Source organism: Apus apus, chromosome 2 (assembly GCF_020740795.1).
Source record: "Apus apus isolate bApuApu2 chromosome 2, bApuApu2.pri.cur, whole genome shotgun sequence".
NCBI lineage: Eukaryota > Metazoa > Chordata > Aves > Apodiformes > Apodidae > Apus > Apus apus.
In genome coordinates this window covers 57,689,558-57,977,915 of record NC_067283.1, presented here as the reverse complement: position 1 = coordinate 57,977,915, position 288,358 = coordinate 57,689,558, and the positions used below count along the sequence as shown (strand labels likewise).

The 288,358-nt window shown below is 40.7% G+C and overlaps 1 protein-coding gene across 13 annotated transcripts; it reads right to left on the bottom strand.

Annotated features, from left to right (window-relative positions):
* Positions 1-50,946: 50,946 nt before the first annotated feature.
* TNS3 (tensin 3) lies at positions 50,947-283,466 on the bottom strand. 13 transcript variants are annotated; one of them, XM_051612873.1, is made up of 34 exons: positions 283,390-283,466; positions 224,579-224,623; positions 208,618-208,729; positions 192,718-192,755; positions 184,132-184,170; positions 172,560-172,601; positions 161,031-161,083; positions 160,044-160,215; positions 156,022-156,072; positions 154,661-154,783; positions 153,827-153,891; positions 149,258-149,341; positions 146,434-146,546; positions 145,426-145,486; positions 145,218-145,293; positions 143,860-143,989; positions 142,817-142,882; positions 141,138-141,242; positions 115,409-116,668; positions 113,877-113,939; positions 109,930-110,102; positions 109,463-109,580; positions 109,279-109,362; positions 81,828-81,999; positions 79,936-80,579; positions 79,219-79,305; positions 72,971-73,102; positions 69,913-70,008; positions 67,412-67,489; positions 65,676-65,753; positions 57,610-57,778; positions 56,549-56,617; positions 56,391-56,417; positions 50,947-54,279 (listed from the first exon to the last, which is right to left on the bottom strand). In XM_051612873.1, the coding sequence occupies exons 1-34, from the start codon at positions 283,396-283,398 to the stop codon at positions 54,135-54,137; spliced, it is 4,779 nt and encodes a 1,592-aa protein (XP_051468833.1). In that variant the 5' UTR covers positions 283,399-283,466; the 3' UTR covers positions 50,947-54,134. The 13 variants fall into 13 exon arrangements, with proteins under 13 accessions (XP_051468833.1, XP_051468832.1, XP_051468831.1 ...); XM_051612872.1 differs by having other exon boundaries at positions 109,930-110,108; positions 145,218-145,290; XM_051612871.1 differs by having other exon boundaries at positions 109,930-110,108; positions 283,390-283,465.
* Positions 283,467-288,358: the final 4,892 nt, after the last annotated feature.

The following is a 288,358-nucleotide window of genomic DNA, read 5'->3' as shown; positions in this document are numbered from 1 at the left end:
TATTCAAGAACAGGAAAATGAAACTGCAAAAAAGACCTGCAGGGCAGAGGAGAGGGGGAGGTGAGAACCATGCCAGATCAGAGATGCCAAGGTCTGTGAGGAAGTGTACTGGTTCGATTTGGTGGGGGTTTTGGTAATGGGAGAAGGGCCCCAGGGCTGGCTCCAGTAAGAAGCTGAGAAGCTCCCCCTGCTCCAAAACCAGCCAAGGAGCCACTAGATGGACAATAGATGCACCTCTGTGATTAACATAAATGGAATTATTGTGGAGAATTATGGTATTAGGAAACATTTCTTCACTGAAAGGTTTGTCAGGCACTGGGACAGGCTACCCAGGGTAGTGGTGGAGTCACCAGCCCTGGAGGTATTTAAAAGATGTGTAGTTGTGGCATTTTAGGACTTGGTGGTGTTAACAGTTGGACTTGATCTGAAAGGTCTTTTCCAATGTAATGGCTTCTATGATTATATACAACCTCCTAAAGACACTGTTAGCTCTTTCTTTCATGCATGTTCACTGCTCCTCTGTTCCTCTTCTGAAAGACCTTTTAAATCATGAGCAAGCAAATTGTATTGTATTCCATGACTAAGCAGACTTAAAGCAGGAAGATGTTCACCAAATACTTATTATTTTTATTGTGTATTAGGCCCTTTCCTCTAATCCTAACCCTTGTTACTTGGGAAAGGAGACCAACACTCACCTCACTACAGCCTGCTTTCAGGTAGTTGTAGAGAGCGATAAAGTCTCCTCTCAGCCTCCTTTTCTCCACACTAAACAACCCCAGTTCTCTCAGATGCTCCTTATAATTCTTATTCTCTAAGACCCTCGATTAGCTTCATTGCTCTTATCATTCCAGCACCTCAATATCTGTCTTATAGTGAGAGACCAAAAACTGAAGCAGTCAAGGTGCAATCACTTCCCTACTCCTGCTGGCCTTGCTATTTCTGATACAAGCCAGGAAGCTAGCTGGCTTTCTTGGCCACCTGGGCACACAGTGAGCTTATATTCAGTCAGCTGTCAGTCAAGACCCCGAGGTTCTTTTCTGCCAGGTAGCTTTCCAGCTAGTCTTCCCCAGGCTGGTAGCAGTGTGTGGGGTTGTTGTGACCCAAGTGCAGGACAGTGATATTTTCCTGTCCACAGCCCACATCTTTCTTCATACACTATTATAAACTTAGCTTTTAGCAGAGTCAAGTATGCAACACGCATAATGTAAAAATGTAGGTGCAAATAACAAAATTTACCCCCAATTTCAAATTTTATGTTTTGCATGAAGGGATTTGAGGCTATTTATAATTAGAAAATTGTGCCTTAATATGAAGCCATTTTTAAGGAGAAAAAAGGAAAAAAAAAAGAAAAAGAATCATAGAATCATAGAATCATAGAATCATAGGGGTTGGAAGGGACCTCGAAAGATCATCTAGTCCAACCCCCCCGCCAGAGCAGGGTCACCTAGAGCAGGAAAATAAAATAATTTTCAACAGCAAGGCTGGATGATTTTCATAGAAGCATAAAATAATAGAATCATAGAACTAGTCAGGTTGGAAAAGACCCTTGGCATCACCAAGTCCAACCATCATCCCTACTCTACAAAGTTCTCCCCTAAACCATATCCACCAACACCACATCCAAATGACCCTTAAACACATCCAAGGATGATGACTCATAAATATATATAAGTATATAAATAAATAAATATGTATTTCAAATAGTATACTTTAGATGTTCCATTTCAGCCAGAAAGGGATGTTTAAATACCACAAGAAAGGCTATCCTTGTATAAGTTTCCAACTCAGTCAAATCTAGGGCATTTGGAAAAGCTCACTACAAATCTTGCTCTTGATAAATTTACTACCAAATTTCCATATCAAAGGAGTTCTGCTGAATTTGTTTCAATTTAGAGTTAATAACCCTACCTGCCTAAAGAAATCTCCAAACCTCCAGGCAATTTAAAGTAAGCCAGATCTTAAAGGGTAAACTTGAATTCTCATTACCAGCCAATTAAACATCCACATATCCCTGTTGGATGTTGCCCTCACAAATATTTATCCTTTTTTACAGAAAGATTATATAAGTTAGCATTCTGCCCTATTCCCTACTTTTTGTGGGGGTATTCGAAGTAATGTGATGTTTGCTTTTCCTTTAGAAGTTTAACAGCTGTTCCAGTAGCCAAACTTCACAAACAGTGAAGTTCCTGTAAGTACAGCTTATAGGTGGACAGGGTTAAAAAATAAACATTTGAAACAGACAGCTAAATCTGAAGTGGATTAACAGGACACTGAAAAGACCCGCAGAAGAACGGATCATATTATACTGGCTGGATGGAGCACTGAGGTAAAAATGTGCGTACACACATATGCAGATTTAGGAACAGTAGAAAAAATATTTATTCCAAGTATAGAAGAACTATTCTGTTTTAAGGAAAATCCTGCTGATTTAAGTTTATTTACTTAACGGGGCTCATAGTGCTGGCAAATTACAGCACTTAGCACATGTCATTCTGGGGTCAACACTGCAAGCCATGTTAGCCCAGTTGTATTTCCTCACATTATGTATTATTTCTATGAGCTTTTCAATCACTAATAAACCTGTTTAGCCAAACAATTGGCTAAAAAGGCAATATGACAACACACTGGAAAATTAACTAGATATTTTATTGCCAGTCAAAAAAAGCAAAAACCAGAAGCTTTTTGCAAGTTGAGTACTAATATGTGCATTTACATGGTTTTTGCTGCCATTATAGTTTAGGGAAAAAAGCTTGTTTTAAAGCTTTCTTGATTTTCTTCTCTGTTCAGAATGTAATTCCTATAACACCTATAGCATCTAATTATATTTCAAATTAATTTTATTTTCTTTCCATAAATGCTGCTATATTACAAATTTATTAACTGGTCAGATTTCGTTTAGTGACTCTTCCAAAAGCTCCAATCTCTTACTCTAAGGCGCTTTATTGTCTAAAACCTCAGAATGCTGCTTCTTTTGTTCTTAGAATAAAGATTTTTTTTTTTAATCTAACAAGTAAATACAGAATCAGAAAGAAAAACTGTCAGAGGCCATGTAGAAGTAGGGCAATGCAAACAAGTAGGAAAATCTTCACTACAAAGAAATAGAAGAATATGGTCAGCATATTGAGAGCTTTTGTGGAAATCACGTATATACATCATCATGAATATTATAATTTTCAGTCCATCTACCTGCCTTACATCTTATTACAATTTTACACTGGACTGGACTGTATCATACAGAATGGCTAATGATTTTTAGTCAACTAGCATGTATGTTAGTGATCACAGAACAAAGTGACTTAGTTTGACCATAATTTCTGGACTGACTTTGTGAATTTCCTGGTGCAAACTCTGGTTCACCCATATTTAAGAATTCTGAAAGCTTAGAAATTAGCTGCATAGAATGCACTGAATTAACTTTGTCATAAATACCCTTGCAGGAATTGCTCATTTTACTAGGATCTGTCAGTGGTACTGCAGCCCCTTATTCCTATCTCACTTTAAAAATATATATATATAAACCTCCATAGGTTTTACACTCATCAGTTTAAGTATATCCTAAACACATAAAGCACTATGATTTTCAATTGATTCATGATTTATGAATGCTTCATAACTTCCTAGTGGAAGTGTAGACCCTTTTATAATAGACATAAGCTGACTGCCAAGCAGCTTTGTTTCTTTTTTGTCTATTATACAGTCCTTACAAGCATGCAAAATTTCTACAAAGATCCATCCATCACCAGTTGAAAACTAAAACTCCTGTCCCACATGGAGACAAAGCAACAGAGGCCAAGGAAACATCTGGTACAGCCCACCTACCCTTGACTAGGACAAAAAAAACAAGCCCAAACATTGGCTGATCCTATATCATCCCTCTTATTTTCTAAACAGTACAGTTAGCTTTTCTGAAATGAAGTGCCCATTTAAACACACATACATACTTTTTAAACTAGCTAACATATGTAACAACTGTAGTGGTGATGTTTCATAGTGTAGGTTTATGTGGCAAGGTTTAGGTAGAGGGAAGGCTGCAAGGATGACCTCTGTGAGGAGAGATCAGAAGCCAATTCCATGTTGGATAGAAAAAGCTTCAGCCAGCTCCAAGACGGACCCAGTGCTGGCCAAAGCTGAATCAATCAGCCGTGATCATTGTGCCTTTGTAATAACATATTTAAAAAGAGTAGAAAAGTTGTGCAACAGTAGCAACCAGGAGAGAGGAGTGAGAACAGGCAAGAGAAACAGCTATGCAAACACCAAGGTCAGTGAGAAAGGAGGGGGAGGAGGTGCTCCAGAGCCAAGTCACATCTGTTTTGCCTGTGATGGTAATTGCTTCCCCTGTTCTGCTAAGAAGGCAGAGTGATAGAGTGGCTTGTTGGGCACCTGGAAGCTAGCCAAAGTCAACCTGCCACACAGCTTCCAGTTTGGACCAAAAAGTAGATTAAAAACCAAATGAGAACTGCAATTACATGTTTTTTGCTGAACCTCTTAAAGCTGAATCTATCTATTACTTAATTAGTTAAACTATGTCCAGTGGCTATTTCTTTTACATCTCAGCCACACCTTTGATTTAGTAGGTGGACAATATGAGAAAATCAGCATGTACTGCAAACCATGTGGTCGCGAAGCAGAAATAGCAAAACATCAATTGAGAACATCCACCTGGATCGTAGGGAGTTCAAGTGCTCTTGCAATGGTGAATTTGGCAACAATGTCTGCAAAAGGTTTGTTGAACTTCTGCATCAAATATGTGACATTCTTAAATTGCAATTTCTAATTGATACACAATACTTAATTTATTGTGACACTAGTTTCAAAGTATTTTATCTCTTAGAGAAATGTATCATCACTCCTGAATTCATGGAAGTCAAAAAAGCATGAGTATTACTGCACCAGTATTATCTTGTGCCAGTAGTAACTTATATTAAAAAGTGTGTGGCAAAAGCTAGAAGCTTCCATTTTGAGTGCAGGTGTGCAGTTAAAAGAACTCACCCTTCAAGAGGAAATCAGAATACCTCCTCGGTTACCAGTCCATACAGTAATAAAAAATACTTAAATAAACTATTTATGCATAATAACAGTCAAAATCATGTTATATGAAGCATAATGACATTTCTTTCTCCATCTTTCAAAGCACACAAACTGAAAGCAACATTTTTCCTCCATAATTTTGGCCAGTTAAGGTGTATTATTCTAAGAAGTAAGCTAAGGTCTCCCAATCTTCAAGCATAAAAAAACGAATATTTTTTTTCCCCTTTATTATTGTCTAAGTTTTAGTCATAGAAAGAAAAAATCCTAATAACTAAAGAAAATTCTTCCTCCACAAAAACACAATAAATAGAGATATTCTGTTAAAAAACAATACTTAGTTTAGAAAATGCAAGTGTCTCATTTTAAAATACTGTTACATCACTATGTGATGGGGCAGGAAACTGCTAAGATATGAGAAAATAGTCTAGAAAACCACTTCAAATCTAGACCAGTGACTTTTGCTCTTTTAACAGGTTCTTTTGAGTCTGTTTTCTATTTATCTAAGTCTGTTCCATGGTGTTAAAGAAGAGTCAGGGAAGACCCTCCTTGAGTCATGAGGTTCAGACTGGACCCTCTTGCTTTCCAAACTCTCTCAGAAGAGTCTAGGTGTGACAGAATCCAGTCTTAGCTTCTGCCTCTAAAGAATAGTTTGGACCCTAGGTTCTGAGACAGTCTATTTATTTGCAACTCAAGCTGGATGTCTCTGAAGAGGAACCCTGCTCATATTTCACCTGTGCCTTTTAAGGTCTCACAATCTCTCCGCACAGTGTGCACCCCATCCGTTATCCAAACAGTCGATTTAAGGTGCATCATCGCGCTGTGTCCAGTTCTGGAGACCCCAGCATAAGAAGGAATTGGTGCTCCTGAAGAGAGTCCAGAGGATGGCCACGAAGATGATCAGAAGACTAGAGCACCTCTCCTATGAAGACATGCTGAGAGAGTTGGGGTTTTTAAGCCTGGAGAAGAGGAGGCTTTTGGGAGATCTCATAGCAACCTTCCTGTACCTGAAGGAGGTCTACAGGAAAGCTGGGGTGGGATTTTTTACAAAATCCCTTGTAGTGAGAGGACAGGGGCAATGGCTTTAAACTGGAAGAAGGTAGATTTAAGTTAGACATGAGGAATAAATTCTTTAGTGTGAGGGTGGTGAGACACTGGAGCAGGTTGCCTAGGGGAGCTGCGGATGCCTCATCCACAAGTGTTCAAAGGCAGATTAGATGGAATACTAAGTAACCTGATCTAGTGGGAGGTGTTCCTGCCCATGGCAGGGTGGTTGGATCTAGATGATATTTAAGATACCTCCAACCCAAACCATTCTATGATACCTCCAAGGTGATTGGTCTCTTGTCTCTTCTGCGTGTGCTTTTGACTTCATCTTTTGTTTCATCTGCACCTGAATTTCATTGATGTTATGCTGTCTTCAGGTAGAATGGTCTCCCTCTTCATTTCTCCCGCTTTCATTTCTACCCAGAGAAGTTGTGGAGTCTCCTCCCCCGGAGACTTTCAAGACCTGTCTGCATGCATTTCTGTGTGACCTGCCCTAGATTCTGTGATGGTCCTGCTCTGGCAGGGGGATTGGACTCAATGATCTCCAGATGTCCCATCCAATCCCTAACATTTGGGGATTCTGTGATCAGTGATTCTTGAATGATAGTTACTTGAATTTTGGTTTCAGTTAGCCCTCCCTTTATCTTGTGGTATTGTCTTACTGGGGCTTTCTTCAGTACTTTTTCACTATATTAATCTATCCTTACTACTTTTCCAGGTAACAGTTTAGCTAGAATTCAGCCTAGTTCAGTGAGGCCTAAGGTTCTAGTATCTCAGCTACTTGTGCTAAGCTATAAATCAGCTTTCATGACTGACATCCCTAAAAAAAAGTACACTAACATGTGCCTGCAAACAGACCAGATTTCTTCAATTCTATTCTAAAATATTCAAAGCACAGAAGTCCATGTGGAACCAGTATATAAACATTAATGGCCAACTACCAGAGAGAATAATTGTAAACTCAAAAATAATGAAGAAACATTTTTCTCCCTTTATGTTAGTAATTGTGTGGGAATGCAAAGTTCTGTTTCCTATCAGATACTGCAAATTTAGAAATTCTGACAATAAATTATTCCCCTCCCCAGTATACAATACATATAGTCTGGGTGAAAGGTACCTTGTTTGGTGAAATTCCAACACAGAAAAAGGCTTTCCACATCCAGTCTAAGGCACCAATTTTGTGCATTACATTTTTTCTGCATTTTGTACTATAAATTAATACTAATTTAATGCACTTTTGCCTATACTCAGTATTGTAGTCTACAATTTAGATTCTAATAGTGGTTCAGGCTAAAGCAGCATTCTTGTTTTCTGAAAAAATTATTTTATGTGTACCTTCTATAATTTTTAAAGACCTGTGTATATTAATACATATCTCCTTTTGTTTCCTTCCTGCTTGCTGGCTGTTAGCTACCAGACTCCTACTCTGTGGGTCAGAATAAACCAGTCAAGACTTATCTGTTTTACCCTACCAGTCACCCTGCAGGCTTTCAAATATACAGAAGTGTATTTGGCGTAGGTGGCAAGACAGTGGCAGCAGGAAGGCTGCAGGACTGGCTTCTGTGGGAAGAAGCTGGGACCTGCCCTAGGCCAGACACAATCAGTCCACCAGGCTGTAGTTCCTGTTATGAAAATCTTTTCTGTTGTGGGCTTTACATGGGCTGCAACTCCTTCAGGAATTCCCATCTGCTCCGGCATGGGGTTTTCTATGAACTGCAGTGACTACCTGCACTGGTGCAGGTTCTCCACAGGCTGCAAGGAATTTCTGCTCTTGCACCTGGAGCACATCCTCCTCCCTTTCCTCTTCCCCTGACCCTGGTGTTCCCCCTGTTGCTTTTTACTGGGTTATTTTTGTTCCCTCTTTGTCTCTTTCTGGCATTTTCTGTCTTTTCTTACATACATTTTACAGATGTGCCACAAACTTTTCTAGGGGACTGGTTGCAACTGGGAAAGGGGCAAGAAAAGGGGTTATTTTAACGTTTGTCTGTATTTCCCACTACTCAAATTAGTGATCACATTTTTACTTTAATTGCCAATCAGTTCAGTCAATTTTCCCCACGATGAGTCTGTTTCACCTGCAACAGTAACCAGCAAACAATCTCCCTGTATTCATCTAAATCCTCAAGCTTTCTCATTCCTACTCTTCTTACTTTCTCCCTTCATCCTAGGCACAGGGGACTTGGGGGGTGGGCATATGAGCAGGCAGCTGGATGGGAGTTTGGCTGTTATCTGAGGCTAAATCATAAATCCTGAAATCATAAGCAGGTTTAGCTTCACTACAATGCTTACTAAGCATTTTCTTCTGCCACAATGGGCTAATCAGTACACCAAGACTTCTATCTTTAGTCAGAATTATAGTCACACCTCTGAAATATTAATAAATTACCAAATAAATACCACAACAAGAATGGTCTGCCCTGCCTGAACAAGAGGCTCCTTTGCACGCTCTTGTGATGCTATGCAGATATAAGAGGTCACAATTTGAAACCTAGATATTTTTAGATAAAACAATAGGAAGATGCTTTTCCCCCCTCTCAGTTCATCAGCTTAAAATCTAGTACATTCCCCACTAAGATGTGTAAAGGTTTTATAATTCTTTTAGCCCAAATATTTTGCAATTTTTTTATATTTTTATTTTTCATTTTTTTCTTTGTCTGCATTAGCAAGCAATACAGCACAATCAAGGGCAGGTTTGTACAGCACAGTAGTTAGTGCTGAGGACTCCAGTTCAAAATACATGCATTTGTGTGTGTGTGTGTGTGAGGTTACTTTGACATAGCTTTAGTCTGGCCACCTAGACAGAGCACCTATTAGTGGTTAGTCTGCATTAGGTGCACTTCTGGAGTATATTTTTCTGATATAGCTTTACAGGGGAGAGGGGAGAGAGGAAGGAGGGAGATAGAAGTAGTTCATACGCTTCAAGACAGTTTCAGGATATAAACCAAAGTATTTACAGTGTTAGCAACTGGGAGATAAAGTGCGTTATTGATGCAGTCTTAAAATAATGTAGATATTAATTATTGAAAGTGAAAAGGAATTCCAATTAAAAAAAAATCACGCAGCAAACCTGGAATGCTGTTCTTTTTTCACTTATTTATATGCAATTCCACCAAAGTTAACATTATGAAATGTGTAAGATAAGGTACATTAACAAATCCCTTGTCTTTTATTCTGTACCATATATGCTTCATCATACTTGATGCTTGAAGTCACAAATCCTATTGTATTCTATGGATCTGATCCCTTCTATTTCCTGATATATCCAAGCTCCTCATTAAAATGTGTATGTTATTTGAGTTACATGATGTCTCAAAATACTAATTTTTCTACAACCAAAAATTAAGGAAATTGTTAAAAAAATCACGTATATTATTTAAATAACTATTATATGTTCTAATAGATATACAAGGTTTGGGTTTGGGTTTCTTTCTGGATGGCTTACTCCTATTTTAACTGGGTATTACTGATTTCACCAAATATTTTCCAACCACAGTCAGGCAAAGAAAAAAGAATTACCTATATTATGCAGCACCTGAAATAACGGACATCCTGTACTCAAAGTAACAGGGATACTCAGAAACACAGATATTTCTTCTATCATAAAGATTTAACACTTCATTCCTTACAAAAGTTTAGTATAGCCATTATACACTAAAATACACCATAGAATACATTATTTCCACTGCTAAACAGATGTATTACACAAAAGCCTGCAAAGATAATCAGTCTATTTCCAAAAACAACTTACCTTGGAGTCACCAGCAGGCCTGGGAACCATACCTTTAAACAAATGTGACCTACATTTGTGGAGTTTAAATAGCAAATGGATTTATTTTTGACTTTTGCAACATAGCCACTATGTAAAATTTAGTGTCTGTAAATGGCCTCTGTGTCCTAGTGAATGGACTCAAGTTAAGGAGGGGAGTTTTATGGTTGGCCTCTCTCCAGAGTCTGCGGCTTCAGGATACATTCCTGGGATTCCCTCTCCATGGATGCTTTTTTGCTATGAGTAGGTAGTCCTCTGTTAGAACTCATGGCAGCAAATCAATGTCCTTTTTATATTACTTGCTCTGCTTTCTTAACCTCAGAGCTCAAAACCCAGAGAGGCCATGTATCATTCCACCTATATATCATACTGGTAATTTCCCATTGATTAACAATTATGCTACTCATGGTTACTAGTGGTCCTACCCTAATACTTACATGCATTCACCACTTCCTGCTTGGCAGAGACAGTAGTGTGATCTGTCCAGGGAGATGACCAGACATCTTCCTAGGTCAGCTAACATGGCAACTGTAAGACATAAATACAAGAAAACAAAAAAAGCATCATGTTGGGAAAAATCTTAAGAAAAATATTCTAACACACCTTTTGTGGGAGAAGACAAAAGATGAGGGCAGAGAAATCATAATCCTTTCTGTTTTTTCCTCCTTGGTCTTTGAGCAGAATATGAGGTGTGAACTACATATTCAGTAAGAGGGTGGAGGTACCACACCTATGTTTTGTCCTTTAAAATAACACATACAAATGTGACTGCATCACCCAAGCAAAAAGCTGCATTGCTGTTAGCAGTGTTGTTTGTTACTTCATGAAGAAATTGCAGAATTTTAAAGTGTTGGGCACTGATCCTAATGAGTGCATTACACTTTCCATGCCCTAGTCACATAGAGGAGTGAGGCAGACACAATCCATGCTAAACAGCCTCCACTGACCCTACAGAAGCTAATGTTTTTGTTCCAGAAATCCCAGTTCAGCGGCAGCCATGCACACACATCTCCCTATTACTCCCATGCACTATTGCTTATCATAGAATATTAAGATCTCTGAAGAATTAGGAGTTTATGCTGCCTGAGCTGCTTGTGAAATTTGAAACATGAAGCCACAAAGGAACATTTAAACCTTTGAAACTGACTAAAAGCATGAAAGAATGACAGAACAAAAAGCACAAATGAATAGCAGAGCAAAAGGCCATGATTCAGGACAGCTTCCTAAGATTACAAGAATATCTTCTCACTACTTTCTAGTTCACACACTTCTTAATTCCAAATTAAGTCTATGGTTCAGATTACTTAGGTGACACGTGATTGCATTTTGAAGCCAATTTGAAACACTGAGAACACTTATAAAAAGCCCAAGTTTATATTCCTGATAACATAAGATTCTCCTGGCTGATAGTGGGGAAAAGGAGCTAACTTCTCACTGACACGGAAATCTTGACATTAAAAAAATAATTACACAGTTTTGATAAAAGGTGTGTATGGGTGAAAATAAAATGGCTAGATTAATCCAAGGAAGCTTAGACTACTTTTTCCTTTGAGTTATATTCTCTACCTCACACCTTGAGTCCAAGTTTGGAAATTTCATAGTAACTCTCTCACTCACATAGTAACTCACATAGTACTCATAGTAACTCATAGTAACACTTCCTTGAGGAGACTGCAATTATTTCTTCTCTTGTCACCCAAATTTTGAAAGAGCAAGAAAAAATATTCATATTTGTATTATGGAGAATGTAGCATTAACTTTTTCCACCATTTAATGATGTGATGAAAAAAAAATAATAATCACTGAAGTTTGAAAATGTATTGAATTGGAAGTGAATCAAAACATTACCATGAACAGAGTGATCAACTGAAGTTTTCAGTCAGAACCTACAAATTAACACTCAGCCAAAGCCTTCCTTCAGCCTGAAAATGTTAAATAAGGCAACCTTTCCGTCTTTTTCTTCTATGGAGCATCATGCACTAAGTCTCACAAAGAAAAACACTCTTCTTAGGTTAAGTTACATGAGGTGGATGAGTAAGATAAGAAGGCTGCAGGTAGAGGTCACTGCCTCTCACAGAGCCTCACCAGGCACTCCCTAGTTGCAGCTCATTCCTATGCTTTTCTCCAGAAAGCCAGCTGCAGCACAGATACCCAGACTGGAGAGAATACAGAAGTTGCAGGTGTTGACAAAAGAAAAAAACAAACAAACAAACAAACAAACAAGCCAGAAAAAACTAGGCTAATGCACTACATGTGAAATTTAAGAGAGATTTGTTAGGGTTCACTAACAGAAAATACTGCATACCAGTGTTTGTGCTGCTTTATCTAGCCTAGCATGTAAGTATCATAAAGAAGTTTTTATATATAATACAATACTTTCTTATGGATTAGTTGAACAAGATAGAGGTTTAAAGGAAGGAACACAGATGTTTTAACATGCCACAGTAGCATGAGAATGTGGCATACTGTTTTTCCCACAAGATACAGCCGCATAGCTGCATAACCTATCAATGAAATTATGGGTCAACCAGCCTCTAAGAGCTACAACTTCCAGAAGCTTGAAGGAGATTACATATTGGTACATATTTCAGGTCACAGCAAAAAGACCTTCTTTTTCACTTTCTACATTAGAAGCACAGACTTGTGGCTGAACATGGAGAATATTGCCACTATTTACTCTCTTTGGCCACATATTCCTTACTTCGCCAATGCAGGGATCAGAGTAGGAAATGAGTGGGTCACTTAAATACTTTTTAATACTAAAATTGCCAAAAAGAGGCAAGAGAAGTTAAGGGGAAAACTAAGAGACTCCATGATTATTAATTGTTCTGTTGACAATCGTGTAATCAGCCAGGATAGGGCAAGCAGTGTTTGAAAAGTTCCTGTATAGTGGAAATGAGTAAGGGAGTAGGGAATATTTAGCTACACAGCACAAAAGGTTATATCTATTTAGCTAGATAACTACATGGTCCCATCACTGTAATACCTGAGCAGAACCAATATTCACAGAAATAACATGCTTTCCTTCTTCCCTTATATTTTTTTTTTTTAATGCTTTCTATTCTGTTCATAAGAGAAGCAGCTTAATTTATAGGATTTCAGTACTCATAAAGTTGTTAGTACATGTATGAGCAACGGTGCATGAGGATAACCTAAGTCACAGAGCTAGCTGTATTTTAATTTTGATAAAAATTTGTTCCCCAGTAACTCTAGTTATTTTCCAACAATAAAGCCTTGGTGAGGTTTTTGCAACCAAAGCTGTATCCCTTATTAACCTGCTCTACATTGGGTTAGCTATTCACATCTGAAAGCAAAAGTCTACCTCCATCATGAATACACATATTAGAAGTACTGCCAGCTTTCTTTACATCTTGTCACAGCTTCCTTATTCTAATGTGAGGTACTCACAAAGAAAAAAAGTGATTTTTCAGCTAAATGGTGCTAATCTCTGCAGCTTTTCAACATGTAATTGGTTTCCTGGCTCTATACCACTAAGATTATCATTATGAAAATGCCTTGATAGGACACAAATTCTTCAAAACCTTCCTCTCCTCACTGAGCCAGCATACCATTCATTTTGGATGGATTTTTCCATAGGCAATTATTAGGACAAGCACTGGGAGTGTATGTTTTCAGTCTAGAGGAAACACAGAGCTCATTCCTTCCACCTCTTCCGGTATTTCTACCCAATTTCTACCCCTCCTGTAGTTCCATGCAGATAACAGGGGAATTCTTACACCCCTATGATTCTCTAAGTCATTTCAAGTTCTAGATATGTGAAGGAAATTTGCACTACAGCGTTATAGTACTTTGTTAATATCAAAGGCATCAGTCTATACTAGGTTAGCTCTAGATATACAAAAACCAATGCTGAAGCGTCATTACAGTGTGCTGCCCATGTAGTTTATTAAAGACATGTTGTTGATTAAAAATTATTTGAATCAAGCAGATGTAGCTTAAGGACATAAATACTCTTTAACTACAACTATCACCCAAACATCACTTTCTTCTAAAAGTATTCCCAGAATCCATAGCTTCCCACATATCATAGGCACGTCTCAGCTCAGTACAGTCATCATGATGCTTGTGGTTCATTTACATTGTTGCAGTTATTTTTCCTTCTTCCTGCACTTACAGTAAAAATGTATAGCTTTCAACTTTTAAATTCAGAAAGAAAAAAACAGTTGTAAAAGCAACCGAGTACACTTTAGCAATCATGACTACTTTTTCCATTCTTTAATGTTTTCAAGCAAAGCTGCCAATACCTATGCAAAGGTACACTGCCTCTGTTTCTTACACTGTCAAACTCTCACCCAATTTCTCCAGCACCACTGAAAAATGTTAAAGTTGACTACAGTAAAAGAAAGAATAGCTTTTCTACAGGAAACAGAGCAGACAAGGTTTTTACCTAAAAAACAAAAGAAGTATCACAGAATTGCTGGAGTTGGAAGGGACCTCTAGAGATCATCTAGTCCAACTCTCCCTCTGAAGTAAGATAACCTAGAGCACTTTACACAGGACTGCATCCAGGTGGGTTTTTAATATCTCCAGAGATGGAGACTCCACAATGTCCCTGGGCAGCCTGTTCCAGTGCTCTGACACCCTCACTGTAAAGAAGTTTTTCCTCATATTTAAATGGAATTTCCTATGTTCCAAGTTGAACCCATTGCCCCTCATTCTGACACTGGGAACTACTGAGAAAAGCCAGTCTCCGTCTTCCTTCTTCCCCTTCATCCATCTTCCATCTTCTGTATATGCAAAAACATTTTAAAAGCTGTTGTTAGGTGACCATTCATCAAAGAAGCCTTGCTCAAACAGTCAGAATGGCCTAATAGCTATGAAGTGCACCGTGCCAGTTCCATAGTAAGACCAGTCTCTTCTTGCTGCAATGCTTTCCATTGATTTGATTTAGACTGAACTAATGTCAAAATGGGAACTCCTTCTTTGGAAGTTTATTTCATTTCAAAATTCATTAAAATATGGTATAGTACTTTGTACCTTCTTTAAAATGGGGGGATTTAAGTGATAAGGCAGGTAATTTTTTCTGAAGGCTTTGTTTTCCCTCATCTAAAGATTGACACTTGCAAGATTCTTTATGAATGGGTGACACCTGCTGGACAGAAGAGGCTTTTAAAAATTATCTCTCTGGAGCTCCATAATCTAATTAAAAACTGAACTTCAAAGAAGCTGCAGATTCATTTCCAAAAATTTGCTTTTTTTAAAAGCAAAATATTGTATCTGAAACAGTTTGCCCAGCGAGGTTATTCATCACTGGATGTGTTCAAAGTCAAATTGGATGGGTCTTTGAGCAACTTAATGTAGTGGGAGGTGTCCCTGCTCATGGCAGGATGGTTGAAACTAGATGATCTTTATTAAGGTCTCTTCTGACCTAAACCATTATATAATTCTGTCTTCAAAGTCCTCAATCAAATCAAGTGAATTTTGTGCTAAAAACAAACGAGCTATCATAACATTAATGTCCTCATTTTTCTCTCTGAGCAGTATTCTACAAAGAACAGAGCAAAGATGGTAATTATATTTCATGCGGGAGTTCAAACTCTTCAGCTATAGTTTCATTTCAGTTTTAAAATTAAAAAGAACTTTTCCAAGAGAAGAAAAAAGAAAGAAGCCTATTCTCCTGATGCCTAGTGGGGTACTGAGGAAGAGAGGCAGTAAATGTTTTCAGCCAGTACTGCTTACTTCAGTTTGTTTCAAGGGAAGACACCTACCCAATTAGGAAAGGGGGGAGAAAAAAGGAAGGGGGGGGAAAAAAAAAAAAAAAAAAAAAAGGACAAAGAGAGGAAGGAAGAAAAAAAAAGGTAGCAGTCCAGCTCTGCAAAGAAGTCAAGAAGGTATTTCTGAACTCTGCCTGGTTCCATTAAAACACCCCTCAAATCAGTCTGAACTGCTTTCTGGACATAGCTTTCAAAATTAGGGTTTTTCCACAGCAATAATACACATCAAATAAGGGCTTTATGAACTTAAGTCATACATATAGGCTGAAGTAGTAAACCTACCCTTTGCACAACTCCCATTAGCAGACATTGGTAGTGACATTACAATCAGTAAGTAACAAAGCTGTTCTCTAGAAATTTTAGATAAAGGCTAAAACAAAACAAATGAAAAACACATTAAAAATAAAAAGGGGGAGGAAATTTCTCTTTATTTCCTTTGAGTTGCCAAAGTAAGTCAAGAAGAAGCAGTTGGAGTCGGATGGCTAATGCCAAGAAATTCATATTAGAACCATTATATGGAGTAAACTTAAATCATAGAATGCCAGGTTGGAAGGGACCTCAAGGACCATCTGGTCCAACCTTTCTAGGTACTACTATAGTTTATATGAGACGGCTCAGCACCCTGTCAAACTGAGACTTACAACTGTCCAATGTGGGGGAATCTACTACTTCCCTTGGAAGAATAATCCAATGTTTGATTTTCCTCATGATGAAAACTTTACCACTTGTGTCCCATTAGAATCTTCTCAGGAGCAATTTGTGCCCATTACCTCTTGTCTTTTACATGTGACTCCCTGTAAATACGAAGTCTCCATCTTCTTTGTAGCCACCCTTTAGGTACTGGAACATGGTAATGAAATGTCCCCTAAGCCTTTTCTTCTCAAGGCTGAACAAAACCAGTTTTCTCAGCCTCTCCTCATACAACAGGTCCTCCAGTCCTCTGATCATCCTTGTGGCCCTTCTCTGAACCCTCTCCAGCCTGTCTGCATCCTTTTTGGATAGTGGGGACCAAAACTGAAGGTAATACTCCAAGTGTGGTCTGACAAGCCCTGAGTAAACAGGGATGATGACTTCTTTATCTCAGCTGGTGATGCCCTTGTTGATCCAGCCCAGCATTCTGTTGGTTGTTGTTTTTTTTTTGCCCCTGCAGCACACTGGTCACTCATGTTGACCCTGTTAGCCACCTTTAAAATCCCAGGTCCCTTTTCACAGAGTTGCTCTTCAGCCAGGTGGATCCCAGTCTGAACTGCGCTCCTGGGTCATGTGTTCTCAGGTGCAAGCCCTTACAGTTCTCCCTGTTGAACTTCATAAGGTCCCTGCTAGCACTCTCCTCCAGTCTGTTCAGGTCATCCTGGAGGGTGGCCCCCCCTTCCAGAGTGTCAAGCTCTCCACTCATCTTGGTGTCATCAGCAACTTCATCAGGGTGCTCTTGATCCCAACATCCAGGTCACTTGTGAAGATGTTAAACAACATTTGGCCCAATATCAATCCCTGGGGGACCCCACTTGTGACTGGTTGCCAGTTTGAAGAGGAACTATTTGCTATGACCTTCTGGGTACAGTCTGTCAGCCAGGTCCCCACCCACCACACAGACCACTTATCAAGGCTGTAACAAGCCAGTTCCTCTTGAAGGAGACGGTAGGGGACCGTATCAAAAGCTTCAGAGAAGTCCAAATACATGATGTACACTGTTCGCCCTGCATCAACCAAGCAAGTTACTTTATTGTAGAAGGCTATCAGGTTTGCCAAACATGATTTGCTCCTGGTAAATCCATGCTGGCTTTTCCTAATCATGTGCTTCACTTGACTTGTGAAAGTCCCCAGAAGGACACATCATCTTGATTTGGGGGTCAGTAACAGATACCTACTGTAAGGTGTCCCTTGAAGATGACTCCTCTGATTTTGACCCAGAGGCATTCAATAGGGCTACCGCAATTACCACAGTTCATTTCTATACATTCAAGATTTTCATTAACACAGAGCATGACTCTTCCACCTCTTCTCTCCTGCCTGTCTTTACAAAACAGTCTATATTCATCTATCATGATCTTCTGAATTGTTCCACCATGTTTCAGTTATTCCTATGATATCATAACTATCTGACTGGGCATGGAGCTCCAGTTCCACCTGTTTATTTTGCAGACTGAGTGCATTAATATGCATACACTTCAGGAGACTGACCTTTTGCTTCTCATGTAAGGAGACAGCTGAGGCACATTCTACGTTACTCTGGTTGTCCTGGTTTATTCCCCAATCAGTTGCATTGGTGATGGTGGAATGATCATTGCCATTTTTGATCTCTTTCCCCAGGTCCTTCAGTTTAAAGCCTGCCTCACCAAGTTGGCCAGCCTGTTGCCAGAGATTCCTCTGCCTCTCTTAGAGAGGTGGATTCTATCCCTTCCCAGCAGATTGTAGCTCTTATAGAAGGTCCCGTTATCATAAAAGCCAAAACTCTTAAAGGCTGAAGCTGCTGAGTGGAGGTGCTTCTAAGCAGAGTCGATCTGCAGCAGAGCGGCAAATCTGGGCTAACAGGGTTTCTTTTGTTTTTCCTTCCCTGAGGGTTGCCATCTGGTAGGGAAAAGACAGAGAAGAGTAGGGACATGTGAGAAGCCAGCAGATCTTGCGAGAGTCACAGACAAGATCTGGGCATTGCTGGAGCAACAGCCACCACTCCCGCTTATAATGAGAGCCACTAGAGAATGTAACTTGTCAATAGGATGTGGCATGTCAGTTTGCACAGGCAGGCTAGGAGACCAGTTCGACTGGAAGTCTTCACCCTCCCAGAAGAAAGCCCAACAATGGTTTCCACTCTGCCCAAAGCAATGGCCAAAAGGAATGTGAGCTACCTCAGGAATACACAGCTGTCCAGGTCTCAGGCTGCACAGAATTTCTGAGCCTGTCACTCTTACCAGAGGACCACAGAAACAGCACCTGTGTGCACTGTGATGACATGATTGATCTGCTCACCGTGGTGGCAGAGCTTAAAGAGGAGGTGGAATGATTCATCTGGTAATGTGAAAGGGAGATCGACTGGTGGAGCCACACCCTACTGTCCTTGAGGATAAGGCAGCAGGTGAAGGTTGCACAAGAAGCAGATCCCCTGCCCTCTTGTCTCCAGGCAGAAAGAGGGGACCAAAGAGATGGGAGGGAATGGAAACAGGTTCCAGCTCTGGGCAGCAGGCGAATCCTCTCCCAGCCTCCTTCTCCTTCTCAGTTGCCTTTGCACTTGCATGATAGATACAGGGCTCTGGAACTGGACAACCATGCAAGTAATGATGTTGATAAAAGTCCATCCAGGGAGCTGCCAAGGCAGTCAGCCCCATGCATAAGGACTGCTTCTATTAAAAATACAAGGAGGGTAATAGTCATAGGAGATTCCCTTCTGAGGGGAACAAAGGGTCCAAAATGCCAGCCAGACCCCTCCCATAGGGCAGTCTGGTGCCTCACTGGGGCTTGGGTTAGAGATGTAACCAGGAAATGCCCTGATTTGGTACAGCCCTCTGATTATTGCCCTTTACTGGTCATGTAGGTGGGCAATGACGAGATTGCCAAGAGAAGCCCTAAGGCAATAAAAAGGCACTTGAGGGCACTGGTCTAAACGACTGTGGGATCAGGAGCACAGGTAGTGTTTTCTTCAATTCCTTCAGTGGCAGGGAAGTACACTGTACGGAATAGGAAAGCAGAGCTGATTAACACGTGGCTCAGAGGCTGGTGCCATTGATGGAAATTTGGTTTCTTTGTTCAAGGGAACATTGACACGGCACTGGGCCTGCCGGCAAAAGACTGAAGGGGGAAAAGGATTTGTCGCCATGTGTTGACAGTGCTCGCTGAAAAGGCTTTAAATTAGGTTTAAAGGGGGAAGGGGATAAAACCAGGACCACTAGAGATGAGCCTAGGGGTGACATGCTGATGTTGGGGATGAAATTGATAGCTCAATGCGAGTGCATCTACACCAATGCATGCAGCATGGGTAACAAACAGGAGGAGCTGGAAGCCATTGTGCAGCAAGACAGCTATGACTTAGTTGCTATCATGGAAACGTGGCGAGATGACTGTCGTGACTGGAATACTGCAATGGATGGCTATAAGTTCTTCAGAAGGAATAGGCAAGAAAGGAGAAGTGATGGGGTGGCTCTGGATATTAGGGAGTGTTTTGATTGGTTATAAGGTCAAATGTTTATGGATAAGGATGAGAGGGAAGAAGAAAAAGGCAGGTATCGTGCCAGGAGCCTGTTTTAGACCACCCCTCCAGGATGAGGAGGCAGATGAAGTATTCTACAAGCAGCTGGCAAAAGTCTCACAACCACCAGCCCTCATTCTGGTGGAGGACTTCAACTTACCAGATGTCTACTAGAAATACAACACAGCAGAGAGGAAACAATCTATGAGGTTCCTGGAATGTGTGAAAGATGATTTCTTGAAACAGGAAGGAGTGTTCCTTTTTTTCAGGAAAAAAAAAAAAAAAAAGTTTGCCACCTTTGGAAGAAGGGGCAGGCAACTCAAGAATCATAGAATTATAGAATCATAGAATGGTAAGGCTTGGAAGGGACCTCTGGAGACCACTGAGTCCAACTGCCCTGCCAGAGCAGGACCACCTAGGGCAGGTCACACAGAAGCACATCCAGACAGGTCTTGAAAGTCTCTCCAGAGAAGGAGACTCCACAACCTCTCTGGGCAACCTATTCCAGTGCTCCCTCAGTAAAGAAGTTTTTCCTCCTGTTGAGGTGGAACTTCTTGTGTTCTAGATTTTGTCCATTGCCACTCATTCTGTCACAGGGTACCACTGAAAAGAGATTGGCCCACTCTTCTTGACACCCACCCTTTAGATATTTGTAAACTTGAATAAGACCCCCTCTCAGCCTTCTCTTCTTTAGACGAAACAGCCCCAGGTCTCTCAGTCTTTCCTTATAAGATAGATACTCCTTATTAATCCTTGTAATCCTTTGTTGGACTTTCTCTAATAAATCCCTTTTCCTCTTGAACTGGGGAGCCCAGAAGTGGACACAATACTCCAGATGTGGTCTCACCAGGGCAGAGTAGAGGGGGAGAATGACCTCAATCAACCTGCTGGACACATTCTTCTTAATACACCCAGGATACCATTGGCCCTCTTGGCCACAAGGGCACATTGCTGTCCCATAGATAACTTGTTGTCCACCAGGACTCCAAGGTCCTTCTCCACAAAGCTGCTTTCTAGCAGGTCAACTCCTAATCTGTATTGGTGAATGATGTTATTCCTCCCCAGCTGCAGGGCTCTACACTTACTCTTATTGAATCTCATCAGGCCACCCTTTGCCTCACTCTCCAGTCTGTCCAGGTCTCTCTGAATGGCCACACAGCCCTCCAGTGAATCAGACAATCTTCCCAGTAAATAAAGGTATCCTTGCTGAGGATACTCTCTGTCCCCACACCCAGGTTGTTGATGAAGATGCTGAAAAAGATGGGTCCCAGTACTGTCCCCTGGGGAACTCCATTAGTTACCAAAAGCGTGGTCAGGCACTGGAACAGGGTGCCCAGGGAGGTGGTGGAGTCACCATCCCTGGAGGTATTCAAGAAATATGTAGACATTGTACTGCAGGACATGCTTTAGTGCACATGGTGGTTTTTTGTTTTGTTTATATATGGTTATATCCATAATATCTTCCCTGTTGACAAATAGCAGGTCCAGCAGGGTGCCTACCCTTGTTGGCTCCTTCACCAGCTATGTTGGAAAGTTATCCTCCACACAATCTAGGATCTTCTGGGACTGTTCCCTATCTGTCATATTATGTTTACAGCTGACATCTGGAAAGTTGAATTCCCTGATGAGAAGAAGGACAAGTGATCGAGAGACTTCTCTCAGATGTCTATGGAATATTTTATCTGTCTGTTCATCCTGGTTAGGTAGCCTATTACAGATTCCCACCAAGATGTCGGCTTTGTTGGCCTTCCCCCTGAGTCATGCCCATAAATGTTAAACATTATTGTCACCTTCAAAAGCTTCCAGGCATTTGTAGCACTCCCTAACATACAGGTTGACTCCTCAACCTCTCCTTCCTTGCCTAGACCTTCTGAAGGTCTTGTAGTCATTGATTACAGCACTCCTGTCATGTGAGTCATCCCACCATATTTCTGTGATGACAACAATATAATGGTTTTACTGCAGCATGATGGCTTCCAGTTCCTCTTGTTGGTTGCTCATGCTGCATGCATTGGTGTAGACACACTTCAGTTGGGCTCATGGTCTCACCATCTATTTTGTGAAAAGTCCTAATTCCTATCTGGCTGTTCTCAGGTACTTCCACAGCAACTAATCAACCCTTGAATCTTTTTTGCAGCATGTATCTCCACCCCCTACCTCCACTGAAACAGCAGACTGATAGACCTCACTAATACACCATGCCTCAAATACTCATCTGCTGTTTATTTCTAGCAAGCCCGGTGTTGTGCCCTTTGCCCTTCAACACCAGTTTAAAGCCCTCATATCGAGTCCTGCTGGCACTTGTGCCAGGATCCTCTTCCCCCTTTGAGACAAGTGTACCCCATCTGTTGCCAGCAGGGCTGGTGTCATGTAAATCAACCCATGGTCTAATAACCCAAAGTTTTGCTGGTAACACCAGTCTTGGAGCAAGGCATTGATCTGCTGGCTCTTCCTGTTTATTCCCTCATCAATCCATGGAACTGGAGGTATAGAGGAGACCATCACCTGTGCACCTGATCCTCCAACCAGTTGTCCTAAAGCCCTGAAGTCTCTCTTAATGTCTTTGGATTTCTTGTTACTGCTTTGTCACCACCTACCTGAAAGATTAGCAATGGGCAGTAATCCAAGGGCTTTATCAGGGAAGGTAACTTTCTCTGAACATCTCTAACCTGGGCCACAAAGAGGCAGCAGACTTCCCGATGAAGCTGGTCTGCTCCCCTCAGAATTGAGTCACCTCTGGCAATGACCTGCCTTTTTTTCTTTACTGGAGTGGCTTTGATGGCTGTAGTCTGATTCAGCCTCATCTTTGTCAGCATTCAGTTTCCCTTGCAAAGCACTGTACCTGTTATACAATTGTAACTAGGAAGGTGTGGCAGTTGTCAGAGAGAGACGCCTGTGACGCCTGCTGCACCAGGCAGGAACTTGCTGCCGTTAACCCCTACCCTCTAAGTCATCACATTCATCTGGGCAAAGAGAGGACAGGGACTTCTCTGTGTCTCAAGTCCTGCCAGCCGGTTGGGCTTGTTTCAGGGAGGGTAGGTAGTAGCTCCAGTGGTCTATCACTTTCTCATATTTCCTGATGCTCCTCAACCTACTCACCTCCTCTCTGAGCTCCAAAAGTAAGCAGAGGAGTTCCTTCTTCTGGGCACACCTCCCACAGATGAGCTCACTGCTACCATCCAATTATGGTGTGTTGAGTAGGGCACACTCTGCAGCCACCTGGGTGGTAATGTTTCCCCAGGAGAATTCAGTCCAGGAACCTGCATCAGCCCTAGAGTGTGCAGAGCTGAGGGATGCCACAGCTTTCTGCCAGGTGGAGTGGGTACCATCATTCCCTGGCTGAGCTTCGGTGTCCTCCCTGCCATGCAAACAACTGAGCCCCACTCTGGCTGACACGCCATACTCTGCCTGCTCTGACTGCAGTGCACCTGCTCACTAGCCCTCCATAGTGCAGCTTTTTATAGGTTCAGGGAGCATCCATTGCCCTAGCAACACCCAGATCTTGTCAGTGGCTCCCATGAGAGCTTCTGGCTCCTGGTGCATCACTCCACTCAACTGGTATTTCCCTACCACAGGGGAATCTCAGGAGGAAAACCCTGTTTACTGAGGTCTGCAGACTGACACTGTTTTGGAGCAGTTCCCCTTAACTGCTTTGCCATTCACTCCCTTCCCATAGGCCCAGGAGCCACATGTCAGAAGAGTACCATGGGAGTTGCTGGGGGTGGAGGGAGGCAGTAGAGTTTTGCACATTCCTGCACATGTATTTATTTTTACATATTTTCTTTTATCATTAGTATTTAAATAAAGCTGTCTAGTTTAGTTTTCAATCCAGGAAGTCTCTCTCCTTTTTATCTCTCTTCTTCCCTACTTGGGGGAGGGAGAAGGGGATTGAGAGCATTGTTGTCACTGGTTTAATTGCTGATGCTGAGTCAAACCTTGACAGAATGTCTAATGGATTTAATCCACCAAGTTGACAGATACTGTAGCTGCATCCCTGAGACTACTAATGTCTCATAGTCAGTTTGAAGTTTGGACATTTTCCAAAACTTCATGTTTTTGACTAAGGAACTACATTATGAATAGTTCAAAGCAAAGTGTTTATCAGCCTGTTAATTTTAGAATAACTATACCTGGAAAAGTCTCTTTCACAGAGTAGTTTACCACAACCCAAGACTAAAATTGGAGGGGAAGAGGGCAAGAGAACTGAGAAAAGTCTTTTGTACTACTGAAGCAGAGCTCAGCTCCTGCTGCAGCTCACTTCTGTTTGCATTTTCTTTCTGTTTTGCACATACACTGATCACTTGGCAGTAATCAGAGATGTGTGAAACCTCAACCTTAGTCCTTACTTAATTCTTGCCAAAGGATTCAGTGTTCTTATTTAACTGGGGCAAATTACGTTTCCCAGTCCTCCTCCCATCACATAAATGCAATGTTGAAGGGATTTGGAAATAAATTCTGCAGCCCTAGCAAATCTAATTCACTGCTATTAAATGGGGGTGGGAAAGTCCTGTTAATGCTACCCACTCTCACCTATCTCAGTCATCTGCTACTCATTCGATCTCTTCTATGCTGATAATGTAGCAAGGCTTAATTCTCCCATTACATAGGAAATTACCTGGTTAGATAGGAACATTGGAATCAAGACCTGCCAGCAAGAGAGAGCAATTAGATAGGCATAGCATGTCTATGAATTTGAATCCATAATAATAGCAGCAAATCAAGGCTTGCACACTGTTCTGGAAGCTATTTCTACTGCTACCCAGATTAACATAGGCTCAAATAGCAGGAAGGAAGTTGTCTTCTGTGATCTCTGACCTTCCTCTGAGGTTACATAGATATATGGAATGGAATATCTCTGGCCAATTTCTCTGTCTGTCTAATTCAGCCTCCTATGGGGGAGTCACAGATCTCCCCATAGTGTCTGAGCCAGCAGAGTGAAGATGTGACCTTGAAGACCTAGAAATTAGAAAAACATACCACTCTTACCAGTCTTAGTTGGAACACTCTGCTGTTAGTTAAAAGAAACCTTACTGAAAGGGAAAAAAAAAAATCAGGAAAAGGAAAACTGGCTTCATCCTGGCTCAAACCAGAACACCACAGTTGGTGGTGGTAACCAAAGTGTGGTAACTGCTTAGCTCTAGCTCCAGAACTGGTTCTGGCCAAATCACTTGAAGAACCTTCTTGGGAGTGAAATATAAGCTATTAAGACACACATGGTAAGAGTTCAGGAACTGACCCTGAAGCATGGAAACTCATCTGGATTGTTGTTTCTTTTACCATCAAGGTCTTGTAGGATTTTACTATTTTTCAGGATGTTTGCAGACATTATTTACAAATATTTATGTAAGCTGTGTAACACTATTATTTGCACAGGTAATTTGTGTGATGCAACTACCAAATAGATTTATGTATTTTGTTAAGCTTTACTCTTGTGAAGTCAATAAGTCACAGATTTCAGCAGGTACTTATGTCATCAAGTAGTTTTTAAAAAGCATTTAAGAGTTCCATTTAAAATGGAGCATTGTGACTTGTTATATCCAAACAATCAAAAAATAAGTATGAAAAAATCAAGTCTGTAGCATACAAATAGGTCTCTTCTCAATTATTATAGTTATTATGTCCTGATGGAGGCATTGTGACTATTTTTACAGTGCATTGTCACTGTATTGTAGTTTTGCACAATAATAGCAACATTTACCACTTTCCTAGATAAATTTGCCATTGAGAGTTCTCACACTTCAGTGAGATAGTGACTTTACTATTTTACCATTACTTGTGAAATCATTTAATTGTAGACATGGACAATGGGTGAGGATAACCCCATCCCATGCCTTGGGACTTAACTCAAATATTAGGGCCCAGTTGTGTCATTACAATTAGATGCTGAGACTTTTGTAAACACTTCCATCAACTAACTCATGAGCCAGAGAAGATCTGGGGAAAACATTATTCAATTTTGCCTTCAACTGGAGTTTATTGTGTTTTGCAGATACTGCTAAATCATGTACACATATTGGTCCTCAGAAACTGGCAAAATATATTACTTGAGGTAATAAAAATTCTCAGTCACTATCAAGTGTGATTCCACTCAACAATTGTGCAGTCCTATATATAATCACATAATCATTTAGATAGGAAAAGACCTTTAAGATCATCTGGTCCAACCATTAATCTAACATTGTCAGGTCCACCACTAGATTATGTCCCAAAGCTACACATCTACACACCTTTTAAATACCACCAAGAATGGTGACTCAACCACTTTCTTGGGCAGCCTATTTCAATGCTTGACTTTCACAAAAGCCTCTTTATCATATAAAATTATCTGCCAAATAATACTTGTTCAAGAAAGCATTTTTAAGTGAAGCAAAATATGCTGTTGTGTAACCCCTCTTCTCTGCAGCAAGGTAGCTACAATGCTGTTAAATGCCTGTACCACAGAACATGACACCGTGCTGGGACTTGCCAGTTACATTAGCCATCAAAAACATAGCCCATAAGCCCAGTAATATACCATGTTGAAATATTTATTTAGCTACTAAAACTCAAACTAGCATCTCAGCCTTGTACAGTGCTGTGCCTCATAGACATATCAGGTTTTTTGGTCCTTTCTCTAACATCTCTATCACATTACTGCAACACATATTTAAATATAGAGGTGATACAGGGCAAAGTGGGAAAGATTTCCTGAGGCAACGGAAGTAAAGATAAAACTGCAACTGCCATCAACACAGGCAGAACAAACTCCTGTAAAGATGTGAGAAATGCCTTTATTTCAACCTTTTCCAAAATTAGGCAGTTTCTATTGCACATAACTTGAATCCGTGCTATTTAACATCTTTGTCGGTAAGACAGACAGTGGAACTGAGTGCACCCTCAGAAAATTTGCTGATGACACCAAGCTGTGTGGTGAAGACGACACACAGGAGGGAAGGGATGCCATCCAGAGGGACCTTGACAGGCAAAGTGGGCTCATGCAAATTGCATGAAGTTCAACAAGGCCAAGTGCAAGGTTCTGCACCTTTATTGGGGCAATCCCAAGCAAAATTACAGGCTGGGTGAAAAATGTATTGAGAACAGACTGGAGGAGAAGGATTTGGGGGTGATGGTGGACAAGAAGCTTAACATGAGTCAGCAATGTGCACTTGCAGCCCAGAAAGCCAACAATGTCCTGGTCTGCCTCAAAAGAAGCGTGGCCAGCATGTTAAGGGAGGTGATTTTTCCCCCTTTACTTGGCTCTTGTGAAACCCCACCTGGAGTACTGTGTCCAGTTCTGGAGCCCTCAACAAAAGAAGGACATGGACGTCTTGGAGAAAGTCCAGAGGAGGGCCATGGAGATGATCCGAGAGCTGCAGCACTTCTCCTATGAAGGCAGGCTGAGAGACTTGGGGCTTGTTCAGCTTGGAGCATAGAAGGCTCCAGGGAGACCTCATAGTATCCTTTCAGTATTTGAAGAGAGCCTACAGGAAAGCTGGGGAGGGACTTCTTCAAGGGCTTGTAGTGACAGGACAAGAGGTAATGGATTAAACTGGAAGAGAGGAAATTTAGGTTAGACATTAGGAAGAAATTCTTCACTATAAGGGTGGTGAGGAACTAGGCACACCTAGTTTTTGGTACTCAGAGTCATCAGCATACACTGAGGAAACAAAGTAGATGTCAAGATATAATTAGGGAATTAAACAGTGCTATGACATCAGTGAAGCCATATGCTAGTGAGTCTGTTTATTGTAAAACAGATAATTTTTCCACATTGGTGAAAGGAAATTAAAAGTATATAAAATGTATAAAGACTCCTCAGTGGCAAAAAAAGAAGTCTGTACTTCATTACTCTGAGGGTTCTTGAAGGAAATTCTACTTCAAGCTACTCAGCCTTGCTTGAAATGGCCTGGCCATCAAATACAGTTTGATGCTTAGCTTCTCTTCACATCAAGATGAAGCTTTAAGTCACATCTTCAGTCCACATCTTCTTCTACACTAACCTTGCTTGTCTTTTTTTTCCGTATCCTGACAAGAAAGTGGTCAGACACAACACATTTATTCCATCTCAGTCAGTCAAAAACGTCTGTACTGAGGACCACAGTTTAATATGAGCCATCCAATGTTGGTTTAAAGAAGTCAGCTTAGGTACCAATGCTAATTCACCTTACATAAAAGTTTATTGCCACAATCACGCTTCTATTAACATTTAGAGTTAGCTTTAACTAAATCAGGTATATCTATGCTAAGTTGTCATTTGCATTACAAATACGTACTCAGTTTCTCTTCATATTGTGTACGAGGAAGTAGACACATTATTTTACCATGTGTAAGTGCCAGGGCTTGCCTGAGCCAGACAGAGCTGGTTCCAGCCGGCTCCAGCAACCCCTCTGCAGGGCACAGCCAAGCAGCCATGGGTGGGCACCTCAGGGAAAGCACAGCTGAGAAAGGGCAGAAGCTGCCTGGCTGTGAGGGGAAAGTGTGAGAAACTGCCCTTTAATTAATTTTCCCCAAATCAGGCCTGTTTTGCCCATCATCGTAATTGTTGTTACCTTCCTGTCTTTGTCTTGACCTACAACCTTTTTTATCTTATTTTCTCCCCTCTGCCTGTTGAGGATGTTGAGAAAAAGAGCAGCTGGGTGGGGGTACAGCAGTCAGCCAGTATCAGCTCACCACAAATATCTACAGGAAAGACAGAGCATCTAATAAATTGATTATTTATTAAAAAGCAACTGCTAGAATACATGTACAAATAGAAACAGGTCAATGGGTATAGATAACATGATACCAGGGTTGATAACAAACTATTTGGTTTTTAAATGATGGGGTTTTTAAAAAATTCCATACTGAAAAAGTAACAAAAGTGTTCAGCCTAGAGAAGAGAAGGCTCCAAAGAGACCTTAGAGCAGCCTTCCAGTACTTGAAAAGGGCCTACAGGAAAGCTGGGAAGGGGCTTTTCATCAGAGAAGATAGTGATAGGCCAAGGGGTAATGGTTTTAAACTGAGAGAGGGGAGATTCAGGTTAGATATTAGGAAGAAATTCTTCACTCTAAGGGTGGTGAGGAACTGGAATGGGTTGCCCAGGGAGGTTGTTGATGCCCCGTCCCTGGAGGTCTTCAAGGCCAGGTTGGATGAGGTTTTGTGCAACCTGGTCTAGTGGTAGGGCTCCCTGCTCATGGCAGGGGGGTTGGAACTTGATCTTTAAGGTCCCTCCCAACCTTAATGATTCTATGAAGTAAAAGGAAAGACTCCATCAGTCTCCAGAACAAGGGGAGGGTTGATGCCAGCAATTCCCAAATCATAAGTCTAATCAGGGAACCCATACTAGAAAGGAAACTCATTATTTTATACCCATGCTCCACAGAGACACATGGGCAATTACATTCACACAGTGAGATTCATAGAATAATGCCTCATGTGATATCTTCCATTTCTGACAACAAAGCTAGTAGATCCATGCTTCAAGAACTATGATCAGGAAAATATATGAGTAAGACTCAGGAGAAAAAAAGGTGATGTAACAAAGAATACCTGATTTTCTTTTAAAAATAAATATCTGAGGCAAGGTCACACTGTATAACTCACATAACTAATTCAGGTTTCCTTGGGTATAAATACTAACTACCAAATATATTACAAAGTAACTGAAGCAAATTAACTGAAACAAAGCAAAAATTATTTTGATTTGTACAATGAAGTACAGAACACAGTTAGCTACGAGCCAACCCTATTGCACTTGTTCTGTAATAATAAGGAGGAAGAGCTAACTACTATACTCTTAAATGAAGCTGCTGTGCAGACAGGGCAATGTTGCAAAATGAAGAAAATACCTCTGGAAAACAGACACAAAATAACCCTATATAGAAATATAAATTACTTCTTCTGGGAAGGGAAAATGGGAAGAACATGTCTGGAAAGGGAAGTGACAAGGGGAAAAAAAACTGGGAAAACAGAGCTGAATTATGTGAAGAACATTTCCTTAGCCTCTGGTCAAAAATGAAAAATGGAATGTCGTAGGCACCATGCAGATGAATACAGACACACCAGTCACACAAAGAAATGTGAGTGAGTTGGGAAAACAAGGTAACAATAAACCAAGAAGTTAGCATAAAATATTTGCGTATTAGATGTGTTTGGTAGAGATGTGAAGCACCAGCAATAAACAAACTATCCATTCTGGGGACGCTGTCTCTACTTCAGGTCACAGAGCAGAACAGCAGTCTCTCACTGTGTATCTCAGCTGAAAAAGCGATTTGTTGAGCAACTGGAAATGAACCGTAAAACTCAATAGCTAGAATATTTTCAATTCCTACCATTTGGGAAGAAAACAATAAACATCCTTTTGATTGAAATTTACATCAAGACACTTCATACACTATTGAAAAAGAAATGTGATTCATTATTCACTGGCAACAGGATAAATGGGAAGTCACTCAGCAATTTATATTAATTTTATTGCATATTTTCACTTTTCTGGAGTGGAAATGTTGTTCGCTATTTAAGCATTTATTCTCTTCCATTTGCAGTTTTTGGTTTCTTATTTTACTGCAGGTATCACAAATTAAAGATGGAAAATACATTCTTCTCTGAGTTTTCATCAGCCTTTCCAGAACAGCAGAAACGTCTTCACCGTTAGTTCTTCTGATCACTCTAGATTATTTTGTCATGGCTTCATTAGTGCCTGTTGTTACTTGCTGTTTTAACCACTATAAACACGATTGCCAGGGTTCTACCCCAGAGAGCGTTAGCTTTAGTGTGTGTAGCTACTGACCCTTCAATGTGAGGTCAAGTCTCAGATTCATGTATCAAAAACAAGCCACTGTTGGCCTAGTGTCACCCTTATTTTCAACAAGACATCACTGACTTCTGATTCATTTTATCAGCTGATGAAGATTTGTTTGTTTGTTTTTCCTTTTGTTGTACCAAATGTTTCTTAGAGGCAAACTTTGTTTTCATGTGGTTTAGGGTTTTTTTTTGTTTTTTTGTTTGTTTGTTTTTTCCAAAAATGTGTTTTCCTGGAGAGGCTTATGAGGCAGTCATCCTATCTTCTTTCCCAAGTCGTTGTGCTTTGGGACACAAAATTCAAGTAGCAACCTATCTACTGCCAGATGTAGAATATCACATTATGTGTAGCACAGGCAATAAATATGCCCAGAACTACAGATTTCTAAGAACGTCAGCCACTTATTCCAGGAATAATATTCCTGATGTACACCATACTGAAGCTGTGACTGCTGGATGCTATGTTTGTTCACATACACCCACAGCACACACAATAGTTTCACAAGCTGTACATTATTAGCTCCAGTCAGTTTGCTGACATACTGATGCATATTTTACGGTTTGTGTCTTGCATAACTACTCCTTGAATAGCTGTTGTCCCACATTTGTTTCATGCCTGAAATCAATCAGACCTGAAGACGGTTCTCTCTCTGTGACATCCCATTATGCCAACCAGTACTCCGTAACAAAATTTAAGGTATTTCACAAAAGTTCTATAGGACAAGAATGGTGGTTCAGTGACAGCAGGAAAGATGGAAGTAGATTTAAAAAATAAGATATTAACTTGCTTAGTGTTACCAAAGCAGTGGTTGAAAACTGGTTCATTAACTCATGAGTCAATATTATGACCATGCAAGATACACTTGTGTGATAGATTAATTCAAACTGAATCTGATCCCAGAGATCAGGAAAGCTGGAATCTCTTATTTCTATTCCATGATCCCTGTATTTCCTAACTATACCTTATACTCTTGGAACATCTGTATAAAACAGATGTGTTTTCTGAAGTGCTAAATAATATGCTATTGATTTTATCTCTCTTAAGTTGATACTTGAGGTTAACCATTTCAAACCTATGGAGTCTGTCTACCGTGTCTGTAAACCAAAGTCCTTTGAATAATGCTGTGATTTTATTTTCATAATACTCTTTTTAAATGAACAAAATTTGGTTGCTTCTTACATACACTCTCAAGGAAAAGAAACCCAAAGAGAACACTGTTTTACAATGTTTATGGCAGAGCTCAAACCTTAAGCGAGGCTTTCTGCCAAGCCACTGTTCTGAGTTAATCTAACAGATTAACTTGATACTCTGAGCTTCCCAGATCAGGAATTAGGCTGTGAAGCAATTGGAAGTCTGTGACTTTGGGACAGCAAAGTGTAATTGAAGATGGGATGTGCGGGAAGTTATGAGCAGTAGCAACTTCAGTGCAATAGCTAGCATACTATTAATTCACACTGACTTACTGAAGTAATTTTCCAGTGTAGACAACAGATAAATTCAATTCCAACCTATGACAGAACTGAATCTGCTTCATGCTACCCCTCTATTAAAAAGAGATGTTATTTTAACTTAGAAGGATGCTCTACAGATAGGCAATTATCAAGAATCAGTGAATAATTCTGGAAGGGACTTCAGGAGGTCATGTATCTCAGCTTAAGTGAAGAGATAGATAATCTTACTGCATAGTTAATTAATGGCCTGTCTTTAGGGGCATGCAACTATGATCTTGAGCTGGCAATCTGACAGGTAATTTACCTGTAAGTACAGACAGTGAATAAAAACTTCTCAAAATCAGTTAGTATGTATTGCCTTCTAATTTCAAACTTAGTTTCATGACCTGTCAAAAAGTGGAATGAAACATACACCCACAAGAAAATTAGGGAACTCTTCTACTCTTCTTGTACTTCTACTCTTCTTGTACTACTCTACTTGTACTTCACAGTCAGCATTAGGAAACAGTGTACAGTAATCTTGATTTTTTCTGACTTCCCGCAAGTCATTAAAAAAAAGAAAAAGAGGGCTTTTTCATGTGAAATACAGCATGTATGGAATTCTGGGAAAAGAAGGAGGGGAGGGGAGAAAAAAAGAAAAAAAGAAAGAAAACTGCCTGTCTCAAAGTATATTATATGGTCTTCATGCTGAAATTCTTGGTATCTCTTAGAAGGTATTTTGTAATTTGGAAAAGATTCAAGGCAGGTTCTTGATAGGCAAAAGTAACTCAAGGGCTTTTTCCTGCTTGATGTAATCAGCTGCTGTACCTATTTCTTCAATGTGAGTGTCTAATGCTTGCAACCAGACACCATTAATACAAACTTCTTCGTCATCTACAGAATAGATTCTTTTAAAACACACTATAAATAATAATAGTGTTCACAGTATCATGTAACATTTAATGTTTGATCCTTCTGCCTAATGACTGTCTCTGGCCTTAAACAAAGGATGAGATGATCACATCATCTCTGAGATGGTGAAGAGATCTTATTGGTAGAGTACCATAGGACAAAGCCCTGGAAGGAAAAGGAGCCCAAGAAATTTGGTTAATATTCAAGGATCATCTCCTCCAAGCTCAGGAGCAATGCATCCTTAAAACAGACAAACTCAGGCACAAATGCCATAAACTCTTTTATTCCTCAGTTCCATTCAAAGCTCTCTGTTTACCCAAGCCAATCTTCTTCCCCACTGCCTGCTCCCATGCCTTCAAGGTTGCCTTCTGAAGCAGTGTCCAGCCTTCGTGGATTCCTTTGCATTTCTGGAGTAAGCAAGCTTATAATATTTGGCACTTCTAGCCAAACAGTTAATGATCCACACAAAAAATCATGCATCTCTTCCACATTGTGCAATCAGTATTGCAATGACAAGATTTTGTTTGTCTGGAAGAGGAAGTTTAAAATCTACATTCAGTTTTGTCTAAGATTTGTTTTAAATTTTGAAACAATTTGAAATATAATTAGTCAGAGTGAATATATATATTTTTTTTACCTTCTTAACATTTTCATCAGAATTTTATAATTGAAGCAAACAGAACCTAAAATACTTTTTTAGATATCCCTTTGAAGTGTCCCAAAAGCCCGTGATATTTTTATGGTGTGAAATACTATAAGCAGAGTAAATTATATTCACTTATATTTGAGACACTGAAGTAGTATCTGAAATCTCTAAATTAAGGGTAACTTCACAAATCCAAAATTAAAGTATAAATTGGAGTAATTGGATCAAACATTTAGAGCAAACTTTATCTGGAGTTCATTTGACCCTTGACCTCCATGGCTTCTCCTGGCCTGACCATGAACATTTGGCTAATGCCTGAAACACCTAAATCTAGGCCTTTTCAGTAATTCTCAGGAGCTTTTTAAATTAACAAACAAACAAACAACCATAAAAAGCCATTTTTACTTCTGTGACACTGGTGGATTTGTAATATTTGGTGAAAAAATTTTTTAGAGTTACTGCCTCATCTGAGCAAATATGGTTGTCATCCCAAAACCTATCCTTCTAGAAAACCTTGAGCACCCTTCCACTTCTGTCTGTACTATAGACCCAGTCTATGACATTCATAGGATAAAAAAAGTTCTTCTGAAGCATACCTGCTTCCTTGTCAACAGTTTCCTTTACCCTAACTAGAAACTCAAGTTTCACATCTAACATTTACTTTCTGTAGGCCTCATCATCATGCCCATTCCATCTCTGATATAGCTGAAATTCACTATCTTCTATTTTCTTGCTTCTGCCTTTTTCTTCAGTAATATAATAATCAGTATTACATAGTCTTTCCTCTTCCAAAGAAACTCACATTTAATGTGACGTCTCATTCCAAAACCTCATCTAACTCATTCCTGAACTCATCAAAAGTATATATCCAGTGATACTACTTTTCAAGTTTGTTTGTGTACTTCTCATATATCAGGCCCTTTCATTCAGACTCAGCTAAAAAAACCTCTTAAAATCTCTGCTGATTCCTTAAAATATCCTTGTTTGGTAAACTTTAGCATACATGACAACCATGCTCATTGTATTAAAAATCTTGTCCTACCTTGATTTTTGGCTCTTGTCATTGTCTATTTCTTTCGTGCGATATCTTTGAAGGATTTTCTCATTCACCTTTGTCTTCTTAAATGGACGTCAGTGTAATGCCATTAATTCAGCACTGTCATCTTTCCAGAAAACAACCCTAAAGGAATCCATAGCAATTCATGAAATTCTGTGCCTCATCGTCAACAATAGCTGAACACAGAAAATCAATTAATAAATAAATAGAATAAAGAAGATTAGTTATAGAGAAGTATATATTAACCATTCCCCTTAATAATTCACCCAATAGCAACTTCAAGAGCTAGATATATTTCCTGTGCATTTGGTAGCCTTCAATGAGTTTTTATGGCATATAATAATCTGGCCTCCCACCAAACCTTTATCCATAAGACATTGTGATTCACGAATTTCCACAGCTTAACTACATGTTGCCTGAAGAATTAACAGCTTCTGTTTGCCTTGAACTTGCCTTCCTCTATGCTCTTTCTGTTAAGCTCTAATTCTTGGTTACAGCTTCATCTGATACAACCAGCCCTTTCCAAGCAATTAGTTATTTTTCACATGTCTATCATATCTTTCCTCACATCTTTTCCAGGATGAAGAAAACTAACTCAGTTGTGCCTTAAAAGAATCTATCCATACTAACTTACTGACATAAACAAGTAATTGTCATCTTACTACATATCTGCTTTTCAAGGTGATTTTTAAGCACACTGTATGACAGAGGTTCCTGCAGAAGTGCTCTATCACTGTAATCGTGCAAATAATCACCAGTACAAATTATTTAACTTACAGAATCCCCAAGAAATTATTCTCTAACCATCAAGCTGGTGAATGTTCTCATCTTGTACCACTACAGTGTATCACTCTATTTTCAAGCCTTGACCAAGACAAGCTTACACAACATAAATGCATTTAGACATTGAATTTCCTGGTCCACAGTTCTTCCCTGGCCATCCCTTACTTTTAACCTATTACATCAAAGCAAAGCTGTCCTTCACTGCCCACACCATCTCTTATTCCATAGAGAGGCCAATGAAGCCTTCATATCTTACTCTACACCATTATGTTTGTTCTGGGCAAAGAAGTTACATATAAACAGAGAAAACCAACCTTATACATTTATTTTCCCACTATACCTCAAAAAATTAACCTACAGCCAACCTTCAACATAAATTGTGGACAAAGTCTAGATCTCACAGCCTATTATGCTATCTACAGTCTTGCTCCATTGGCTTACTGCTTTGCCCTGCTGGCTCCTTAATATTTGCTCTCAAAGAGAATCATAGAATCATTAAGGTTGGAAGGGACCTTAAAGATCATCAAGTTCCAACCCCTCTGCCATGAGCAGGGAGCCCTACCACTAGACCAGGTTGCACAAAACCTCGTCCAACCTGGCCTTCAAAACCTCCAGGGATGGGGCATCAACAGCCTCCCTGGGCAACCCATTCCAGTTCCTCACCACCCTTAGAGTAAAGAATTTCTTCCTAATATCTAACCTGAATCTCCCCTCTCTCAGTTTAAAACCATTACCCCTTGTCCTATCATTATCTTCTCTGATGAAAAGCCCCTCCCCAGCCTTCCTGTAGCCTCTTCAAGCACTGGAAGGCTGCTCTAAGGTCTCTTTGGAGCCTTCTCTTCTCTAGGCTGAACAGCCCCAAACCTCTTAGCCTGTCTTCATAGCAGAGGTGCTCCAGCCCTTTGATCATCTTGGTGGCCCTTCTCTAGACCCTCTCTAACAGATCTGTATCTTTCTTGTGCTGAGGGCACCAGAACTGTACACAGTATTCCAGGTGGGGTCTCACCAGAGCAGAGCAGAGGGGCAGAATCACTTCCCTGGCCCTGCTGGCCACACTTCTTTTGATGCAGCCCAGGATGTGTTTGGCTCTCTGGGCTCCAGCACACACTGGTGGCTCATGTTGAGCTTCTCATCTACTGCCATCCCCAAGTCCTTCTCCTCAGGACTGCTCTCCAGCCATTGTGCCCCCAGCCTGTATTTGTGCCTGGGGTTGAACCAACTCAGGTGCAGAACCTTGCACTTGGCATAGTTGAACTTCATGAGGTTGGCACTGGCCCACCTCTCCAGCCTGCCAAGGTCCCTCTGGATGGCATCCCTTCCCTCTGGGGTGTCAACCACACCACACAGCTTGGTATCATCAGAAAATTTGCTGAGGATACACTCAATCCCACTGGCCATGTCCCCCAACAAAGATGTTAAACAGCACTGATCCCATTACTGACCCCTGAGGGACACTACTTGTCACCTGCCTCCATTTGGACACTGAACCATTGACCTCAACTCTCTGGGTGCAGCCATCCAGCCAATCTCTTATCCACCGAGTGGTCCATCTGTCAAATCCATGCCTTGTCAGTTTGGAGACCAGGATGTCATGTGGGACAGTGTCAAACGCCTTGCACAAATCCAGGTAGATGACCACAGTTTCTCTGCCATTATCCACCTTTTCTGTAGCCTTGCTGTAGAAGGCCACCAGATTGGTCAGGCATGACTTGCCCTTAGTGAAGTCATGTTGGCGTCACCAGTCGCCTCTTTATTTTCCATGTGCCTTAGCAGACTTTCCAGGAGGATCTGCTCCATGACCTTGCCAGGCACAGAGGTGAGACTGACCAGCCTGTAGTTCCCTGGGTCTGCCTTTTTCCCCATTTTAAAAACAGAGGCTTTGATCCCTCTTTTCCAATCAGCGAGAACCTCACCAGACTGCCATGACCTCTAAAATATGATGGACAGAGGCTTAGCAATTTAATCTGCCAGCTTCCTCAGGACCTGTGGGTGAATCCCATCAGGTCCCATAGATGTATGCACCTTCAGGCTCTTTAGATGCATTTGTATAAAGGCATTTAAGCTGGGCCTCCAGTAAGGTTGCCTGACTAGCTGACCACACCACCTCTAGGCTCTGTTGGACAATTGTTTTGCAGAATACAAAGTCTGGATGACAGGTTCCTGATTCACAGCTATAATTCCTTGGCACCAGAGGTCATATCCACAAAGATATTGATAAACCTAACTTTCCAGTGACAACAGAGTGGAGAAAAGCAACTCTTTTTGTGATCAGAACTCAATGAAATAACATTAAAAAATGCATTTTAAATTTTGTTGTACCACTGAGTCAGTATCAGCCTTGTTTAATAAAGACAGCTTTAATTTACATATCAAAGTACTGTGTGTATTTAATTTTTGTCAGTATGTCCGAAATACACAAGTCTTTATGTATCATCTGCCATTTTGATTATGTTTCCTCTGACGTGTCCCTTGCTTCTTGCAGTTACAATTTTTTTACTCTTTCTGCCTCACCCAGCCACCTCAGGGCCTGCAGATTTGCAGCTCCCTAGTTCCAAAGTCCTTCTCAGCTCTCGTGGTGGTAAGGAGCATGTCCCACAGCTGCATGTGCCAAGCCAGCGGGGGCTGCCACTGCTGCCAGAGACCTTGGGACTGCTGCACTGTGTGCCCACATTACCAAGGTCTCTTTGTTGAACACATAACTTGGCAACACCTTTTGCTTTCCACCTGCCAGGGAATGGCAGTACCCACAGTATTAATTGCCTCCCCACACAAAGCCATATATTGACTTAGCAAATGTGGGAAGATAGGGAAGGCATAGGTTCTTTCACATTCTGCACAGTGGCTCTTGGTTGCACTGCTTGTCCTTCACAGTGGTTGAGCTTGCAGCAATATATGGGGCACAAAATCAATGATCTTGCTGTTGGACACCACCATAGAATGGATAAATTATATCCCTCTCCTTAAATGGCCTGTATCCCTTAAGAAGCTTTGCCTTCAAACAAGCATTGAAGTGTTTATGGTGCAAGGTTCTGCTCTGGGGTCAGCTCCCTGCTCAACAGCTGCCCAGCATGAAGAATGCTTCACCCTCATTGTCACTTGTTTAAGAGCTTGTAAGATGCTTCCTGTTGGGGGATGTGTGTCTAACTGCCTTCTCCCCCTTGGTGCTTGTGGGGTCCTTGCCTGAATGGCAAGGTGTTAGAAATGAAATGTAGTGTTGTTTTTGCATCCTATGTTAGAAGCATAGTGTTTGGTTTAGTGTTGTTTTCACATCCTAGTGTTAGAAGCATATTGTTGGTTTTTTTTATATATATACCCTAATGTTAGGAATATAATAGTTTGTTTAAGAGAAGTGAGATATCTGCACATTCCAATGACACCTGGAGTGGTTTATGGTCCAAGAAACTGAGGGACTTGATTGGGCTCCATCTGGGGGATCCAAAGATGGAGAATGATTTATGGCCAAGATAAGGCCAAACAAAGCCACTTCTATCTTGCTCCTAGAAGCAGGATGGCACCAGTAGGGATAGATCATTTTGTTAATTGGGAAGACAGCCAAGGGGGCAAGAAAGGTCAAAATTATACCTTAAAAGGTAATAAGTAAACTGCTAGAATGGAATGTGTAAACAGGGGCGGGAAACTTATAGGATAATTTGAAGCATCCAATAGGCTGTAAACCCTGGAGTACCCAGTCAGTGGGGAAACAGGGGAGGGAACTTTGCTTCGGGAATAGGGATTATAAACCATTATTCACCTTACTATGGGTTTGCCTACTTGCTTAGGTCACCCATTCTTGCAAGAGTGTAAATAAACTGTGCTTTGCTGAAGGATCTGTGTGGGCCTGTTCATTGGCACGACAAACATTTCTCACAAAGGGGAACAGTGTGAATAGTAGGATGCAAGCTAGTAAACTTCCTAGGACAGACAGAGCCAATAGTCCCTAGACCACCTCAGAAACACACAGTGTCACACACAGCTCCCAGACTGACCCAAAACTGCATTGCAAAAGAACATATGGACATTCCATAAATGTTTGCATACAGACAGACAATAATGTAACATTTTGATAGATTATTAGAGGTACAATGTAGCACATTGATCTATCTAGTACAATTAATTATCTGCATTTCTCTAGATACACTCCCTGAGATGTGCATTTGCCACTCACAATTCTTACTGATTGTTAAAGTCAGATAATTCTTTCAGTGATATGTAATACAGAAATTGATTCAGCAAAACAATTAAATTTGTGTATCATCTACGATTCTCTCTCCACACAGTAAAGCACTGAGTCAGAAGCTTCACAGCATTGCCAGTTCATGCATGCATCTTAACATGAAATAAGTTGTAGAATAGTTGGTATTTTAATTTATAACCAGGTGCTGGAGTCATATATTTATTAAGAACTTACCTAGTTTTATACTTACTAACAAGTGCATTTGCAGACTTCATAACTGGGGATATGTAAATGTTAAACGTTAATATTCAGTAGGTAATTGTATTTTTTAAAGTGTGAATGTGTGATCTTAAAAAACTTCACCATAATTATAAATATTTTTTCTGTTTTTAAACATTAAGGCATACAGCTATGCATGACACAACTCCTCCTAGTAGATATCGAGACTTTTATATAGTCTCTAATTGTAATAGATAAAGGTCTGACTTTTCAGTGTCTGTAACAATTAGGTTTGGAAAGGAGACATACCAGCTGACAGGTTTTGCTATATTGTTTTTGCAATACTCAATTTCACTGCATGTCCAGCATTTAAAAATTGTTACCTAGATTCAAATACTGATTAGTCTGAAAAAAAATCCTTACAGAATACATTTAGATATGTTTTATGCATATGCTACTGCTGGATCATGCAGTACTCATACCGATAGGTTTCTCACTGAAAATGAGAAGGCTATAACCTTTCTTTTGAATAAGAGAGAAAATAAAGCTGCTAACTTGATTCCAGGTCTTGAAGCCTTAAACAAACCACAACAAATGATGACCAGCTCTTCAGACAACTCCAAAAGAGTCTGCAGAACAGATGTTATGATGTGAAGAAACATGAGTTTTCAGAGGTTTAAGAGCATCTGTGTAGTTTAACTGTGAATCCAGCCCATTCCGACAAGCATGTAGGTGGCAAAGTACTTTACAAGACAGATCAGTTGCTTCACTAACAATTTGGGTTTTGAAGGAGTGGCATGGGTGGAGGGTTGGGTTCCTTTTTGTTGGTGAGTTACGCTATGATAAAGAAAAGCATTTACTGGATAGCAAACATGATAGCTGTTGTATTCAAACTACAGTACCTCCTGGAGTGTACTAGAACTCGATAACCAGATAGATGCTGTATTATAGGTTCACCAGCAGATGGAAGAAAAGCTCATAGAATCATAGAACCATTCAGGTTGGAAAAGACCCTTGGGATCACCAAGTCCAACCGTCATCCCTACTCTACAAAGTTCTCCCCTAAACCATATCCACCAACACCACATCCAAACAATCCTTAAACACATCCAGGGATGGTGACTCAACCACCTCCCTGGGCAGCCTATTCCAGTGTCTGACCATGCTTTCTGTGAAAAAAAATTTCCTCATATCCCATATAAACCTACCCCATTGCAGCTTGAAGCCATTCCCTCTTGTTCTGTAGCTAATTACCTGTGAGAAGAGACCGGTACCAACTTCTCTAAAATGTCCTCCCAGGTAGTTGTAGAGACTGATGAGGTCTCCCTTCAGCCTCCTCTTCCTCAAATTAAACATTCCCAGCTCTTTCAAGTGTTCTTCATAAGATTTATTCTCTAGGCTTTGTTGCCCTCCTCTCTACTTGCTCCAGCATCTCAGTATCTCTCTAGAACTGAGGCACCCAAAACTGGATGCAATACTCCAGGTGTGGCCTCACCAGTGCTGAATACAGGGGGAGAATCACCTCTCTACTTCTGCTGGTCACACTATACATCCTGGGGTTTATTAGAAAGGGTGTGGTTAGTAGGTCAAGAGAGGTTCTCCTCCCCCTGTACTCTGCCTTGGTGAGGCCACATTTGGAATATTGTGTCCAGTTCTGGGCCTCACATTTCAAGAAGGACAGAGAACTGCTTGAGAGAACCCAGAGCAGAGCCACAAAGATGATTAAGGGAGTGGAACATCTCCCTTATGAAGAAAGGCTGAGGGAGCTGGGTCTCCTTAGCTTGGAGGAGACTGAGGGGCAACCACATCAATGTTTACAAGGTATGTAAAGGGCAAGTGTCAGGAGGACAGAGCCAGGCTTTTTTCAGTGATGTCCAGTGATAGGACAAGGGGCAATGGGTGCAAACTGGACAACAGGAGGTTCCATGTAAACATGAGAAAAAACTTCTTTACTGTGAGAGTGACAGAGCACTGGAACAGGCTTCCCAGACAGGTTGTGGAGTCTCCTTTGCTGGAGACATTCAAAACCCGCCTGGACACGTTCCTGTGTGATGTGCTCTGGGTGATCCTGCTCTGGCAGGGGGGTTGGACTGGATGATCTTTCGAGGTCCCTTCCAACCCCTAAGATTCTGTGTGATTCTGTGAAAATCTGTTCATGTTCCAGTTTCTTATTTGCATATTCCATGCATATATGGAAATATAATAGTGAAGTTCAGTTGAAAGGGATCTACATTGATTATCTAGTCCAACTGCCTGGCTGCTTCAGGACTGACCAAAAGTTACAGCATGGCTTTAAGGGCACTGTCCAAATGCATCTTAAACAGTACCAGACATGGGGCAACAACCACCTCTCTAGGAAGCCTGTGCCAGAGTTTGACCACCCTCTCAGTAAATAAACGCTTCCTAATGTCCAATCTAAACTTTCCTTAGTTTTGAGCCATTTCCAAGAATCCTGGCACTGGATAGAAGGGAAAAAGAGATGAGCACCTCCCTCTCCACTTTGTTTCCTCAGGAAGCTGCAGAGCACCATGAGGTTGCCCTTCAGCCTCCTTCTCTCCAGACTAGAAAAACCCAGAGTCCACAGTTGCTCTTCATAGCACAAACCTTCCAGCCCCCTCCCCTGCTTTGTTGCAAGGGGACACAGCCAGAGACTTCAAAAATCCTTATTGAATGGTGAGGCCCAGAACCACACACAATATTCCAAGTGAGATTGCACTAGTACTAGACAGAGCTGGATAATCACCTCTTTGGCTTGGCTGGTCATGCTGTGTTTGGTGCATCCCAGGATGTGATTTACCCTCTTGGTTGCCAGGGCACACGGCTGGCTCCTGCTGAGCCTCCTGTCAGCCAGCACACCATGATCCACTTTGCAAGGCTGCTCTCCAGCCACTCCTCTCCCAGTTTAGACTTGTGCCTGGTGCTACTCCATCCCAGGTACAGTATTCAGCATTTGTAATTGTTAAAATTAATTCCTTTAATGATTGTCCAGCGCTCCAGTCTACCCAGATCCCTCCTTTCCCTCAAAAGAGTCAACAGCACTTCCCACTTTTGTATCACTAGCAGACTTGCTAAGGCTGCATTCAACTCCTGCATCCATATTGTTGATAAATACATTGAACGGAACTGGCCCTAGAATTGAAACCTGAGGAACACCACTGGTGACCAGTTGCTAGCCAGATGCAGCCCTGTTCACTACAACCCTTTGAGCTCTGCCTTTCAGCCAGTTCACACAATGCACTGTGAACTCATCCCACAGCTGGACAACTTGTCCAGAAGGGACAGTATCAAAAGTCTTACTAAAACCCAGAATACCATATCCACCACCTTCCCTTTATCCATCAGGAAGGTGACCTTATCATAGAAGGGTATCAATTTAGTTAGACAGAACTTTCTCATGGTGAACCCTCGTTGACTGAATTATTCTTAAAATGCCCTTCAATTGTACCCAGTATAATCTTCTCCATAATTTTCCCAGGAACTGAGGTTAGACTAACAGGTCTGTAGTTCCCTGGGTCTTCCCCCACACCCTTCTAATAAATTGAAATAACACTGGCTAGCTTCCAGTCAGCAGGGACCTCCCCAGACTCCCAAGACTTCTGGTAAATGATGGAAAAGGTTCTTACCATAACGTCTGCTAGCTTCTTCAGAACTCTGGGATTAATCCCATCAGGCCCCATGCACCTGTGAACATTCAGGTGATGTTGCTAGCACCTTACAGTTTCAGTGTCCACAAATGGAAAGTCACTCTTGCCACACTTGTGGTCCTCCATCTCAGGGGACCAGGCAGCCCAAGCTCTATCAGTATTACTAAAGACTAAGGCAAAAAAAGCCACTGAATGCCTTTGCTTTTTCTTCATTCCTATTACTCATGTGACCAGCTCCAAATATCGATCCAATAAGGGATTAGGACTATTACACTTTAAGCTATTTGGGGACCAATTTAGCAGACTACCCTGGGAATCTGCTCCTCCTCCCACCCAGGTAGGGAAGGAGAGAGAGAATGAGGAGATGCTCTGGATTGAAAAATAAACTACACAGCTTTAATTAACAGTAATGCTAAAGGAAAATATATACAATCATATACAAATGTGTTCAGGAATGTGCAAAACCCCTATTGCCTTCCCCTACCCCCAGCAGCTCCCACAGCACTCTCTTTAGCTGTGAACAGTCCTGAAAAGTCTTAGAGCTGCTGGAGAGAGAGCAGAGTGATGAGGGTCAGGAGAGCTTGAGCCTGGGGGTCGATGGTGCTGGATGGACGGAGTCCTCCCCGGGCACCGGCCGTGGACGGAAGAGAAGGGAAGGAGAAGCAGGAAGGAAGTTGTCTTCTGTGATCTCTGAGCTTGTGTAGATATATGGAATGGAGTATCTCTGGCCAGTTTTGCTGTCTGTCTAGTTCAGCCTCCTACGGGGAGGGGGAGTGTGTGTGTGTGTGTGTGTGTGTGTGTGTGTGTCTGAGCCAGCAGGGCAAAGACATGACCTTGGAGTCCCAGCAGTTACAAAAACATTTCAGAGTTTGTTATCATTCAAAGCTGGAACTCTTTGCTTGTTAAAAGAAAGCTTACTGAAGGAAAAAAAAAACAAAAAACAAAATCACAAAAAAAACAACCAACCAACCAACCAAAAACAAAACAAAACAAAACCCACCAAAAAACACCCCAGTAAAAGGAAAAGGGGCTTCATCCTGGCTCAAATCAGGACAAGCAGTAACTATAAACATTTGGGCATTATCAGTCTACTGGCTGGAAAACCTGCTGCTAGTTTTAGCAAGTGTGCTGCTTAAAAGAGAGTTGACTGAAGGAAAAAAAAGAATCAGTAGAAAGAAAATTGGCTTCATCCTGGCTCAAACCAGGACATTCTACCCCTTACTCCATGCCATATATTTATATGTAGGTTTTGTGTTCTACCAACTGTCAAATTAGGGATTCTCCACCAGAGCTAGATTTCCTTGAGGTACATATTGTACTTCTCCGTCCCCCATCAACACACAGAAAATTATGTCCAAGTTCCTGAGCAAAAGCAACCCCTCAGACAGGTTTGCCTTTGCCTGAAGCAGGAAAAACCCAAACAATGTTCACCAATAGATTTCTTTCACATACCACAGGGACTTTATCCCCATCTACTGTATTCAGGTCTGACTGAGCAGGACCAGCCCAACTGATGGATCCCCTGGTATTAACTAACCAAGTGGCCTTTGCTAAACCTTCAGGGTAGCTTTTAGCAGACCATTGTACCTTTCAATTTTCCCTGAGGCTTGTGCATAGTATGGGATATGGTATATCTATTCAATACTATGTTCTTTGGCCCACTAAATCACAAGACTGCTTTTGAAATGAGTCCCATTGTCTGACTCAATTCTGTCTGGTGTACCATGTCTTCACATCTGCTTCTCAAGTTCCAGGATGGTGTTCCAGGCTGTGGCATGAGGCACAGGATATGTTTCCAACCATCCTGTACTTGTTTCCATCATTGTAAGCAGATAGCACTTACCCTGGTGGGTCTGAGGCAGTGTGATATAGTCAACTTGCCAGGCCTCCCCAAACCTGTACTTTCACCCCCTCCCCTCCTGGGTCTTGGGGGTTATCTGGAGTATGACCCGCTGCATACACACCCGAAAGTTTGGAATGTTGGGGCAGATTTTCCAGCATGGGTTCAGTAGGTGATCCCCCCGAGTGTAACAAGGGAGGCACTGTAGGGGTTTCCGCAGAAGCAGTGGCTTGCGGTCCTACGCCCTGTTCTTGGGCTTTCAAGGTCCCAATATCCCCCTCCACCATGGGAGCATGCGCTGTGCTTCCACATTCCCGGTTGTTGCCGCGTCCCAGTTTAACCCCAACATCGCTCCAAAGTTCCCGTGTAAAAATACTAGATGCAGTCACGGTGGGTATTTTTATCTGCACCCACTTCAGCATCACTTTAAGGTCATGCTCGGGAATGTTCCTCCCATGTTTTTTAAGGACACACTTCATTAAATTATAAATGTCTCTTTCTGGGGGAGATACTTGATTCCCCATGTTCCCCACAGCTCACCTCCCAGCTCCGGAGGGATTTCAGGCCGGCCGGCTCCCGCTTCCTTTCAGCGGCTCATTCAACGCCCTGTGGGGCTCGACGCAGACCGCTCAGCGAGGCGGATCGTCAACTCATCACGTCGGGGTCACCAATTCGCGGCGATTGAGAAGACGGGATGCAGCTTGATGCAAGCAAAATGTCATTTATTTTATACACAGGCTGCCTTTTACATACATTTTCACTGTCCACGCAAATCCTGTTCCTGTTTCATTGGTTCCCTTAACCTGTTCACGCGCCAGTCATGCTCTCAGCATAACTCCACATCGGCTGCCTTTGTCAAAATGCTACTTTTTTAGCTAAGCACAAGTTTCCTTATCTAAACGCAGGTTTAGCACATTCCTCTGCTAACACAGCCTTAGTTAGATTTACTGTGGCTTCTTACTATCTGCTTCTTAGGGTCAGTGCTTTTCCACTTCACTTAGCTGCATTCTACTCCCATGGTTTATGACCTACAAGGGCCAGAATATCTCCTCCCATTAATTGATCAGCGGTCTGAGTTTTGCTCCCCAGATTTTCTCCTTCAGATCAGCAAATCAGAATATTCCCTTCTCATATTGTTTTATCTATTTGGCTTTCGGTACAGGTTAAGACATTAAGGAAGTCAAGCTGTTTGGTTTCCTCCTTCTTCTTTCTGCTTACTGTCGCTTCTATCACCCCCTCTTTTGGCTATTTTCCTCCATTTCTCTTCATAGCTGACATCCAAGGATCCCATCTGTGCACCCAAACATGCCCCCTCTCGCACCGCCCCCCCCCCCCCCACCAGGAGTCACCAGAAAGGAGAGTTACTGTGGTAGTTGCTGGGGGAGGAGGGAGGTGATCGAGTTTTGCACATCCCTATATATACATATTCCCTTATCAAATTAAAATTAATTTGTTTCACTTTCCAACCCAGAAAGTCTCTCATTTTTTTTCCTCTTTTCCTACCTTGGCGAAGCAAGGGGCAGGGGTAGTGGGGGGGGGGATTGATAGAGAGCATTATTGTTATTGGTTTGACTGCCAACCCAGAGCCAAACTGTGATGTCATAGGTATCAGCCCCACTATCAGAGCATCAGAGCAACCAACAAAGAAGGGGTTCATCTTCATTGTGGGTAAAGTCCTCTCTCATGAGACACAATTCCTATAGAGACAAAAGCTGGACAAGATCCTCATCCTCAGTAGTCAGAGCAGTACAGTATTTCCAGTTTGTGTCTGGGAATTTTAAACCTTCCATAAAAACAAGAGCTGCTGATCCAGAGACTTCTCCTAATCACCTATAGGATAACTCATCAGTGTTACACCCAGGCTGGGCAATAGGTAGTAGACACCCACAACCACACCTCCTTTGTTTTCCATCCCCCACCCTGAAGACAGTCCCTGGGGGACAGAATGTTATAAAAGGGGTGAAAGTGCGGCACACCCAGTGTCAACCCACCATCTGTAGAACCTGAGGCTAGAGGCTTGAAGAGCCAGACAACACCGTAAGAATAGACCTCATTAGAGCCAAGGGTGGTGATACATTTGTCTTCTCTTCTCATCTCTCTTTTCATCTTTCTTTTCTTCCTTCTACTTTTCTGCTACGAGTTAAGAGTGTTACAAATCCCCAGCCATTTCCCTAGCTCAGTTCACTCACAGGTTAGAGGAGTTATTGAAAGCTCATGTCTTTGTGATTGCCCAACATTAAGTGCTTAAGTAGTGAGTTCTCAATAAAGCATTGTTATGTGGCTCCTCTAGGCCATTTGCCATGACTTTTTTCACCATGCACTGCTGCAGAAGCAGAATTCACCCACTTTTTGGGGTAGAAGAAGACTCACCTCCCTTGAAACTTACAAAGTGTGATAAGACACTCTGGCTGCATTGGTTCTACCAGGTACTAGAAGCTCAGGTGAAACAGAGGACACTCCTTTTTGCAGGCGATCACCATGCTGTCCTGCATTGCCCACCAGGAAATGTATGTGCTGGTCCATTGCAATTAGCTGGGCTCCTTGTTTTCATTGGCCTAAGTCTTCTGTGCTGCCAGGTGCAGGCTCCATCACTTGCTGTCTAGTCCAGTCAGCAGGTCCGAGGTAATTGCTCAGGGAATACCCCCTCTCCACTCAAGCATCAACAAGGTTGACACTTGAAACAGAGCACTAACCAGACTTCAAATAGTTAACTGCTTGTACGGTGTAAATCTCTCATCTGGGCCTACTGCTAGTGAGTTGTAAAAGCCGTTTCTGTGAGCTTATCTGTAGTTTTAGGGAAGAAATACAAAGGTCCTTGAAGAAGAAAAAAGCCATTCAACTGTGACTAGGGATCCCTGCTGTAACCAATTCTACTGCAGGGTCAGCAGAGACAAACAGGAGAAGAGACAGACCTTGGCCAAAGGATCCTGTGAGGAAGACTCAAGGATGAAGAAAACAACCCCCAGGAGACCCTAATGGACTTAACACACATGCGATAATGGGCGGACACTTATGTAAACGATTTCTTGGGAAAATAATGAATATGTAAACAGTTTCTTAGAAATATTACACATAATTGAATATCAGCTGTATATGTATTTCTCACCTTACCCTGTAAAGGGTGCTATCGCCTCTGCGTCCAGCACCATGAATAAACAATACCGACCTAACAGTACTTAGACTGTTGGGTGAACTTTCTTTGTTTCACACTTCGAAAGGGAGAGCCGTCCTCCAGGATGACCCAGACAAAGGAGGAGGAGAGGGCTAGTAGGAACCTTATGAAGTTCATGCAGTTTTATACATTATCTTCCCTAAAAAATAAATAAATCATCAAACAAAACCTTGTTAGACACTTTATATCATTTCTCTTTTACAGTGATTCCAGCCATTTCAAAACCGGGTGGGATTTTTATCTCTCCAGGCCTTTCTAAAAATCTTAGCTATTACATCTTGGCAACATATTGCTTTAGTCTGAATGTACATACACACATAGAACCTTACTGAGAATGCAGTCCTTACAAAAAGACTTTGTTTGAATATGCACATGCAGAAACACATACACAGACTTGTGGCAGTGTGTTCCCAGCCCCGAACCCCTGTCCTACATAACCACCAGTGAGGGTTGTGATGGCTGCATTATGTTTCAGCTAGACTTTGGGGGACTGATGGCAACATGTTAGCCCAGGGCTGTCTGGAACAGTGATCCAGTCTTGCCGGTATGCATATAACTGTAAGTCCATCACCTTACTCTATAAATAGCGGATAGTCCAGGGCCCATTGAGCTCTCCTGAACAGGGTGCACACCAGGACCTCACCTTGAGTAGGGACACCTCTTAAGGTTACTCCTTGAGGTTGAGAAGATTCCTTGCCACAACAGATCCTTGGTGAGTTATTAAGAGCAAGCTAAACTTTGAAATCTTAGCTAAGTGATAAAAAAGATTGATTGTGCATACATAATTCTTTAGATATAAACTGTTGCTCAAGTCTGGGTCTAGGACTGGATCAAGCTGCACCTAGACTCCTCTCTGAGAAAGAGTTGGGAAAGCAAGGGGGTCCATTCTGAACCTCATGACTCAGTGACAGGGTGTCCATCCCTGAAGACATAAAAAAGCTGTCTGGACATGGTCCTGGGCAACTGGCTGTAGGTGGCCCTGCTTGAACAGGGGAGTTGGACCACACTACCTCCAAGAGGTCCCTTCCAACCTTAACCACTCTGATTCTGCAAATATTAAAACATTAAAATTGGTGTATACATTTGTGCTTTATAGAAGACATTTAATGTCTTTAAAGGAAGGGAATAGTCCTGGTTTGATATCCCTTGCAGTGACATGTAAGAGAAATCCCTTCTCAGTTACTCAACAAGATCCTTCAATTTCCTAATAGCTCTCCTTTGTCCTCTTGGTATTCTGCCAGACTTGCTAAGTCTGCAAGGTTCCTGTTTCTAACTTAGGCTTTTGAGAACTTCTTTAGCTATTTGTGCTCAGAATCTCCTTCGGGCACACTGGATGATGTAGTTCACACTATTGTAACCCTTGTGCTAGGTGTCAACAGCAGAAGCAGAGGAGGCACTTGCTCTCTGTTTGGTGGGCCAAGTTTTCTTGTTCCACAAGTTTTCAAATATAAATATTTTAAAAATCACAAGGCAACAGGCTTATGCACTCTTTGAACAGTCTAGCTGTTCGCTTTAGGGTCTCTCCAAAGAAAGGATTTAAATGACAAAGAGTAAAAAAGAACAGGTCTCTGCACCTTTCAAAAACAAAAATGAAAGGTCGGAGTGCTGACTTGTTTATTCTTGCCAGGGAAGAGTGAGGACACAAGGAGGGTCAGTCTTACTATAAATACTTGAGGGAGAAAACAGTTGTTCATGTTGGCGTAACAAAAACACATATAAACTAGCTGTGAATACAGGGTGAATACTGAATGCAGATTTTCATCCACTGGAGCAAAGAGACTCCACAGCAGCCTTCAAAGAAGAGCAACAGCAGCACACATGCTCACAATGGCATCAGAGTTCACGAACAGGAATTTAAGAGGAAACTGGACTCTGACACAGAAGATGCATTTTACTGTTGCACTCTTGCAATCTGCTCCACATTGTAATTAATTCCAATAAAAGATGAATATTTTTTATGAATAACTCTGTCATGTGTTACACCCAAGCATCAACTCACAATGGCCTGTAGTGATGAATGACAATCAAGCACATGGAATGCAAAATTCCTGCCAGGTTATGTCTCATAGAAAAGGCATCAATCAACATGACATACCAGAGTTTATCAGCCACAGAAACAACCCCAATAAAGCAGAGATATAATCCAAGCTCTGGTGTGTGGTTGACACACAGATTTTGTACTCAGCTTATTTCAGCTAGGGGGTAGATTTCTCAGCCCTCTCATGCTCCTCTGGAAGTTTTCCCTGTGTAGGCCCAGGTAAATGGCTATAAACATCTCAGGTGACATCATATACTCTTCTTACATGGAAATATGCAATGCAGGCAGACAGCACTTTTTTACCATTATTAACTGCAAAAGAACTAGGAAGATCATATGTTTTATCTAGACTTAAATCACACAGACTCATGAGAAGTCAAGTACTTGAAAGAAATCTTTAAGAAACAAAACTAAACCCCTGTTTCAACACTCAACCTATTCTTACTTCACCAAGAAGTTTTTGCTCATTAACTGGTTTTGAATGCCAGACATTCTTTAAGAACAAACTGCCCTGCAACATTGTGTTACGAAATTTCACATTCCTAATTTTATTATCATTTCAATAGAGGTGATATCTCAAGAGCAGAGAAAATGACTATACAAAGAATTTATAGAACATTCATTTACATACTGGAGACCTTTTGATGCTTCTATACAGTTTCAATAAAAAGGCAAAAATTTTCACTAGCAGGTAAATCCAAGAAGGAAACATTAAATTTTTAATGATACTGCTGGATACACACTTAATTAAAAACAGGGCTTTCAGCATTTTTGTAGTTTAAAACTGTACGATTATAGCAGTACATTTACTAAGCAGGTTAATATGAGTCTGGCTAAATACATGTTTAAAACTTGCTGCCATTAGTTATGAAACTGCATATACACATTACCAAAAACCCTGAAAGTGCTGTGTTAGCTATTTAGTCTTGCATTTGACATTAACAGAAGTTTTGTGAATATCTTTCTACATACACTACACAATGGTACATTCTGAGCTATTTTGCTTTGTGCATTTTTAATTCATTAAAAAGCAAAAGCATGTGGCAATATACCATCCAAAGGAATGCATAATAAAAGACCTCCCTTACAAACAGGGCAAATTCTTTTTTCCCCAGTTAACAAGTAGACCTAAACTCCCAGGAAACTCCACCAGGAGTGCCAGCATTCTGTTCCTTATGCTCCTGAATTCAGTAGGCCTTGAGAAAGCCTTGAGAAAGCACAAGGAATAAAAAAACATGGCCCTGAGCGGAAATGATACAACATGGGGAAAAAAAAGACACTTTCAGCCGAAAGGCCAACAGCTGGTGTCTGACAAGACATGCTGAAATTTAAGTATAGTCTGCAGAAATGAAAAAATATAGTAAAAAATTCCTCCTCATTTCAAAGTTCACAACACATTGGATTTAAATCTAATTTGAGACTTAAATCTAATTGAGACATCAGCTGAAGAAATTCACTGGGCTTCAACTGCCTGATAAGTTCAGTCAACTGGGTTCTTGATGCATTAAAAGAATATTAAAAGGAAATTTGTCCTTCCATGTTTCAAAAGGATCAAAGCTCCTAAAAGTAAATACTGCATTCTTTTTTGGATGGTACATAAATACTATTTAAGTAGTATTCCTCTCAGTCAGAAAACCGGATTTATTTGGTACAAATCAGAGGCACTTGCTTTTGTTGCTTCAACAGTAGCTACTAGGCTTTGGATTGCTTCACCCTTCTACAAACATCCAACTCCCACTGCTACTAATACACTACTTCCTGGTCCAAATACATTAAACTTCAAATCTTTCTTCTCCCTCCCTCTGTTCCCCACCCACTCCTTTTATAAAAGTTATTTATATTAAATTCATAGCTACACAAATAATTTGGTAATGATTTTGGCTAGGGTCACCAAGTAAGGTTTCCATGGTCCTAATACTTTAGGAAATAGAGAGCTGCTAATAAAAAAATGTATCATAATTTATATAGGAAAAAGTAGTTCAAATCGGTGGAACCTTCTTACCATATAGCCCAACCAAAGTTTCCCATTCAATTTAACCATTATTTAGTAAAAGGATTAAATCCTCCAGGTAGGTACAGTCCCTAGTTAATCCGGAACCTCACGCTTGGCATACCAAAATCAGCGTGTCATGTTACTTCTCTGGCTATTAAAATAAAGTTGACAGCCACACATCAAAGACATAGAGGCAATGGAACTTTTAAGCACTATGACAGTGCAGAGGCTTTATTACCATCAGTTCTGACACCGAGGTCTAGTACTGCTCTTTTTGGTATGAACAGGAATTATACAGTAGACCTCATCAGCTTCCCTTCCTCATGAACCTTTTCACTGTAAACTACAGTATTAATTTTCTGTAAAGCTAACTAGCACTTCCGTATGCATTTAAAATACCCGTGTGTTTAGAAAGATACAGAGATATGTACAAATGTGATGGTCATGTAACTCATTACATAAACGCTCTCAAGAAATGGGACAGAATTACAAAATAAATTTCATTCCCTTTTGGATTTCCTAACTCGAGGAATTATGAAAAATGTTATAAACAAAAAATAGTTCTTGCAGATAAAAAACCCCCCAAATTCCCAAAACTCCAATAAAAAGGGGGCCAAAAGAATCCACAAAAGTAACTATGTATTAGGTAGAGGAACAAGTATTACAACCAAAACAGTATTGTGGAGCTGGGAAATGGGAAGTATCTTGTCACTGTAATACAAAAAATTAAAATATGAGACTCTATAGCAAGGCATAGGCTATACACACTTCTACTTATGCAAAATAGCATTAAAGAGGCAAAACTTAACAATGGTCTAGCTTAAGAACATCCATCTGACATATCAAGATCTGAGACCTACTATAAATAAACTGGCACAAGTAAAAATACATATACTTTTTTTCTTTGCTGTTCCCTCACTTTTATCCTGTAATTATTAAAACACAGTTCTCTGTGTTTAAGCTACAGCTTATTTCTCTGTATTAAAAAAAGCCCCAATTAGAGAACAGATTTCCATGCAAACTTTTTGTTTCGTTTTGTCACTTCTCCCCTATTTAAAATTTTTCAAACTAAAACAGTTCAGCTTTCAGAACACTAGATATAGAGCTATCTCCCTAAATATTCCACATTGCTGTTCCCTTCTTACCAGAAATCAGCTTGCACAAACTTTCTCTTCACATACATATTCCCCTTTATCCATTAATTTTACATTAAAATTTTACATAAAGATGAAACATTCTTCCTCAGACAATCATTCTTTTAAGAGCATATTTGCAAGGCCTATAGCTACCATTGATGCAACTATAGCAAGTGTCTTTGTGGGGGTTATACAAAACATTTTCTGTACAAAAAAGTAGCACACTCTAGTGTGTGTTTCTGCTTCAATAAATTATGAGAATCAGCATCTGAAAATATATTTTAAACCCTTCAGGAGAAGTGTTTACATTTATGCTTCATTCAGGTATGGGCTACATGGACTTGGATGGCACCCAGCTTCTTTTGTTTTGTCCTTTGATATAAAAACAAAGAAATAATGCTTTATTAAGCCAGAGGCATCTTCAAAGAAAAGGCTGAACTCTTACAAGCATAATGCAGATAAGGCTATCCTCTGCCTTCCTTCTTGGGAATTACAAGGTTCAGATATTGCTGCTGAATAGGCTTTCTCCCTCTCACAGTGCTATCCTCTAGACCTCTGAATCAAGGATGGAAGGGGCATCAGATCTTCTTCTGGGATCCAATCATGACCTTTGAAACAAAGTTCACAATAGCGCTGGCAGGTTGCTCTGGATCATGCTCTGCAAACAGGTGGCATACATTGTCTGTGGCACTGCCTTGCTTCCTGGCAACGAACCCAAATACTCTGCAAGGGCAACAATCACAGCATATTAGAGAACAGACAGGCATTCCTTTGTTTCCTAAAGAAAAAAGATACTGCAGAAACCAAAAGCACACATCAGACTTTATCTATTCCGATGGACAAGGTCATGTGCGACTGCTATACTCAATGGTTCAAATGAACTAGCCAACTCCTAGAGTGGCCCAGCATGGCCACAACCAGGGAAGAAGAGCGTCCCATTCCTTCTATTCTGTCTATAATGCATCTTGTATTGCTTCCTGACAGAGACATGCAACTGGCCATGGGGATATACATATATAGAATCATAGAATCATTTTGGTTGGAGAAGGCCTTTACGATCATCAAGTCCAACCATTAACCTAGCGCTGCCAAGTCCACCATTGAACCATGTCCCTAAGCACCACACCTACATGTCTTTTGAATACCTCCAGGGATGGTGACTCAACAACTCTCCTGGGCAACCTTTCCCAGTGCCTGACAATCCTTTCAGCAAAGGATTTTTTCCCTAATATTGAATCTAAACCTCCCCTGGCACAACTTGGGGCCATTTCCTCTTGTCTCTTGCTTGTTAGTTGGGAAAAGATACCAACCCCCACCTCACTACAATCTCCTTTCTGGTAGCTGTAGAGAGCAGTAAGACCTTACACCTCAGCCTCCTTTTGTCCAGACTGAATAACTCCAGTTACTTCAGATGCTACTCATTAAGACTTTTTCTCCAGCTTTGTTACCCTTTTTTGGACTCACTCCAGCACCTCAAAGTTCTACTTGTAGTGAGGGCTCAAAACTGAACATGGTATTCAAGGCATGGCTTCAACAGTGCCAAGTACAGGGGGACAATTACTTCCCTGGTCCTGCTGGTCACACTATTTCTGATAAAAGCCAGGATGCCATTGGCCTTGTTGGCCACCTGGGCACACTGCTGACTCATAATTCAGCTGGCTGTCAACCAACACCTCCAGGTCCTTTTCCACAAGGCAGTCTTCCAGCTGCTCTTCCCCAAGCCTGTAGCATGCACGGGATTGCTGCAGCCCAAGTGCAGGAACTGACATTTGGACTTGTTGAACCTTATACAACTGGCCTTGGTGCATCAATCCAGCCTGTCCAGATCCCTCTGTAGAGCCTTCCTACCCTCAGGCAGATCAACACTCCCACTTAACTTGGTACCATTTGCAAACTTACTGAAGGTGCACTCTATCCCCTCGTCCAGATCATTAATAAAAATATTAAACTGAACTGGCCCCAACACTGAGCCCTGGAAAACACAGCTTGTAACTGGCCACCAGATGGATTTAACTCCATTCACCACAACTCTCTGGGCCTGGCCAGCCTGCCAGGTTTTTGCCCTCTGAAGAGTACACCCCTCCAAGTCACGAGCAGCCAGTTTCTCCAGGAGAATGCTGTGGGCAACAGCATTACTCTGATTCGATACTGCCTTTCTTTTACCTAGCTTGGGGTGTGCGTGGTGTGTCAGGAATTGCCTAAAGAGAGGTTCTGAGGGCCACACATCTTGGTGCACAGATGATTGGAAATAGGACTTAAGCCATCTGCTTCTGTTCCTTTCTAGTGCCTGAGCTCTCTCTGTTTAGGTATTTTCTTTTGGTAAAAGGGGGACAACAATGTTTGACTTCACTTTGGGGACAACAACTTTTGCCTTCACTTTCCATGGGTATTTACATATTTATATCACATGCCAGTATTACTAGGAGTGTTTTGATCTGTGTACTGTGCGGGAGATTTTTTTTTAAAGCTATCAGTCTAAGTGAGACAAATAAACTTGTGTTAGTGCTGCTGGACAAGTGGGATGCGAAACTGAATAGCAAATGGCTCTGTTTTCATTTCTGAAACATTATTCAAATCACATTCCTTCAACCTAAATAAACCACCCTAGCTCTGGCTCCAGGCATCCCACCATCACATAATTAGGTCCTGACATGCAGAGGTGGAGATAAAGTAATGAATGACCAATTACAGTGGGCAGAGACTTTTGTCTCTGAACAGCTGTTTTCCCTTCTACATCTCTGATAACTATAATTTAGAACACTAAGAAAATGATCACTGTAATGATATCCCTAAAACATTCAGCTGAAAGAGACCTGAGATACGTGTCCACTTACTTTGCAGAAAGGCCATCTTTCATCCATCTTGTTGTCCAGTGAGAAAGCAGTGGGGAAAAAAAAAAGAAGGAATGGAAGAATAAAAATGAAACCCATTAAGTTTTTTGGTAGATCAACAATATAAACAAAATTTTAGAAATACTGCTTTTCTCCCTTACTTTCTTTCCTGTGGATCCAAAGCACAAAAAATAACAGTGTTGACTGGATAATGTCGCCGAAAAAAGAGTCTGGATAGGAAGAAACAGAACAACTTTTAGGAATAGTTAAGATGTATAAAATTTCAATGAATAAACAGATCTGAAAAATAAATTATATTTAATCTAAATTAAACAATTATATATTCTTTTTGCTATCTCTGAGTGACTCTGAAAGCCACCTGAACTGTTCCAACCAAATAAATCCATATTTAGAATAGTAACACCATGTTTTTGAACCAAAAGTAAACTGACCCTCAGGTAAGAAGAAGCATGGAATGTATTTTTTCTAAAAGCTGGCCATTTAGATACTATGTCAGTGGGAAATGCAACTTCTTGAAACTTTTGAATTTTATTAAATTAAGTTTCAAAATATAAACACTCCTAGGCATTATAATTTAAGGTTTTGTCCTTGATGTGCTACAAACGCTTGCAGACCTCATGGAATGAACAAGTCTGGCACTTTTTTCTTTCAATCTATAATGAATTCCTGTTGTTCCTTCTTTGTTATTGTCCGTTTTAAAATCTAAAGACTTTGTGGTAGCCTTAATAGCATTCCATACAAAATAACTATAAATTAAGTTTGTATCATAGTATTTTAAAGGCTATTCAAAGCACTATTTCAAATACTGGAGATATACAGTGTCTGCTCAGGCCAACTCTGTTCAGTGATATTGGTGAAAGATACTGTGAAGATACATTACTTCATTGAATAGGTGGAATATAAAATTCTGGCAAAGTTAATACTTTCTCTTTTTATAAGAAATAATAACCATTTTTTAAAAATGTCATCGCAAAGTGACCTTCCAGCAGTAAAAGCTGCATGTGGAAGTAATGTCTATAGCTTTAAACATTAATTCTTCAGTACTACAGACAGGTCATACTGTTATTGCCATTCTTTACACAATTTAGACAATCTGCTGAGACAGAGACTACAGAACATAACCAAGAAAACAAAATTAACAGCAGCCAACATTTGTTAAGGATAAGGCTGGATATTCTCTTCCCATTCCTTATTTGCTTACTTTCTTTGATTATCTGTCAATGTGATTCCCTGCGCAGACACCTTGAAATGGACAACAGTTGAGCTGGGAGAAGGATCTTGCATCAATGTCAGGCTCAAGGCTTTCTGTACTGCCTGGTGGCCCGTGAGGGACTCCATCTCCACTGAATTCAGGTACCAAACATTACATGCTGTAATAAAAGAGGGGAAAGACTTTGAGAGGTCACTACGTAACAGTAAGTAAATGGGTATCTTCTGAATAAAACCAGGCAAAATATAAGTTTTCCACCTTTGTAAAGCAAATTGGGAAAAGTGGCAGCAAACTACCAAAGTTTCTACATGTGCCTCATCTCATCCCGCTGTTGCTACATAGCTTAGGACTATAATTTTGGAGGTGACAGGCCTTTTGCTGTGCCTTTGTTTTCACTATCTTTATATTTAAGCCAATGACTGTATTTCTCTATTACCCAGAGATCCTGAAATTTAAATAAGTACATGACAACAGCCGAGAGAGGCTACTCACTCATAGGTACTACTACAGCAAAGGCATTCCTGAGGGGAAAGAATGGGGATATTTTGGTTTTGATTTCTGAGTGTCCTGGTTTGAGCCAGGATGAAGCAAATTTTCCTTTTACTGATTTTTTTTATTCCTTCAATAAGCTTTATTTTAACTAGCACTAGTGTGTTCTAAGACTGATAATAATGGCATGTTTTTCTAACTGCTGGGGCTTCAAGGTTGCACCTTCATTCTGCCGGCTCAGACACTACAGGGACATCTATGACCCCCCCGTAGGAGGCTGAGTTAGACAGACAGCAAAACTGGCCAGAGATATTCCATTCCATATATCTATGTAAGCTCAGAGGAAGGTCAGAGATCACAGAAGACAACTTCCTTCCTGCTTCTTCTCCCCTTCTCTTCCATCCATGGCCAGTGTCTGGGGAGGACTCTGTCCATCCAGCACCATCGACCCCCAGGCTCAAGCTCTCCTGACCCTCATCACTCTGTGCTCTCTCCAGCGGCAGCAGCTCCGGGATTTCTCGGAACTGTTCCATCTAAGGAGATCCTGGGGGAGTTGCTGGGGGTGGCGAGAGGCTTTTGCACATATTTGAACATATCTGTATATAATTGTATATATTTTCTTGTACCATTAGTGTTTAATTAAAGCTGTGTAGTTTAGTTTTCAATCCAGCCAAGTCTCTCTCTTTTTCTCTCTCTCCTTCCCTACATGGGTGGAAGGGGGAGGGGACCGAGAGCATTGTTGTCAGACCTGAGTCAAACGGTGACACTGAGGTTACGAAACAGGTTTTTTTACCTGATCTCATATCAAACCCACAGCAAGCACTGAGAAAAGAAGTACTAATACTAGATAGCACTATATAATATTATAGTACTATATAACACTACATAGTACTACTTGGTAACAGTGCCATATAATATTATACAGTACTAATTATTATTATTATATAGCATTAATATAATTATTCACATGCTTTAATACTTTGGGACTGTGTAAAGTCAAGTTTACAAGAAATTTAAGAAGATTTTTAAAACTGAAAACCCCGCTTACTCTTATCCCACAGAACAAGCAAGAATGCTTAAACACATCCATAGCTGATTCTGTGTTTTGGTAAAAACAGCTGTGTAGGTATCCAGAACAGAATGTATAACTCTGGCAGCTTACACGTGCCAATTACCATGCTAGTATTTCACTTGTTCAGCAGTTTAGCTTGGCTTGCCAAACTTACTATGAAAGCAAAGATAAAATTAAATCTAACAGCATCTCTTCTCATATGGCTATTCTGCAATCTGACTAAAGATCCTATGACTGTCTGCATGAAATACACAGCTGGACACTGGCACTTTCAAAACAACCAAGCCATTGTAGTTACAGTTACAGAACTGCATAAGCTTGATGCCAACATGATGATCAGTCCAATAGCTTCGAGCTCTGAAGTCTGTCAGGGAAAGAAGGAATCTCAGAGATTTGATTTATTTGATGTTAAGAGTTCCCAAATGTGTTTGTGCATTGGCATGACAGATCCAATAAAATTTGAGTCAATTACTATACAACTGATAGAAAGAGGGATTTAAGATGAATGGCAAGTTCAATGAGGTCTTCCTTGCATAACAGCTTTCTGTCATGTAAATAACATTCCAAACCACACATTCTCTTCTTCTCACAAAATTACTGTTTATGTTTGGTACAGGTAGATCTAAAGCTCTTTGCTATCCTTTGAGCATCTCCCACCACAGGAAATCTGCTTTGTTTTACAGCCACACTCTTCACCACTTCTGAGACCCAAAGGAAGGGTCTCCCCTCTCTTCTGCTGCTCATTGCACTGGTTCAGGTTTTGCTTCTAAATGAAACAGCCCAGCATTTTATCTAATCGCTCTCTATGTGATAGTTCAAAAGCAGTCACCAAATACAGTAGAATCCTTTAGTTCTGTAGCACAAAAAATAATATATTGAACCTTTTTCCGTAAGTGTTGAAAAAAGTGCAAAAATGTCAGCTTAAAAGCAAGATTACAGGAAAAGTAATGAAAATGGCTGCAAGATTTCTCATTTAAAAACACAGAATCATAGAATCTTAGAATGGTAGGGGTTGGAAGGGACCTTCAAAGATCAACTAGTCCAACCTCCCTACCAGAGCAGGATCACCTAGGCAGGTCACACAGGAACGCATCCAGGTGGGTTTTGAATGTCTCCAGAGAAGGAGACTCCACCACCCCTTTGCACAACCTGTTCCAGTGCTCCTTTACACTAATAGTAGAAAAGTTTCTTCTCATGTTGAGGTGGAACTTCCTATGTTCTAGCTTACACCCATTGTTCCTCGTCCTATTACTGGGCACCACTGAAAAGAGGCCCTTTCTCTTGACACCTACTGCTCAGATATTTATAGACATTAATAAGATCCTCCCTTAGTCTTCTCAAGACTAAACAGTCCCAGGTCTCTTAGCCCTTCCTCATGAGACAGATGTTCCAGTCCCTTTATCATCCTTGTAGCCCACTGTTGGGACTCTCTCCAGTAGATCCCTGTCTCTCTTGAACTGGGGAGCCCAAAACTGGATACAGTATTCCAGGTGTGTTCTCACCAGGGCAGACTAGAGGGGGAGGAGAACCTCACTGGACCTGCTGGCCATACTTTTCTTAATGCACCCCAGGACACCATCGGCCGCCTTGGCCACAAGGAAACATTGCTGTCCCATGGAAAACTTAAGTGTCCACCAGGACTCAAAGGTCTTTCTCCATGGAGCTGCTTTCCAGCAGGACGACTTTTAATCTGTACTGGTGCCTGGTGTTATTCCTCCCCACATGCAGGACTCTATACTTGTCCTTACCGAACTGGTGAGGTTCACCTTCGCCCAGCTCTTTAGCCTGTCTAGGTCTCGTTGGATAGCAGCACTGCCTTCTGGCGTGCACATGGTTGCATGGGAAATCAAATAAGAGCAGTCACACAGAAACCATACTCAAGGCTAGAACAAAACAAAGACATCTGTGTCTTTCATGCAATGCAGCCACCTTGCAATGTTGCTACTCCAGCTTCCACAAGTGGCATTTTGAAGTTCCATCCATGGTACCACCAACAGCTACACAATGTGGCCATTTCAAGTAACCCCTGCTGCTTTTAAACTGGGAACATGCTTTGTTCAGAATGCTTAGTTCCTTGACAATATTTGTGGAAACAGATGTGAAGAACTGGGATTTATTTGAGGCAGAAAATTTGCTGCTGAACAGGGAAGTTAATACAGCAAGATACATTTGTATAGTTCCTAGTCTTCAATTTTAACTCTCTAGGAAGCAAAGGATTTCTGGTCAGCTTCTGCATTTAGATGACTGGAAATGCTCATTAGGTTTTTCAGACAGGTATAAAAAAAGATCATTCTAGGAAAACCCACCTTCATTATTTTGCTTGTGGAATGAGAAAAAGGTGGAGTAAAGAAGGGCAGGGAAAAAGTGCATCTCCTCTGACTAAACTGCTGGTGCTCACAGAAGCTCAGACAGGTGGAAAATCAACACTTCACATACTTTGAGTCTGCACTTTAGTGTTAAACTCCACAGCTTTAATGTCTCTGTGACTCGAGAGAGATCTCTGAAACATGGAATATCATAGAATCATTTAATGGTTTGGGTTGATAGGCACCTTAATGATCATCTATAGTTCCAACTCCCCCACACCTCCCACTAGACCAGGTTGCTCAAAGCCCCATCCAACCTGACCTTGAACACTTCCAGGGAGAGGGCAGCCACAAGTGCTCTGGGCAACCTGTTCCAGTGTCTTACCACTCTCACACTGAAGAATTTCTTCCTGGTATCTAATGTAAATCTGCTCTCTTCCAGTTTGAAACTACACTACATGTCCTTGAAAGAAGTCCCTCTCCAGCTTTCCTGTACAGTACTGGAAGGCTGCTATAAAGCCTCCCTAGAGACTTTTCTTCTCCAGGCTGAACAGCCCCAACTGTCTGCCTGTCTTCACAGGAGAGGTGCTCCAGCCCTCTGATCATGTTCATGATCTTCCTCCGGACTCACTCCAACAGCTCCATATCCTTCTGTGTTGGGGGCTCCAGAACTGGACACATTACTCAAGGTGTGGTCTCATGAGAGCAGAGTAAAGGGGCAGAATCACCTCTCTTGACCTGCTGGCCACGCTTCTTTTGATGCAGGCCAGGACATGGTTGGATTTCTGGGCTGCAAGCACACACTGCCGGCCCATGCTGGCTTCTCATCAACCAACACCCCCAAGTCCTTCTCCTCAGGGCTGCTCTCAATCCATTCTCCACCCAGCTTGAATTTGTGCTTGGGACTGCCTTGACCCATGTGCAGCACTTTGCACTTGGCCTTGTTGAACTTCATGCAGTTTGCATAGGCCCACCTCTCAAGCCTGTCTGGGTCCCTCTGGATGGCCTCCCTTCCCTCCAACATGTTGACCTCACCACACAGCTTGGTGTCATCAGCAAACTTGCTGAGGGAGCACTCAATCCCACTGTCCATGTCACCAGTCCCAGTACTGACCCCTGAGGAACACCACTCATCACTGGTCTCCATCTGGACATCAAGCTGTTGAATGCTACTCCATGGGAAATGATGTATGAAGGCAAAAACAGTCTCTGAGAATCTCTCCTAGCTAACTTACCTATTCAGATTCCAAACCTTTGTTTCAGAACAAAACCAACAACAACAAACCAGTGAAAAACCTAATATACTAAGTTCCCCAAATGATCCATGATGTGACAGCTCCTATAGAAGTGACCTGACTACTGCCCCAACTCAAGTTAGAATTGTCTCTTTTTCTTTGAAAAACATTGCCTGGGCAAGGAGAAACCAGTATTTCTCCAGCGACAAAAGATGGTTTTGAGAAAGAAATTTTTGCTGAGTTTTCAAGTGAAAGTTCTAGAAAAATTATTCACCTGTTGTTTTTTTCCCTGTTGGCTACAACAAACACCACCACCACTGACAGACAGAAAGGTCAACACATGCTCATTCCTGGCACAGCCTTGAAAAGGCTATTGCCTTAGCCACACATTCCTGCTTGATTACAGCACTTGAAGCAGTACTTCAAATTTTTACGTAAAAGCAGATTGCTGCACAAGCAGCAGTACCATCTCTCTCCAGAGCTGCTCAGCTTGGCAACTGCCCCCTTCAGAAGTGCCCTAAAATGAGTGAGGGCAATGAGGCAGCATTCTTACAAAGGCATGCTTGGCAACACCACTTTTGCTTGTGGCTCCAATGGTAGGCTAAACTCAAAGGAGAACGGCAAATGCAGTGTATTCTCCTCCTCTAATATGACTAATAAGGTAAACAGTGAGATTTGGGGGAGAATTACTGAGAGCCTGAAAACCTAGGACCATGTGAATGCATGGACAGGATCCTCTGGGCATGCCCACTGAACAGGGGAGAAACACAGTGGCTGCATTTCTAAGAACTGCCTTGAGATTACAAAGGGGTACTCAGAGCACCATGTCAAATAATGGTGGGTTAGGACACCACCACCAATTCTTCAGACAGGCAATTTTCAGTAGTTGTCTGTGAGTCACCTGCACACGAAGCAGATGAGATGCAGAGCATGTATCTACACAGCTGCTGCAAATTACTCTACTGCAGAGTAAAGCTCCCAGTAAGACAACTTAACTTCACAGAATCACATAATTGAAGGGACCTCGAAAGATCATCCAGTTCAACCCCCCTGCCAAAGCAGGATCACACAGAAATGCGTCCAGGTGGGTTTTTTAATGTCTCCAGCAAAGGAGACTCCACAACCTCTCTGGGAAGCCTGTTCCAGTGCTCTGTCACTCTCACAGTAAAGAAGCTTTTCCTGATATTCACATGGAACCTCCTATGCTCCAGTTTGCATCCACTGCCCCTTGTCCCGTCACTGGACATCACTGAAAAAAGCCTGGCTCTGTCCTCCTGACACTCGCCCTTTACATACCTTGTAAACATTGATGAGGTTGCCCCTCAGTCTCCTCTTCTCCAGGCTAAGGAGATGCAGCTCCCTCAGCCTTTCTTCATAAGGGAGATGTTCCACTCCCTTAATCATCTTTGTGGCTCTGCACTGGACTCTTTCAAGCAGTTCCCTGTCCTTCTTGAACTGAGGGGCCCAGAACTGGACACAATATTCCAGATGCCGCCTCTCCAAGGCAGAATAGAGGGGGAGGAGAACCTCCCTTGACCTACTAACCACACCCTTTCTAATACCCCCCAGGATGCCATTGGCCTTCCTGGCTACAAGGGCACATTGCTGGCTCATGGTCATCCTCCTGTCCACCAGGACACCCAGGTCCCTTTCCCCTACACTGCTCTCCAGCAGGTCAGTACCCAACCTGTACTGGTACATGGGGTTGTTCTTTTGCCAGTGCAAGACTCTACACTTGCCCTTGTTGTATTTCATTATATTTCTCCCTGCCCAACTCTCCAGCCTGTCTAGGTCTCGCTGAATGGCAGCACAGTGTTCTGGTGTGTCAGCCTCTCCTCCCAGTTTTGCATCATCAGCAAACTTGCTGACAGTGAACTCTGTTCCCTCAACCAGGTCGTTGATGAATATATTGAATAGCACTGGTCCCAGTATCAACCCTGAGGAACTCCACTAGATACAGGCCTCTAACTGGACTCTGTCCCATTGACCGCCACTCTCTGACATCTTTCCTTCAGCCAGTTTACAATTCACCTCATTACCCTTCCACACTTCCTTAGCTTAGCTGCATGAATGCTGTGGGAGATGGTGTCAAATGCTTTACTGAAATCAAGACAAACCACTTCCACTGCTCTACCACCATCTATCCACCTGGATATCCATAATAGGCTATCAGGTTGGTTAAACATGACTTCCCATTTGGTAAAATCATCTTGACTACTCCTAATGACCCTCTTGTCCTTGATACATCTAGAGACAGCACTGAGAATAAGTTGTTTCATCACCTTTGCAGGGATGGAGGTGAGGCTGACTGGTCTATAGTTACCCCAGTCCTCCTTCTTACCATTTCTGAAGACTTGGCCAGAGTGGCTGCTGCAATATGCGTGAGAATCTATTAAACAGCATCCAATGGATAAGACACTGGGCATTTCCTAATAATGTGCAGCATCAACTGAAGCACAGGGCAATGTTTCTTCATACCTCTTTTTGTCAGATTGATGAGAGAGTAAGCATTTTCCAGTGGTCAACCCTTATGCTGAGAATTTCACACTACTGAACACTTTCCTCAGTTGCCTTTTGCAGGCCTCAGGCATATTTCATGAACCTCTTCAACTGCAGGTTGAATACATGTTCTCCAAGTTCATCAGTTATGAAAGGGAAGTCACCGCTTAAAAACTGTTTTGTTTGAACAAACCTATTTGTATCTCATATTCTTATGGGACACAAAACTGGAAAGCAAACACAGGGTTGTAGAACTTAGAAGCTGGTTGCAGAAAACAGTAAGAACTTAGTACATATCCTCTCACAGTGCCCTTTACACTTCTACACAGCACCCTAAATTTAACTGCTCACTTTTGAACATTCTTCACTCCAGTCTAAGCTTAAGCTTGTTCTTGTTTCAGCCTGTAAGATACAAAATTTGTTGGCAGTCAAATGCAAGGAAGAAGTTTAACAGACCTGCACCCTGTTTGAGAAGCTCCACTGCTGAGTTGGCAGCAGTCTGCGGAGAAGTTTCTGCTATCTCCTCCAAAGGATCTGCAAACAGAAAAAAGTGTTTTCTCACTGTCCATGTCTCATTTTGACTTGAATGCACAAATCAGTAATATGACTTTAGCTTTTAGGACCTCAACTACTGGACAACTCTTGGCCAGAAACATGAAACAATCTTGTATCCGCAACTATAATAATTCATGTGGCTTTTGTTTTCTTAGTTTTTTTGACACTAGTGCTGCAGAAGGGATGTTCAACTTCTACTTCCTGACAGTAAAAGGCACAAGTACATAGCATACACTGCAGGGAGACACACAGTGTCACATTAGAATACCAACAGATGTATTGCCTCATCAAAATAGTGCAGTTCTAATTACCTCATTTAATTTGTATAATTTACACTAATTTAGGCACAAAGATTTTGTATTTCTACAAAAAAATAAATTGATTCTACTTTCATTCAGAAGATTACAACATAATCCTTCTTTCTTCATACTTATGCAGAAAACAAGCATCTGAACTATTAAGACAGCAGTAGAATGTTTGCCTCACAATCTTCCCTTAAAATTAGTGAGAAAACTCCATCAGTATGTTATTTTAGTTATATAAATGCATGTTAAAACATCTCATTTACTGCTGTATTTAACATGATGCATGCTGTATTTGAATACATTCAAGTGAGGAAGAGAGCAGGGTGTGTATGACATTATTCACATGTTTAAAGCTGCCCATGTGCTTTAAATATTCTACTCACTGTGTCCAAAATCATTAACCACAGAAGATAATGTTAAAATGCATGATCATAATGGATTAAAAAATAAATCCAAAACAAAATTTCAATGTGGTATGCTTATTCATGAGGCAAATGTTTTGGACCTGGACCTCTGCCAGAACAGAAGGATCTTTCCATTTTAGGTAAGGATAAGGGTAACAAGCCCACACTGCCATATCGAGAAATCTGTAGTCACATCTACAATAGCATGTTTTTGTGCTAAAATGATTTTCATTAATGTTTCTGCATAGTTCAAATGCTATGTTTGAATACTGACATATGGACTTTAACAGAAGTTTAAAGAGTTCAGTAGAAAACCAGAAGAATGTTTAACATATCAATAATACACCTGCCGTTAAATTCATGTGGGAGAGTAACAGACAACTGAATTACGGGGCAAGCATAGCTACATTTTGCTGTTCTCTTAGATTTATGAAATCACCATGAGCAAAATTAGAATTACAGACCCATGATGAAACACAGGCATCATCATTAACTTAAACAATAGTCGGACCTGTGTAAGTTGCTGCTTCCTTCCTGTCACTGTCATACTTGGGGCACCTTCTGTTCTTTACCTACCTGCCTTACCTAAAGCCCTTTTGACACCCAGACCTAAATGAGTGGTTACACCTAACCATACATGGGCATAATTTCATGTCTGAGAAGTACATTCTTCTTACATGCTAGATTACTGTGCAGATTTCCATGACGCATATACATTTATGACTGGAATATCACAGTGCTAGTTTGCTCACAGCTACAGGTTGGATAAGAGCTGTCAGCAGTACTGCAGAACCACTTTTAAAACAACTTCCTCCCTGGGCATTTTTGCTTAGATCTTCACTTGTGACATGTTCACCTGCCTTCAGACACTGGTATTTTGAAGCAGAGCTTGGCTGAGTGCATCTCTTCTAAACTTTAACAAGCATACCTCTGTCTGGGATGAGAAGCTTGCAGGGCAATGCCAGTGGAGTGATGGAATGCTGATACACCAGAGCTGTCAAACTCCCTGTTGTTAGAAGAGTAACAAGACAGGCACAGTTAACCTGGTGGACAACAATAATGCTTAATAGTTACGTTGGCTCTCAGTATTTTATAGACCAAGGGGACTCCTCCCTCCGCCCTTTAAAAATTACTCTCTTGGCACCTAAGCCAAGATGTTCTTCAGTCAGTCTTAGTGTGTTCAAGTTTCTCAGCACTGTCCCAGTTAGATGTACTTGAACTCATTAATCACAATCATATGCTCCTTTTTCCTGCTTAAACACACTGCTTACATCTGAGCCTAAATGACTTTGCTTCAGAGAAAGCATGAAAATGACTAATAACACAGGGAAGTCAGTAAATTATTTTCAATGCTCTTAACTTCCACTCATTAAATGTAGTAAAATTCTATGAAGAAGGTAAGAGGACAAGGTGTCAATGCTATGTGATGAGGCAGAGAAAGAGCAAGTTCTGCCTCTTAGCTACCTAGTCTCCACTGTCTAGTGCTTTGTCTACATACACCTCTACTATGTGCTTATAAAAGTATAAAAGATGGTCTAGATAAAAACCTCTCCAATCAATGCAGGAGTGATGTACACAGCATTCTTTGTTAAATTATTTTTTTCTCTTCCAAGTCATTTTTGTCATTTGGACTTGGTTTAATTAAAATAATTAAACATTAGTCATCCTTGACATTAGCATGTGATACTATAAGGTGTGAAGGGAAGGTGCAATATTAATCTGTTTGTACAAGAAGTCATCCTTCAATCCCAGCTACTGATGAACATTGAGCATTATAATAGTGCGCTTAAGAAAAAACACAGTTCAACCAAAACCAAACTCATTTTTACAGCCCAGCAATTTCTTTGAAATGGAAAGATGACACAATTCTGCAAGCATTTTACAGAAACACAAAGACCCACTGGTATTATTAGTCCTTCATTGTATCTTATCGGTACAAGTGTGTGATAGTGCCTGCACACCTACTTTGTGAAGTAGTTTTGAGGCTTTATGCATTGAAAGATTAGGAGATGCTCAAACTAAATTATCAGCAGGGCTACATATGTGCCATAAATAGGTAGGATGGGGCTAAAAATTGATTTGAAATGTCTCATGCCAAACACTGACAAAATGTGATCAACCTTTACTTCAAATAGGATTTGTCATTTTACACTTGTTCATTTTATGGTAAACAAACCCCTTCTTGGGCATACTGCATATACGTAACAAGGCTGGTTGACATCTCTGGGAAGAGGTATGGGGCTGCCCCATGCTGGACACAGTCAGCTCCAGCAGACCATCTGCAGGGAGCAACTGAGCCGTGGGTCGAATGCATCTGGGAAAACACATCTAAGAAAGGGCAGTAAAGGCTGCACAGAGACAAGGGATCAAAAAGGGTGAGATACAACAGAGGGAACACCATGGGCAGAGGAAGAGGAGAATGAGGTGCCCCAGGCACCCGAGCTGATATACCCCACTCAGCAGGCTGTGGAAGACTGCAAACTGCAGCAGGTGGATGTTTCCTGAAGGAACTGTGACCAACACACAGTGCATGCTGGAGCACATTTTTTTTCCCTGAAAGATGGCAGTCCATAGGGAAAGGCCACATCTCAGCAGGGAAAAAGTGAGAGAGTAATGGAGCAGCAGAGAGGAACTGTTCTGTAATGACCATACGCTCCCCCCCTTCCCACCGTGCTGCACTGCTGTGATGGGGGGGAAGAGCTGGGGGAGAAGCAGTGAAGTTGAGCTTGGGAAAGGGAAAGGAAGTGTGTTATTTTAATATTTCTCTTTGTTACTCAATACCTGAATATTGATTTTAAATGGCAATAAATGAAATTAATATTCTCCAAGTTCAGTCTTTTTAGCCCACAGTAGTAACTGGTTAGCAACTTGTGTGTCTTTATCTTGACCCATGAGCTTTTTCATCCTGTCTTCTCCTCCTGCCCCGCTGAGGAGGGCGAGTGAGTAGCTGGATAGGTGTTTGGACATTTGCCACAACAAGTAGTGCACTTTCATTGTATTGCACTAGGTAGGCTGACTAAAAAGTACGTCATGTACTTTATGAATGTCCCACTCTGGTGTCATTTTAGCCACCCAGTATACAGTATAAACATAAGACAGGACAAAATAAGGCAAAGGTCCTGAATCTAATCCTGTAACAGTCATCCAGGTCAGCTGTCTGCAATACCATTGGTAGTGGCAGACAAGCTTGAATGCCTGAAGCTTGGCCATGTGCATCTATGCTAGAGTGCCCTGCACATATACTTCAGATAAACGCATACGAGGCTCTTATTACTTTAGACTGGGTTCCTACAGAAATCATCAGGATTTGAGCAAAATATTCTCTCATTTGCACTCCATCTATCATTTGTACTCCATCTAAGTCTATAAAATAGCTCTGGCAAATGCAAGCTTTCCATTTTCTGTGTTCCTGTGATGCACAGTACTTACCAAAATATGGTTCATTTGGGCATCCTTTCAAGCGCACTCCTTTGTGAGTGCATTCAATCAGAAAATGCCTTACAAGTTCATTTGACAAATCTCCAACTGTGTTGAAAAAGAAAACTCATGAAGAGAAGCAATGAACAGACAACAGTTTCACAAGTTAGCAGGTCTTTATGAAGCAGTTTTCCACGTTATCACCAAATGTTTTATATACAGAATGCAAACAATACATTTGATCTGCTCTGCTGCAAGGTTACAAGCCACAGTAAAAAGGTCATTTTTCAAAAAAAAACAAAAAACAAATAGCTCACTTTAGACAACCAGAGTCATAACTGACTGACATCCAAATATACACTGGTGTCCAAAAGGTCCAAGCATGGTCCCAACTACATACAGGAACAGAAATTTGGAACGTCAATGGTTAGAAATTCTGACAGTACTGGCTTGCGACACTTGCTCATTAGAAGAGCTTGTATCTAATATGACAAGGGGATAAAAGTATGATAAAATACGTAGATTTCTAGTGACAGTTCTGCTCACAAAACTTCCAAATTAAAACAACAGCAGACTTAGCTACACAAAGGTAATGATGCCAAGCCACTCCATGAATTTTTAAGTTTAAAAATGTTTGCATTTTTGCATTTTCATGCATGCATTTGCATTTTCAGGAGCTAACTGTTAGCTCCTGAAAACAATTAATGAAACACTCAGGTTTCACTAGATTTTTAAAGACAAGTTTTATCTCTCAGGAATCCAGGACAAATAAAAATCGTTGAGTTGGATGTAATTAGGAGATTCAAAGTCCAAGAAGCATATAAATATTCCCTTGAGATTTAGCATTGTTTTAAACATATACATACATATGTACACATATATTTAAGATAGCTTCATTATTTCTTGAAAGACTAGTTTACAGTATTTCACACCTGACTACAAACTGAATCTCTTTCCATGTAATTAAAGAGTTATTTCATAGCAATGGGACAAAGCTACCCAATTATTCAATCCGTAACAAAAGAGTCACAAACACAAATGCTCCCTTTGATCTATCATACACAGCCCAGAAAACACATGACTTCAAGGGCTTTCAGCATAATACAGATAAACACATTAATCTGGACAGCAGAAACTTCTATGCAAGCAAATATCGCAAACATCACCTTTTCAAACTGTTTACTGTGTGCTATCATGTTCTCACAATACTAAAAATAAATTACTACAAGAGAATGTGGGAAGAGGAAGCCAGGAACAAGAAATCCTGCAGGAAACTGAACACATTTGTGCCTTCTGGGATGAAATAGTGGGAATCAAAAAAAACTAAGTATCAAAGAGCAAGAAGTGGAATAATGCTAGAGTCTCAACTAACATTTTCTCTATTACCACTCGTCTATAGTACAACTACCATAAAATTAGCACTTAAAGCCTAGTAGAGTTTGAACTTCCATGTCTTCCTGGACTTCACTAGTCTGATAACAAAAAAGATTACTAAAAACACCTATAGCCACTCTACATTTGCCTCATTTTGTTATCACCACCTCGGTGCATCCCTGTTGTCTCATTTAATAAGACATGACGGTGGTTCTGCTGGTGTTTCTTGACAATAAAAGGGATCACTTAATTTTTCACTAGAAATTGTCTCAATATATCATATTAAGTGTGCAGAATTTTGAAGTCTTATTGTAATAGAGGTGGACTGGTAACCATGCCCCAGAGGGAGCATGAAATCTTAAAAAAACCCCAACAATAGCCAATTAACCAACCAAAACCAGACAAAGCCATACCTCCATAACTGTCCTGGTTTGAGCCATCATGAAGCCAATTTTCCTTTTACTGACGACACTAGGAACCACTGACTGATTTCCTATGACCTCAGATGCTTACCTCACCAGGCAGCAAGTACTAATGAAATACAAGCTTTTTGAAAGGAAAGCAGCAATGAAAACCACCCCACTACTAACAGAAATGGAACCAAGAACACTAAACATACTGGCTGCTGAGTTTCCATGCATTGATTAATGCTTGTGGTATGTTCTTATCATTTTACCTTTCACAACTATCAGGCACAAGTCATACATGCAAGGACTGGAGCTAGGGGAGTAGGCATATTTAATCACTTGGAATCACAGAATCATAGAATGGTTTAGGTTGGAAGGGATCTTAAAAATCATCTAGTTTAAGCCCCCCTGCATGGGCAGGGATACCACCCACTAGACCAGGTTGCTCAAAGCCCCATTCAACCTGGCCTTGAACACTTCCAGAGGTGGGGCATCCACAACCTCCCTGGGTAACTTGTTCCAGTAAGTGACTTCTTTTAAAAACTACCATCTTTCCTTAGGGAGTATCCTCAGACACATATATATTGCAAAAATGGAACTTTCCAGCCAAGTGAAAGCTTCACATGGTGGTATGTAGATGAAATGCACATTTCTGATTGCTAGGGAGGACCAACTACTGAATCACAGAATCAAAGAATCGCAGAATATTAGGGGCTGGAAGGGATCTCTGAAGATCATCGAGTTCAACCCCCCTGCCAGAGCAGGCCCCAAAAAAATCCACAAACAATCACAACAAAAAAAACAACTAGGGCAGATCACTCAGAAAGCATCGACAGGTCTTTAAAGTCTCTAGAGAATGAGACTCCACAGCCTGTCTGGGCAGCCTGCTGTAGTGCTCTGTAACACTCACAATAAAGAAATTCTTCCTCATGTTGAGGTGGAACTTCCTGGGCTTAAGTTTGAATCCATCATTCCTCATCCTATCATAGGGCACAAATGAAAAGAGCTTGTCCCTGCCTTCTTGATGCCCAGCCCTCATGTATTTATAGACATATAGACATTAATCAGATCCCCCCTCAGTTTTCTCCTCTCTAGACTATACTGAAATGACATGTTTTCTATTAGGTTTATAAGGCACAATACATATACAGTCACAATGAACAAATATCTACAAGCCATGGTAAAACTGTAAATCACAACAGACAACTTATTCAGTGTCATTTAACAAGGTCCCACACGGAGCCTACTATGTATGGCTTATTAAACAATAGATAAAAGGCAAATAGTACCTTTCTTGTTTAATTGCAGCACAGAAGGAGGTGGTGTAGCAACCTTCATTGCTAGGCCATAGGCTCCCCGAAAAGAATGACTGTCTCGAACAATGAATGAACCAGGTTCCTTGTCCTTGAGAACTGCGATGGCTGCACGGGATTCCAGGAAAGAGAGAGAAAAACAGTTCCAGAACAATGCACACAACCAAAAAGTACAGGACTGCACATCTATCATTAGTAGGAGACAACAGGAAGTAAGATCCTTTTCTCAGTGTCCACTGCTTTGGAACAGAATACAACTAAGCACATTTGGGGGATACGAGTGAAAACTTCTTGTGCAAATCTCACATACACTTATTTCAAGCAAAGCCTGAAGAAAAGATTCCTACTAATTTGTAAACTGAGAAGGATGTGAAGGTCCCACCAGGATTCCTACAACCAATCCAAGAGCAAGCCAATTCCTGCTTACATTTTGTAAGCTTGTTAGAAGCATGACATAGAGCACAGCTCTCTTTAATTTCCAGGCTGACTAAACAGCACCATTTTTCTTTTCCTATGCAGCTTTAACAGGCAGTGCAGATTCATTTTCATGCACCACCAAGTTTCTGTCCCTGCAGAGCAATCTCACTCCTTTACTAGTTCTAAAGCAATGGAAGGGGGTTGTAAGTGAATATTTGCTCTTTCACTGTCCAAGCACTGAAATATTTTTTGTCTATGTTCTGTGATCTGTGCTTGAAGTGTGGTATGAAATCCACCCCAGGGGGAACAATTTGCAGGGCAACTACTCTTGCTTTGCACAAGTCTACTGTTGACTTTGAAATCTAGTAGCCCAAAATCTTATGCTCACTTTGAAAAAAGACAGAAAGCTCATCCAATGATTGATTCTAATAAAGCCTTAGTACTACGCTTTTTTTTTTTTTCATCCTTAAACTTTCTGGAACTTTCCAGAGTTTCTAACGATCAGCAAGCCTTCAAAAATCCCAAGGAAAAGCCGAAATTCGACCCTGGAGTCCTTAACACAGAACATGGAAACTATGCATATAGGACATGAAGCCGTATTTTGCAAGGCACGAGCAATTATTACATGACAGACACACATACACATTTTTTTATCCATGAAAAAGAGTAGTAACAGAAAATCAGGAAAATTCAGACATAATTGCCTCTCCTCTTTTAAGTGAGTAAAGCAAATGCTTATATATTCTGTTCCATTCATCTGTCAGACACTGAGGAAAACAAAGAATTTCAAAATAACTTGCTATGTGTTGAGAGGAGAAGGTAAATATGTAAACCCCTGCTATTCAGTAGTATTCTCGTAACGCTCCTAAATCAGCAAGGGGACAGTAATAATTTGTCACAGCAGGAGTCCATTAAGCACAGGAAAAAAGTACAAATCTGCTCCCTCCTCAGCAACAGTAACTTAAAACACTTTTTAAAAGGAATTTTACTTGGTAGGATGAAAAGAGGCACACTAAAAGTTTGGGAATATTTACTTTTAATTTGTTCAAGCAGCTAGGTTTAAACTTCCTTTATGGTCTACTGCCCTCTCTGGACTTGCATCAAGGTAGGAAAGTTTTTTTGCACATATAAAGACTCAGTTCTCATTACGGATCAGGAGCATAAAAGAGGAAGGGCACTGAAGTGAAAGGACTGGCAGAATGTCACCAAAAGATGAATTAATGATCTATTTCTATGACCTTTTCTATGGGCTCGTACTTACCAATACACTATAAGAGAGATTCTCATCATTTGAGAAAATATGAACCAAACAAGACATCAATTCATCATTTGCCAATAGCTGAAGGCTATTTTTGTTTAGCTTGAACTTTCTTTCCAATACAGAACTAATCCATAATTTTGCTTTTTGACAACTACATCTTAAGAACCCCAGTTCAAAATCCTGCCATGACTCCTTAAAAACAATTCAGTAGAGTTGTATATTAGAATACAGACACAAGCACTGTCAGACCAATTGCATTTGCAAAGCACCCAGAACACGTAATTTATGCATTATTGTAGGGGCAGGGATTAAGTTCCTATATATACATCTTTATATGCATAGTAAGAGTTTTCTCCATCTCATTCAATAACACATCTACACAGATGTACTGTCTGTATTGTACAAAGCTGCTGTTGCCAGGGAGAGTGTTATTTCATGGCCTTTGAGAAATAATGTATTTCACTTGCAGCTGACAATGAAATTCAGGCTACAGAACAACTGGTGTATGAGGATGCTTTCATGATGACTTCTAGCTAATGAATCATTCTCTGATATTTGGCATCTCTTGACCTATTATCTGTGCAGGGAACATACATGGCTGAGGTCATGCCAAAGCAGCACACTTGTACTCACAAGGTGTCTGAGAGCAGACAGTTGCCTGGTACTCCAACACGCATATCTGCCATTCCAAAACCTGGAGGTTTTCAGGAAAGCACATTTGCAGCAGCTACCACAAGGAGATTTAAATTACTCTGCAGTTAGTTCAGTTAGGCTGATAATTAAGGACAGGCAGGGAAGATAAGGTGGGGGTGTTGCCCTCTATGTCAAAGACCAGTGAGTGCATGGAACTCTCCCTGGGGATGGATGAGGAGCCAACTGAGAGCTTATGGGTTAAGATTAAAGGGAAGGCAGGGACAAGTGACATTACAGTGGGGGTCTGCTACAGGCTGTAGAGTCCCTAAATGAGTATTCGTCTCAAAACAGCCACCTTGACAAAACGGTCATTGTGCTCAGGTGGGATCCTCATCCGGTAAGCCACCTGGACCCTGTTCTCACAAGGAGAGACCCTCATTTGGTAACCGCCCTGATAAACTGGGCCCTGGTCTTGCAAGAAGAGCCCCTCCTTTGGTGGTCATCCCAATAAGCTGGACACTGTCCTCGCACACGGATCCCGTCCTTTGGTGGCCACCCTGATATGCAGGACATTGCCCTTACTTAATAATGAACAGTGGCATGCAAGCAGTACCCTGCGGAGGCAGAATGCCATCTTGTGTAAGCCCTCTGTAAGATCACCAAACAGGGTGCATGTGCAGAGCTAAGGGTCTTTGCTCGGTCAATTCAGCTGACCCAGTGGTCACCTGGACCCCCATGCCCCACCGACTCATTTCTAGAACACTCTAAAACTCTACACTGAGTCCGTGCAAGACATGGCAAGCTCTCCTGAAATGGTGGGGCCAGGTAGCATAAAAGACGCAGGCTTGACACATTCGGGGCACGCCCACCATTCAAGGACCACAACTTCCCACCAAGGTCATCACTGGATCCAAGGGTGGTGTTATCTTTTCTATCCCTCTTTACCTCTCTTTCCTGTTTTTTCTTTCTCTCTTTCTCCCTCTCTCTGTTTCTAACCTTATCTCGGCACATAAGGGTAACATAGTCTCTATCTTCATTGAATTTTTATAACCTGTTGCTTTGACAAATTTTGCTAATTGTAATCTGCTGCGTTGACATCTTCGTTAACTTCTGTCAGTTGTAATCTGTTGTTTTGACAATTTCCTCAAGTTTTCTAAGTTAAAATCCATTGCCTTGAAAGTACCTTTTTGATAAGCTTTTCTATTTGTAATCCATTGCTTTTGAGAATATACTGTGGTTTAATTTTGACAACCTTTATAATCTTATTCAATTTTAAGTAAAGGTGTGTTTTGTGAAAGCCTCCTGGGTAATGGTTCTTACCCTTAGAGTACCGCACAGAGATTTCCTGAGCTTAATCTTACCAAATGGGTTGTTTAAAGAGATATTTATGTTTAGTTTGGGCCCCCACTTCTGGGGAGCCATGCCCACTTTGTGGGATGTGACAGTGCCATACCCACCTTGTGGAGCTCCATATCCTTAGGGCAGCAAGGAGGGCTCACAGTAAGCTTACTACCCTTAACTTCAGAAGGGCAGATTTCAGCCTCTTCAGGGATCTGCCCAAGACAGTGTCATGGGATAACATTCTGGAGGGAAGAGGGGCCCATGGAAGCTGACTGATCTCCAGGATCAAGGATCTCCAGACCCAAGAGCGATGTATCCCAATTAAGAAAAAGTCAGGTAAAAACTCCAGGAGGCTGGCATATATGAGCGAGCAGCTCCTAGAAAAGCTCAAACTTAAGAAGGAAGAAGATAAAGGGTGGAAGCCAGGGCAGGTACCCTGGGAGGATTACAGAGAGGGTGTTAAAACAGCTAGGGATCAGGTTAGGAAACCCAAATCCCAGCTAGAATTAAATCTCACCAGGGATGTTAAGAGCAATAAGAAAAGCTTTTATAGGTATGCTGGGGAGAAAAGGACAACCAAGGAAAATGTAGGCCCTCTCCTAAAGGGAACGGGTGAGCTAGCTACACAGGTTATTGAGGAAGCTGAGGTCCTCAATGACTTCTTTGCATCAGCCTTCTCTGGCAAGTGCTAGAGCTTCATCACAAAGGCCACAGCAGGTGAAAGCAAGGACTGGGAGAACAAAGCACATCCCACTGTAGGAGGAGAACAGGTTCGTGACCATCTAAAGAATGTGAAGGTGCACAAGTCCATGGGACCTGATGGGATTCATCCACAGGTCCTGAGGGAGCTGGCAGATGCAGTTGCTAAGTCCCTGTCCATCATATCTGAGAGGTCATGGTGGTCTCATGAGGTTCCTGCTGATTGACAGAAAGGTCATATAGCCCCTGTGTGTAAAAAGGGGAAAAAGGCAGACCCAGGCAACTACAGGCTGGTCGGTCACTCTCACCTCTGTGCCTGGCAACATCATGGAGCTGATCCTCCTGCAAAACCTGCTAAAGCACATGGAAAATAAGGAGGTGATAGGCAAAAGCCAACATGGCTTCACTAAGGACAAATCATACCTGACCAATCTGGTGACCTTCTATGACAAGGCTACAGAGATGGGGGATGGTGGCAGAGCAACCGATGTCATCTACCTGCATTTGTGCAAGGTCCTTGACACCGTCCCACATGACATCCTGGTCTCCAAACTGACAAGGCATGGATTTGACAGATGGACCACTCGGTGGATAAGTAATTGGCTGGCTGGCCACACCCAGAGAGCTGTGGTCAATGGTTCAGTGTCCAAGTGGAGGCAGGTGATGAGTGGTGTTCCCTCAGGGGTCAGTACTGGGACAAGTGCTATTCAAGATCTTTGTTGGAGATCTGGACAGAGGGAGTGAGTGGATCCTCAGCAACTTTGCTGACAATACCAAGCTGTGTGGAGTAGTTGACACCACAGAGGGAACGGATGGCACCCAGAGGGACCCTGGCAGGCTGGAGAGGAGGGTCAGTGCCACCTCATGAAATTCAACAAGGCCAAGTGCAAGGTCCTGCACCTGGGTCGGCACAACCCCAGGCACAAATACAGGCTGGGGGCAGAATGGCTGGAGAGCAGTCCGGAGGAAAAGGACTTCGGGGTGGCAGTAAATAAGAAGCTTGACATGAGCCGCCAGTGTGAGCTGGAGCCCAGAGAGCCAAACACACCCTGGGCTGCATCAAAAGAAGTGTGGCCAGCAGGGCCAGGGAGGTGATTCTGCCTCTCTGCTCTGCTCTGGTGAGACCCCACCTGGAATACTTTGTACAGCTCTGGTGCCCTCAGCACAGGAAACATGTGGAGAGGGTCTAGAGAAGGGCCACAAAGATGATTAAAGGGCTGGAGCACCTCTGCTATGAAGACAGGCTGAGGGAGATGGGGCTGTTCAGCCTGGAGAAGTCTGAAGAGAAGGCTCCGGTGAGACCTTATAGCAGCCTCACAGTACCTGAAGGGGCCTACAGAAAAGACAGGGAAGGCCTTTTCACCAGAGAAGGCAGTGACAGGACAAGGGGTAATTAAGCTTTTTAAACTGAAAGGGGGTAGATTTAGGTTAGACATCAGGAAGAAATTCTTCACCATGAGGGTAGAAATGTGCTGGAATACGTTTCCCAGGGAAGTGTTGATGCCCCATCCCTGGAGGTGTTTAAGGCCAGGTTGGATGAGGCTTGTGCAGCCTGGTCTACTGGGAGGTGTCCCTGCTCACAGCAGGGAGGTTGGAACCTGATGATCTTTAAGATTCCTTCCAACCTTAACCACTCCATGATTCTATTATTTGTCTGATTAATTGATGATTATTTTTTTTTAAGGACTGGCTGCCCTTCACTCTCAAATTCATCCTTTGGAGAAAAGAAATCAAGTGAAGGTGTCTGTGACCCTTTTAGGTTTCATATTTCTTCTTGTATTTCTTTTAGACATCAGCTATATATATTAAAAAAGAATTAATCATCTAGCCTTTCTGTGAATGAGTCTGCCAGTATATGTATCAATTGATATACCTTGTTCTCTTGAAATATCTGGCTTATACCAAAACTTGGATGTGTCCTGGACAAATTTTACGGTCACATGTTTATCAGTTGTGTTTTCTGTGAAATAAAAAGGAAAAAAATGTAAATAATTTTTTTTAAATACAAAAGCATTTTTTACTTTCTTTCCAACCTCCAACTACCTTAATTAATAAAAAAAATCATGACTAAAAGAACAATCCAGAGAAACTGTTTTAAAACCAGCATATATAATACTATACACTATGATTCTGAAAGCATTTTTTATGTTTAATTTTGTAAATCCCATAAAATAATAAAAACGCATACATTTATAAACCTGTATTAAATATAAAGCTTCTCAATGAAGTCCCGTGAATACACATCCATATTTTAAACTATTCTTGACACAAGTCTAGAAAAGTGCAGAGAGAAGCCAGCCCTTATCAAAAGAAGTGTACCACACCACTTGCTTGTAGTTTGGCAGCTGAAAAGCCAGGCTGCCCTTGGCACAGAAAGAATTCTGCAGCCTTGTTCTCTGAATAATACATCCCCAGCAAGTGAAGAGGTGCCACTTACTGCAAACATTCACATCCTCTGTACCATTCCACTGCTTTTTTTGTTTGTTTTTGTTTGGTTTCTACACTTCGCCCCCCTTAACATCTCCTAAATGCTTCCTATACTCTCACATACCATCTAATGTATTTTGCATTTCCCTAATGGAGAACCTACCTGACACTGGGGAAGTGCTTATCATTTTTGAGAAATCTGGGAGGACATTTGGGAATGGGATGCTGATTGTGCTTCCGCTGTGGGGACTAGAGAAGCCACTTGAAGAAGGTGAGATGGAGGCAAAGGAACGATCTCCTTCAGAGGTCCTCTTTTTCTCTGGAAGAGGTGGTTGAGTATGTAGGTTCCCACCATGGTGCTGCTGAACCACACTATTCTGGCTATCGTGTCCAGGGGTCACTGTAAGAAAGTTTTGTGTCAAAAAGCCATTGTCCTCAGCACTTGCCACTGATAAACTCATGCTTTTAGGAGAAATGCTAGTATTGGCTATGAAAGTAGCTTGCTTCTCCTCTTGGGGGGTCCGACTGCCCATGTTGGCCCCACTGTAGCTCAGGTAGGCCCGGGTACTGCTGCTGGAAGTGGGTTCTTGCTGTGGCTCTGCTAGTGAATTCTCCAGGCTGCTCAGGGTGACAACCTGCAGTTCTGGTGTTTGGAAATGAGACAAGAGAGAGACATCTTGCATGGTGTTTGAAAATTCAGAGGGCACAAGGTAACCTCCTGGCAGCCTGCTGTTTCCCACTGAAAGCTGGAGTGACTGGGAAGCTTTAGCACTGCTTTCAAGCCAAGGACGTTGCGTTGCAGAAGAGCTGTCAAAAAAAGGCAAAAATTAAACATAAAAATCAAATGACAAAACATTCACTTAAAATGTCACTGCACAAGCCATACTGCAGCAATCATTGAAAGCAACGAATCACCTTGCCCACAACAATAGCTAAGGGTGCTCTTCCACAATATGCTGGACCTGGTGATGCAGCTGGATCAAGGAATTGCAGGCCCAGCCCAATCACTTATTTTTTCAGTGTAGAACACTGCTTTTCTGCCTCAACTCACCCTCCACTTAGTAATGCTGATGGTTGCAATTTGCACTGCAACCAGGCCAACAAATTAATCACAGTTAAAAATACTCTTCCTTCCACCTATTTGAGAGGGGTACTTTTAATATTCATTAATTCAGTGAGGCTTTTTGCAGAATTTCTTCACATACAGTGGTCCTAGAGATCTCTATATGGTGAGCTGCAGTGCTACCTGGAAAAGTGCAGCAGAAGGCAGGAATTTCATAAACCAAGGCTGCCATCAAAGGCAGAGGTTTATGGAAGCAAAGTGACACAGTCACAGAAGTTCTTACGTGCAGAGTCTCTTATGCTCATTAGAAAAAAAAAAAAAGGAAAAAAAAAAAGCAGAGTGTATATATATACGAAAAGAGAAAGGATTTTAATTCAAAAGGTAGCTGTGGAAATCGGTATCAGTAGATTCAAACAATCAAAGTAGACAGGCTACAAAGAAATGGAAGGGAAGCAAATGGAAGAAGACATCACTGCAAGAAAAAAAAAAAGCCATAGCTGTAGCCATCTGCTAGATGAAATGAAAAATGACAGAAAAAATATTAAGAAAGACGGGAACAAAATTTTCTAGATAAAGTTTGAAATAAACAGGACAACAAATACATTGCAAGATAATTCATATCCACTTAGAAAAAAATGTTACATTGCCTCCTCCTCAGAAAATGCAAACATACTTTGCTCAATCTTATGTTTTACTGGTTAAGCACAGAGGAAAATATGTATGAGCTTATGCTAGCACAAAATAAACTGAGCTATAAATCCCTATTTATTTTTGTATTCTCATTTATCTTCAAAGGTAATTGTGTCCCTGAAATACAAATAACATCTGTGTATGGGGAAAATTCCAGCTGGTAGACAAAATCATCATTAAATGTCACAACCAAACTCAAAGCCCTTGAACAAATGCTCTGCAATTAAGATGCAAGCATAACATTTTGGCTGGAAACTATATTTACAAGAACTAAACAATAAGGTAGGAAAATCTTTTCTTACCTTTCTCCACCTGGGATAGGACTGTTACTTGAAACAGTATATGAAGATGCAAAACAATGCTGAAAGGAAGGATCCATCTGCATGTTGGCCCTCAACAAAGTAGGGTTAGTTCCCACAGTGCTGTCAGACATCACCAGAGAGTGGTCAATGGCTTCTGTGCAACTTTGAGATTCTGCAATAAAGGAAAGAAAGTAAAAAGCAAGTTAAAAAACAAGCCTTGGATTTATGTGCCTTGTAATGAAAGAAGTGTTTATAAAACAACCTGTTTTTCTCTTAAGAGGGGTTTTTCTTCGTTAGAGCAGTAACATTTTATTTCACAAAAGTATGCTGACTGCTGAAAACATCCAGCAGGACAAATGTCAGAGGGAAAAAAGATTACAGAACTGCACCACTCAAATTATTTAATCAGTTGTCCTGGGTACATTCTCTAGCCCTATCGATGAAAATGGACTCATCTGTTCCAAGCTGTTTTGGATTCCACAACGTTAATCAGGTATGTCTAGTGAAGTGCCCTGTGTGACTGTACACAACATCAAGTGTGCACTTAAGCACCAAAGTGAGAGAAAACTGGAGTATTAATTTAGCCTTCATTCAGCCCACTGCTGAACAACATAGGGGACGTGCTGGAAATTTATGAAAAGTACTGAGGTACTCAAAACCTTCTTCACCTTAGTTTTTACCAGTAAGACAGGCCTTTGGGAATCTCGGACCCCTGAGACCACAGGAAAAATCCAGATCAAGGAAGACTTTCCTTAACAGGGGAGGACCAAGCTAAGGAGCACTTAAATAAAGTGGACATATGTAAGTCCATTGAGGCCTGATAGGCTGCAACTGCAAGAAGCAGTGCAAGGCCACTCTTGGTAATCTTTAAAAGGTCACAACAATTGGGAGATCCCTGAACATCAGAAGGCAGCAAGAGTCACTCCTATCTGCAAGAAGGAGATGAAGGATGATCCAGGGAACTGTGGACTTGGCTAGCCTAATCTGCCTCTGGGAAGGTGACAGAGCAACTAACCCTGGACACCATTTCCAAACACATGAAGGAAAAGATGACTGAGAGCTGTCAGCATGGATTTACGGAGGGGAAATCATGCTTATCCACCCTGATAGAACTCTTCAGTGACCAGACTAGCTTAGTGGCTAAAAGAACAGTGGATGTTGCTTATCTTGACTTTACTAAGGCTTTTATTGTGACTTCCCATAACATCCCCATATACAAGCTGACAAAGCTTGGGTTAGATAAGCAGACAGAGAGAGGGGGACTGAAAACTGGCTGCATGGCTGGGCCTAGAGGCTTGTGATCAGCTGCAGCAAGAACACTAGGAGGCAACTCACTAGCATTATACCCCAGGGGTTGATACTGAGGCCAATACTGTTCAACACCTTCATTAACAACCTGGATGGAAAAAAGTTCAATCAGCAAGTTGGCTGACAAGAGAAAACTACGAGGAGTTGATTGATAAACAGATGGCTGTGCTGCCACTTAGAAGTGGGAGGAATGGACCAAAAAAAATCTCAAGAAGTACAAATGCAGCACCTGGAAAGGAATAACCCCAGGCACCTGTGCATGCTGAGGCTGACTGGTTGGAAGACAGCTCTGCAGAAAAGGACCTGGGGGCCCTGATGGACAGCAAGCTGACCATAAGTAAGCAATGCAACCTTATGGCAAAGGCAGTCAACAGTATCCTGGGCTGCATCAGAAAGGATGTTGCTTGCAAGTAGGTCAAGGGAGGTAATACTTCCTCTCCTCTTAGCACTAGTGAGGCCACATCTGGAGCTCTATGTCAATTTCTGGGGCTCCCCAGTACAAGAGAGACAGGGACTTGCCTAAGTAAGTCAAGCACAAGGCCGTAAAGATACCTGGAGCATCACCAGGACTGGAACATCACTGGGACTGGACCCTCATTCACAAGGAGTAGGGGCTGAGAGAGCTTGTACTGTTCAGTCCGGAGAATAGAAGGCTCAGGGGCATATTATCACTGTGTAGAAAAACCCGACTGAAGGGAATGAAGGTGAGAGAGACAGTCTTCTCTTCACTCTTTACTAACTTGAGGAGAAAAGGACAGAACTAGGGTTGAAAGGCAGTTAAGCAGCACAGAACAGCATGGGATCTAGTTAGCAGTATAGCTATAGTTTTCAGGTGTGACTGTGTTCATACCACACAGACAAAATGGAAAGAAACTGTAAACACAACTATTCCAATAGCTTGCAAATAGCATCAGAATAATTGGTTTCTAAATTGATTCAAGTGTGAACTACGTTCAACCTAATTATAGTGGACATAAATACTATGGAGTATAGTTAAAAATTATGCATTTGGATGAAGGATAATGTGAATGCTATTACTGAAGAGCTTTACACAGGAGCAGTTTAATTCCCTTCTTTAGAGGTGCACTTTAAAAACCAGTCAAACTCTAACAAGGATTACATTTAATTATTCTGCAACAGTCTAAAGCAATCCAACACCTATTCACTTAAGCCCAGGTTCAACAGTATTTTCTACCACAGAAAAGGCCATGCACTAAGATACTGCAAATGTCTGTGCACCTGAATAGCTTCGTGCACCTGAATATGCACTATTGACCTCTACACTTGCAGGACTGGAACACAATAAGACAACCTCAAATTGCTGTCTTTTGAGTAAACAGACTTCAAAAGACTGAGTGGGAAAAAAACACCAATGTAAGTTACAGAAGAATTGCAGCCTAAAAATAGTTAAGATCATGGTAATGCATCTTTTCCATAAGGAAATTTTCCATAAGGAAGGTTCTCACTATTTCTGTGACCATCACTTAAAAAAGTCTAAATCAATCTTGTTTTCCTTTCAATGCACAGCAGAGCCTGCTTCTGCTATTATTTGAATGAGGAGGGTGCAAAGTACTTAAAACAAATGCCTGAGATAAGAAAATCTACAATCAGTGCCCTGACTGAAAGCCATTTTAATTCCTCACATAGCACACATACTGTACAGAGCAAACATTTAATTTTATGAGGGAAACATTAGAAAACTGCAACAGTCTTAACTATCCACATTACTTTAACTATATCCATGCCAGCCACAAAAGTTAACTTTAAGGAAATACTGCAGAAATGTGGGTGGTGTGGAAGAGCTGTGAAATCTGACTCCATCTATCTAATAGATCAGATATATTACAGTAATTCTCATACTGGTGCAAATACAGTCAGAAAAAGCTGGTGGCATAAACCCATGATTTAGGCCCTATTGCTACTGAAATCAGTGGTGCTTGGTTATGCAAGTATTACAAAGACAGACTGTTTACCCAAGTAGTACGTAAGATTGGCCTTAAGCCTTGAGTAATGATTTCAATATATAATAAAGTAATACTACTTTTACTTAACTATTATATGAGAACAAGCCAGTTAGTTAAAGGCGAGTTAGTCAAACTAATGTTGTTCATCTGAAGACTACTACAGCCTCCTCAGAAAAGCAATTTTCACTAGGATAAAAGCAGCTGAATCTACCTAGAACAGCATCTGTAAGTCAAAATATCATAAGTGCAACATTTAATCCCTGCACATGAACCTGCAGATACTTCCCAGTTACACTGCAAGTTGAGTTGACTCTGCTATTTTATGCAAGAGGTTAATGCATTCCCTGGAGGCATGGGAATTAAGATCACAAGCTTAACTCCATATGCTTGCTTGTTTTCGTGCCTCTATGTCTGTTCCCCTGATACCAGACTATATAGGGGAATCACTGGATGCCAGTTACCAAGACCTTGAGGGCAGGAAGGGGAGTGGGACTCCTTCTAAAATAGGTTTAAATCTTCTCCCACTCTAATGTGATCTCAGCTATTGTATAAGAGTTAAACTAAAACATTGACACAGCAAAGTCCTCTCCTTCTCCCAGCAATAACAGTACTAGCTTGAAGAAATGGACCAAGACTTGATTTCTGCCTCTTTTGAGCCTTGGACTGTTGCTATTACCTTTAGAGCACTGAACACTGCATGAGTTAAGGACCACTGTCACACTCACATATGCACTTCTCTTCACACTCAATTTTCACTGGTGTAAGATACTAAACTAAGAGTAAATAGCTAATAGCAGCCTGGTATGTAATATGCAGAAAGAACACAAACTCTGTACAACTCTTCCCAGGCTAGAAACAAGTATACCTGAAAAGCCACTTCTCACGAAAGAAACTTTATTTATATTTAAATTACAAACAAGCTTGCTGAATATTTCAACTATGTCCTCTCTATTGCCTGATGCCAAGTCCACACTCGGCAGTCAGCTGATAATCCTTCATATAATGGAATCATTAATCATAGTATCTCTGAGAACACTGACAAGGTAAAGGTGCAACTCTCTACTTAAAGAAGTGACATGACAAAACCAGGATCATTCATGTTCATGCACCCAGTTCAGACCTGCCTATTTACATTTACTATCACTGATCATTAACTTTAACCTAAGAGAGGAACTGGACTCTTTGCATGAGACACTACTGAAAAGTGACATTCAGGGAGAAAATTAATACTATTGTGATCGCATACAAGGCAGAAAAATGACCAGCTCGCTCTTCTACTTTCCCACTTGGCAGTAAAGGTCAAATACTTGTAAAAGCTGAAAGCTTCTTTCAGTTTTTAGCAAAAACTCCTGAATGTTTCTACGATACAGCTATATAAAGTATGATATTACAGATTATCTTTTATTCTAATCCACTAAATCTATCAGAGTGAAAAAGGAAAAGGAACCTTGAAAAAAATCCACCAAAAAACTCAAGTGGCTTAACCCAAGCCATAATCCAAAAATATGTAAAAACACTCCCTCTTTCTTGAAGAGACAGAAAAGCAAAATCACCTGATAGCTTTGGAATCAATGGTACAACAATGGCAGCAAAATGAACAGAACAGTCATTCTACTCTCCATCTTGTATTTTAGCAGTTTCTCATACATGCCCATCTTTGTAGTCTTTTTCATAAGAAGGTGATAGCTAACCTGCACTGCATGAGCTTGAAAACTCCAGTCAAGATCCTCAGGAAAGATCTGCAAGAAGCCACACCAGATGCAGCTGTGAAACATCCATTGTATCGACATTCTCATTCACAGGTCCCTCCACTTCTACCTTTCTGTTTACACAAACAGCTGATAAACCCATTCCTTTAGACAGATTTCCTGACAAATTCATCTACACAGATGAAACTCAAGGCATCAAGGAATGTAATGGAAGTGTATTCAGTAGCTTCTTGATGCAGTAGAAGTATTTTTTTTGTTTTGGATGGCTACTTTCTATTAAGGACTTGGTATTTCTCATTCTCCCTGAACTTGCCTTAGAATTGTCCTACCAGAGAAGCAATCTCAAGATCTTTCCTTTGAAACATCTCTGAAGAAAAAAAACCAACAAAACAAAAACCACACAGTGCTTCCCAGTATTCACCAAAAAAACCAAGGCATTTTGCATCTTGGCATCCTGCTGGCTCCAACTAGCATTTCCAGCTTACATTATTGCCATTGTAAACTCCACAACAGTGCTAAGCTGTTCATCTCTCCATCCCTCATCTACATAACTGTAAGTTTCTCTGGAAATAGTATCTGGTGATACAACTTTACCCAGGAGACCAAGGATCAAAAGATTTCTTTTTTCAATATTAGATTTTATTAACTCATTAAGCAAGTTAATTCACCTTTCACTTGAGTGCCTTGCAGATTTAGGCTCAACTCAGAGCTGAAATGCTATACATACAAGGAAAAGTAGAAGAAAACTTGAGCTGTTAGTATGTAGTATCTGTTTTGCTCAGATTAACTCCCACAAATGCGTATTATCAATTCACAAGAAATTTGGAATTCCACCTTTTTCATTTTCTTTTAAAAAAATAAATCTAAGAACTTAAAATAAGGGTTAATGTCCATACCAATGACTCTGCTTCACTGAACCACACTGGTAACTGCAAAAGAGACAATCTTAAGTACATCTTTACAAATGGCAGTAATGAGTATTGCTGAATTTGAGGACTGTACCAAGATAAATTTTAAGTAAGATCAACATGCAATAAAAAAATCTGTACCTAGAGCAGAACAAGACCTTGCAACAATACAGGCTGGGATCCAACTGGTAATTAGCAGCCCAGCTGAAAAGGAGCAGGAGTTGCAGTAGTTATCAGGCTGAGTGTCTCCAGTTTGCTCTCATCCCAAATAAGGAATACTGAGCTACAGCAGAAGAAACATGGCCAGCAGACCAAAGGAAGTTGGTTATTTCCCCTCTGTATTTGATGCTGGGAAAGCTTCCTCCAGAATACCAAATGCAGTTTTAGGCCATCAGTTCAGGAACATGAGAAACTGGAAGCGATCCAGTGAAGGCTACCAAAACGACATAGGGTTGGGCTCACACAACCTGTGATGACTTGGGATTGTTCAGTCTTGAGAAAAAAGCTACTAAGTGGAGAAAGGTAGCCTAAAACTACTAGAAGAGGGTCTCTCCTCTACCAGAAGAGTCAACAGAGACAATTTTTCTGAGTAGTGACAGAAAAAAGGTCTTGGGAAATTCTCTCTAGTAATCAAGAGAATTGTCATAATGGGCAGTGCAACACTGGAAGAGTTTACCCAGGGTTGTAGTGGAACCTCCATCAGGAGGTTTTCCTGACTCAGACAAAGAGTATCCAGTACTTGTTACAGCCCGTTCCGAGTCACAGATTGGACTTCATAGCCCCAGAGGTGTTTACCAAACATAATTTCTATCTTTCTATGATAAAACTAATTTCCTCTTACAGTAGAGTCTAACACAGTCATTTCCAAACTTTTAGCTGCATACCCCATCAACAGGAATTTTTTTAACACAAACATTTAATATATTTATATTGATTTATTTATTAATTGTATACATTTACTACAGAAATTCTAACATATTCTTCCTAGACCCCAACAGATCATCCTGTGCATCACCCAAGGTGCACACACTGCACTTTGGAGACGACTGAGAGGGAAAAAAGGGCATGCAGTTAAGGGAGTTAAGGGATAAAAAGTTGGGGTTTTGGGGTTCTGTGTTTTGGTTTTTTTTAATGGATGGAACAGAGCCAATTTCTCTGTGAGCCTGGAATCTGCTGAGTTTTATGTACATTCATAAATTTTTCTTCACAACTGAGTATGTTATTTCAGAAGGAGAACATGCCATAAGCCAAAATCATGTACCATCATGGAGGCACCCGCAATTCCCTCACTTTTTAAAAACTCATCAATAGCAAACAGATACAACAGGATTTTTTTCATGTTTGTTAATGAAGAGTTACTATTGCTTGGAGATTCTGCTAAAGCCTCTTTGAGTGGATCAACTCTTTGCAAGTAACAATTCAGCCAAGCTGAATCTGGAGAAGCTATGAAGACAGTGACCCTGGCATCCACATACTAACCTCTACGCACTATTGAAAGGTCAGCTTCAGTTCCTTCATTAAAGAGTAGTGAGAAAGGTCTCAGTGGATTACCCATCTACTGCTTGGGTCTTACAGAAAACACAACAATGTGGTGGCTGACAACCTGGGAAATAAAACAGTAAATCTGGACAGGTAACGAAGTATTTCTCAGAAGCATTTATCTGGTGAAAGAAACAACACATTCAACAGCTAGAACACAAGCTGCTAGTAATTAAAGGTAAGCTACGCTAATTACATGCGAATAATGACTGTGTGATTTTAGAAACGGTTCACTGTGTCTTGGGAACATTTCAAGTGTATAAACAAAATCCATTCTTGCCTAACACCTAAAGAGGGCTGTAAATCATCCATGTTGACCCTTGAGGAAGTATCATTGGCACAGCAGTCCTCCCCAGCAAGCAGTGGGTGAGCAAGCCTGGCGCTTTGCCACGTCCATGGGAGATTCTGGCCTGCTGGCAAGATGAATAACAAGATAGGGTGCACACTGGGACATTCCTGTGCTCTGCAGCTTCTAGCTCCCAGAACGACCCAGAGGCTACAGCCAGTAACAGAAATGCAGCCCCTGAAGCCATGCCAGGGTTTAGCTTATCTCCAAGCAACCCTAGCATCAGGGAATTAACTGCACTTACCCTCTGCCCCTATCTGCACAGGGATAAGTATCAAAAGTATGATTTAACAGACTCCACTTTTCCCCACCCACAGTCCCTGTCCTGAATATCTTATTATCAGGCTTCTTTTCTACTCAGGGAATAGCCATTCCATTGACAGAACCCTTACACCATTTTACAGACGCTTGGTGTCATATATTCATTCCAAACTGCCAAAATACAAATAACTTGTATTTGCTGAATAGCATTTGCAATACAGCATCTTCAAAGCAGTAAAATTCTTAACACTTTTCTGAACAACCTTCTTATACCAATTTATTTTCCCAAATAGCACTAGAAAAAAAGGAAAAAAAAAGAAAGAAAAAAAAAAAAGAAACAACAACAACACCACAACCCAAAAAAACTTCCCCAGAGACCACAACACTCAGTTGTGCATGTCTTCTCATGTATTTTAAAAGATCTTGCAGATGCTCTGCTATTGACTTTAAGCATAGTTTTGCTCTCTTAGGAATGCACATCAGCTGTGGAGGCATCTCTTCAAGCCATCTGGGTCAGATGCAAACATAAAATGTTACATTTATTAAAACACTCTTTAGGACAGAGCCACTGTCAGTCCATAATGCATAAACAAAAGCATTGCTGTTCTGTTTTTAAGTACAGCAGATCACTGGGTGATGAACAAAACTAAAACCAACAAAACAATTAGAATATAATTATTAACAGGTCCACACTAAGTTTTCACACCAAATTAGTTAAGTCACTTTTAGAGAAAACCAATTCCATTCTTATCGTGGTTTATCTCATAATGGAATTTCACTTATTCACACTGCTGAATACTACAATTTTCATCAAATTGTGAAATGAAATTCGGTAGTTTTACAAGAAAAAAAATCAGTAGGAATGGTAAGTGTATAAACTAGTACCTTCAAAATGAATAACAACATTTTTTCGGTCAGAATACTCTGAAGGACCATCTCTAAATAAGAGAGAGTAAAATGTCTGCCCTGTGCTCCAAAGTTCATTAGCTATTAAAATTGCTTGAGATGTGGGAGATGCAGGTCCAGGTTATCTGTGCTGAGCTGAAAATGCAACTGTCTACTGACAGATCCATTGCAAAGCCAGTGCAAAGAAAACAAAGGTAGTAGAGGGGAAAAACTGCAGCAAATACTGAGTGAATGAAGAAGGGACTGAACTTGGAACTGACTTCCCAGCAACCAAGGACCAAGACTCAGAGATTTTCAATTTCATGGTATGATCCTATCTGCTCTTCCCTAGGAAAAAAAATAAAAATAAAAATAAATTAAAAAAAAATAAAAAGAGAGAAGAGGGAGTTTGAACTCCCCTTTTCCTGTCTCAGAAGCCATCAATCACATGGTTGGACCTCCTACCCAAAGCCTCACTTTGGTCCCACCCTCCTACTGTCAGAAAAATTACACCTAAATATGAGCCTTTTAAACCTGTGCACTTTCCTGGAGTCACCTGCCTGTAACAAATGGCTGAACCCAGATCCCTGCAGCCTGAATACCAAAAGCAAGGGCTAAATAAAACTATTTCATTTTAGAATCAGAAAAGGATTCTAAAGAAATCTAAAAATTAGATCTAAATATCTAAAGAAATCTAAAGATTATTCAAAGTAGAAGCTGCTTTTAATAATCTGGAAATTAAATAGGTAAAACCAATCTCAGTTCAGTGTGTCTTCAGTGTTGCTCAGTATCACATAACAGGACTGTGAAATGAAGCTATGTTTTCTTGGAGCTGCTGTCCTGACACAAGCATCTGCTTCTCATGACTGAATAGAAAAATTGTTTGCATTAAGGCCATAAGGATCAGACTCTTTAACTCTTATTCTGGTGTATCCTGCACATCATACCATGCAATAGTTGGCTACCCTAAGACTGTATCATATTTTGATGAAAAATTCAGATCTGGAATAAGAAAGCAAGAATATCTTACATGTACTGCCTGAATTAGATGAATTATTCTGCCAGTGCTAGTGGCACAATAACATTCTTTTCATTAAGCAAGAAAGTAGGAAAACGATAAGATATTCGTCGTTCAAGAAAGACCTATGTTTACAAAGTCAATTAACTTTCCATGCTTTTGAAAGGAAATTCAATGCTGGCATAACATTACTAGGAACTCCTCAGGGGAGGAAAAAGAATCGGCCTGGGCAAAGTTTTTGTACATAGTCAGCAATTATTTGTGTTTAGACAGTACTCATTTCTTTAACTTGGAAAAAAAAAACCAACACCACCACCACACATAGAAAACTAGAGTCCTCCTCAGCAGAAAAGTAACTTCACAAAGCTCATGAGCCCTGCCTCACGTCCTGTGTCACTCCGTTATCGGTCACAGAAAAAAACGCTCATGCTGACAGAACTCCTTGTCTTGGACTCCAAATGCTGCTATATAACCACACAGCGCACAATTCTTCCCCCCGCTTCTTCGGATTTTGCAGCCAAGACAGGAGCACACCGCATGGGCCTTCCCCTCTCCTCCCTGCCCTGCAGCAGCGGGACCGGGAGGCTCCAGCCGCGCTTTGCCGGGGCGGCCCGAGGAGCGCTCGGGTTGCCCCCGCAGCTCTTGGGTTACCCCCGCCCCGCAGCGCTCCGGTTACCCCGCAGCGCTCGGGTTGCCCCGCAGCGCTCGCGCCCCAGCCAGAACTTACCCACAGAGCGCAGACCGCATTTCGCCGCCCCTGCGCGGGACGAGGAGCGTGGGCAGCGACACCCAAGCCCCACACATGGAGTTCTGAGATTGAGGAAAAGGCAGGGGTGAAAAAAAGGAACAGCGGAGAAAAACGAGAGCCTACCTGCGGAAGCCATCGTGACAAAAGCTCTCTCACGGAGCACGGGCTGCGCTAAATCCTTGCTCCTTCCTGCCAAGCCGGCCGCGCCGCATGGTGCCTGCGGCTCAGGGGAGCACAGCAGCCAGGCAAGCTGCTTCGCCACCGAGAGGCCTGGGAATAGCTATTTCCCACATTTGCCGGCTCTAATACCATCGCCCCTCCCCCGCGCGTTGAAACTTCCCAGCACAGAGGATTCCAGTGTCTGCAGCGAGAGAAAAGCAGGCTCCCCCTCTCAATACAGCCACTCAGCTGAAAGATAGCTAGAGTTCACTCCATCGAGGCGGAAAAGAATTGCCCGATTGTAACTCGGCTAGTTGTAGCACTCGCTCTTCAGCCAGACTGCCCCTCCAGAGCATCCCTGCTCTGCTGACTTCACCTCATTTGAATGAGCGCCCGCTCCTCCCCCGCCCGCCTCTCGCACGCACAGCGCTCCCGCGCATGGTCAGACCCCCCTGCTCCCGGCAACCAGCGGCAGCCTCTGCTTTGGGGCTGCTTGTTCATTTGCTTGTTGGGTTTTAGGGTTTGTTGTTGGTTGGTTGGTTGGTTGGTTTTGCGTTTTGTTTTTTGTTGTTTTGGGAGGGTTGTTTGTTTGTTGGCTTTTTTGTGGTTTTTTTTGGTTGGTCGGTCTGTTTTGCTTTGTTAAGTTTTCCCACCACCTCAGCTTAAGAGAGATGCAGGACACCGAAAACCATCAGATAGGTGCTTTTCTACGTGAACCAAAGAGCAACTACTCTATAATGTCAAGCTGGCTCAACACTCTTGGATAAATTTAGCATCCAGAGCTCTGAATAAATTTGACTCACTTCCCAGGACTTCTTTCACAAAACACCATGTGCAACCTTACTGTGTTGCATTCAACGCTGCCCTATCATTGTTCAGAGCAGGTTTTATTTATGTGTCAGGAAGATGAGTGGAAACACTGCAGCACGGCCATGGACAGCACATTTCCTCCTCAGATTGTTCTTCAGTGTCCCAGGGCACCAGATTTTTTGAAAGGATGACTATAGGAAATTACTTGATATGGACGGAAACAAATACAACCATTTAAAGCTTTCCTGTAATTAATTACTCCATTGCTTTAAAATTTCTAACAGCAACATATTTTTAATGTGTGAAGCCTTTCTGATAGCTTTAAAATCACCTCAATTATAGAGAAGAGGACTGGTAAACTAATTAGAATTTTGCTTTCTTCCGCAGACTAAATAATAAACTAAATCAAACTATTTCTTTATAAGAATATTCACTTCTACCACTGATTTTTTCCAGTGGAACAGCTGCCAACATTAAATACTTTCAGAATCCTTGCTATTAGTTGTGATATACACCATACTGTCAGGTAAAAAATTAGGGACAATCCTTGCCACGGGGGCAGACTAGGTTATTAATGCAGAAGTCATCAGTTACTTTGATTAATTCATTTTACAACTACACTTTCTCTTAGATGCTTCCTGGCAGAGACAAATGTAGTCAAACACAGTCTTCAAACTCCTATAAACAGTAATTATTAAGAGCCAATTGCTCTCCATAGAAAGCATTCCTGGCTCTGCATAAAAAAGCACTGTAATCACAGGAAACCTTTGGATGTCCCATTTCCTTCCTGATTTTTAAGAATTGGAAACTTTGCTTGCTCAGCAATTTACCCTTGATGAATTAGAACAAGAACAGCAGCCTTTAACCAAGAAGATAATAGTGGTCTGAGATATCATATGAAGGCTGGGTTAAGTGAGAAAGTGTTCATTTCTTAAGTAATGTATGAGTGTAAAATAAGTAGCAACGAGGTAATTAAAATCTATATACTTCAGTTTCATCAACATTTTATCAAATTCACCCTTTGTCAAGATTTTCTTTTTGCATGGAGCTTTCTAACAATCAGATTTGGTTATACTTAGGGGGCTGTTTATCAGTGAAACCTCTTAGACATTTAATGACAAACAAAAGGTGCTTGACACCAAAACTCACCTTTTGTTTGTCCTGTCAAAAGTTTAAAGTTTCAACCAGCTGAGACAAGTTCCAGGGAACAACAATCTGAAACTCTAAAGCTAAGTGGTATAAAAGGGCCAGACTGAAATTTTATTATGTACAAAAACATAGGAGTAAGAAAGGGGACTGTTGGATGTCTCAGGTAAGGAGCTGGCTGGGTTTAGGTGCACACAGTTTGTGAGAAAACAGCATGCAAAAAGAGGAAGGTCTGCTTTGGCAAGGAGAATTGGTTTCTCCAGTGCTGTGCCAGGCACAGCACGGAGACAAGGATCAGGTCCTCTGTCCTCTGCCAGGTGGTAGTATTCACACAGCACAGCATACAGTTCTCCTAGATAAAGTAATGAGATTCCCAGTTTCATCAGAACCATTGAACTGCAAGATCTACACAAAGTAGCTTAAAAGGCAAGGCTTGAACTGCACCATGCAACTTTCTCCAACAGGAAACTCAGCAGGAGAGTGGCCGTGCAAGAGCCACTCTCTATGCAGAGCAGCCCTCAGACTCTAATTTAGCAAACACCACAATTTGTAAAGGAAAGGCATGTGTTTTCCTTGATCTTCCCATGACTGACAGAAACGTGGGAGTCAACAGCAAGTCACAGCACATTTCAAATTTTTTCTACTATGTATATGAATATGAATGGCCTCATGAAATAACAGATCTAGCTCAGGCAGAGGAAAAGAGAGACTAATTCAGTATTCTCCTCTTCTGCAAGAGGGAATAAACATTAAAAGATTTAATGCAGGGGAGAACAGGATCTTAAACATAGAGCAATATGGCCTTTGAACTGTAAACACTTAAGTGGGACTGAACGTGTATTTCCTCTATGTCCTCACTCAACACTGGTAGGTCTGTAATTCTGAAATTGCTAAACATCTCTGACTTACGAATGCAGCAGACCAGACCTTCTCAGACACCCAAACACAGGATCATTTAAAGACTTTAATAGTTATAAAAAGATGTGCTGACAGCTGTACTTGTTTCATGTCATCATAGCAAGGGAAGTAGTTGCTCCCATGGATTTTTGTTAACTTAAGCTTTTCCAGACAAAAGGACTAGCAGCATCTCAAAAATGCATGCTACCCATGCAGCATTCCAAATGTATTGTCCAACTGTGAGACATGAGTAATTACCTCAAACATCCATGTTGACACATATGAGGGACTGAAAGAGTTAATGTGTTGCTGCCTTAGACAAGTTGGTGAGGGAAAAGTTACAGGTCTGCTTAGTGATAAAAAACTGCAAATGAGAGGCCAGCACAGAGGGATCACAGTTCCCTGTTCACATGTGCCTTGCACAGCAACTCACCAGGTGAGGCCTCCCCAGCATGACTGATAGGTGGAGACTGCACTACCCTGTATCAATAAATTGTTCTTAACTGTTCACCGGTTATTTGGTGCCATTTCACTTTAATTTATTCAAAAGGAACATAAAAACTGGTGCCCCTTACCTACTAGGTGGGAGGAGCCTGTTGCAACTCTCCCTGGGAGGGCCACGCTTGAGAGGCGGACTGGATCCAGCCACACCAATGCTTCCTCTCTGAGAAGAAGTTTAGCTAGCAAGGGGGCCTCATCCCAACGTCACAAGTCTGGGTCATGACAACCCACATGCACTGATAACTAGCATCAACAGGTATATGTAAAAACAATCCACATCTGCCACACTGCCTGCTCATCCAGTCTGTATTTCTTTTAAACTGCTGATAAACTCCTGCCAATGGCTTATCTCTTGCATCTTCAGAACAAGCGAAAACTAATGGTGGACTACTTCTCTGCTTCAGATTCTTCTCTTTTTTATATATGTGTAAGATATTGCTCACATATACTTCAGTAACACATACATAGTTATTGGTCAAATGACAGACCTATGCGGGGAAATGCATGACTATTTCCCACTGAAAGGAAAAAAACAGAAACCAAATTCTTTAAAACTCAGTGCTCCAGAAACCTCTCAAGTGATCATTTTTTCACTGGTTCTTAGAGAGGAAAAAAAAGAGACTGCCACCACCCACCCGTGTATTATCAGAATGCATTTCAAGTTTAACCAAAGAGGCACATCTGCTTTCAGATGATCAAAAGTTACGACACTGAAGGCTTGTATAAACACATTTTTTCCTGTGTAATAATTTCAGTTATGCAAACAACATTTTTTTGGCATTCACAACTTCAGAATTGTTTGTTCTATAGCCTGAATTTTAGAAATCTCAATAGATATCAATGAAGAAAACAAAAAACTCCTCAGCACCTTTGGAACTGCCATCATCTTTTCAGCTAATAGGTGCATATTCCAAGTGCAGTCAGTTACCTTGGATATCAAATATTAAACCCACTCAAATAAATAAATAAATAAATAAATAGCAGATAATGCTACTGCTTCCTCTCAAGAGGAAACGCCTTTAAACTAGAGCTACAGGAAGGATGTAACTGCACACAGCACAATTAAACTTTCAGATGTATTGGTGGCTGAACGGAATTCAAAGCCCCAGGCATAAGCCTGAATTTGTGTCCTGCTTTGAGCCAGGATGAAGCAAATTTTCCTTTTACTGATTTTTTTTTTTCCTTCAGTAAGCTGTCTTTTAACTAGCACTAGTGTGTTCTAGGACTGATAATAATGGAATGTTTTTCTAACTATCGTACCTTCACTCTGCTGGATCAGACACTATGGGGAGATCTATGACCCCCTCATAGGAGGCTGAATTAGACAGACAGCAAAACTGGCCAGAGATATTCCATTCCATATATCTACGCAAGCTCAGAGGAAGGTCAGAGATCACAGAAGACAACCTCCTTCCTGCTTCTTCTCCCCTTCTCTTCCATCCATGGCCGGTATCTGGGGAGGACTCCATCCATCCAGCACTGTTGACCCCCAGGCTTGAGCCCTCCTGACCCTCATCACTCTCCGCTTTCTCCAGCAGCAAGACTGTTCGCAGCTCAGGAGATGCTGTGGGAGTTGCTGGGGCGAGAGGCTTTTGCACATATCTGAACAAATTTGTATATATTTTCTTATATCATTAGTGTTTAATTAAAGCTGTGTAGTTTAGTTTTCAATCCAGAGCATCTCTCTTTTTCTCTCTCTTCTTCCCTACCTGGGTGGGATGGGGAGGGGATCAAGAGCATTGTTGTCAGACCTGAGTCAAACGGTGACAACAATTTATTGGCAACCAACGTGGGGCTCGATTTTGAGCCCAGATTATAACTTTTCATTACTTGGGAGTGTTCCAGATTCTATCTCTGATGGGAGGAATCCCTCAGATAGCAATGGGCAACAGTTCTGCTGAATTTCATGATGGATGGAGATAACCTTGGACCTCTCCTGGACATAGGAATACGCTAACTGGCTATTAGATTTGCATGGAAAAAACTGCTCATTATTCTAATTGTCTAAATGATTTAGAAAATGTCTAAGATTTAGGTTCAGCTGGCGGAAAATGGAGAAGACAATCACATTTGTAGATGTCACTGGCTTCAATAGCACTCCTCTACAAAGCTGCCACGACCTGAGTGATCACATATAATGTCACTGCATTGAAGTTACAGTGTTTAGTTTGCTGGTTGCAATGCTGATGCCCACTGAACTCACAGCCCTTACCAGTGGGTGCTGGGAGTAGGAGGAGGATTCCTCACTGTGAAGGGCCAGAGCTGTGACCATCAGTGCTAACGCTCCCTTGCTTTGGTATTCTCTTCCAACCATGGACGGGTTCTGATGTGCTTTTCCTCCCAGAGTAACTGAGCACGAAGTTTTCAAAATGCATCAGTTCCCTGAATGATGTCTGAAAACAAGTCTTTGACATGTAGGTATTTATGAGTTTCTTCGTGCATCTACTTGGTAAGCTGACTCATGTTACTAGTAATGATCTAAATAGACTGGTTATATAGTACACTCCCTGACAGAGCAAATATAAACTGGAATGAAATTTCTGTAACAAATAGAGGACAGAGGACATATTTAGGACATATTCAACAATCTCTATTTTGTTTTCTAATGTTTTTGTAAGCTTTCTCTTCTTTTTCAAACATCCTTAACAAAAAATTAATTGCCAAAATGTCTGTGGTGATTAAACACAGGCAAGTAGAGTTTTCAAATCGCTAAGCTGCCACTCAAACTGAAATAAACAGTGAGATAAAAGAAACAAATCTATCAACGGAAATAATTGCATTAACATTATACTTCACTGTTTCAAATAGTGTTTCAGCTTGATCTTATAATTTCAAGGGATGTGAGCGCAGTGTGATGTCCCTCTTACTTACACAGGTCTTGGCTTTCAATAAAAGGCCCAGTTCATGCATACCTTAGTACCAGGCAGTTTTATTAACTCTCCGAGTGTGTCGTATCACAACTTGACATCATACCAGTTTGCAGAGAATTACAACCAACAGGCATCCTTCAAAAGTACTGAATGAAAGGTATTAATAATATAGTCTCTTTTGACCAGATATGAAAGCATCAAAATAGCAACAATGGGGGAGGAAAAAAGCCATAACCAATGACTAATCTCAAGCTATTTTTAAAATACTCCCACTGTTTTCCAGAACAAAAAATATTTTGCTGATCTTCAGGTAACATGTTTTGATGACCATATGTAGAATGGATCTATAATCTATTGTATCCAATGTAAGGAAAGCAGGACTTGCATCTGTTCTCTACCCTCAATACAGAGGGGTTATTCAGTGCACAGGAAAACCAAACCTTTTCTTGGCATCACTTATATAAATTTTTGCATTAAACAGTTTTTAAAAAATAAACACAATATAAACTTTACTATCATTGATATGATTCAACTTTCTCATATCGGTGGGTAAAATGCATACAAATGAAAATTCAGCTTGGCTTGAGTTACTAAAGACATCTGAATGTATGCTCCCTTAACCTTCTTAGAAATTTCATTAACTTGTTCTCCATTTATCGTCAAGAAAAAACAACTTAAACAAAAATCTGAATATAATTCATAACAATAACAAGTAATGCTAACATTTTTCAGGCTTTCTGAAAGCCATAAAACAGTAACATTTCTGCATCTTATAAAAAAGTCTAGCCTATAAATCTATCTATAAATTATAATATTTCCATTATAATTTTTATTTCCTAGGATTTATCTGGTATACAGATCAATTCAGGGAACCCAGTGACTAGATCCATAGATCTAGAACATCTTATCTGCAGCACTACATTATCTTTATAACTGTTTTATAATCCCAAGCAAATAATTTTGTTTTCATTTACTTTATTCTTTCACCTTTCTGTACAAATTCTTAAAACATTGTGGGACACAAATTGAGAATATTCAGAAAATCCAATTACAACAGCAGACACAAACTACCAGTGTGGTTGAAACTCAGACAGCCTTCACATCGGTTTTCTTGAAATACTACAGATGCAGTATTATTGAGATTTAATTTTACTTAAGACTCCACTTAGAGTCTGTGCCTTTAACTCGGTGTCTGATGAAGGACTGAGAAAAGAAAAGCCAAGGAGGTATTCTGCTTTATGTAACATTTCTTTGGAACATACCTCCATTACGTTCCTCAGCCCCAATTACAGCAGTAACTCCACTCCTCCCCAGCTTCCTTCCGGCTTTTTGTTCCCCAACATAAACACGTAGTTTTATCCTATCCAGGAATTTTCTCCCACTTTTCCTATTCCAAGTGTGAAGTCAGTGCCAAACCATGAGGGAACAGTAGGGAAAAAATGTACCTATGGCCTCTTAAGGATACTAAAGTCATTTTGGGAAAAAGTATATATATATATTGGAGAAATCTCATCTCTCAGGTTTTTCAGAGGAGAGAGAGGCAGAAGAGAGCAGCAGGTAAAAATAAAATTAAAGCAAATCGGTAGTTTCAAAGGCTATTAAAGGAACTGTAATTTTTTCGATACTTCTGAAAATATGTAAGCATTATGCAGACAATAAATATTAACGTTAAATCTAATATTAAAAGAGAAGTTTTAATTGTTTATTGGAAATGTATCTTTCTTTGATTAAAAAAACCTACGCAGTTAAATAAATATAAGGAAGCACTCCTTCATCTGTTTACAAAGAACAATGTCAATGAGCATGTTCCAGAACAGAGAAAGGGAGAGAGAACACAAGCAAGTGCTCACCATATAATCTTGGTGCAATTTAATAACCATGATATAAAGCATTTTTACAGAGAACAGGAATACACTAAAGTGCTAATTCAAAAACTCAGTACCTACCACTTGATAGACATAAACACTTCTTAGAATGAATCAAGCAGCTCTGAATTTCATAGCATATTGGTTTTTATTAGCTTTCTGAAATCTCATAAAAAAAGGAGGGCCACTAATTTTTCCATGTGTTACTGTAACTCCTAAGTATCTCTAGTATATTTTTAAGAGCATATTTGTGTGCTTTGATTGGTAAGGCTGACAGTGCACAATGAACAGATTAACACAACACAGGTCTTCAATATAAGTCATAAGTTTTTTTGTGTAATTTTGAAATGATGGCAAGTCTGCCCACATACTTCCAACAGATAATTCAAGTTATGAGGGTTAACTGGTCTATCTCATATGTATTTTGCAGTCCAGTGAAGCATTTAATCGTATTATCTGTCAGCCATTGTGTAGCAGTAAAATTCTGATATAGTTGCCATGATAGAAACATGTGGCAAATGCCATCACATAACTGGAGTGCTGCAATCATTGCCTAGAAGCTCTTCAGAAGGGATAGGCAAGGACGGAGAGGTGGTAGGGTGGCCCTGTATGTTAGGGAGTGTTATGAAACCCTAGATCTTAACGATAGTGACAGGTAAGAATCAGGGGAAAGACCAACAAGGCAGGCATCTTGGTAAGAGTCTGTTATAGATCATCCAACCAGGATGAAGAGACAGATCAACTATTCTATAGACATCTGAGAGAAGACTCTTGATCACTTGCCTTTGTTTTCATCAGGGGACTCCAACTTGCCAGATGGCTGCTGGAAACATAATACAGAGGTTCCTAGAGTGTGTGGAGGATAACTTTGACACATATTGTGAGGGAGCCAACTAGGGAAGACACCCTGCTGGACCTGCTGTTGGTCAACAGAGAAAGTCTTGTGGAGGATGTGACAGCTGGAGGTTTTCTTGGGCACAGAGATCACAAAATTATCGAGTTCTCTATTCTTAGGGAAGCAAGAAGGGGGGTCAGCAGAACTGCAACCTCAGACTTCTGGTAGGCAGACTTTGGCCTGTTTCAGAGAGTGGTTGACAGTGTCCCTTGGGAGGCATTCCTCAAGGGCAAAGGAGTCCAAGAAGGCTGGACATTCTTCAAGAAGGAAGTCTTAAAGGCACAGGAGCAGGCTATCGCCCTGTGCCAAAACATGAGCCTGCAGGGGAGAAGACAGGCCTGGCTGAATACTGGTATCTTGTTGCAATTCAGGGAAAAAAATGAGAGTTTATGGCCTTTGGAGGCCTACAGGAGGACTACAAAGATGTCGCGAGACTACACAAAGAGAAAATCAGAAGGGCCAAAGCCCAACTAGAAATAAATCTGGCTTCAGCTGTCAAAGAAATCAAGAAATGCTTCTACAAATATATTAGCAACAAAAGGGGGACTAAGGAGAACCTCTGTCCCTTATTGGATGCAGGGGGAAACACAGTAATTAAGGATGAGGAAAAGGCAGGTGTACTTAATGCCTTCTTTGCCTCAGTCTTTAGTAGCGGGACCAGTTCTTCTCTGGATACCCAGCCCCCTGAGCTGGAAGACAGTGATAAGGAGCAGTTTGAACCCCTCATAATCCAAGAGGAGATGGTTAGCAACCTGCTGCACCGCTTAAGACACACACAGGTCTATATGGGGCCTGACTGGATACACCCAAGGGTACTGAGGTAGCTTTGTGCTTTGCACAAGTCCAAGTAGATGACATCAGTTGCTCTTCCCTTATCTACCAACACTGTAACCCCATCATGAAGGCCACCAAATCTGTCAGGCATGATTTGCCCTTAGTGAAGTCATGCTGGCTGTCACCAAATCGCCTCCCTTTTTTCCATGTGCCTTAGCAGTTTACAGGATGATCTGCTACACGATCTTACTGGGAAGAGAAGAAGACCGACTGACCTGTAGTTCCCTGAGTTTTCTTTTTTAGAAATGGGGGTTATGTTTCCCCTTTTCCAGTCAGTGGGAACTTCACCTGACCGCCATGACTTCTCAAATATGATGGATAGTAGCTTAGCAACTTCATCTGCCAGCTCCCTCAGGACCCATGGATGTATCTCATCAGGTCTCATGAACTTGTGGACCTTCAGGTCCCTTACATGGTCTCGAGCATGATCTTCCCCTAGCACGGGTGGTGGTTCTTTCTCCCATTTCCTGCCTCTGTGTCCTGTGACTTGGGCAGTGTGGATTGTGCACCTGCTGGTGAAGATCGAGGCAAAAAAGTCATTAAGTATCTCAGACTCCTCTATATCCTGGGTAACCAGGTCTCCCATTTACTTCTAGAGAGGGCCCACATCTTCTCTTGTCTTCCTTTTTTCATCAACTTACCTATAGAAGCTTGCCTTGTTGCCCTTGATGTCCCTGGCCAGATTTAGTTCTATCTGGGCTTTAGCTTACGTAAGTTGATCCCAGGCTGCTGGGACAATTTCTCTGTATCCCTCCCCAGGCTACCTGCCCTTGCTTCTACCCTTTGTAGACTTCCCTTTTATGTCTGAGTTTGTCCAGGAGTTCTTTGTTCATCTATGCAGGCCTCTTGGCATTTTTGCTTGAGTTCGTCTTTGTTGGGATGCATTGCTCCTGTGAGAAAAGCTAATTCACATTTGTATTTAGTAAGAAGACTCCATGTACCTTTTCAGCAGTGTCTTGGTTCAAATGGAGAATGCAGACAGTGCCTTATGACTGAACCTTTATGACTATGCTTTACAGCATTACACATTCTCTTTCTGGAAGACCTGATTAAGTTCACATGGGTAGAATCCTAACAGGAGAACTGTGTCCTTTCCTACTTGCTACAGAGGCTTCATATGCACTAGTAAATGGTATACTTTATCATAACTAAGAAACACTAGCTGTGGCATTATAAAAATACTGTGGAGATGAGCACTGTATTTAGGCACAAGATAAATATGTCAAAGTCAATTGCAGGACAATGAAAATATAACACAGATCTTTTGTCTATCTGCCTTGGAGAAAACATTTTTTTTTATTTCTACCTGTATTTTTCTTGCTCGTTAATAGCCTCCGTGCTTAAAGCAAACAAACAAACACGACTAACAAAATAAAATAACCCCCAAACTTAGAATCACAACAGCAAAACACAAAATGTACCTTTGTTTCCAGAGGGACAGAGCTTAAGACAATCATCCACTGAAGGGATGTACTGATGTTCTAATCAAATAAACCTGGATGTCTGGAAAAGTTCCATTCCTATCTCTTGCTTTGGACATGTATACCTTATATAAACAGTTAATGGAAGGAGATGAATGCAGGTATAAACAAATATTATATGAAACCATTTCACATTGTGGAGAAAGTTTTTGCACAGCATAAACTGGGAATTTTTCTCTCACATAAATTTCTAACACTTTTACTCCCTATGCCACTAACCCTCCTGACACACAGAAAATGTTTTCAGTTCAGAACTTTACCTATTTTTATTGAACAATTTAGTAGTATATTTTATTCCCCTTACAACTCAGTGACTGGAAGAAAATATAATCCTGGAATCATACTATGAAATTGAAACAGTATAAAATTATAATCAGTAATAGAATTATGCAGTAATGAGGGTATCTGCCCGGTTGTGGTTTTGCCTTTTGAGAGATTTATGAAACACTCATCACTCTACTGGGTGATGTAGCAGAGTAAGCCTATGTTAGTCAACAGGGGGAATTCAGGATTACAATGTTTCTGTCAGATATAAAAAAAGAGTCTGTACAAGAAAAAATGTAGAAATAAGCCAGTTTCTGATCTTGAAGAGTTCCATGACAGCATAAGGAGAAAAGACGACCTTCTGGCTCTTTTTTAGAAAAAATGTAGCTCGCATGCGTAACACAAGCTTTGAGTATCTAGGCTAAGTTCCATGGTGAGTGTGGAAAGGCAAGGCTTTACACATGCTTGAAGGCTTCTAGATTCCTCATACCAGCAGCAATCACTCCACCATATGCACGGCTTGAACTACACAAGTGTACTTAGGCTCTTCAGAAAAGACAGAAAAACAGGACATCATGTCTTCTCTTTGTCAGTACATGGATAAAGGATTATGGATAATCTTCCCTCGTTCCACAGATCCTTGTCTTCTGCTGTCAACAGTGTCTATTTCTGAATGCAGATTTTCTGCAAAGCCCTATGCTTTGGCCAGAGCTGAGGAAGGGGCAGCTCCTCACATTCATCCTGATGGGTGGAGTGGCAGGGGTGGTTAGCCAGAGTTCAGTCCTCTGGAAAAGAGCTTGCTATGGGGTTTTGTTACTTCTATATACAAAGGGACTTCAATTAGCTGTATGCTGTCTGAGACAAGAGAGCCTTTATGAACTTCAAAATGGCCTATAAATAGTGCTTCTGTTCCTTCACTGATGCGTGGGACCCATGGGATATACAATGGCTATTGTGTTACTACTTAGAAAGCTGTATCTGGGTTCTATCTGGAGCCTGCTTTTTTGTGGGGTATTTATAAAACTAGCCAAATTATAGACTGCTCAAGTTTGTCATAGGAAGCAAGGTGTCTTACAGAAGATAATGCAGAATGAACTCCATTGCTTCTGTATTACTTACAACCTTTGTAAAGTGACGAAAAGAGCAATGAAACTGTGCAGCAAGTGATCACTTGAGCAGCAGCGCTGACAGGAAAGAACTGCACACCTAAACACAGACTGAGGGAGATTAAACTTGCTCCTATCCAAGAAACAGCAAAGCTCTGGAAAGCAATTCTGTTCTTTCCATCTGGTGCAGGCAGGGCATCTTAAAGAAATGTATGGGGAGGAAGAAAAGGTAGGGCATAGCTAATGAAATGGAGACAGATACATAACACCACTGGACTGACTTTCCCTGACAAGGTGGTTTCACCTGGAAAGAAAATTAAGATTTTTAGGGCTAACGGAGCATAATTTTATACAGGGTTTTGTCAGGCTTCAGCGAAGATAGTGCCCTTCAATGAACAGTTTAAGAATCATAATTAGATTACTTCAAGATAAAGGTACACAGTTTACAACAAGAATAACTTACAAAACTAACGGATAATTTTATATTTTGTATACATAAAGACTGGATGTCATTGTAACTCTATAACATAGGATACACAAAACCATGTTTATTAAAATGTATACTTTTATACTTTCCTAAAAGCACAGTACATCTCCCTTGATATGATAGGGGCTAACTACAGTGAAAGCAATTCTCTACAAGGAAGTGGGAAGGAAATAAGACAGTAATATATCTAGATAATTGGTAGCCAGATGTTAAAGTATCCTCACTACTAACTTGGAATTCAGACAAGCAGCAAAGTTGAGATGCAGAGCAAAACAACTCTGAATTCAATGAGACAAAAAGGGAAATATTTTAATGACAGAAATTAAGACTTCAGAGTCCATGACTCTAAAGGCCTTAATGTGTTGAAAATCTCTAGCAAAATCAGTATGTTTTCCCAACTTCTACCAAAACAAAAATCTTTAAAGTATTTAAAAGAGCAGGGCTGCCAAGGAAAGTACTAAAAACTGGGTCTACCATAATTACTGCAAAGTGCATACTATTAGGGTCACCTTTGTCACATGTGTACTAGAGCAGTCTGAATCAGACAGGGACAGCTGCTTCTGTTCCATTCAAATTCTTGGCCTCATTCAACACAGAAAACACAACACTCTTGCTCTGGCCATTAATTAGCTATTGGTACCAAAAGTAATGACAAGAGGTCTTTTTCACTTCTTGCCAAAGTCAAAAGAGAGAAGCAAGTAAATACAGTAAATAGATACTCACTGTAGATAAAAGCAATACATAAAGTAGAATAGTGAAGGGAAAAGAGAAAAGAAAAAATATTTTTAGTAGGATTCTAGTAATTGCCTCTGGCAATAGAAGTTTCTGTACTCTGGCAGGAAAATTACCCAACTAACATTGCTTAAAGGTGCTCACTAATGGTGCATTGCATGTTTTCCAGTTCACCCAACTCATATGCCTTTAATCTTAAGTGTCAAAGTACATTATGCTCGTGGCTAAAAGCAAAGCCATAGGGAGCAGAGCACTTGACCTGTAGCAGTCAGTACACCTTGAGCATCATTTTTGCAGGGGCATTCAAAAGAAGAGTTACCTGCTTAGGTCTAAGCTAGTGTGGTTATTGTCAGTGTTCCATTAATTGAGTATCAAAACCCAGCAGTTGAGAGATGACAGCATTTGGATTTAAACAGGAGAAACATCAACAAAATTAGAAAAATACTCTGAAAGCCACTAAATTTTTCAAGACAATTCCTAATGATTAGCAACATCAATAGAAACTATTTAACAACAAAGCGTTCAGTGTATTAAGTCAATGTAAGCAACCTGTAACAGATGGGCTGAAGCTGCCCTCTGGAGGATATCTAGCCACTAACTTTTAATAGTTGAGAAAGCAAAGGGCAAAGCCACAGCAACTTAGCCATCAAAAGATGTCATGAACTATGCAGAAAATTGTTTTATTTCTAAAGGTAATTTTAGTCTCTGCGATGTTATTTGTTTTTGATAACAATTAAATGAGTGTGTTGGTAGGGTTTTTGACAGCAGCTCCTGTGAGCAGCTGGTAAAAGCTCCCCCAGCTCCAAGTTGGACTTGTCTCTGGCTGAGGACAGGCCAATCAGCAACTGTGGTACTGTCTCTATGATTAACATATATAAAGAAGGGGAAAAAGAAACTGCTAAAAGACCTGCAGGGAAGAAAGGAGTAGGAGGTGAGAGCAATACCTCAGCTACCAAGGTGAGGAAGGAGGCAGAGGAGGTGTCCCAGAGCAGAGATTCCCCTGCAGCTTGTGGTGAGCTGGCAGCTATGACCCTGCAGCCCCACAGTGGAGCAAATATGGACCTGTAGCCCGGCAATCCCAAGCCCTAGGACAGGTGGCTATGCATGAAGAAGGCTGTGACTCTGTGGGAATCCCATGTTGGAGCAGTCTTTTCCTGAAGAACTGCACACTGTGGAAGGGATTCATGTTGGCATATTTGATAGAGGACTATCTCCCAAGGGAGGGACTCCACACTGGAGGAGGGCTAGAGTGTGATTAGCCTACTCTCTGAGGAGGAAAAGGCAATGTGAGATGAACTCACCACAATCTTCATTCCCCATTCCCCTGCACCACTGGGGGGTGGAAAAGGTAGAGAAATCAGGAACAAAGTAAATTCAGCCCAGGAAGAAGAGAGCGGTGGGGGAATGTGTTTTTAAGATTTGATTTTATGCCTCATTATCCTATTCTGAGTGGACTGATAACAAATTAAATTATTTTTTTTCCCTCAATTCGAGTCTCTTTTGCCCATGACCAGAACTGCTGAGCGAAGCCTCCTTGTTCTTGTCTCGACTCACAAGGTTTTTTTGTATTTTCTCCTCTCCATCCCACCAGGGTGCGGGGGAGAGGGAGCAACTGTGTTGTGCTTAGTCACATGCTGGGCTTAAACCACAACAATGTTGCAAGTTAAACAGAAAGGCTTTTTTCCAAGTTAAAAACACAACACTCTATTATTGCACCAAAAACCACTGACAAGCTTACTGGAAACTCTACTATCAAGATACTGCCTGAGAAGGCAGTCATAGCCTAAGCAATAAAACTGTATACAAATGAACTATTATCTGAACATTTTCCAATGCATATGATTTAAATCAAAGTCTGTGATTTTTATTCAGCTTTTAAATCGATCATGTCGGGTTCCTTCTATGTTCAGCACTTCGATGCAGTCACATGAAATGCTTTTAAAAAAAAATGTAGTGTTTCAAAATAACTTCACACAGAAAAAGTGGCAGCTAACAATAGCTTTGCTGCTATTTTTAGCAGCAAAGATTTAAGGCCTCAAAGAATAATCCATTAATACTAGAATTCAGATCTAGATCACATTAAATCTTTAAACACGTAATAAATTATTACCAACTACTTTTCCAAGCTTGCGCATTTGCAAACCATATTGCAGCAAAAAAACCCTCCAGAACATTGATCCTTTGATCAAGGATTGCCTTGACTTGAACATTGCTATGGCCAAGCTCTATTGTCAGCTTCACTTGCCCGGCAACCTCTTTCCTCACATGAAGATAAAACCTACTAAAAATGACAAGGAACTCACTCAAGTCTCCTGACAGTACTATTTTGATCAAATATTAGCAGAGAGATTGTGGAACACTGAAACCCTGCAAACACATACAGAGCACAAGAGCAGGAATGCCTCAAACACTGAACTGCATTTTCTCTTACTGCCATGATGCAACTACCTAATTGCTCCACACTGACTTCGGACACTGAACACAATCGTAGGACTCACTGTTGACAATTAATGGCATTATATCTTTCTTGGATAAATCCTCATTGTTTACTTCTTTTTGAGATTATTAAAACAGCACTGCTAAATTCTATTTCTCCCACTTGCATCTGTCTAAATTCACCAGGTATATATCCTATTTATAAAGAAATAACCACTGTTGTGTTAGTTGCCTTTATACACAGGTCAGTTTCAAATAATTTAAGAAGTAGAGGTATCTTACCAGGACTGGTTCTGTACAGCTCAAACGAGGTGCTGACCTTTTGGCTAGAGGGAAGCTGCTGATGGTATAGTGGAGGTGTTTTCACTAGAAGATAAGGAAAAGTACAATTACTCTTCAGTAACAGCTAAAATGTTTATAGTGCCCTTAATATAAAGTAAGTAAAAATAGGTAGAACTTTTCTTACCATATGACGTCTCTGGTGACAGGGGAAAAGCTGGTGTGGATGACCCGGCTTCATTTCCATTTTTTGTTGGGGAGAAGATTCTCCCATCTATTTCATCTTGGTAACATGCAACAGCTATCTAGAAAGGGCACAAAAAAGCAAAATTTCAGTGTGAAAATTCCCACTTGACCCTACAACACAGTGGGTCATATTTCATCAGATTATAGAAGGTTTTGTATAATCTTATCCACTGTTCCAGCAGAGAGATCTTAGAACACTGAAAACATGCAAAAACACAAAGGGGACAAGAGCAGTACAACCTTAAACACCGAACTGCATTTCTGAGATAACTACAGTAATTTGTTATTGCCACAATACAACTATCCAATTGCTTAACACTGATTTTTGGACACTGAACATTAACATGAGACTCATTATTGGCCATTCACTTCAAAAAAATCTTTCTTTTAAAATTCTTCATGGTTTACCTGCTTGGTCTCCCCTACAGGAACTGGTGATCCTGGATTTACAGCCTGGTCAGTAGCAGGAGACTTCATCCATCCACACCTGTTATATGATGGCTGCCCAGGGACATCGTTGTCATACTGCCCAATACTTAATTTTCTGATCCTTCCCCTTGTTGCATTATCATCTTGCACACCTGTTGCTGAGAACAAATAGGTAAACTAATTAATAAACCTTTTTTTTTCTTTTTTTCCGCTTAAGAGCGAGTAAAACAAACTTCACTATTGTCCCTTCAATAATTCTGTTCACAAATGCTGGCAAGTAGTGGCTTATCCTAGAAATATTAATAAATCTCTTGTAAAATCACAGAATTAGACACTTTCAAAAATCCAGCTCTACTGCTGTCAAAGCCAGTGTGATAGTAACTACTACTAAAGTCAATAAATGAATAAAGGCCTGCTAGTCACATTTGAAAATTCCTCCAGCAGGGTTAAATTCCAGGATCCAAATTCAGCCAGTTAATTATTTTATTGAATCAATATAAATAAACCCATCACATCTTGGAAAAGACATAGCTGAGATTCTGGTTTTATGTTACAACTTTGAAAACTAAAAATACTGGTTTAAGTATCCATATTTTAAACAATTATTTAACCCTTTTTCCCATTACTAGAGACTTTATGTGAGTAAACTAGATGCATCAAACAAGAACTTTGAAGCCAGAAAAGGAATGAAATCACAGACGAATTCCAAACCTCTTTAGGGATGCTAAAAAGTCATGAAGATTTATAATTAAATTGAAGATACATAGAAATCTAGACAGATTTCATACCACTCCAGAATTTAACAACTGACCTGCTGTTCACACTTACCCTGATGCAGCCCAGGACACAGCTGGCTTTCTGGGCTGCAAGTGCACATTGCCAGCTCATATTGAGCTTTTCATCGACCAACACTCCCACATCCTTCTCCTCAAGGCTGTTGTCAAACCATTCTCTACGCAGCCTGTAACTGTGCAGTGGCTTGCCCCAACCCAAGTGCATCCAGGTGCAGAACCCTGCACCCTGCTTCCACCCTCTGTATACCTTGTTTTTACATTTAGCTGTGTCCAGAAGCTCCTTGCTCATCCATACAGGCCTCCTGGCTCTCCTACCTGCCTTCCTCTTCGTTGGGACACTTAGCTCCTAGGCATGGAGGAAGTGATCCTTGAATACGGACAAGCTTTCCTGGGCTCCTCTCCCCTCCAGGGCTTTGTCCCACAGTGCCCTATCAAGCAGATCCTTCAAGAGACCAAAATCTGCTCTCTTGAAGTCAAGGGCAGTGAGCTTACTTTGCTCCTTCCTTGCTGCCCTAGGGATCCTGAATTCAACCATGGCTAAGACTGCATGCAGGTCCTGCATCCATATTGTTGATAAATACACTGAACAGAACTGGGCTTAGAACTGAAACCTGAGGAACATCACTGGTGACTACTTGCTAGCTAGATGTAGCCCTCTTGACTACAACCATTGGACAACTTGTCCAGAAGGGACAGTATCAAAAGTCTTACTAAAACCCAGAAATACTATACCCAGCCTCCACAGTGCTTTTCTTAACTAGCTTAACAAGTTGGTTCTGCTCATACACAGGTGACACAAGGGTGCTTAACATGCTTGACAAGGGGACAAAAATGCTTTAAATCAGATCACCCTCTAATTTAATAGCTACAGTTTGGACTATCAGTCAATATTTTCTTTTAATATAAATTACTTTAATTGTCTTTTAACCTTATAATAGATTTCTGTTTCCAAGTGTCAGCTGCTAGTAAAAGCTATGCATTTTTAAACTTTTAATTAAGATTAAATTCAATTTAAATTACATGTACTTCATTGTATCAGCACATACTGCTTTTTCTTAATTTATGGCACTGGGATGGAATAATCCGGTGACACCGTACAGGCTTGGAAGAACACAAAGCAGCTATGAATATAACTGAATAGAAAAGCAGCTGAATCAAAAGCAGCGATGCAGAAGAAGACCCAGGGACTTCGGTTGCTGCCCTTGCAGCAGAAGTCCAACTGCATGCCGAACTGTAATAGCAAGACAGTAGCCACCAGGTCAAGAAAAATTATTATTCCCCTCTAGTCAGCATTTGTGAGGCTACATACGGAGCCCTGTGACCAGTTTTCAGTCCCAAAGCATAGAAAATTCGACTGAATCCCACAAAGCATTACCAACACAGTTAAGAGACTGGAGTACACAACATGAGAAGAGGCTGGGGAAACTGGCTTGCTCACTCTCAGTAACAGAAAGTAAAATGGGCCCTCGCTACTGTCTTCATGGGAGGCATTACAGAGCTGCAGCCACACTCTTCTCAGAGTGTGGTTCTGTGGCAGGAAAAGAGGCAAAAGAGTAGTTGCAGCAAGGAAAATTCTGACCAGATACAAGGAAAAAGTGCTGCACATAGGGACGGGTTAATCCCTGGAGCGGGTGCCTGGAAATGCTGTGAAACTGCAATCTTGGGAGGTTTCAAAAACTTGACTGGACATGACCATGGGCAACTTGATCTAACTGAATCTGCTCAGAACAGGAGATAAGATTCTATTATTTAATCAAATAACCTCCTAAGGTTCCTTTCAACCTGAATCACACTCAAATTCTGTAATGTGCAAACTAGAATAGAGTATTTCAGTTGGAAGGGACCTACAACAATCATTGAGTCCAACTGCCTGACTGCTTCAGGGCTGAGCAGAAGTTAAAGCATGGCATTAAGGGCACTGTCCAAATGCCTCTTTAACACTGACAGACATGGGGTATTGTCCACCTCTCCAGGAAGCCTGTTTCAGGGTTTGACCACCCTCTTGGTAAAGAAAAGTTTATTCACATCAAGTCCAAACCTCCCCAGACAGACAAAGCTTTTGAGCCACTGCCAAGCACGCTGGGAACTGGGTCCCAGGGAGAGAAGATCAGCACCTTCCTCTCCACTTCCCCTCCTCAGGAAGCTGTAGAAAGCTGTGAGGTTTTCTCTCAGCCTCCTTCTCTCCAAACAAATCTGGAGTCCATAGCTGCTCCTCATAAGACATGCCTTCCAGTTTCTTTCTCTGCTTTGCTGCCCTCCTCTGAACACATTCAAGAACTTTAACATGGTGGGGACCAGAACTGCACACGATACTCAATGTAAGGCTGCACCAACACTAAATAAAGCAGTTTTATTTGACAATACTGCCTTCAATCAACTGCAGAGCAGCTTAGACAATGCCAGATGGTATCAAATCACCAAGAATTAATAGAGAGTCGGCATGGCAGAGGCAGCAGTGACTAAAGTAAGCCCGAGGTGGGGGCTGGAATGTGCGGTACAGGGGGGTTTCTGAGCTCAGGCACCCACTTCCAGGAGGAACCAGGAAGTCCACAGCATCCAATCAGACGTGGAGAGGGCGTGGCCAGGAGCCATGCGGAGACTGAATTGCTCCTGGGGAGCATGAGCAACCTGGACCACAGCGAAGAAGGACATGGAAGTTTGCTCAAGGCAGTTCATGCCAGCTGGACAACTGGCGGGAAATCCCTCTTGGGGGTCTTGTCTTGGGTTAGCTTGGCAGTCGGCACGAGCAGGCCATGTGGGCAGGACATGAGGTGCTGCAATTTACTCAAGGAGTGATGGTGGCTACTCAGAGGAGGAAGACTGTGCTCCCGGCACGCACCAAAACGGATACTGGTATCCAGGCCACAGGCTGTGAGGTATGTCACAGCCTTTCACTGGCAACAGGGAGCAACGCTGACTATGGCTGTGTGAGGTGTGACCAGGGTGATGACCTACTCAGCCAGGTGGCACAACTCCAGGATGAAGTGATGGAGCTCAGGGAAGAGGTGAGTAGATTGAGAACCACCAGGGAGAGTGAAATTGAATACTTCTACAAACTGATCTCTACAAAAACATCCGAACTCTTATTCATACCAGTGTTTATTATTAGGGCAGTAAGTTTACTTGTTTTACCTGACTTAACAAATGGAAGGGAATTGACAGTGACTCCTGCTTCCCTTGGGAGACGACCAGAACCTGTGAGAAGAATTCAAATAACTCTTGTCAGATTCCTATCTTTAAACACAGAATTGTAAAAGGTTGCTTACTTTAAATGTCCCCTTTATGCCCTTCACTAGCTTTACTGTATACCAAAGAGAAGAGTTCTCTCCAGCTAGAAAAATAGCATACTCATTTTGTCCATCAGCTAATAAGTTGGAAAGAAAAAAAAGATAATTACAAACTAATTAATTTAATCCTGTAAGAGCCACAAAATGTATACCACATATTAAAAACAAACAAGCAGTTAAGCAGCTCGTGTATAGACCTGGATTTATGGATCTCTTTAGTCCTCAGTTACCCTCCTAAACACAAAATTGTGATTTCACCTTCTCTAAAAGAATCACCATCCTTGATCACATAGGCTTACACATTAATGCAAGCCACACACTAGTTAGACATAGTCATCACCGAATGTTTTGGCATATCCAGCTGGGCTTGAGCTGAACCAGCTCATTTGTGTCCAGTGAGGCCACCAAACATATATTCTGGCATGTTGGCTGATACTGACTCAAATCCTGGAGACAAAAGCAAGTCTTTCATTGCACCAAGACTAGAGGTAGGAAGAAGAAGAAGAAAAAAGGGAGGGAAGGAAGGGATGGGGATATGTTCTGCCAGAGGAATTAGACCACACGGAATTTTCAAACATGACAGCAAGACCTTGTTTGCTGCAAATTTTAGCTACAGCATTAAAGAAAGGTTTCAGAGGACTTAAACAGAGACAGACTACTCATCCTGTTGCAAAGCTGCTAGTTCCAGAAGCATTACTCAGGCAATACATTCAGCAAGTGTTGCATATTTAATTACACCAGTTGGTGTCTGTGAATATATCAGAGCATAAGATCACATGCAAGCACTGTGATCTCTGAATTTTTCAACACAAAAAATTTTCAGAAACAGTATGTTTTAAAATCCTTTAGTGGCAAAGATTACATTATTTATGAAAATACTGGATAGGAGTTTAATGCCAACAGCATTATGCTAAACTTAAAGATAAATTTGGTGGAGCATTTTCTCCTACTTTAAGTGGCGATCATAAAAAATCATCATAATAAAAAGCATATAATCATAAATCATAAACCATTTCACTATAGATGTCTTCTAAAACTGTCTAGATATAGGAATTGCAGGAATTATGCTCCCTTATGACTTAAACTTACAGCAGAAAAAAAAAATAATAATCCCAAATGATGATCTATAACAGGAAATAATTTGCTGAACAATACTTCTTTTCAAGTAAAAAACAAGTAGCTGCAAAACTCACTTACTTTACATCAGTTTGATTCCATAATCTCTCTGATGGTTATGTAAAGAGGGTATCAGAAATAACCCTTTAATCATTATCCTGAAAGTTGTAAGTCATGACCTGAGGTCCTGCTGTACCATACCAAGTACACAGATGTAGTAGGAAAAGCATTACACAATCAGAAAATATTACAGCAGCTTACCATGCCAGGACACATTCCTGTTTGTGACCTCTAATTTGTCATGGAAGCCAGGACTTCTGCCAAGCTGTTCCACACCTACATCAAGGCTGGTGAAGCCATTTACTTGATTTCTGTCCCTGATGACAGTGTTCATGCGGGTCGGGATAGGTTCAAATGTAGGGTCTAACTCCAAAATAAGCCTGTTCAGTTGTTCAATTGACTGATCAATATCCAAAGTTGGAGAAGCTGGCAAATCCCCTGCATTCCCTCTTAGATCCAGGCCATTTGTATCCCTCTGAGGTACTGGCCTTGACTTAAAACTCTCAGCAGTGGCATGTTCTGCAGCTTCAGCAATATCTGGCACACTTCCTAGCCCCCTCTGTACAGCATCTCTGCTACCAGAGCCACATGTTGGGGTGTCTGGGACTTGGTACTGGCTTTGGACACTGCCTGAATTCTCCACAGTGTTATGAATGTCAACTATAATTTCATTTTCTGGGGCAAAACCATATTGGTGAGCAGTGACCATCTGCTGCTGGCATACCCAGGTCTGAGTAGAGTAGCTACTTGGGCCATAGGCTTGAGACTGGGGTGGGACAGAAGGATTCCGCTGCAATTGCTGAGTTGACTTTGGCTCAGTGCTTCCAAATGATCTCTCATAGAGGGAATCCACACCAATTCCCAGATCTGGGGCAAAAGCATTGTGATGATCTTCCCCAGTGTTACTTCCAAAGCCATCTGAAAGAAGTGAGTTCTGACTGCTCTTGTGGCAACTCAAGTTCCCTAGGTGGATAGAGTGCTGCCCTTCCGAGGAAGACAAAGTCCCAATGCTGTCCACACTGTGAAGGTCATGATTAGGCATTTCATCATCCAGAATATCAGTCTCCCTGTCCTTCAGTTTATTGTCTCCATTCACATGAACTTGAGCTGGCACTATGTGGCGAGTCCCACTGTACTTGCTTCGAGCCTCAGTCATATCCTTGGTGGTGCTGACAGAATCCTCCAGACCAAAGCCACTAAGCAGCTGGTCTAGTTCTGCCTTCTCTTGTGGGCTCAGATCCCGTTTGACTCCTGGCACAAGGCGCTCTTCAGTCTTGTCTGTCCTGATGGAAGCTGTTGAGTGTCCTGAATCACTGCTGACAGACAGGGTATGATCACTGTGATCAGGACTGCCAGTCATGGGAACACCCTGAGCAACACCAGGGATGCTGCTGTCTGAAGAGCTTTTCTTTCTCACTTTTGCATACAGACTGCCATCAATCGGACCTTGGGTATGCAGCACTGTGGAGAGACAAGTAATAAGGGAGAGAAAAATATAAGGCATTATATAAAGGCTTTCACTGGTGTCATACCACAGACAGAAGTACTGCTAGTAGTAACAGTATAATTTCTGCAAAATTAAATTGATTCTACCATACAATATCAACCAATGGTATTATCTTCTTTCATTTTACATTTCAGTTAATACTCATTTTCTTGAGGGAAATGTAATACACCACTCATAGCTCAAGATCAAACACGGTTCTCTCTTTTCACATTGTTTTGAATACATGTTTAGGGCTTCACAAACTCGTCATACGAATTTGAAGAATTATACTATCACAGTGCTAGAAATGTGAGAGGTGGCTACCATGCATTCCTCTCCATTCAGAGCAAGAATGGTAGGAAGCTACCAGCAATACTTGCCTTGAACATATATTATGCAATTCATCCATTTCTACTTGATGGTCTAACTGCACTAAAAAGAGTAATTTACTCCTTTTCTTGGTAGCGCAAGGAAAAAACAGGAACTCAGTTGAAGCTGCAGTCCTTGGAATATATGTAAGGCCTCTTCACAAAGGCATACACGAGGAAATGTTAAGACTATGAAATTCCTACACATGTGGAGGACCTGATATTGCATTTCACATTTCAATGTTAATAAGCAGGGCTGTAATCCCTTAAAAATCAGCATATAACTTCTTATTTGTCAAGGAAGCGAAGAGCCTAACTTTATTTCTGATCTCTGAAGCACTAACTCAACTAAAGTTTATGAAAAACCATTCATAATAAATATGGACTAGAACATTTTTTTCTGTTTATAACATCTTTAGAAAATAGAAGAATTTTGCAGGAAAATGCATGTACTAAGTTTACTAAGGTTGAGTGTTGAGAACAGACAAATTCCTGCTTCCAGTTGCATGAGTACAACTAAGCACAACTCACTGACATCAGCTACGCACAGAACTGAGTGAGCCAAGTTTTACCTTCTGACAAAGGTAATGAACTCAAGCAGAGGGCTCCACTGAAGTGACTATATTGCTCTTGATCCCAGAACTGCTACTGGCATCCATGAGCCCTTCTGCTTCTTGCTATCTTGAGGCACACAGCCTGTATTTTTTAATCTGATGAACTGATTTTATTTTGTGCTGCAGCCATCACTCCATCTTAATTATTTCTTTTCAATAATCAACAAAAATGAATGCAAAACATACAGCAGAAAGTCAAGAGAAACACAAGTTAAATAGTAAAAATCTCAGTCTCAAAATCGTCTCCTACGTACGTGCCTCTACATGATTTACCACACGTAATTTTTTAGATACTATGCTTTACTGCTAACAGGAATCGCATGAAATACATACACAACAATAATAAATATAAAATACATACAAAATGGGTAACTAAAATGGTTGGAAAAAAATATCTCTGCTTTGAGAAAAAAAAACAACACAAATTTGCACAGGATTTTATATGCAATCAGGAATTAAAAATCTATTTGAGTTAAAAGTACTACTGTGAGAATAATATTTTCCTTGTTATTTCAATACTACCAACACTGGCAATGAATAAACCACAGAACACTGAATACAGTGATTTCCCTCTGGAACATTTAAAAGCTCAAGAGTTCATTTGAATCCATTCAAATTACTTTGTCTTAACTCTGCTTTTTAAAGCTCTTCTCATTACTATAGACCAAGGGGAAGAAACAAAGCCATGACAGGCACATTCTTACAATCCTTTATTGGACTTGTTTGTCCAACTACGACATGTATCACACAGGTGGAGTATAGATACTGGGCTCTTACCCAGTGCTGAAAATGAGCATTATTAATTCTGTTTCTTACGAAAACCTTTAGAAGTAAATATTTCTACTCTCTGCCAAGCCAAGATAGTATAGTGAGTGGTTCTACTTTCAAAGAGTTTAATGGTCATTTACCAAAACACTTACATTAAGCATAATTTTCTGGATAACTTTCTTACCCATACTTGGAGAATCATTTGATAAAAAGAGAATTAGACCATCAGTTTAGGAACAGGCAGATTTTTCTCAAAGGCAACCAACAGTTTAGTCTATATCTGTGACTGCTCCAGAATAAACAGAGCCATGGAGAGCCCAACGCATTTCAACATGAACTGTACCACACACTTTCAAAACATACTTGGAACTGTGATAATAAAGCTTCCTAACTAGGAAGCTTTTCTAGGAAATACCATTTTTAAAAAAGCATTCTTCAGAAATTGTACCCACAATGGCAATGAATTAATCAGTTTAACATGGCAAGAAAAGGGGTGTGGTTTAAAAAAGCCTTCCTTATGGAACACACTGCCAAGTTTCCATCAGTTAAAATACTTACACACTGAAGGTTATGTAAGAGGTTTAACAGATTTTAGCTAATAATTAGAGGACTACTTTTATTTTTTAAGGACTAAGTCCTATTACCGGTCCGATGTTGATTTTAAAATTAGCATATTCAGAGGACCAAAATACTTTTCAAGAGAAATCATCAGTCTACAGAAAAAAGAAAGTAATTCCTCTTAACGTAGAACTCCTCTATGGGCAACCTATTAGAAGTTTGCTGAAACTTATTATGTATAAATCCCACGGTGAAAAGAGCTGCTATGCATTAATGTCTGAGATATTTAAAATCAGTATTTCTGAAAAAAATACCGTATCCAAGGAAAATACACACAATGGACAGTTTCTCAACTTCTTCCACACTCTGATTTCTCGTAAGTTCTCTCTAGTGCTAGGACAATGAAGCACACTTGGTGTTTTAAGTGGAATTATTTATTACAGTTACCACAATAAATTACAAACATTAGGAAAAAAACCAAGCGTAACTAAGTGACTTTTCTTTTCTGTGTACTTAGTTTTGAGTTTAAAAACAACAATAATAAACAAAACCAATAACAATAAAAAAACCAAAATAAAACAAAACAACAACAACAACAACAAACCTGCTTTCTTTTGAATAGCTGAATATCGAGTCCTGCACTTGGGCCACAACAACCCCATGCAAAGCTACAGGCTTCGGGAAGAGTGCTTAGAAAGCTGCCAGGTGGAAAAGGATTTGGGGGTGTTGGTGGACAGCCAGCTGAATATGATCCAGCAGTGTGCCCAGATGGCCAAGAAGGCCAATGGCATCCTGGCTTGTATCGGCAATAGCGTGGCCAGCAGGAAGAGGGTAGTGATTATCCCTCTGTACTCAGCACTGGTGAGGCTGCACCTCAAGTATTATGTTCGGTTTGGGGCTCCTTTCTATAAGAAGGACACTGAGGTGCTGGAGCGAGTCCAGAGAAGGGCAACAAAGCTGGTGAAGGGTCTGAAGAACAAGCCTTATGAGGAGCATCTGAGAGAACTGGGGTTGTCTACCCTGGAGAATAGGAGGCTGAGGGAAGACCTTATCACTCTCTACAACTACCTGAAAGGAGGTTGTAGCAAGGTGGAAGTTGCTCTCTTCTCCCTAGTAACAAGTGATTAGACAAGGAGAAATGGCCTCAAGTTGTCAGACTGGGTATTAAAAAAAATTTCTTCACCGAAAGTGTATTTAAACACTGGAACAGGTTGCCCAGGGAGGTGGTTGAGTCACCATCCCTGGGCATGTTTAAAAGACATGTAGATGTGGTACTTAGGAATATGGTTTAAGCATTGGACTTGGCAAAGTTAGGTTAATGGTTGGTAGAGTTAGGTTATTGGTTGAACTCTATGATGTTAAAGGTCTTTTCCAAACAGAACAATTCTGTGATCTTGACACAAAATAGATTTAAGGAGGTTACAGATCTGAACTGAAATGTAGTTAAGTAAACACAGGATTAGTACACTTAAAACCATTAAGAAGCCTTCCTGTTTGACTTCTCTGTTACCCAAAACGAGACACAGTGCTGCAAATATTTCAAATGTGCTAGTTAGTAACACCTCACACCAGACGAAACGTTCTAGCATGCAGATTCAGTTCACCATACAGAAATGTTAAGTATAAAATCTCTCAAATTCTCAAGTACAGTCATGGAAACATGGTAAACATTAGTGCATTTCCCTTCATTACTCCCCTCTGTACCACCTCAGAGTGCAATCCAAGCACAGCAACAGGAGTACAGACAAGCAGACAGACAGTGGGCTACTGACTCAAAGGCCTTGCACATCTGTGCTCTGTAAGGTTCAGAGATAACTTGGTCCAGTACTTCTTCCAATATTACTAAATAAACAAATTTATTCTACATGTTGCCCAAAATGCTGAGTAACCACAAACCATTTGGAGGTCTCCCAACTGCGAACCACACAGTTTCCACTCTGAAGAAGAGACAAGAGTTCCACCTACAAGTAACATCTTTACTTTAAATTTCGCCATTTCATTTGGAACAAAAACAAAAAAAAACCAACCAGAAAACGAAATGCAAAAACAAGCTTCAACTCATGTAAGTGGATTATAAATCTCAATGTCACAGTTTGACTCAGGATCGGCAATTGAACCAGCAACAACATTCCTCTCAATCCCCTCCCTCCTCCCCCAGGTAGGGAAAGGAGAGAGATAACAGGGAGAGAGACTTTCTGGACTGAAAATTAAACTAGACAGCTTTAATTAAATACTAATGATAGAAGAAAATATGTACAAATATATACTAGTATGTTCAGGCATGTGCAAAACCCTCCTGCCTCCCCCCACCCCCAGCAACTCCCACGGCATCTCCTGAGCTGTGAGCAGTCCCAAAATGTCCCAGACCACTGCCAGAGATAGTAGAAGAGTAGACAGGAGCTGAGGGGAGAGTTATGAGGGTCAGGAACAAACAAGCCTAGGGATCAATGGTGATGGACAGATAGAGTCCTCCCCAAATGCCAGCCATGGACGGAAGAGAAGGGAAGAAGAAGGAAGTTGTCTTCTGTGATCCCTGAGCTTACACAGAGCTTACGTAGATAAATGGAATGGAATACTTTGGTCAAATTTGCTTTCCCTCTAGTCCACCCCTCCCTACAGGGGTTACAGATACTCTTCTGCCTCCAACAGCACCCCTGAGGCAGCAGAGCACAGTGACCTCGGAGTCTCAGCAGTAACATAAACATTACAGAGAACTTGCTGCTAGTTAAAAGAGAGCTTCCTGAAGGGAAAAAAATAATAATAATTAAAAAAATAAATCAGTAAAACTGGCTTCATCCTGGCTCAAACCAAACCTCAAGAAATGTTTATCCCCCCTCTTGATATTTCTATTTGTAACAAAGGAAGGTTTTTTAGCAAGTTTTTTTAAATGTCTGCACAGATTGTGAAATGTGAAAAATAATTCCTCAATGTATATTTAATGGTGTTAGGAATTAGCATCATTAGATATAAATACAAATACAACTTCCAGCAGAGAATGAGATTTTGGTTCATCATGATCTTTCTTTGCTCTTTACAAATGCGAGCACTCAGGTGCTTCTTTCCATTGGACTTTGGATTGGATACAACATCTTTACAATATTCCAGAGATTGCTGGGGTTTTGTTTTGTTTTTCAAATTCTGAACAATTTATATTTCTTATATACTGTTCCTCTTCATACTCCATTTACATGTCAGTACAAAGCTTGGAGCTAAATTACTTCATGATTCTGAGAAGTCTTATAAGTAAATTTAGAAGCACCTTTCTCCAGTAAATGCAGAAGTCAAATGGCTGTCTTTGAACTCCCAAATGTTCCCATTACTGTCTAAGACATTTAATTAATTACTACTCAAATCAGAGTTATACTTTGTAGTGAACACTAAGAAGAAATTGTAAGAAGTTTCATGTTTCTCTGAATAGTTAGCTTTAACTGGTAAGCATCAGGAAGGCTGTAGGAATGTTTTAGACAAGTAAATCAGATTAAAGGAAGAAAAATTTTGCTAGAGGAATTTCTTCTTCTCCTAACCTGTCGAGTAGATAAATGAAAATGTCATTTTTGTAGATTTAAAAAAAAAAAAAACAGTTAAAAGTATAGATCTCTATCACATAGATGCATCTGTATTCATTAGAAGTCTAACTGATAAAGAGATATTACTAGGAATAACACAAGTCTTCCTGGGACTTCGCACAGGGTTTGGCTCAGGATGGCCCAACACAATTTGGTTAGAATAGAGGTAGCAAACTTAAAGAGACTGAAAGGCCTCTTATGACCAGGAAGGGAAAGCTTACACACATAAGTCTGTATATGTTCATGAATTTGTATATGGAAACTTCTTATTTTTATATGGAAACTCAATAAAACTGTCCTCATAGTTCAGCAGTAGTAACCATGGTTTTGCTACAGCATGGTCCCTGTTAAAAATAAAATCTCTGAAATTTGAGATTCTTCTAAGACAACCAACACCACTTTGTAAAAGCAACTAACAACTGTGAGCTGTCTGGGCTTCCCAATTACGATACACACTAATGAATCACACAGCCCTGTCAGAACTGAACACCATGTCAGAAGGGACAATGTCTGCAAACTAGCATCTCTGTGAAATATTTCAGCAGCATAAAAATGGCAACTAGGTTTTGTGGCATTCGGTGTCTCACCCTGTTACCTCAAGATTGCTAGCATGTGAAACACCAGTGGATTAAAATGCCTGAACAGCTGTGGAAAGGAGTACTATCTCACTCATCATCAACCTGTGTTCATATCCTAGACAACAAGCCTAAGTGCACCACTAATTAACAAGAACTTCACAAGGGAAGAAATTAACAGATAGAAATATTTTATACACCCTGCATTATTATCTGATAAATGTAGATAATCTAAAGTTGAATGAAATGCCTATACATGAGAGGAGAACCAAGAACTCAAATTGACTAAATAAGCAACAATTTACCTGGATTCACAAAGCATTTAAAGTGAGCACCCAGCTAGGTAAATAAGGTATTTAAGCTGCACAAGGAAAATTTACTCAGTAAAGCACGGGATCTAGCTGTGCTACTTCAGTATCCATACCTGAAAGTCTGGTTCACTGCCAAGCTTCAAAAATCCCTAACGCAATTTCTCAAAGCAGTGGATCTTCAAACGGGGTGACACCGGTCACAAGGAGGATGGTAAGCCTAATAAACATTACTTCTGCTATTTATACTCGAACTTGAGGAGTCGCATCATATTATCTGTCTACAAGTGAAGCAAGAAAATCAGTGTTTGTGACCTGCTGCATTTTGGCTGTGAACTTGAAGATGAATTGTTAGACCTTACAAGGAAACGCGTGACTGTGGGATTAAACAGTTTACTGCCAACTAGACCATTTTACTCTAGTAAACAGCTGACCTTTTAGAAATGTCAAGGAGTCACCAGAAAATTATCATTCTACATTATGAACAGATGAGAAAGAATCAGACTCATGCTAAAAAAAAAAAAAAAAATAAACACAGCTGCTCCTGAGGAATCTGGATACTTGAACCTACAGTTCCTGATCATGACAACTGTGCTGGTTTGGTTTTGTGGGTTTTTTGGTAGCAGGAAAAGGGCCCCAGGGGTGGCTCCTGTAAGAAGTTGAGAGGCTCCCCCTGCTCCAAAACCAGCCAAGGAGCCATCAGAGGGACAACAGATGTGCCTCTGTAATCAACATACGAAAGAATGGCTGTAACATCTGAGCAGAGCAAGCAGGCAATAAGAGCTGAGCTGGAGAGGCAGAGCAGTGGTGGTGGCTGATGAGGAAGAAGGGGAAGAAGGTGTCCAGGCAGAAGTTTCCCTACAGCCTATGGCAGGATGGCAGCTGTCCCCCTGCACTCCTGCGAACATGGTGGAACATTCCCCTGAAGGCACCAGGAGGGGTGAACTTGGCCAATGGACTTGGATTTTGCTGCCAGTGGACTCTGGTTATGCAGCTGTGGAAGACCCTGTGCCAGGGGAGGTGGCTGTTCCCGAAGCAGCCCCTGACTCTGTGGGAAGCCCAAGCTGGAGCAGCTCCGGACCTCATGGGAAGGACTCATGGAGGAGAGGTTTGTGGAGGACTCTGTCCCATGGGAGGGACCCCACAGGGAAGGACTCTAATGAATCCTCCCCCCTGAGGAGAAGGGAGCGGCAGGCACCACCAGACTCACTCTAAGCACTATCCCCTGTCCCCCTGTGCCGCTGGGGGGAAGGAGGGAGAGAAACCGGGAACAAAGGGATTTGGGCCTGGCAACAGGGGAGGGGTGGGGTAACATATGCAAGCCCTGCTCTGTGTGTGTCTGTGTCCCATGGGCACTGGATTAGTGTGAAATTAAATTATTTTTTCCTCAATTTTGCCTGGGACCTGAATTGGTAAAGAACCCTCCTTGTCCTTTGTCTCAACACAGGAGCTTCTAGTTGGCCTTTGTCCTCCCCATCCCACAGTCTGGGGCGGGGGGAAGTTGAGTGAGCAGCCCCAGTTTCTTTGTTGTCATTTGAGGCCCAAAACACGGCAACACCAAAATGGATATTGCACATAAAAAATTACAATTATTTTCAAATTTTTACATTGTAGGAAAGCATTACAAATTATTTTTAAAAATTATTACAAGCACTTACATATAATTACCCAGAAATTATTTAAAAAATCTGGTATGGAATGCTGAACAGCATTAGTGATTTAGTTTTACCTCAGATTTGCATTTTGTCTCTGCAAGTCCACTGGAAAGACTGTAACTTAGTTGAGGTCAAAAAAAAACAAATTACCCAGAATCTTTTCCCTCCTAACTTGGTTTAAAAGGAATATGAAGTGTTCTATAAGGCAAAATTAATAATTTTCCTTTAACATATGGCATTTCTGCCAGGAGGAATTAAGTATATGGTATCATACTCTGTTGACAGAGTTAGCATTTATAAAGCAGCTTTATATCAGTGGTTTTACACAAATGTTATACTGGGCAGCCTAAGATATGTTTCTGATCCAGAGTAACCCAGAGAATACTTAGACATGACTTGCTTTAAATGGAAACAACCTCCACAAATCTATCTACAAAGGTTCAATGATATTATATAGCAGACAACATGCAAATAGTCAAACAAAACAGAAGATTTATTTTATGTTTGTGTGTGTACACACACATAAAATACCTATCTATACTATTTTTTATATAAATCATAGAATCACAGAGTGGTTCAGGCTGGAAGGGATCTTAAAGATAACTGATTTTCAACCCCCCTGCAGGGACACGTCCCACTAGACCAGGTCGCTCAAAGCTCCGTCCAATCTCTCCTTGAACACTTCCAGGGATGAGGCACCCACAAATTCCCTGGGCAACCTGTTCCAGTGTCTCACCACCATTACCCCAAACAATTTCTTCATCATGTCTAAAATAAATCTTCCTTCTTCCAGTTTCAAGTCATTTTCCCTTGTCATATCACCACATATCCTTGTAAAAAGTCCCTTTCTAGCTTTCCTGTAGCCCCTTCAGGCACTGGCAGGCTGCTATAAGGTCTTCCCGGAGCCTTCTCTTCTCTAGACTCAACAATGCCAACTCTCTCAGCCTGTCTTTGTAGGAGAGGTACTCTAGCCCTCATATCATCTTTGTGGCCCTACTCCGGATTCATTCCAACAGCTTCACGTCCTTTCTGTGTTGGGGGCCACACTTCTTTTGATGCAGCCCAGGACACTGTTGGGTTTCTGGGCTGCAAGTGCACACTGTCAGCTCATGTTGAGCTTCTCACCAACCAACACCCCCAAGGTCCTCTCCTCAGGGCTGTTCTCAATTCATTCTCCTCTTAACCTGTAATTGTGCTTGGGATTGTCCTTAACCAGGTGCAGGACTTTGCACTTGGCCTTGTTGAATTTCATGGGGTTAGCATGGGCCCACCTCTCAAGCCTGTCAAGGTCCCTCTGAATGGCGTCCCTTCCCTCCAGCATGTCCACCTCACCACGCAGCTTGGTGCTGTCAGCAAACCTGCTGAGCATGCACGCAGTCCCACTGTGCATGTCACAAACATGTTAAACTGCACCAGTCCCAGTACTTTTATATATATATACATAAAAGCTCTCTATGAAAAAACAAATGTATATAAAATCATGTATATATGGGATTTTTGTTCATAAAACCAGGGCAAGTAAACTACCCAAGTACTATAAAACTTAAAAATGCAAGATTTTGAAGTTGTTCTCATCTTACGTTAACAACTTCATTCCACATTTTACCTTCTTCTAAATCATAGTTTTGGAATACCTCTGCACTAAGACTTTTGGACTTCACTTTACTCTGGTCTTAACCCACATGTTCTCTCAAAAAGTGACAACTAACCTACATGCAACAGTGAAACTACGCATACAAGCAGGAGCATTTTTGACCAAAGAAAATGAGAAAATACACTACCAATGCATAATTTTATTCTGTGCACCTTGCTAAGTAATGGTACTGCAGAGGCCTTATGCATTTGATACCTCATCTCAATGCACAACTCAATCTCTGCTTTCACTTTTTCCAAGGAAGCAACACACTGTAAAATGTGGGAGTAACACAGCTGTCAAAAACCAAGGGAAGTTCACAACTGTGGAGATCTGAGTAATGCTGAAATTTAGTTAACCAAATCGAAGGGACCCACTTACTTTCAGCCTGACCTCTCTTTTGAGTAGCTGTTCCAACTCCCTGAACTGCCCAGGCTGAAGCCTGACAAAATTCCCACACGGATCTGAATTACACACACACAAACCAGTATCAGAGACTCTTATAAATGAAAGTCTTAGAGCAAAGTGTTTGTGTGTATTTTCATTCCCATACCTACTAAACAAAGAGCAACTTATATAAAAACTAGGAGCTGAAATACAAACGTACCAAATTCAGTGGCTTCCTTCCAAGTCTGTGTTTCCTGGCACTTTCCCCTTGAAATCCAAACACCCAAAGGCAGGCTTGTGACTTAAAAAGAGGTTTCAGTCTTCCAGCTTTTTTACTTGTCCCCACACCTATCCCCTGTCCATTCACCACTCGTGAAAACACACACAAATGCAAGCCAGCCAGGTAGACACATAAAACACAAATTCACCAAGTTCACCTGAACAAAAAGAAGGCTGCAAATACACACATCTTTGCATGCTGTACCCTTTTTCATGCTGCAGCAGGAAACATTACATGGATTTTTTTTTCAACCTCATAAATAAATATTTCTACCTTCAGGCAAACCTGGACAAGTCCAGAGCTGCATTCCTTCCAAGTTAAATCTTCTAATGTATGCTTGTATTTTCCTTTCTTCCTCCCTAACAAACACAGGTCCTCATTCCTTGCAAACTCTACCCATATAATTCCTATAAAATCCATACAGAAATGTATGTGGTTTGTATTTCCAGCCCTTGAACCACAACAAAGTTTCTTACCTTTACCTCTTTACTAGGCACGATCAGAAACTTCCCGCAACAGTCAATCATTGGCTCATTTATAAATCAACTAATATTCTCTAAGCAAAACCCTGCATACAGGAGAGCCAGATTTAAGGAAAAATCCCAGCTTAAAAAGGCAAGAAATGTCTCTACTCCCGCTATTTGATCTGCAGCTTCTGTTCCTGCTCCTGGGGGAAAATGGTCTTGCTAAAAAAGCAGGAGACTTTTACCAGCCGGAAAAAGCAAATGAAAATGTAAACACGAGGGAGGAGCCTGAGGGGACAATCAGGCTCAATGAAACCTGAACTCCTGGAGCCAAGGAGGAGTGCAAATGTGTTAACTGAAAAGGTAATTCAGTCTACAAGCTATTACCTTACAGTGGTTTCTTTCTCAGTCTGTTTCAATATCAATATGAAGCCAAATGAGTTTCAGCTCCCAGATCATTTAGCCACACACTTGTGATTGCTTGCTTTTGATGTCTTTTTCCTAAAACAAACAGCCTTGAGAAAACATTCTTCCACACCGAATAACTAGGTCAGATACTCTAAACCACATTTTCAAGAATTCATATATTATGGGAGTTCTCAAGCAAGGAAAGCTTTCTGGAAGACCTGCAGCTATAACATTTTTATGTAGCAGCTGCTGCTCTCAAGCACCCAAACCTGAGCAGGCTTTGACCCCTCTGTGTCTAGAATGAATCAACTCCAACTAGGGGCAACGAGACTGTTAGTTTCTCCTTTAGTAACAGCTGTATCTCACCACATGGAAGCCTGCAAATTTTTATACTAATCATTATTACAGATGTATGCATGCATCACCACTACTCAGCCATGCCCTTCGGCAACATTAATTTTCTGTTTCAGGGACTGTCAACATAAAAGCAGCTCTTGCATTTGTTCATTGCTTACGAAGGAGTTAGAAGTTAAGTTCAAACCTAATTCAGAAAGTACACACTTTTCTGTTCAAGTCTTGCTGTTCTGGCAAATCAGTACATGGCTACACAGGAGACCAGTCAGGACTCTTGATAAAAGACAAAAACATACAACACAAGCTATGCTGGCAGTACTCTCCCAGAAGCAGAGAGCTGGCTCTCTCCTCCGGCATGATGCAGAATTGCTTGTAAGCTGGAAACCTCCAACATCAGCGTCTTAGTTATTAAGAGAAACAAGGAGGTATATTCAAAACTCTCAATGCAAACTGATGTGTCTCACTTAAGACGCAAAACTAGTTTTCGTCTCACTGCATTTGGGTCTCTGTGAAAAAAAAAAACAACTGTATTCCTTGGTTCAATCACAGGATTATTCTAATCCTTCATAAGCTTGCACTGCATGTACATTTTGGTGATCCTGGACCATTTTCACTCAGCTTGATGCTTGAACGCAGGCTGAAGCTCAACACCAACACCTGCACTAGGCCAGATTACCAGAAGAAACCTGGACAAGGTAGTAACAGCTCTGCATAAATTAAACTTATCCTATGGATAGTCTACCTGCAACAGGTCATTCAGACAGATCACCATGCTGCTGAAATATTATTGCTCCAGATAACACCCTAGTGGTGCTCACATCATCATCGCAAGAGTGCTTTGGGAACTGAAGCAAGCCCTGTGTAACTACAGGTTAAACCTACCCATGGACGTATTTAGAAAAATGTTCTCAAAGTGTATTTCTCAACCAGTCTTGCCAATGCTTCATCTGTTATGTGTCCCAGGCTTTCTGGGACACATTACCCTTTGCAATACTGGGTACTTCTGATTCTGTGCATGTTTTCACATCTAAGGACTATCGAATTACTGGATGTGCTAGTCTCGTCCAGTTAGGTATGAAACATTGATATTCTGTAAACTAGGCTACAACATATACCTCTTCAAAGCTTTTATATTGACTGTCTCAAGTGCTTATGATACCTGGTCTGACACAGAGCAGAGAAGGGCCACAAAACCTAACTGATCACAATCAACTAATCAAAACTTTTGGGAAAAGGATATGGATCAGCATTGTGAATTTGTATCATCTTAGACCTTTGCACTGCTCAATTGTGCTGCTTTCAACAATCTGGAGACCTAGAGCTGCATTTAGGGCAACTCTCAAACTGTGATATAAAAAGTAAGTCCCAATTTACTAAATTGGTCAAGGCTGCAAGATAAAATCCTGGTTCATAAACACTCATCTGGCAATCCTTTAATATCTTTTTAGAGAGTTTTTAGAGAATTACAATTTGAGGATAACAGAATGGACCGGTAAGAAAGGAAAAAGGTATGAGTCATGTTCTATCACTTTTTCCTTCCCCTGACTATTGAAGACATCCAAGCAAATGCTGATATATGAAATGCTGATACATTAAATGATACACAAATCCCGTTCCAAAGAACTAGTTTTCCAACATGAAACAGCAGTAGCAAAGTAATCAGGAAGCTGTTCAGTTTGCTATGCTTCCCAAGTCCCTGACTCTAAGAGAAAAAATAAATGAGATTATTTAAAACAAGGTTATGTGTCGCAAAACCAAAAAATGAATAAACACTCTGAAAGGAAACCAAGAGGGTTGCTGTTAGCAAAATGCTAACAAGCAGGACCCTCAGACTCAAATGAGGCCCTTAAACCTTACATCTTTTGAGAAGCAAATGAGAGTGCATCCAAGACCCTACAGAATCTTTATCCTGTGCAAATGCTAATGTATGTCTCCCAGTCATTCAAAAGGATCACATTTGTACTTTTGTAATTTTACAAGTACTCTGGAGTAAGAAAAAACTGCTTCACAAAAGCAGAGCTTCTAGACCAGAGATGGGCTGCTGTCCAGCTAGCATTGAACACAGAAAGAGCAAGCCAGTACAGACCAACCTTTAGAATAGTACTGTAATATACTGCCCCACTTTTGCCCACCTGGGACAAAAAGAAAGTAATTCTTGTGCCATTAAGTATGAATAATAGACTGATACATTTACTACTGCAATCCAATACACAGAAGCTAGTATTTTTTGTGTCATTTTGTTTCTACTGCAATATTTTCTCAGTCATTTAAGCATGGATCTAACTTGAAGTAGATCAGGATTGGATAACCAGCAAAAGAATGATAAAACATCATTGTATAGAAACATTGCCACAAGTACAAAACAGTGACCAGAGTTTAAGGGCATTACTATGTCACTGAACTACACGATACTACTTCCTTTCATTCATTTCAAAACCAAAGCTCTTCTTCAGGAACACTCCATTTATTTCCAAGTGTGTACTCTAAATGTTGAGGTTCAGAATTCACGATTGTTCTTCATTACAGCTGGAACAGCACACTCAACTTGAGTCATGGCTTTGCTCTTACTCCACTATTAAGCCTCCCACAGAAATTAGTTACAGTCATGAAACGTGAAGCAGCAGAAAAGCACCAGTGATTTTACATGGCTGCTGAAAACCATATAGGACTACAGTAAAACCAGAAAGGGCCTAAAAGGACTGTCTAAATGGTCAGCATAACAAATTGACTCTTTCTATTGTGTACAGAACACGTAATTTAACACTATTACCATTATTAATAAAATTGCTCCATCACTCTTTGGCTCTTTCAATAAATTGATCTTTAGGTGTTTCTAAACAAGTCCACGTATCAGAAAGGGAAGCTTGAAGGCAGAGATAAATTTTAGAACTTTTTGATTTCCTAACTTACAAATTTAGCTTAGAGTTTTGCACTGGGACTGAAGTGACTTGTGGCTTGTTTTCAGGTATTAGAGCAATGGCAGAAGTAATAGGTAGTAACCTTAAATTACAGTAAGTATTGTATTTACATTTCCCAAAATGAGTATTCAACAAAGATGATCTACACATGCTCAATACAAGCATGTAGTAACGTAATGAAGTATATAGATAAGGGGGGAAATTTCTAATGTACCTAAATGACTTAGAAGCAAAAGTTCTTCGTACAAAGCATATTTTATGTGTATTAATTAAAAGGAAAAAAAGGTATAGCTTGACACTAGAGATTATCTTACCAGAAATGTAAGATAAACTTCAGAAGTTCAGCAAGTCTCTTAAATTGGTAACATACTGGGAAACATTCTTCGATGTCCACAGTAAGACAGAGAAGCAATACAGAATATTAAGAGCCTGGAGATATGGTCTAGCCTGTACTGCTGCACAGATGAAGGCTTATGCCACCATGTTTCCATCCCTGCCAAGCAAGCAATAAAATATCTGCTCTTTCAGCAGGCAACACGTTTTTATATATTGATAGACTCCAGGAACAGAGAGAACAATAAAAGAAAGCCCTTGTAATGCAACTTTTGCTTTCACAGTTGAAAAGATGATGTCTACAATAAGAAGTAGGCCTAGGTTCTGACCAAAAAAATCCAAAACCAACCAACTTGCATCTGCTTACTGGAAGTTTTCTTCCTTCCTCTGTTCACTCTGGAAGGAGTTTGAAATAGCTGCTTTTCCTCAGCATTCAGATACTGTCCATGTTTGAAAGCAGTATCTGAATCTTCAGGAGATACCAATACGCAGGCACACCTTAAGTCTGCCCCATATTCAGTTTCCTCTTGCCTAGCAGCCTGACCCAAAGTTCTCTGATGGTTAGGGAAATGTCTGAAAAGAACTTAAGTCTAAATTAGAATGAATCACAGATAAACATTTAACACTCAACAAGGGAAACTGCTGGTGCAGGAGTAAAGATTTCCAGGATAGCTTTGCTTTCTAGGTTAGATCCATGAATAACAAGTGTACTATATTTAACAGAGCTTCACTTACAACTACCAAGTGTCACTGAAAAATCAGGAAAACACTACAGCTGACTGCTCTGAAGACTGCTACTGTAATTGGTACAACTAAACTTCTGCTGTTGGTTGCTAAAAAAAAAATAAAAAATCATGGTTTGGAGGAATTTATTCAACTGCATTTTACTGTCAGATATGACCATGGTTTGTAGTGCTAAAAAGACACATTATTAGTATGCTTCATTCTGTAAAGACTATTGAATATAGTACGTAGCTCTTAAAAACGAAACATTGAAAGTTGTGGGACTCAGGAAGGCTAGTCTTTCATTCTGCTTTCTTCCAAGTCAAGAAAAAAACAACTAGCACATATATTAAGTGCTTGTGCAAGTATTAACACCACTTTGAAAACACATGCAATGGGGGAAAAAAATCCTCTTTCTCTCATATATATATCTTTCTGTCTTTCATTAAGAGAACCACTATCTGCAGAAGATGTTTGCTGCAGTAACCTTTCCCAGAAGAGTTCCCAGTTCTTCAGTACCTACTGTATATATTAACTGGTAGAAACTAACACGCATGTTTCATTATCCACTGTGCCAGAATTACAACAAAATGGACAGTTTTAGGAGTAAAGTAAAGCAAGCCCAGTTTGCTGAAAGAGTCCTCCTTCAAAAAACAACGCTCATTATAGAACTAAGACTTCCTGATCAAAGCACCTCCATAACAAAACAAAGCATTTCGCACAAGCTGTAAGCAGAAACTCATCAGGCCATCTGTTTTAAACAACAGTATATGCTTGCTAATACGGAGAGAAGGGTGAATACCTCACCATGTTATTAGTCTTCTCATGAAGGGAGGGGTGTAGTGGCTAGCTGAAACCTTGAAGCAAGACCAGGAAGAGAGAGTAATTGAAAAGGAATCTAGCAAAAAATGGAAGGTGCATGATGTTTAAGGACAAGCAAAATGGGTAGTAATTACAACCAAACCCAGGAATAGTCACTCAGAAGAATGAGATTACTTCAGGGACTTACCAGAAAAAAAGAGTGCTATTGTTTCATGGTGCTACATAAGCCAAGCAACTCCAACCACTTATGCTGAAGTCTGTCTTTTGTTTTGGAGGTCTTCCCAGAGACTTGTTATTTGGGGATTATCAGAAATCACAAGTTCATTCACAGACATGCATTCTGCATTCATTTAAGAGAAAGCACGACCTCTTAGTCATGTGCAAATGGCACCGTGACCGATGATGCCCTCTATTCTCACTTTCCTTGGTTACCGGACTGAGCACTCAAATGTTACATGATGCAAGAGGTAGTTCAGTGTGTGTGTGCTTGGGTGCAGACACACAGAGGGGACCTAACTGCTTCTTTCTAGTCTTAAGAAAGTCACTGAATACAAGCACCAAATCCTAACCTGTACTAAGGCTTTTTGGTTTGCTTCTTACAGTTTCAATATCTGATGCTGCGACACTAATATTACTCTGAAAAAAGTAAGGTGTAACAGAAAAAAAAAAGATATCCAAACCTACATGATTAAGAAGGTTATTTTTCCTTATCTATTGAAGCTAAACAGGTGGGCGAAGAAAGACTTGACTGAGAAAGCAGCGCTGCATGGCCCTGAGAAAATGGCCTTTGGGCAATATGTAGAGAATATTGGAAGGAGAAGAGAGAACGCTAGCCACAGTCACGTGTTACCTTCCTCTGAGTTTCTACTGTCTGAATCCTTCTGTACTGAACACAGATGTCATTTGCACAGTCTTATAAAAATAGAACTGCAAAAATTATATGGATGTACCATAAACTATTGTAAACATCTATTAAACCACTTGAATTTCGTCCTACGGTCTTTGGGTCCAAAAGCATGATGAAAGCCTTTGACAAAGGGCTACAGAATAACATCCTTGCGTAACAACACTGCCTATCACTGACTAAGGACAAAAATCAATTGAAGGACACTAAAAACACTTTTTTTTTTTTTTTTTTTGAAAGCAAATAATTGGCTCTGCTGTAACTTTGAAAATATTTTGCAACCCAGACTTCAAATAAACCTGCCCACTGTTAAAGATGTTGATACCGGAATGTGTAGAGGCAAGTATGCCCAAAAAAGCCTTCACAGAATGAAAAGCAGAGAAGCTACAGGAGAACTATGTAAGAGCTGACAAGGAATTAAGGGCAAAAGAATTCATAGGGAAGAGAAAGGGAACTATAGGGAGTCAGAAGCAGGAGGTGAATTGAAAAAACTGCGATCTAGGGTAAATGCCTAAGGAACCTCGCTTCTAAATCTGTTCTTGTTTTCAGGCACATGACTTTAAATATCTATCTTACATATAAACGTTCTTTTCTTGTACTTAGCATTTTTAGGGGTTTTCTGGTTTTATTTGAGATAAATTTAAACTCAGCAGAACTAAACAATGGTACCTATTGAAATCAAAGTCCCAGAGCACTATGTAAATTGCACGTAATTCCTTACTTCAGACGCTGCCTTATCAATAAGTTGACATTTGGGTAGAAGGAAAAAAAAAAAAATTTCAATAGAACTTGACAGGCCAAGTCCTGCAGTGCTTAGTGAACTGCTTAGTGCTTAAGTGAACACACAAGAATTTCAAGAAGGTGTTTAGCGTATCTTTATCAATACTCTTTAAAATGAGAAAAAAAGTCACTTGGAATCAGCAAATCCATTGAAAGCCTGGCCCCTGACTACACTCAACTGTTGGCTCCTAACTGACCTTCGCAAAATACTCTAATAATTTTTTATTAACAAGGAAAAAAAAGTAAACAAAAAAAGCCCACCAAAAAAACCCCAAAACAACCAAAACCTAAAAATATTTGATTGCAGTCCAGAGCACTCTTAGCTAATCAAGCACAATCTTGAAAAGATTGCAAGATCTTCTATGCAGTCCCTAACATATAAACTAAAGAATATTTGTCACAGTACTGTTACAATCAATGCTGCATTAAAGGAGGAGAGAATAACCTAGTGCTGCACAGCAGAAATGAAACCTTGTAATCCAATGTTTGCATTCAACATTATCAACACACAAAAGAAGTAATTTCATTTTGTATTAATTTATCTCCAACTTACTGTCAGGCTTGTGATAAAGAATAATAACCAGATTTAAATTAGATATATATAAAAAAGAATACACAAAACTTTAAGAAATAGAAGGCATACATTTTCTCAGAGAAAATAACAGGCAGACATCCCAAGGCACTTTAGAAAGTGTTTCAAGCTGGCAGCATTCTATAGGCTAAATTTTTATATTTTCTAAAGATGCTTCTATTTTCACTGTCAAATAGAAAGGATAAATTATTGCAGAATTTATGTTGCAGAACTTTTCTTCCCTACCTTCTAACAAATCTCTCTCTGTCTCAAAGAATATTGCATCCAGCTGCTGACTAAAAACTGGAACTACCATTTACTCACTACCAACTCAGCTTCACTCACTAGAAATGGCATCAAATATGCTGTTTTCTTTGGTAGGCGTTTGCACTCCTCTTAAGGTACCAAAGCATTTCTGCCTCAGCCCTTGAGTTGTGCAATACTGAAGGGGCCCTCTGGGAAAACAAGTGTTTAAGTGTATGAGAGGGCGCCTCCGTCTTGAACAGCTGTTTACTTTGGGTTGAAGATGAGAAAAAAAATTTTCAATAAAAGTTAAACATCTAATCACATGACATGGGTGCATACCAGAAGGTTGGCTACTGCATATTTGGAGATCCTTCTCAGATACTTTCCTTCATGAAAAGAGAAAGAGCAGGAACAGTTAATAAATATTCGACATTTTTTACTAATTGGTGTTGATTATAGTTACAAAAGGCTAGAAAATCTGTAAAGCAATAGTCTCAGGATATAGAAATTTGGATTCGTTCAGTCCTAACCTATTTGGCTTGAATTCAAATCATCCTTTTACTTTTAAAGTTGTTCCTTTTCTAATTATCAAACACTGCCAAGCAAGCAAACCCACTTTGCCAGGAAACAAACAGCGAGGTTCTGTTGAGAAAGGTAGTTAAGTTCCTGCATTGTAAAAACTTGCTGAAAGTCCTCCTCTTGCCATTTTGAGCAATTTGTAACGTGTGCTCATATTCTTTTCTTTCCACAGATCGTAGAGCTGCCAGAGAGTGCAGAGGGATTTAGTGGTTGCTAAAATAAGTGAAATGTTTTCAAATAGAATACTGATTAAGAACCAAGTACATTTCTGTTGCCAATCCATTGAATTTAGTAAAAATAAAATAAATATTATTTTGGCCAACTATAATCTTTGATGCTGACCAGATTTCTGTATTAAAAAAACCCAAACCAAACCACTCCTGTATCTCAACTAACTGAATGCTGCACACACAAATGACAGTACAGCATCCCAGTCATACACATTCCACAGTCACTGTCTTCAGAGAAAGTTGTTCCTTCATGGCAGATTCTCTCTAGAATAATCTTAACATGCTATCAGGATACCTGGAATAAACCTGAGATAAAGCTATCACAGACAGTGCAAAGGAACACCAGCAGTCATCTTTTCTTCCAATTATTCACCTTCTTTATCAAAATGAGTTTCTGCTCTTTGGAAATACATTTAAATTTTATTTTAATATCTCTGATTTTCTTTCCAGAACACCTCAGACCCCAGGCTTGTGGAAGGATTCACGGGTGGATTCCACACAAACTGACAGTTCTTATGCAAAAGAAGACTTGCATTTTCACCAGGAGGGAAGTGTTTGTTTTAACAACAGTCTCTCTTACTCATTATGTCAAGTAATAATCCTGAAAATCAGCACTGAGAAACAAAAAAAAGCCTCAAAAGAAGAAAAGTCAAACCTTTTCCATTTACCTGTTTCCCTCTAGTCAGGGGGGAGCTTTTTCCAACACTAGCTGTCATTTAGTATTTGAGGGAGAGAGAAATACTAGTAAGCATAAAGCATATGAAATGTTTTTCAGGGAGTGGGAAGGAATTACTGTTTTCAACTTTCTGTTCCCACAGAAAATACTTCAACCTCATTTATCACTACTCTGCCCATACCTGCTGCAAAATGCCACAACTACAAGCAGTAATTGCTTTTGCTAGTTTTTAATAATAGCAAAAGCTATGAAGCCTGCATTAGTTTAGTCCATCAATTCAATCTACTCTCAAAATAATATAATGAACAACTCCAAATCCCAGATCCTTGTAAATATAAAGGAGGCACATATGATGACCTTAGTAATCAAAAGGAAGACAGACAGTGAAATGCGGCTGAAAGTATGTGAGCTACAGTTATTCAAGTTTTAAATTGACAAACGTGATTATCAAGAGGAATTGGAAAACACTGAAATCTCCTGGCATAACAGAAGATACTACTTATTTGTGGCCACAGGTGGTACATCTTTGTGATCAACTTGCTATTTTGCAGCAAAGGATTAACCATTTGTAAATCCATACACATCTATTGTATGGCAAGTTATGCCTTAAGAGTCAAAAAAATTGAAAGAGTACTCTGCAAGATCAAAAGTAATTTATGTTTCTTCCTGCCTACAAAACACACAAAAGAAAACCCACAGCAACTATCTCAAACTTCTACATGGCAGTATGAAGTCTCAAGGTTCCAAATCCTGTGTTTGACTGCATACCTTTAAATCAGCATAACAGAAGTCTCTGTGCTATTGTACTGCTTGACGAGAAGGAAATCTGATGCAAACTTAGAATTAGAAACTTACTAAAACCTTTAGTCTATTAGGGGGATCATCAGTGCAATATACAAGACAGATTTTCCATGGGATCTGAAGAGAAACAGTATTCATGAGAAGAAATTAAAATTCTTTATTGCTTTCCAACTGTCAAAACTTTTATGCTGTTAAGAATGAGGGACGAGGAACTCAATCTAGAGAGCAAACTGTCCAAAGCCTGGCTATATTCAACACAAATACACACAACCCCATTACAATCAAAGGGTTCAAGATCCTTTAAAAGGCAATTGCTTCTGTCTGCAATAATGCATCATGCCAAGAAACAAAAGATACTTTGGGTGTATTTTTCTTTTACCACATCCTTTCATCTTTTGTTCTTTTGATAACAAGGACAAATAGGTGTAAGATTTCAAAAGAGACATTCTGCTTATGGTTCACTTCTAATTTTCCATTTTAACACACCAGCTTGGAAACAGCCATTCCACAAACGTATACCTACAAAGCAAATCCTGTTCATGTCACAAAGCTCTGCTGTAGCATTCCTGGCCACCTTGATCTGAAATTTCTTAAGCATTTTTTAAATTAACAAAAAGTTGTGCAAATGTAATACAGGAATCATCTGTCATCTGTCACACTCCTATCTCATAGTATTCCTATTTAAATTCCTGTGGGGAAACACGTATGAGTAAAACATGAAGATGTTCCTACTTAAGGCTAGGAGTTTAACCTAGCATGGAGTAGAACTGAAACATAAGTTTCCTCATGTGACTTCCCTGCATCTTCAACGTACCACCACTATCATGCAGACTTTCAAATGCACCACATCATGCACCTTAAACCTTTCCTGAGGTACAAAACAGATTCTCTCTCTGCCTTCAGGATTGTACCTAAAGCCTTCAGACCCTAAAGTCTTTCATCTGTGGTGAAAACTAGAATTCAATACATCTTCTTAATGCAAAAGCCCAATATCGAACTGCTGTAACAAACCATGAAAAAAAGTCTGTCCTGGTGTTTATAATTCTTATGTAAAAGAAAACCTAAACAAACTACATTTACCTCTTGAAGCACACCAAGCTTACCTTTGTGTTAAATACAGATCTCATCTGTATGTGCTTTAACCCCTTCTGATCTTTTGCCCAGCCCAAGCAGAGACAAATGTTCTGTCTACAACTTGGTCATTAAGCACCATAGGATAAAACCCTGCCTCTTAAATGTTTGCTTGAGAAAAGAGTATACGAATACATACCATTTTCTTATGATATATTCTCTAGCTTCAGCTCTAGTGACTTCTCTGCATAATAAACTTCTCAATATCTATCCTAAAACATCATATTTATGTTGTATCTCAGGTAATTAAAAACATATCAAGCTCACAAACTACACATAAAATCTATTAAGTGGTACATATGACTTCTGAAAACAAGCTAATTGCACTTGTGAATTATTTGTGATCAAGTCTTCTACAAGGCACAAGCAGCATACAGTTCTTTGTCTTCCTACAGCATACTGCCTGCACATTTACTTCTGCTTTCAGTTTCCTCTACCAATTTTGTGACCTGCAATAAAATGCATGAGGATGGGAAGGTCAAAGCCACATATCCAATCAATTTTAGCAGTTAAAAAATACTTTACATCAATGCATTGCTTCCCAAGGGGTATGTATATACAAAGGAGGGGGAAAAGATGGGTGGAAAAAAAAGGAAGCAAAATATTTGTAAACATCTTGGGTAGAAATTGAAACAACTTCTTAAGTCAAGATTCAGTCTCTCTTATGTTGCTCCTTCTACTTCTTCTAAAAGACACTGCACAGTCTTACCCAACTATAAAACCTCTGATGACTCCTTACAGAGTGCTCTACCTGCCCTATGTAACAGTGCCAAGTGACTGTACTCTCTCTCCATCCTCGATTTTCCCCTAGTTTTCTGCAGATTGGCGTCTGCTGTGGATCAGGAAATACCCCCATACAAGAGTGATGCAGAGGAAAAAGTCAAGCTTCTTGTATGCCTCTGCCCCTAAAACCCTCCCCAATGCAGTCATTAGATGGTCAATGCTGAATTCAGATTATACAAATCAATGAAAACTGAGCCTAGAGAGCAGCCAATTAAGCATTCTAGCTCCACCTCTCTCTCATTTCATAAGAGGAGAGTTGTAAAAACACGAACTTTGGCATCCTTTCAATACCTTCTCTCATGTTTTTACTTGGAACAACGGCAGGCTTGCATGTGCACTGAGCTGTGCAGATACAGGTGGGACATTCCGAGTCCTTACATGAAAAATACATGCATTAAAAGAAAAACATTCACTCAGGGCAAAGCAGCAGAAAAGCATCCACGCTGGAGTCAGAATCTGAAGGCAGCTATGGTGGCTTTCATCTTCTGCATGTGTCAGCGTATTTCAGAAGAAAAAAAAAAATCTAAGAAATAAAAGGGCAATTCAGAAACAGGTAAATTTATGAGGGGAAATATGCAAACATGCACATCCTTTGCTGTTTGTTTATCTGAATCTTTACAGCATCGTGCACCTCCTGCAACGCTCCAGATAATGTAGTAAGTACTGAAGGCTGAAAACTCACCACTTCATTTTGTTGCTCTTAAAATCCTATATTAGGTTTCCAATTTAGAAGCTTTAGAACAAAACAAAAAAAAGAACAAAAAAAATTAAGCAAATTTACAGATAACAAAGTAGCTTATATCAACCTGTTGTGTCTCAGTCCAATTCAGTGCATTAACTCTTAAACAACTGCAGATTTTTTTTCATTACAGTTACTAAACCTAAATAGGGATGGGTAGACAGCTACTTAACACATCAGTGAAGTGGCATTAGGTTCAAGTAAGCTCTCCACAACTCTGGTACAGTTTCAAAAGGTTTTGCCTTGGTCTCATGCAACTGAATTACTCACCTTCCCCATCAGGGCTCATATTTTCATAGGAGTCCCAGCGTATGAGTGGGTCTGAGGTACTGTAATCAACTATCACTCCACAGTCATTCTGAAGGTGTTCACATCCTAAAAAATAAACATCCATTTGAGACTAAAAATGCTCATAGCTGCATTTGTAATTATATACATGCACATATGTACATGGCCTTCTGACAAGTTGGCTCTCCAAACCATATGCTGAAATGTAAGAAGCAGCAACAGAGGAAGAAGGTAAAATAAACCAGCTAAAAAAAAGCTTAATTTATGTTTCATTACAGAAGGTACAAGCAGAGAATTTTATCTTGAGTTTCTTGATTATGACGTAGCTCTGACAATTTGAATCAGCCCCTAACACAAGTAAGACAGACATGATTCACTCAGCCCTATAGGTAGTCACAATAAAAAAATTAGCTTTTCAGAATGAAACCACAAGTATCTGTAAAGAGATGATACTAAAGGAATACTAAAATAAAACTTTGCTACAGATCATCATTCTGATACCAGAGAAGCTTATTACTAAAGATGAACAGGAAGAGCTGACAGCTGCCCTGTACTTATTCTCTGATTCCATAATATTTTCAGATGTGTAAAAGTAATTTTGCAAAAAATTGTAAATAAATATTTCAAGGTGAAGTCTTCTTCCTAGCCAGTTAATCTCTTATATACCAATTGAACACAAATTTCCAATTACTTAGAACCTTAATGTCCAACAACTTAAAGCCTGCTAAAAACTACCCCTCTGTTTTCCCTGTTAAGGAAGGGAGACTTTAAAAAAATGGTCCAGGAGCATTTATAACAAGTGTACAAATTTATTTATAAAACTATTTTTCTTATATGGCTTTCCATTAGGCTGAGTTCTTAATGTTCAGCTGGACAGAATCCAGCTTCTTACTGGCTCCTACTACAAGTTTCTAAGTAGATCAGACTGTTGGGGGAAAAAAAAAAACAACATTAAAAACCATGCAATTCACAGGACACTGAATGGGACTACAAATGAAACAGTTAAAAATATTTGGTTTTTATTCAGTCTCAGGCAGAATCCCTACTTTTCAGGACACCATAAAGCAAGTAAGGATATAACACGTGATCTTGAACTCTTATTGCAGGTTGTGATTATCTATGTTCTTAGACTTATTACAACACTCTGGAGGCTCACAGTATATAACCAACAAGCAAACTTAATTGCAGAAGCATTTCCAACAAAACTACAGCTGTATCTGTTTATGCTAAACTGAAAACAGTCCAAACTTCACCACTGCAAACATAGTTACAACAACATCCAAAAAAAGTTATAGGACAGGCCACTGCCATCACTTATGCCAGGCCAAGCTAGCAGTACTACGCATGTTTTACACAGATAGACAAATGTTTTATACTAGCTGTCAGTAGCTGTTCTGGTATAGTTTTAAAACAAAATCTGATCACTCTTATGTTGATGTAAATAGAGAGGATTAATTCAATTTTTCAAATTTAAAACAGTAACTATATTGCATATTTTAACAGTAAATTCAAATTCAACAGTAAATTCAACAGTGAATTTCAAATATTCTAAAAGGGAAGCAGAATAACAGAGGGAAAACAATTTAAAAAAAACCAAACAAATTACATTTCAATGATGTTTCTTTTCAAAACAAGCACATTTTTTTCTTCTGTATCCTCACCTTGAATCTTCTCTGGAGTTCCTGAGAAAACTAATTCCACTTTGCCATAATCAAGGAAACGGTCATCTGAAAATACAGGATAGTATTTCAGCAAACTATCTCCCAGAAAAGCAGTTCCAAGGACCTCAGAAATTAGGATTCTCTATGGCTATTAATACACATACCCTCGTCACTCTTCCCTCATCACTTGCAGTTTAGCAATTTCCTTCTAAAAAAGTCATATGCTTTGACCCACACATTCTCCAAAAAAGACCATGTAAGTGTCAGCTGAAGTTTTGTTTACTTCCAAGAACAGTCTAAAGCAGAAGAGATGTCCAGATTCCAAGCCTCTCTCTAGATAAGACACAGCTGGCATTGGCTTTTAAAGGAAAACACACCCAGGAGCAAACTAAAATTATCCTCTATAGTGGCTAAACTGCAATACTTAACCACAGAATGTTTGTGTCTTCTTATGTTGCAGTAAAATCTGTTAGATTTTAATTTGCTGGTAACATAGTGTAGGGGGAGTTACAATCTTGCACGCTGTATGCATATATGAACATAAAACTGAAGTAATAATTTGGAAAATACAAAGACTAGCACAATACATTTTTAAATTTGCCTCTGAAGCATACTAAAAGATCTCCACACTGAAGATGACTAGGTCACAAAACCAGTATCAAGCTTTGCAACTGTTTTCATCTGCCAAAAGCCAGACTGGCCTAGCTCATCTTATTTCCTGTAATGGTGACTGAGTCACTATTTTAAACAAATGTCTGTTTTTTTTACAACAGTGAGAGGAGGTGATAAGGATTATGTAGGAGTATCAGAATTATTATGACAAGCTAACTCTCTTCAAGAGCTTTTCTGCTCATTAGGGGCTTATCCATATTACATGCTATGAGTTAACTAACACAAAGTAGTCTCCCTATCCCTAAAAACAGGGATGAAAAAACCCAAGAATCCTTTTGAAAACAGGTCCTGAAGATGATGATCGCATGCACAGGCACACACGTGCACCCCTGCACACACATACACACCCAACCAGCCCAGAAGGCAAGTACCTTTGTTGGCATTGTCCAAATCATCTTTGCCAAACACCAGGTTGTGTCCTTGAATGGCTCCAGTATGAAACTGAAGGCGAAAAACCACATCACGAGTAGCTGACCGGTACTTTTTATGGTAACACTTGAGCTAGAAAAAGAGAGACAGAGAAAACGGGTCAAGAAATAATTTCTTACAAACATGAACAAATATGTGTGCATGTGTTAGCTGCTAAATAAAGCAGCCACAGCACAATTTACTGCAGACATTTCTGACGCTCTAACAAGTAGGGTATGCGTTATTCAATCCTTTACATTACACAGGCCCAAGGCAAGATAGTTCTGAATGTGTAAAAATAACAATTATTATTTTTGTCACTATCAGTTACCAATCAATAGATGATGATTCAGAATCACATCATTTATCAGTACTATGATAAAGCTGACTCGTATCTGTACATCTTCACTATATCAAATTAATATAAAACTGAATTACAGCACACCAACTTCAAAATAACTGAAGAATATGCAGAGTTTTTAGAAGCAAGTCTGCAAGCTGATTACATTTATTTTAGGACTTTTTGAAAACCTACTCCAGTGATGACAGGACTTTGTTTTATGTTACTGAAGAAACTTGGTAGTAGTTTTGATACCTGGGTTAGAACAACACAACTCCTTAAAATTAACATCAAGTTTTGGACTTGGGAGGCAGAGCACGTTACAGATTTTTCTTTTTCCCGAAATCACTGATGTTTTTGCTTAGACATAGGTAAAAAGATACTAAAAACTCAAGTGAAGTCTACGTTTAGGAAATAACTACCGTGCTGAGTACTCTGGCTTGCTCAGAAGAATTACCTCCAACAACAGCATGGGTTGATCCCTTAAAATTACAGAAGAACTACTGAAAAGCTACATGCTAATTTTTAAACACATATTTGAGACACAGAATCATAGAGTCATATAATAGCTTGGGTTCGAAGGGACCTTAAAGATCACCTAGTTCCAACCCCCCTGCATGGGCAGAAACACCTCCCACTAGTTGCTCAAAGCCCCATCCAGCCTGGCCTTGAACACTTCCAGAGATGGGGCATTCACAGCTTCTGTGGGCAACCTGTTTCAGTGTCTCACCACCCTCACACTAAGTAATTTCTTCCTAACATCTAACCTAAATCTCCCGTCTTCCAGTTTAAAGCTATTGCCTCTGGTCCTATCACTACACTTATAAAACCCAGGGATGATGACTAAGTTAACTTAACCTGTATTTTGTAGTATGTCCGCAACCATTTGCTCAATTTATTTTTTACACAAGAACTCAAACAAGGTCAGACTGCAAACTAAATGGCAAAGTAATAGATTTGCATTCCACATAATTAACTTACCGTAATATCTCCCTTCAAAAGCTGGGCAGGGTCTATAGCTATGCAGATTCGGCTTTGATTTTCTGACCCTACACTACTTAATGGGAGAGAAAAGAAAAATTTATGGTTTACCAAAACAAAACAACAAAACAAAAAACAAAAATTTAATTCTGCAATTATGAGCATTAAAGTCTGGATTCTAACATGTAGGAAAATGCTTATGACTTACTATATTCCAGATGTATAAACTGGTTGCATAGCCTGGTATACCTTCAGAAAAAGCTGGCAAGCTGAAAAGAAATAAACAGAAATACTGCTCTGCAATTATTTTCCTTTATCTGAGTGTTAGAATTGAAGCTTCATGAACACCCATACTAAGGAAGCTGCCACATAAGTGGAAGAACATCGACTGCCAAAATACCCTTCAAGGCAAAATTGGCTTTCACAAATTCATTTTCCCCAAAGAAAGAATTATATTTTATGAAAAAGTCACTTTTTCTATGACCTTTAGATTAGTTCTGAATTGAAGAGGAGGGAGTTTTAAAATATTTCACCCCCTTAAATAAAAAATGCATTTTCAGAATTGAAGAAAGTATTTTCTCCATAGTTCTTGGGATTAGTAAGCCCCTTAATTTTTTTTAGTACAATAAACAATACCTTGCTTTTATTGAAATAGTTATTTTAGAAATAAAACCATACTAAAAAAAAATAATCACAGTGCAGCATTGCAAATTCAATGCTGATGACATTTCAAAACTCTAGGATGATAAAAATACAATTATACTCAATCACTATACTCTAGCATTTTTATTTTAAAGGGTCTTATTACAGCAGGTTACTCTAGAAGCACACCATCCCCAAGGGGCTCTCCTACAGAAAATTCAATCTCAAAAAAGAAATGAGATAAAATTTATTACTATGTTTCCTAAACAAGGAGGAAAGGGCTGTGAAACCTGACCATGTCAGCTCTTTTGCAGGAACTGAGATAACAACATTCAGAAACTAGGCAGTTAACAGCATCAACTCTTAATATAACAAAGAACAAGAATTTTATTTCATCTGGTGTCATTTTTACTCTTAGCATATTTCTCTTCTGCTGGTTCTTGCATTAGGCATATTTCAACTGATATCAGGGAGGTTCAACTCTACTTTGAGATTCATGCAGGCTTTCTAGAAAGCTCCAAAGGGAAACAAGACTTCAAGCCTACACTTGAATAGGAAAAGTTTGGTAATTTACCTCCTCCAGCATCAAAGTTTGGGATGCCATGAAGGATTACATAGTGCAGGAAAAGAGGATTTGTATTCATTTTCACAGATCCAGACAGAAGGCCACTTAAGAATTGTACGTATCTAAAAATACAAAATGTATCTGAATTAAATAAAAACAGTAATGCAACTACATCAATAACATGCATTATTTACACACTAATATTTCTAGGCCATGTGTAGTGAATAGCATTGTGACATTACACAACTTGAACAGAGTAATTTTTACCAATTATGAAAAGACACTTTACCACTTTATTAAATCCATGGCTGTTACATTGATATTGTTGATGTCTTCATTTTAGCTATTTATGTCACTACTCTACACAGAAAAGAGATAGTAAAGTCAACTACTTTGGCATACACTTCTAGTTGCAACTGAAGATCTCAAATGGCTTTCATAGCAGCACAACGTAAGTCCCACTCCACTTAGTACACTGAAGTGCACTTCATTAAAAGATGAAAAAAAAAATTTAGCATTAAGGTCAATGCAGGGAAATAATATCTTCATCATGAGAAGTGATCTCATTCAGCAGCAAAGAAAGGAAAACTACCACCACAATGTGAAAATTATTGTATTTCTGCTATTTAATACTAGTTACAAGCTCATGAGCTAGTACATGGAAGTGAACTCCACTGCAGCGCATGTCAAAAAAAAAAATCCTCCTAACCCCTTAAATCTTTCTACTGGCTTTGAGTCCCTTTTTCTTGTATGCCCATGACTTGACCTTCATTTAACTTCACTCTCAGAAATGTATAGAAAAAAGAAAATCACCTTGTTTTTGCTCCCTGACACAGATCTCATTAACCAATCCCTTACTGCGTGCTTCTGGTAACACCACAGCTGAAGATACTCTGCCCAAAAATGACAGATTTGCTACCCCAGAATGGAGTTGTTGGGGTGGTCCAAAATAGATTTAATTTTATAGCCAGCTAGCAAAGTTCAAATTATTTTAAAATGCTAACAAAAGGCAACTTTGCTTTTTTTATTTCCTCCTTCAGTCTTTCTGAGAATACTTAGTACATCAAAAGAACAAATTTACAAATTGTCACACTTATGTGACAAAAAAAAGTGTGGTAAAACATTCTGTCAGTGACCTCTCAGTCTGAACAATTTCTCTCTACCATTACCTTAATTATTCCAAAAATTTGACTGAACTTCCGAAAACCTTTCTCAAGGCAGTGCATTTATAAGGCTTATAGGCAGTTGACTTATTTTGAGAAGCATGTTCAAAGATTTATCCTGAAAGTTGATGAGAACTTTTTAGATACAAAGGGTCTGCATCTGCACTTCACATTCAGGCAAATCTTCAACTGCTTATCTGAGAGTAAGTATCTGTTTTAATTACTGTCAGAATGGATTCAGAACAGGAGAACTCAGCTATAGTTTCTTGCTGCTGTTACAGTATCTGACTAGCAGCAAGGAACAGCTAAGTGATAGTTTCAGGACTGATGCACTTAATGGCCACAATTTATTTTTTTCTGGACAAAACTTAATGTAAAATACAGATAAGGGATGTACTTTCAAATGTTATCATTTTGATATTCACTGAAATTATACCTGTTTATACATCAATTGGATTTTAACACAGACATCAATAACTAATGATCCAAGAATGGCTTCAGAGGAAACACACATTAAAAAGGTGATTCAGACTACAAATGGATCAAAATTAGATCAGTAAAGGACTAAAAAAATTACCCACATATATTAGAGGCAGTTTTCCTTTCCCTGCAATAGGATGAGTAGCCACTACCAAACCATGCAAAGGTAGGAAAGGCCAGGTTCAGGCCAAGAATGGTTATGACAAATGGTCTGGAGAACCCCCTCTGCTCTCATGGGGGAGTGACACTCCAAAGTACCTGGGTGCACGTGTCTGCAAGCCAGTAATGGCAGCTCAAGTTTAGTACTGCTGAGCAAATTAAATCAGTCAGGAGGTGAACTGAGCCCCTCTGAGACTTCCTCCCCTCTGCTCCCAAGAAGAACTAAGCAAGTGTCTCTGGAGAGGGTAGGAAAGCTAGGTATCATCATTTACAGCTGTTTTATCTCTAGCTTTACGGCTCAGATACAGATCAACTAAGTTAGTAGTTACTGAAGCTTCCTGTCAACATGGTTGTAAAAACTGCCCTGATGCACAATTTAAAGAGGCTGCTTTGAGAGTCCCTGGCTCTCACAGAAATATGCCTGCTGCATACGGCTTCTTGGTAGGAAGATTAAGAACATGTCTTTCCTTTTGCTCCTATGATTCATACTTACATATGTGGTAGGCCCCTCCCTCAAATCCTTATTGTTAAAATGCAATACACATTCATGCAAGCATAAAAAAAGGCAGTAAATTTCTAGTTATGAAAACCTTATTTCAAATCCAGTAGAATGCTGTGTTACTATTTTTCAAGTGACAAAGAGCTGTGCAGGTCACTAAATGAGTTCAAGAAGCAACAGAAAAGCTTCTTATTTAGAGATTAACAGAACCAAATGCTTTATGCTCATTGTTACTACTTATTTTTTTTTAGTTTAACTACAAACTACAAAGCCTTATCCTTCAAAAAACTTCTAAAACATCTACTGTATACACAATGACTAAGGCCAAAACATCTTTGGGCTACACGCAGAAACTGAAGGAGCAATCTCATCAGTCAAGGAAGATTAATATAAGATAAAGTTCTGCGCACTCAGGAATTGCTGAAGGATCTTTTGGAAATAGCCTTCACACAGCAGGTGAGGGTATAAGGGTTGAGGGCAGAAGATAATAATGACAATGCTTATTGGTATGAATTAGAAACAAATTAAATACCTTCTTTGGGATGGCTGCATTAAAGCTGAAACTTTATCATCAAAGTACTTCTTCATAGCAAATCTGTCTAGAGCCTGATCAGCGCTGTTAAAACAGAGATACAGATACCATGTTATTGCAGTCAAGGGTTATCTTGGAAATTCAGCAGGTTACTGCTTGAAATATGCCAAAATATTTGGAAGGAAAAAACAAAAAGGAAAGGAAGGAAAAAGAAAAGAAAGAAGCCCCTAACTAGCAACTTCGGCACTTACAGGTCAGACAATAAAGCCTTCTCTATGGACACCTCCTCATTCCCCAACTTAAGGCAGTTTCTCTCCTGAGGCAAAGCACCTACTCCCTTATTCATTTACCTGGACTGTGTATTTCTAATGTCAATATGTTGAAGTCATAATTCAATATACTTGAGTAAAGTCAAGCATCTCAGGCTGCAAAAGAAGGATAATTCCTACCATTTCCCAGGGAGGTGGTGGAGTCACCATCTCTGGAGGTATTCAAGAAATGTGTAGATGCGGCACTTCAGGGCATGCTCTAGTGGACATATGGGGTTTCTTGTGGGTTTTGTATTGTTGGTGGGTTTCTGGGGTCTGTTGTTGTAGGGGGTTTTCTTGTTGTTGTTTGTTACGGTGGGTTGTGCTGCTCCCTTCCCTCCACCCCCCTTGGACTAGGTGAACTTAAGAGGTTTTTTCCAACCATGACAATTCTGTGATTCCCTGACAGTGCCACTGAGGAGTGCTCTCTGTGAAAAACACATGTATTCTCTTTTTTTAAAGAGGCAGCAACATTATGGAGATGAAAACCACTGCCTAGTTTTAGCTGTAGTACAGTACATGAGGTGCAAAAGATGCCATGCTATAGGATCATTTAAGCAGTCGAATAATTAATAAAGACTTTTTTTCCTGAGCCCTAAGCCACTAAGGGAGTGAATGTTTAAAATAAATGTGTCAATCTTTGAAAAAGAAATGCCCTACATCAGATAACCACAAGCACAATTAAGAAAAAACATATTAAAAAAAAATAAATGCAACTTCTTCTGTTCTCTATCCAGAATGGCTCTGACACAGGCCTCCTGCATCTGTGCAGAGGAAGGCAAGAGGGTATAGAAAAAAGAGAAACAGAAGTGCCAAAAAACAGTAAGAATGTTGTTAATCGCTTAAGTCAAGTAACGTGCTATGTTCATTCTGTTGTATCTATACCAGAGAAAAGCAATGTGTCTCTTAATAGATGTAGCTGACAGTGTTAATTAATATCAGGACATAAAAAAGGCAGAAGTTTCAAAACAATTAGTCTCTAGAATCTCACATTTTAAATTCCACATCTAGTTCAACCTAAATGAGTTCCAAATAAAAAAATAATGTGAAGTATACATAAGCATATCAGGATATAAAATGGAATTTACACCTTTCCAAAAATTAATCAGAAGTTACCAACAGTCTTGATGGGATGCCGGATCAGCTTGTGAAGTCATGCTTTGATTACAGAGCATGTGCTTAAGACTATCCTTGACCCAAAAGCTCTCTTCTTCACCCAACCCATCATACATCATCTTATATCTTCACTCACACTACCACACAGAATTCAGGCAACCTTGTTGTAACTGGCCAAGGACTGCTAGTTATTTACTTGTTAAAACAGAGCTTCCCAACTATTACAAAGAGCTCCAGTTGCCCTTGTTAAATCCAACAGCACATTATTCCTTCCTAAATGAGAAAATCGTGCATTTGTACATACAACCAAACGGGATTTGCATCATAAGGCTTTTTGACTAAGCTTAGGGGTTTTTGGCATGCATATGCAGGCAATTAGGAACTTTTTTTAGTGTGAGCATTTCACATGAACAGAGTCTTCCGAAGTATCATTTCTGATACAGCAGCTGCACTCCCAACAGCAGCACCTGCCATAATTCCTGCTTCTGTGAAGTTGCCATCAACCATTTTTCAAGATTCTTGATAATGTTAAGAGATATACAAATCCTAGCTGAGAAACGTCCCCAACCACAGTCTTACACAGAAAAGTTAAGTTTTGGATAGGAGCTGACAGATATCCAGAAACTTAAAGGAAGGCTTCCAAAGCCACTCTTCCCCTGCAGCCTCACTGGAGGAATCCTGAATTTGTTAGGAGTAAAAGATGACACCTTTCATCACTGGGCTTCACAATTAAATCCACATGTTGTTCTGTCATGGTGTTACTAAAATGTATTTATAGCCAGGTACCACATTTAAGGATGACAACACAGTATTGTACTAGCCTCACTTGACAGATTTTGCTGCTCAACAAAATAGTGTAAAACTGTGGCAATCACTGTCTCAGTTACTACTTGGATTGTATATATTTATTTTTTTCAGCACATATTGGGGTGCATAATACACTTCATTTCTTAATCTACAATTACCTCTCAATCAGGCTTGCCAGAATGAACACAGGTATTTTTTTTTTCTGAGATGCTTGCTTTACTGAAATCCATTAGTAATTTCCCATCAGCCTACAGTGATTCAGGTCTTTGTCCATTACAGTATAGGATCAAATCTGTTACTGACAGGCTGGTGTGAAGTCAAAACCAGATTTGATTTAACCATCGATGCTACAGTGCATTTTATTTCAATATATTTATATATGTATGTTATTTAAAAAAAAAAACAAACAAACAAACAACAAACAAAAACACATTTAATCCTTTTCATACAATTTATCAGAGAATCATAAAACGGTTTTGGTTGGAAATGACCTTAAAGATCCTCTAGTGCCAAGTCCCCACGCATGGGCTGGTTGGTACACTTCCCACTAGACCAGATTGCCCAAAGCCACATCCAGTCTCTCCTTGAACAATTCCAGGGATGAGGCACCCACAACTCCCCTGGGCAACCTATTCCCCGGTCTCACCATCTTCACAGTCAAGAATTTCTTCGTAATGTCTAAGCTAAATCTCCCCTCCTCCTGTTTAAAACCATTCCCCCTTGTTGTATGACTACAAGCCCTTGTAAAAAGCCCCTCCCCAGCTTTCCTACAGGTGACCCTTCAGATACTGGACAGCCTCTATAAGGTCTTCCCAGAGCCTTCTCTTACCCCGGCTAAACAAGCCCAACTCTCTCAGCCTGTGTTCATAGGAGAGGTGCTCCAGCTCTCAGATCACCTTTGTGGCCCTCCTCTGGACTTGCTTCAAGAGCTACACATCCTTAATGTGTTGGGGACCCCAGAACTAGAAACAGTACTCCAGGTGGGATTTCACCAGAGCAAAGTAGGGGGACAGAATCACCTCCCTTGACCTAGTCACACTTCTTTGGATGCTGCCCAGTATACAACTGGCTTTCATGTCGTGCTTCTCATCAACCAACACCCCCAAGTCCTTCTCCTCAGGGCTGCTCTCAGTCCATTCTCTGCTCAACTTGTGCTTGGGAATGCCCCAACCCAGATGCAGGACTTTGCACCTGGCCTTCATGCACTTTGCACAGGCCCATCTTTCAAGCCTGTCAAGATCCCTCTGGATAGCCTCCCTTCCCTCCAGCATGTCAACCACACCTCACAGCTTGGTGTCATCAGCAAATTTGCTGAGGGTAAAATTAGTTCCACCATCCATGTCAACAAAGATGTTAAAAAATGTTGATCCCAATACCCCTAAGGAATGTCACTCATCACTGATCTCCACTTGGACTTGGACCCATTGAACACAACTATCCAGTCTGTTCCTTATCTTCCAAGTGGTCTATCCATCAAATCTGTGTCTCTCCAATTTAGAGACAAGGATGGCATGTGGGACTGTGTCAAATGCGTTGCACAAGTTCAGCTAGATGACATCACTTGCTCTTCTCTTATCCATCAACACAGTCTGCCCTGTCTGTACTTCCCCAGATCTTCTTTTCTTCCCTTTTTAAAAATGGGGGTTATGTTTGCCCGTTTCCAATCACTGGGAACTTCACCCAACTGCCTTGGCTTCTCAAATATGATGAATAATGGCTTAACAACTTCATCTGCCGGTTCCCTCATGATCCATTAATGTAACACATCAGGTCCCAGAGGCCTTTGCACCTTCAGGTTCCTTAGATGTAATCAGACACCTATTATTTTAACTGACTGCAAGATAAAGTCTAGATTATCTCTTCAACTGCACTCTGCACTTTGACAAATGTCTACAAATTCCCTATTCAAATACTGATTCCAGATTCTAACACCTGTCTTCCTGAAGTACTACAAGGATAGTTTCTCATTGATTGAAAAGAGGCAACTTGATACATGCCGCAAATAGATGGATTTAACAGGATAAAGATAGTATCGTTATATAAAAACGGGTTCTTGGACATTTTTTCATTCATTTCAAAAGACCCTTTAGAGATTATTTTTCCCTGCTGAATCACCGAATGTCTCAGATTAGAAGGCGCCTTAGGGTGTCACCTAGTTCAACCTCCTGCTGAAAGCAGGACCACAAGAAAACTCTGTAATGAAAGCAGGCTGTTTTAAGACATGCTCCAAGATTCCTTGAGAAGAAAACCTGACAAAAAGTACTTGAATTGAAAGGCATATTTTTGTGATTTTTCCTTAATTGTAAAAGCCACACATTATGTATTATTCACAACTTACCTAGCAGAAACACTGGTGAAGTGCATATATGATGATATGACTACACCTATCCTTCCTTTTCCTCCCTGTATCAGGAAAAATAAAATTATAAATTATTTATTACATTATTTGGCATTAATTTTATTAAGACTCATACTAAACAAAACTTAAAGACATTACCAATTTGTATATAAAATACCTAGGAATACCTTGCCCCTTTTTTTTTGTCCCATGTATGGGCCGTTCTCCTGGCTGCAATCCTGCAACTAGTAAGAATTCAATGGTGTTGCACATAATTCTGGCATTTTGCCTGCAATAGATTCAGGACTAAGGACTAATACAATCTGACCCGAAGAGAAGTTCTGGTCCCATTATCACCCTCATTCTGTTTCAAGTAACATCTGCCAGCAACACAGAGACATATCATTAATGCCCTAATTTCCTACAACCATACCACAGTCTAAGATGATGATCTGTGATATGTTCCCTATCCTTATCCTGCAACAAAATCCATCAATGTCACGGTTTGCGATTGAGCTGGAAAAACCTAGAGCTTCTAAATACACTCTCACAAATAGTACTGACCTTTGAAGGAAGTGAACTAACACCACTGCATGCTACACCCGGAGCAGAGGCTAGAACCTTAGTTATCATAAAAAGCAATCTATAACAAGTATGCACAGTCAGTGGATTCAAGCTTACTTAAATCAACTGAAGATTTGACATACCGTTTCCAACATCAAAATCAGAATAAACTTTTTTTTAATTATTTTTTACATTAGTAAGAACAAAGGACAAGGTTTGGGGAAATTAATACAAACTGACAAGAAATGTGTAGGCACAAAACTCACTTACTCTGCAATGAATCACCACCACATGTTGAGGATCACTGTTCAGCCATGACTCCATAGCCTTGCAGATGGTGCACACCTTATCAAGAGGTGGAGCATGGAGATCAGGCCACCCTACATCCATAATCTGCAATGAAACAAATAACATTCAAAAGTGACACTTAAACGCTAATACTACATAAACTAGCTTCAAATAATTGGGATGGTGAAGACTCTCCACATTTTTTTCTAACTCCAGATAAACATGTCATTTGAATGTTATAACTAAAAAAGCTTACAGGTCTCTAAAGGGAAAGAAGAGGATTTGTCTGAGGTTTTAAAAATACTAGTACTTTTATAAAAACAAACAAAAACCTCCCCCCAAAACCCATCAATCACCCATAAGTGACAGTATTTCTGAAGATCTTCATTTCTTAAAGAATTTTCAATTAGAAATTCAGGCATTTCTAATGGTAAAGTATTTAGAAAATTAAAAACAACAAAGAATGTTAACTGGCCTGGTCCAGTACTTTGTGATTGTTTTTATTGAATTTGCAATTTTTTTTCCTTCATGTGCAACACCTTTGACATCTCAAAATTGTTTCCATTTTCTATTCAATTTAGTCACTATATAATAGCTGATTCCATCTGTTATTCTATGCATATTTAACCCTAACAAAGCCAGTGACTATGAACACCTTAAATCCTTCATGATCAAAAGCATTCAAAAGGTCAAAATCCAAGTTCTTTTAATATTTTCCTTAGGTAGCATATATATATCTATATATCTGTATCTGTAAATCTACTGCTATAAATATGCATCTGTGCTACTCTGGCCTTATAGGTAGGTGCTGAAGAGTATCTGCCTATGATTTTTTACAATAAACAAATAAAACAATTGGTGAGGAGTAACAAAAGACAGACATCAATAGCTCTCTTCCTTATGCCTCTAATGTGCAGAGAAGTAACTATGAAAAAAAAATTCAAAAAGGAATTCTGTATCTGAACAAAGTTCACTAGCTTAAGCTATCAGCCTGTACATGACAGTATATAACCCCTAGTATCCTGTAGTTGCACAAAGAAAGTATACTGAGTTCAATTTGTATCACTCCACAGGAATTTTTCAGAAGCCACAATGGGTTTCAGGTCCTGTGTGCAAAGTGTAAGAAAACAACAGGAACAGTTATGTAAAGCACAGATCTAACAGACATAAAACAGAACTGGGGAAAAAATAAAAAGGGATGCCTGTAAGGTTTTTAATCACCTTCCAAAAGTTGTTCTGTTACTCTGTATTTCAGCACCTGCATAGTTTCAGGGTTTATCAGGCCATTTAAGTTGCTTTTAACACTAGGAATAGAGAGGTATGTTATGGAAGAAAACCAATACCTTTGGGTTAAGCTTGGCAAGGTCATATCTCTTTCCAGAGAGGTTTAACACCTGTTCAGAAAGAAAAATACCAACCATCAAGACTTCATCATTTAGGTTGCAAGTAGCTGTATTTGAAACACATTATAATTACAAGAAACTACAGTGGTAAGGCTTCAGGTTTGCCTACTGTTTTAATAAACTAAACTAACATTTGAAGTCAGAAAGCACTATCAAATGCATTTTATGTACTTACTTATTATATTATGAAACTGAAGATGAAAATAAATGCACATTTTTAAAAAGGGCAATTAAAATTCTGCTACATTTTATTTATTTCACATAGCTTTATTTTAGTCAGAAGGACACCGAGAGACCTGGGCATCATACGGAATTACTGTACAGTATAGGAAAACAAAAAAGAAACAAAACAAAGTCTTGGAGGATAGCACCGTCTCAAATATTTGAACTTAAATGCGTGTGAAGAAAGCATTGGTCCACCAAAACTTCACAGGAAAGATATGGAAGAGCAATTTAACTATAACTTAGTCTATGACATTTTCCAACTCTTCTGTTAACCCATTAGGCATTAAGTTATCATACACCTAGTGCTTAATAATGAACAGTTAAAGAGACAGACTGCTAAATTAACACTCACAAAAATCAAGGAGTGTGTACATCTGACTCGTTCATTAGGAAGTACTTTAAATCAGTATCTATAAATTACAAAAAGTAGAAATATCCATACTCAACACCTGAAAAAATACTGCTGAAGCGGATTCTCTTCCACAGTGTAACTATTTCACATCACAATGAGTTAAGTATAGATTACATTAATAATAATTTAAAAAGTCTCATTACACAGACTGAGATTGTAGAATCATAGGGGTTGGAAAGGACCTCTGAAGATCACCAAGTCCAACCCCCATGCTGCAGCAGGAACACCTATGGAAAATCCCACAAGAACACATCCAGACTGGTATTGAAAGTCTCCAGAGAAAGACACTGCACAACCCCCCTTCTGGGAAGCCTATTCCAGTGCTCCAGAACCCTCCCAATAAAGAAATTTTTCCCCATGTTGAAGCGGAACCTCTTGCATTGCAACTTGGTGCTCCTTCCTCTCATCTTATCACAGGGCACCACTGAAAAGAGACTGTCCCATTCTGGACATCCACCCTACAGATACTTCAGAACAAACTAAGACTCAAACAGGCAACAATAAACTCATCCAATTCTTTGGAAGTATCACAGCCCTCCTCTGTCCTAACATTTAAAAATACGGAGGGAGAACAGCTAAATAACAAATTACAAATGCTGATTTATAGTATATGTTTTGCTAGCTAAGACCTTGACCCAAAGAAAGAGTAAAACTATTCTCCTCAACTTCAGCAGAACTGCTCATTGCATACCTTTGGGGCAGCGGTGGTGGAGTTTGGGTTGGTTCAGTTTGGGTTTTTTATGCTGCTATATACATGTCTCTTGAGCAGACTGAAGGGGTTGTTGAAACACAAAAAACAAAATAAGCTCACTGGATCTACAACCTGAGTGCAGTTTCCCAGGTTATCTTGCAAATTTGCAGAAACATACTTGGAACAAAGGGCATCAAACTTTGTTTTGGCCAAGCCAGTTATCTCCAAAGTATTCATCAGAATACAAATAAAGCAATCATAGAATCACAGAATCATTAAGGTTGGAAGGGACCTTCAAGATCATCAAGTTCCAACCCCCCTGCCATGAGCAGGGAACTCTACCACTAGGATCACGTTGCACAAAACGTTGTCCAACCTGGCTTAAAAACCTCCAGGGATGGGGCACCCACAACCTCCCTGGGCAACCCATTCCAGTTCCTCACCACCCTTAGAGTGAAGAATTTCTTCCTAATATCTAACCTGAATCTCCCCTCTCTCAGTTTAAAACCATTACCCCTTGTCCTGTCACTATCATCTCTGATGAAAAGCCCCTCCCCAGCTTTCCTGTAGGCCCTTTTCAAGTACTGGAAGGCTGCTCTAAGGTCTCCTTGGAGCCTTCTCTAGGCTGAACAGCCCCAACTCTCTCAGCCTGTCTTCATAGCAGAGGTGCTCTAGGCCTTTGAAGATCTTGGTGGCCCTTCTCTGGGCCCTCTCCAACAGGTCTATATCTTTCTTGTGCTGAGGGCACCAGAACTGTACACAGTACTCCAGGTGGGGTCTCACCAGAGCAGAGCAGAGGGGCAGAACCACCTCCTTGGCCCTGCTGGCCACACTTCCTTTGATGCAGCCCAGGATGTGTTTGGCCCCCTGGGCTCCAGCGCACACTGGCGGCTCATGTCGAGCTTCTCATCTACTGTCACCCCCAAGTCCCTTTCCTCAGGACTGCTCAGACTCTGTTCTCCCCCCAGCCTGTATTTGTGCCTGTGGTTGTGTCAACCCAGGTGCAGAACCCTGCACTTGGCCTAGTTGAACTTCATGAGGTTGGCACTGGCCCACCTCTCCAGCCTCTCAAGATCCCTCTGGATGGCATCCTGTTCCTCTAGGGTGTCAACCACACCACACACCTTGGTATCATCAGCAAACCTACTGAGGATACACTCAGTCCCACTGTCCATGTCTCCAATAAAAATATTAAAACAGCACTGGTCCCAGTACTGACCCCTGAGGGACACCACTTGTCTCCTGCCTCCATTTGGACATTGAGCCATTGACCACCACTCTCTAAAACAAAAAGAGAAAACCCCACAGATCCAAACTTGGCAAGTGAAACTGTCTGCAATTCCACATAGAGACAAGGCACCTTCATCAAGACTACCATATTTTTATAACATAAGCAAGTATTTAGTAGACTAAGAGACTTACAAGCTTACTTCAGAAATACCAAAACACTACTGTCACAAGGGAAAGGCCACTAAGGTGAATTTGAACCAGTAAAGCTTTATGTACAGTTTGTCTTTAAACTATTACTATATCTTGTGCATTAAAAGCAATCATTGACTGGTGGAAGGGAGGCCAAGGGCAAGGTGACATGCTGAGGAAATGAGACCACATTACAAGTATTATATGTGCATCCTGGGGACAACAGCTGGTTCATAATGCATCTATAATACCTTGGTCTCTGTGCAAAAGATTATGTATATAAATTATTAGGTGGAATCTCTCCAGAAACTAAGTTCCACTGTGAGTAAGGATCATGCTCCTGAAGCCAGAAATTTGGTTCTAATAGGTTACACATGCTAACTAACTAAAAAGACAGTAGAAGAAAAAATATTTGCCCTGATTTTAAATTCACCTTCAGAGAACAAGCTGAGACAATGCATGCCACAAGGTTTAGATACAGAAGCCAGAACACAGAAGATTAACACTTTGGGTCATCATTTTAAAAAAAACAAAAAACAAAACCAAAACTAACAAAAAACACACACACACAAAACAAACCCAACAAAACAAACAAAAAAACCACCACAACACCAAGAAACAAACAAACAAAAAAAAAACCACCCAAAGCTCTCCACATAGGGCTTACTATAGATTTGCTTATAATTTTCTACAGAAAACTAAACAGTAGGAAAAAATGCATCTTAATCAAGTTAACGAAAAAGAGCTGGACAGAACACACAAATAGGAACCTTGCTTTTCTAAGTTGTTTCACAGACAGTTGTTGGTACAGACAGCCAAGGCAGCATGGTGAGAGATCATCACCTATCCAGCTGAGGACCCACATTTAGCTAGCTGCTAGAAAAAAGAATGCACTTAACATTGCAAGGTGTGTGTATGTCAAAAGCCTGCTTTGGCCAATTAAAACAGTCAGTGCAATTATTCTACAGCATTTGACTATGGGCTATCACAACAAAGACTGCAGTGTCACCAGCAGAAAAGTGCTTTTAATACCTGTCCTTGTCCAACAGCTTAAAACGGTACTGACAATCTTGCTCTTCCTTGCAAAGCTGTAAAAGTGGACCAAAATTGCTTTAGGTGAGTGACTTTTAGTTTGTAATGGTATATATGGACCTACAAGTGGTCCTCCTGGAGGACTGAAAAAGATGTATCACAGAAGACAGATCCTACACATACCAAGTAATTATCTCCATGTTTGGATCTGAGCATTCGGGTTACATCTTGAAGATTGTGGAAGTAAGTTTCCTCAGAACAGTTAGCAGGAAAGGATACAGCAATGATTCGCTCTGTGATGTAAGTGAGGTCAAGTTCATAGCCTTCCTCCATAATGTGATCAAAGTCTGTACTTCTGTGAAAAAAATACATGTGGCGGTTCAGAGCAAAGCAGTAGAGAACAAACACAGCATAACAATAAGAAAAACTGCAACTTGGACTCACACAGTCAAGCATCTGATGTTTCAAATATTTTTGTTACAGTTACGACTTATCAAATGCCTCTCATGCTCAAAGCGTCCAGCTCAGTACACAAATGGAGTTAGCCAAACACCAGAATTCTTCACATCAAAACTATAGTGAAAAAAAATCTCTGCAACCAATAGTATCATATAGAAGCAGTAAAATTAATACAAGCAACTTTAACAAACACTAGTGCAACTAATTTGGGAGTTAAACAGAAAACATACAGGTACTGATGCCTGCATAAATTATTTTCCTGCAGAATTCTGCAAATGCTTTACAAAATGATAGATTCACCAGCGATCTGTAAAACATTGCAGAGAGCTACCATCTGGAAATCTGCTCTGAGTAACACTGAAGTGAAGAAAAAAACAATCCCCAAACCGCAACAGACACCAAAGTAATGTAAATAATCTCACAGGTACGTCTACAGACACTGTTTACTCTAAATTCTCCTTTTCCAGATTGAGGGTACAACTAGGCACCTTGCTTTGTTCTTAATAATCAGAAAATTACAGTAATTACGTTAAAAGTAAACTCAGCAAATATACCCTTTTTCCCCAGACAAGGGTTGTAAAAATGTTCCTTGAACAGCAGGACATGTCCAGCAGAAGACTGAACACACAGAAATCACAACCCAAAAGTAACAAAACATAAACCCACAACAGTATTATGTGACACCACACAAAATAATAAAGAAATACTTGCCGTGATCCTTTGTCACAACTGAAAGAGGAGTTCTTTGAAGCACTGCTGGAATTCTGTAATAAAGAAAGTAGAGTCATCAATTCGGTACCTTCTTTGCTGACACTGATGTCAATGTTCCTGGTTTTTTTTCCTTATGTATTATGTCCATACTGTGCAAAACTATACTAACAATTGGAAAAAATAGTATCGTCACCTTACATTTTGCATGCAATCACTGTGATTATATCCAGCTCTTCATACAGACTCACTACTACCTCTTCCAAGTCACTACTGCCAGAGAAGGACTGGTTCTCTTTTGTGCTCTTCTTGGTAATTGCATTAAGATTAGAGAAAAAATTCCATGGACTTCCAAGAAGATAGAGCCTGAAATTCCTCTCAAGTGATTCTCTCATGACAATACTGAAAACTATCGACAGTTTATTTCAGTATCATAGTCCTGGGAGCTTGATTGAAAGCCCGAGTTGCAATGATCTTTCTTTACAATAATTTAGTGTGCATTTTTTGTAGTTCCATTTCTACAGTAATAGCAACTATGCACTAAAAAGTGTCAAAATAGTCTTCCCCATTAACCTTTATTATCAAATTTTTCTCACGTTATTTTAGCTGTCTCAGAATTAAGCTCCAGTGTGATAACCACCTAAGCTCTCTGTATGTAATGGAAAGAAACAAAGGCATCTAGAAGAGACAGCATCTATTCCAGAGTAGGTTTTTAGAAAAAGACAGCTATTGCTATAGTAACATTAAATAAAATTAAATTAAAATATTTACAACTAGATATATATTTTTATACAGAAACCCCGAAGTTCAATTTAATATAATGCATCAATAACTCCAGCTACAATGTACAGAAGCATGCAAGTGACATGCTCCCTTCCAAAACTACAGGAAATGAGCTGTTGTGGCAAATTTTAAAGCACAATGGATGGCATAAGGTGCATTTCACCAAAGTGCCTGGTCCCAGTTCTACTGGTTCCTGTCTTTATTAGACAACAGAAAATTAGAAAATTTCAGGGTATTTTCAGCTTCTTTTTACTCAAACCTTTCTTGGAAATTTTTAATTCTGTAGATAACACATTACAGGTACCAAAATAAGTAAATAACTAATAACTGATATTCAAGACAAAACTATAGCATGTTTTGTTTTGTTTTTAAAACTAGAAAGCAATCAATGGAATATGACTGTCCCTCCACTTCCTTAGTCTCTGTTGGTCACACACTGGTATCCATTGTTTAAGGAGTACTTCCACCATTTTAAAATAAATGTTGTTACTAAACCTCCATGTAACCTTAATAATCAGTCACTCAGCTGCTTCCTCTGGTAAGAAAATAACTGATAAAACCATTCTCTATCACACACTGTTGTAGCACATAAACTAGTATATAAGCTAGTAGCATGCAGCATATGCACATATGAACAAAGACAATGCAAATCACTAGCAGAAAAAAAGTTAGTGAGATCTCTATTTACTGTATACATACCATGACACCTACTGAAATGCACACTACTATAGAAGCTTGCCTGCTCTGTGTACACAAATGGATAAACCTGACAACTTCCACGGTCAACAGCTAGTACAACTTAAAAGTTAAATTACCATTGCTGTTTGAAAAGAAATTTTCTTCAAGCACCTATAACACATTCTAAAACTCTAGCTGATTGGCTGCACATACAAAAACACAAATATATCCATTTAAAAAGACATGTCTTCTGACATCTCATCTGGGTATCAGGTTTCATTGCATGGTCTCAAATAGCTGCAATTCTCTTCAGTCTGTCATTATGGGTAGACATTTACACAAACTCTGGACAGCTCCCAAAATCAACCTAACCCTACCACCTTCAAAAGATACTTTGATTCAGACCATGAAACTTCCCATTACCTATGTATGGTTCAGCAAACAACCAAATTTAATTTAACCCTTCATAGGGTCAACATTACCTTATACATTATATGATTACTACAGTCAACGACTTGTTGGCAAATGGACAGTCTTCTTTTCTGCATGTCCTCTAGTCACTTCCTCCTATCTTCCACAGCTTAGTTATTTTGTAGCTAGCAATGCATTCTTTTTTCTTCACTTTTTGTTTTTACTATTTGTTTTCTTTACTAGTTATCAATGACTACACTACTATCATTTCTCCTCTGAGCTAAAATACTCAGTAAAATCCAACAAAGATATATTATATGACTTACCACAGAGGCAAAACGGTTACTGAAAAAGCTTTTTAAATGTTTGATGAAACACATACCACATACATACACATCCCTAAAAGGTGTTCTCAAACACATGGAGAAGCTGTTATAGCATTCATCACAACAATCTGTACACGTGAGCCGTATCTTACCATACCTTCTGACTGAATCAAGGTTTAATAGTCAATTAAAACCAATCTTGTAGTGAGAGGACAAGGGATAATGGATTAAAACTGGAAGAGGGTAGATTTAGATTAGACATTAGGAGGAAGTCTTCACTATGAGGATGGTGAGACACTGAACAGGTTGCCCTCAGAAGTTGTGGATGTCTCCTCCCTGGAAGTGTTCAAGAAGAGACTGGATGGGACTTTGAGCAAGCTGGTCTAGAGGGAGGTGTCCCTGCCCATGCAAGGGGGTTGGAACTAGATACTCTTTAAGGTCTCTTCCAATTCAAACCATTCTATGATTCTGTGATAATTTCTGTGACTGCCTCTCTTTTTTCTCAACATTTCTGTGTGGTTTCAGGATCGTTTCATGCATTAGAAGGGATTCTTCTTCGTTTTGGACCAAGTCATACACACCTACCAGCAGAATAGGAGTTTCACCAAGCGCAAGATTCAACAGCATAGTGCATACTTTTTATAAAGGCAAATAATCTCCATCCAAGTTTAAAAAAACCCACTATTTTCTGCCTTGCTGCACACTGGATGGATAATGGCAAAACATCTGGCAAATCTTCCAAGACAGCAAATGTCACCTGGCATATCCCAAGGTGGACAATTACACAGAAAATTTTGCAAAACTAGGTAAATTTTCATTTTCCATCAAGGAAAAGCAGTGGAGAAGATGAAGTGGAATGAACAATAACAGTTCAAAATGGGGTGTTTAACCACACCTGGCTAAAAATTTAGACACTTGTAATTAGGCTAGATCCAGTGGAACTAGCACTTAATTTGTTGTCAGTAGGATAAACTACCTTGAGATTATTCTTCCTTGAGCTTCCCCCCATGATTCTTGTTCCTGTACTTCCCCGAGACTGCCTGGCAATACAGACAAGTATAACCACTCATTTGAGAAGCAGAGTTTTGAAAAAATAAAACACTTCCCATTTACCTATTCACTCACTTTTAAGCAACTGTTATATCTCAAACAAAAAAATCATTCTCAAACAACAGCACATAAAAGTTATTCCTACATTTTAGAAAAAAGAGTGTTTTGGTCAGACAAATAGAGCTGCAACAGTTGTATGAAAGCCAGCAGGGGGAAGCAATTGCCCCTTAAAAGACAACTATATTCTATCCATGCACAGAATTATATTAACAAGCAAATTCATTGCATGCAAGCTACTGCAGCATTGACCTTTTCCAGGCCATGCAACTCTCTCCTTTCACATATTCCTTACTGCTTCTTTTGTCATTTTTTGCTCCTGCATCTAGTCCTGGGCACATTGCACAGCTTGCTATCCACTATCCCAATCTTCTCAAAAATATTGTCCTCATATGAGATCAACCCAGAGTCCAGCACAGCCTAGTTGTGATATAGAACCTAAAAAACAACCTCATATTTACTGCTACGTCATATTCAACAGGTCACAACAGTCACTAGAATATGAGTTTTCCAGCACAGCCTGCTGTTGAAGCGCAGGAAGTGGGGAAGATAGAAATTAAAGCCCAGCTTGGACAAATCAGGCTTTTGAGATCAGGCCTAGTTATTCACCTTCCTCTGACACCAAAGAGGATCAATCTGCTTAAGAATTACTTGGTCTGCCTCAAATAGCAAACTTGTGCTGTTCCAGGCATCAAGATGCATCTCATACCTTCATAACCTCTCTTCCAGTCTCCCCACAGTTTCAGCACAAAAATACGACACAGATATAGTACAGGCCATCTCACACATTGCGGCACTGACGTGGCACTAAGACATCTTCTGCACTAGTCCACAAACAGAAGGAATAAGAAATAACCTTGCTAAGCCTGCCTTCCCAAGCCTGTGACAAAGGTCTGCCACTCAAGGAAAAAAATTTTGACAACCAAGCAAAAAAAAATTAAAAAAAAATCATTTATGTAAAATAATCACGTATCTCCACAATATTAAAATCTTGAACCTTTCCAAGAACTGAGTAAAGGACCTTGAGTTACAGCTAGAAGGTTTACACACTTCATAAGCTTAAGTCACCTGTAGTAGATCTTCAGAGACCAGAAAGATCACCAAAGGGGCAAAGTGAAGATCAGTTTTGCCTAACATTTTTTTTTTGCTTCATTTGCATCTTGTCAGTACACTGTTGTACTATCTTTTATATGACAGTATTCTGGAAAAAAAAAATCATAAACCTAGTACATAAACTGCTAGTTTCCAATATCAAAGTAGAACTAGACATGCAGGCCACACACGGGCTTAGAAATACCAGGTGGGATAACTTACCCCTTTTGAGACTAGAATCAAAGAAAGGCTAAGACCGCACCTGGAATACTGTGTACAGCTCTGGTGCCCTCAGCACAAGAAAGATACAGACCTGTTGGAGAGGGTCCAGAGAAGGGCCACCAAGATGATCAAAGGCCTAGAGCACCTGTGCTATGAAGACAGGCTGAGAGAGTTGGGGCTGTTCAGCCTAGAGAAGGCTCCAAGGAGACCTTAGAGCAGCCTTCCAGTACTTGAAAAGGGCCTACAGGAAAGCTGGGGAGGGGCTTTTCATCAGAGATGATAGTGACAGGACAAGGGGTAATGGTTTTAAACTGAGAGAGGGGAGATTCAGGTTAGATATTAGGAAGAAATTCTTCACTCTAAGGATGGTGAGGAACTGGAACGGGTTGCCCAGGGAGGTTGTTGATGCCCCATCCCTGGAGGTTTTTAAGGCCAGGACGAGGTTTTGTGCAACCTGGTCTAGTGGTAGGGCTCCCTGCTCATGGCAGGGGGGTTGGAACTTGATGATCTTGAAGGTCCCTTCCAACCTTAATGATTCTATGATTCTAAGGAAGCCAAATGAAAAAACATTCAGTAGCCTTTATCAAGGCCTTCTTCCTGGCATTGAACTACAGTATTTTAATACAGTATCTGCTTAACAGCAATCTCAGCAGAGTATAAGAACTACTGGTTTCAAGGACTGGGTTGTTTTAAACAGCTGAGACCATTGTACATCAACTCTATGTACCTCCGAGAAACTGCAATACTAAAAACTTCTGGCTCCAGGACGACATGCTTTCACACAGCTCATCTGTTTCATTCCTGAGCTCCTTCCTGAATGGGAGCATTAACAAATGAGTAGAAACTACAACTATCTGAAGTGTAAATCAATGAGCAATCCGTGATTTAAGGGTATCAAGACATATTTTGAAAGAAAGACGTAGAACTGTTTGGGATACAAATAATTTATTTGTACCTATTTTCATGTTGATATAAGTACCAGAAAACTTGGTTAGCTGATCTGTCATAAAATTACATGTATTTTACACAGCATTTAATTAGCTAACCAAACTTTTTTCCACCCAGTCATTCGCCATTCAAACAGCCACAAATAAGAGTATGAATGGAGAGAATGATCAGCAGGCGAACTGAATGCATTTTAACCAAATTTGTTATGCTATTTTTATTCCCTAAGCCATGGACAGGAATCAGAAGACATCCCCCAACCTACCACAACACATAGCATAACAATTCTGTGTACTCCAGGGTACTGCAGTACACAAGAATGAACTACACTGATCACTGACCTGCTCCACCATGATAATTCCTACTGACACAATAGTTGTTTTTAGAAGCTACAGTGAAACACATGTTTGGATGTCTTGGATGAGAACCAAAATTTGCATAAGCTTTTGGCCTTTGGCTTTACAATTATCCCTAATGCAGAAAACAAACATTCATGCCTTGTGAATATAAATATCTGTTATGGTGTATCTGTTTCTGCAGTAAATATTCAAAAATTAATAAGAAGTCTTTTTTGGAATTGACTCTTGCAAAGGCTTAATGCTGGGCAGGGAACTAAATTAATGACAGATACTCTCTATTAACCCCTTTCCCTTCCCAGGAAGAGAAAGGAAAGACAGCAGGAAAAGAGACTTTTGGGTTGGGAACAAAACTACACAGCTTTAATGATAACAATAGTAGATGAAAAAGAAAAATACGGAATATACAAAAATATATACAAAACAAATATCATGCTCTCCCTCATCAACACTCACATCACAACCTATTCTGCAGGCCAGGCCCTGGAAAAATCCTGGACTGGACTCCAGGGCTCAGCAGCAGACAGGAATCAGATTCAGAATGCACAGGCTCAGGAACACAAAGATAGGGATAAAAGGCAAAAGAAAGAACAGAGTACTCTCAGAACTCCAGGCACAGACAAAGAAAGCTTGACCTTTGTGATCCCTCAGCTTTATACTGAGTATGACGTATATGGGATGGAATACTGTCTTTGGTCAATTCTGGTCACCTGTTTGGTCTGCTCCTCCCTGCAGGAGAGTCTCTGGCATGACCCCTTTCCTCCATTTGGTTCCCAGCACTTTAAAAGTTTAGCAGAACCAAGCAGTGACCATGATTTCTACGGAAATAGGTATAAGAAACAGCTGTTCTGCACACCATTATCCAGCAGTAACTTGTAGTCACTTGTAGTAACATAGATGTTACTTGTAATTAACATGGAACACTGTCAGTCTTAGGAGCAGATACTGAATGAAAAGCATGCTGTTAATTAAGAAAGTGCAGTCACTTAGAAAATACTTAACTGAAAAATAAAATTACTAGAAAAGACAATTGGTTCTGTCCTGGTTCAAACCAGGAAAACTCTCTGCAGAAGAGATTTATCATTATCATTATATATCTCAAAGTGTAGCCACTTGCCATCATATTTGAGAAGTCGCGGCAGTCTAGTGAAGTTGCAACTGACTGGAAAAGGGAAAACAGTCCCCATTTTCAAAAAGGGAGAAAAAGGAAGACCCAGGGCACTAGAGGCCAGTCAGTCTCACCTTTGTGCCCAGCAAGATCATGGAGCAGATCCTCCTGAAGGCTCTGCTAAGGCACAAGGGAAATATGGAGGTGGTTGGTGGCAACCAACATGGCTTCACCCATGGCAAATCATGCCTGACAAATTTTGTGACCTTTTATGATTCGGTCACAGCATCAGTGGACAACGGAAGAGCAACTGATGGCATCTACCTGGACTTGTGCAAAGCATTCAACACTGTCCCACATGACATCCTATTCTCTAAACTGGAAAGATATGGATTCTACGGATGGACCACTCAGTGAATAAGGAATTGACTGAACAGCTGCACACAATTAAATGGCTCAATGTCCAAACGGAGACCAGTGATGAGTGGTATTCCTCAGAGGTCAGTACCGGGCCCAGTGCTGTTTAACATCCTTGTTGCCAACATGGACAGTGCAACTGAGTGCACCCTCAGTAAAGTTGGTGATGACACCAAGCTGTGTGGTGAGGTCAACATACTGGAGGGAAGGGAGGCCATCCAGAGGGACCCAGACAGGCTTGAGAGGTGAGCCCATGCAAACTGCATCAAGTTCAACAAGGCGAAGTGCAAGGTCCAGCATAAGTCACAGCAATCCCAAGCACAAGCACAAGCTGGGTGGAGAATGGATTGAAAACGGCCCCGAGAAAAAGGACCTGGGGGTGATGGTAGACAAGAAGCTCAAAACGAGCCAGCAACGTGTGTTTGCAGCCCAGCAAGCCAACTGTGTCCTGGGCTGCATCAAAAGAAGCACCACTGAGAGGTCAAGGGAGGTGATTCTTCCTTCTACTCTGCTCTCATTACACCCCACCTTGAGTATTGTGTTCAGGTCTGGAGGCCCCAACATAAGAAGGACATGGAGCTCTTCATGTGAGTCCAGAGAAAAGCCATTAACATAATCAGAGGGCTGGAGCACCTCTCCTGTAAAGACAGGCTGAGAGACTGGGGGTTGTTCAGCCTGGAGAAGAGAAGACTCTGGGGAGACCTTCTAGTACCTGAAGGGGACCTATGGGAAAGCTGGAGAGGGACGGTTTCAGACTGGAAGAGGGTAAAATTAGGTTAGACATTAGGAAGAAATTCTTTAGTGTGAGCGAAGTGAGACACTGGAACAGGTTGGCCAGGGAGCTTGTGGATGCCCCCTTCCTGGAAGTATTCAAGGCCAGGTTAGATGGGGCTTTGAGCAGCCTGGTCTAGTGGGAGGTGCCCCTGCCCATGCAGAGGAGCTGGAACTCAATGATCCTTAAGATCCCTTCCAAACCAAACCATTTAATTATTCTTCCTGCTGCAAACAGCTATTTGTTTGGCTGTACATTTTATTTTTGTTCTGTATACTGTCTTCAGTAAAAATACTGATCTGTTCCCCTGTGTAATATAACAGCCAGAGTTGAGCCAGAAGCGCACCTTCCAAGTAGCAGTGTGTGCAGAAGTTGTAAATCCCAATTTACTGTCTCCCTGCCAAAAACTACCCTGAGTGTTAGCTGTTGGCAAAGCAGCTCCCACGATTTTTTCTCAGAATACTTCAACCACGAAAGGCCAGGCTCCTCTAACCAAGTTAAATGTAGGACTTTGTGAACCAGCTCAATTTCATTAAGTTTGTGGGGCCCTTGGATATCAAGTTCCATCCGCCAGGGCAACAAGGAACTAACCAGGGCAGGAAGATTATCTTCCAATCCATTTAGATTCACAAAAGCAGCACTGCCCACAGCCCAAATTTCCTAGTGCAGCTGGGTCTTCCAGCCATCCTTTTCTCTTCTTTTAAAAAACTGAAAATCATAACAGAGAGAGGGTACATAGCAAATTTTTGCTACTAAGGCCTCTTTAGGAGAGAATACTGAATGCACATAAAGTATAAAATAATACATGTGCTTCAGCAGCAATCTTAGCATATTTTCATAATTACTCTAGAGCCTTGAAACAGCTCCATGAATTATTACTACCCACAGGTAGTGTAATTAAGTACAAGAGACACAGCAGAGTGTAAAGGTTTCTGCATTCACACCTACCAAATTTTGAGGCTCTGTAGAAGTCCTGTAGAGCATGACTCACTAGCACCTAATGCATAGTCCCTATGCATATGGGTTCTACTTCCCAACTCTATAAAAAAATACAACAATGTCCACAGTAGAAAGAAAAAAATGCAGTGGCAGAGGGAAAGACTTCAGAATTAAATCTCCTGAGCTTCTCTCTGACCTAGGTAAGGTGCAAGAGATCAAAACTGCAGAAAACTTTCATCATAAATTTGGCACCCTACTAACTGAAAATTATGTGCACACAATTCCCGGAGCAAAAGGGATGGAATCACTTCTGTCAGCCTTCAGCTGAAATGAGAAACCTCCATTATTTGTTTTTAATAATTTTAACATTAAGAATAAAATAAAAATCCTATCCACAGGAGCATGAGGAAGACCTCCAAATGTAACAAAATGCACTTTTGACTCCCTGAGTAAGAAAAATGTTATCCATGCCTCATAGCTATCCCTAACACTATAATTAAGCAAACAAAATTTTGGTTCTGACCTTACCTAGAATTCAAATCAAATTATATTTATTCATGTTTACAGAGCTTTCCTATAAAGCAGTAAGGGCAGATGCTAGAAATATTCCATTAGCCATCACACTGCTAGGAAAAGGCAAGAAAGCTTTTCTTTCCTGGATCAGATGCCATGGAACAAGATGCAAAGGAGAGAGAGAAAGGGAGAAGAAAAAAGGGTCAGGCAGGCTAAAGCAGTCTCCTCCAATTTAGTGAACAGAGCAAAAGGAGAACAAGCCTAGCACAAATTTATAAGAAAAGGCAGAAAACAGGGAACACACCTCCCATGAGTACTACACAGACAGGATGTTTGCTGTAGTAATGGGTCACAGAACCAGAGCTGCAAAAACCTCATCCAGACAATGGCTGGATCTAGCCACACTGTCTGGAGACAGTGCTTCCTTATGAATGCCCTAGCCCTGCAGCTTTACACCTCCACTCTTTTCCGAACAGGAACAGGTGTTCCTACCACCACGTTTCAGTAGGGCACTTTCTTCCATTTCTCAATGACCCCTTAACCCTCCATCACCTTTTGCTCTAGGGGTATACCAGTCCATGGAAAGTAACTACCAAAAATTTCAGGAAACTTGTTCATGGTCAAATAATAACCAGTGCAAAATATAACAGGACAAAAGGCAGCTGAAAAAGCATTGCTTGCCATTAAGGCTGCCTTCAAAATGGCTGTGCATGAGTTATTACATGTTCTGGGGATTTTTCTGTACATATGACCTTGGCTTGTGTAATAAACAACTAGCACAAACAGAAAACCCTCTGAAGCATTCACATATAGGAAAAGAAAAAGTTCCAACAGAAAATTATCTGCAATTATTTTCCTCACTATGTATCTCATTATTTTGCTTCACCTTTGTTACACTGGAAGCAGCTGTCAAAACCAATTATTCAACATGTAAATAACTAAGAAGTTTGCTCTATTCTGATTTTAAAATTTATGTTAATTTGTCTAGTTAAGAGAAAAGTGAAGAGTGAAACAATCTTGTCACTAGACATCTTAGCTGGTTTCAATATCAAATATATTCTAGCAACTTAGAAAGAATTGTAGTATTTCTGGAACAGCATGGATAATAGCATAGATCCAACCACAGAGATGACCTTAGTCATACAAAAACATTGCCACCCCAAGTAAGCAGACTATACTGCTAATAACAATCAATAGCTGCACCTCAGTTGCCTACTAACAGCCAGTTAACTATAGGCATCTCCCATAATTTATGTAGAAAGCAAAGAAACTGGCATCTCCGATAAAAGGCAACTGCAAAGGACTTCAAAAAGTCTTTCCTTCTTTGTTGTGTTATCAGCACTAAAATACACGATAGTTCTCATCTGCAGAAATTTCTACATTAGATAGAAGACTGGGTTCTATTGCACTTCATTAAAAGTATTTAGTACTACAGCAGGAATAGCATTTAACTATTTTTTTTTTAAATAACATGACATAGTAACTTGCACAACATAAGGCTAAGAGATCCACTGCATACTGACCACAATACAACAACAAATACTCCTCCAAGCTGAAGAAAAAAGTATCTCATTAATATCTGAACCCCTTTGATTACAATTAGCCTGTGAAAAATCTAATATTTCTCTTTATTATCCGCTGTTTGACTTACAAATAAGGAGCAGAGCTCATTTCATTGTTCCTGGATAAATTCAGGAGGGTAAAACCACTAATTATCCTAATCAAAGGCTAATTTCACACAGTATAGAAACCAAAGTGCATGCATTGAATATGACTAGATGTAATAAAAATAAGCAGCCACAAACAGGAAAATACATCAAGCCAAGTAAAGGAAAAAGAAATAAATAAAATGGAATTACTTACGGTTCTGGTTACATGATTTTTAACAGCCTCAGATTTGTTAGCCTGCAAAATGAAAAAAGTTAACAAAACTGACTTTAGTTTTTCAGATAGATTAACTATATTCTAAGATATCCCTTCCTAACATATACACAAAACAAATAAATAATTTTGAAGTACATGTTCTATAGTATTAACAACCAAACTATCTTTTAAATTAATATGGGAAACCAATAAGATTTTATATTACCATTTTGTAATCCAGTGCTCAGCTACTGAGGGTGCTCCAAGTTACAACATACATGTAGATATACACTGTTAACCATGCATTCATTTCTGCATTTTTTCCTAATCTCTCATTTTTTGCTTTTTCATGAAAAGAGACACTTGCATGGGTACTTATAAAGTGAACTGTTGAGGATTTTCTTTAAACTGTGTAAAATCTGTGTTCAAAGCTTTAAAATATGCTAAGTTTTGTCTGTGGATGTTTAAAATAAACCTTTTGAAATAAATTAACCAATTCGTTACTATGAAAATCTAATATGTATCACCAGAAGCACAATCTTCCAGCAGTACATGCTTTTTATTGATTACTACAATCAGCATGAAATCAAGGTAATGTAATGGGTGAAATACATTAAATAAAAGGGGGTAAATAAAGCTCTCAAATTGTTTGCTTAAGACTTCAACAATCAAGATTTGGCATTTCACAAGAGAAGATATCCTAGAATAAAGATTTTACCATTTGGAATGAAAAGGGAAGGATAGCAGAAGTATTTCACCTTGATAAAGATTCAAAATGAGAAAACTAAGTAACACTGTAACAAAATCAGTGCTGTAGGTTAGGTAAGACTGCACCAAACTTCAATGTTCCTTGCTCCACAAGTCTGCTTGTACAGATGCTCTACCTCTTCATTCATTGAAGAGAAACAATCTCTTCACTTTTGTCAATATTTAGCTAATCAGTTGGGCTATCTTGCCCTGAAAGCTTCTCATTTGGATTCCACTTTAAAGACACCCAAAAGCAAATGAATTCCAGCTTTCCTCCCTTCCTCCCCCAAATCTACCAGAACAGACTTGAGCTTCAACCTCTCTCAGCATTTAATGGTACTAAGTGAGAAGAGTCAAAAGTTCATACATAACACTTCTGCCACACACCCTTTGTTACTTATATGCAAGTACTAAATTTTTGAGCCAATGTGAAAAACACATTAAGCCAGCATGATTTCTGACATGACAGTGAACTAAAATTTAATGGGATGCTAAGGATGGAAGATTAGCTAAGCAATAAGCAAGCATGATCCACCATTAACAGTGACATAAAACATCAGAATTTAATTTAAGGAATCATATTTGCTACACAGTTCTGTTTGAAGAGAGGGGTCCACCTGTGCTTACTACAATGAATATAAGAAAAGCTGGTTTTTAAATTAACACTGAAGGATTTGTCTGCTCCTTTTGAAAGACAGGCGGCAGTCCTCCACACCACTGTAATACTTAGTGCTTCAGTAATTTGTTGGGTTGTTTTGAGTTTTTTTATGTTCTGCTGACAGACACTGTAGAGATGGGATTTACACATTCCACTATCAAGAAAGTATTTTCAGAGACTAAAAGTATGTTCACAAAGGACGTAAGATCTGTCACTTTCAGGATAAGCTATGAAAGAATAGCAAATTATGCAGAAAAGCAGAAAAAACCTGTCCTAGAGACTGCACTTCCCCCTTCCGGTGTGAGCTGTCAAGCAGAATCTATGCAAGTCCATTTGCTGTTTAGTAAAGTCAAATACACATGTGAACTAATGATACTGAGTAATCAGAAAAACTTATAATTCCCCTGTGGCTAAAAGAAAGCTGGGAAGGCAGAAAGAAATACACTATACCTTGCAAGAACATCACACTGCTCCTATAGTAAATAGTGTCACATTTTGGAAAAGCAGACGCTTCTGCCCCACAACAGAACAGCGTTCAGTGGAAAGGTTAGGAGGCAATCTAAAGAAAATAAACAAGCAGGCAAACCTTTCCCTCTTGTTGATGCCCTATTTCTGTAGATTGCTTTTGTTCAAAGAAAGCCTGATTTTCATTTTATTATGGATGAACACTAGGGACTGAACACAATGCATTATAACAATAATGTTGGGTTCGTGGCACTACTCTGGTAAGCCCTTGGAACACAAAACCAGAAAATAAACCCCACTGAAATAAAGGCTCACATCAACCCCCTTCTGGGGATCCAGAAATCCAAGAAGTTTAAAAAGTTTACAAGTGTTTCAATTCAGGCAGCAGCTCATGGGTTTTATTAAGAAGTTATCTTACAGTCTGTGTTTCTGCTATCTATAGCAGAAAATTTCAAAGCACCTTTGATTCCACATCAGTTCAGGAAAGCTGTATGAACCAAAAGTGGAGAAACATAAAGGTTTCTCCAAAGCCCACAGATCTCTTCACATGCAGACATGGGTACCATGGCTCTGGATGGTGACAAAGCAGGAACTAAACAGGTAAATACAAACCTACACCGGATATTCCCATCCAAACAAACTAAATGGCACAGCCCTGTTTTGTTTCCCTTTCCATTTATGTGCAGGCACATTCTCCAGAAAGGAACCTATATCCTGCAGCACTCCCTTACAGAGCTGTTCTGGTGAGACTAAGGAAAGGAGGCAGGAAAGACAACAGCAATGAGGAGATTGGGTAGACTTTTTATGCCCTTTCCCTCCACCAAATCATGCTTGCTCTGTGTGCATAATGCTTGCTATGTATGCATCTCACAGGTCTGGTGAGCTAAATTTTGGATGTAGCAAAAAAAGCAAGACCCTGTAAATAACAAAGTTGGGTATTTTCATAGTTTTTTCATAATATTTCCATGCTATTGCTTGAAAGAAGAAAGAAAAAGGAAAACCCAGAAACAAATTAGCCACAAATCACGGAAATTTATTACAAATCAAATCCACTACATGTAATTTTCCAGCAAAGCTTTTACTGATTTAAGCCAGAAACCAAAATTATAGCTAGCAGAGCGGAATCATTGCATATGTCCATTCCTAATTCAGCTTAGTCACCGTCATGACACTCCAGGGTATTTGGAGGTCATACCTGATTAACCCATCTTAACAATCATATGCCTTCTAGTACTGAGGCCCCACTTAAAACGAAATTGGAGAATGCAATCCTTCATCTGCATGCCCAGGCCTTCCCAACAGCACAAACTGTAATTCAGCCTCAGATTTCTCAAAAAAAAATAAAAATAAAAAATCTCTTGCAGGCTCACATTAGAAACAGAGGGACTGTGCTCCATGGGGACAGCCTCACTGTTTTTTTCTTTCCCTGGGAAGATGCATTGAAAAAGTAAACAAATGCAGTAAGGATAAAATAGGTATTATGTCCTATCTACTGATCTTTCTCAGCCAAAGCACCTGGGGAGGACTGCATTCACCAGGCACAACGGAAAAAAGGAAAAGGAGGGACTTTTGCTAAAAAGGACTAATTTTGTTTCAAACACTGTTGAGTACTGAACTTTTCTTAAGGTTTTCTGTTCTCCTTCTCTCTCTTTCCCCATATATACTTGGCTTTTCATTTTTGTTTTTCTTTGTATCATATTTTCACAAGTACTCAGGGTTTATTTTGAGAAAATGCTGGCGTTAGTTTGGATTTCAAGTAAAAATGAGGCATGCAGTTAGGATAAGACTTTTGTAACTCCACCATTCACCTCTTCAGCATTTTTTTTCATGGTATTCTCCCACTCCTTTAAAAAAAAAAAAATCCACACAAAAACACCAGACCCACACACAAAAAAAAAATCCTACCTTTTTCCTCCCACAGTTAGTTTTATTCTGTTCTCCTCCTCTTTTTAGACAGGCCAGAGCACAATCTGACTCACTGTTCAAAATCAGGTATCTTGTTTGTTAGGAGGAGCTTGATTGTGAAAGTCTTTGATTTTTCTCTTCACAAGCAGAAAAGAGGCTTACATACTTAAGGAAAATGGAGTTAAGCAAAATGAAAAAAACCAGAACCACTGCAACCCCTCTCCCAAGCTTCTTTTAACATTATTACAATTCCACTCAAGACTTAGTAAAATAGCTAAAAAAAGTTCAGTTTGAGGTGATGTTACAATAAACTTAAGTAGCTGGGTAAGTGCTCGCTTAATCTTTCTGCATTACAACAAGCGTTTATGAAATGTGATATATGTATGGCAGCACTATAGGTAAACAGTTCTCTGGCAATCAGTTGGGGGGGGTGGGGGGGGCGCAGAAAAGAGGTAAAAAAGCAGGAAAAAAAGAGGAAAGGTTATAAAGGTCAAATCAGAAATCTCTCTGGTGAAGATCACTACTTAACTATGCCTTAAAACTGACAAGTCATGCAGCGATAAGGTCCATTCAATCAACAGTGTGATTTTGTTCTAAGAATCCATGTATGCTAAGAGGTTCAGGACTTCACACCACATTTCACTACTGCAAGGCATTTGATGTGGTATGTGAGGGGCCTCTGAGGAATTAAGATTTCATTTCCTTTATTCTTTTCAAATATAGGGTAACATTAAAAATGGAAAAAAACTTTCTGTGGAGACAAACTTACCACCCTCTTCATGCATCTTAAACTGTCTTAAAATACTTCCTAGAATCTAGAAATTACCTCACACATAATATCCTATTGGCTTTCCTCTTCTTTTTCTCTTTTAAATATAATATATGCACTGAGAAGTAATTCAAGTTTTAAGTTCAGGGCCTAACTCCTCTCTTCTTTTTGCAGCACTAGAGAGTAAGACCTGATTAAGAAAAATGTACTTGTCAGCAAATTTTTTTTAAAATGAAAAATGTTGATTTTTAAAAAATAAGATTAACTGAGTGATTGTCAATCTTTCAAAGATCAAACAATTCCAGAAAAGGCTCTTTAAACAGACTTCCCATCTTGGATTTTTATCAAATTTTAGAAGAAGTGTTATATAACCTAGAGTCAGCTTTTGCATAAAGAAACACAGTAACCATGGATGGCACTTTTTTCACCCTTTTTCTTCCCCTTTTTTAAAATCTTTGGATCATGCTACACATCTCTACTATGAAAGTATATTGCCACAAATAACCCGTTGCCTCTTCCTGAAATAAAATGAAGTGCACTAGAAAAGGTAATCTTTGCTAAATATTTTACTTGAATTAAAAGAGCTGGACTAACATCCTCCTCCTTTTTTCAGTCAGAGGAACGTGCACAAGAACATAAAAGTAGTATTAGAACCCTTAACAACAGCTGGTTTATATTTTAGCACCTGAAACTCCTAACAGCTGCATTGGTTTAATATACAAAGGGACTTGATGTTACCACAAAGTTCAAGATCCATGACTCATGAGAAATGGGAAGAAAGGGCCTCTTTGGAAACAGACATCCAAGCTGATAACCATCAATAAAACCCACATTCTAAAGAAAAAGAGTTTCATCAGCCTTCAGTCTTCCAGCAAATATGCCACTGAGAGTTTAACGACAGTTCTTGCTATAAGCCACATTAAGGAGAGCAACACAGGGAACCATTAGCTTGGTTAAATATATGCAGCACTAATTTACAGCAAGCATATGTTTCATTTAATTATGTGAGAACTAAAAGGTTGGAATTCCTTGGCTAGAATGAATGGGGATAAATCCATGGTTCAGCAGTAAATCTCAATGCAACTAGACTTCGATTAATTTGAATAGAGAACTGCCCTTTCTATTATCTAAAGATGTCAACTGCTTATTCTTAAACTTTTTGATATTTTAGACTGTAAAATATAGCTGTAAAATTGCTTACAGCTAGCATGGCCACAGATTATCCTCCTTCAGAACAACAGAACTCTTCAAGAAATAGATAAAATTTATTTGTGCATGAGGCAGACCCCTTTTCTATAAACATCACCACATTTCACAGCAAAAGCAAAACACATTGCTCAGTCTCATTCTCAGTAATAAGAACATATTGCACATTATAGAGCGAAAACATTTCACCTGCACCTTTACCGGCAATAAATTTTTACAGAACCCCACCATATCTTCTGCCTAGAAGTAGTAAATGTTTTATTCAGAGACTGATTCATCTATACCATAGGTGTAGCCGAGGTCCAAAAGGCCTACTCCTCATGTCATGACCACCTCTACCAGATGTGTTATCGTTGTAGGCTACTCCCCTGTAAGAGGAACAGAGGGTCCAAAACGCTGGACAGACCCTCCACTTACGGAAGTTTGCTATCCCCTTGAGGCCCAGGTCAAGGACACCACTAGGAAACTTCGTACTTGATGTGGCCCTCAGACTATTACCCATTACTGATCTGCCATGTGGGTACAGATGCAGCCACAATGTGCAGTCCAAAAGAAATCAAAATAGACTTCTGAGCCTCAGGACAATTAGTGAGGGAAGCTGGGACACAGGTTGTTTTCTTCCTCTCTCCTAGTTGCAGGCAGCAACATTAGAAAAAACAGATGGACACAGTTAAAACATGGCTCTGTGGCTGGTGTCACAGCCACAATTTTAGGGTGTCTGACAATGGGACAGCCTACACGTCACCAGGCTTGCTAGCATCAGATGGGATTCACTTTTCTCAAAGGGGAAAGAGGGTCTTTGCTCAGGTGCTTGTGGGGTTCACAGACAGAGCTTCAAATTAGATTTGAAGGGGGAGTGGGATAGTATCAGGCTTCCCTCTGTCAAGCTGTGGGATGACATGCCAAGATTTGAGGGATATGGTGCTAATGAGGGACCTCAGCCTGTAGATCAGAGATGGGCTGGATAGACTGCAGCACACCTGAAGTCTTACAGAGATGAGTCAGGGGCTCCTGAGGTAACAGGAGCCAACAGGGAAGCACAGGAGCAGTCCCTCCAGGGAATTCCGGCCACTCCAGCTAGTCAATCAGCTTCATCGGGGGCCCAACTGAAACGCCTCTCTGCAAGCACATGCAGTGTAGGGAATGAACAAGAGGAGGCAGAGAGGAGCATGTGTCTGCAGGGCCATGATCTTACTGGCACCACAGAGATGCGGTGGGATGGCTCCTACCACTGGAGGGTGGAAATGGAAAGACAGAAGGATCTTTAGGAAGGACAGGGAGGGGAGGAGGGAGGTGTCACCCTCTACTTCAGTGACCAGCAGGAGTGCATGGAGCTTTGCCTGGGGATGGATGAGGAGACAAGACCTTAAGGGTCAGGTTAAAGGGAGTAGGGACAGGGGACAGTACAGTGGGAGTCTGCTACAGGCCACTCAACCAAGAAGACTGAGTGGATGAGGCCCTTTATAGACAAGACAGGAGTAGCCTCACGTTCACAAGCCCCGGTCCTCATGGGGGAATTCAACCACTCTGGTATCTGTTGGACTGACAACACAGCAGAGCATAGGCAGTCCAGGAGGTTCCTGGAATGTGTTGATGATAACTTCCTTCTCCAAGTGATAAAGGAACAAATGAAGAGAGGTGCTATGCTGGACCTTGTTCTCGCCAACAAGTAGGGGCTCATGGGGACCATGAAGCTCAAGGGCAGCCTAGCATGAAGTGACCATGAGATGGCATAATTCAAGATCCTTAGGGAAGCAAGGAGGGTATCCAGCAAGCTTGCCACCCTAGACTTCAGGGGAGCAGACTTTGGCCTCTTCAGGAACCTGATTGGTAAAGTACCATGGGATAAAGCCCTGTAAGGAAAAGAGCCCAAGAAAACTGGTTAATATTCAAGGCTCACCTCCTCCAACCTCAGGAGCACTACATCCCAACAAAGATGAACTCAGGCAAATATGCCAGGAGGCCTGAATGGATGAACAAGGAACTTCTGGATAAAATCAAACACAGAAAAGGAAGCCTACAGAGGGTGGAAGCAAGGACAGGCAGCCTGTGAGGAATACAGAGAAACTGTGCGAGCAGCCAGGGATCAGGGTAGGAAAGCTAAAGCCCTGATAGAATAAAATGGGGAGGAGTGGCTGGAGAGCTGCCCAGCAGAGAGGGACCTGGAGGTTTTGATGGATAGTCGACTGAACATGAGCCAGCAGTGTGCCCAGGTGGCCACGAAGGCCAACAGCATCCTGGCCTGCATCAGGAATAGTGTGACCAGCAGGACCAGGGAGGTGATCCTGCTCCTGTACTCGGCCTTGGTGAGGCTGCACCTCGAGCACTGCGTGCAGTTTTGGGCAGTGCAGTACAGGAAGGACATTAAGGTGCTGGAGAGGGAGCAGACAAGGGAAACTAAGCTGATGAGGGGTCTGGAGAATAGATCTTATGAGGAGAGGCTGAGCGAGCTGGGGCTGCTCAGCCTGGAGAAGAGAAGGATGAAGGGAGACCTCATTGCGCTCTACAACTACCTGAAAGGAAATTGTAGGGAGGTGGGTGCTGGCCTCTTCTCCCTAGTGACTAGCGATAGAACAAGAGGAAATGAGGTCAAGTTGTGCCAGGGGAGGTTCAGATTGGATATTCGGAAAAAATCATTCACAGAAAGAGTGGTGAGGCAATGGAACAGGCTGCCCAGGGAGGTGATAGAGGCACTGTCTCTGGAAGCAGTCAAAAAACGGGTAGACGCAATGCTTCGGGAGATGGTTTAGTAGCCACAGGGCTGTAGGGCTGACAGCTGGACCTGATGATCTTGAAAGTCTTATCCAACTTTAATGATTCTATGAAATCTGGCCAGGGACATCAAGGGCAACAAGAAAAGCTTTTATGGGTAGGTTGGTGATAAAAGAAAGACTAGGGAAGATGTGGGCTCTCTCCAGAAGGAAACAGGAGACCTGGTTACCAAGGATATGGAGAAGGCTGAGCTACTCAATAACTTTTTGCCTCAGTCTCCACAGGCAAGAGCTCAAGCCACACCACCCAACTTGTAGAAGATAAAGTCAGGGACTGGAAGAAGGAAGAACTGCCCACAGAAGGGGCAGATCAGGTTCAAGATCATATAAGCAACCTGAAGGTGCACAACTGCATGGGACATAATGAGATGTATCTACACTTCTGAGGGAACTGGCAGATGAAGTTGCAAAGCCACTATCCATCATTTTTGAGAAGTCATGGCAATCTGGTGAAGTTCCCACTGACCGGAAAAGGGGAAACATAACCCCCATTTCTAAAAAAAAAAAGGAAAAAATAATTAAGACCCAGAGACCTACAGGCCAGTCTCACCTCTGTGCCTGGTAACATCATGGTGCAGATCCTCTGGGAAACTATGCTAAGGTACATGGAAAAGAAGGATGTGATTTGAAACAGCCAGCATGGCTTCACTAAGGGCAAGTCATGCATGCCTAATTTGGTGGCCTTCTATGACAGATCGTGTTAATGGATAAGGGAAGAGCAGCTGATGTCATATACCTGGACTTGTGCAATGCATTTGACACAGTCCCACACGACATTCGTGTCTCTAAATGGAAGAGACAAGGACTTGACGGGTGGAGCACATGGTAGATAAAGAACTGACTGGATAGTTGCACTCAAAGAGTTGCCTGCAAAAGCTCAATGTCCAAGTAGAAATTAGTGACAAGTGTTGTGCCTCACTCACAGGGGTTTGTACTGGGATTGGTGCTGCTTAACAACTTTGTCGGTGACATGCATGGTGGGACTAACCTTACCCTCAGCAAGTTTGCTGATGACACCAAGCTGTGTGGTGAGGTCAACATACTGGAGGGAAGGGACACCATCCAGAGGGACCCAGACAGGCTTGACAGGTGGGTCTATGCAAACTGCATGAAGTTCAACAAGGCCAAGTGCAAGGTGCTGCACATGGGTCAAGGCAGTCCCAGGAACAATTACAGGTTGTTGGAGAATGGACTGAGAACAGCCCTGAGGAGAAGGACTTGGGGGATGTTGGTTGATGAGAAGCTCAACATGGGTCTGCTATGTGTGCTTGCAGGCCAGAAAGCCAACTATGTCCTGGCCTGCATCCAAAGAAGTATGGCAAGCAGGTCAAGGGAGGTGATTCTGCCCCCCTACTCTGCTCTGGTGAGATCCCACCTGGAGTACAGTGTCCAGGTTTGACATCCTCAAGAACACGGAGCTCTTGGAGCGAGTCCAGAGGAGGGTCATGAAGATCAACAGAAGGCTAGAGCACCTCTCCTGTGAAGACAGGCTGAGAGAGTTGGGGTTCTTCAGCCCAGAGAAGATAAGGCTCCAGGGAGACCTTATAGCAATCTTCTGGTTCCTGAAGGGGGCATACAGGAAAGCTGGGGAGGGACTTTTTATAAGGGCATGTAGTGATAGGACCAGAGGCAATGACTTTAAACTGGAAGAGGGGAGATTTAGGTTAGATGTTAGGAAGAAAGTACTTAGTGTGAGGGTGGTGAGACACTGGAACAGATTGCCCACAGAAGCTGTGAATGCCCCATCTCTGGAAGTGTTCAAGCCCAGGCTGGATGGGGCTTTGAGCAACTGATCTAGTGGGAGGTGTTTCTGCCCATGCAGGGGGGTTGGAACTAGGTGATCTTTAAGGTCCCTTCCAACCCAAACTGTCCTACGATCTATGATTCTATGAATACATCTCTGGCTACTTCCCTGCTAGTAAACTAAAACAGGTTAGGCCACTTTGCCATCCATACTGTTCAGCTGTCAGCAGGCCACAAAGTAACCTGAGCCCAAATCACTAGCACTGACCCATGTTCGAAGTTCACATAAACCAAGTTTAACCAAAATCATAAATGGTAATGACCAGCAATATATTACACAGATTGCTGTATGATTAAAATTTTGTCCAAATCATATTGACATATATTCCATGTAAGAATCAATATTCGGGTATTCGTAATTTTAGCAGTAATGCCATAGAGGATCCTCTGACTCTGACTTAGGTTAAGTCATAAAATTACTGGGCCAGCTTTTCTTTTTTCAAAAGACTAACAATTAAGAAAAGCAAGAACCAACACTTATTTAGCACCCTTTTACTTCTGTGATTCATATTAGGTAAGTATTATTACCTGTATTTTTCAGCAGGGAAATCAAGACACAAAACCATGCAAAATTATTGGCAAACTGGCAAATTAACACAGCAAGGCAGAAGAGAAATGTAAGATTCCTAATTGCCAAGTGGCAATCACCTACAATACACAGAGTTCTTGGCTGACACTTGGGCAGCAGCTGTTGGCTCATCAGTCCTACTAATGACACTAATAGGTGGGAGTGCTAGTTCAATAAGTAACTTACACCCTATCCTCTAGGTATCATTCATGTTACACTTGGAGCTAAAATAAGCAAAATCAGTTACTCATGCCAGAAAAGGTTTATTTTACTATACTGAGCAAGCAGGGGTTAACTTCCTCTCTTCCACCATCAACTAAAAATAGTACTTTCAAACTGACATGTTATATCAGCATGTTAAAACAACGAATGTATTTTTTTATTTAAAACACACAAACAGAAGCAGGTAATAAGGACAACTGCACAAGGTTAATGGATCACAGGCAGGTCAGCCAGTTTAAGAAGACTCCTGAACAGCAGAAAATATTTCACCCAGTTAATCCTCAGCCTTGCAAAATGCTCAATAAAACAGACAGGACAAAGTAACCAACTTCAGGAATACACCCTTGATTGACCAAGCCCTCACAGGGGAAAGGTGATGGCACAGCACTGAAATAGTAAAACATGATAGGAGACTGCAGAAATAATCTAACCTAACAAGTAGTTTCAAAAATACTTACCGGTTTGTAGTTGCTCAGAAAAATGCAGGGTGTCACCACCTGGAATAAAAAATAATAAAAAATAAGGGAAACAATATATTTCCTTGGTAATGACCCAATCCTAGTGGCTGAGCTGCCTCAAATACAGTGAAATCCAGGCAAAGCTGGACACCAATAAGACCAGGTGCAGAACCTGAGTATCCACAGCTGCTCTCGGCTGCTTTACTCTCTCTCTGTTCCCTGAAGAGTTATCAATGATAACTCAGTGCCCTGCTCACATGCTGTAATCAGTGAAACAGGCTGAAGAATAATGCCATCCCTGAGGTCACATATGCAGGGAAACATGGAGAGCCTTCCTCCCCTTTGTAGCATTCTTCTAATATCATCTCAGTTTCAGTAAATCAATAAATATTCTGCTTTTCAAGTAATCTAGAACTTCAGCAGTTCCCAATACCTTATCCTTGTCCTGGATTTTTTTTTATGCAGTGTGGGACAAGTAGAGCAAGCTCAACAGATATTCCATGGAGTCACAATTTCAGAAGCTTGGCTCAAAGTTAAAACACCATGAGAAGGGCCACAAAGATGATCCGAGGGCTGGAACACGTCTCCTGTGAGGAGAGGCTGAAAGAGTTGGGGCTGTTCAGCCTGGAGAAGAGAAGACTTCAGGGAGACCTTATAGCAGCCTTCCAGTACCTGAAGGGGGCCTGCAGAAAAGCTGGGAAGGGACTTTTTATAAGGGCTTGTAGCAAGAGGATGAAAGATAGTGGGTCAAAACCGGAAATGGGGAGACTTAGATTATACATTAGGAGGAAATTCTTTAGTGTGAGGGTGGTGAGACACTGGAACAGGTTGGCCAGGGGAAGTTGTGGATGCCCCCTCCCTGGAAGTGTTCAAGGCCAGGCTGGATGGGGCTCTGAGCAACCTGATCTAGTGGGAGATGTCCCTGCCCATGCAGGGGGGGTTGGAACTAGATGATCTTTAAGGTCCCTTCCAACTCAAACCACTCTGTGATTCTAGAATGATTCTATGGAGAACATGTTCTGAATGCATCACACCAAAGAAACCCCGAATGACAAAAACGCAAAGAAAGTCAGGAAAAAGCATTACTAACTTGGATTACATGGTGATCTAGGAAAAAGCAAGTGTTAGTTTCTTTCTACAATCCAAATACAGCAGGAACCCTCAGACCTCACACATACAGTCGAAAGACTGTTCATCAATTTACACCAGTCAGTTGAGCTTCAATAACAGTCATCATACATGCTGACTTTAACTAGTATCCTGATGTTAACCCCAGCAAATATGGCTTAATTTAACATCTTCACCTTCCTAATTACAGCTCTCCAGGACAGACTCGCCTCTCAGCCAGAAGAGCAAAGCCAGAAACTAACTGTGTGGCAACACCTGGACTATAAAGTTACAATTTTCTCACAGGAACTGTTGGTGAGCTGGTCTACTAGCACTCAAGGCATAGTATACAGTGAGGGTTATTGAGCAGAAGGAGCCTGACGTGTCATTTTTAATCCTTGGAATCATAAAAAGAAGATGCAGTTCATGCCACAGAGCAAGCTACAAGTGCAAGAAGAAAAACCAGTCCTCCAGGCAGCACAGACAAAAACACTTGACCTACACCAGGACAACCCACTCCAGTCTTAACCCCCAGGAACAACTTTTAACCACTAGCGTGGAAGGTATGGCACTTGCTTCCCTAACTGCTTGTGAAGATGTATCTCTGATTCTCAATGCTTCTTACATCACAAAGTACCTATAAAAAAAAAAAAGTAGCACATTGATTTTCAACTCCCAGCCTCCCCATGACCTCCACACTATCCCTAAAGAAAGTAAGACAGGTATGAACCCTCAAGGTCTGTCTGCAATACCCTCAGACTCCTCAGTGGGCTTACAAGTCCAAGGTCTTAATAAGCTGCATTTCTGCAGCTCATTTCATTACTGCCACCCATTATTCCCTAGTCTATCCAACCAAACACCCATACTAAACACACAGAAGATATTAAGATGTTAACTAAGCTGAACATAATACTCCCATTGCGGGAAGCAAAGACAACATCTGCCTCTGTGACCTCTTGTCTGACACAGCCTGTTAAACTTCATATACCACTTTCAATTACAACCACCAATTCTCTTTTCAAGCCAAAGCGGCAAACCACCAGGCAGAGCAGTTCACAACAGGCAGAATCAAAGCCTGGTACCTAGTATAGTTTCAGCTTGTGTTCCCATTAGCAACAGTAGATAAAGTAGATAAAAACTGAAATTTCAACAATTAGTTTTCTCTCGCTGCCTGTACTAGGAAGAGAGAATTAATGGAAACCTCAAAGGAGTCTGCAGGCTGGCATAGTGGGAAATCAGAAGACCTAGTAGTACATGCTCACATAATTAATAATTGGCACCACTGTGGAATACAATTGTCATCACTTGAGCACATAAATCTTGCTCTCTGCCTTCCCTGCACTGTTAAAAACCCTTGAGGAATCAAGTATCTCCTTTCCCCTTAGCTAACCAAAACACAACTCTGCTGTAACCTCCTTAATAACTACAGCTGACATACTGCCTAAGAAAAATCCCCCTTATAATGACACAAGAGCACTGGGGACATCCACTGGAAAAGAACTTCAGCAAGGAATTACAGATCTTTTTTTGGCAGATCTGTGGCATTCTATTTTGGCAATTCAGACTCAAAGCTGTAAGAAGATGAGAGCAAACATTCCAGGTAATCCTTGCTTGATTTTTTTCTTCTCTGAGCTTCACTATCCCTACATTTGCTATATATACCAACCTGACTTTACAGATAGACTCCACTTTCACCTGGTTGTGTGTCTTTTGAATTTTATTTTTACAAAGATCAACACTCATATTAGTCCTTGATCTAGGACTACCAAGACTCACATCTTTCTTGTGTACAAAGAAATCCCTTCACCCTTCCACAGTGCCACTGATCACTATGTTGACCTGTCACTAAACTGCAGAGCCCTCAAAAGGTAAGCACAGAGCCAAAGACCTGGGTGCACTGTTTTCAAGCTACAAAACTAAATTTAAAATACACCCAAGGGGCACTGACCTTTTTTCCCCTCTGACTTCATATACACAAATAGCATATTGATTTCCAGATGAAGTAAAATAGTCAAGATCTCTCTCTGTGTATCCCAATTTCAGTTCTCATAAGCAGCTGCAGAAAAATCTTCCACTGTTAATCCAGACACAGGTTAAGGGCAAAAGAGCTGACGTGTTCACAGATAACAGGGCAGGTATCATGAGTCTAGACAGCCTAAGTTGAGGATACGCGAGCGGCTCCAACTCTTTTTCCTGGTTTGCAAAGGTCTGAGATGTGCAACAACAACAACAACAACAAAATTTTAAAAATCAGCATTTAGAGAAAAAGTACAGAGCTGAAAAGCAAGATTGCAGGACCTAAATTCAGTATCAATGCAGAGATAAAAAATGGACTATAAATGTCCCATTCATTGGTTTAAAAAGTTAAATACACCATGTACCGACAAAAGAAACTTCATAAAGGCTTCTCTGATCCCTCAACTGAAGCTACAGCTAATTTTAAAGAAAGACATTTGCAATCACCTGATCTGTCAACTTTCAATACTATCTTTATTCTTCTAAGAAATATACTGGAATGTATTACTCTAATATTTCACAGTTCCACACGCCAAAGGCACATTTAGCTCCTGTACTTCTTCCGCATATTCATGTGTTAACAAGCCCTACCAGAATATAGCCTTGCCTGCTTTTCAGAGAGATACCTCTTCAGTGCCCGGCATATACACACATATGCATATAGACACATTAGTCAACCCACAAACAACCAAGGAAATATATGAAAGACAAACTACCTTTTCTTGCATAGACAGTTAATATGGAAACATTTTCCTGGTGTGATACTTCCTGATTGGAGCCTTAGTTTGAAAAAGTCTCATATGGATGGAAAAAGATTTAAAATAATTACGTTGATGAAGAATTCTGACTCCAATGCATCTGCCAGTAATTTTCCTTCACATGACTGTAACGCCAGTCACATCAGTTAATGAGTAACTGACCAATATGAGATAAATGTTAACTCAAACAAAAAAAAATATCAACAAATGACAAGATATCTGGCATTAAGGAAATAAAATCTGTCCCTGGACAACAGGGGTATCCTGTGCTTACATTTAAATGCTTTTTTTGACTCCCAGATTCATCTTTCATTTTTATCTTCCTTATTTTTCATTTTCCTTTTTGCATGAAATACGTAATCTTTCAGAGAAGAACCATGTTCAAAGAACGAGCCATTTATTACCAAAGGTGCATTTCAAAGTCCAAATCTCAAACACTATCATATTGCTATTGCAAAAGCAATTTAACCATTTGGCTGCAATTAATCACTTTCTTCCAAGCTGCAGTTTTAACAAGAAATACTGACCACAGGTTACATGTGACATAAAGGACATGCAGGGGGAGGAGTCCTCATCAAATACATACATGACTTGCTAAATAATCTGTTCGTTCTAGTTCACTACTAATCATGTTACAAAATTGATGAAAAAGAGTGAAAAAAGGAGCAAAATTATGCCACTGACATCCTCCAAATACCATAAATTTTCAGTGATGTTAGGAGACCTTGTGAGTGTTGCATAAATTCCTGTCAGGAGCCCAAATGATAAGCTCGTTATATTATTTTATGTGTTTATTACAGACACACACACTTTTTTTCTTAACTTCTTTTTTTAACATGCACACACACTTATCTATTTATATGAATATATAGCTTCAGAGTTAAGTCTTGAAAACACATTCAATAAATCTCTCTGCTTACTTTTTTTCTTTTGACATGCCTGTTGGTTATCGTCCCACTTCTCCAACCCACCCCCCAAAGCACTCAAATCATCAATTCGCCAAGGATTCCCTTATTCGCTAAGGAAGCAAACTCAAGGACATTGAGTCCAGTATATCTTCAAGGAACGCTGTGCTCTCCAAGATACAACTTGTAACATGACAAAATTAAAAATGCAAATCCAAACTCTAGAACAAAAAGAACCATTATTGGAATATTAACTTGGGATTAAAGACCTGTAACACCTTTTTTTTTTTTTTTTTAATAGAACACCTCCAATTGTGTGATTTTAGTATCTAGTTCAGACTTTTGTCTTGGAGATATCAAGTATCCTCAGCACTTCATGCCAGACAGAACAGCTCTAAAGCATGCTTGAAACCCACTGAATTTTCCTCTACAAATTAAGCACTTTTGGGCACACTGAAAATGGCATCCTTAAAGGAAGACTTACCAGCAGAAACTGGAAAAAAGGACTTTGCAGCCACTATAATACTTTAATTTAAAAGATATGACTGTGTTCTCAAAAATAAAATATAACAGAGACAGTAAAACCAGCACTAAGACTCAGTGCAGATATACACTATTTATACTTTCACTTCAGAACAACAAATTATTTTACCCTATGGAAAGAAACCTCCTATTTGATTAGTGTAAAGCAGTTTCGAAGTTTGGAAGAAATAAAAAGAAAAATCCCATTGTAAATAGCAAAGACAACTACAGCTGAAAAACTATTAATGGGCTTCAGTCATTTTTATCAATAAAATGCCAAGATTTACTCACATATAATGCCATTATACAGCAAGCAAAAACCAAGTCACATCAGAAAAGCTTCCTAACACATTCAGTTTTTTCACCTAGTTCTGTGGTAAAGTTGCTACAGGGAAAGACACAATAAACACAGCCAGGAGCTCTCTGAATTGAAACCCGAATTCCTACAGGGATATTTTAGCACCATTTTATTAATAGCACAACTTCAGTATTTGTTATTTGCTGAAATAACACTAATTCAGCCTGTTCACACCTCATCAACATGCACAGCTGAAGCTTGAGAAACTCTCAATGAGTTCCTTGGAAAAAAACATCAGTAACTGAGTACTGTAGTATCTATAACTGAGAACTGTAACTGAGTATTGTAATGCCTGTAAGAACATCTAACATGTTCCTACAGCCTGGACCCCTGCACAATTTACTTCTGTCTACTTGGGATTATGTCTTATGAAACAATGTCTGAAATTAGCACCTTAAATAGAAAGCTACATACCTTCAGGAGCTATTTCAAAATTTAGCATATTTATATACATAAAATGACTGTTGCCCAAGACAAAGCAACCAAGCTGTTTCAAACAAAGTCACTGAAGGAAAAAAAACACCTTTCACAAGAATCCAGGAATGCAGTTATCCCAAGATAAACAAATTTATTTTCCACCTCATCATCTAGCTTTCTTCCATGCTGCAATATTCGATCTTGCAAAGCAACAGTTCTGACCTACTTTATGAAAGCTGTTCTCCAGCTCTCCAGAGCAAGACATTTGGGACATAGGTTATGTGGGAAAAGGATAAAAAAGAGTATCCTGATAACTGTAAACCAGTAACCAGAAATTAAGCCCTTTCCTTTAATCAGATCACTGGATTTGTTCCAAAAAAGTTCAGAAGCAAAGGACAAGAAATTCAGTCAGCACTTAACGTGTAGCTAACAGGGGCAAAACATTCGGCCGAAGTCAAGATTCTAAAACTAGATTTTTACTAGACTTTGCACGAGCACTCTGCATTGTGGTTTAGTTTGCGAGTCTGAGCTGTAAATGGAGTGCTAGCTACTGTTTCTGGAGTTACTGCATTTAACCATGTTTGTAAAGCAGGTTGAAATTATTTTATCCCAAATGAGTGCAAAAACATAGTATCCTTGCTCAACATGTCTCATTTTGCAGCTTTTTTGAAGAACAGTTTTTTTAAAACCATCTTAATTTTGGCCATTGCATATATCTTTGAGAGATTTGACTTCTACTTTCTTTGTACAGGTGTGACATCTTATTTACTTATGTACATATTCCTCAGGGAACTAAGCTACCCTTTCAGGATTCCAGGCCTATTATTTTTGTATAATCTTTATAAGAGAACAGGCTTCACATGCAGTGTCTCACAAATCTTGCAACATTACGAGACAGGGAGGGCAATGGGGATGCAGTTCCAGGGACATTTTCCTCTCACAAAGGAAGATAGTATTAGCATGCTGTGCACCAGATCTGCTGTACCTCAGAATTTTGGACCTCCAACATATATGTTGGTGTGATTTCTTAGGGCTTCAGTCTGCTTCCAACATCTCAGCAATGGGGAAAAGAGCTGCAGGCATTACAGTTCTTGTGGTCACAAACAGCACCAACGCAGCAAACAGTATCAAAGCTTTAGGAGGAGACAACAGGTGCTTTGTCACAAACTGCACAGGTTGCTGCTCAGCCCACAATTTTCACTGCTTACAGTGTGCCTCTAGCATCTGGGCGAGACAGATGTTCATCAAATGAAAGTATTAAAGACAACATGACAGAAATACTCAAACAATAAACTTAAGTTAAAATAGGGGAGTGATCTTTTTTCTTAATACACATTACAGAGAAGATGGAAATGCTTTCTTATACTTCAACTATGGGAGATATTTTAAATGTTTCCCTCAGAAAGACAGAACAAGACAAGGGAAGCAGTCTTTTAGAAGTAGTTAATATAATATACTATGAAATGTCACACCGAAGTAATAAAAGCAAATTCTAACGAAGCTTAAGACATTTCAGGTTGATTATACAAAACAGTCAGGACTTCTTTCAGGATGCAGCTAATAAACTTCAAAACACATAGTACTCACTTTCATTCTATGTTTCCACTAAATTTTGATTACTCATGCTGATGTTTATAACTCAGTCTCAATTCTTCCATCAAGTCAATAAGGCAACTCCTTGCAATCTAAGGCTGGGGTGGCTCCATTTTGAGATGCAATATTGCAAGACAGAATTCAACCAGGTCCTAGAAGTATGCACTCTTCATTATAACCCCTGTAAAAGCAATACAGTATGACACAGCAATGATGCAAAATGCACCATTGGGGCATTTTGTCAGCTACCCAATTACAGCCAGTGTTGATGGTTAAAGTGTCCTTCAAGATGTTGTTGTTGTCTTAGCTGTAACAGCAGACACAAAAGCAATGCCTCTTGTGTATAACCTATGAGCATCATGTACAACTTTTTATAACAGTAGCTCACAAAGAAAGCTTACAAGAATATACTACTCCTACTTGATTCCCATTTCCCAGAGATGAGTGTGGCATGAGCTATTTAATGACACCTAAGGGAAAATTCCAAGCAGCAGCAATATAAAATGCATCATCTGATCCCACTTTAAAAGGATGACAAATGCCTTTCTACCTCACTTAAAAAACGAGGTTACACGGCAAGTCTGTGTCAGACCTGTTCTATCTGTACAGAAAGGATCAAAGCTAGAAAATAACTGGACCAGTAATTAAGTGCTTCCCAAAATGAGGCAAAACAAGACAGGGCATAAGAGGAAAAAACAAACCAACAGCTTCTGGTGCAGATGTTTTGACTACGTAAGTATCTGGTTTTTATTAATGGCAAGAACAATAACCCAGAAAAAGAGTTTTCTTCGACAGATAGGCATCTGATTTAATAATCTTCTTATTCTTGATTAGTTGATACAGCTTTTGTAGTTTCAACTTCAAATACATATGGATGAACAGCAAGAAGGGAGGTAAGAAACCTGCTTACCTTTTCTTCACATTTCCTGTGGCAGGCATACTTGCAAACTAAAATAAAAGGAAATAAAATACATGAGTAAAAGAGTGGGTAGATTCTCCCTTCCATTTCCTTCTATCAGCTTTCCACTAGAGATCTGGCCAAACTTAAGTCTGTGTATATAAAAGCATTTATATACTTCAAAACAAATCAATAACTAAAAAAAAAGATAAATAACAAAAATAAATGCTTTTACTTTTGATCTGTTCTTGAAAGACTAGTCAATTACAGCAATGCTGTCAGATTTATGAATTCCATCAGCTTTAACATCTGCCTGGTTACATTTCACAGGTTAATTATCCTGACACCTACCTTTACAGGTCCACATGCACCAGAAATGTTACCATCTAAGTAACACAGATAGTATGATCAAATTGTTCCCAGTGTAACCTGTGAATCTTAGTCATTCCAGCACTTCTTCCAGAGACCTAAGAAAAGTAGGTGACTTCAAACTCCTAAGTGACCATAACTGTTCAGACTTCCATTTCTGGTTGTGAAACACAGTTCACATAGTGCTGCAAATATTACTTCCACTTCATTTCTTTTAAGTTCCTGATGACCCAAGAGCTGAAAAGGATGAATCGTAGTAGCAAGTTTAGATTCAGAAAACACCACTTAATTTAAAAAGTAGCCAGATGAGCAGTGATGTAACTATGACAAGACAGCATAATAGCTAGTATCTGACACAAGCTGGTTTTAATAGATTTTCCATTTATACGCACTTCCTTCTTTACTCTGAAATCTGCTTTATTTCCATACAATGTCTGTCCTTTGGGTTACTGTGAGCTAAATTGAACAGGTCAATCTTTCCTGAATTTAAAATACAATCTCTAAGGTCAGTAAGCCATAGAATACCACAGAGATTTAGCTGGATGATTAACTGAGGCCTAACCTTAGACCACTGAAGCTGAAAGCCATGCTAATTTCTTGATGCTTCTGCCAGGAGAAAGATACTCTACAACCTGACCCAAGAGAAAAGATGCAAATACTAAGATGTCAGGTCAGCAAATACACAACCATGCCCATTTCAGATTTAAGTGCATCAAGTGCTGAATGAAAAGCCTTCATGCTCCAGTCACTTCTTATAGAAAAAAAAGGCTTACTGACCCATTTTCTTTTTCAAATTTGTAGGTGCTATGCTGATTTATTTTTCCCAAGTTAGGAACAAGCTCTTTGTACACCGTGCTACACAGGATCAAGATTCTTTACTCTAAAAATGTACTAGTGTTCAAACAAACACACTGCTCTATTAATAATGATAATGATAAATAACCACACATCACTTACAAACACTATCAACCTTAAAGTAAATGGAAGATGGCTTTTAATTAATGGAGAAAAATTTCATTTTCTTGTGTGACAGCATGAGGGACGCCTAAATTCATTAAGTTATTTCATGCGCAGAAACAACATATTAAGTAGAATGCACATTTTAAATCAGCTTTGACTTTGTAAAAGGTTACCAGATGCTCTAAAACTATGCGTGCATACTATTTGTTCCGTCTGTAACTTACTTCAACACCTCCTGCAAAACAGTGAAGAAAAAAAAAGAATCACAAACGAATTAAGAATGAAACAGTAAACCTGTTGTCGCAAGCCGGTACTGGGGGGCTATATATATTTCCTTACACACAGAAAAAAATATATATATAAACAGCATTTGAAAGAAAGGGAGGTATCAAGAAAATATCATTAATTGGGTATGAGGAAGCATGCAGGCACATAGAGTGAATGGAGTAAGGGCTGTGCTGTGGCAGCCACAAAACTTCAAGCACCTGAGCATAGAAGAGATAGTGGAGAGAATCACTACTGCCTTTCCAGGGACACCCTTCTACAATGCAACTCATGTGATTTTCTCCACTGTGGCTGCTAACATCACAATCTGTAAGAAATCCCTTCACCAATACTAGCAAATTAACTACTCACTGTTATGGTTTGAAGGGAGCCAGGCTAATTTTATGGTACCAAGATGAGGACCTGGAGAGAGGATGTTTAGGACCCTGAGGAATCCAGGGGGCAGAAAAGAGAGGAGTCAGGATTCCCTCCCATCTCCTGCTATACTCTATATAAAGCCAGGAGGACTGGAAGCCTGCCCCTCCCTGCTCCATTCTTCCTTGCTCCTTTGCTGCACTAAGAGGTCATGGAAAGAGGCTCCTGCTTTTTAATCAGCTAATTCAGCTCTGCAGGATCTGAATCCATCAGGTGCTGGGAAGAGCCGTGGACCTCTTTCCTGAATCAGCCCTGCTGCAAGGAACCCTCAGACGCTTATCTCTGCAATCAGGTTTTGTATAGAATTTCTATATATTTGTTCCTCATCCTATGTGTTACTGTCCTTCCCCTGTTCCAGTAAACCTATTCCAGTTTTAACTTCCAACCTTTAAGTCTCTCTTCCCTATTACACTTTTATGTTCCCTTGGAAGGGTGGAGAGGGGTAGCAGAGGAACTCTTCTCTGTGTTTCATTTGCCCTGAAACACTCATCCACAGAGAAAGATCAATCTCCTTGACACTTCATGACTTAGAATTCACCTAGCCACAGCTAATGCTATGACCTCACACAACTATCCTGCCTGGACAGTTGCACCTTCCAGCCTGAGGCTAGTTTTGTCTCAGCATAAGCATTTACAGTACTTGCAAAGAGATGGATTACCTTAATAATTAGATTGCCAGCAAGTCTGAGTCACATTTCATAGAATCACAGAATCACAGAATCACAGAATCACAGAATCACAGAATCACAGAATCACAGAATCACAGAATCACAGAATCACAGAATCATAGGGGTTGGAAGGGACCTTGAAAGATCATCTAGTCCAACCCCCCCTGCCAGAGCAGGGTCACCTAGAGTACATCACATAGGAACGCATCCAGGTGGGTTCTGAATGTCTCCAGTGAAGGAGACTCCACAACCTCCCTGGGCAGCCTGTTCCAGTGCTCTGTCACTCTTACAGTAAAAAAATTCAATATGCCAGCTGTCTTTAGAGAAAACCTTGAGTAGAACAGAGTTGTACTTTCAGAAAATTTCTAAGGCCAAAAAAGCAGTATCATACCAGAATCATGAAACACATACCAATGCAATGCAATGCAACACACAGGAATGACGGAATGTACTAACAGAACATCAATTGTTAGGAAAAATATATGCAACTTACAGTTCAAAGATCTCAACAAGCAGCTTCTACCAAATGCTGGCATTCTTCAGGCAACACTTACAAGCGAAATAGCACTCAACTCTTTTCAGAACTACAGCCCAAGTGTATTTGAATTTAAAAATGTGTCTGAAACATTCCAGAGGACTTAATCAACGTCACAACTCAGAAAGGCTACCTCAGTTATTCAACTGAACAGCTGAATGTCTGCATCCCGTGCATCAGCTCATGTTAAACACCAGACTTTTCAAATTTGTGTTTAAGGATTCTGGCAACAACTGTCCCAAGCTGGCTGGCAATGAAACAGAAACCAAGCCATATTTAATCAATTTACTATACTTCAAAATAGTTCCTAAACAATAGCTCTGAGAATCCACTTCTTTAAAAGGAGGAAATAAAGAGGAGAGGGAAGAGAGAGAGAGAAAGAGGAAAGAGAGAGACAGAAGAAAAGAAGAGAGAGATGAGTATCACTTGATACTAATTTTTAACTTCCTGCTGACAAATAATAACCTAGGAAACATAATTAGAGGCCTAGTTGCTTGGAAGAGTCCTTGATGATCCAAAACAAAATGTAATCTAAGTTAACCATATAAAAATATTTGTGTAATCAGGACTTAAGTTTTTTATAGTTCCTAATTCCAGTCTTGCGTCTTAATACCAAGGGAAGACAGGTGTCAGAGTCATAGGAATGGAAAAGCCCAGCCATTTTAATATCTAGGACAGTGATACCACTACAGAGCAACATCTCCGTCCTGCATGAACTGTTTTGCACAAAATTCCAGGTCTGTCACTGGCTCTGAAGAAAAGATATTGTCCTTTTTTCAGAAACCTAATAAAGAAGTTTTAGCAAATGCATAGCAAGGCCACCACTAGTGTCTTCTCCGGGCAGTCCTCTCTACAGAAAGACATCCATGACCAAAATGTGCCCAATCAAGAGATATGAGCGGGCCATTTATATTTCCAAAAGGGTTTAATAACATTGGAATCTGTTTATTAAAAAAAACTCTCACCAACACACATACACTTTTCTGCTGACCTGTTCCTACCAGCTCGGCAACAACTCATCCCAAGATAAACATCCAAAATCAAAGCAGTATGAGAAAAGACACAAATTATTACAGCAGCATTAAAAATAAGAAAGAATGCAGTTTTGCATGGGGCAGAGTTTCTTTTGGGTGGGCGGTTTAGCTGCAAAAGTAATTATTTCTGTTTTTAAGAAGGTATCAAGAGTCATGTGCCAAAGATGCTGCAATTCCAACAGCTACTCGACAGCAGCAATATCTGCCAGTGCACTTCTTGTGCCTCAGATGTTTTCCTTTTTTTTTTTCATACTCAGCCAAACATTGTCTCTTCATCTGAATTATTACTCCCAGCATTCATGACAGGGACTGCAAGCATAATTTTTGAAGATGAAGTCTAAAAGACAGTTATTGGATATCTGTGCATTTTTTACTTGAGGTAGCTCTACAGTAAAGAGCACTGTGAATTAAGTTTTCCTGCATGTGAAATATTCCACCTGCTGACAACAGCAGTGGAATACCTTTATTAAGAGAAAAATATATTTGCACTACTGCTGCAGTAGTATGTCTGTTCTTTTCCCACCTTCTTCCTGTCTTGTAGTAAAAATCTTGACCAGCAAGGTTTTGGGGGGATTTTTTGGGGTTTTTGCGTGGTTTTTTTTTCCCCTGTGGAGTTTATAGTTTAACTTTATCCTTTAACCACATCCTGAAAATTCTTAGTAACTTTTTGGTTGGTTTGGGGGTTTTTTGGTGTTTTTTTTGTTGTTGTTGCTTAATTTCCCACAGATGCTGTTACAAAGGCAAAACATCAGCACAGTGAAAATGTCTTCACATTTTTAAAAGTTAAAGCTCTCACACAGCAACTTTTCCTCACCTTTCTAAGCTACATCTGCAAGTCAGATAGTAAAGTATTAAACCTTAATCCAGTTTGGAACCAAAGGTTATTTTTAGACTGTCTTTCTCCAGCTGAACAGACAACCCCATGCTGCGACTTTTCATCCACAAAACCATCTCAACCAGACTATGGTTTACTGTATCCACATGATACAAAAAAAATGTCTGGACTGTCTCCAGTTTTTTCTCACAGTTGCCAACAGTGCAAGAACTGTAAGATCTCAACAGCCTGCATGCCTCTGATGGATCTTGAAAACATATCCTGCATAAATTATGCTACGACCAAAAATTAGAGAAAAGTAAGAGTTTGGCTTAAAATGGCTGATCCTCAATTAAGAAAGTCTGTGTTAAAAACTTATTTTTTAAGTGGCTAAGATATTATGAGCCTGGAAGTTTTGACTCAGCTCTTCTTAAGTTCCTACACAAAACAAGCAAAGAAGACCTTCACCAGAAGAGAAAACTATACAGGCTATGCAAAGAAGGTCATTAGTTTGATTCAAGTACTTGTACAGTTGTAGGCATATCTTCCAAAGGTATTTTTTAAAATCTCATTATGACAATAGACAAGAACACTGCATAAAATCATCTAACTACTCCCTCTCTTACCTATTTAGTTAAGGTCCAAATCCTTAATGTATTTAAATGTAGTTATGTTTGCAGCCTGGCTTAGTTTCTTGAAGCTTTCCACATGTACTAGAACAAACTCTTCAGCATTATTTAGAATGTATTTCTTCACGCAGACGTTCTTTATTTAACCTTTATCTTCCTATACAGTATTTCTCTCTCCCATGGTAGCTCCTCTGCCCTTGTTTTGAAGCCGATTAGCACTGTAAGGTTTTAGCCACATGTATCAAGATTTACTTTGGGGTTCCTAACCCCCTTGGTGTATCAAGTTCATCACACTCAAATTATACACTACAATAATGGCAGCATTTCATTTCAGATTTCTGGGTTAGAGCACATAACCCTAACTTTAATTTACTCTTACGAATCTTGAGTTCTCTTCAAGTGGCCTAAGTTTATAAAATTGCAGGTACACCAGATCACATAGCAGTCATTGGTTTTCCTGGAAAAATGCAGGGAGGCCCACACCAGATCACATTTACTTTGTGCCTTTTTTTTTTTTTTCCTCTTATTTTTAATTTATTAGCTGTAATGAATAAAATAAAGATATTAAGAAACCTTAGTTGTTTGAACTTCAAAATACATTTTATAGCCATAGATCAAATTCTGGCATGATTAAATCAATCAATATGAGATAAATTGACAACTTGTGTTTTCACTACAGACAACATTCTGAAACATCATCTAGTGTTTGTGATGCAGCTTGGCTGCTACAAACATTAAACATCCAACTAGAGGTTTTTGTGCTGTGTACTTTTCATTTTTAAGTTAGTAGGAACTCTATTCCTCTAAATTAGAGGAATCTCTAAGGAACTTACCTTAGGGATTTCTGCCACAATTCCTCCCCCATTCTCTAGTTCCCACTGTGGTAACAACATGTCATCAATAGATGTATATTTTACAGCTTCTCTCAGCTCCAGAGAGGGCTGTGTTCAGCCAGAATCCATATGTACTCCTGTATAATGCCTACTAATTACTGTGATTTCTTCTCTATCTCTATATGCTCCAGTAAGTCATTATTCACCCTTTGCTTTCATGTTTTTGCTGTTGTTATGCACATAGTTTCCATCCCTCTTGAACTGGGGAGCCCAGAACTGGACACAATACTCCAGATGTGGTCTTAGGAGAGCAGAGCAGAGGGGGAGGAGAACCTCCCTTGACCTGCTGGCCACACTGTTCTTAATACATCCCAAGATACTATTGGCTCTCTTGGCCACAAGGGCACATTGCTGTCCCATGGATAAGTTGTTGTCAACCAGGACCACAAGGGTCCCCCCCCATGGGGCTGCTTTCTAGCAGCGCAACCCCTAATCTATACCTTATACCTGTGCTTATTCTTGTTGAACCTAATTAGGTTCCTCTTTGCCCAGCTCAACAGTCTGTCTAGATTTCGCTGAATGGCTGCACAGCCTTCAGGTGTATCAGCCAATCCTCCCAGGTTTGGATCATCAGCAAACTTGCTGAGGACACACTCCATCCACTCATCCAGGTCACTGATGAAGATCTTGAGCAAGACTGGGCCCAGTATTGACTCCTGGGAAACACCACTAGTCACAGGTCTCCAACTGGATTCTGCACCATTTATCAAAACCCTCTGGCCTCTATTGCTTAGCCAGTTCTTGATGCATCTCACTGTCCGCTCTTCTAACTAACACTTCCTGAGCTTATCCACAAGGATGTTATGGGACACAGTGTCAAAAGGCCTGCTAAAGTTGAGGAAGACAACATCCCCTGTTCTCCCTCCACCTATCCATTCTGTCACAAGGGACAGAAACACATAGGCCTAGGAATCAAAGAAGACAGAAAGACGGAGTCCTTCCTGGGCACCAGACATGGACGGAAGAGGGAAGTTCACTTCCATGATCCCTTAATTTATACCAAGAGTTAGGCATATATGGGATAGAATAATCTGATCAGTTTTGCCAGCTGTCTAGTCTCCTCCTCCCTACAGGTGGGCTGCAGATATAACTCTTCTGCTCCTGTAGTGGCCGAAGCAGCAGAATAAGAGGAGCAAAGTATCCTTGGTCTCTCAGAAGTAACTATAAACATTCAAGTTATCAGTCCACTGGCTGGAAAACTTGCTGCTAGTTTCAGCAACTGTGCTGCATAAATGAGAGTTCACTGAAGGGGGGGAAAAAAAAAAAAAAAAACCTCAGGAAAAAGAAAATTGTCTTCATTCTGGCTCAAACCAGGACATCCTCCCAGATGGTTTTCACAAACAAGGCTGAAAGTCAAATGAGGTCTTACAGTAAAATCTGGAATCCCTTCCTAATCCAGCCTTGCACAGGCACTCAATAATCCCACTTCTTGAAGTTCACAGGAGGTACTAGCTATTAACTTGCTTTAGGGACAAGAGATCACACTCCTTGGTTCCACATCCTGCATATTCTAGTTTACATGCAGTAGTGTTTGTCTGTCTTAACATCCAATGTTGGTCATTCCCTAGACCACTGTATTGTTTGCTGGGTAAAAACCTGGCTGGATGGCTGGGCCCAAAGAGTTGGAATGAATGGAGTTAAATCCAGCTGGCAGCTGGGCACAAGTGGTGTTCTCCAGAGCTCAGTGTGGGGCCAGTTCTGTTCAGTGTCTTTATCAATGATCAGGGAAAAGCAGATTGAGTGTACCCTCAGTAAGTTTGCAAGACACCAAGTTGGGAGGGAGTGTCGATCTGCCTACGGGCAGGAAGGCTTTACAGAGGAACCTCAACAGGCTGGATCAATGGGCCAAGGCCAGTGTTCTACAAGGTCAAGTGTCTGGTCCTGCATGTGGGTCACAACAACCCCATGCAAAGCTACAGGCTTGGGGAAGAGTGGCTGGAAAGCTGCCCAGGGGAAAAGGACCTGGGAGTGCTGGTCGACAGCCAGCTGAATAGGAGCCAGCAGTGTGCCCAGGTGGCTAAGAAGGCCAACAGCATCCTGGCTTGTATCAGCAAGAGTGTGGCCAGCAGAATGAGGGAAGAGACCATCCCCCTGTACTCAGCACTGGTGAGGCTGCACCTTGAGTACTATGTTCAGTTTTGGGACACTCACTACAAGACAGACATCAAGGTGCTGGAGCAAGTTCAAAAAGGGCAACAAAGCTGGTGAAGGGTCTGGAGAACAAGTCTTAGGAGCAGCACTGAAAGGGTAATTAAACACTGAAATAAGCTGCAAGGGGAGGTGGTTGAGTCACCATCCCTGGAGGTGTTTAAAAAGCCATTTAGATGTGGTGCTTAGGAATGTGGTTTAGCACTGGACTCAGTGGAGTTAGGTTAATGGTTGGACTGCATGATCTTAAAGGTCTCTTCCAACCAGAATGATTCTGTGATTCTGTAACTGAAAACATACTGTGCTAGTAAAATGAAATTCTAATTCTCATCATCGCACCAGTCCATGTAACTTTTGTATTTGGAGGTAGTTAGCAGTTAATTGCTTAGGAAAATACTAAAGTTTTCTTGTTTGTTTTCTGATGTCTCTTGACGACTTTGAGCTGTACATACAAGGGATCCATCATTACAAATCTCTAAAGTATTAACTGAAGCTGTATAAACTGACCTTAGAATCATTTTAAAACAGTCTCATGGAAGGTAATACAACTTGTGGATCAGTGCTCAAGAGTACACGTAAGTGTACATACAAACACCCTGCAGAAAAGCAAGACTGATAGGACAAAAACCCTTTTAACCTAATGACAGCCTTTTCATTCTCAAATATCTACCACATTATAATACTATAATACATACCCGTAACTATATGGCTATGTCTATTACCAGAATAAAACATCTTATGGTTAATTAAGCAATGCCTATTGCCATAATTAACTGTAAGACAGTTATGCTATAGTTATGTTGAAATCACAGTTAATATATATCTCATATATAATGTAAGATAGTTAGATGGACAGATCTCACAGCACACTCATAGAAGTACCTAGTAACACAGGATCTTATTTCACAAGGATCGTTCACTGGAACCCAGGGTGACACAAACACCCCTACCCCGCAAATATACCCTACATGTTTCACCATTTAGAGTCAATTGTAATGTCACTGGCCTAAGCACGATGCAAACTTCTCTGGCATTTACAGCTTTCTAGTCTGTCTGCCCGAACTGTAACCATAGATGTGCTTTGCACGCTATTAAGATACTAGTATGTTATTACTTACCTTAGCACTTAGTGAAAGACTATATAAAACCACCTATCATATATGATTAAATATGCATATATTTACACAATAGGCAAAACAAGCCATAAGAACAGTTAGCTGACTCCAAATGAGTCTCAGTATAAAACTGTATTTGATCTTGACAGAAGCAATGAGTGTGTGATTAATTACAGAGAACTCTTCGTATTGGGTAACTCCAACTAACCCAAACTGAGATTTTAAGTGGATCATTAGCCATGACCATCACAAACAAGCACGTGAATTTCAAAGGAAAATATCAAACCTCTTTCAGAAGAAAAATGTCTCCTGTCATCTTCAAATCCTGATCTATTATCTGTAAGCAGCTGTAAGCTCTTGCTTAAAAACAGGCATAGTAATTTTATGAGAAAGTATACTTTCTACTATCACTTCATGCTACATGCTCAAGGAAACAGTCCAGGACTTACTGTAAGCCAATCAATGCTTGTACAAGACCATATGTTAAAATTACTTAGAAGACAGAAGTTACTATACAGATTAATTTTAACTAAAGAAGGTTAATTGTATCCTTTATTACACTCAGCTTGCACAAAACGGCATGGTAAGCATTCCTCTGCTGACAATACAGCTAACAGTACATAACAATGAAATTTAACGCTTCTTTCACTTGTGTTTAGTCCTGGCTCAAAATATCCGGAAGAAAGCAAAACTCACATGTATTCAAGCCATCAAGGAAAACAGCTTTCAGGAAAAACAAAAAACTGAGAAACTAAAAAGTCTACAAGCATTCCTACTTATACACATATTCCCAAAAAATCCACATTTATGGCCAGGTTAGATCAACAAATAGATAGTCAGTTCATTCAAACTACCATTAACTGCTTTAACTTCAAAATTTAGTTCATGGAATGCTTTGTATTGCATGTAAAGCTTCTCTAGCAGCACTGTACTGGTTTGATCCAGAACAGAACTGATTTTTTTTAAAATAATCTTACTTTTCAGTTAAGTAACTTCTAAGCAACTCTACTTTCTGAAATTAACAGCATGTTTTTTCAGCCAGTGTCTGCTTCTAGGACTGACAACTCTGGATGCTTACAGTTATTGCTGGAGAATGGTGTGCAGAACCAAGGTCACTGCTTGGTTCTGCTTAATTTCTTGAGTGCCAGAAACCAAAGTGAGGAAAGGGGTCACATTTGAGACCCTCCTGTGGGGAAGAGCAGACCAGAGAGGTGACCAAAACAGAACAAACAAAGTATTCTATCCCATACATGTCATACTCAATATAGAGCTGAGATATCATGAGGGTCAAGCTTTCTTTGTCCTTGTCTGGAGTCCTGAGATTGGGAAGATTCAAAGCATCTAAAAAAAAAAATAAAAATCTCTGTTCTACAGTAAGAGTAATTTGATCCCAATACAATAAATTGTAATTTTAAAAAACAAAGGAAAAGGAAGTAAAATAGAAAATGTTTATATTTTATACATATAAAAAGAAATAAAACAAAGTCAGTCACATGAAGATACACAAACTACATCATTATGAAAGCTTGTTTACAAATAAAGTAAAATAATTAATATTCAATATCTAAGATAAATAGCTTAAAAGAAATAATCAAAAGGCTTTCGTAACACTACAGCCCTTCGGTTAACTATGTAAATGTGCATGATTAGAATGTGTATCTGCTTAACCCTGAATTGAACTGTACTGCAGAGAAGATAAAATAAGCTCAAAAGGATTGAAGTTTAAGGTGGTGCTGAAGACATGGGGAGTCATGTGGTCCTTGATTTACTACAGAATATACAGGTACTACAGAAATCAATCAACTTCTCTTTGTCCTTTTTTCAGCATGAGAGGATGCATCAAAGACACAGTCTAGCTATGAACATGCCTACCAGGCCGGGAGACAGCTAGAAGCTTTCCTTTCTTCAAATCTGCCTTTCCTTTTTGCCACTGTTTTCATAGAGTTTGATAAAAATAAATTCACTATAACTGAATATGCTTTACTGAGGTGGACTAACGTGTACAAGGACAAACGGATACCATCATTCAAGAATACTTTTCAACCATTTCTTTTCCATAGAAAGCTTTTAGGCACTGCATTCCAACCTGACTATTAGCCAAGGACTCATTTTGCAAGAAAGGGCTAAAAAACGTATTCCCAAGATGACTGCCACATACTCATGAAAACTTACATAACCAACACAATGCTCAGTTATGGCTTTCTTCCCTTCCTTCCGTCCTCCCTTCATTCCCTTCCATCCTCCCTTCTTGCCTCCCTGTCTGCCTTCTTTTCCTCTCTTTCCTTCAACAAGTAGATGTTTCACTGCAAGATAAACAGCAAATGCTACATAGTGACTCTGGAGCCTTTCCCCTCCCTTCATTTCTCTTGACACATTTCCTTTAGCTGTTAAGATATTATAGTCTGGAAGAAACCTGCATTGTGTACAAAGAGCTATTATTTTCTAAGGAGAAACTGTTAAAAGTCAAGATTTTTTCATTAATACACAAAGAAACTTTATTTCTTCTTAACTAAAGGCTTTTCTCCTCCCTCCTCTCCCTCAAAAGCCAACTTGATCACTTTCATTCAGCAACATCAGGAGAATTTAGAAGTAGCAGCACCAGCCAGGATTTGGCTCTGCAACAGTAGGTTTCTTTTTCTTCATACTAATAGACTTTCACAGTACTAGGGTACATTTAAAGTACTGCAGTGCTGGCAAGGGAACAGACAGCCTTTATTCTAGCTTTTCCAGAACTCTGTTTTATAAAGCCCATGCTGTAAGTTAAAATACAAATGGATTCCTATTAAACTGCTCATCGCTTCACTCTGTGTAACTACTATCACTCCAATCCCACAGGTAAGTATCAAGCAATTATGAATCAAAATGTACTAGCAGCAAAGAAGGATGGTGGGTCTGCCTGATGCTCACATCAACAAAAGGCGTTATGTGATACTATCACGGGACTCCTGAAAATTGCACCCAGAAACCTACAGAAAATTATCCCAGACAGACTTGTCCAGATACGGACACGGATGAATCACGGCCAATTGGTTTGGGGAGTGTGTTGGAGGGATCCAGTAGGAGTGCTTGCAGAATTTTAGTTCCTTAGGTCTTTTGTTTTTCCTGAAAGCTTTTTTCCTTGGTGGTTTGAATACATGTGAATTTTGCTTTCTTCCCAATACTTTGAACCATGTCTAAACACTAGCCAAAGAGGTGTTACATTTCATTGGCATGTTAGTTGGCATTAGTATCTGCATTTGAACCAAGGCTGTACCACATTGGGGTGAAAGGAAAACTTTCTCAGACTCATCCTAACCTCTGACCTGTTTACAAAACACGCGGTAAAGCTTTCAGCACCTTTGGTAGGTAAACACACTGACAAAGCTTTTGTGAGTTTGAAACTTCCATCTCTGGGCCATGAGAACTCAAATCCAGAGCAAAGTGACAAACATTTTTTTTCTGTTCCCAATCCCAAGGCACTTCAAAGTACTGATTCTCTCCTGGTACAGTGCTTTTTACACAAAACCAACAGGGGTCGTGTCTTCTGACAGGTCCTTCACTAAGCAGGCTTCCTTCCAACAATGCTATAACTGTTGTTTTCAGCTAAATCCTAAGAACTTTGGAACCAACCTTCAGAAGGACAGTGAGAAGAAATATGTTAAAGAAATACATACATAACTACCACTGCTATGACAGTAACCATAATGCTGAACAAGTGAGGAACTTTACGTTTAGCTAATCCTCTGCAAAGTCTAGACCTCAGCTCAGGAAATTCCTTCCATATCCAAATCTCTCACCTCCCTCTCAAACCCTCAGACAGATCCTAAGCTGTCAAGAACATGGCAGGGAGGAGGTGGGAGGAAGAGATCCATCTAGAAAAGGAAAACTGTGTGAACACCTCTAAGCGAAAACAGTGACTCTCCAGATAAAGAGACAATAGCATTCTCCTACTAGGAGGGAAGACATGCATAAGGCAAGTAAAGAGACTTTTTTATTAACATGGAATAACAGAAACTGGACACTAGCAAGCTAAACCAGTACCGGGGATCAAAACCCCTGTCCCTGGACAACCTGCAGAAAGGATCTATTGAGCTTTCCCAAGATTTAATTTCACCACTGATATCCCATGGAGAAGAGGCAATTCTACACAGCAAGGGAGAAGAGTGGAGCTCAGCTTTACCTCCATCCCTAGAAAGCTGATGGAACAGCTAATTCTCGGTGCCATCTCAAAGGATGTCGAGGAAACAGAGATTATCAGGAGTAGTCAGCTTGGATTCACCAAGGGCAAGTCATGCTTCACCAATCTGACAGCCTTTTATGGTGGCATAATTAGATGGATAGATGAGGGGAGGGCAGTTGATGTGGTCTACCTCTGCTTCAGCAAGGCTTTTGACACTGTCTTCCATGGAATCCTTACAAACAAACTGGCTAAGTGTGGATTGGATGATTGGGTAGTGAGATGGACTGGGAACTGACTGAAGGACAGAGCCCAGAGAGTTGTACTCAGTGAGGCTGAGTCCAGCGGGAGGCTTGCGACTAGTGGCGTCCCCCAGGGGTTAGTACTGGGTCTAGTCCTATTCAGTATAGTCACTGATGACCTAGACTCGACTGAATCCTCAGCAAATTTGCTGGTGATGCAAAACTAGGTGGATTGGCTGACACATCAGAAGGCTGTGCTGCCATTCAGCATGACCTGGACAGGCTGGAGAGCTGAGCGTTATTGAACTGAGAAGTTCAATAACGGCAAGTGTGGAGTACTCCATCTCAGGAAGAACAATCCCATGAACCAAACAGTAAAATTTAGGGGGTGACTTACTGGAAAGCAGCTCTGGGGAAAGAGAACTGGGAGACGTGGTGCACAACAGGCTGACCATGAGCAAACAATGAGCCCTCACAGCCAAGAGGGCTAGTAACATCCTGGGGTGCATTAAGAAAAGCGTGGCCAGCAGGCCAAGGGAGGTCATCCTCCCTCTCTATGCTGCTTTGGTGAATCCTCACCTGGAGTACTATGTGCAGTTCTGGGCTCCCTGGTTCAAGAAGGACAAGGAACTACTGAAGAGTCCAGAACTGTCCCAGTAAGATGATTAAGGGGCTAGAGCATCTGCCCTATGAGGAAAAGCAAAGAGAGCTGGGTCTGTTTAGCTTAGAGAAAAGGAGGCTGAGGAGGGATCTCATCAATGTTTATAAATATCTAAAAGGTGGGTGTCAGGAGGATGGGGACAAAGGCTTCTCAGTCGTGTCCAGTGACAGAACAAGGGGGTAAAAGTCACAAACTAGTACAGAGGAGGTTTAACCTGAATATGAGAAAATACTTTACTCTGAGGGTGACAGAGCACTGGAACAGGCTGCCCAGGGAGGTAATGGAGACTCCATCCCTGAGGACATTCAAAACCCACCTGGACGTGCTCCTGTGTAATCTGCTCTAGGGGATCCTGCTCTAGCAGAGAGTTGAACTAGATGATCTTCAGAAGTCTCTTCCAACCCCTACCATTCTGTGAAAATAGCAGTAAGGACCATGCAGCAATGCCAGAGGCAGCTAAGTCTTATAGTCTGTGCATCCAGGAGGATAATCCCTTTATCGTTTCTGTGAGAGATTAGATTGAAGGACTAAGCATTAGAGCATAATGCAACTGGGAAAAATAAACAGATGGCCGCTCTTGCCAATTTTTGCAAATTAACACAGAGAAAACCTTCATGCCTCGGTGAGTGAGGGTCACATAGTTCCTCATTTGGAGACTGAACTGCAAAGACATCTGTCACTCACTCTCTGCGCATCACTTACACGCTCCTTAGAGTCTCTCCACAAGCCCTGACTTATTCTGGAACCTGCTTGAATAGCACAGTAATAAAAGCACATTATTATACAAGTCCAACTAACTACTACAGCACCTCACTCTCCAACAAAAACAGGGAACATTATTGTACAACAAAAGGATGTATTCAAGGTAACATTTATACTTCATCCAGGGGGAATTCTAGAAACATGGATTCCTAGAAAAGTTAACTTTAGCATAAAATTAATTTATTTTACACAGAAAGAAAAGAAACAGCACAACATGTGTCACTCACCTCTGCAGGAAACACCTTGGCTATCAATTACTTGTTTGCAGATTCCACAAATTTTGGATATCTTAAAAGACTTGGTTTTGAAGGTGTGAGACCTTGAAGCTGTTTCTGGAGGCTGGAAGCAAGGGAAATAACATCAGACCTTCCCTCAGCATTTGAGTCATACTTTGACCTGGCATATAGATAACTTAAAATTAAATGTAACAGTAGTGTGTCAGTTGTGTAGTAGTAGTAGATTAAAGTGCTCTCTCTCTCATCCTCATTCAATAACAAACGCTTTCCTTCCACTGTGAAGTACAGGAAGCAACAGTGTGAGGAACTTCTTGCATATCGGGACACAGACCCTGCATGACATCTGGTATCATAACTTCATAATTCACTATGACTTATCTTTTAAGAGGAAATACAGGATATCTCTATTATATGAACCAACAGTCTTCTGACCTAAGGTCTTATCTACATAAAAACTTGCTTTGGTACAGCCCAACCTGATTAAAAATAACAGTAAGTAATGCTCTAACACAGTAGCCGGTTTAACCCATGTGGTGCAGAAGGCAGCTTGAGCTTTTTATTTAATACAGGAAAAGCATCCATGCAAGCTGATTTGGGCACAGATTCGTATCTTTAAAATCACTTTTCGTTTCTTTCCTGCATAAGAAAAGCACACTAGTTTAAAGTAACATTATTTCCACAGTGTGTCACAGGTAACTAAAAGATCACGTTAAAATGTAACACAATAATTAAATTTCTAACTGGGGACACAACTGCAAAAGTCAATACATGATGGACATTATATGGCTTCTATATAGGAAACATTCAGGCAACACAAGAGAGTGGACTACCAAAAGCATATTGACTGAGTCTGTGTCTCCTCTGGAAGGGTATAAAACATTGTTCACTTTCACTACTTTTTTTTGGAAGTATCAGTTACCTATTCAAAAACAACAGTGTATTTTGCCAGACCATGAAAACCCCAAATGATGTGTCACATTCCTCATGTACATTTCACATTTGCACCTCACTGTCCTTAAATTCAGTACGGCAAACAGGCTTGCATTCAACACTTCAACACATGCAGTGAGCTTTAGCAGCTCAAGAGTCTACAAGCAGAAAGCCGTCCCTCCGCACTCAGGCCACCGCAGCACCAGGCTTCCACTTATACACCTGATGAGAAAGTTTTCCAGCATGGTGCACAAGTCTGTGGCAATAAGGTAATACGAGATTTATTTGTGGCTTTGAGCAATTCAACATAAAGCTCTAGGCAAAATGTTTACTGTCTCAAAAATGTCTACAGCACAGGTGCTCAGCAGGCGCAAGAGTTATAGAAATTGATGTCACCTTCCACGTACTGCCTCCACATGGGCCTACCCAAAATTCCAGAGGAGCGTGGTGATGACTGACCACCTTGAGCAGGACTGGGTGCTCAGAGGCCATGCTCACCAATGAGGACGCACAGTCAGCCTGATCTTAATAGCTTCAAGAAAGATTGTTGGTCTCACTCACAGTGTAAAGTCATGATAACTAGCATACTGCCATAAACATCATGACAGAAGTAACTTAGGCTGAAAGAATAAAACACAGGCTGGACTCTTGGGTCTCTTTGCACAGATTAAGTGTATTAATCAGTAGAAATTAGTTAGAGATATAGCAGAGCAGCCTACGTTCCTAAAAAGGCTGAAGCAGGGGATGAAACATTTGAGAAATAAATTTGAATTGTAAGTACAATGCTTCACTAGACACTTTGATCACTGACTGTAGAAGCTAAAATCGCAAATTCCCCTGTATACCACACTGATGATATTATCATGGCATTACTTAGGATTAAATCAAAATATACGAGAATTATTAATCATATTATTAGTAAATTGTAAGGAAAAAAACAGCTGAACTCAGCATTATGTAAGAACATACTTGATGGCAAACATCCAATTTATTATTTTCAAAAAATCTGTCATGATTAGGTTTTTTGTGTTTTGGGAGATGTTTTTGAAGAGACACATCTAGGAGGAAGGAGAAGTGTCATAACATCAGGGTAGCTTCATTAATCTGACATGAGGAGGTTCTGCATCTTAATGGGTTCAGGCATTGTGCCCAAAGAGCTGAGAGTCCCTCATCTACACAGTCTCTTCTGTGTTAAGGAAAAAAAATAAATAATAAAAAAAAATATTAAAAAAATTCAGCAATGCCATCATCTCTACTGGTTGCTGCATTTCCTTTATTTCCTTTGCTTTGTAGATACATAGTCAAAACCCAGAATTCTCATTTTAGATTTTATCTGCTGTTCTTTCCTTAAGAGCTCTACTTCTGTGTGAAGTCTTTAGGACATGTCTGCAGCTCTCTGAAAAGGACAGTTTTGCAGTGCTTGCAGTTTTGAGGAATTTAATGGATAAACTCCACAGAAAGTTTTTTCTGTACCTAGGCCAGCTTCTTCTTATTTCTTACCTCTCAAACACTTCTTCACAAGCTACAATGCTTGCACCACTACAAAGCAAGACAAGTGTCATGAGAACTCACTTCTTAGATACTGGAATTCAGTGTAAGTCAGCCTTGACATTAACTGATCTACTAGTCAATCTATTTCATTTGTAATGTAAATATCAAATAATTATAAGCAATAAATAAGTAATTTTGGAAATGTTTTACAATGCAGCCTTTGCATCCTCATTTTAAAAATGTGCACTTTTTGTTCATTGTTTTTTATTTTAAGTAAATTCTACTATGAGCTCTCTAAGCAATTCAGTTAAATTCTTCATTTAGAAGACTCAGTATGCACAGTCATTTATACAACAACTCTGTATAATCTACTGTGAAACTTAGAGGAGCCTAGATGAAAGTTTCTTTGTTGTCACCTCATACAGCTTTTGCTGTTCTCCACTAGGGAAAATGCCAAGGAAACACCCCTCTCACCCCGAAGGAAAAAAAAAAAAAAAAAAAAAGAAGGAAAGTAATCATGGCAGGCAGCAAACAATGCTGTTTTCATTAGGCTTAAGACTGGAATTCAAACTGTATGCAGTTGTTAGGAGCAAAAAATGGAAGAAAACAGTGCAGAACCACAGATGACGGACAGAGTTTCTGCCCAAGGAAGAGACCATAATTACATCTGGTCTCAATGACTGGAATTGCAAAACTCTTTTGTTTACCACACAAGGAAGTATTTTTGGTCATGCCCTTCTCTCTACAGCACACAGAAATATAATGAAGCTGGAAGTTTACGCAGGACACATCAATATAACACAGCAGACTGTGTAACCATTTACACGGGCATTTGCAGCTACGATAGATTACAAATATTCTGAGCCCTTTCATTACGTAGCAACATCCTTACCACCACCAGACAAAAAAGTCATAGCAACTCTTTCAAAGATTTTTCAGACACGATGTTTTGAGAAGAGACTAGCAATTTACAGGGGAAAAAAAAAAAAAAAAAACCACAAAAAAACAACCAAACAAACAAACCCACCACAAACCCACACAACACCAACACCCCAAAACAAAAAGTAGATTTCAATTAAGCCAGTACAGACTAAAGCACTCAAGATGAACAACTTGATTGTTGATTTTTGGCAAGACTGATACAGCAATTCCTTCTTGTCAGAGACTTAACACTGGTTCATTACATCTATGGAAAAGGCATTCATAATGCTATTCCCAAATACATTGTACATCATAATAGTTAATTATTTCATAAAGTACAAAACCCAGCAACTCCATGTTTCCAACATGTAGACTGCAATTGTGATAAAGGTTCATTTAAAAAAAAAAATAATCACTGGGCTTTGATCTTTTGTCAAAGAATCAAGCAAATACTGTAAAATTAAATCTTCAAGTGTATAATTACATTCACATAGATATAAGCTCAATTTTAAAAAGATAATCAAGCTTAGCTGATTATTACTTCTACAGAATCAGTTCCCTCCAAAATCATCCATGCAATAACTAAATTATATTTATCAGGAAATACAAACCTCAAATAATTAAACGTTTTAATTAAAGTATGTGGAAGAAAAAAAGCCAAAAACTGTTAGCATATTATTACTCGATATCCAAAACTTGTAACATTTCATGTCATATATTCCAGCTAAGACAAAATTATAACCATAGATTTCCCTATGTCAGACTCTATTATTGCTGAATTTTACACGGCCCATAAAAACACTCTTCATACAGCAAAATCGTATACAGCAAAGGTAAGTTTTGTTCACCTCTTGCCCATGGCCACGCAAATATGATCCAGTCCTATCTTCCCTGTCTTCTTTCTAAATAACTTAGCAACCAACACTGCAAATTTTTGGGACTCTCTTAGCGCATTCTTCTACTGTCAAAGACAGCTTTAAATCCACAGGCTGATAAAATGTTTGTGGTTATTATTATTTCAAACACAAGGAGGAAGGGATGTATTGGCAGAATTTTTTTATTTTACCATTTTTCATGGTCAACAGAAATGCCCATAAGGGATGTCCAAAAGAAAATAAAAATAAGGGATGACTGAAAGCAGCCTTCATGAAAAGGCTGAGCCCCACTTGAAAAATTTTAGCAAAACTAAGCCATAGATCTATTTCTGTAAGATTGGTTCAAAAATAAATCACATGACAAAAGAAAAAAAAAAAAAAACACACCAAAAAACAACACAGCCAGCTGAGGGGAATACCAGACAACACACCACCTTTTAGGTGACAGCACATGGAAATTTTGCTTAGGAAAAAATATCTCATTGAACCAGTAATGAGTAAAAAGTTCATGTCAAGGGGAAAAAAAATCCTGTGATCTGGTAGTACAAAACTGCCTTACTCTAGGAGCATAAGGGGTCAAAGAATAATGGAAAATTACAGAAAAATAGTACCTTTCTTCCCCCCTTATTTAAAATATTTGGTGTTCTAATTTCAAGCAAAGCCTTTGTAATGTCTCAGACAAAAGAAATCAGAGGTCTTACTGTTTTCATAAGAAATCTTCCCTAGGTACCAGGGTTTCAAAGCTACAAACTTTTCCAAAATAAAACTGAAAGAAAATCTCTGTCCAAAAAACCTTACAGGACTTATATGTAGACTTAAAGAAAGAGATCAGATAAACAAAGCACCTACATTCAAGCTTTACTCAGTGCACCAACAGCCAATGGCAGAAAATACAGCTCAAAATATATGGTATGTCTTACTTGGTCAGCATAGGAAGCCCTGCCCCTTGTGTCCCGCTTCCTCCATATGCTGCAAGGTCCAACCCTGACCCCATCCTCTTAGTATCTGTTAATGGACTTGTTTTCCACTAGATTTGTCAAACTCTACTTTGAACATGCTGGTACTGTCTGCCCAAAGACATTCTGCACCAGCAAGTTACAAAAGGTCATACTTTCCCTTAATTGAAGAACATTCATTTGTTAATTTTAAAGTAAATTCCCACCAGTTCAGGATAGTCCTTAGTTTCTGCACTGTGGGACTGCATGACTAGCTCTAACTCAGCTTACTCACCATCTTTATGTTTTTGTAAAACCTGAATCATATTCCCCCTAAACTTTCAAGTTTCCAAAATGAAGAGTCCCAGCCTTTTCAGACTCTTCCCAATGTCCATTTATGGTCATCCCTTTCTGGACATGCTCTCACTGTACCATTTTTATTATTATGTCTCAGCATGTATGTTTCAACTTTCCAAGTTAACTGAAAACGACAGATTCATTCCACCCTCTTCAACTCACACAGCTAAATGCATAGCACTAGATCTAGACTTCCAGGTATAGCTGCGTCTCATTCCAGCTGCCAGAAAAAAAAAAAAATGTATTGGTCATGAAAGGGGACTCTCTTAACTATGGTTCTCACATACAAAGCTCTCTCACTTCCTGCTCTGAATAAAAAAGTTAAAAGCCTGACAGACATAAGGCAGCAGAAAATGCAATAGAGAAGCAGCAGCACAAATCTAGTCTGCTACAGGGTTCTGGAACAGGGGTCTGAAGCCTCATTCAACCTAGCAAATGACCTGCCCAGAGGGAGCTATGACCAAAAATAACTTCACTGCTCTCTAACAAGAGACAGGACCTATGTCTTGTGTATTATTCATTCACGCCACATATATTTACATTGTCATTTTCAGAAAGTTCACCATGGAAGAGGTCTTTCATCTAGATTATCAACTGCATGCCCACTTCTCAAAGTTTTAAATTCTTGAGACAAAGCAGTATCAACTGTCTTTGCAAGACAGTTTCTACAGGATGCAGAGGTAAAATACGTATAGAATCATAGAATATGTGGGGTTGGAAGGGACATTTAAAGGTAATCTAGTCCAGCCCCCCCTGCAGTGCACACAAACCTTTTTGACTAGATCAGCCTCATCAAGCTGACCTTCAGTGTCTCCAGGGACAGGGCCCGACCACCTCTTTGGGCAACCCATTCCAGTGTTTCACCATCTTCATAGTAAAGAGCTTCTTCCTGATATCCAATCTAAATTTCCCCTTACGATCTGCCTGAGATTTCAGAAAACAGTAGGTCCAGATCTTCCTAGAGATGGATGACACTTGTTGAAGGTCCGAATGCATACCCAACAGCAGCACTGATACTGCTTCCAGCAGGAGGCAGGCAGAGTGGCACACCTGCGGGAGAAAGGCAACAAGGCTGCCTTTCTCCAGTCAAATCCCTACTGTGCTCCTTCAGCCAAATATGCCTACGAATTGGTCACCTGCAGACAGCAATGGTTCCTCCCCTCCCACCAGGAACAAATGGGGGGCCTGTGTGTGTCCTCACTCTTAATGTAAAATAGCAGCAGCTCTCACATTTTTCCACTTCTTCAGTTGTTTGCATTTTTGTTTCAACCCCTTCATTTTTCCCCTGCACCTGAATCTGTATTGGTGGAAAAGCAATAAGGAGACAGATGGGAAGTCCATGAGGACAAACATTACTCCAGGCACTGGAAAACTCATCTTTTCCATCTTCATCTCATTGGAAAATGAACACTTTGTTCTGTGTGGGAAAATACAAGGAACACCTGAAAGCAGAAAAGGATTATGTGCATCATGAAAGCTCAGTGTTCGACTTTTTTTTGCTAAATGAACTGGCCTTGACACCTGAGGCTACAACACTGTTCTTATTACATGAAGGTTCAAACTCCCACATAATCAAAGCAAGATATCTAAAGACTAGAATTCACATATTTAAGCAATAAGGAGGAAATGCTGGTTTTTATGACATCTGGTTTATCTTCTGTTCACAAAAAAAAAGTCAAAGGCCATAACAAAAATAAAAATTCAGAGTCATCAGGTGTCTAACTCTTCAAACGGTGACAGTTTATTTTCTTTTAAATCATCTTCACCTAGAATCTCTAATCAAACCTCTTCCCACTGCAGGTGAATTCTTGCACGTACACAAACACATCAAGCAAAGCACATGCTTCTGTGTATAAGACCTCACTAACAAACCTGTTTACAAAAGCAGAAAATGCACAAAGGACTGCAGCAATGTCCAACCTAACCCTCCGATGATATGAAGCACTTAGACACAATATACATGTACATTTCTCCACATCGAGGAGATCGACTCCAGTGCAGGTAAGCCCTCACTGGGGGCGAGATTCGCGGCTAAAAAGGCCGGCTAAAGCCTCCTTTTGGAGCTTTCGGGAGAGCGGCTAACCTGTGCCCAGTGCCGGCAGCTTGTGGGCGGGCTGCAGCGGAGGCTTCTGCACTCATAAAAAGCTGCCTCAGGGAGCGCAGGGAACAGGGCGCGGCGTGGCAGTTTGCTCAGGCAGGTCGTGCTGGGAGGGCTCTTCCTTTAAAGGGCTCAGCTCCAAGGTAGTCTGCACGGGTCAAGGGTGCTCATCTTAACTACCAAGGCAAAATGGTGAGCACTCGGCAGAGAGCAAAGGCCGCAGCTCCGGCTGGGGGTTCTACACCATCCACTCTGGTGGCAACTGATGCCTTGACTCGTACAGAGCTGCTGAGGGGAGAGGTGGCTGTACAGACTGTACAGACTGCAGGCTGTGGGAAGTGCCTGCACCTCTTGCATGGGGCAGGACTAAGTGGGAAACAGTCATGCATAGGGTGTGCCCAGGTAGAGGACCTCCTGCAGCAGGTGGCCGAGCTGAGGGAAACTGTGAAAAGGCTGGGTATCATCAGGGAGGTAGAAAAGGACAGAGATAGCAGGATCCAGCCCAGGCTGCACTGAAACCACAGCCCGTGGTCACACAGCCAATAAAGGCCCCACCAGCACGCAGAGAAAGGAGGGAGCCAAGAAAGAAGAAGAATGGAAGATTCCAAAGATAAAAACAGCAGGAAGAAGCGCTTCACACAAAATCCAAGGTGCCCCTGCAAAACTGCTACACGGATCTCCAGACTGGACAGGAAGAAAGCCAGGTGGCATCAGGCAAGTTGCTGGAGCCAAACAAGACAGTCCAACTACCTCAGCATATATTGACAAGTGCAAACAAGAGGAAGCAACAGGTGATAGTGACAAGAGATGCTCGTCTGAGAGGCACAGAGACACTGATCTGCCAACCAGACCAGCTCTCTAGAGAGGTCTGTTGCTTGCCAAGGGCTCACATAGGGGACATCACTGAAAGACTACCTAAACTTGTACATCTCACTGACTATTACTCACTCCTGCTGTTTCATGTGGGTTCCAATGATACAAACAGGAGCACTCTGAAGACTATGAAGAAGGATTACAGAGCCCTGAGAGCAGCAGCGCAGGACTCGGGAGCACAGATACTATTTTCATCTATCCTCCCAGAGAACGGGCTTGAAAGGGTAAATCACATTGGGAAAATCAAGAAACAGTTACAGGAGTGGTGCCACAGCCAGGGCTTTGGTTTCCTAGACCATGGGACTCGCTTTGAGAAACCTGGTCTGCTGGGGGCTGATGTGGTTCATCTTTCAGGGAAAGGGGTGAGTATCTTTGGCAATAGGCTTGCCAATCTGGTAAGGAGGGCTTTAAACTAGAGTTGCTAGAGGAGGGTATCCTCAATGCATCCCACTGCCACCACTTTGAGGCCAATGCCACTAATAGATGCCCTGGGCCTGGAGAAGGATCACAGGCCAGCAGGAGAATACCTGTAATGAAGGATAATGGCATCCCAGACAGTGAGGCAGATTCAGCAGGGGCCCAACTTAAATGCCTCTATGCAAATGCAGGTAGCTTGGGAAATAAGCAGAAGCTGCAAATGTGTGCAAGCCTACCAGGCTATGATGTTATTGGCATCACTAAGATGTAGTGAGACGACTCCTGTGACTGAAACATGGCAACAGATGGATATAAACTCTTTAGAGTTGTAAACTCTTTAGGGACAGGCAAGGGAGAAGAGGAGGGAGTGTCATCCTCTACAAAAACCAGCTGGAGTCCCTGGAGCTCCACCTGGGGATAAATGAGGAGCTGACATAGAGCTTATGGGTCAGGGTTAATGGGAAGAGTGGGGTTGGTGATACAACAGTGGGAGTCTGCTACAGGCCACCTGACCAGGATGATGGAGCAGATAAGGCCCTCTACAGCCTGATAGGTGCAGCTTCCCATTCACAGGCCACAACAACACAAAAAGGCATCAAGCAATCTAGGAAGTTCCTGGAATGCATTGATGACAATTTCCTCCTCCAAATGGTAGAGGAACCAACAAGAAAAGGTGCTATGCTGGACCTTGTTCCCACCAACAAGGATGGCCTGGTGGACAACATGAAGCTTAAGGGCGGCCTTGACTGCAGTGACCATGAAATCACGGAATTCAGGATGTGAAGAGTAACAAGGAGGGCCCACAGCAAACTTACTACTCTGGACTTCAGGAGAGCAGATATCAGCCTCTTCAGGCATCTGCTTGGTAGGATATCATAGCATAAAATCCTGGATGGGAGAGGAGCTCAAGAAAGCTGGTTGACATTCAAAGATTATCTCCTCCAAGCCCAGGAGCAATGCATCCCAAGAAAGAAGAAGGCAGGCAAAGATGCCAGGAGACCTGCATGGACAAACAAAGAGCTCCTGGACACTCTTAAACAAACAAAAAAGTCTTCATAGGGTAGAAGCACAGACAGGTAGCCTGGAAGCAATACAAAAAAGTTGTCTGAGAAGCCAGGGTCAGGTTAGGAAAGCTAAAGACCAGGTAAAATTAAACCTGGCCAGGGCCATCGAGAGTATAAGAAGGGTTTCTACAGGTACATCAGTGATAAGAGGCAAAACAGGGAAAATGTGGGCCCTCTGCAGAAGTAAACAGGAGACTCTGACACGCAGGATATGAAGAAGGCTGAGGTACTGAACAACTGTTTTGCCTCAGTCTTCACCGTTAAGGGCTCTGGCCACACCGTCCAGGTCACAGAAGGCAGAGGCAGAGACTGGAAAAAGGAAGATCTTCCACTGTAGAAGAGCAGGTTTGAGACCATCTAAAGACCCTGAAAGTGCACTAATCTGTGGGACTTGACAAGATCCATCTACAGCTCCCAAGGGAGCTGGCAGATGAAGTTGCAACGCCACTCTCCATCAGATTTGAAGTCATGGCAGTCTGGTGAAGTTCTCACTGACTGGAAAAGGGTAAAAAGACCAGTGACAAGTGGCGTTCCTCAGAGGTCAGTACTGGGACTGATACTGCTTAATATCTTCGTTGGTGACATGGACAGTGGGATCAAGTCCACTCTTAGCATGTTTGCTGACGACACCAAGTGGTGTGCTTTGGTCAACACTGGAGGGAAGTGATGCCATCTAGAGGGACCTTAGTAGGCTTGACTGAAACCATGCCAACCTGGTCAAGCTCAACAAGGCCAGGTGCAAGGTCCTGCACCTGGGTTGGGGCAACAGTAAGTACAAATACAGGTTGGGTGGAGAATGGATTGTGAACAGCCTTGAGGAGAGATACCTGGTGGTGTTGGTCAATAAAAAGCTCAACATGATTCAGCAAGGTGCACTCACAGACCAGAAAGCCAACCGCATCCTGGGCTGCATCAAAAGAAGTGTGGCCAGCAGGTCAAGGGAGGTGATTCCGCTCCCCTGCTCCGCACTCGTGAGACCCCACCTGGAGTACTGTGTCCGGTTCTGGAGACCTGAACACAGGAAGGACATAGAGCTCTTGGAGCAAGTCCAGAAGAGGGCCACAAAGATCAGAGGGCTGAAGCACCTCTCCTGTGAAGACAGGCTGAGAGAGTTAGGGCTGTTCAGCCTGGAGAAGAGAAGGCTCTTGAGGAGTCCCTACAGCATCCTTCCAGCACTTGAAGAGGCTACAGGAAAGCTGGGGAGGGGCTTTTCACCAGGGTGTGTAGTGATAGAAGAAGGGGTAATGATTTTAAACTGGAAGAGGGGAGATTTAGGTTAGACATCAGGAATAAATTCTTTACTGTTAGGGTGGTGAGACACTGGAACACACTGCCCAGGAAGGTTGGGGATGCCCCCTTCCTGGAGGTGTTCAAGGCCAGGTTGGATGGAGCTTTGAGCAACCTGGTTTGGTGGAAGGTGTACCTGCCCATGCAGGGGGTTTGAAATTAGATGATCTTCTAGGTCCCTTCCAACCCAAGCCATTCTATGACTTTATGGTTTAGCAGCTACTGGAAGCATGCACACTGAAAGTCCACATATCAAGGAAATACCAGTCAGGATCCGCCTTCTGCTACTTGAGGTTGTAACACAGTGCTGTTACAGTAAATAATACACTTTACAAGTCTGCAGGAAAATCTCATTAAAGGTCATTCAGTAGGATGGAAAAACTAACCTCAGTTTCCTCCTGTCCCCATACACATCTTTATTTAACTACTTTATTTCAACCTAGGCTATCAGTGTGGCTCTTGGAACCTCCTGACACAGACAATATTAACGACTCTGTGAAAACTACATGGCCATCATAATTTGAAAGGCTACATTTACACTGAGGGAATGGAGTGCAGATGTGCATCTGTGGCCAGAATGTCTCCACTCAACACCTGTGTTCCTCAGCCCAAAGTATGTACCTCAATTTATTCCTCTAGGCCAGAAGCAATGGTATTCTAAACAATTCTGGTTCAGTATCTTAACAGCTCTAGTTAAACATGCAACCCCATACAGATTACCATCTGCACTAATGACAGTACCAAATATGGAAAACAGCACCCTTGTGTGTATGACTGGAATTAAGTCCTTTACTATTTCTGCTTTTTATAAAGTTGTCTTACTTGACATAGTTAAAACTGCTCCAATCAGTAATCTGAAATAATTATCGTTTACATAACAACTTAAAATATGCACATTTTCTGCACTTCATTAAACCCGAGCATCCAGAATTTTTAGCTTACAAAATTTTGTATTCAGTAACTTCAGAATTGGAGGAGAACACAATGTGCACTTTTTGTTACAACTTTCTTTAATAACATCTGCTTTCACTTTTTTGCTGCTATTTTACTGAGGCTTTGCTGCCGTTTGGTTGGTTGTTTTTTTCTCCATCAAGTTATAATCAATTGTTTTCAGGAAATAGAACCAAGCTAACATCACACAGACTTATCTAAAAACTTACCAAAAAAACTTTTTATAGGGTAATATAAGTGGCCATCCAAAAAACAGAATTGTTTACTAAGCAATCCTGCTCCAGGATATAATTTCCTTACTTTCATCAGACAGCAGACAACTTGTGGTTAGCTATTTATTTTTCTGTTTTTCCTGGTGTTCCTGTGTGGTCTTGTCAGACGAGTCTATGAGAACACAAGCCGATGAAAAACACATTACTTGTAAGTGTAGATTTTGCATACCTTCTTTGTATTTTTCCCTGATATTGCAAGATTTAGTCACGCTGACCACCCTGAACACCTCTCAGAGTGTTTATCATGTGAGAACAGTACACTAAATCAGAAAGTCTCAATATTCCCTTCTTGCTACTAGCTACAGAAAATATTGTAGAGTCAGCACTCATCTAAGCCCTAACTGGCAAATCAGAGAAAACTTTGAGAGAGGAAAGGCTAGCAGTCCATAGGTTTGCATTTTTACTGAACAACAATAATCACACACACAGAAAAAGAAAAAAAACAACCCCAAACACACAAAGAACAAAAACCCAAGCGGAAGTGTCAAAACTTCCTAGTTAAGACTAGCATTTCTATTACAACATGACTTTCATGACGCACAACTACCTAAAATATGCTAAGGAGGAATTCAAGGTTAACATGACAGAAACACATACACCATTGACTGCAATAAACAACAAAATAAGGCTCCTTTTCTAATCCTTGCACTGCTTCCACCTCTAACCATCCTTTCCACTCTAGCATCTGAATCAGTAGTATGGAAAACAGGCTGTTCAGGCTCTGGCAGTCATGCCTAGCACAAGATGCAGTTACACTTTTCCATACAGAAAGAGAAAGCACTTGTCATATTTAAGCTTTACCTTTATTTGAGAGAGGAAATTACAGTAAATGTATTAAATTATATAATGCTCAGTTCACTTACACATTCTGATTCATGGCCTGCAGCTCTGACAGTAAGAAAAATTCAACAGCAAAGCATGTAATGTTAAAGAATGCACCTATAGCGAGCTAATTCATACAGTCACAAACAGTCATATAGTTGTCAAGGTCGGAAGGGACCTCTGAAGATCATCTAGTCCAACCCCCTTGCCAGAGCAGAATCACCTAGAGTAGATCAAACAGGAACACATCCAGATGGGATTTGATTGTGTCCAGAGGGAGACTCCACAACTTCTCTGGGCAGCCTCTTGCAGTGCTCTGTTACCTATTTCTGCTGAACCACAGATTTTTATAACAAAAACAATCAAACAAACAAAAAAAGTAGCCAAGTTACCCTTACCTCCACTTTATTATTGTAACCATTTTCAAAGTAACTTAATTTACAGCCTGGAGACAGGATAACACCCTTTTCTGCCTGTCTAAACAGTCTTCACCTTTCCAATTAGCTATTCCCATTCAAACACTAACCTCTAGTAGGAACACAAGGAAATAGTCATCCTGACAAATGACATCAATTCTGGTCACTGACTAGTGCAGGTTGCTACTAACTGGGAGCCCTGTGTGCTCTCACCCAGCCAGGAAAAGATTTGTTGCTACTGGCCTGAGGCTTGGAACTTCAGTTCCTCTCCTCTGCTGTGTGAATGAAAGAGGATAATGTAAAATGGCTTAAGCACAAGGATCACATCCAGCTACAAGATCTAAAGCTCTTGTGGAAATGGAAATCAAACACAATAGACATTTATAAAGTTATCATACAGTGCCTGCTCTGTAGCTGATTAACTTCCTCATTCATTCAAGGACAAATAGTTAACTTATTACATTGAGAAAAATATTTACATAAAATGCAACTGTTACTTAACTGACCTGTTCCTTCCTTGTAGTTCAAAATAACCATTCACTTCAAATTTTCAAATACCTGTCCTGGTTATTTCCCTGGTGCTAAAATCAGGAACTCTTATTACAGTGAGTAAAGAAAAACTCACTAAAGATAAGCTGACATTCATTTTCATGATCATTTTTGAAGACCCAAAGAATCCACTCGAAACCCTAAACTCGTCATTTTAATGACCAGGAAGCTCCACAAACCTTTACTTTTCTTATCAAATACTCTCCAATCTCATCAGTATGACTTCAGAGTTCGCCACTTTCCTCTCTCATCTGCTGCACCAAGGTACCGTTCGTATTAGCACACTGGAAGAGTACTCTGTTCTGTTCCCCTTCTCTTAGTACAATGATAGTTTCCTTTAAAGCATTTCTAATTTTTACTCTATTATAGGTTAGATTTTCTTTCTTGCACTTGCAGAGGATTTAATTCATTATCACAACAGTTACTGCTCCCTCTGCCCCACAGAAAAAAAAGAGAAAAACACTCCTAGAACAGACTCTTCAATTAAGCAAATTTCTAGATCACAGAAAATTAAAAATGTAACAGCCCCATGATATACTTGCCAAAATCTGAAATAATTTCATGGGAATGTACAAAAAAATGTGAGACTAGAGAACACTAATTTCAAAGGCTCATCCTGGTTTGGACATCCAGCTGTTCAAGTATGTTCTTCACTATTACTGAACACATTATGTAGTATATTATCAATGTATCAACCGAAATCAAATAAAACTGCAGATGTATTCACTATCTGCGCATGTTTGTCTGCAGATCTGCTGACAAGGCAGACCTGCAGGCTGGTATTTTTATAATTTTTTTGAAGAAAAGTAAAACTATTGTTTTTTCAAGACTTGAGGTGTATTTCTGAATGTGTAATAATGAACAAGAGGTAATCTTTCAAAGGAAAGCTACCAAGTCTCAGTCTAGCCAAAAGTATTAGCAGGTATTCATCACTCAACAGAACTCACTCAAAATGCCAGGAACAGTCATGTTTTACACTCTTTCAGGATCTTTGATCTGGCCAAGTATTCTTTTTTACAAAGCCACAAGCCATTTGACAAAACCAAGCAGCTAAGAGGAATCAGCAATACTGAAGCACAGGGCAAATACAACCTGCAAACATACAGTTAGCTATTCAAGTTTTGTATGTTGCCTTTAGCATTACATGACTTTCTTTATATAATGCAGTTCAGGGCCGGAAGACATGCAAAATTTTCAGTATGTTTTTATTTTTCAGCCTGACATTGTGTATCAATTTAGCCCTTTCTGCCTCCTTTACAGCAAATGTACAGTTTTCATACCAGAACTCGCTTTTCCACAAACACATAAAACCTTATTGCCCAAACCACAGTCAGAACATACACTGGTCTTCCAAGCCAGAGCAGACACAGGAGAGAGACGGGGGCGGGGGGGAAGAAGAGAGGAGAGCTAACTCTAGCTAACAGAAAAAAAAATTATAATCCTTTAATTTTGCCATTCAAACAAATCTGGTGCCTCCAGCCACAAAGTGCCTAGTGCCTGTGTGCTTGTTCTATTTGTTAGTTTTCATTACACACAAGGCTTCAAGGCAGTAAAATTGTTCACAGGCTGCAACCCTCAGCACCAGAGAAACCACAAGGAATTTACAGATGTAATTAACCTTCCTCCATGTTAAAAGCATTACTTCAGAAACATCAGCATATAAAATAGGTCAAATTGTTGAGGAATGAACATACCTCGGTTTGTCCACCAGCCAACTCTCCAGACGACCTCCTGTCAGCCTGGTTTAAACAAAGGGTTGCTTTAATTAGTGAAATATTACTAACTGACAGGGCAAATTCCAAAAATACTTCACTACAATTAGAAACCTGTTTCCCCCCCCCATTAAAACAATTCTTAAATAGCATTTAGCTCCTCCATGGCCACATGGGTGTGCTCTAAGTATATCCACTTCTCTCTGTACATCAAACAACAGTTAAGTAAGCAACAAAAATGTTTCCCAAAGGATCTAAAAAAGCTTCCCAGTATTATTGCCAGATGATTGAGGCAACATTTCATTTCAGTCATGTTTCAGATCCGACTGGGATTGAAGTTCTTCCAGTCTAGCTCTGCAATGACTTTCAGGGGGAGTAGGGGGGGTGGGGGGAGGGCGGAATGCATAAAGGAAAGCAAAATGCCAAGCAACTGTTCAAATCAGTCTTCAGTTCAGGTTAAGCTCATAGCTTATTACTATACTGACTGTAGTTGTCACCTTCCTCTAGCTGTGATTAATTTTCCGTCTTCAATTTCTAGAAACTGTTCAGTTATTCTTTCACCACCCTGAGAAACCTAACCAAGTGCCCACGAGACCAAACTGTCCCCATACAGACCCTCATGCAGCCACCAGCATGTTGTATTTATGGGTGATAGCAACATGAACTGTGGAAATCAAAATCAAAATTTACTACTGACAGAACAGGTAGTAAGACATCACTACCACTGTAGATCTTTTAAACAAAGAAATATTTTGCAAGCAAACGAAGAGTGGAGATTAGGATTTCTTCCTTAGAAGAAGTGATAAAAATCCTTTGAAGTTAAGCCAAATCAAACTCTGGGATTTAGAAACCTGAGCTACTTTACTCTATACACTCAAGCACTGAATCCTTTCCATGCAAAACATGCACATATACATAAGATATTAATTGTATAATACCTGTACAACAACATACAGATGCCCTTTTTGTTCTTACCGCTTGCACGTACAGACAATGCCTTCAGACTAAATGAAATGTAGAATTTAAGATCTTTCTGTTACTCTGTCTCTTTGAAGGATGGCTGTGTTTAACTGTCTGACTGAATGTGGTTACTGGAGCGCCCTCTGAAAAGGAGAGGACTGCTTATAGACTTCTTGATTTATGTGAGGTATTCCCCAAACATAAGACTCCCTGAACCAAGATGAAGACTTGATTAGTGCAACTTGGAGTTCTAGTTACACCAGTCCCAGGCAGGAAAGGTGATCCTGCAAGGTCAGCTAAGTGAAAATTTCTACCAGAATCAGACTACTTCGAATTTAGGCTTACACTTAAGAGTTGGTCAACTCATGTAATTATTTATAGCAGCTATAATTACAGCCAACATCACCTAGTGTAGCTAATAAACTACAGTAGTGATTCCTTACCCCGTGACCTATGCTATGCCTTCCTCTCCACTGCAGACTGATCTATTTAAACCTAGAAGTATTTCCCTGGAGACAGCAACATGCAGTCATCCTCCAAGGATACCCAAAGATCCCCATATGTGTGAACTCCTTAACATAGTTCTCAAAACACCTCATTTTTGCAGCTATTACACAGTTGTTTCCTTTCACACACTCTCCTTGCTTTAGTCATCAACTTCTTTTGTTCAGGACAGTTTTTAAGAAAGCAATTCTATTATTAGGAACCACTGAACACCCATGTAAAATGTGAGATTTGCTGATTTAGAAAAAAAATTTAAACACTACCACATTACCCATAAAGGTAAAAAGCAAGACCTCTCAGACAAAAAAAAAACAACACACAAACAAAACAAAGAAAAGCAAAAAAAAAAAAAAAAGGCAACAACACACACCCCAACACTTTGGTTTACTTGGTTTTACTCAAATAAACCACCTCCTGCTAGCAGAGGCTCAGCCACCAGCACATGGCAAAAGATCACCTTGAGCTTAGAGTGACTTAATCACTCCCAGAATCTCTTTTAAGAAGGCCTGTGTGAGGTAGGTCAAAGTGTCCTTAGGACTCCAAAGCAGTGAAAGTAAGCCACCAACTACAAAAGTAGAGAGACAGGGAATATTGTGGTATCTAATTACAACTGAGGACAGACTGCAATTGGTCAATCACATTTACGAACGCAATTCTGAGAGATCTTAAAAAAAATCAGAGAGAACTGCAACCTTTCAACCAAAGGTAGCCTATAAAATTTCTAGATATAGATGTATAAGAAACAGAAGGAAAACTCCACTAAATAAATAAAAAAATACTTATGCCAGGACTCTGGCTGTTAGATGCTGCTATTTTCTACCTTGAAGCAGAAATAAAACCTTCACTTATGGTTTAAAATAGCTTTGCAGAGACAAAAAGTTCCAAACAACACACATGCACACAAAAATTTCCAAAGCATTTTCTGCAGTGGGGGAAAAGGTAGACCAAATCTCTTAGCTGCAGGATAAGCACTTAGGCAGAATTCTGAGAAGATCCAGTGTGAAGAAAATCCTGATATTTAAGACATTTGGCTGAGAAATGGCATATTTGGCATATTTGATATCACCAAACCCCTGTCTACTTTCAGATTACTTATATACAATCATTCCTACTTGCATTTAAGATGTCTGAATTTGGAATATACATGAAAAACTAATGACGTCTGTGGAAGTGTTTAACTACTGCAGATTATCAATGAAGAAAACTTTATGAACTCACTGAGGTTTCTACACAGTATCCATGCTTCAGAAGCAACCACACCATTTACACACTGAGGCACAGGGGAGGCTGAGAGCATGACTGAGCAATTTAACTTCCCTTATCCTGCAGAATACAATGTGTTCTGGATGCAAACACAGATGGATTAGTGGACATTTCTTCAAGAATCATAACTTAAGTAAGAGCTGTGTAGTCCTGCTTCCCATCTACATTTTTCTTGCATTCTCTGTCTAGTCTGGTACTCCAGCTCAGCAGAGAAATGTCTTCCTGCAGGCAAGAATGAACAATCTCTCGCCAATTACAGAGCCATGTGTGGGCTATGAGCAATATTCCAAACATAAAAGGAAACAGGGAATTTGCTATCCATAAATTAACAAGCTAAAACAAGCCAACTTGCAGATGGAAAGGATCAAAGTGTCTGTTTGAGTCACCTCAAAATTAATCCCCTCCAGGAATGTTCAACACCTCCCTCCTCCTCCCCACACATGCTATGTCCCCCAAGTTCCTCCCAGAGCAAAAAGTCAAGCTCAAAGAATGCATCTAGCTCTTTTAGATTAATACGATACTCCCCAGAATACACACACCCTCTTTTTCTCTTTGAAAGACTATGTTCTTCTCCCTTCCCCCTCCATCCCCAGACATGCACGTGCACATAGCTGAGAGACTATACCCACTGTCTATCAAACATGACACTATGCTTCACCAAAAAAACAGGTTCAGATTGGAAACAGTACCTGCATCACAGAGACAGGACAGTCCTTTCCAAATGCTAAGAAAGCAAAAGTAGTATTTATCATCCATAAGATAGATTCTTTGAAGAAAACTTTATAAAATAAAAAAAATAAAATGTGAAAAGCTAAAATATTAGGAAAAGCAAATATACCCATTACAACAGGTAGCAGCTATTCCAGTATTTCCTGAATATTATTTACATTTCAGCTGCCACTGTCAAGTGTATTTTACACAATACCTTAGCTATCAAAAGGGCATTTGTGATGTCAGACTTTTCTACATGTTTCTTAGGCAAGCTGAAACCCACCATGACTTGCAGAGAACCTAAAAAGATTCTTTTTCTGCCAAACTACAGACAAAAAAACCCAAAACTACAGTCTTAAAAACAAACAAACAAAACACCCACATAACTAAAGAAGGTCAGTGTTAACATAAACAGCTCCACTGCTATAAAGTGTCAAAATTCCAGTTTTTCACTAATAGTGTTAGGAAACCTAGGAGATAATGGTGTTGGTAAGAGGTACAAAAGTAACATTAATACAGCCAATTGTATTCAGCAACTCTACTTTACTGAAGAGTGTATAATTTGATAAACTGCCACATACAGAATGATGTGGCTTACTAACCAACAACATCAGTTGCTTCAACTTCCCAGAAAACAATATTAATTGTGCCACACAGCATTAGTAGGAAGGAAGTGATAGACTGGGAACAGCGACTTTAGTTTCAAATTCCACCTGCTGAATCCATTATTCAGCTTTGAAGTTCTCCCATTTCATGACCTCTCACAAGTTTGCCACTGCCTCCTTAGCAGAGAGACTATACACAAAATCAGATAAAAGGGAGCTAAGACACAAACCATTTCAGCTACCATCCCGTCATGTGTATCTTAGAAATGTCAAAAGTTCCCTGCCTCACCACAGACCTCTGAGGAAACATGGACAAATGGCTTAGTTCTTCCATGCAGCTGTTCACCCTCTCTAAAATGGAGAACATCAGCTTTTTAAGATTGGCATGATATGCAGCTAAGTAACTTTGAGGAGGAGCGTAAACTGTCCAGATTCCATGATAACATACATTATAAGAGCTGCGAAGGAAGGTTAATATATTTGTGCACAAACATACCTGAAATGTCAGCCATAATCCAGGTTCACTACATACATAAAAGAAAGCTAGCAATAAAGGAGGAGGTACTCAGAGGACTGGTTTTTAAAGTTGCATCACATTTTTCGAAGCACTGTTGCGTATATGAATACCAGAATGAAGAGGAAAAAGATTTATTTTTTTCTTTAGTGAGCTGTTATATTTATCTTTCTCTTTAGGAAGTTTCAGTCATTTGACGAGGAAATAAATTGGTATACAAGTATTCATGAGTAATGAATAATTTTGTTGCTGTAACATGGGTAACATTTAAGGCACACCTTAAAAATCATTAAACTACAAATAATTAAGAGAAATACAAAAGGCATCCTGAAGTACTTCATCACCCAGTATACACCTAATTGCCACATATTATTCTTCAGAGTATATTGCTGAAGTCCATCTGTAAAGTTCATTTGTTGTTGCCTCCTCCCAATTACTTCATTACAATTACATTACAAAATTAAACCTTTATTCCTACCAAGAGATGAAAAACTAAGAGTCAAAACACAATCAAATTGTTTTTACCTCTGAAGTACGAAACAGCCTGGATTAAGCAACATGACTCAGGTCTGTCAATTCTTAATTGCCATCAACAGAAAGGTATAACAGCATATGAAGACTCTGTGGTCCAAAGTTATTTCAACTGTTGCATTTCCCAGGAATTCTACATTCAAAGACAAATGCACTTTGAAAATACCAACCAAGAAGTGCTCTGTCTTTTCTTCTCTAGGCCTTTTCATACTGCTTTTAAACAGAAGTATTTTCATTTCCCCTGTGCCTTCCCACTGACAGCCTCTTTCTTGAATACCTTTTCTCTTGCTGAATGCTGCTCAGCAGTAATTACAATAGGTAGGAAAATTTTCTGTGCCTCTAGGCAACATGCCTAATGCTGTGAAATCCTCAGCTTGTATTGTAACCTTAGTCAGGTGAATTCACATTTTTCTCCTATCATTAAATTTCTTCGTGAACTAATTGATCCAGCTACACCTGAAATACATTATTATAGCAGTCATATCATGCTGAAGTTGACTCAATCTTCACATTAACACCTTCCTTTCATGAAGTGCAGGAGAACTTCGGTTCTGAACACAGTCAGTCAGAGTTACTTAAATTGAAAATTCTAAATCTACTGAGATGTACAGCAAATTTCATGGCCATGGTAAACTAATAAAACTGGTGCCCAATTTGCTGTCATTAAGAAATAAATGGAGCAAGTTTACCACTCTTCTGAGAGCTGTCAAAAGATAATTAATGACTCATTGAAAACTTTTATTTGCTCTGCACACATGCTGCATTTCCCTCACCACTTCAAGTACAACAAAGTGAAAAATCCCACCTGCTTGAACACTCTGACTTTATTTTGAAATGTTTTACCCTTCTCAGCTCTACAAGTGCTCAGAGCATTTATTCATGAGGGAACAACCACAAATAACTGTAACAGCACCCACATGGGTAAGCCAAATCAAGTAAAGTGAACAACCCAAAATGTTAATGCAGACAATCTCCCTTCTACAAGAAAACTGCAAAAGCAGCATCCATTTCTTTGAAAGACTTGAAGGAGAAAGAAGTTGTACCAGGATGTACAGGAAAGGAATAACATTCATGATACTCAAAATGGACGCTGAAAGCAGAGGAAAGCTCAGAAGTGCCATCAGGGGAGAGAGAAACTGCATTTTCTCACCTGCAAGGGACTGATTCTCAAGCGTTAAGGCCCTCCAGCTCTCAGCTCTTCCTAAGTCCAAGCTTAAAAGGAACTGTAAGGGCTTTCTGCCCATTAAGAGCTTGCCCACCATTATTAGCAGAATTGCCCAGCCTCTGCAAGCAACACACTTCACTGGACCTCCGAGCAGACAAAGCCCTTCCCTTCCTCTTCTCTCACAGCAGCAGCACCCACAGCCCTGCTGTGAGTCCAAGATGCACAATTCCACCTGGTTAAGCCACAAGAGGCATTGATGTGCACTTGACAACTGAGAACCTGAAGTTGCTTTGCAAGAGGTAGGTATGATTATTGCCTCCAAAAAGAGAGAAAACTGATCCCAATCAGGCTGAGTCAAACTCTCACTGTGTATCACTTTACATTTCAATCTATGTTACTGATGACAATACCAGCACAAGTCATTGACATTGAGAATATGTAACAGTAAAGTCTGCTTTGCTTGAATTGCAGTCCTGTGCTCTAAGCATTAGTCACCACATTCTTTAAACACAAAATAAAACCCAATCAAAAAAAAGAAAGGTCACTACTCAAGTTTTATACCAGTTCAGCCTAACCATGTTTTCTATTAAGCAGAATAATTATGTTTTCATAAAATCTCACACCTGCAGGGAACACAGTTTCACTGAAAGCACACAGATATGAAGTTTATATGAAGTGTTAATTTATTAAACTAGAGATGACATGTTTTCCCCTTCTAAAATGAGCACAAGTCATAAAAAATAATAATAAATAAAAAAAAAAAAACACAAAACCACACACACCACGAATCTCACAGGTGCTTCTGATTGTTTATTAGTTCCTTCTGGCAACACACTTATTTAAGCACACAATCTCTAACTATTCTGATACTACTATCTCAAACTACACTATGAGTCAATGTTCAGTCCTGGTTTTCCCCATAAGTACTGTTTTGTACTTACAGATTCCAGGCCTCACAGGTGAGCAGAACCACTCTTTCCCAATTAGTTCCAAAAATGTAATTCTTGGGGCATAGCACACACTATCTCTGCAGGCCATTATCAAAGCTGGGGTGCCCTCATGACCTTTAGGAAAGGTCAACTTGTTGACACACTTTATGCCCCTAACATACAACAGTATATCCACACAATACCATGTTCTTTGGCCCACTCAGTCACAAGACTGTTTTTGAAATGAGTCCCATTGTCTGACTCAATTCTTTCTGGAGTAACATGTCTCCAGAAGATTTGCTTCTCAAGGCCCAGGATAATATTCCTGGCTGTGGCATGAGGCACAGGGTACATTTCCAGACATCCTGTACTTGTTTCCACCATTGAAAGCACGTAGTGCTTACCCTGGCAGCTCTGAGGCAGTGTGATGTAGTCAATTTGCCAGGACTCTCCATACCTGTACTTCGACCACCTCCCCTCATACCACAAAGGTTTCAACCATTTTGCCTGCGTAAGTGCAGCACAGGTCTCAGAGTCGTGGATCACCTGTGCAATAGCATCCACCCCTCGGTCATGAGCCCATCTGTACACTGCATCTCTGCCCTGATGACCTGAAGTGTCATGGGCTGATTGAGCCAGAAAGAGTTCACCCTTGTGTTCCCAGTCTAAGTCTATTTGGAACAGGTGAGCAGCCTCATCTGCTCATTGGTTGTGTTGATGTTCCTCAGTGGCTCGACTCAAGAGGTACGTCTGCATCTACATGACGCACTTTTATCACTAGTTTATCTCTCTGAGCTGCAATGTCTTTCCACAGCTCAGCAACCCATATAGGTTTACCTTTTTGCTGCCAGTTGTTCTGCTGCCACTGCTTTAGCCAACCCCACAAAAAGAACAGCTATTATCTCTTCAGGCCAGAATGAACATCCCCGTTTCAAAATAAAACTGAGAATAACATGAAAACACACAGGAAATGGTCACAGTATTCCAGTTACACAGAAATAAAAAGTCAAAACTGCATTTTTTAAAAACTACTGTTTTCTTCAAAGCACCTTTGCACAGCAGAGAAAGCAAGTATTTGACAATTAAAAAAAAAAAAAAAAAAAAAATCCACCACCACCACCAGCAAACACATGAAGATTTTTGGCTCAGTACCCTAGTCCTTCCTGGCAGATGGAGTTCTAACTGGTTTCTGGTGTATTTCCTCTAAAGATTAGAGAGAACTACAAATCCCAGGATACACTTCATCCATTCTAACAATAAAACCACTATACTTCAGGAAAGCCACTGCTTGGAGAAAAGTCCAGAGGTTACCAAGAAGAGAAAAAATAAAAATAAAATTAAAATTACAAATTAAGTATATCCCATGAAGCAGCACAGAAGTAAAAGCAAAACATTAAATTGAAAATACAAAATGTTTAAGCCTCAAAATTCAAGAACTCTATGGAAGAAAATTAATTTTCAAGCCAGAATTAAACCTATTTCTTCTCCTGCACCATCATTAAGCATCTTGAAACACATGACTTAATTTAATACAGACAGAATGCAAGATTCAAGCCTACACAATTATGCTTTGTACAGTAGACAAAGGAGTGGCAGAATAGCTCAAAAATATTTTAAGTAACCAGTTAAGACAGAAAGAAGACAAGTAAAGGAATACTGGCATCCATGAAAATACTCCAGAATACAAAAAGCTCCCCAAATAATGCAGAACAGCTGGATTCAAGCTGCAGCAAGGCCACTGCTGAGTATATGCCTCAAGGGAACAACTGCAAGGTTACAAATAGCACAAAACATGGAACTCTTTTGAAAATTAGTATGGAGTTATTGTCAGTCAGTTCTTCATAAGTTAGGACTCTGGAAAAAAGTGTCTGAGAGTTGCCAATACTTAATTTTTTTTAGTTAAGGATTTAAGCTGCACTTCTAAAACAGGTGTATTGCTCATATTTGAAAAATTTTGCTTTCAGCAAAAAAACAGAACAAAAACAGCCAGGATAGAATAGCACTTTTTAAAATGCTTATAACATTACAGCTCAAAAAAATCCAGTATTTGGACTAGACAGGTGAAGGCAGAGAGAAATTTTAAGAAACAGACTAATAACAATCTCAGTGCTTTGACTGTAATCTACCAATTTAAAAATGTATTACTTAAAATCCAGTCTACCACTACCCTATTCAAAAACTGTCTCTGGAAATGTCAGGTTCCCCAGAAGCTGCAATAATAGGTCATAAATTGGACCTGACTTTTCATCTTCCAAATCAAATCCACCTCAATGGAAAATAAAAATCATTTGGAAGGCTGAGAGTTGCTGACAGCTGCAAGAATAAATGCATGACAGCAAAAAAGCACTCATCAAGAAAGGCTTGTTTTTCATTTGAGAGATACCTTGTGTTGATAAGGAAGTGTTTTCAGGAGTTTTTGAAACACAAGTTATATTTATTATATACTAAAATAAACATTAAACCATATTAATTAATTTAACCACAGTCCAGTTCAAGGCTCTCACTTCTTGATCATAGCAACAGACTGTGTGTTTACGAACTAATATCAGGTAACAACTTCAGCAAACCCAAAGGGAACAGTTTGTTACCAAAATGCAAGGAGCTGAAGCTTCTTCTTTTTTATATATATATGTGTGTGTGTGTGTGTGTATATATATAAAATAAAGAGGCAATTTACCCATAACCTGGCAAAAGTACAATGTCAACAATTCGTAAAAAATTACATTTGGATTGCAAACACTATGGGAAGGCTCAGATACACCAGGTAAACAAAACCTGAAACATATGTTCAGGAAATCACATGTTCCCAGATGTACAAGCACACAATACCCACAAAAGATACTCTTTGCTGTCACAGTCACTATTTTCAGGACACTTAACTGCTAGGAAAGTATCCTGTAACAAGTCACTATCACCTATTAATCATTAAAGCTAAACAAAACAAAAGCTTGGATGCACTCAAGTTGTGTTTCCATTACTAATTCCTTAGTAGCTTGGGGAAAACTCATATAAGGCTGTGGAACACAGATCGTATTTCCCTGTTCACTAGCCCCAGGAAGGGCAGAAAACAAGGATGCCTACAATGTGGTACCGAGCCTAACACTGCTAGAGCTAGGTATTACAAACCACCCCACCTCCAGAAGAAACCTCTAATGGAGTAATCCATTAGCTTGTGGTTAGTATCAAAAAGCCAGAACACTTGAGCTATGCCTGGTCAGAGCACCTCCCAGTACAGCAATTCCACTTCATACTAAAGCACCAAATGAGGAAGTGTCTTACACAGAGAGCATACAAAGAGAGAAGGAAGGCCACAGTACCTCTAAGCCTGTACACTCTCCTGTGATCAAAGGAATCAAAGGAGAGCTCCTGCTCTCCTTTGCTTTGGAATTGCTGACGAGCACCCTAAACACAATGCAACAGTATCTATCTCTTGCTGGCTCTGTGAATACTGCATATTTACTAGAATGGTCTAGTCTCAAATTCTAAAACCAACTTTTCCCTCCTTCCCAGTGGGATGCCCTCAATTTGCACCATCCTCCCAACAACTTTTCCACCTGTTAGAAACAGGTCATCTCCACTGGCCACTATAAACCCAGCTGCTGGTCTGAAACAGGAGAATTTCGGCTACCTAGCACAGAGGACTGAGCTACTGACACTGCAGCTGCCAGATGGCTGAGGGAAAAAGCAGTAGCCACTTCTGCAAGGACAAGAAGCAACAGCAGCAACCTCATATGCTGACCAGCAGGCTGGAAAGAGGTGCAAAACATAGTGCATAGCTGTCTGGGCCTCTCAACCCCTTTGGAGAAACCAGAAGTGTCCCCTGAGCTTAATTCAACTGCAGCAACCTGATGAATCACTAAAACAGAGATACAGAAACGAAAGGGCAGAAAAAGGCCTCAAAATATATTAATCAGGATGAACACGGGTCCATCAGGACACAAAAATGTCCTAGTTTGGCAATCAAGAAGCCTTGCAAAGACCTGAAGTTTTTGTCTGTGATATTTTCATGCTGAAAGACAGAGGGTGTAACATGCTTTATTTTTATTTGTGCAAAGAAACACTGCTACAGAAAATATTTCTGCGGAGACCCTCGTATCCAACAAGACAGTATTACACCAATGTAAACAGCCCTCATCAAGTTTCATACTAGTGGCGTCTTTTTTTCACCTTACCTTCTCAAATGAACTTGAGGAGTACTAGCTGCAGAAAAGAGGCAAACACAGAAAGTACTGTGGAAGAAGGAAGCCAACTCATTTTACTTCAACTGTAAAGACAGATGCATATACACTTCTATTGATCAGTGGGAATGCGCGTACAAAAAATGCAGTCTGAGAAACAGCAGGGAAAGAATAAGAGAGCAGGACGGTACATTAAAGTTTATATATATAGTCTAATGCTTTTTCCACGACACAGAAGAGCTAAAAATCCACTTACATTGCAGGATTCCACACTTAAACGAACTAAAATTACTTCCTTCAAGAAAAAAGAAATAATAATACAGCATTTTAATTAACTGAAGTCTGCACGTTAAAAGCCATGATGACTCGCTTTTGCAATCTGTCCACAAGCATACAGCTTTCAACAAGCTGGGAGGAAAAAGATTACTTCAATTCTACATTTTTTCGTTTGTCTCTGTGATTAAGGCTTAAAAGATGTCACCACTACCTTTCAGTAAATCAGTGCAAGACTGACAGATTAAATAAAAAAGTAAAGCTCTAAAACAGCCTCCTGAATATATATACCTAACAGACTGCTCTTCAAACACCACCATTCTCTCTCGCACTCCCTAAAATCACAAATAAATACATTCCTATATGGATTAACATCCTCTTTCCATCATCCCTAAAAGCCAAGAAGAGAGTGTCTGTGTAGCTTAAGAAACTACAAAGACATAACAGCATCTTCCCTTCCTCTGTGTCTGAGGCTGCTTAATTTCCTCACATCTTTTTCAGCAGAGATCCACTAGAAGCAGGCTGCATCAACACACCTGTCCATTAGATTACTGCAAGCCAATCTGTCACCTTATGCCTCAAGCAATTCATTATCTCAATTCTGTTATCACACAGGTCTGTAACTGCAGGGTAATTAGAGAGCAGCATGGGCAGGGAAAAAAAAAAAAACAAAATGGAAAAAAAGAAAAACAAGAAAGGTGAACACCTAGTCCCTGTGACGCAAGGCAATGTTAATTTCTTATCACTGGCAGTTTACAACAACAGATCCTGCAGGCTATGGAAATTCTGCCTTAATATATCAAGCACAGAACAGCTATACACCTCTCCCCACCCCCTGAAACTTAAGTTCTAAGTATGCAAGTCCAGTTATATTCTTAAGTTATGACTGCGGGGGAGGGGGGGGGGGTAATAATAAATAAATAAAATCACACCACTCAAAAAAAAAACAACTTTAAAAGCACAGTTACATGGCAGAAGTGCTTTACCATTACCATTCCAGACGCTTCTGCATAGGATAGTTTAAACGTAAGAAAAACTCCTCACTCATTTATCAGACATAGCTTATTATGTTTATTCTGCCATTCCAAGCACTGCACTAAAGGATTAATTTTAAAAAACAAAATTAATATAATGAAGTACACTCCTGTCAGAGTGCTATGGGTGCTGCAAGGAGCAGGGTAGCAGACTGCTCTATTCCCAGGTGCAAAATACCATCTTTCAGACTGTGTTTCTGAAGCTCAGTTTTCATTCAGCAACAAATGGCAGGCCTCACTTTGAGGACACGCCTGCCAAAACTTTTAAAGCTTTGACATTTCCATGATGCTTGCTTCTCCCTACCTTATCCTCTACCCATCACTAAAATAATTTGCTGCTAAACACTTGCTAATACTTATATGTAAATTCCTGCTGTTACAGGCCTGTTGTGTGAGAAACAATTAGGCAGAACTGACTTTCAAAGAGGCTATACAGTCAACTGGCCTGTTTCTCACCTTCCAGTTACAAAGGTACTAGGGTCAGAAGAAGCAAAACCACCCACCCCCTCAAAAAAAAAAAAAAAACAACAAAACAAACCCCAAAAACCCCAAAACACACACACAGAAAAAAATAAAAATAAATACATAATTTAAAAAAAAGCCTGAACCACTAGCTTTCACCCTGTTCCCCACCTATCCTATCATACACCTCATCCTTCATGGCTGAAGAGTCTCTATCAAGAGGGATTTTCCAAGAGAAACTCTTTACTAATAGCTCGGGTATGTGGTTGATATATAAAGACTCTTGTTAGGATTTGGCAACTTCTCATCACTTTCAGTCCTATATTTAAGCCCTTTGTGTGCAAAGCAAAAAGTGCTGAGGTTAACTTGACCTGGAAAGGTAGTTCTTTTCTAGGCTTCACTTCCTGGTCAGTCTTAGCCTAGGGATGCACTGTAGTAGTAAAAAGGTCTGACATTTCTGAATGGTAAACAACAGTAATTGCTTCACAGTGCTACTCCACTCAAGCAATTAATTTTAATTCTTAAATTATCAACATGAGGTAAATTAGTACCTTGCTTAACATCTGAATAAACACTTCCACTGTGATCTTCTCAACTTTACTCAATGACTCGGCATCAGAATTAGGAATCAGACTAGACATGCAATATTTTAGGTTGCATTTAAAGAGAAGTGTGACAAAGCTGTACTTTCAGCAATACATAGCATTTTTCACATCACAAGAACACAATGACAAACAGTAAGATCCAAGCTGTTTCAGTACTTTTGTTTTCTACATCCAAAAATATAAAGCTGTAAATTTTGACAAATTTTGTGAAATTAATGGATAAGGCACATTCAACACTTATTACTATTGTAGGATTTGTACATTCTCAATAACTACTCAATAAGGATCAGAAGATTCTCACAGTGTGCAAATGAGTTACCAATATTATTCTTCAGTTGCAGCCAGAAAAACACCACTGGAAGTTCTCAATAGGAACAAAATAGAACTCTAGGCCCTAAAATTAAATGTCTAACCAGCTACAATGCTTCTTGTAGTAGGTTTAGTGACTTCAAGATAAATCTCCCTGTACTGCAAATGTTTTACCACATTGGTAAAACATTATACCTGTTCATTATACCTATTCTGCAATCTTAGCACAGCTTGTTGTTTTGGTTACCATCTCTGTTTTTGTTAAAGAATATGTTTAGGAGGCATACAAGTAATTATACTAATAATGTTTTACTCAAATAAGCCTCACCAATCTCTCCAAAACACCAGCATATTCTCTGTCATTTTGGTCACTTCCAGAGAAGTAAAGTCCAACATGAGAGATGAACAAATTCCCCATCAGCTTAGTCAGATGCTAAAGAAATTGCTGTACTCTTCCAATCTTATATCACTACCTCAGTGACACAACATCCTCTGCCACCATGGAGCTTATGGTCAAATAGAGTTAAGCTTGCAGAATGGACTAAGATGCCACTCTGCAAGCAGCACAGCCAGAGAAAGAACCCACAGCAGGGATTTTTTTTCTGTGTTCCAGCTATAAATACTTTATGCATGACCAGGAAATAAGAGCAGGCCAAAGAAGGTAGTGTCAGCAGGAATGATATCCCAAAATACCATGGTTGTTCAGTAAAACGAAGTGTGAACTGCAGGAAAGCACTTTGGATTAAGTCAGATTGCAAGGAATACTGATTACACCACTTGTGGCCACTGCCTTCTCTAAATAGTTGTTCCGTATGGCACATAGTCCTCTATACTGAAAATGAATGGATGTTTTAATTTATGGAAAACTCTTAGCAATGCAGTACTGATTCACGAGCACCTGTACTTCCAGCAAATTAAAAGACTAACAAAGCCTTCCGATAAATGTTAGTTAGTAGAAGTAATCCATTTATTTAGAATAATCAAAAAAACCCTTTTTGCCTATATAGAATGCAAAACCCACTACTTCCAAAACTTCAGAGGTCCTATTTCAGTCATCAAGGACCTCATTGATTTAAGCAAAGTCCTACTTGGCCTTCTATACAATGAACTTAAATAACTGCAGCAGTCATGCTGCTGAGCAGTATCCAGAAGTTTCCTATCAAACAGAACAGATCCAAAGTCTCATTTGTACAGACTGTGGCCCTCCAGCCATTACCACTGTTTTCTTCCATACCTAGTGAAATGTAAACACTACTATTGTGTTGAACCTAATGACTAGTACCAGGCACTCCTCAACACACACACACAAAAAGAGAGCATTTCGAATTATACAAAATGCTGTAATTATAATCTAACCCTAGGCTTGGAAATTAAACACTTGGCTGAGGCACAGTTCATTACAACTCAGAAGACTATCGCCTTGGAGGATCTGGGGCCTAAGGCATCCAGTCCGTGCCTCTCCTGGCCAGCACCAATGCCAAAAGCTGTTTATGACCTGGGCAGTTGTCAAAAGACACAACAAGATCCTAAGCCTCGATTCCTCTTAAGGATCATTTATCTAAAAAAATGCGCCAATAAACAACTAAAAGTTTTGAACTTTCTGTAAGCCAGGGAGCAGTTTTAGCCAGTGACGGCAGTTAAGAGTTAGGCATCGGGAGAGATTAGGGTGGGTACCAAAGAGACCACCATTTGTCACTGACACGAGGCGGATGCGCTGCAGCGCTGCGGGGCAGCTCCCGCAGTGGCAGCTCCCGCGCTGCGGGGGCAGCTCCCGCAGGGGCAGCAGCGGGCGGCGACACCGGAGAAGGAGCGCGGGGGCGGCTTTAGCGCTGCCGGACGCACCTCAGGTCTGCACGGGGCGCTCCACTTGTCTGACCGGCCCACAAGTTTCAGTAACTTCCCAGCAAAGCAACGCCTGCCCTGCCCGGCACCGGGGAGCCCCAGCCTCGCCGAAGAGACACGAGAACGCCCCTGGGCCGAACCCCGCCTGCGAACGGCGCGGCCCCCGGTCGCCTCCGCCACCCCGCGCTCCCCGCCGCGGCTCCCCGCCGCCTTCGCCCTCCTCAAGGCGAGCCTTGACACGCTTCCCCGCCGTTCCCGACCCCTCTCGCCTGCCCTGGCCCCCGCCCGGCCAGCGCGGCCAGGCAGGGAGGCCGGCCCCGGGGAAGCTCCCCCGCGTTGGCCCCACAACCGCCGCCTCTCCGCAGACCCCGCCGCGGAGGCACCGCAGACCGCCCAGGGGCTCCCCCGACCCGCCATAAACAAAGCCCCGAGCCGCTGCACCGGCCGCCCCTGCTCCCACTGCCGTGATCCCGACGGCCGCCCGCCCGCGTTTACCTCGCTCCTCGGACTCCGCGGCGGGGCGGCCCGGCTGGCGAGCAGGAGCAGCGCTCCCCCTCCCCCAGCGCCGCACACACTTGTTTTTATTTCCTACGGTCCCTCCCGCCGGGGAGAAACCTCGATCAAGGCTGAGGAGGAGGCGGGGAAGAGGCGCACAGCCCAGCGCCCGGCCTGGGGGGGTGGGGGGGCCGGGGCAGCCCCTGCGGGCCGCGCTAGGCCCCGCCGCGCTCAGCCTGCGGCGGCAACGCGGCTCCCGCCCGCCCGCCCGGCGCTACCTGCTGCCACCGCCCCCGCCGCTCCGGACAGGCCTGACGCCCCGCCCGGCGCTCGGGGGCCGCCGGATCGCGGAGCCTGCCAGGGCTGGGCTTTCCCGGCCTGTGCCCCGGCCTTTTTCTGAGCTTATCCGCGAGGCCAGGAGCCGCAGCGCTGGGCACACCAGGACTTACCTCTCTCCGGCACCGCCAGCCATGGCCGCTGGCAGAGGAGGGAGCTGAAGAGGCCCGGGCAGCCACGTGCAAAGCGGCCACAGGAACGAGGCCAAAAGGTGCCGAGGAGCCTGCACCGGCCTGGGGTTGCTCAGTCCGGCATCTGAGGTGCCAAGGTGACCCCAAAATCACAGCTCAGCTGCTACCTAAAGCCATAGGTTCCCTGTGTACACATGTTCGTGCAGGTACAGTTCTCTCCTGCACTGATACTTATGCTATTTACACACCAAGAATTCCCTCTCCCTTGAGGTAACTCAAGAAAGAGCAGCTCCACACCTCGAGTTCCTGCAGGATCCACCAACCAGGCACCAGCTCTGTACCGCCCGGATCACAGCGGCTGCTACTCACAGAGGGCGGGGAGGAAACAGGTACTAATACTGCCCTTTTGCTCAGCGTTTCAGAAAGCAAAGGTCTCACTCCAGGTGCAATAAATGAGAGTTCATGTCTTTCCTATGGTAGAAAAATTTCATCCCCAAAGTTACCCTGAAACTTAGTTGAAACAGGCATAACCTGAGGCTCATTCCTTGCATTAATAAATAAATAAAAATCAAATGTTCACTGAAGCAAAGTGGAATCTAGTTAATGGTATTGAGATGCCTAGTCTGGATCACACCTGATATCTGGTGCCTCACCTAAAACGTGTGCATATCACTAGAGACAAAGGGAAGGATTTGAATATCACTCTTATGACTAAGGACCCCGATGTAAATGGGATGACTATACTGACCTGGCCTCTTTCTGGCTTGATCCAGACACAAGCTCATGGAAGATAATCCTAAACAGGAATAGATACCTTACTTTATTACTCTTCAAGGCAAGATTTACAGCCAGCTCATTCTACCACTAGGCATTCTCCTCTGCTGATTTAGGCAACACAGTGGTTAATATTTACAAATCCTTTGCATTGAGGAGGAATGACCCCCAAGAAACGGAGACCTCTAGAGATTTCAGAGCTGGACTTCAAGTTCAAATCTAAGTCTCTTCTTTGCAATGCTTCATATTACGGAAATAGGCAGACAGGTGACCATAGGGAAGGCAATAACATTCAAATACAGGTATGTTACTTACTAAGAGAGCATAATAATGAGCACTGAGCACACAGCAAGCTATGCCATCTATATGACCCCAGTGCATGGCTCCTATTTAAATAACGCATCCCTAAATCAGGCCAAGAGACTTTGGGAGCGGGATAAGACTCTTAATCAGCAGTGCACGACAATCAGCACCTTCAAAGCTTCACAACATTTGGCGTTTTTTCTTAAAGCCTCATCACATGGATCACATGATTACCTGAAAATTTCATCAACAAAACAAAAAGAAGATTACAATCAGCTTTTAGCTTTCAAGCAAAAGTTTCAAAGCTTGGACCCTAAAGAAAGAAGGTAGAAATTACTGTATTTTAAAAAAATTAAACTATCATGTGATTTAGCACTCTGACATTATTTTGAAATGCTTGCACTTTGGCAATGCTTTGTACCTATTCAGATACCAACTCCCAGACAAATATATTTTACACATAAATTACACTAGCCAAAGAAAAAAAAATAAATTATTTTGCATACCATCTGAAATATAATGTGAAACCTCAATGTCAGGAAGTTCAGTCTTTAGGGTTACTACCACAGCATTAACTTAGCATAACTGCATGTTCTTTACATTGTAAAACACTTGATTCCTGGATTCCTCCCCTCCTCATTTTTCCAAGGAACGGGGAAAAATAAGAAGGGAGAGAGAAAAATCTGTGCTTTAACAGGCTTAAAATGTATTTGAACCTGCGTAGCGGCATAGTCATTATCAAGTTAAACATTCATCTCAGATACATGACACTTGCTGAACCAAGGAACCTGCTGTGTGAAGGCACTTGCTGAGCTACCCTGCTAATCGAAACAGTCTTGCTTTGTACCTTAATGACACCACAAACACTTTTAAAAAATCCAAAGAATGGAGTAAGGCCAGCAATGGTAGTGATTCATACCTTGTACACACTGGGGGTCACTTGCCCCTGATTTTGCATGGTCCTTTATTCTTACTGGTTTCAAAGAAAGCACCCAAATTTGAGTAATGAATCAGGTAAACAAATAAAGCTTTTAAATCAGAATGAAGAGGGACTGCTTATTCAATCACAACTGAGCTGAAAATAACCATCCGCAGTTGTCAGCAACCAAGAACTTGGAGAGCACGTTATGGAGAAATCAGGGCAAAGAAAAATGGATTTCTGTCATATGTACCTCTTGCTATTTTGCTTCAATAACGCAAATCCAAACCAGAACAGCATTATTTCATGTGCAAAAAATATATACACTGAAGACATAGGCTACATTTATAACCTTTCATAAGACATAGATGCACATCACCATTGTGTCAAGAGTACTTGACAGATACCCAGTTTCCCTTGAGCAAGGCTCCTAAAACTTGGCACTCCCTTTTAAAGCAGGGCACTTTATACAAATCTGTAATGTGAGTTTAGTTTCAGAGATCTCAAAGTCTCTTTGGAGCTACTTAAAGCTATGTAACATAAACAGTAGCATAAGAATTTACAGTGTTTTTTATAAATGTCTCCCCAGCAGCATTGCATGCTTGCATGAACAACAACCCCTAAATCTCAGTCCCAGCTATACGCTCACTTCGTGCAACGCTTACTTTGCTGCAGTCCTATTTTACTGTTCATTGGTAAGGCGTATCCCCAAGATAACAAAGACAGGCAGTAAAGTTTTGCCTTTCTGCTAGAGTATTTTATAATGGAAGAGCTTTATAGTAAAGTGCTTTATAGAAAAAAAAAAAAAAAAAAAAAAAAACAAACAAACCACAAAAAGACCTCCACAACAAACAGTGTTTTTAAAAACTGCAAATGGTGATATAAGAGAATATTCAGTTTATCAGCACTGATTTTCTTAAGCCTGATCTAAAGCAAAACAATTGGTTCCCTCAGGAGAAGAAAAAATGGTTCATGGATTACTCTGCTAATACAAAAATAAATTATAATCAGGACCTCAGAGTACTGCCAAAATGTGCATTTGTTTCCCACATCAGCAGTTTACCAAGTTTTCTTTCTGGGGCACTTTTCTATGCATCTGCAAGTTAGGCAATCTCCAGAACCTACTGCTCTGTTTTGAAGAAAATTGCTAGGAAACTATCTTACTCAGATTATAGTTTAATTGTAACAAAAGACAGTGAGAAACAATTTCAAACTTAGCCTGAACTTCAGATCTTAATTTATTTTCCTAAGTAGTCAGCACACGCACAAAAAAGAACAAATTAACAGTGCTTACATTTTTGTTTGCAACAAGAAAAAAGCAAGAGTTCTCTGGTAACTATGTTTTGTTTTCTTTAATTTTCAGTAAAAGAAATCCTTATAGCTGCAGTGCTGTACAAGTAATAATGGTCTCATTCATGTACTGTTTACAGAACTGCCCCTGAATATGTCAGCTTTGGGCACTAAGCCTCAAATTTCATATATTTTCAAAATACCACACCAACTAACCATATTTAACCCCATGTTCTGTGTTCTAGGAATCAACTCACACAACACATTTTCTATTATTGGCTTACTGGTAGGGAAGATGATATCTGTGGTGGTTATAAAGTTTACATTAAATCTGCTGACTGATAAAAGCACCAGTCATGGTGGTACAAGTGTGGTAATGAAACATCAATCTCTATTACCCTTCTGAACCATTCAGTTGGTACAAAACCAAGAGAGATACACGAAGTGTCTCTAAACCATATGAATAACTTCAGTGCATACCTACACTGTGCTGCAGAAAAATGTATCATTAATCTGATTCTAATTTGGTACTCCGGTTCTTTACGTAGAATGGATGAGGAAAATAATATTGCACAGCACTTACATTTTCTCCTTGTACTAATTTACCACATTTTCCTAATAAATTACTGCATTTTTGCAGGTTATCAGCTTGCAAGGCAGAAGTAAGGGCATGTCTACATTGCCTACTACAGGATAGTATAGGCATGCTGAAAATAACCATAAAAAAAGTAAAAGTAGGTCTATGCAGTTTTCAGGTAGGCAGATGTGTATTATGATACAATGAGCACTGTATCTGTAATTATTCATGTCATCCAATATGAATGACCTATAATTAAAAAATGCCTGGTACTTAACATTATCCAATAAACATTTTGCTATTCTCCAGTTTCCTAGAACTGTTCCTTTTTTGTTTTTCTTGAAAGAATAAAAAAAGCATTGATAAGAAGATACAGTAAGAAACACTGCAGTTGGAAAATCTAAATTGAAATTGTGAAAGCTGCAGAAAGGCCTGTATTGCATTGTATAACTGATGCTTTGTATAACATATAGTAGCACTATTATAGTCCAGAAAAAAATCCAACTCCAGAAGATGCTTTCAACACAAGTCTGGTGGCACTGAGTGTGGGAAGTCAAATGTTCCTTGATACAGAGAAAACTGGTAGGAAAGAGAACTAAATGAAAGGTACAACAGTTGCTGCTCTTCACTCATCTCAGAATTCAATCAGTTCCTCTCATAGGACTTCGACAGAAGTTATACACACAGAGATGAGCTGCACAATTCTTCAACTCTCATGATGGGAGGCAATGATTAATCACATGCTGTGTATCATATGCTCAGTGCAACGTGACTGGAAATTTAGTGCAGAGCATAGAAAAATTGCTGCAAGTGGCTACACAAAGCTCACAAAAACAGAGAAACAAAAGCACAATGTTGTAACACCCCTTACCAAACCTCAATATATTGGTTCTTGTGTACTCTTAGCACTGGCAACTGCCTTTTTTTTGGTGGCTAGGGAGCTTCAAAATTATATACTCCTCCTCCTTCATGTCCCAACTCAGAACAATGTGTGGAGGACTCTGTATTTTTGAGATAACAGCTACCAGACAGAATCTGCTGTACATGCTATGTGCCTATGAACAACATTACTTTGTATATACAGTAATTACTAGTGGAGATGGGTCGATTTCCTTGACTCGAACAAGAAAGTGAGCTTTCTTCAAGCCTGGGCATAGCATCCTACCTCCCACCAGTAGTATCAGTTACCCATTATCAGTGAAGCCATACATTTCTTTGTAGATGACTAGCCACAAGTTTACGTGTCCATTTAGACCCTTCACGGACTGCAGGTTAGCCACCAGTTTTCAAGAATACAGAGCCAGAGAACTGGCTTTTCAGGCACTAATTTGAAAATAGGATTCTTTAGATAAAGGTCAACAGAGCCTCACTCTTTAAATACTATGAACAGGAAATGTATTTAATCAAGGGTTTCCTTATAATTATCCCTTCTTCAGCATAGTATGCTGTACCTCTGTAAGATATAAAACTAATGGCTGTGCCCCAAGGAGCCTAAATCTTTGTCCAGTAACTCCACTGTTGCCTGGCTTCTTTTTACAGCCCTACATACTGTTTCCACTTTAAGGAAGTTTCCTCAGCTTTCATTAAAACGTCAGCTATACAAAAACATTAAGAATTTGAACAGATCATCAATCAATCAATCAATCAATCACATTATAGGGCTGGTGGTTACTCTCCTCAGAGCGTAAGATATGTTATTTATAATGCACAATTACATGACTCAACAAAGAGGTCCCAAAGAGTGCAACCTAACCTATAGCTGTACATTATGAAAGGGAGAAGCAACAAGACCAATTTTTTTTATAAAATATATTCTTGTGAGTTGACAGATGCCTGCCTTCAGGGTCCAGACACAAAATCCTGTTTCAAACTCCTGTATCCTTTCCCCTCTACACTTCACAGTTTATAAATCAAAGTAGTCCTTTCCTCCTCACTTCCAATCATATGAGGAGAGGGGAAGATGCCAATTTCGAGTCTGGCAGGGGCTAATATTGGCCAATGACTTCAGGAGAATTCAAGTAACAGAACTGTAGTCACAATGAATTGGGAAAGTATCTCTAATCAGTTATAACAAAATAGAACAGAGGAACACCATTATTCTGTGTGAATAAGAGACACAAACAAGCCTGTTGTGTCTTCCCAGAACTTCCGATCAATTCTGCAAGACAAACCAAAGCTATGAGAATTGAATGAGAAGTAGGAAAAGTTTCAGCATAGCAGCAATTTTAAAGCACAGGTGATCACATTAGCTACTTATGCAATACCGAATTTCAGAGTTAGTATAACTCAAGAAAAATTTAGGAGAGAAGAAAAATGCTCTCATTGAAGTCTGTCATAGAGATGGAGAATGTTTTAACAATTTCACTACACCTTTGGTACTCATGTTGTCTCATTATACCCAACAACAACAAAAACCCACCTTCTTACAATTCAGCATTCCCAGTAGGAGATTCTGAAGAGCTGCTTTATGCTTACCTGTTAGATTGTGCCTCTCTTACAGAAGTCTCTTACAGAGACAAAGATGGTATTTGCAGTAAGTGGCAACAGTCACTGGCATGAGCTGTTTCTAGGTCTGTTCAGGCACCTGGGAAAGACCTTAACTTCCTGGGCAGAGACTGGGAACCGCTAATTGGTACTACCGCACATTTTTTTGCTCACTTAGGCTGATACTTATATTGTTCTGGACTAAAGAGGCTCTTCTGCCACTACAGCCATCTCACCTTTTCAAACAACATGAGCCACACAAAATTACTCCACTGAGTCCTTTGCCAGCAGTGCTCCATCAGTTGAGAAATGGGGATTTTCCCTAGAAGGACTCCCAGTAGAGATGGCTGTGCCAGTCCAACTCTACAGCTTTACAATGTAGAGAAAGGCAACATTCTGAGACTAACTTCCCCTTTGGTCACAACAGCCCCTACAATCTACAGGCTTGGGGATGAGTGGTTGGAAAGCTGCATGGTGGAGAAGGACTTGGGGGTGCTGGTTGACAGCTGACTTAACATGAGCCAGCAGTGTACTCGGGTGGCCAAGAAGGCCAATGACATCCTGGCCTGCATCAGGAATGGTGTGGCCAGCCGGAGTAGAGAAATGATCATGCCCCTGTACTCAGGATTGGTGAGGCCACACCTTGAGTACTGTGTTCAGTTCTGGGCCCCTCACTACAAGAAGGATGTTGAGTTGCTGGAGTGTGTCCAGAGAAGAGCTGCCAAGCTGGTGAAAGGTCTAGAGAGTAAGTCCTATGAGAAGAGGCTGGGGGAACTGGGATTTAGTTTGAAGAAGAGGAGGCTGAGGGGAGACCTCATTGCTCTCTACAACTACCTGAAAGAAGGTTGTAGGGAGGTGGGAGTTGGCCTCTTCTCCCAAGTGAATAATGACAGGACGAGAGGAAATGGCCTGAAGTTACCCCAGGGGAGGTTTAGACTGGGTATTAGAAAGAATTTCTTTACCGAAAGAGTGGTTGGACAGTGGAACAGGCTGCCCAGGGAGGTGGTGGAGTCACCATCCCTGGAAGTGTTTAAAAGCAGTATAGATATGGTGCTTAGGAACATGATTTAAGCACTGAATGGGTAGATTAGGTTATGGCTGGTGGATTTAGGTTATGGTTGGACTTGATGATCTTCAAGGTCTTTTCCAACCAGGATGATTCTGTGATTCATCCATAATATCCTTCATTTTAATTACTTCTCTTTGTCATTTCTTTTGTAATCCTGGAAAGTTTGAATTTTCAAGCTTTTATCTGGAGCCAAGAACCTTCCTCACAATAAAGAAAACTAAGATTTAATGTATTATTTACTTACCTTCAGAACATGGACTTTATAAAAAGACCAACTATTGCAAGACTCAAGATAAAATTAACAGTACAGCTAAGCACATTCAATTTCTCAAAGCTACAAGCAGAACAAGAGCTGCCTAGAACTACAGGGAAGTTGCTATGAGCAGGACGTATCTACTCGTTTGCTTATTTCAGCCAATTTCATACAGAATAGCTGATGTATATCAAATGTACAGACTGCTGGATCTTCCTGATCTCACATCTCACATAATCCAAGAGCAGGACCACTGAAATGAGTGCTTTTCACTCTTCAGTACAGAGAAAAGAACTGAACTTAAAATAAGGGATATTATCTCCCACTCGGATTTATTGTGCAATAAGGGAATTTCAATAGCTTAGGGCTATTTTGGATCATTCCTATGCCTACTAAAATAGCAGAAAAATGTACAGTGGTAGCCTAACTGCATGATTCAGATTTGTGACTGCTCTTTCCAAGGCTCTTCCTCTTCTCTTGTAACACTGCAGCAATGCTTAACGCAGTTAGTGGAAGAGAAAGGGACTAAAGAAGGAAACTTGGTGGGCTTTTAAGGTTCTATTTTAAACAGCCCCTATAAAAAGGTATAAAACTCAAAAACCTTGAAACATACAGCCTTAAGATATGTTAGTTAGCACCTCAGCAAACTTCAGGAGGACTTTTCAGTCACATATGGACAGCTTACCTAAATGAACATAACTGAGATATCATTATCCTTTGGCTCATCAGAAGAGAGCCTCTTACTACTGGCTTAGCAACAAGGCAACTGTTGACCTTTAACAACTTACTCTTATTTGTGCCTGGGGATAAATTGTGGGTATATATTTATACACACACACACTTATAATCCTTGTACCATTTAACCAGATGACAAAGAAAAAAATGTTCCCCAAGGCAAACAAGATAAAACCACAACATTTATTGTTTGCAAATGTGGCCACAAAAACCTCAAGTGCACACACCATACAGCCTTAACTCTTGTACCCTAAGGAATTCTACTGACTACTGTGCTGTAATTTATATGTATAGGAGTACAGGGGAGATCTCATGTGCAACATTTGGTGATGATACATCAGCAACTAAACTCAAGTAAAGAAAGAGAAAGTCTGTCCAAAGGAAGGATACTTTTTTTTACTTGGTTTAGATCTCTGGGCCAGGTTTAATCAGCAAGGCAAGTGCAAGTACCCTATTACTGTTATGACTAGGTTCTTCCAACAGCAGAGATTCCTGAGTGCAGAAGTTACTTCTACCATCAGAGATTCACCCCATTCAACCCTGCTCTGATCATTTTGATGATATTTCAGCATTTTGATGAAATACCTGCAATGCCAAAAATGCTAAATAAGCACCATTTCAGTTTGGGTTTTCAAGAATCACTCACACCAAAGATCTGTTCAGTATGAGATGTATTGATGTCACAGCTTATTTTGCACAGATTACAGAACAGTACTGATCAGATAACAGCATTTGTTTACAGCTAGTCCCTGGCTACATTAGAAGGGGGTACAGGGTGGTGGGAACAGTTTATCACAATACCACTAACTTGAGGTAGAATTAAATCCATGTCTTTATTCTTACAGCCAAAGTATCTTGCCATTTTTCAGTGACTTATCACTGAAAGTGATATACAGTGAAGTAGACTGACTTTACAACTACATAGAACAGTTTTTCCTTGGATTACATTAACCCATGTCCAGGTCTTGTAAACTCCATCCTGTCAGCCACTGCCTTCTCCATACAAAGTGTAAGAGGAACTTCTCTACATATTCATGTCAAGATTAAAAGATTCCCCAAAATTCTGGAGGCAAGAAATTTTGTTCCTTTTTCTAAACATCCTTGATAGGGATAGAGAAATAAAGGCATCATGTAAATGAATACTTTGGAGCAAGTAATTAATCAGTTTTGAAGAGTGCTGTGATTTGAAATTAAGTTTACTCCACAGCAACTCTTCCATTTCTAATGGAATTTCCTGTTATACTTTTTGTTCTTCTCACCATGAACACTCCTTGGAATCAAAGCTGGTGCTTATTTCTTCTGTACTTACTGTGTGTCCTTTATGCACCTTTTTATTATCTTCAGATTTCATTACTATATATGTAGATGCTATAAGAGCTGATGTATGGGGTACCTGCTTCACTTTTGCTGGTGTCCACCTTGGTGTCAATTATGAATGTACCCATCTTTTAGTTGGATAGCATAGTAGAACCTAAGTGGAATCTTCTAGGTTCCTGCTGCCCTGCAAGGCCAGGTGCCTTTCTGCCACCAGAGTATTTGCACTTAAATCCAGGGTAGCATGTAAAGCAGAATTACATTAATTCATATCTATTTATTTTGTTTTTACAGCTGCCCTTTCACTTAGTTCAAGCCTTTTTGTTTCCATAACTGCCTGTTATCAGCACAGTTATTTTACATCAGGCTACTTTGCTAAGTTTGTAATTTTCTTCTCTTTGTTCCATTTTTAACACTATCTCCAGATTATCTAATTTATTTAAATTCATATTCAATGCCAAACTTGATTTTAGCAATAAGGCTAACTCCTGTTCAGTCTGGACGTTCTGAAAGTAAGTAATAACTTCCAAAAACTTTTTGCCAGTGTTTAGAGGAAAGAATCTAGCAAAGGGAGCAAACTAACTAGCAGATTAGAAAGGTCCCTGAACTCTAATATTTTTCTCCAGTACAAGTCTTTACAATGGTTTAAATAATTTGGACACATTTTTATGACATTTTGGTCTTGAAGTATTTATGCCACTTCTTCTTGGACCTCAGCATCCACATGCTGCAGGCAGACAGTTATAACACCGCCAGCAGGGTCTGGGTGTCCCACAGATAGTTTGTGACACCTGCAGCTCCATAGGTAGCTATTAAATGTATGTGACTTGTGTATCTTAAGATACACCACTGCATATATTAAACCACCTACTTCCATACACCTCATGCCTCACATACACCATGCTCCCTTTCATTTCAATCACCAGGTAAAGACGTATTCAAGCCAAATGTGCCTAGTGCTTCACTGTGCTATAGGACAACAAAATAAAGACTGAGAGGAAGTAAAAGAATTTAAAATTACACAGAAAGATAAAACATAAATCACTTTTCTTATTCTATTCACACAAATATCTTTCTCACCAAAAAAACTCACAGACACAAATAACAAAATAAAGAAAGGAGTAGTAACAAGTAATAAAAGAAAACTATAATTGCAACATTAAACTAGCCACTGATGTCTGGAATTCACCGTGGGCCTGACTAGCTGTGTCTCAGCTGATTACATGGGAAACCATTGGCAATATATCAGTGACAGTAATATGAAGGAAACATTCAACAGTGTATTTGTGTCAAAGTGTTCACATTCTTGGCACAGTGGAAATGCAGATAATTATGCCTGACACCTGAGAAAAGGATCTCCTTGAAAAATATAATTGCAGTGTCTTTGGCCCATCTCTTCCTGCAAGGCCATTCAGATGTTTAACCAAGTCATCCGAATTTCTCAGGCTGTACTGAGCATTTTGATGTGAGAGTTTTCAACTACAGTCTCAAGCTTGACAGTCAACAGCCTTCTTCTCCCTAAGGAGCATATGGGTCAAATCCCACTTGCCTCAAAAAGGTGAATCTCTCACTGTCTCTAATAATCAGCTAGAACAATTAAAATCTGAGTAAAATTAATTCAATATTATTGTAGCACTTCTGCCTGTAACCTGGATATCCTTTATAAAAATGTTTAACATTAATAAAGGTTTAATTATCATTAAAGAGGATGTAAATTAGTTGAATGTATATCTGCTTTTCTTAAATAGTACATCTCAGTGACACCAGAAATGTCTGAGGTTTTTAAATATGCCTATTACTTGCATGAGCATCCTCATGCAAGTTTGCCAGACTTTTCTGACTCAGCTTTGGTTGGAGCTGTTAAATTACTCCCAGAAGCCTTCCAGCTTACTGTAAAACATGTGCTTCTTTAGTGCTTGTGATAGGCTGAGAGTTCACAGCAAGCTGTAGAGTGAGAGGGAGTGGATCCTAAACATCTAACTGCAGGAAAGCAGGCTGTGGTAGCCTTGCACAATGCATTTGCCTTTTATTTTATTTTATTTTATTTTGCCTTGGTTTCGTAATTATTGCCTGTAAGTACAAAAATCACCTTGCTTCAGATCTCTGTCTTCAGTGTCTTCTCTAGTGGTTTATAAACTCAGCAACTTCCATCCTGCATATCTCCTTCAGGTTTACTGAAAACAGGTGTTAGCTAGGGAATGTAAACTCCACTAATGCCTCCAACAAAAGAATACTATCATGAGAGCACATAAAATCATATAATAGGATCAGAGGATGGTTTGGGTTGAAGGGGACCATGAAGATTATATATTTCAATCCCCTGCAGGGGCAGGGCCATCTTCCACTAGACCAGGTTGCTCAAAGTTGATTCAATCTGGCCTTGAACACTTCCAGGGATGGGGTTTCCACAACTTCCCTGGGCAACCTGTTCCAGTGTCTCACCACCCTCACACTAAAGAATTTCTTCCTAATGTCTAACCTAAATCTCCCCTATTCTGGTTTGAAACCATTCCCCCTTGTCCTATCACTATATGTCCTTGTAAAAAGTCCCTCCCCAGCTTTCCCGTAGGCCCCCTTCAGATACCGGCAGGCAACTATGGTCTCCTTGGAGCCTTATCTTCTCCAGGCTGAACAACCCGAACTCTCTCAGCCTGTCTTCATAAGAGAGATGCTCCAGCCCTCTGATCACCTTCATGGCCCTCTTCTGGACTCACTTCAACAGCTCCATGTCCTTCTTGTGTTGGGGGCTCCAAACCTGGACACAGTACTCCAGATAGGATCTCACCAGAGTGGAGTAGAGGGGCAGAATCACCTGCCCTGACCTGCTGGCCACACTTCTTTGGATGTAGCCCAAGGTATGCTTGGCTTTCTGGGCTGCCAGCACATGGCTGGCTCATGTTGAGCTTCTTGTCAACAAACCTCCCCAAGTCCTTCTCCTCAGGGCTGTTCTCAATCCATTGTCCAGCTAACCTGTGTTTGTGCTCAGTATTGCCTCAACCCATGTGCAGAACCTTGCATCCGGCCTTATTGAACTTCATGAGGTTGACATTGGCCCATCTAGCCCACCTCTCAAGCCTATCAAGGTTCGGGGGGTTTTTTTTGTTTGTTTTTGTTTTGAGTGTTTTGTTGGCTTTTTTTTAAATTAGATTGGAAAAGACCTCTATGATTATAAACTCCAACCACTGACCCAACACCACCATGCTAACTAAACTGAAGCGAAGTGCAACATCTACACATTTTTTTAAGACCTCCAGGGATGGTAACTCCACCACTTCCCTGGGCAGCCTGTTCCAATGCCTGACTACTCTTTCAGTGAAGAAATTTTTCCTAATATCCAATCTGAACCTCACATGGTGCAACTTGAGTCCACTTCCTCTTGTCCTATCACTGGTTACTTGCGAGAAGAGACCAACTCCCACCTCACTACAACCTCCTTTCAGATAGCTGCAGAGAATGATAACATCCCTCCTCAATCTTCATTTCTCCAGACTAAACTATGACAATTCCCTTAGCTGTTCCTAAAAAGACTTGTTTTCCAGACCCTTCACCAGCTTCATTGCCCTTCTCTGGACACACACCAGCACTGCAATGTCCTTCTTCTAATGAGGGGTCCAGAACTGCACACAGTACTCAAGGTGCATCCTCACCAGTGCCAAGTACAGGGGCACGATCACTTCCCTAATCCTGCTAGCCATGCTATTCCTGATGCAGGCCAGGATGTTGTTTGCCTCCTTATCCACCTGGGCACACTGCTTGCTCATATTCATCTGCCTGTCAACCAGCATCCCCAAGTCCTTTTCTGCTGCGCAGCTTTCCAGCCACTCTTCTTCCAAGGTCCCTCTGGATGGCAACCCTTCCCTCCAGCATTTTGACCACACCACACACTTTGGTGTCGTCAGCAAACTTGCTGAGAGTGCACTCAATTCCACTATTCATGTCGCTGACAAAGTTGTCAAACAGCACTGGGCCCAGTATCAACCCTTGAGGAACATCACTTGTCACCGGTCTCCATTTGGCCATCAAACCATTGACTGCTACTCTTTGAGTGCAACCACCTAGCCTTATCCACCAAGCTGTCCATCCATCAAATCCACACCCTTCCAATTTACAGAACAGGATGTCATGTGGGACAAGTGTTGAATATTTTGCACAAGTCCAGGTACATAAAGTTAGCTGCTCTCCACTTGTCCACCAACGCTGTGACCTCAACATAAAAAGCCACAAAATTTGTGAGGCATGATTTTCCCTTGGTGAAGCCATGTTGGTTGCCACCAACCACCTCCACATTCTCCATATGTCTTAGCAGAGCCTTCAGGAGGATCTGCTTCATGATCTTGCTGGACACACAGGTGAAACTGACTGGCCTGTAATTCCCCAGGTCTTCCTTTTTTCCCTTTTTGAAAATGGGGGTCATGTTTCCCCTTTTCCAGTCAGTGGGAATTTCACCTGACTGCCACAACTTCTCAATATGATGGAAAGAGGCTTTGTAACTTCATTTGGCAGTTCCCTCAGGACCTGTGGATGGATCTTGTCAGGTCCCATGGACTTGTACACCTTCAGGTTCTTTAGATGGTCTCAAACCTGTGGGGGATCTTCCTTCTCCCAGTCCCTGCCTTTGCCTTCTGCAAATTGGGTGGTGTGGCCGGAGCCCTTTCTGGTGAAGGCTGAGGCAAAAAAGTAATTGAGTACTTCAGCCTTCTCCATATCCTGCATGAGCAGGTCTCCTGTTTCCTCCTGGAGAGGGCCTACATTTTCCCCAGTCTTCCTTTTATCACTGATGCAGTGGTAGAAGCTTTTCTTTCTGCCATTGATGTCCCTGGTCAGATTTAATTCTTTCTAGGCTTTAGCTTTCCTAACTTGATCCTTGGGTGCTCAGACAACTTCTTTGTACTCCTCCCAAGATACTGCTCTGAGTACTTTCTTTTTACATCTAAACGTGTCCAGAAGCTCCTTGTTCATCCATGCAGGTCTCCTGGCCTTTTCATCTGCCTTTCTCTTTGCTGCAAAACATTGCTCCTGGGCTTGGAGAATGTGATCCTTAAATACTGACCAGCTTTCCTGGGCTTCTCTCCCCTTCAGGTCTTTATCGCATGAACTCTACTAAACAGATCCCTGAACGGGTTGAAGTCTGCTTTCCTAAAGTCCAGGGTAATTTGATTTGTACCTTCCTTGTTGCCCTAAGGATCCCAAATTCCACCATTTTGTGGTCACTGCAGCCAAGGCTGCCCTTAAGCTTCACATTTCCCCACCAGCTCATCCTTGCTGATGAGAACAAGGTCCATCATACCACCTTTTCTAGTTGGCTCCTTGTCTCGAGCCTCTATCAGGTCAAGGAGATTCAAAACCATCCCAAGGGCAAAATTAAAACACAAATGAGGTCAAATGTCATACACTCACCAAACTTTACTAAACAATTGTGAAAGCTGACAGGATACAGAGGAAGAGGAAAAATGTTGATAAAACAGCAGAGGCACAGAAGATTGCAAGCAATAGGATAGTTACCACCACAGATCCAGCAGCATGCCAGAGATCCAGAGATGGTGAAGGAATTCCAAAATGTTGGTTGTACCACAGCCTTTTTATTGTCACGGTTCCCCACCTGTTCTTCACCTTTTCTCCAAATAGGGAAAGGAATTCTTGGAACCAAATTGGCTCCTCCTCCATGTTCTTGCACATTGATGTCTCTGAGGTGGTTGCTAGGGACCTCAGGCTGCAGTGCATGCAGCTTAGAAGGGGAGTGTCTTGCACCCAGTTCTGGGTTCTTCAGGTGGGCTAATGGGCTCAGCACATTGCAGCTTGTTTCCATGACAACAAGGTAAACTAGACCAGCAAGCTTGCTTACAGGGTTTGTTCAAGCCTTGCAGCTGACCCCAGCAACGTTCAGAGAACAATTTTGACTCATAGCAACAGCTCAGTCCTTTACACTCCTCTACCACTTGCAGAAGGAAATTGCCACCAGTGCATCCCAGGAGCTTCCTGGATTGCTGGTGCCTTACTGTGTTGTCCCTCCAGCAGATGTCAGGGTCGTTAAAATCCCCCATGAGGACCAGGGCCTGTGAACATGAAGTTGCTTCTGTCTGCCTATAGAGGGCCTCATCAGCTCGATATTCCTGGTCAGGTGGCCTGTAGGAGACCCTCGCTAGTAGATCACCTGCCTGTCTTTCCTTTAAACCTGACCCGTAAGCTCTCCTTGGTCAACTCCTCCTCCATCCCCAGGTGGAGCTCCATGGACTTCAGCTGGTCATTGATGTAGAGGGCAACCCCCTTCATCTTCTCCCCTGCTTGTCCTTCCTAAAGAGCTTGTAGCTCCATTTCCACATGAGCTGTCCCACCCCATCTTAGTGATGCCCACAGCATGCAGGAATGCACAATTCTCTAAGTCTTCTTGTTTTTTCCCCATGTTACGTGCATTTGTTTAGAGGCATTTCAGCTGGGCACCCATTGAAGCTACCTTACTGGCTATCATTGCTTCTCTGTTACTTCAGATTATTTCCTGCTGGCCTGAGATCCTTCTTCAGGCTCAGGGCATCTGTTAGTGGCATTGGCCTCAAAGTGGTGGTACTGGGATGGACTGAGGATCTCCTTCCCCAACAACTCTAGTTTAAAACCCTCTCTACTAGATTGGCAAGCCTATGGCCAAAGATGTTCTCCTTTTTCTTTGAAAGATGAACCCCACCAGCCCCTAGGAGACCAGGTTTCTTGAAGCAAGTCCCATGGTCTAAGAAGCCAAAGCCCTGGCTGTGGCACCATTCCCGTAACCATTCACTGATTGTCCCAATACGATTTGCCCTTTCCAGCCCCATCCCTTTGACCAGGATTGACAAAAAGACTATCTGTGCTCCCGAGTCCTGCACTGCTTCTCTCAGGGCTCTGTAATCCTTCTTCATGGTCTTCAGATTCCTCCTTTCTGTATCACTGGTAGCCACATGAAACAGCAGAGTGGATAAGAGTCAGTGGGATGTACAAGTACCTACTTGGTCATCAAAGAGTCCACTCAGGAGGCTGACCTCAACACACATAATTAATGTTGTTAGAAATCCTAGTTTTAAATGCACTTACTACTTCTCTTTCCTCCTTTCCCAAACCCAAGGGCATTCACTTAATTGCCTCTCCGCATCCCAAACCACAGTAAAGAAATACAAGCTTCAGCATATAAAGCACAAAAAAAGAACAATGTTTGACAGAACTGAATTAAAACTTAACCTTGTCCTTATGTGATAAGAGGGACACACACCAACAGAACAGTTCTGCCTTTCAAAAACCTGCCAAAAATTTAGCCTCTGCCCTCCTCCCTCCTGCCAGTTGCCCAGTATCACAGCAAGGCTCCATTAGCCATTCCTGGTCAACAAATGCTTCTTCCCCCTCACTATCTCTACTTCCAGAGTTAACTGACAGTAAAAGGCTATACTGCCATCCAGCATGACCTGGACAGGCTGAAGAGCTGGGTAGGGAGAAACCTAATGAAACTCAACAAGGGCAAGTGTGGAGTACTTCATCTCAGGAAGAACAATCCCATGCACCAGTACAAATTAGAAGGTGATCTGCTGGAAAGCAGCTCTGGTGAAAAAGACCTGGGAGTCATGGTGCACAACAGGCTAACCATGAGCAAACAATGTGCCCTCACAGCTAAGAGGGTCAATGACATCCTGGGGTGCATTAAGAAAAGCATGGCCAGCAGGCCGAGGGAGGTCATCCTCCCCCTCTATGCTGCTTTGGTGAAGCCTCACCTGGAGTACTATGTGCAGTTCTGGGTTTCCTGGTTCAAAAAGGACAAGGAACTCCTGCAGAGTCCAAGTGATAACTAGAGTAGTCCCAGGGAAGGGAAATAAGGGACTCTGGAATTAATGGAAGTGTGCAATAACTCCTTCAGGCTGCAGAACAGAGGCTTGGAAAATGTCACATTTACTGTATAACAGAATCAGCTTGACAGCTGACACAATTCATTTTATGGAGGTAGTTTGCTTACAAGTTAAAAATCAGCAGGAATGCAAGCTGGAAGAAGTAATAAAGCAGGTCTGTAATTCTGAATATCTGTGTTTGCAAGCCATTCAGACTCACTTCCTCTGTCTTTCAGAAGTGCTGCATTACAGCTTGAAATTGCTCCGAGTTTGACAAAAATGAAAGTCAGGCTCTTTGCCATGTGGCACCTGACCCAGGGAGACCTCTCTCCCCAGTGCAGCCAGCTTTCATCACAAGTGAAGAAAATAACATTTGATATAACCAAAAGCAGGATGTATTACAAAAGCTGTAATTACCACAAATGTTTCTGTTCCCAGAATCGTTTATAAAATTCTGTTCAGGCTGTGGTCTGATAGATCTCAAACCTTCTCTTTTAAACACTTCCATTTTCAGCAGAGAAATCAAGTTAAATACATATACACTTTTCAGATTGCAAAGTTATTTAAGATAGCTACAGGTCACAGATGAGCTATTTATAGGCCTAAGGAGAAGATATTTGTGTTTGTTCTTGGTGGTCAGTTTGGGCTTTCAGTTCCCCGAAAAAAAAGGGATAAAAGGGAACATTACAGGGAAAAAAGAGGCAGTGATATTTAATTAGGAAGAGTGAAGAAGAAAGGAGATCAAGTCACAAGCTGCTCATGGTAACCACCATGAAACCATGTAAACACTAAACACAAATAAAGAAGGGTTGGCTAGGAAGAGCTGATTTTTTGATGTTTAAAAAAATACACGGTTTCTCCTGAAACTTATACATCCCGGCCTATGGATGGGGCGGATTGCAGTGCCCTCTGGTGGCCCGAGCGGCCTGGCCCGGGGGCGGGAGAGCCCCTGCTCCCCCGGGTGACAGCTGGTACCCTGCAAAAAAACGTCTGCTACCACCTAAACGCGCACCTTGGGCAGAGTTGCTAGTAACCAACAACAACAAATAATTGACCCGGTTTTATTCCCTCCAGCATCAGATCGGAACGCTGGCATCTGACAGGTGCTCATAAAACAGGGTGATGGTATTCTGAGCAACAAAAAACACAGCTGCAGTCAGCATGAGGGTGCTGGCTGCACAGATGGGACACACAGGACGAGGGCTACGAGAGCATGCTGCAGGTGTCCAGAGACATGGCTACACAAACCTCCAATATGGAGGATACACGATACACGCATTTCTCTTGATGCAGACCTCATTATAAAAATTGCCAGAGATGGGCCAGGAATCATACAGGAAACACAGAAAGTTCGGTTAATCTGTGTCAGGATTTCTGCTAGGCTGCACTGTGTTAATTTAGTTTGTGTCTTCAGAGATGTAGAGAGACACATATGTCTTCAGAGATGTAGAGAGCCCTCAGAGATGTAGAGAATCACACAGCATTATTGGATGGGAGCAGTGAGCCTGCCCGTGGGAGGTGTGCCCAAGTGGAGGAATTCCTCCACTTAGTGATGGAGCTCTGAGAGGAGATGAGTAGGTTGAGGAGCATCAGGGAATATGAGAAAGAGATAAACCACTGGAGCCACAACCTACCCTCCCTGAAACAAGCCCAACAGGCTAGCAGGGGTCAAGACACATAAAAGTCCCTGTCCTCTCTTTGCCTGGCTGAGCATGGTGACTTAAGAGGGCTGGGTAAGTGGCAGCAAGTTCCTGGCCAGGACAGCAGGTGCCACAGGCGTGTCTCTCCAGCAACTGCCACCCCTTCCCAGTTACCCTCGCATAACAGGTACAATGCTTTGCACAGGGAACTGAATGCTGACAAAGATGACAGTTCAACTTGCTTGGAAGTGTCACCAAGACTGAATTGGACTATACCCTTCAGAACCAGTAAAGAAAAAAAGGCAGGTCGTTGTCAGAGGTGACTCAATTCTGAAGGGAGTGGAAGGCCCACCAGGCAGGCTGGACCTGCTTCACAGGGAAATCTACTGCCTCCCTAGGGTCCAAGTTAAAGATGTTTGGAGAAAGTTCCCTTCCCTAGTAAAGCCCTCAGATTACCACCCATTGCTAATCTTTCAGGTAGGTAGTGACAAAGTAGTAACAAGAAGTCCAAGGGTGATGAAGAGGGACTTCAGAGCCTTAGGACGATTGATTAGGGAATCAGGAGCACAGGTGTTGTTCTCCTCTGTCTCTCCAGTTGTGGGGATTGATGAGTGAATAAACAGGAAGAGCCAGCAGATCAACACCTGGCTCTGAGACTGGTATTACCAGCAGGACCTTGGTTCTTTGACCACAGGTTGATTTACATGACACCAGGCCTGCTGGCAACAGATGGGGTACACTTAACTTAAAGGGGGAAGAGGATGCTGGCACAAGAGCCAGCAGGGCTCATTGAAAGGGCTTTAGAGCTGAAGGAGGAAGGGCACAAAATTGGACTTCCTAGATATAAGCCTAGGGCCAGCATATGAGTATTTGAGGGATGGTGTGTTAGTGAGGTCTATCAGTCTGCTGTTTCAGTGGAGGTAGCTGATAGAGATTCATGCTGCAAAAAAGATTCAAGGGTCACTGGACAATTAGTTGCCATGGAAGTTCCTGAGAGCAGCCAGCTAGGAATGAGGACTTCTCTCAAAAGGAGAGACACCAGCCCAACTGAAGTGTGTCCACACGAATGCATAGAGCATGGGCAACAAACAAGAGGAGCTCGAAGTCACTGTGCAGCAGGAAAACTATCATACGCTTGCCATCACAAAAACATGGTGGGACCACTCACATGACAGGAGTGCTGCAATCAATAGCTACAAGATCTTCAGAAATGCTAGGCAAGGAAGGAGAGGTTGAGGAGTCTGTATGTTAGTGAGTATGTATGTTAGCGAGTGCTATGAATACCTGGAAGTTTATGATGGTGACAATGTTGAACGTTTATGGGCATGAATTAGGGGAAGGCCAAAAAAGCAGACATCTTGCTGGGAGTATGTTACAGACCACCCAATCAGGATGAAAAGACAGACAAAATATTCCATAGACATCTGAGAGAAGTCTCTTGATTGCTTGCCCTTGGTCCTTGCTGGGGACTTGAACTTCCCAGATGTCAGCTGGAAACATAATACAGCAGAGAGGGAACAGTCCTGGAGGTTACTTTCTGACACATATTGTGAGGGAGCCAGCTAGGGAAGGAGCCCCACTGGACCTGCTGTTTGTCAACAGAGGTGGGCTTGTGGAGGATGTGATGGCTGGAGGTCGTCTTGGGCACAGCAATTACAAAATGACCCAGTTCTCTATTCTTGGAGAAGTAAGGAGGGGGGTCAGCAGAACTGTCACCTTGGACCTCCAGGACTTTGACCTGTTTCAGAGACTGGTCAAAGGAGTCCCTTGGGAGGCATTCCTGAAGGGCAAAGGAGTCCATGAAGGCCGGCTTGCGACAGTGACCCATTTAGTGGATGAAGGAAAGTCTGTGGATGCTCTTTGCCTGGACCTTACTAAAGCCTTCAACACCCACAGCATTCTCCTGAAGAAACTGGCCAATTCTGGTTTAGACTGGTATAAACTTCACTGGGTAAAAAATTGGCTGGATAATAGAGCCCAAACAATTGTGGTGAATGGAGTTAAATTCATCTGGTGGCCAGTCACAAGTGCTGTTCCCTAGGGCTTAGTGTTGGGACCAGTTCTGTTCAGGATCTTTACCAAGAATCTGGATGAGGGGATTGAATGCACCCTCAGTAAGTTTGCAAGACACTAAGTTGGGAGGGAGTGCTGATCTGCCTGAGGGCAGGAAGGCTTTACAGAAGGACAGGAACAGGCTGGATCAATGGGCCAGGGCCAATTGTATGAGGTTCAATAAGGCCAAGTGTCAGGTCCTGCATGTGGGTCACAACAACCCCATGCAAAGCTACAGGCTTGGGGAAGAGTGGCTGGAGAGATGCCCAGCAGAAAGGGACCTGTGGGTATCGATCAACAACCAGTGAATATGAGCCAGCACTGTGCCCAGGTGGCCAAGAAAGCCAACAGCATCCTGGCTTGTATCAGCAATAGTGTGGCCAGCAGGACTGAGGAAGTGATTGTGCCCCTGTACTTGACACTGGTGAGGCTGCACCTCAAGTACTGTGTTCAGTTTTGGGCCCCTCACTATAAGGGGAGCTGGAGCATGTCCAGAGAAGGGCAACAAAGCTGGTGAAAGGTCTGGAGAGCAAGACTTAGGAGATGCAGGTGAGGGAACTGGGGTTGTTAAGCCTGGAGAAGAGAAGGCTGAGGGGAGACCATATCACTCTCCACAACTACCTGAAAGGAGGCAGTAGTGAGGTGGGAGTTGGTCTCGTCTCCCTAGTAACAAGCAACAGACAAGGGGAAATAGATTCAGTTGTGCCAAGACACGGTTAGATTAAGTATTAGAAGAAACTTCTTCACTGTAAGTGTATTTAAACACTGAAATAGGCTGTCCAAGGAGGTGGTTGAGTCACCATCCCTGGAAGTGTTTAAAAGAAGCATAGATGTGGTGCTTAGGAACATGGTTTGAGCATTGGACTTGGTAGAGTTAGGTTAATATTTGGCAGATTGAACCTGAACCCTGCTTAAGTGCCCAAGACTGCAAAATTATTCACTTGAGACATTTTCTAGTGGTTCCCTACTTAAAAGCTCAAGACTTTTCCAGGGAAGCAAAAAGTTCCTAATACTTTAACTTTGAAACAACAGGGTCTGAGAAACACCTGCACTTACAAACATGCATTTAAACACGGCAGAAGCACAAGCGTGTATGAAGAAGTCTGTGTTTCTTCTCTCAAAAACAATTAGCAATGTGTTTTCCATAAGCATCCCAGATTAACACAACTGAATTGAAAGCAATGCCTTCCCCTTCTCAACCAGAAGACAAGCCTATAGCTCTCCGTGCTGCTAGGTAAGTAATCAGTAGTCAGATGACAAATAAACATATTAAGAGCCCTTAATTAACACTGAATATCAGTAACTGAGGTTTATGTTCTCAGTAATGGGAATTGAACTTTTGGGAGATCATAACTGCAAGTGTGGAGACTAGGACAGCTTATTAACAGAATTAAGTTTCTCATGCAATCAAAGCTTTTTATTTTATTCTTTTTTTTTAAATTATTATTACCATTCTAAGGTGCTTTGCTCATAGACATTTCCTTTACTTACATTTACATCCTGCTGGCAACAGGTGGGGGAAGCCTAACGTGAAGGGGAAGAAGGATTCTGGGACAAGAGTTAGCAGGGCTCATTGAAAGAGCTTTAAACTAGGTTTGAAGGGGATGGGGATGAAACCAGGCTTACTAGAGAGGAGCTTGGGACCTGCATGCCAGTGCTTGTGGGTAAAAGTGTTAGCAAGGACTTGTAGTCGGTTGTCTCAATGGAGGCAGAGAATGGTGATCCATGAGGTAGCAAAGATGTTAGGGATAGTGAAAGGTTGGTAACTAGGGAAGTGTCTGAGCATGGCCAGGTGGGAATTAGGTCTTGTCCCACAAAAAAGTTGGCAGGACAGTTAGCCCAGCTGAAGTGCATCTACACCAATGCACATAGCATGGGCAGCAAACAGGAGGAGCTAGAGGCCATTGTATAGCAAGAAAAATATCATACAGTTGCCACAAAAGAAACATGGTGGAAACACTTGCACAACTGGAGTGCTGCAGTTGATGGCTACCACCTTTTCAGAAGGGATAGGCAAGGAAGAAGAGGTGGTGGGGTGGTCCTCTATATTAGGGATAGATTTGAATGCCTAGAACTTAACATTGTGAATGACAGTGTTGAGTGTTTATGGGTAAGAATCAGGGGGAAGGCCTATAAGGCAGACATCTGGATGGGAGTTTGTTACAGACCCCCCAGCCAGGATGTAGAGGCTGATGAAACATTCCATAAGCAGCTGACAGAGGTCTCGCAATTGCTCGCCCTTGTTCTCATGGGGGACTTCAACTTTCCAGATGTCTGCTGGAAATATAACACAGCAGAGGGGGAACAGTCCTGGTAGTTCCTGGAGTATGTGGAAGACAACTTCCTGACACAGCTGGTAAGCGAGCCAACCAAGGAAAGTGTCCTGCTGGACCTGCTGCTTGTTAACAGAGAAGGCCTTATGGGGGATGTAAAGATTGAAGGTTGTCTGGGGCAGAGTGATAGAGTTCTCAATTCTTGGAGAGGCAAGGGGGGGGAGCCAGCACAATTTCCACCTTGGACTTCTGAAGAGCACAGTTTGGCCTGCTTCAGAGCACCATTGAGTGTGTCCCTTGGGAGACAGTCCTGAAGGGCAAAGGAGCCCAGGAAGGCTAGTTATAATTCAAGGAGGAACTCTTAAGGGCACAGAAGGCCATCCCCAGGACCTGAAAGACAAGTTAACGGGGAAGAAGACCAGCCTGGCTAAATAGGGAGCTTTGACTGGACCTCAGGAACAAAAGGAAAGTTTATGGCCTTTGGAAAAGAGGGTTGGCAACCTACAAGGAATACCAAGATGTAGTAAAGCTATGCAGGGAGAAAAAGGGCCAAGGCTCAAGCAGAACTCAACTTGGCCACTGCAGTTAAAGTTAACAAGAGTTTTTTTCAGTTTATCAATAGAAAAAGGAAGACTAGGGAAAATGCAGGCCTGCTGATGAATGAAGTGAGCAGTGGAAGACACAGAGAAGGTGGAGTTACTGAATGCCTTCTTTGCTTCAGTCTTCACTGCTAAAGCTGTCCCTCATGAATCCCAGATCCTGGAGGCAAAGGGAAAGGTCTGGAGAGAGGAAGATTTTCCCTCAGTAGAGGAGGACCGGATTAGAGACCACTTGACCAAACTGAAGATCCATAAGTCTATGGGCCCTGATGGGATGTACCTGCAAGAGCAGAGAGAGCTGGCAGATGTGATTGCTGGACCACTCTCCATCATCTTTGAAAGGTCATGGAGAACAGGAGAGGTACCTGAGGACTGGAAGAAAGCAAATATCACTCCAGTCTTCAAAAAGGGCAAGAAGGAGGACCCAGGGAACTACAGGCTGGTTAGTCTTACCTCTATCCCTGGGAAGGTGATGGAGCGACTCATTCTGGATGTCATCTTCAAAACACATTGAAGAACTGGAAGTTACTTGGAGTGGTCAACATGGATTTAACAACGGTAAATTATGCTTGACAAATCTGCTAGCCTTCTATGATGACATAACTGGTTAGCTGGATGTGGGGAGAGCAGCAGATGTCATCTACCTTGATTTGGCAAGGCTTTTGACACTGTCTCCAATGAGATCCTCATTAGGAAACTGAGGGAACGTAGGCCAGATGAGTGGACAATGAGGTGGACTGAGAGGTGGCTGTGTGACAGAACTCAGAGGGCTGTGATTAACGGAGCAGGGTTGAGTTGGAGGCCTGTAACCAGAGGTGTCCCACAGGGGCCAATACCCCATCCAGTCTTGTTCAACATATTAATCAATGAACTGGATAAGGGGGCAGAGTGTATCCTCTGCAAGTTTGCTGATGTTACCAGAATGGGAGGAGTGGCTGACACTCCACAGGGCTGTGCTGCCATCCAGCGTGGCCTGGACAGTCTGGAGAGCTGGGCAGAGAATGCAGAAAAGTGTAGGGTCCTGTACCTGGGGAGGAAGAATGCCAGGCACCAATGTAGCTTAGAGGTGGACCTGCTGGAAAGCAGTTCTGAGAAGAAGGTTCTGGGAATCCTGGTAGACAGTACATTATCCATGAGCCAGCAATGTGCCCTTGCTGCCAAGAAGGCCAATGGAATCCTGGGGGGCATAAGGAAGAGTGTGGCCAGTAGGTCAAGAGAGGTCATCTCCCCCTCTACTCTGCCCTGATGAGGCCACATCTGGAACACTGCATCCAGTTCTGGGCTCCACAGTTCAAGACAGACAGGGAACTACTAGAGTCCAGCAAAGGATAACAAAGGTGACTGAGGGATTGGAGCATCTCCCTTATGAGGAACAGCTGAGAGAGCTGGGACTCTTTAGCCTGGAGAAGAGAAGGCTGAGGGGTGACTTTATTAATGCCTTTAAGTATCTACAGGGTGGGTGCAAGGAGGATGGAGCCAGACTCTTTTCAGTAGTTCCCAGTGACAGGACAAGGGGTAATAGGAACAAGCTGGAACATAGGAAGTTCCACTTAAGTATAAGGAAAAAACTTATTTATGGTGAGGGTGACAGAGCACTGGAACTGGCTGCCCAGGGAGGTTTGTGGAGTCCGCTTCTCTGAAGATATTCAAGACCTGCCTGGATGCAGTCCTGAGTAATGTGCTCTAGGCCATCCTGCTTTAGCAGGGGAGTTGGACTAGATGATCTCAAGAGGTCCCTTCCAACTCCGACCATTCCATGATTCTGTGATCCTCACAACTTAGCAAGACCTCTAAAAAGCTATTAGAGTTGATTCTTCAGTGATATACAAAGTACACACACAAACCAAACACTGTTATATTCTTCACACACAGGTGAAAAAAAAGTATAAGCATCAAGCTTATTGATGCTTAAAGACTATTTTGATCTAAACATTTTTTCCTTCCCACCAGTAATGGTGCTGACCTACAGTTCTATCCTGATCCTAAAAGAATGTCAAGATCTCTTATCTCTAAGAAAGCCACACCTTCTAAAGTTTTTAAGACAAAACCACTCAGCTCTAACACAGTAAGTAGTAAGTACATTTTACCAAACTTCAGCCAGCTAATGAGTTCACTCTGTAATCAGTGAACAGCAGTAGGCAATCTTAATATGGGTTGAATAAATCATCTTCTTGTAGGAAGCCTAGATTCTTAATGGCCAAATGCATAAAATTTAAATAATAAAGTAAGACAATACATACATATTACAGAAATAAATGCAGCTTGTGATAAGTTATCTCCTCTTGGGTTTTCATCTTTTGCTCCCTCTTCCTGTGTGTTCCCCACCTCATCTCTAATTTCCTCAGCTATTTTTATGTTTCCCTTCTTTGCAGCTCTTGCTTTCATACCCAACTTCTAGTCCTCCCTGTTTTAAGATCTCCTTTGCGCATTCCATTCCTTCTTGAATCTCCACATCTGAATCATTCACTCTCTGCCTTCTACTTTAGACTCCTCCTCACTCTACTCTCTCTCTCTTTATTGATCTCTCCCAGTCTCCAAAGGCTTAAGATCAAGACAGTGATCAAGCAGCAGCTGTCTTACACACAGGAAGAAAGCAGAGGTAACAGTAATATCTGTTAAAGATCAATTTCTCCTGTTGAGAGCTGAAAAGAGACTCAGTTCTGAGCCTGCTTGCACAGCTACCAATCAGCAATTATTCAGTAAAGTCTCTTGCTTGACAAAACAGTGATCCTTCATCGTACAATTAAAAGAGGCATATGGCTTTGGATGTGTTAAATTTGTTCTCTAATTCCTGATGCCAAAAGACCCTGAGTAAACATAAAACATCTGCTTCTCTGCCATCTTTAGATGTATAAACCTTGTTTACATAATACTGGCATGGCTGGGTAGACAACTAATCAAAATTGTGCACCAGATATCAGCTTGCAGGCAGATCAGGAAGTCAGAAATAAGATATTCTTCCTGTAGTAATTCACAGAGTACAGTTACAACAGCTGAAAAGGAAGAAATGATCAAGTATTTTTTTCATTAAAAAAATCAAGTGGGGTGTCATTTTAAAACAAAAACCAAAAAGAATGAAGTTATAATAAAAATAGTTAGAAACAGAACAGAACATTTATTCCTTCTGTTTTATAAATATATTGGGGGGTTGGTTTTTTCCCCCTGCAAGACAAGTTAAACTGTTAAAACAGGAACAGCCAACTTTTGGGTAAAAGGTCAAAGCTCCAGTGAAACTTTTCTCAGGTCTCCAGAATCAGTTTCAGAGAGATATGTTCTAACTTCCCATAGGAACTCATTTGTAGATCACCAGAAGCAATCCCATAGCAAACAGTGTGTGCATTGTAAGTGGGGGGAGAAAGGCTGAAGGGGAGGAAGAAGACAGCAATGGTCTCATTTTCTTTTATTTTTCTGACAAAACTGTCATGGCCATGTGATAGACCTAATTAAAACATACAGAAGATTTCCATATTTGTTTCCACGGCTATTTCCATTCACCTACCACTGCCACAGGGTTTGGTTAGAGCAGACCACACAGCATACAAACGCTGGGGAACTGATACAGTCTTCAGTGGCTCTATACCAGTGTAACTCTGATGTTCCCTTTTTGTCTTTTGGAAATTAGCCTTAGTTACGATACTAAGCACAAGCTGAAATACTGGAAAATATATTGTGGGATTCTTCTTAGGATTCATTTGCCTTACTCCACTTTTTCAGGAGCCAGTCTTTCTCAAACATCATTTGCCCTGTTTTTACCTGGTGCTTACTAGTACAACTAGGTGGATGGGCATTGAACTGGCTCTCAACCCACCAACCCCACTGCTATGTCTATCTGGAATTTGAGCAGGGAAAGGGAGAAAACAACAAAAACTATAATTTATGTATCACGCAGCAAGAGGCCACAGCATATATAGGAGTGTCTTAGGTGCAAGTATATCACCATGTATACTTCTGGCCATGTTTGGTTGCGGAGCTTCCATTCTGTCCTAGTGCTGGACCCATTCTGGTCAGAATTGCTGGCTGCTGCTGCTACTACAACACCTCCCCAGTTTCACAAGGAAAGCACATTGTTCTCAACCCACACCTCCTTCCCAGCACTGGCAAACTTCCACTACTCACAATGCACATTGCAAATAGATACCACAGCTATTCAGAAGAAGCTCCCTCTTAGGCAGAAAGGTCCTGTAAGAATTTTTAACCCGTGTAAGCAAAGACTGTACCCCAGAGTCATTCCACTACTGATTTAGTCAGTATCAGATTTATTTGAAAACAGAACATACCACAAAAACTCAGAAGGAAGCACTCAGTGAGCCTGGATCTCTCTAGCCTTTTAGCAGGACATTTTGGGAGCACAGTTTTGGATGTTGGCATCCCAGCTCCTTAAGTTAAATACCTGAGGTCTGAAAATCAGTTGAAACATCTCTCAAAAATAATAGGCTATAAGCCAAGCAAGGTGGACAGATGAAGTATTAACTGATGCTGCAAGTATTTTAATCTGCAGGTCACACAAAATACAGTAAGTTTTTCTTACCTGTGGGACCACAAGATGGATAGATGGGTTTCAAAATTATTGCTATTAGCAACAACAACAACTCGTCATAGAATAACTTGGGTTGGAAATAGACCTTTAAGATCATCTAGTCCAACCATTAAAATGTTGTAAATCAGGTAAAAGGTACTTGGATTTCTAATCCATTGCATCACCAACATATATACTCTGAGAGAGTAAAAACAGGGTTTATCTGTTGTTTCATGTAAGAGTAAGATACAAAATCCAACATCCTGATGCTGAGGTTTCTGATTTGTAAGTCTGATATTCAGTAGAGACATTATACACCACACGATTTGGGATATAATCTAGAAAACAAATAGCTGAGCTAAATCTAGGATACATGTAAGGAAGGATATCAGATCAATGGAAATATCTTCCTTCACCACCACATCCCTTTTTTGTCACTACCAAAAACTACAACCAGTACTGCTGATTGTATTGAAGTGATTGAATCAGTCAGCCCCCATCTTTTTTCATGTAAAAGACTAAGACAGCAGAGAAAAAAGACACAATATGACAGTAAACCTGATCTCTATGAGGACTCTATTATTCTTTAATTGTACTTCTCTATGCTGAATCTCTGAATCATCACAAAATTTTAATTTATTTAGAGTTTCCAGGGAGAAAAAAAAGCCAATAAACCATCTTATTAACACAGCAGTAACACTTTACTGGCCTGCCTTTCCTAAATATATTGATTTTTATATCCATTAAGAACTTATCTGCAATGGAAGTATGATAAGGTAAAGAGTCACTATGTGTTTTGCTGAATACCCTGAATATTTCTGCAGCTCCTACACTCTATTAGATCAACATTTAGTCTACAAGAAAGAGCATAAGTTAAAACTAGCTTAAACACAGCAGACAAGTCATATGGAAGGAAAAAATGTGCAGCCTTTAAAAAATAACAGTATTATGATTATTTATATATTTAATTTTTTTCAGCATTATTTTTGTGTTTTCATTTTAAGATGGAGCTTATGGCAAAATTATCTTCAAATAAGAAAACAGTATTCATATTTGGATCAAGTGAGATTTAACTATTAATTCCTCAGCATTCCAGAATCCAATTCTCCCCTCAGCTGAAAGGACAGAATAGGGCATGTAGTGGGGGTGGGAAACCACCTATGTAACATGATTTCTAAATTTTACCTTATATATTGAGAGCAGTCAGATTGCTTTCCATCTAGGAGAATATGATGTGCACCTCAATATCCAGCTTGCAGGTTTTTTTTAAATCTGCAAGTATCTTAAGAAGAATGCTTTCAATGCACTCCGATTTTCACAGAGTTTAAGGCCACAATATGAAAGTAATTAGAAGTGTACATTTTCCAGCGACACTAGTAATATTTTTCAGCTTTCTATTTTTAGGATTCCTTGGCAAGGTTTCCTCTCTAATCCTGGCTCCCAGTTTCTGCATAATGATTCAAACTGCCAGCAAGATTATCAAGGAGGAATGCCTTGTGGCAAGCTTTTTCTGACTTATTACAGGAAGGGCAAAATGTGATTCTCCCCCCATCATTAGCCAAAAAAAGGGAGGTTCAAAGAATTTTCAGGAATCCAGCAGCCAGCAGTTCATTCATCTGTGTCAAATCCCTGTGAATTGATGCTTATTCAAATGAGGATCCCAGATTCATACTGCAAACTCTCAACTCAAATCTATCTTCTTGGGAAACATTAGACTAAAAATACACTTTTCGTAATTACTCTCTCACTGTTTGACAGGTATAAGCCAGGTTTTAGTTTGCAGCCTCATCTGAGAGACGAAAGTGCTGAAGACAATAATTTAATAAAGTAGATCTTGAGCTTTAAAATATCAGTGATAACTGATCAAAACACTGAAGATAGCACTGAAATGCAGCTGTGGTATTATTAGCAAGGATTCTCGCTATTTATTTATTTATTCATTGCTTTTATTTTTTGTGACAAAGCATAATTCCTAAAATTCCTAATGAAAATCTCTACAGAATATGAGAGCAATAGAGTGAACATGAATATTGTAACAAAATTATTAAATATGTGGTGTATTTCATAACCGATAGCACTTCAAAGTATTTTGTGCCCAATCCTGTAGCAAGCTTAATCACTCTCATTCTGTTTTCTCATTCTCACCATGTTTCAGCAAAAATATTAGCTTTTTAAATCTTGTGAGCCAGTCCTTTCCAGCTAGTTTTATCTGAGTTGGAATAAAAGGAGTTTAAAACAATTTAAACTGAAAATACTGTTCTCTGGTGAATTCTACATAATTATTTTTTATACCTACTGCCCTATGATATTGCAGAAATCAGTTCAGGTTTGCTTAGTTTTTGAATGACATTCCAATGTTGTTACACTGACAACTTCAATAGAGCTGCAAAAACCCAAGAAGAAGGAAGCATTGCTGGAAACTTAGAGCTTCCACGCTTCTAGAAGAGCCTCTGCCTGTCAAGATGGGAGCCATCCACACTGAAACCAAGCACTTGGTTCTGGTCAATTAATTCTACATTTTAATGAATATTTAGCATCAATGGCCTTTCAAGATGGCTTGCAAGGAAGAAATAAGATTAATAGGGAAAACATATTTTGCTTTCAAAGCAGTATTCTACTATTTCTCCTTATAAGGATGTTCACTGCATTCATTGATTCCAGCTGATACATTAAAAAATGCTGCTTTTTCTGTGGGGAAAACAACTAAGTGTCATGATTTGGTGACACAGAGGCTACTCCATCACTCTTTCTGAGGGTTTTTTCAATGTTCCTTTTGTCTAGAGCCTCGCATATTGAGTCTGCATGCTACACATGTAAATGCATTCCTAAATAGGAATTCTTTCCAAATAAGGGCTGAGGAGAGAAAAAGCACCCCCATACTGCTCTGACATGGTTCCACAATGAAGAACACTAAACCTTTTGCTTTCAGATCACTGGTTTTAAAACACCACAACTCAGAAACCCTAACATCCTGCAAGTTTTGTTCCAAGCCAACAGATTATCTTCTTTTTCCAGGTGGGAACACACTTGGTGCAAATAAAACTACCAAGAAGTCAATGGGAAATAAGTTAGCACCAACTCAGGGAAAACTTATGGGTCTAATGTCTCATAAGGAGTTAACAGAATATACACTTTTGTGTCAGAGTAACTGCAAGACTCAGCTTCCTCCTACTTAGGGAAGCCAGAACCACATGACCTCAGGGCAACAGATAGGCCACCAGACTTCCTTCTGCATTACTTCAGCCCTTGTCAAGCTATCAATCCCACTGGTGCCATGGTGCTGGAAGAGCTGAGTGAACTGCTGTACTCTCAATCATTATTTTCATGTGAACACAGTTCCTTTTAAGGTGCCCATCAAAACCACTCATGCATCAAGTAACGCCTTCCCCTGCTCAAGCACAAAGGCAAGAGAAAACTGTCCTAAATACCTTAAAGACAGGATTAAAACCCTTTGTTTGATCACCCACTAAAATTATAAATGTATGAAATCCATGTCAAATTCCCCAGGTTGAAGTCACTCATGTTCTGCATCATCTTTCATTTTCTCTCACACGTGTGCACACACACACACACACATCTGGGTCCTGATGTCACTGTGCATATGCTTAAATGAAGCCCTTAGACCACTACATTCAAGATCACAACATGATCAGCCCATCACTGAAGCACCACACTGAATACATGCACTGGAAACCCATGAACTGACATTGCAATAAATCTACAGAGAGCCTTCATAAATCATATGGGGAGCCTTAAAGGACAAAGACCCAAATGGTTTTAATTTCCCTGTAAGTGATAGCCATAGTTAATGCCAGATGTGGCAGGAAACAAGCATTCCATGCCCGTTGGGCTTCTACGGACATGAAAAAGAGTTTATGTTTGATATTTGCTTTAAAACATAATGAAAACCTTTTGCTCTTTCAAGTCCCAAACTTGCATTAGTTTCTGAGAGTCTATTACTTTAAAAAAAAACATTTGTTGGCTCTGATTGCTTGGATAACTGACAAAAATGCATTAGGAGTAGGCTCTCCATTAGTGTTCTGTAGCTGGATGACAGAGAACAGGGAGCAACAGAAACAAGATGTTGAACAGCACATTCGCTCTCTGCCCCCCTTAAAACTGTTTTTAATAAGTCAGTGGCCTATGACATCAAGCTTTAATTTAGCACTGGCAGCTCTCCATCAAATAACGGAAAGTAGAGAATATGTAGTATTTCCACATATCACCCCAATTCTCTGTGTATTTTCTCCCTGAATGTCACCTACAGCCATCTGCCAGGTGTCCTGGTGGCAGAGCTGAACAGTATGGCAAGTTTTGGAAATGCTGGAGATCCAAAAGCAGTTGTCCTTTTTCCACCAGCTGTGCTCCACATTACTGCCAGTCATGTAGTGGAGGGCTAACACCTCGACAGTGTTAGATGTGTTTGGGGTAGGTGAGAGCTAGGAAGGTTTGCGGATGACAGCTATTTATCTCAGGGCAGAAGGCACGAAAGGGCCAAGGCCAGCTAATAGTGAGAACAGGAAGCAGCAGGTTAATAGAGCTCTTACAAGTCCCACTGTCAAACATAACCAAACTGGTCCTTCCATCCTGAAATCTAGATGGGAACCTAAAAGATACATCTTGCTTTATGTGTCACAGCTCCTGGAAAAGCGGCTGCCTTCACACCATCCTGTAAGATGGCATATATAAAGGCATCAATCAACTGTTAAAAACCATGACCTAAGGAGAGGAACATCTCTGTGCTGTATCCCTAGATCTATCATAATCATCACTTCTCCCTCTACGTTGCATCAATTAAAATTAATATACCACCAGTTTAACCATGTGGTCAAATACATTCTGGAGTTCACAGGCAACTTGAGATATGAATAACAACCAGTGTAGGCATGTACTCTCACATGTGCACAGGCAAATTATGTGCTGTGTTTGTAAAAATATATTAATTTTTTTAAAAAAACCTAAACACTTGCTACTGAAACTGCTCACGTTTATACCCAGGGAGTAAAGGTGTGTTGGTATTATCATTATAACTTAGGTGTCCAAGAAGTGACTGAGAAATCTTAGCTCAGGTGGCTTTGAAGGGAATCTGGGACATCAGAGCCCTGAAGTGTTTTAGAAAACAGGGTCCAAAAGGGTTTTAGAGAACGGTAAGTCACCTCAAGGTGACACTTATCAGCTTTCCTTGTATTGCCAGCTGACTGAGGTTGGAAGCCAGAAAAGACTGGGATGGAACAGGGGTTGGCACTTCCCCAGAAAAGGAGTAACTTCCATGACCAGCTGGACCAGGCCCAGCGGGAAGATCTACAAACAAAGTACAGTGGCATGACAAATCTGTGGATTAACAGCAGCATTGTCAGGGAGCAAGGCATGCTCAAAGCTGGTCCTCACATGGGATTTGGGAATGAACTGTTTTCAAAAGCCAATTCAGAAATACCAGACTGAACCTCCTGACCATCATGATTTCAAGTGCTCATCCTTGGTATAGCAAGCTCTTCAGGTTTGATAAGAGTTCTTATAAGAAAATGTACTGGATGACTGATAATTAGTAGGAATCTCAAAAGACAAACTTTGCTTTACTCTATCACCCTAAAGTATTCTTCCTTTAGTTTTATGTGTGTGCTATAAAATGAAAAAGGCCAGGAATTAATGAGAGCGTGTATTCGCTTTAGTTAGCTCAGGCTTCATTCAATTTTTTCTCCCCAGATCTGGATCAGCTCTTGATAAACAATAGCAGCAGTTGACTCTCTAAAATATTTCACATCTATGTTGTTTGCAATAGCTGAAAAACCTATTTATGCTCTTAATCCAAAAGGGAGGATCCACAAGGCAGTGGTATTTGTCTTTAATTGCAACGATCTTATAAAAATAAAAAATAGCAAGGATCCCACTATTGTAGAAAGCAGTATTGATTGATAGTTAAAGCATAGAAACTGAAGCAAGATCTCACAGGCTGTGCTATTAGGTTGGTTTGTTGTTTTTTCTGTTTTGGTTTGGTTTTTTTTAATGTCTTTTCACCATTCCATTTATTTAATTACAGCCAAGATGAAAAAGTGACAGAGACAAATGAAAATCTGCAAAATTGGAAGAAATACGATTACTCTAAAATCCCCATACTATTTACAAGTGACATCTGAGGTTGTTACTCATTTCATTTGAAAAAGAGCATATAGGACTCTTCATATCAGTTTTATTTTGGATATGCTACTAATTTTGAAATTGAAGGTATTCTCAATGATCTTCCAACAGATTTCAAACAGAATTTTTAATTAAAAGTTATTGTTTCAGACATAAACCATAAAGGTGTACATATACATTTCAGGTGATTCTAATTTTTACTGTGGTGATAAAACTTCCACTGTGCCTTCTAGGTCAAATTCCCTTTCCCATCTTACAAATGACAGGTCATTCAACAAAAACCCAGCATTTCACAAACACACCCCACAGTAATTCTCAGAAAACAGAACAACAACCAAATTCTGCCAGCTAAGCAGAACTGTTATTTCTTACTCAGAAATTGCTGAAATATTAGGGTAGAGACTGCTTAGAATGCTAGAGAAATGCAAGAAATCTGGACTATTTTAATGCTTTTTTCTAAGGATATTATTAAAGTCCTAAATGGGTGAGATGCCAAACAACATCTTGTAATTACTTCAGTTGTCACTAGGCAAACTCCTCTCCCCACCATCTTGCAAGGAAATATAGAGGGCACAAACTAAGGCAAAAACAATCTCACGCCCTCACACACACTGAGAAACACCAACCATACATTTAGCACTGGGTACACGCTAACTTTTTATATTCCCACTGTGTTTACTTGAGTTAGCATGGAGAAATTGTGTCTAGCTGGAAAATCTAATCCACTTATTTTGGCTCCCTAAGTATTAAAAACAGAGCAGGCTGGAAGAAGAAAAGAAACAAAAAGTTAGTGCACTGCTGTCTTCTATTAATCTGTTTTTGAGAGAAGTCCACTTCCCATTTTGGGGGTTTTCTTGGCTAAGTGGAGGGGAAAGGTTTTTCATAGACATGATCAATTATAGGAAGTGGCAAGTCACATAAAATGAATTCACAACATGAAGGCAGCAGCAACATCCAGCCACTGGGACTCAGTCTTGTCATGTACTGTGTACCGTAACCTCTTCTGCGATGGTCAAACTTACATAGTGGGAATTCACATAAATAAAGCAGGAGCACAGCATATGAGCTTACAGAGTTTCTTGCTCGCTGTCAGCTGACTTCTAACTTAAATCTCCTGTTCTTGCCTTGGTCCCTCTCACAAATGCCTCCCCAAGCCAGCCCATATATAAGAAGGTTAACATGAAATATATTGCTAACTATCATCACCCATGCTAAATATGGAAAAATCCTCTGAAATCTAAGTTTAATTTTCTGCCAGGGCACTATATCCTGAATAAATCATGGTGAGACGTATTGTCACTTGCCTGGAGTTTTTCAGCAGTCATTATCAGCTTTGTATGAGACTGAATCAGGATTCTTAAAACCTTATTTATGTGCTTCATGTTGAAGTAGCAGTCTCTTACAATGCTGTAAGAAATCTACAAAGAGATAGGTTCAGCACTGAAAGTTTTCCTGCTCTAAGTGTCATAGAATCAAATTCCAATTCAGCAACTGCAGATATTTAAACCAGGGCTATAATAGCAGGCATAATGGCAAGTGTTGTTATGTTTGAGGAGGAGAGGGAAAATTATCATGACCAGCACCATACATGAGTCACTAGCAAATTAAACATTCCTAAACTTTAATTCAATAAAATATCCTAAGTCATCTGTAAAAATATTTTTTAATTTCTACAGATGTCTAGATCACATGAGGCTCTAAGTATTTTATTGTATAGGAACAGGCTTAAGAGATCGTTTAATGTTCAGTGTTTTGCTGAATGAACTGCTCTGCTGCTGGAGCTAAGCACACATTCAACTATGGCAGACTCATGAGGATTATTCCACAACCTCTTACACAAGTAGAGCAGAGTGGAGGGGGAAGGGCAATGCTGCTAACATTTTACTTTATGAGACAGGCCAGGACTGCTCAGGTACCAGTGCTGCTCAAGCATTTATTAAAATCAGCAGGAGTTCTCTCTGCTGCTGAAAGGCCATGGGATCTGCATCAGCCTGAGGTCAGAAGGACCAGATGGAATGAAGGAGAAATACGAAAAGGATCCTGACTCTCTTTCTACATATTATAAAAGTAGTCATATGGTTTGAATAAAAATTATAATAATTTAATCACTGGTTTGGATGATTAAATAATGTGTACCAGTGATGGAAGTATGATCTGAACTGTCTGTGCAAAGAAACAGCTTTATGGTGAATTACACTATTCAATGTCCTTGCTTTTAACCAGCTAGATTGGGAGTAGATTGTACCTATTTATACTCAACACATTCATTTCTCCCTTACTGTTCCCTGACACTTTTATTCTAGCCATTTTCTGGATGAGCAAAGATTGTCCAAGATCCAGGAAACTTTCCTATTTAAACAAACAAACAAACAACAACAACAACAACAAAAAACAGAACTAGCAACAAATTTTCTTTTAGAATAACACAATTTAACAGTCATGATCTGTGGGAAGAAGCATTTCTGAAATTATAAAACACCAGCAATGCTCAAAGTAACCTACAAACTTTATATAAAAATGGCTTTCTATTGTAAGTTAATGGAAAAGTTTTTCATCTTAGAAGATACCACTTGAGGGCAGTAACCAAGACACTTGGGAAACTTTCTCTTTCCTACTATTCACTTCATATTCTTCTGGAAAGAAAAAAAGTTTTAAATCCTTCTTTGCTTATCAGTTCCTTAAGAAATTATTTTTGTTAAGTTTTGGAGCTGCATTTATTTAAAAAAAAACAACAACCACAAACAAAAAAAACCCCTTTACTTTCTTCTTGCTGAAAACCACTATAAAACTGGATTTAAATGACTGAAAACTATCCAGCCCATTTTCCATAGAACATGTCACAGCTGTCAGACAGAAGGCAGGATACTGAAGCAAAGATGTAATTCTTTCCAATAACAGCCATTTTGTTTCACTGTATTTCACATCTCTGAGACCATTTGGAAATCTAACTGATAAAGCAGCTAAAATTGCTTGGGGTTGTCAAAAGCTTTTTCCCTCCCTTGGTCATTACAAATATGATAGAGAACTTGCACTTAAGGAACAAGACACGCTGCTGAACACCTGGGAAAGAACTACAGTTGTGTACTGTTATGCAGTCTGCATTAGGCCAGCTTCCACCCTCCCCAAGATTCTCATGTACTAAATAATGCTAGCAACAGGGATGTCATTACATACATTAACCTGACTGGTTAACAACAATGGAGTAGGAACAAGATACATAGTCTAAGGGATTTGTCATCTACATACAATAATAAAAGTGATATAAAATAATAAAAATAATAAAAATATAAAACAATACAATTTTCCCCCAGAACCTATTCATTAGATGAAAGAACCCTGTTTGTTTAAAAAAGGGTGACTGGCCCACAGGATTCATCAGCTTCTTGGCCTGCAGTCTTCACAGAGGACCTAACATTGGCAAAAAAAAAAAAAAATAAAAAAAATGCCCTTAAGGATTCTTATTGTTTTATTCTGACTTTTCTGTTGCACAACACAATACAAGGAAATGATGATAAAACTTCTGAGCTTGTGGACACTTTGGGCCCACATTTTCTATTTGCTTAGTATTCAGTCCAAAACCCCATTAAAGTCTTTCTTCCTGGAAGAACTACTCTTCATCCTATTATTTCCATCTGTACAAACAAGTCATCAGTAGCAGAAGTCAGAATATTCCTACAGGAAAGTTTTGGACTGTGTAGTATTAGTGACTACTCTCTGATGTAGAGTAGCAGCATCCTCACATTTGCACACTTTCACCTGGAGTCAGACACTCTAAGATATCATATGGAAGCCTCCCATACAGAAAACACAGCAGAGAGAACCATTTCGACAGTCCTTTTTCCTTGCTTTGCACAAGCCACAATTCATTGCTTAAAAAGTAATGGAGTTCAGTGGAAAAGCATAACACTGAGCATGAGGAAACCTGAAATGTTGTTTACTTGCTGAGCAACTCTGAGCAACTGAAAAAGTTACCACATTTACTTGACTTTGCACTTTAGTTTTCACTATTGTTTTTTTGTTTGCTGATATAAGAAAGCAGGACTGGTAATTTTTTTTTCTATTTCAAAACAGTATCAGCAATGCAAAACACAGGTGTTTTTATCATAAAGTTATGAGCTATAAAAGCACCAGTCCTTGAACAGAAATGACCAGAAACTATATGCAAACAAATTCATATCTCTCACACTCAAGGTAAAAAAAAATAAATCAAAAAAACCACAACCTCCTCTAAGAAAGTCTGACCTTACTAAAGATTTTCAGGGAGTCTGACCTCCATGACAGTATCATACACCAAAAAAATTTAAAAATTTAAAGACATGGTTAACAAGACTAAGACAATGAGTTTTCAGATAACTTTGGAATCTGCTCAGGACAGATTGCCTAAAGAAACTGAACCAAGGCCAGTGCTTGCATTTAATCCTGACTCCCATCCAGACTGAACAAGTAATTCAACAGTCACTGTCACAGCAGCCCCTCACAAAAAAATGAAAAACCATCCAAGGATGAGACCTAATCAAAAAACATTAACTGCAAACCTGTGGCATTAGTGACAATTTAAGATAACTTAATTCCATTGATTCCAACAGAAAAATACTTGTCTAGTATAATCACTCCAGAAAATTCTACCCTCCCTTTGAAAATACAAAACAAACCCCCTCATTCTTTAAAACATCTTTCTAGGGTCAAATTCATGTTATTTTCCTCTCAACTTTGTGTTAAAACCTTTTGACATATTCTGAGGCAGAATGTCTAATATTACAATTATTTCAAGCACCCCAAGGTAGAAAATCAGGTGGCCTATTGTATAATTACGTATCTTCCTGTTGGAAGAGAAAGATCAATAGAAATTCAATACAGAATGCTCATATTTTAAGCTCTTCCTTGCTGCCTGCTTTTTTTTTTTTTTAATTCCAGATGTAAAATAAAGCCACTGATGTTAATACATCCTGCCCACATGTTTTCTGTTCCATAATAGCAGCATAAGCTGGAGCCTGTGCCAGCTTTGTAGACTGCTCCATCATTTGAACTCATTTTATTTTGAGAATTACTGGCCCAGCTTTCCCTATAACTCATACTAATTTAAAACTGATGAAGTGCAATCGGTTTCAAAGAAACACTTGATTTATACAAATATATAATAAAAGAAGAATGCAGACAATCCATCTAAAGGAACTTGGTGGCGAAGCTCTGCTTAGCCCCAGAAGTCCCTGCTATATCCCTATGGACTGGTGCTAAGGAAACTGCTAGATTTTTCTTGTTGCTTGGTGTTACTCTCTCCCTGCCTTTTTAAGCATCACGGAAAGAGGAGTTTATCTTGTTCTCTTGGGTTCCATGCTCAGGTTTGCTCATCCTTCAGGATATCTTAACAAGGAAAAGAAGAATCAGGAACAAACCTGGAAGTAAAACCTTAAAGCTTAAAGGGAGTTACTCCTAAGCAATAGTAACAACATTAATTACCGGGAGGGCCGTCTGAGCAGCAGACTCTCAATTAGCAGCTCCAGGGAAAACCAGGAACCAAAGTGTGGTGGGGCAGAAGTATCATTGTGAACAGGTACCGCAGAAGGGTGACACTGTTTCAGAGCAATAGGGTTACCCATCTCTAAGTAAGTTCTATTAATAAAATGCTGGCATGAAAAAGAGGACAAGTCATGGCCTTTGCTCCCGAAGTCACATAGTGTGGAACACTTTCTTAATGTTTTTTAAGAGCATCCAGCAAAATTGGGGTCCTGAGGCCAACTAAGTCACTGCACAATGACAAATTAGTAAAGTAGGCTCTGTTAAAACTCTAAAATCAGACTCATGGTGTTGGAGCTAAGAGTTACTAGAAAAAAATATATTTATCAATTGCTTTGGGGGGGAGTTTGTTACAAAAATTTTTCTTTCTGTTGTAACATTATGATTGTCAGGTTAAATATTGTGCCCAAGGTCACAGCCCAATGTTTCTTTAGCAAGAGATCACTGGAGATCACTGTATATGCTTTCAAATGGAATAAAGCTCCTTCTTCTTATTCTGAGAGAAGGCAAAAATTTCAGCCCTTTAAATGAGTCACTTGTCTACAACTGAACACCATCTTACACCTCAAAGGAAAGCAATTCTGGCAGCAAAATATACACTCAGATATTTTCTTGGCATCTTTTTATAATAAAATGGTTATTTGAAGCTGTTTGGTTTTAAATGTCAGACACAAAAGAGAATGATGGAGATGGTTTCACAGATAAGAGTGCACGTGAGATGTTCAAAGGGAGCCTGAAGCCAGCAAAGATTATTTAGTGCAGATATCCAGTTTACCACTTGTGTGGCGTATTATTAATTGATTTCTGGAAAACCACTCCTAAAAGGTTTCAACAGAAATGGTACATTTTCAGAAGGGATTTGAAACGAAGGAGGTTGCTCACTTCAGCATGCAAGAGGGAAGGCAGACTGCCACAGCATGCTGAACCCAAGTCAGCACAAACATTGAAACACATGCTTAAAATCGATTTAAATCCGTTGTTGAATCAAGCTTTCAGAAGTAACCCAGAAGGAAGCGCACGAAACTTCAAAGGTCCAGAGGTTTGCTTAGCAAACCAGAAATAGACATGCTCGAGTGAGCCTCTGGAATGAATTTCATGGCACTGCGACTCCAGGCTAATGCTTCTGGTACCTGTTGGTATGTGTACTTCAGAGTTATCAACCCGTCCTCATGTTTTGGCATGTATTTTCTACAACTGCCCCAAAAGAAAGCGGTTCAGGTGCACACCCCCAGGTAACAGGGAATATTTGCACAAGCTGGAAGGCGAACACGCACCCCGGCAGGTGCCAGCCTGGCCCCGATCACAGGGGAGCAGCAGGAGGCTGCTGCCCGAGCCCCGCAGGCCCCGCACCCGTGCCCGAGTGGGCAGGGCGGTGGCAGCCAGCCGCAGCGGGGCGAGCCGCAGCCGGGCGCCGGGAGCCGCGGGCGGGAGCTGCGGAGGGTGTTCGGACGCTGCCCCGGGGGCCCGCGCCGCTGCGGGGCGAGCCCGGGCTGCCGCTGCCCCGCACGCCCCGAAGCGCCGGTCCCGGCGGGGCGAACCGAAGCGCTGCACCCGAAGGCGGGCGCCGGCGCTTCCCCACGAGCCTGGCGGGGACGGGCGCGGACCCAACACCCACCCAGCCGAGCCCCCCGCGCCGGGGCAGGGCAGCACATCCCGCGTACCTGAATCATGGTCTCAGGCTCTCTCTGCGCCGAGCGGCGGCGAGGCAGCGGCCGCAGCTCCCTCCCGCGGCACGCCAGGCTGGCCCGGCCGCCCATGGGGCACCGGCGGCTGCTCCGCGGCTGCAGCGCGGCCCCGGGGCTCGGTCCCCGCGCTCTCCTCAGCCGCCGGCGGCAGCAGCAGCAGCAGCAGCAGCAGCAGCCATCAGCCTCCCGCCCCGCTGGGCTGCCCCGGCCGCTCTGAGCTGCCCCGGCCTCAGCCGCTCTCCTGCGCCTTCCCTCTCCGCTTTCCCTTTTGTGACCGTGCCCCCTCCGGGACCGGGACGACAAATCAGAGAGCCGGTGCCAAAAAGCTCTGTCTCCAGCTGGGTATACTTAGCCTTCCCTATCCTGGTGGGAGGGTTTTTGGATCACTGAGTGGTATGGATACAATAACAACGAAACTAGTAACTCGCCAAACAGCCTGCTTCGGAGGGTGCGCTGCTTTTGTGCAGGAGAAAGGCGAGCTTTCCAGCAATCTGTCATTAAAGCAAGCTGATAGCACCCAAGTAACTTGAGAGAGAAAAATAGGTATTTAAAATAGACACAAAGAATGACTTTGAAAACAGTTTCAGAAGGGTAGAACCTAAAGGAATTTCCTGCTTCTTTGTGTGATCTGCCAGGCTGTGTACATTCATTAACTCCCTTTCGTTTTTAACAGAACTTATTTTCCCTGCTTGCAAAAAGATGCATACTGCAAAGGAACGGGAAGCACAGCCATGTGATGGTGGCACAGCACTGTAATCTCAGACACAGGGGCTCCATTTCCCTTTTTCCAAAGACGTTTGCTATCCAGTGTGATTTAAGTTTGCAGAAATGGGCTGTAATTGTACACGTTTTAATTCCTAGGTCTCCAGTTTTAGGAAAAGCACAGCTGCTTTCTCCACTATGCTGAGAATCTGTAGTTCCCACCGGGACCTAAGGGTGTAACGCTGGATAACTCTTGCTACTGTAATTGAGGGATTGCTGACAAAAACTCTCAGCTATCTTCTCTCTGGATTTCCAAGTTTCCTCCTCTGCAAAAATGACATGTTATAAACCAGTGCATCCCTGCCTCTTTCACATACTGAGAAGTTCAAGGCACACTTTACTTGACTTTGGGCTGTAAAAGATGCCTGTAACTGACAAGCAGAATTCATTACCTATTTCCAAACAGTTGAATTGCAGTGTTCTAGCAGAGGAATCTTAAAATAGATTGGAAGGAACTGGGTTGATCAGTTTTTTTCTCAAGGAACAGAAGATATGAGTAATCATTTCTGAATATTTGTGTTGTGGTAATATCTGGTATCTTATGGTTTAGGTCAAAGCACTATGTCTTTTTTACAACTTAAAAGGAAAACTAATTTTTTTTTTAAACACTAGTATTATTCATTTGTATTTTGGATGTTCTAATTAAATACTTGACTGCCATTGTGCCAGGCACTCAGCTTCAAGTGACTTACGGAGTTCTATTTTTTGTGCATGAAGGAGTTCAGGTATACACTGAGGAGCCTACATGGGGTTGTTTCTGGGCTGTCAGCTTATTTCCACTGCATAAATCCTCCTGTGTTTCCCCCCCCTGCCCTCCATTGCCTGAACTCCGAGTTCAAAGAGCTTAAATGCACAAATGGGTTATTTTTGCAGGATGAGGAATAGATTAGGGGAGGAAGGGTCATTGTACAGGAAGAGCTATTCCTAAATAACTTGAAGGTCTGATATTGTCATGTAAGCTTTCCCTTGAGAAGTCACAAATCATGATTAATGAGCTGTATTTGAAATATCCCAAACTGACTGGAGTCATAATATGGGAATGTGTATGTAAAAGTGGCTGTTATGAGCTAGTCAAAAGCAACCTCTCCAACTGGCAGATGGACTGGCCCATCCACCCCAAGAGGAGTTTGTCTCGTCCTTGTTGTCTGATCTACAAATAAAAGGCAGGAAGAGGAGAGAAAGTCAGAATCATTACTTTGACAGTATAGGAATGGTTATTGACATGTTTGAAATTCCTCTGCAGAAATGAAATGGAATAAACGTGGAAATGTCAACCCCTTTTGAAAGACTTTTCACTGTTCTATGTTACTGAATGGTCACTTCCACTACTTTAGTTCCCTGACCCTACTTCTAATTACTGTCATCTTCTAAATACAACGTGGTATATGTGAAAAGGTTTGCAAAGCTTAACTAATCAAGCCAATGCTTCATATGGCTCTGCTGCTTGTTCTGATGCGTTCTTTTTTTAAAACAGTATTTCTTTTCTCAAAACCAAAGTAGAATCATAAATTAGAAGGGGACAGTCATGCAGCTGGTAGATTACTAAGATTATATGAGAGCTACCACTTCGCTTTGTGTATAGATTCTTCAAATGCAGCTGAGCAGCTTGTCAGCTAACCTTGCAAAACAAATGACAGAACTTTATTACACCTTTATTTAACAGAGGTCTGGGACTCAAATGCCAGGTTCCCCTCTGGATTAGTCCTTGACTCTGGCATCTGCATGCAAAAATATCCAGTGGTTAGTTGTTCATAATTAGAAGGGAATTTTAACTGTGGGTTCCCTGTGCTTGACATGTTAAATTCTCTCAACTTTTATTAATTGGTAATTCTGATCCAGTGCAGTGCCTACAATGAAAAGAGTGTCATTTTAAAGAAAGTAGTAAATGTGTTTTCATTTCTAGGAAAGGCAGGCAAACATTAATGACCCATCATTTTTAAGCAAATAGGAATGGAAGAAAGAGTTTCCTTAACTATTCAGTCCCCCTTCTATTTTCTCCACCATTGTTAGCAGTTAGAAAAGATGGGTTTCAGGTTGGGGACGACCAAGGAATGTGGGGAATGAAGTAACAAACCTTGCACAGATGTGTAGTGATTTCAAATTAACTAAATACAGCTGAAACATAGATCACTTCCTAGAGAATAATGACCACAGCCCAAGGCAAAGCTAGGCCTATTAGCATCAAGCCTGCTATTAACTCTCCAGGAAATGCACCAGTCCAAAGTCATTAATGAAATTATAGCCAGTTATTTGGTGGGAGAGGGATTAGTCAGGCAAGAGGAACATTTTCCTTGCAGTGCTATTATTTTTACTGAGCAGTACAAAAATTATATTAATTTAATGACCCTGCTTCTGTGTTGGAACATCTATAGAGAAACAGTGGATTGCACAGAAGTTATTTGAAATTCTTTCAAAAGCTCAGGGAATTTTTAGCATTTTTGCAGTGGGAACAGAAGCAGCTCCTAAATTTTGGACATATTGTCAGGGTTGTGCAATTCTCTGCCTTCTGTTCTTCAAATACAGCTTCCCTCTGTACTGAACAGTTTTGTTATTCCAGTGTATGGCTACCAAAAGACTCCCATTAGCCTTAGCACTATGTGTTAACAAGCTGTTTCTTATTATTCAGCTTATCTGTACCTAACAGAAAGTATGTTTTTAGAAGAAAAATGGCAGACAGCTCATTCTGCTTAGGCAGACAAAAAAGTATTAAGATCAATCTATGCCAGCTTTGAACAGAGCTCAATCAACAGTGTTTCATGCGAGCAGTAATGAAGTTATTGTAGTGTATAGTGCTTTAATTGGCATGGTCTTAGAGCAAAGCAAAAATAAGAAGGAATGTGCTCTTCTATTACACTTCACATTTTTCAAAGTCTGCACAAACAGTACTGGTTTTCGGTGAGGACTTCAGAGGTAGCATTCAGTTCTAAAGACTGAAGAAACTAAGCACTGTCTTCTGGAGGAGGTGAAATGATACCTCAGCTATGCAGAGCAGTACCTAGACTCTCTGACACTGGTGGAGTGATAGAATAATCCATTGGTGTCAGTTACAAGCCCCAAGTCTGATAACTGTACAAGAGCAGCACTGCTGCTTACAATTTTTCCAAAATGCAGGCTTTTTTTCTGAGAAGGAATGTGAGCATGCATCGTTGAGGGAGAATTAGGTTTATCAGGTTTAGCATTTCCAGAGTGAATCCCAGACTCAGTATAACAATCATTAAATGCTAACTTACCACAGAGTGGTTGAGGTTAGAAAGAACCTCTGGAAGTCATCTGGTCAAACTTCCTTGATCAACCACGGCCACCTAGTACCAGTTGCCCAGGACCATATCTAGACAGCTTTTGAATATCTCTGGGAATAGAGAGGCACCTTTTTGGGCAACCTGTCCAGTGCTCAGTCACCCTCACAGTAAAAAGGCATTTCCTGATGTTCAGAGGGAACCTTCTGTTTTTCACCTTGTGCCCATTGCCTCTGGTCCTGTCACTGGTCACCATGGAAAAAGAGCCTGGCTCTGTCTTCTTTGCGTGTTCCCTTCAGGTATTTGTAGACATTGATGGAAATCCTTTTCAGCCTTCTCTTCTTCAGGAAGAACACTCTCAACTCTCTCAGCCTTTCCTCACAGGAGAGATGCTCCAGGCCATAAATCATCTTCCTGGCCCTTTACTAGACACTCTCCAGGACGTCCTTGCCTCTCTCCAGCCCAGAACTTGACACAATACTTCAAATATGGCCCCACCAGTGCTGGGTAGAGGGGAAGGAGCACCTCCTTTGGCCTGCCAGCACTGTTTTGCCTAATGTGGCCCAGGATACTGGCAGTCTTCTCCTCTGCTGCAAGCACACATTGCTGGCACATGTTCAATTTGGTGTCCAGCAGGACCCCCAGGTCCTTTTCTGCCAAGCTGCTTTCTGGCTGGGTGGTCCCCAGCATATAATAGTGCACGGTGTTGTTCCTCACCAGGTGCAGGAGTTTATACTTCTTACTGAACTTCCTAGCGTTCCTGTTAGCTCATTTTTCCAGCCTCCCAAGCCTGCACTGGGTGACAACACACCCCTCTGGCCTATCACCCACTCCCTGCAGTTTTGTGTCACTGGCAGACTCGCTGAGGGTATGCTCTGTCCCATCATGCAGATCATTAATGAAGATGTTAAACAGGACTGGACCTAGTATTGATTCCTGGGGTATGC

Excerpts from the sequence above, each read along its gene's own strand:
- TNS3 (XM_051612871.1), bottom strand. Across the intron at positions 184,171-192,717 it reads ACAGGAAATGTGAAGAAAAG|GTGGTGACACCCTGCATTTT; the intron begins GTAAGCAGGTTT and ends TTTTTATTCCAG. Across the intron at positions 67,490-69,912 it reads CCCAAATGAACCATATTTTG|GGAGTTTGACAGCTCTGGTG; the intron begins GTAAGTACTGTG and ends TTCTAACAACAG.